The 282,910-nt window shown below is 47.9% G+C and overlaps 5 protein-coding genes and 1 long non-coding RNA gene across 16 annotated transcripts; 2 read left to right on the top strand and 4 right to left on the bottom strand.

Moving 5' to 3' along the window:
- The first annotated feature begins 1,704 nt into the window (after nucleotides 1-1,704).
- Nucleotides 1,705-11,300, top strand: CHRM4 (cholinergic receptor muscarinic 4). Its single transcript, XM_080592897.1, has 3 exons — nucleotides 1,705-1,954; nucleotides 7,763-7,804; nucleotides 7,950-11,300. Exons 1-3 carry the CDS (start codon nucleotides 1,900-1,902, stop codon nucleotides 9,425-9,427), a joined length of 1,575 nt encoding a protein of 524 aa, XP_080449023.1. The 5' UTR covers nucleotides 1,705-1,899; the 3' UTR covers nucleotides 9,428-11,300.
- On the bottom strand, nucleotides 10,947-13,637 carry MDK (midkine). Of its 2 annotated transcripts, none has more exons than XM_080592902.1 (5): nucleotides 13,481-13,637; nucleotides 11,933-12,016; nucleotides 11,695-11,856; nucleotides 11,458-11,619; nucleotides 10,947-11,332 (listed from the first exon to the last, which is right to left on the bottom strand). In XM_080592902.1, exons 2-5 carry the CDS (start codon nucleotides 12,009-12,011, stop codon nucleotides 11,307-11,309), a joined length of 429 nt encoding a protein of 142 aa, XP_080449028.1. In that variant the 5' UTR covers nucleotides 12,012-12,016; nucleotides 13,481-13,637; the 3' UTR covers nucleotides 10,947-11,306. The 2 variants fall into 2 exon arrangements, with proteins under 2 accessions (XP_080449028.1, XP_080449027.1); XM_080592901.1 differs by having other exon boundaries at nucleotides 11,933-12,012; nucleotides 13,481-13,616.
- A 2,289-nt stretch (nucleotides 13,638-15,926) lies between these two features.
- On the bottom strand, nucleotides 15,927-59,837 carry DGKZ (diacylglycerol kinase zeta). Of its 3 annotated transcripts, XM_080592888.1 has the most exons (33): nucleotides 57,450-57,795; nucleotides 50,743-50,841; nucleotides 37,965-38,756; nucleotides 37,636-37,744; nucleotides 36,793-36,888; nucleotides 36,086-36,163; nucleotides 35,694-35,750; nucleotides 34,562-34,630; nucleotides 34,058-34,129; nucleotides 33,643-33,759; nucleotides 33,480-33,551; nucleotides 33,076-33,171; nucleotides 32,716-32,798; nucleotides 32,121-32,181; nucleotides 31,609-31,722; nucleotides 31,066-31,206; nucleotides 30,619-30,697; nucleotides 30,290-30,345; nucleotides 29,183-29,245; nucleotides 28,859-28,932; nucleotides 28,640-28,751; nucleotides 28,083-28,282; nucleotides 27,693-27,793; nucleotides 27,478-27,557; nucleotides 26,243-26,312; nucleotides 24,209-24,249; nucleotides 23,400-23,590; nucleotides 22,841-22,872; nucleotides 22,009-22,052; nucleotides 21,563-21,683; nucleotides 20,981-21,017; nucleotides 20,581-20,680; nucleotides 15,927-17,993 (listed from the first exon to the last, which is right to left on the bottom strand). In XM_080592888.1, the coding sequence occupies exons 1-33, from the start codon at nucleotides 57,623-57,625 to the stop codon at nucleotides 17,877-17,879; spliced, it is 3,750 nt and encodes a 1,249-aa protein (XP_080449014.1). In that variant the 5' UTR covers nucleotides 57,626-57,795; the 3' UTR covers nucleotides 15,927-17,876. The 3 variants fall into 3 exon arrangements, with proteins under 3 accessions (XP_080449014.1, XP_080449016.1, XP_080449015.1); XM_080592890.1 differs by lacking the exons at nucleotides 37,965-38,756; nucleotides 57,450-57,795 and adding an exon at nucleotides 58,615-59,837; XM_080592889.1 differs by lacking the exons at nucleotides 37,965-38,756; nucleotides 50,743-50,841 and having other exon boundaries at nucleotides 57,450-57,764.
- Nucleotides 59,838-68,094: 8,257 nt separating this feature from the next.
- Nucleotides 68,095-113,195, bottom strand: CREB3L1 (cAMP responsive element binding protein 3 like 1). 3 transcript variants are annotated; one of them, XM_080592900.1, is made up of 12 exons: nucleotides 112,839-113,195; nucleotides 89,577-89,805; nucleotides 84,705-84,865; nucleotides 82,927-83,005; nucleotides 81,834-81,994; nucleotides 81,168-81,317; nucleotides 80,265-80,323; nucleotides 77,982-78,050; nucleotides 75,530-75,629; nucleotides 71,459-71,573; nucleotides 70,781-71,027; nucleotides 68,095-70,369 (listed from the first exon to the last, which is right to left on the bottom strand). In XM_080592900.1, the coding sequence occupies exons 1-12, from the start codon at nucleotides 112,944-112,946 to the stop codon at nucleotides 70,333-70,335; spliced, it is 1,515 nt and encodes a 504-aa protein (XP_080449026.1). In that variant the 5' UTR covers nucleotides 112,947-113,195; the 3' UTR covers nucleotides 68,095-70,332. The 3 variants fall into 3 exon arrangements, with proteins under 3 accessions (XP_080449026.1, XP_080449025.1, XP_080449024.1); XM_080592899.1 differs by having other exon boundaries at nucleotides 71,453-71,573; nucleotides 81,834-81,991; nucleotides 112,839-113,194; XM_080592898.1 differs by having other exon boundaries at nucleotides 71,453-71,573; nucleotides 112,839-113,193.
- Nucleotides 113,196-148,874: 35,679 nt separating this feature from the next.
- Nucleotides 148,875-282,693, top strand: PHF21A (PHD finger protein 21A). 6 transcript variants are annotated; one of them, XM_080592875.1, is made up of 18 exons: nucleotides 148,875-149,369; nucleotides 181,278-181,318; nucleotides 185,915-186,049; nucleotides 190,355-190,387; nucleotides 192,488-192,574; nucleotides 255,071-255,271; nucleotides 259,225-259,479; nucleotides 261,233-261,319; nucleotides 263,758-264,054; nucleotides 265,815-265,913; nucleotides 267,060-267,111; nucleotides 267,898-267,977; nucleotides 268,436-268,496; nucleotides 270,910-271,073; nucleotides 276,811-276,966; nucleotides 278,630-278,705; nucleotides 279,038-279,141; nucleotides 281,096-282,693. In XM_080592875.1, exons 3-18 carry the CDS (start codon nucleotides 185,996-185,998, stop codon nucleotides 281,348-281,350), a joined length of 2,061 nt encoding a protein of 686 aa, XP_080449001.1. In that variant the 5' UTR covers nucleotides 148,875-149,369; nucleotides 181,278-181,318; nucleotides 185,915-185,995; the 3' UTR covers nucleotides 281,351-282,693. The 6 variants fall into 6 exon arrangements, with proteins under 6 accessions (XP_080449001.1, XP_080449005.1, XP_080449004.1 ...); XM_080592879.1 differs by lacking the exon at nucleotides 270,910-271,073 and adding an exon at nucleotides 270,825-270,847 and having other exon boundaries at nucleotides 148,881-149,369; XM_080592878.1 differs by having other exon boundaries at nucleotides 148,930-149,369; nucleotides 192,509-192,574.
- Nucleotides 151,183-169,088, bottom strand: LOC308195462. Its single transcript, XR_013951526.1, has 2 exons — nucleotides 156,103-169,088; nucleotides 151,183-151,403 (listed from the first exon to the last, which is right to left on the bottom strand). It is a non-coding gene; the product is annotated as an uncharacterized lncRNA (long non-coding RNA).
- Nucleotides 282,694-282,910: the final 217 nt, after the last annotated feature.

The raw sequence follows: 282,910 nt of genomic DNA, 5'->3' as shown, positions 1-282,910 counted from the left end.
AGCAGATGATTATTGACTGGAGAGATGGCAGCGCACCGGGGTGGGAGGCAGGCTGCTGGGTTTAACTCTCCCGAGGTGTGTGTGATCTCTGGGCCGCCCCAAAAGTGGTTTGGATGGGCTCAAGCAATTGGCTATGCCCGGTGTTCAGCGTTTTAGAGGGCTAAAATCGGGTGAGATGATGTGTAACATGGAGATGTTGTGTCTGATCCTGCACCTGCAGAAGGAGCAGGAGTTCACAGTTGGTCAGGGATGCCTGGGGCTGAGGCCCCCTCACTGTCACTGTCTGCTTCCCAGCTCTCTGCCTCTCCATTTTGGGTTCTTTTTTATTTTTATTTTATTATTATTATATTTTTTGGGGGGGCTGATAGACAGATTAGCATTTATCAGCAAGCTGACTACTGGAGGGTTATTAAAAGCGATTTGCAATGTAAATACTTTCATCATCAGCCACGTTTTCTTTAGACTGGGGTTGACTTTTATGAATATTAAAGATGTCAGGATGGGTCTGCCGGGTTCACAGGAGCGGGGCTGCTGCAGGGCAGGGGCTGGGCTCGCGCTGCGCTGCGGAGGGCAGCCGGGAGCATGAGAGGATCCGTGAGGGGCAAGGGAGGGCCTCAGTGGAAGGATGGGGAGCAAGAACGTGTGAGTGTGTCTGAGAGCGTCTGTACAGGGGGGGAGAGGGGATTTTGCCCGCCTCTAGGCAGATGTGGTGGCTTGGGCCGAGGGCACGATTTGCGGCAGAGCCCGGTGGAGGCTCCCCAACCGGTAGTGGGAGAGCGGGGATTGCTGATGGGCTGTCAGGCAGAGCGAAGCTCGGGGCACGGCCAAGAAAAAAAAAAAAAGGAGAAGCCATCCAAAAACAGAGGATGGAAAGAAACGGGTGAGGCAGGGACGTGCGAGTGTTCAGAGGAGAGAGACGCAACCGCGACTTCTAACCAGAATCCGAGCCTGGGCCTTTGGAGGCTCCACTTCTTCTGCCTAGTGAGAGAGAACAGCGCTGGGAGAAGAGCTAAAAGTTGAAAAGTTTTGTACTTAATTTGGTTGCACGTTTTTATCTCCGTGCCGGATCAGCTTTGGAAGAAGGCTTCTTGCTGTTCATTACACTCTTTTGTCTACCCACGGGGAGTTGTAGTTTCAAACAAGAGCCCAATCAAACAACCCAACCCCGGTGCAATCAGATTGTCTTTGAGGCAGACATTTCCTCGCTCGGATGAGTCCGCCCGGGGCGCAGCAGTTTTCTTTACAGCATTTTGGGGGGGGGGGGGGGGTCAGCATTTGGGTTTGAGAGGCCAAACCCCAGCGGAGGGGCACATCTCCCGGCCCCGGGGGGGGGCACTGCCATCAGAGGCCGCTCTCCGGGTGCGGGAGCCGTGAGAGGGGCCGGGGCAGGAGCTGGGGGGGATTTGGCCGTGAGCACCCGGCGGGGCTCCGCCGGCCCCGGGGGGCTCCGGGCGGCGTCGGCCCGGCCGGGGCGAGCCTCGGGCGCTGTCCGCGGTGCTGCCGGGGCTGCTGCGGGGGAGGGGGGGGGGGGGGGTTAAAAAAGGGGGGGCACCCGCTTTTTAAAATTATTTATTTTATTTTGGGAGGGAGGCAGCGGCGCGGGGATTGGCCGCGGCACCGTGACGCCGTGGTCCCCCCCCCCTCTCCAAGCCTACCCCCGACGTGGTGCCGGTGGCGATGCTGGGTTGGGGGGGGGGGGGAGGCACTTTTGGGGGTGGGGAGGGGGGGGCACCGGGCCGAGCCGGCAGAGCCGGGTCCTCCCCCTCCTCCTCCTCCTCCTCCCCACGCCCCTCCCCGCCCTCCGCACGGCGCCGCCGGGAGCCGGGAGCCGGGAGGAGCCGGCCGGGGCCATGAGCACCGGAGCCCCCGACGGGGCGGCGGCGTGCTCGGCGCTGCGGCATGGCCGCTGACAACCGCTCGGCGGCGGGCGGCGGCGCGCCCTGGGGGCTGCCCGGTGAGTGGCGGGGGGCCGGGGGCACCCCCGGGCCGGGGGGCGCCGGGAGGAGGTGGGGGGGTGGGGGGGGGCGTGCTCCCGAGGCGCGCACCCCCGGGGATGTCGCACACGGGGGGGAGCTGGGGGCGGGGGGGGGGGTCTCTCTGCCAACTTTCCCCGGGCAGGCAGCCCCCTGCCCCTCTGCACGCCCCGCTGGCCGTCCCGTCCCGTCCCGTCCCGTCCCGTCCCCCCCGTCCCGTCCCGTCCCGCAGCAGCGAGGGGCAGCTCTCGCCCCCTTCCTCCCCATCCGCGGCTGCCCCCCTGTCCCTATCCCGGTGACATCCCGGCTGCCCGGGGCCCACGGGCGGGGGTCGCGCAGCCCCACCCTTCTCCTTCCCAAAATCATGGCTTTGGCTTCAAACCAGGGGGACGGTTCTTGGCACTCCTTCAAATCAAAGCAGCGCCGGCTTCTCCTCTCTCCTTCTTTAAGCCCCTCCGACTGCACCGCAGCCACGTTTGCCGTCCGGTCCTTGCAGACACCGGGGCTGGAGGGGCACTTCCCCGGCTGGGAAATAGCCGTCGTGCCTCCGTGCCCTGCCGGCCAAGGAGCTGGGCTGTGGGTGTCAGCACACGGAGGCTCCCCGCTTCGCCCCGGGCACCCGGGGTGACCTCAGAGAGCGGCCGGGTTCCCCCGCACTGCTGGCAGGGTGGGCAGGGGCTGGCACCCGGCTCCTTGAGCCTGGCGCTAGCGAAACACACGAGATGCCAGGGAGCCAGGGCCCAGGCCTCCGGTGAAACATCACGGGTGGCAATGCTCGCGCTGAAATCACAGGTAGCAGCGGGACGCGTGGAGCTGTCACCACCTCGGGGCACTGCTGCCTGCTTCCTAATGCCCGGCCTCCTGTGCTCGGAGCGCCCATAGCCCGGGCTAGGTGCCTTTACGCACCCCAGGACATGCTCCCAGGGGAGCTGAGCGGCTGGCTTCACCCTCACGGACAGGCTAAGAAATAGGGACACGTCCCCGGTGCACGCTTGGCTGGGCTGGAGGCTGGCGGGCAGGGTGGGCTGGAGATGCAGGAAGGCTTTCAGCAAAAGAGGTTTGTTCCTCCACAAGAGGGGCATGCCCGTCGCCGCAGGTCAGTCTGCTTTCTTTCATCGAAGAGAAATGAACCGAAATGATTAATTAATGCTGCGATCCAATTACTCTGAGTTTGCAGAAGAAGTATGGTTTTTCTCTCTAAACTATCCCCAAGAGGATCCTATTGATACCGGCTCTTGTCATGGTCGTGTTTGTTGTTGTTGTTGTTTTCTTTTAACGGAAATGACAGACATCTCCCCAGCAAAACACAGCCAGAAGCAGGGATGAACGTAGTGAGAGAGGTGCCCAGCACACCTTGGCTTTGGAGCCCCTCTTCCCCCGATGTGCTGGGACGCGGCCGGCAGCACCCGCAGCGGTGGAGCGGGGCCGGTGGGCGCAGCCGGCGGCGCAGGGCTGAGAAGGCAGCGGGGAGAGCAGCAGCAAGAGGAGAGGGAAATGGAGGCTGTGTTTGCAAGGGGCTGCTGCTCGCTGCACGAACGCAGCTCGTCATGCCACGTGTGTGCATACACAGCAAGCCTTTCACGTGCACGAGCTGCCCCCTGCCCCTTGGCACTCAGCGGGGCATTTACTGGAGTAGCAGGCTCTGTCCTTGGCCGGTCGCTGCTGGGTTTGGCACGGGGATGTGCCCCTCTCGTTCTCCAGTGATCCGAGGGAGGAGATTTGCTTTTGCATTTCAGCATCCTCCCCGAGCTGGCTCTAACGCCAGCTCAGGAAGTCGCAAGGTGGGTGCTGGGGCAGCAAGGCAGTGGAAGTTCGAATTGAGTTGTTCCCATCCACTTCCCTCCCCTGTTCATCCCCTCTTCTCCGTCTGCGATAGCACCACAACTGTGCCAGGACCAGCAGTGGGGATGCTCAGCCCTGGGCCACGCTGAGGCCTCTTCAAGCCGGCACACGGTTTGGAGGCACACCAAAGCCCAAGCGGAGCCGCGGCGGCCCCGTGCTGCTCCCGTGACTCAGAGGGGCCGGGAGGGATGCGGGGAGCCGCGGCGGCTGTTTGCTCGTCTTCGAGAGCCTGGCAGAGGAGCTCCGTCCCGGGTCAGCTGGAGGGGAGGAGCGGCAGCGGAGAAGCTTGGCCTTTAAAGGCAGGGCGCTGCGCAGCGTGGCAGGCTGCCCCGATGCCACGCCGAGCGGGCTCTGCCGCGGCCCCTGCCAGTGGTGCAGCAGCCAGATGCAGGGGACCCAGCTAGAGAAGCAGCCCATCGCTTGCCACAGGGGGCTTAATGTGTTTTACAGCTCCTTGCAGCTCGCAAGGCGCCGCAGCAGCAGGCGTTTGCCCTGCCCAAGCCAGGCCGTGGTGGCAGCGGATGGCACCAAGCTTCGGGCACCGTGAGGAGAGGGGTGCTGGGCCCAGGGACAGGCACAGAAATTGCTGAGGTGCTTTGTGATGGGCAGGGCGGGAGCCGGCTGCCACCCGCAGCGTTAAGGGTTAATGGCGAGTTGGTTTGGGTCCAGCAGAGCGGGGCTGATTGGCCTGTGGGAAACTCAAAAGTTTTGGTTGTGCAACACCAAGGGCCGAAAACATCATTTTGTGCAAACACAATGTCCCGTGGCCGGGTCACAGGGCAAATCTCGAGCGGCAGCTCGGCGCCTGGATCCCAAACCCTCCCAGCACCTCCTCGGCGGGGCAGCAGGATCATCCGACCGCTGGGACAGGACAGGATGAGTGCCTTATGGGGTCTGCATGGGGCAGCTGGGATCCCTGCTCCCCGGCAGTTGCCTTGTTTTCGGTCCCAGGCTGTCCTCGCTGCTCCCTCTCCCCCTGGTCCCTGTCTCTCCTGCAAGCCTCTGATCCAGGCAGTCACTTGTTGCAGCCACCCTCCTGCCCTCTCCCTCCATCCCCTCTCCCCTGCCCTTTTCCTGCTGTGTTATCCGGGGTTATTTCTGCCGTGCCGCCTCCGAGCAGCTGGGTCCTGCTGAAGCTTCAGCCCAGGGCTACAGAAGAGCGTGAGCATCTCTCTGAGGCGGGCAGCATTAATGCAGCAGGCGGCAGAAGCTCAGCTCTGTCCTGGGCTCCGCAGAGAGCCAAGAGCATCCCGATCTCTGTGCGTGTCCTCTGGCAGGCACGCTTGCTGCCAGCCTGACATTTCTGGGGACTTTGGTGCCCCCCAGCCTCACCGTGCCCGTGGTGGCAGGGGCGAAAGGAGCCTGGCAGCCCCAGAGGAGCACATCCCGCCGGCCCCTCTGCTTCTGGCCGCTTTCCCACTTGTTTCATCGCCTCCATCGCTCCCCAGGTGTGGAGCAGCCAGGCAGGGCCCCCCAAGGGACCTCCCCCAGCAGCAGGACACCTCCTTTACCCGCTCCCCGCACGTCTCGCTGCATCCCTGGGGTGCCTGCGGCAGGTCCCCAGGACTTCCACGCTCTTCAGAGGTGTGACTCTGCCAACCAGAACAACCCCTTGCTGGATGTAAGCTGCTGCCGTGACTCAGAAACTCGTTAGAAGCTATTAGATAACGCAGTTAGCACCACAAACTGTCACCCCTTGCATCTCAGGCACACCAGCCACAAACAGAGGTAGCCATTGAACATCCCCTACCCCTCCCCTCTTCCTTCTCCCTTTTGCTGAGGGCTGAGACCCACGTCACACCCCCAGTTGGACACGACAGGCCTAATCCTGTTGCATTTTTAACCTCTGGGTCCTTTGGGTCGTTAACCTTTAGGTTCATGGCATCAGTGTTAATGGCACGCCAAACCTGGCTGCCCCAAGCAGGTTGCCCCAACCCCACCTGCAGCCTTGGATCCGAGCTCGACTGCACCTCACCCCTTCAGCCGTGCTGTGCCGTGTGGGGAGGTGTTGTGGCACCCTACCAGCTACTATGAGCTACTTAACTCTGTCCTAACTGGAACCAGGACAGGAGGGAATGCTCTTCCCTGCCTCGAGGACACGCTTGCTAATGGCTGCACCTGCAGAGAGGGGGCCACAGGATCCCTTAGCCCAGAAGGTGTCATTGGGGAGGAGCTGGGGGCATCCAGTGGCTGAGACGGAGAGGAGAAAGCTGCAAAATTCACTGCAGGCAGCCCCAGGGAGGGAGCAGGCGGCTGAGGGTGCTGCAGCTGGTGGAAGTGGGCCTGGGGGCACATCTTGCGGCCAAGGGACAGCGTGGGCAGGGACAAAATATGGTCGGTATCTGGGGCTATGAGCCCTGTGGGCATCAGCCCCAGGAAACCCCACGGGATGTCCCCTGGGCTTTGCCAGGGCTGCGTCTCCTCCCCGGCCACAGTGTGTGGAGGGGATGGGGACCAGGAGGACTGTGGAGAGGGAGGAACACGCTGCTGGAGGTGCAGGAGGAGAGAGCTGGGCATGGAAGAGGACAGCCTGAAAGCATCCTATCACGCTCCCTCCATCCTATCCGAGGGCGCCCCTACCCCATGGGGCAAGCAGTGGGGCTGCTCCTCGGGGACGGAAACCCACCTGGGAGGGCTGGAGCTGCTGCTGGTGAAGGGGGGGGGCTGGTGCCACCAGGCAAAGCAAGGCAAGGTGACCCTGAGGGGATGGCAAACACAAAGCACGACCTCTGTCCTCAGTGCCACCACTGCGGCTGCGCTGCAGGCACGATGCACGGCTTGGTTGTGGGGAGGTGGTGGGGTGGAGAGAGCAGCAGGCGGGGAAAGAAAAGCTGCCCAATAGACCGGGCCATGGCAGAAAACAGTCGATAATCATTTTCAAAACACCGGTTGAAGTCTTTCATCCTGAGGATCCGGTTTCCTCTTTTTTCAGCACAGAAATTTTCAACCTGACCTCTGGGTGGCATCCAAGGACATTTCAGCTGGGCCTCCCCAGCCCTCTCCTCAATGTCCTGTGAGTTGTGCAGCCAGTGTTGTGCAGAGGGATGAGCTGCACTTGTCTTACTTACATATTTTGGATCCATTTGCACACCTGGGACAAGTGCACAGTGGGGCAAAGCCAGTGCTGCTCTATTCTGACAGCCCTTGGTCTTCACGAGCAGCCAGCGAGGATAACCATGCGTTATTGGCAAAATCAGCTTCAGGACACCCGGGGTGCTGGGAGCCAGTGCTGCTGCCACAGCGGGCTGCAAGGGGCAGCACTTTGTCAAGCACACGCAAGGCTTGGGCTGCTGCTGGCCTCTATTGGGCCCGTGGTGGCCACCTCCTCTTGGCCCTGGACCTCAGCATCCCCAGGGCTGGGGCTTTCTGGGGTGCTCAGCAAAAATCATCACAGAAAGTATCGCCATTTTCTGAGCAATACAGAAGGCAAAGAAGAATATTTGCCCTGGAAACATTGTGAAACAATAAGCGAGGCTTCATTAGGAAAACAAACATACACATTCCTCCTTTCCTTTCTTTCAGCTCTGGAAGGTTTTCTTAAAGCAAGTTTTGGGGCTGGGTGGTGTGGGAGAGGCAGGTCGGACAGGAGGCTCTGCCCAGCCGCTTTGCTTCTCCTTCCCCGTCCAGGAAATTCCCCCTTCATACCAGTTTTGGTCCATTGATTTTCTTAAGGTCCACGCTCCTCTTAGCCATCACCCCGGAGGGTTACCCACAGGCGCTGTGGTTTGGATGGACGCAGTCTTTCTGCCCATCATCTCCCACACCCACCAGGGCTGGGCTGTGAACCCAGCCAAGACAAGTTACCCCAGGAGGGCGGCCCTTTCCCTGGCTTCTCCAAAACCAGCCACAGCCTTTGGGGAAGGCAGGCCAGGTCAGTGCGCTGTAGGACTTGTATGGATGTCTTGGGGCTGAAGCCATAGTGTAACTTGCTGTTTTTCCTGTCTCAGATTTCCTCTTCCAGAAGGAGCTGCTTGCTGCCAGAGACACAGGTGAGCGCTGCGGGCCGTGGCGTGGCTTTGCGGGGTGTCCTGCCGGCGGGCAGCCCTCCCCGGGGGCTCACAGCCACGGCTGGACGGACGCACGGACCCGCAGGCGTGATGACGTTCTCCCTTTCTGTCCCCGCTCCCCTTGCAGACCCCATGCACAACCTCTCTGCGCAGCCCTGGCAGGCGAAGATGGCCAACATGACCTACGACAACGTCACCCTCAGCAACCACTCCGAGGTGGCCATCCAGCCTCCCACCAACTACAAGACGGTGGAGCTGGTTTTCATCGCCACGGTCACCGGCTCGCTCAGCCTCGTCACCGTGGTGGGCAACATCCTGGTGATGCTGTCCATCAAGGTGAACCGCCAGCTCCAGACCGTCAACAACTACTTCCTCTTCAGCCTGGCCTGCGCGGACCTCATCATCGGGGTCTTCTCCATGAACCTCTACACGGTCTACATCATCAAAGGCTACTGGCCGCTGGGGGCCGTGGTGTGCGACCTGTGGCTGGCCCTGGACTACGTGGTGAGCAACGCCTCGGTCATGAACTTACTCATCATCAGCTTTGACCGGTACTTCTGTGTCACCAAGCCCCTGACGTACCCGGCCAGGAGGACCACCAAGATGGCAGGGCTAATGATTGCGGCTGCGTGGATATTGTCCTTCATTCTCTGGGCCCCTGCCATCTTGTTCTGGCAGTTCATTGTGGGCAAGAGGACAGTCCCCGAGGGGGAATGCTACATCCAGTTCCTCTCCAACCCAGCAGTGACCTTCGGCACAGCCATCGCTGCTTTCTACCTGCCTGTGGTCATCATGACGGTGCTGTATATCCACATCTCCCTGGCCAGCAGGAGCAGGGTGAGGAGGCACAAGCCTGAAAGCAGGAAAGAGAGGAAAGGCAAGTCCCTCAGCTTTTTCAAGGCCCCCCTGATCAAACAGAACAACAACAACTCCCCCAAGAGGGCAGTGGAGGTGAAGGAGGAGGTGAGGAATGGGAAGGTGGACGACCAGCCCTCAGCACAGACAGAGGCCACTGGCCATCAGGAGGAGAAGGAGACCTCCAATGAGTCCAGCACGGTCAGCATGACCCAGACCACAAAAGACAAGACCACAGCGGAAATCTTGCCGGCGGGGCAAGGGCAGAGCCCAGCCCACCCCCGGGTGAACCCAACTTCCAAGTGGTCCAAGATCAAGATCGTCACCAAGCAGACGGGGACCGAGTGCGTCACCGCCATCGAGATTGTCCCGGCTAAGGCAGGAGCCTCTGACCACAACTCCCTGTCCAACAGCCGCCCAGCCAACGTCGCCAGGAAGTTTGCAAGCATCGCCAGGAGCCAGGTGCGGAAGAAGCGCCAGATGGCAGCCCGGGAGAAGAAGGTCACCCGGACCATATTTGCCATCCTGCTGGCCTTCATACTCACGTGGACTCCATACAACGTCATGGTCCTCATTAACACCTTCTGCGAGACCTGTGTTCCCGAAACAGTGTGGTCCATCGGCTACTGGCTCTGCTACGTCAACAGCACCATCAACCCAGCCTGCTACGCCCTCTGCAATGCCACCTTCAAGAAAACCTTTAAGCATCTCCTCATGTGCCAGTACAGGAACATTGGCACGGCCAGATAAGCTGGCACTCAGGGACCACTTCAGCCAAGTTACGGCAGTCCTCCCCTTTGTCTCCTTTGCCCCGAGGGGAGATGGGGGGGGGGGGAGGGGGCGGGGGGGGGTGTCCTCTGCTCCCCACTCACAGAAGTGCAGACTGTGACGTGCTTGCAGGTGATGCCCTTCAACGCTGACGAAGGCCTATGGCACCGCTGGGCTGCAGCTCCTCCAGTCACCCTGGGCCCAGGGACTCGCTGGGGGAGCCAGAGAGAGAGCTGGAGGTGAGATGAGGCCAGGAGATGTGGTTACCAGGAGCCCTCCCAGCCCTTGCGATGTTGGCCAAACAGCATCAGTGCTTATCATCAGACTGGGTGCCTCTTCTGACCATCTCCCAGGCCTCAGAGCTTGTTTGCACACAGGCGGCCTAATGCTGGATGCTTTCGATAGGCTTGTAGACCATTTATTTTCCAAGATGAAAAAAAAACAGGGGGCCAAACTTGCCAGCCACTTTGGACCAGGCTGGCTTGAGTGTGCTGACAGAAAGTCCTTCTGGCCCACCCAGGCCCCCTCCTGAGGAGGTCAAGGTTGTGCCCTAGCAGCTGTGCCGAGCTCCCCTCCCCCCCCCCCCCCCCGATCTCACAGCCTGACCTAGGGACCTGTGGGGAAGGCGTGGGGCACCTGTCCCACCGGTGGTGGCCTGCGTGCAGCCCAGCGAGGATGGAGGAGGTGGCCGCTGAGCTTTGTAAATGGATGTAACCCCACGGCCGGTGCCATCGCGGAGTCCTCAGCATGTGGGGTCCCGCCAGCCCTGTCCCAGCCCAAACCCCGTCATGCCAATGCCCCGCTTCTCCCAAGGCCGGGGTGCTGCCGAAATGTGGGGCATGGCCGTGCCCGTGCGTCTGTCCTGTCCCCAGGGCGATGCCGTGCGACCTGGAGATGGGCTGCCCCGGCTGGGTGGGGACCCCCTCACTGCCACCGCCTTTAGGATAACCGACATAGTGTCACTACAATGCCCAGCGGGTTGGTTTGGGGTGTTTTGAGAAGTGTGACAACTACGGCTGCCCGACCCCCCACCCCCCCCCAGCAAATAAAGACCTCGGACCAGAAATGAAAGGCCATCAGTTGAGGAGTCCATGCAGCGTCACTTGGTTGCTGTCCCCAGCGCCCCGTGGGCCCTGGTGGGGATGGTGTGAGCAGATGATGGTCCCTGGGAACATTCCTGTGGCCACCTTTGCTTCTGTCACAGAAAGAGCATGGGTGCGAGCAGGGGAGAGGGGTGGCAGGCAGCCCAAAGAGCTGCTGAGATGGGGTGCTGGCACAGGGCACATGTGTGTGGCACCCAGGCCGCTGTCCCCAGCCACACTGTGACCTCTTTGCTCTCTGGTCATGAGGGGGTGCCCCATACTGGTGCTGGACCCTCCGCAGGTGTTTGCAGCATCGCCCCGAGTGGAGGATGGATGTGGCGGCTGCAGGGCTGGTTTCCCTTCTTCTGGGGTCCCCATCCCTGTAGCACCGCACGGGGATGACAGGCAATTCTAATTCATTTATTTTTTTAAAAAGATTTTTATTGGAAAAGAAACCAAACCCCATTTTCCAAAAGACATGAGCGTGCCCACCAGGCACCAGTGCTGATGATGGCACGGTGCAAGTCGAGGTGACGGGCAGAGGGGATGCGGTGGCCGCCAGGCTGGTGGCACCTTCCCGAGGTGGGTGCACCTGCTCTCGACCAGAGTAGTGATTAAACAAGGCATCTCTGTGAAAAGGGAGGTGGTGGGGAGAGGGAGGAGAGGGAGGAGAAGGAGGAGGAGGAGGAGGAGGAGGAGGAGGAAGGCTGGAGCATGGCTCGCTGCAGCGGGGAGAGGTGCACGTGTCCAGGGGCCGACGAGGACACCGGCGTCCTGCTCTAGTCCTTCCCCTTGCCCTTCTTTGCTGCAGCCGATGACCATGGGAGACAGGCGTTAGCGCAGCTGCCGGCAGACCCCCGCTGCCCCAAACCAGCCTCCCCGGCCCCGAGAGCCGCTGCCCGGGGGCAGGTGGGAGGCCGGGGAACTCACCTTTGGACTTGGACTTCATCTTGGACGCGCAGGGCTTGCTCACGTAGACGATCTCCTCACACTGGGCATTGTACAGGGCTTTCTTCAGGATGCCCGAGCGAGTTTTCACGCCCGTCTGCGCGCTGCACCCTCCCCAGCTCTCAAACTTGTACTTGCAGTCAGCTGCAAGAGGCAAGAGGCGTTACGGACATGCGGCACCCGGCGCAGCCCCCAGCCACCCCCCGGTCACCCCCGCACCTCCGAACTTCTTCTTCCAGTTGCAGGGGATCTTGCACTTGAGCTTCTTGCTCTCGTCCCCGCAGGTCCCCTCACGGTAGCCCAAGCCGCAGTCCTTGCTGTTGGGGACACAGGGCCCCCAGCGCCAGTCCTGGCACTCGGAGCCATCCTTCTTCGCCTTGTCTGCAAGGGAGGGAGCGGGTGGGAGCGGTGGGAGCGCGCCCCGGACACCCCCACGCCCCCCCAGGCTCCCCCTCACCTTTCTTGGCTTTGCCAGCCTCGGTGGTGACAGCCAGCAGCAGCAGCGCCAGGAGGAGGAGGAGGCCCCGGGGCTGCATCCTGCCTGGGGAAGGAGGAGGGGGGGGACGGGGACGGTGGGGACCCTGTGCCACACGGCCCCGTAGTGCTCAGCAGCTCTCATCCAGCACCCAGCACCAAGGAACGCCGGGGCCGGGGCCCGTGGCTGCCATGGTGCCTCGCCCCAGCTCCCAAGGAATCCAGGGATGGGAGAAACAATCCCAGCAAAAGCATCCCCCTGCCACGGAGGGGCCAGGGAGCTGAGCCAGCAGCTCTCACACACAAGTGCAGGCAGTGTGGGAGCTCGCCAGAGCGATTTAGCAGGAGCGCTGCGCCCACTGCTGGCTCTACAACCGTCAGCACATCGCCCGTGCACCAGGCGTGTGCATACGTGTGTGCGTGCATGTGTGTGTGTGTGTGTGCGTGCACAACTGCAGGGCGAGCCCTTCCTGGCAGCAGCACCATGGGCTGAGGGAAGCGCGATGCCTGCCGGAGAGCAGCGCCCGTGTTAGCCAGGCTCCAGCGCCCTCGCCTCCGTGCGCCCGCCGCTGGCTTCGCTGTGAATGGAGCTGTCAGGGGGGATTACACAGCCCGGCTGGATGAAGGCTGGGAACCGTCCTGCCCGGCACAGCACAGCCCTGCTGCCTTCGGGGGGAACAAGGGCTCAGCCCAGACGCCTGATTTCGGAGGGCAGGGCTGGGGCTGAGCTGCTCCGGCCCCGCTTGCTGCAGGGTCTCCTGGGGCAGCGCTGGCACCCGCCCGATGCTCGGTGTTTGGTGCTCTGTAACTTCTTCCTCCCGCCGCCACGGAGTGCTTCCCTTGGTGTCTGCGCCCGCTGGCACTGCTCAGCCCCTTCCTCAGCCATGGGCACCCCTGGGTCCCCAAGGCGTGGGGACCCCATGCAGGGTCCCCAGGGACCCTCATCCCCAAGCGTTCACGGCGGAAAGGCAGGGCAGCTTTCCAACCACTTTCCCCCTCCTTCCCCCCCGCCCGCTGGTCGCGCAAGGGCTGTCCCCGCTTCCCCTCCCTGCTCCGGGTGCCCTGACCCTGAACCAGAGCCGAAAGTCCCCAGGCGATGCTGGAAGAGGCGCCCCAGTACTGGGGCCGAGCTCCTCCTCGGCTGGGCAGCGGGCGGGTGGTCACAGGGACAGGACCCCTCTGTCCCCACAGCCCCAGGACCGGCCGCTTCGGGGACGGGGGGGGGCTTTCCGCCCCCATCCCACCGCCCCCCCTCCTGCAGAAGGGAGCACCCAGCGCCCCCCACGCCCCTTCCCCACCCTCAGGCAGCCCTGTCCCCTCCCCAAGCGTGTGAGCGTGGGGGCTAACAGCCAGCACCCCCACACCTCCCCGCTCGCTCTGAGCCCCCCCCCAGCTGCTCCCTCACCCCACAACCCGCCTTCCCCCGCGCCCCGGGGGATGGGGATGAGATTGGGGTGGGGGGGGTGAGGCCGGGTCCGGCCCGGAGGCGCCCATCCCCGTGCCGCCGGGCACCCCCCGGGGCCGCACTCACCTGGGGCGCGGAGGGGCGCGGAGCGGCGCCGCTGCCTTTGTGTGGCGGCCGCGTGCGGAGCCGCCGCGCAGCGCTGCACAGCGGCCCCTGACGTCGGGCTCGGCCGGCAGAGAAAGGTGGGCTCGGCCCCAAACTTTGGCAGGCTCCTCCCCTGTCGTCGTCCCCCCCCAACCCCCCCCCGCCTCTAACCCCCCGGGCACGGCCAGGCACAAAAGGGGGCGGCCCGCCGAGGGGCGGCCCCCGGGGCGGGGGGGGGGCTGTGGGGGGATGCTCGGCACCGGGGGGGGGGCGGCTCCGAGCCCCGAAATGGGGCGGGGGTCGCGGCTCGGCCCGGAGCGTCCCCCTGTCCCCTGTCCCCCTGGCCGGGCGCTGCAGGGTGGCCGCAGGGGGTGTGATACGGTGCTGCTTGCCCTGGGGCTCCGAGACCCCTGTGGTGATGCCCACCCGGGGCTCGATGGAGCAAAGGGACAGCCCTGTGTCCTCACCAGCCCCATCCGTGCCTCCTTCCCTCTCCCGGTGACTTCTGTCACCAGTGGACGGACCTGCCACCATCTCTGTCCCCATGGGAGAGCCATGGCTCTCCTAGAGTTACCCATCACGCCAGGAGAACAGGGCTGTGGTGGGGAGCCAGGCCATTTTCCACCCCCTGAGCCAGCAGGAAGGCTGCTGAGAGCAGGGCACTGGTTTCTATGAGCTTTTTCTCTCACTTTCCAAGGGTGACACATAAAACTCATGCCCTGCCAGATGGCTGCTGTGGGCTGCAGGGGCAGGAGGGCCGGCAGAGCCCCCGGGGCTGCTGCGGGAGCCGTGGGGCACACACACACTGGGCTGGGTTACAGGGCTGCGATGAGCAAACCAGAACCGCTTCATGCTGGGAAAGAGCTGGCAGCTGGGTGAGCACCGCTGGTTTCCTTCAGCCTGCCCTGGACAGGAGCCAGAGAACCCCTCGGAGACCCCAGCACGGTGCTGCCCAAGGTAGGGTGCAGCTCTGGGCAAAGCCCCCCCCCGTTTTCAGACGGGGCCGCGCTCGGTCCCTGCCGGGCTCTTTCTGCGGGATGCAGGGGAAACGGCTCCTGCAGCTCAAATCAGAAGCAGAAGGCTGTGTTTGCAGAAAGGGGCCTCATACCAAGGGAAGGAGGGAAGAGAGCGAGCGTGACAAACCCAGGTGCATTTCCCCGCCACCGCTTCGCTAGGGCTTTTTACCCCTAACAACGTCACCAGGCAATTCGCGGCGTGCTGGCGGCACGTTTTACACCCCCGGCACAAAAAGCCTGCTCCTTGGGGCACCGTTACCGCACGCTGCAGCAGTGCCAGCACGGGGACACGGCTACGTGTCGGGGGAAAGCACCTCGCTGGGACGTGGGTGAGGTGAGAACACCGCGGGCACAGGTGGCGATTAACGCGCCGAGCGCCCTCACCCCGGGGCTGGCAGGGTCCCCATGGGTGCTCACACATGCCCCGTGCTGCCCACACAGGGACCGCTCCTCTCCCCCACCATAAACCTGACACCAGGGCAGCTGGAAAACTCATTGCCATGGTTACTGGCAGCCCTCGCTGCGGAGACGCGGGCCCAGCGCCAGCAGGCCGGGACCGCGTGCGGCTGGGCCCCGGGCAGGGCCTGGCACCCCGCGGGTCCCTCTGCCAGCTCGGGCGGCTCCCGGGCTGCAGCCAGAGCGAGGGGGGCTCGGGGGGCAGGGACGATGTGGCGGGGGACGGAGAGGGGGCCGCGGTGGTGCCAGGCAGGCGGCCAGGCTGCCCTCGGGAAGCTGACTTCAAGGTACGGGCCCGCAGCCCGCGCCTGTCTCCAGCTCCCTCGCTGGGCCTGGCGGGATCGATTACCTCCCCTCTGCGAAGGAACCTCCGCGGGAGGGATGGTGTTGGCCACAGGCATCCTGACACGTCAGCGGCTGGGCTGGAGGCAGAAGCCTTCCTAATCCCCTCCTTTTGTAACCAGATAGCAGTCCTCCTGCTGCGGCTGATCCCGAATCTTGCCGCTGCCACCCCAGTGCCCAGCGCTGGAAGCAGAAGCCCTGTGCCCCCCTGCGAGGCTGGGGATGGACGGGAAGGCAGGCTCGTCCCCTGTGGAGCAGGGGGACAGCCTGACACAAAGAAGGGCCTGCAGGAACTTGGTGCTGGAGGTGGGATGCTGCTGTAGTAACCCACCAAGAGCCGCGCAGCTGCAAAGGGCAAGCCGGGCATGACTGCGGGACTGCCGCCTCCCGGCCCAGAACAGCGTGAGCAGGGCAGGAGCAGGAGCTGGCAGCTCCTGGCACACTTCTCAGCTCTTCTGCATCACTTGGGATGGCGGTGGGTCTTCTCCCTGTTCCACACGACACTGAATAGCGATGGGACGTGGGACAGGAGACCTGGGGTCAGACCTCGCTCAGGGCCAGCCAGCTGTCCCCCACGCCGTGCCCACTGCAGCAGCAATTAAAGGAGGGAGGAATTAAAACATCCAACTCTTTATTTCAATGGCAAGAAACAACAAAATCCAAACAGTCAAAGTTGAAAAGCAATGGGAGCGCAGGCTCATGCCAGGCCCTGGGCCTGCTAGAGCCGGCACCCTTACAGAGTTACAAAAATACAGTCCTACGACAGCATCTGGGAAACACAGAACCAGGTATTGCACAGATCCCCTGCCCTCTGCGGGCAGGGCTACAAACACCCCCTCCGCCTCTGCCTAAAAAACAGCCAGACGTGGAATTGCACAGCAACTCGGCTCACACGCGCAGGGGCCCGGCGGGGAGGGGGACAGTGTGTCTCTGAACTACCTGTACAAAAACTAAAGGAACATATAAAACTGGGGAGGAAGGGGGAAGCTGGGGCTGTAAACGCCCCCAGGCCAGGCTGGGTGCCCTGGCTGGGAGGCAGCAGCTTGCACCTTTGAGAAGATGACAGTGTCTTGTCCGTCTGCAGCTAGCGAGCAGCACCGATGGGAACTCCTGGCACTGCTGGAGCATCACAGTCAGGACAAGGATTTAAACTGTTGATTCTGCTGCTGAACCCCAACACCAGCCTCACGCACTGCCCTGGCTCAGCTTCCCCCATACTCGAGGGTAACTCTGCCCCCCAACCTAAAGCCTGAACAGTACTGTGGTTCTCTGTGGTATCATGATACGTTCGTTCTTTTTGGTATTGGTATCGTGGGGGGGATGCAAACGGTGTCAGCCGGCACTGTGCAGCAGTCACAGCTGGGTGTGAGTGCACAGTGGGGCTGCCCCAGCCTCCTCTCCTGGTACTCAACCTGCCAGCAGCAACCTGGACCTGACTGAACATGCTCAGCAGGTCCACAACACACTCGGCTGCCTGCTCTCCTCCCCTGCTGGCACCTCTGCATCCCAGAGACTGCTGCTGCTACTGCAAAAGCTGCTGCAGGGGCTGCTCTGCTACCTCAGGGCTCACAGCTTCTGCAGGGCAGACAGTGCCTCGTGCCCCGTGGCAGGTGGTACCCAAAATGCCATCCCATCACATGCATGACTCAGGGCCGGGGTCCCTGATGCTTCCCATGCATCCGAACCCCTCTTTCTGCTAAAACCTGGGAGGTGGGCTGGCAGCCTGCCCAGGGAGCTTGTGTCTGGGCAGGGCAGCCTCCCAGGTTTTCCCTGCAAAGCCCTGTGTCCAGTCTGTGGGGATGGCAGAAGTCACACTCAGAGGATGCACATCCACAGGTTGGGGGCGCGGGGGGAATCCCTGAGAGCAGCACGGACCCCAGCACTGAAGGCAACCAGGAGGGCAGCGGCTGCCAGGCTTCCAGCTGCGCTAGTCCCAGATGCCCTGAGGAAGGGGTGGGTGCACATCCCCTAACACGCCAGGGACTTTCCTCCTGCCACAGAGTCCCAAAGCAGCAGGAAGGAAGAGGACTCAGAGGCCGTAAGTCATGGAGCTTCCCTCGGGGCAAGGTTTTAGGCTCACAGCCCCTGCGCAGGCAGTGCTGCTGTCTGCCTGCACCTCCCGTGGCTGCTGGGGAGGAGAGGAGGAACGGGACGTGAACCGAGTGAAGCGGCTAATGGAGGGCACTGCCGGCAGGGAGGGGGGGCGAGCAATGACATCCCACGTGGATCACAGGTAAGGACCTGCCGGGGGCACCGGCATCGTTCCCCTGTGCAAAGGTGATGGGCGGCTCCACCCCTGGTGGGGCTTTGGGATGGAGCCCGTCCAGAGCAGGGAACGTGGTGGATGAGGGGCAAAGGGGGACACACAAAGAGCCGGGCTTCAAGTCCCAAATACCCACTGTCCTCAAACAGAGTCCCAGCCCAGCCCGGAGCAGAGCTCTGCTGTCTCCATCTCCTCCTCCTAGGCTGACACCTAGGGAGGGCTGGGCCAGACTCACAGCTCTGCCAGGTGCCGTCCTCTTCTCGTCCTGCCCGAGCTGGCTTGGGCTAAGGCACGCTGAGCACTACACAGCTGTCTCCTGGTCCTCCCGCTGGATCATCTGGTAGTGCTGTCGGTTCTCGAGGTAGGCAGCCAGGTCAGGGTCATTGGCTTTCTCTGCCCTGTGCTTGGGGGTGTCTCCCTGCACGGGGGAGGCAACACGTCAGTGCGCTGGGCACTGCCTAAATGCTGCCTCGCCAGCCCTCTGGGCACCCTGAGGTTCCCCCATCAAAAAGGTGACTCTGGATGGGTCCCGCAGAGCCCACAGCCTAGCCCTGAGGCAGGCAGCACCCACTGCCCGTGTGCCTGCTACGGAGCAAAAGGGAGCTCCCGAGGAGCCCGGCTGAGCCGCAGGGCTGGAAGCCGTCCCCTGAAGGGCCATGAGCCCTGTGTGCGGGACAGGAGAAGGACCAGTCCCACCTTCACCAGCCCCGCAGCGGAGACAAAGGCTGGTCTCGGTGACCTGCTCTTCCCCGGCACTGCGGAGGCAGGCAGGAGAGGGTGAGGAATGAGGGGTATGTCTGGGGAATGCCCGGGAATACCAACCCCCCTTCCCTCTCGCAGCCTCACCAGCGCTCCCGCTCCCGGAGGAGGCTCACATTTCACCAGCTTATTGCAGCCATCTGGACTGTGTCCACTAATGAACTCCCGCACTCCATAAAAAGCAAATCTGTTAACAGCTCGCCGCTACGTCTCCTCTCCCCCTCCCTCCCCCTGCTCCTCGCTCCTTCTCGTTAAGTGCCCGGGCTCTGCGGTGCTGAACAAACCCTCTGCTGAGAAAGGCCACAGAAACCTGGCACTCTGCCGCTGCCATTGAAAACCGGCCCCCGAAGGGAAGCACGGCTTGCCCAGCTCGTCCCGCGGCGCACAGCAGGGCACGGGTGGCTGCAGCGGGGCGCGGGGGCCCTCAGGACAACCCACAGCTACATTGCTTCAGCACGAACAATGGCCGGGCACAAGGAGCCTCCGCCGTGCGTGGGTACAACTGCGGACAAAAGCTCGAGCCCACCCCGCCGCAAAGACAGAGCGACGCGGCACGCACGCACGGCCGCCGGCTGCACTGGGAGCGGGACTGGAACAGGGACTCCCACAGGCACATCTTCTTGCACGCTCACACAAACTCCTGGGGACACCGCTGTTCTGGCTGCCAAGTGTGCAAGAACCTATTTTGCACGCACACACACACACACACGGGCATGCCACAAGGTCCCGCGCAAGCAGGCACTCGGGCAGGGGGCTGGAGGCTGTTTGTGCTTCACTGCTCGGGCTCTCCTCGGGGGGCCTCCTCTCTGCATCGACTGAATCCGAGCAGTCATTTAACAAAGGGGGGGGGGGGGGAAAAGGAGGAGGAATTGAGTTTCTTCCTCGTCCCCCTGCAGAAGCCTTGATCCAGCCCTGCCTGCCCAGACCCACAGCCTGAAACTGGAGCTCCCAGGGCCCCTCTGCAGAGCCGGGCTGATGCGTGCTACCTGATAAGGGCCAGCCCCCCTCGCCGCTGCAGGGGACAGATCAGACTGTCTCCCAGCTGTGCGGCAGGTCTGACAAAGGGTCCTGCAGCAGGCTTCCTACCGAGGCTAGTTCTTGCCTGTGCAGGCAGGCTGTAACCCGGGGGGCTACGCAAGGTCAGCGCCGTGGAGCAGATGGGTCCCCAGACAGCTACAAAGCCGGGCATGTGCTCACACAGGCACACGCAAGCCCCGCTCCCCGGGGCAGGCTGTCATTCCTGAGCTGGGCTCCTTTTTGTGCTGGCAGGTCTGAGGCTGCTCATCAGGCAGCTGCCTCAGGAGAGCAACCTGCGCCCCTGCCCACCGGGCAGAGAAGGGCCGAGCCTCCTGAGCTGCCCTCTCCTGCCGGCTCTCCCCAGCCTCCCCTCACCTGGGCATCACCTTCTTCTCATCCTGTGGCTACTGGCCAAGGCCCCAGTGGGCCAGCCCCCCTAGGCGCTGCGCACAGCCAGCGAACAGGAGGACTGATCGGTAGCCAGAGATTGTCTGTACAGCATCTCCCCGGCAGCTGGCAAAGGGGCTGCTCATTGTCTGAGGCAGCCCCCAAGCTCCACCAGCCCCAGCGAGCTTGCATCCCTAGTTCCAGCCCCACAGGCTGCACCTTTTGGACTTGGTACTTCATCTCCCCTGTCAGACGGGAGCACATCCCCTCCGCTGCAACGCCAGCCCCAGGAACCTCGCGTACCAAAACACCGCTTCGGCCCCCTTCCTGCAGCTCCCCTGCGGGGGCTGGCACGAGTCCCTGGCACCAAGACACATCTCAATTAATCTGGCATGTGAACGAAAGGGCCCCGACCGCCTGCTGACACTCTCTGGTTCACCCGAGGAGCTCCGAGCGCTCCCAGCCCGGCTCCGCGGGGGGAGCCCCGCAGCTGGGAGGGAGCTCGCCAGCGAGACTGTCCTCGCTGTGACCCCAGAGGGTGGGAAGGGGGAGACAGGGATGAGACATTCCAGCGCCTTGCTCCTAATTTAATAAAACAACAGAGGGAGAAGCAAATGGGAGGGGGGGGGGGGGGGAGAAGAGGGATTTAACCCCTCTGCTGCTGGGAACCCCGAATGGCTCCTCTCCTCCCAGCTCTGCGCCTTTCCCACGTGCAGGCTGCCTGCTGGCAAAGGCTCCAGCCAAAACACTGCTGAGCTCCTCCTCAGACAGCCCTGTGAGGCCCTGCTCCTGCCAGCCCCACGGTGCCCCCAGCTAGCCCCTTCCCAGCCCTCTGCCATCACCTGCAGGTCCGTCTTCATAAGCGACGCCCCAGCCTCCACGATGTAGTGGCAGATCGTGCGCTGGCGTAACGCTGCAGCCTGGTGCAAGCTGGTCTCACCGCTGAGGGGAAGAAATGGGGAGATGTGAGACGTTCCTCCTAAACGTGCTGAGACGGGACAAGCGCTGCGTGTGAGGGATGTCCCTCGGGATGCAGAAGGAGCTCACGGTGGGCTGCATGCTCGTCCGGGCAGCCCTGGCAGAGGAGGGGATGCTGCCTGGGGACGGTTGGTCCAGAACAGGCTGGAAACCTTGGCTGGGGATTACAGTGAGCACAGCAGGGCATGAGAAGGGCCCGGGTGACTCTAGTCATCGTGCAGGGGGTCCAGCCAACAAGGTAAAACAGGTCAGGAAACAACTTACTTCTCTTCCTCTGTGGCATCGAGGATTTCTGAAGGGGCTGTGGAGAGAAAGAGTGCAGGGCAAGTGAGACCCAGCTGCGGGGCAGAGCTGGGCCTGCTCGCTCCCCAGTCACACGCTGCCTCTGCCTGTAGGGGTTGCTATCTGCACCGCCTGCAAGGGGCTCGGCTCCAAAGCACTCGGGCCAGCAACTGCATCTGACCCCAGCTGAGAGCAGGGAAGAAGAGTTGCTTGTAGTCTCATTACAGAGAAATATCTAAATAAAAATAAATCAGCCTGCATTTCAGTAGGAGCTGCCAAAAACAACAGGTCAGCTCCCCTGAAAGCAGAAGCGGGACACTGGGAAATTTTTCCCAGAGACACGCTGGTCCCAGCAAGGATGTGGTAACAGCCTGGGGGCACCCCAATACTTGCAGACAGACGCTAAAGAAAGCCCGTGCCACAGTGGGAGGGCGTAACGAATCTGGAGGGATGGGATCCTGTGCCCAGGAGCACCCCCTCCCTGCAGAGGGTCAGGCTTTGTCGGCTGCCAGCCTCCTTTGCCAAGGGTGGCACTCTGGCCACAGCAAGCCAGCCCCAGCTCACCGTTCTCGATGATGTATTTGACGATGTCCTTGCTCCCTGATTTGACAGCGTGGTGCAGGACGGTCCGGCCCGAGGAGTCTCGCACCATCAGGTCTTTTCCAGCCCGGTGCAGTTCTTGGAACTACAGGATTGCCAGAGAGCTCCAGATGAGTTTCCATTCTCATCCATAACCCTCAAGCCCTGGCACTGCGTCCCTGGCGTACCCAGCAGGTTGCGTGGGTATTCGGTGCCTGGCAGGGAGCTTTGTCCAGCTCAGCCACGCTGCCAAGTCCCTTCCCTCCATGTTCCCCAGCTGAGGATCAGGGCTCCTTGCTGGGAGCCTGCCTGCTTTTCACCCATTTGGGTGCTGCCTGGAGGCAGGGCCCCAACAGGAGCTGCTGCAGGTCAGCAGTGATGTTCAGCGCCAGCCCCGGCTGCGTGTCGTGGCACACAGCCAAAGCGCCTACCTTGCTGAAGTCGCCGCTCTTGGCAGCTTCTATCAGAAGGTCATCTGCAAAGAAGAGAGATGGGTTGGGATCAGAAAAGCAAAGCTGTAATGCTATTTATCTAACTGGGGAGCCAAGAGCTGGACACCAGAGGCTCAAAGTCAGCTGAGGTCCTCCAGGTGCTAAGCCCTTGCTCTCAGGGTGAACAGCAGCCATGCTGATTTTATACGGCTCCGGCACCTTCAGGTAGGTGAGGGACAATGCACCCCTGTACCTGGGGGTGCAGCCTGAGCTCAGTCCCAGGGAGACGTGTGCCGCAGGAGCAGGGGGCTCTGCCCGTGGGCAGGATGCCTCGTAATGGAAGCAGGGAGCAGATCTGGGTGTCGGCTGGCGGCCAAGACGCCTCTCACCAGTGACTCACTCACACTTCCAGGCACTGGGCTCTGCTCAAGCTCCAGGAAACTCTTTCCATTTGCTCAGCTTAGCGAGGCCCCTGACCTTGTGCTCCCACCACCCGAGCTCCCGCAGCGGCCTGGCAGAGACATCCCCTGGCCCAGCCAGCGGCACACGGCTCCGCAGGTGGGGGATTAACCCCCCTGCCGTGCCGCTTCCTGCCCTCCCCACGCAGCTCGGCCCGGCCGGGCCGCTCCACAAATCATCCTCAGGTCTCTCCCGCCTGCCTCTGGGGTCACCCGCCCCCGCCTAGCACACGAGCTGCAGGGCTCCTGGCTGCACATCAGAGAAAGGACAGGCCAAAAAGTGATGGCAGGAACCCAAAATAGCTCGACACGCGAGGAGGCACGACAGCTTGAGAGCCCTGCTCGGCGCCTGCGGTGAGGACAGAAGAACTCACCTTTGTGCGGGAGGCAGAGCTCAGCCTCAGCACTGGAAGGGAAGAAGAAAAGGCGTAACTAACCCTGGCAGCACGACACCCAGAAGGGCACACAGCGGGTGGAGGGACGGCTGTGGAGATGCCTACCTGTGGCACTCCTCCAGCAGGCAGGAGCAGCAGGCCAAAGGATTAGCTGTCCTTTGCCCGTGCCATCTGCTGCTTTCCCGAGCTGGATTCTCTCCCACCCCCACTCCCATTTCTGCTGCTGCCCCCAGCTCCTGACCTGCACCCGAGGCTGGCCTGACCCATGCCCATGGACAGGGAGGGTGCTGGAGCTCAGCCCTGTGGCCGAGCTGCCTTGTGCTGCTCCACTGCCCTCAGCCGAGCCGGCAGGGAGCAGGAATGGCAGGACAGCATCCCACCCCTGGGTCTAACTTAGCAGTGAATTCTTGCTCACTTCCTGGGAGTAACTTCTTCAATCCAGCCCAGGGATCGAGGCTGTGAAGCCAACCATGACTCCCCCATAGCTGCCCATCCTTCCTGAGGCCCAGCACCCTATTTCTCCACACTCCAGACTCACACGGGGGCAGGAGAGCAGGGTGGAGAGGAGGAAGAGGAGGGGAATGCAAAATGGTGCCCAGTAGGTGCAGCGGATGAGTCCACAAGGTCAGGCATGGCAGGAGAGGTGCCCACAGTCTGGGTGATCACCAGCTCTGGGTCCAGCACATAGAGCTCATCCTGAGAGATCTCTGTCACGTAGTTGAGGTGCTCCTGGAATGCACAAGTCAGTCCCTTTAGAAGCAAGACCTACTTCTGTGCAGCTCCACCTCCCATCCGCTCATGCCCCATGCCTTGTGTCCCACCCACGCACTGAGCAGTGAAGGGAGCTGGATCCCACCCTGTCCATCCCCAGGAAGCTTGTCATCACCAGTGCCCAGGGCCATGGTCAGGCATGCCTTTGCTGCCTCACTTCTCCCAGCCCTCACCCCAGGCTGGTACAAATCCCATCCCTGTTCAAGGTTCCCAAGACCTCAGACCCTCACAGGACTCCTGAACTGGCCCAAAGTGCACCCCTGATGATGCCTGGACACTAATCCACACTTGGCCAGGTTAAAACAACCTTGACCCTGCCAGCTGCCTGCACAATGCACAGGTGACATCGAGACAAACTCATGCATCAGTAAGAGACGGCCTCTGGAGGGGTGGCTCCCACCGTGACCTACAGGGTTTTCCTCCTGCCCCAGCTGCCACCTGCTCTGGGCTGAGGCATTAGACATCCACCCTCCACGTCCAACCCCCTAGCTTCAAGCAGTCTGGGTTGCTTTCGGTGGTCTCCATCCCCTGAGCTTCCCCCACCTCAGTTTAAGGTTATTTTTCCCCCACACTCACCTGCGCGCGGTCTATCCTGTAGAACCGATCCGCCGTGGTTGCTGCAAGACATGGACAGAGGCAGATGGGGTGATTCTTGGTGGGGAACGAGCGGGGTGGCTGCTCCCCACCACTGGGTGTTGGTGAACTTTCAGCCACTCCGTGGCCTGCACAGAGGGCACAGCAAAGCCAACAGCACCCCCCAGCCAGGAGCGGCCCCCTGCCCCTTGGGACCCGCTGTTCTCTCCACCTGAGAGGCAGCCCTACAGATCTCCATGCCCCATGCAACATGCCTTTGCTCAGTGTCTTCTCCTCAGTGATTCCTGGCAACATCAGGAGGCTGAGGGAAGGCAAGAGCACACCTAGCTGGCACCATGGCCTTTCTGGGGGCTTTGAGGTGTTCAGGCATTGCAGCTGCAGTGCAGCATTAGAGAGAAGAGAAGAAGCTCAAGGCTGTGCTCATATCAGAATCCACTAGGGAGAGGTGAGGAGATACCCCAATTAACGTGATACACCTCGGTGCAGAGCACAGGGAAATTGTGGCACTAGGGGCTGGAAGAACAATGAGTTCAGCCGTACTCCGGCTTTACTGAGGTAACTTTCCATGGACCACCACAAGGCCACGTCAGAGCTTAGGGCCGCCAGGCACAACTGAGCGTGCCATTCCCTGCTGAAAATTCAAGCCCCTTTCTCCCAGGATAGCAGGAGAGGCTCAGGCCACCCTCTGCTCATTACACAGCAGCAGGATAACTGTGTCCCCTGGCATGGTGGCATTCCCCCTGTGTCCCACCAGGCTGCTGGTGGCTGCCCAGGTGAGGTTGCTCTGGTGAGACCCTTGGGGACCCGGGGAATTCTCTCTGTAGAAGGAGTGGGGACAGGCCAGAGCAGATTAGAGGAGTGAAAGAACCCCGTTCAGCCTGTCCTGGCTGGAGATTTACAGCCATGAAGCTGCTGTAATTCAGCCGCTTTAATGAGCCTGCGCTGTCTTGAATGAGGCTCTGGCCTCCTTCCTGACACATTTTCCTGAGCTCAGAACCTGCTGCTGGGAGACTGGCTGGAGGAGGGAAAGCAGTCCGGGTAGTGACACCTGGGAGCAGCCATCCCAGCAGCTCCGCATGCAGGGCTGAAGGCACCAAGGGAGAAGCTACATCCTTTCTGCCTAGCATGAGGCTTCCCGAGCCAATGTTGCAACTCGTGGCTGTGCGTGGTGTCCCCTTCCAGGACGAAGAGGCCCAACACATGTGCCTGAGACCTGGAATCTCAGGGGAAACACAGCAGTATCTCTGTTGAGATAAGGAGAAAGGACAGGTTTCCAGATGACCTGTCAGTACCCCTGAATCATCTGCTTTGCATCCAAAAAGGCCTTGACCTGGTCAGCAGTGGCTGTCAGCTCTGGGGATGGGGCTGGCTTTTGCTCTTGGCTTTCTTCCTGGCCCCAATTAGCCCTCCTGCATGCAGGGCCTAAGCTCCTGTGTGCTGCCCTCTGACAATACAGGAGGAGGGCAGCTCTGCTCTGCCCTGAGCTCTGCTACTGGGAGCTAGAAACTCCTCTTGCAAGTCAGGGAGATGAAATATCGCTGGTAGTCACTTCTCTCGGCCAGCTTCCAGGTACACAGGGAGAGCTCTGGCCTCCAGGTCAACAAAGACAAAGAGAAATGAGAAAGCTCTTTCCGGGATGGGAAGGAGAAGCAGCTGAAGACCAGCAGGGAGACTCGTCCCCATACCTCCAGGATACACAAGGTGATGTCTTGCTCCCAGCGTGCTGGAGCATGGGGGCCCCCTGCCTGCACGACACAGGAGAGCAACCCCACCAGTCCTGAAAAGACCAGGCATGTACTACAGAGCCACCTTCAGCTCTGGGGGCTGGAGACCAGCAGATGCTCCTGGCCTGGCAGGCTCATTGCTTCACTTGTGGCAAGCAGCCAGAGGCACAGCCTGGGGCCAAGAACTACTGAACCTGGCTGCAAAGACCCCAGCATCCTTGAGTCCCGAGGTCTGTCCCATCGCTCCCCGATTCATGCACAAGCAGTGCTCCCAGGGGAACATGATACTCACAGTCCAGGAAGCACCACTTTGGTGACAGCTTCTGGGATGAGAGTGTCTTCGGTTTGGCTCCATCTCCTTCCTGCATAAAAAAAGAGGAGTTATGTCTCTTGGCCTTCCTGCTCTCTCCCCAGCGTGTCCCTCCTGCTTTGGGAGGTCCCTGCAGACTGGAGGGCTGCAGGTGCTTGGACAGAAAGGGAATCTTTGAACACAGTCACAGCACACGGTGATGAGGAACAGCATGGGACAAACCAGAGCTAACACACCATCTCACTGGAGAAATGCCACAAGATGAGCCCACAAGACCAGCATCGTGCACATGATAGATGGGCCTGGGGGACAGAGTGAAGCTATACACACCTGAAAGAGCAGGCGCTGCAAAGCAGAGGGCTGTGGAGGGAAATCCTGCAGAAAGGCAAGGTGTGCTGTTACAGTGTCTGTCTGGGCAGCCCCCCATCCCTTCTTTGGTCCTACAGGGGTTGGCTCTGTCACCACACTGCAGATGTGGCAAGAAGCTTTACATCCTGCCAGGCCAAGGTCCCTGCCTTGCTCCGGGGCTAGAGCACAGGATTTGCTCAAGGAGAGAGAAGGGGTAAAACACAGAATGGCTCGGGTTGGAAGGTTGTCCTGTAGATCTTCTGGGAGAAAAGTGGATTGTGCAGTACAACACCAGAAGCCACGCTGTGGGCTCGGAAGGCACTGCTCACCAGGAGCAAGGTTTATGCAGCCTGTGTGCAGGTTGGGGGCATGCGCTAGCACAGTGGCAGGAGCACTAAAGTTAGTACTTGCAAGTGAAAAGATTTGGAGGGGGGGGCAACCCTAATCCAGGCACCCAGGGAGAGGCAGAGTTGTGCAAGGAGACAGAGCCTGCAGAAGGCTGAAGGAACACACAGTGTAACAAGTAAATGGAGAGAGGAAAGGTCTCCCCATGAACACCCAGGAGGTGACAGGTCCCTGTAGGATATGTACTGGCCTCTTCCCCTGCCCCATAATTTTTCTGGGCCACCAGCACTCTGGTCCTGGAGAACAAGGTCAGAAGAGCAATGCTGAGAAATAAGCTGCTAGAGAGCAGGGAGAAATATGCCAACCACCTTGGGATCCTGCCTCCATCACGTGGTTAAAGCAAACCATGAGCTGCTACCAGAAACAAGAGCATGTGTGCTGGTGTGTGCAGATAAGGAGGCCTAGAAATCCCAGCCCCTCCATTCCCAGCATCCGGCCTAACCACTTCCCATGCAGAGCCTCACCTCCTGCAGCCTCTCGATTTGGGTCCGGCACAACTCCAGGTCACTGTCTCCTGGAACCACGATGATCCCCAGTGGCACGGCTGCACAACAGGACACAAACACAACTCAGGGAGCAGATTCTGCCTGATCCCCAACACCTCACACAGCTGAACTGAGGGCACCGCTGGACTTGGGGAGTGCAGTTCCCACCCCTGGCTACTCAGGTGGTCACTCACAGGCTTCCTTGAGCTTTTCCTTGTCGTAGTGCAGTGCCTCGTAGTCACGCATGCTGATTCGGCTCACCCGGATTCGCAGCCGCTCAGGTACTGGCTGCTGGCTGCATGCAGGGGGGAAGGAAAAGAGAAGGGGTCAGAAAGTAACAGCTCACGTTCTTCTTACCCACCCCACTCCTCCAATACAAGCAAGAGCACAGGCTGGGGTGGGGAGCTTGCCACCAGCAGCTTCTCCAGCATGAGGGTCAGGCCACACCTCTGCAGCCTGATCCCTTCCCAGCCCCTCCTTGAGAGGATCAAAATGCTCGTGGGAGTGACGGATGAGTCCTTTCCCTTTCCCATCCATCCCTTCTGCTTTGGAGAGGAGGTGACCGGCTGATCTGAGGAACCTACTCATTGAGCAGAGGCATGGAGTTGCGCCGCTTGGTCTTCTGCACCATGTTGGCTTGGTTGCGCAGGGAGATGTGGATGCAGGAAGCTGCCAGCTTGCAGGGCTCCCCGTCTACCTGCATGGGGATGGCCTTGGACGTGGTGAGAACCACCTGCCGGCACTGGCACAGCCGCTCCCCATGGCCACCCACCTGCAGAGCAGCCTGTGAAAGAATTCCAGAGTGAGAGCAGAGCACGGACTGAGAGGTGGATGGGGAGAACACCCACTGACAGCCAGACTTTGCAAGTGAACTGAGTTCTCAGGGTTTCAGATGATTCACAGGGATCAGCGCATGACAGCACCTTGCCTAAATCTCAGATACTGTCACACATGCCATCACCACAACTCCACGGGAGGGGAGCTGAGGAGCAGTGGGGCTCCCTGACTCCTGGGCGATGGGACCAGTCACTCAGAGAATCATAGAATGGCTCAGGTTGGAAGGGACCTCAAAGATCTTCTAACTCCAACCCCCTGCCACTCTTCTGGTTGCTAGCTACCACCAGCAACAGCACCAGCTCACCAGGGATGTCATGGTGAAGCCGATGACTTCAATGCAGCCGTCATCGTGGCGCTGTGGTTCGAAGTCGTGGTGCTCACCGGGGTTGCCCCAGGGCATAGTGCCTGCACAGTACCTGTGAAGGGACAGTGAGCGTGAACAGGCACCCTCAGACTCGGGCACAGGTCTGTTGGAAGGCAGGGAGGAGTCCAGCACACAAGGGCAGGTCCTGGGGCTGCTCACCTGGGGATGTTCAGGAAGACCAAGCACTGGGGCTTCAGGTCCTGGATCTTGGGGGTCAGGTCTGTCCCATCACACTGGAGACAACACAGGGACATTCAGGCTGCTGGAACGAGGGGTTCTGTCCCACCCTACCCACTTGGGATGAAACAGCCTCCCCCTCTGCTCCTCGTCGTCACTGACCTCCAAGCCAGAGGAAGCTGATGCCCCAAGGAACACATCCTTTTCCCCAGCACTGAGGTACTCGGTGTGCTTAGAGGGGGCACTCCTCACCCCCAATGCAGTTTTTGCCCCCCTCCCTGGCCCAGAGCACTGATGCACACTCACAACCAACTTGACGTGCTTCGCTAAATCTTTGGAGCTCCCTGTGAGGAAGTCGGAGAAAGCCGTCTGCCGAGGCAAGAGACAAAGTTAGTGCCCAGGCGTTCACTGAAGTGGGCAGCCAGGAAGCCTGCCATCCACCCTCAGACTTCGGCTGCTGAGAGGAGCAAAGACCCTCCCTGTCAACTGGAGAAATTCTCTTCTCTCCCCCTCCCAAGACAACCTGATCTATTCCTCTTGACGTTTTACCTACCGAAAACCTTGGGGCACCTCACAGCTTCAGTACCATGCTCTCACTTTCCCCTGCTAGCCCAGTCTTGGCTTTAGGGAAGAACAGGCAAGGGGGGTTTCCTCTACTAAGACACTCGGGTCATGAGAGACAAATTCAGTCTCAAGCATAAAACAGGGATCGTGTGACCCCGTTCAGAGATACCAGGAGAGATTGTATGGCCTCTGTTGCACAGATCCTAAGGTTCCCTTTGTGTTTAACTGTGCAGGGAGGAGGGGAGACAACTAGAAGAGATGTGAGATGGTGCAGAGCAGCATTTGGCCTTTAGTACTGCCAAATACCAGTCACCTATCACCTGGGTAGGGAGGTACATTGAGGGCCTGGGGATGGACAAATAAACAAGACCCTGAGAAACAAACTCTAGAAGGCATTATTAGCCAGGGAGCTGTAACTGGCTCAAGGTTTTAAAAAAAAAAGGAAAAAAAAAAAGACCAAAGTAGTGTGGGGACTGTATAGAGAGGCTTCCCGCTCCCCTGCAGGAGGGCCAGCCTGCCTTCCCACAGCTCTGGGGAGGTCCTGCCTGGCTGACTGTCCACGAGCCTGAGAATAAGAACAATAGTGGCAGGAGATCAAGGGAGCAACTGTACCACAGACCAGAGAGTAAGCTGTACCACCAGCAGCATTTGCAGCTAAGCAGAGCTGAAACTCCCAGGGCTGCAGCCCTTCTCCAGCACCTCTCCAGCTTCAGGGGCAGGGCTCAGTTTGGGTGTATAAAGGCCCCGGTAGCTCAGAGGAGTGGCTTGAGACTGTGAAAAGGAGCTGGGGCCATGCCTGCTCTCTAGGTGAATTAATGAGGGCATGCCCAGACACCCTTATGCACTCACCCCAGCATAGAACATTTTATTCCGAAACCGGCTGTTGAACTTCTCTGGATTGGCCTCTAGGGAAAGAAGAACAAAGTCCAGGTCATTGGCCTGCACGTGGAAATACTTCCCTTGCCTGTTCTCTCCAAACATGGCTCTCCAGCCAGCCTCAGCCAGGACAGCCCCCAGCTCTCTTCTCTTGCAGGCACCTTTCTTGCTTCTCAACAGCTCCACTCACTCCCCTGATTTCACCTCTGTCCCTTTGTAAGAGCATCTTGCAAGGTGCCACCCCTGTGGTACCCCTCATCACAGACCCTGCCCCAGCCCTGCCGCACCCTGCTGCCACCTACCTCGGGATTCGTGAAACTCCAGTGTCACCCGTGCATCAAAGCCAAGGCTAAAGTAGTTATTGAAGACATCCAAGGGGAGCTGAAATGGAATGGAAGAATAAGACTGGAAACCCTGGTGCAGGCAGGATGAGGCTGCCAATGTGAGGCCATGGCAAAGACGAGGTGAGGCTATAGTAAAGCCATGCACTGTGTTCATGAGGTTGAGTGGGGACTCATCTTCCCTTCAGGACATTAGAGGTGACCAGCCTGAGGTGACGGACCATCCCTTTCCTGCTGCCCTCAGCTCAGTGGCCTCATGGCATTGGCACAGCCCCAGGGCAGGACAGGCAGAGCCCAGGAACAGGGCCCACAGGGGACCATGCAGCATCCAGCCCACTCCCTGCTAAGCAGAGGTGCAGCAGATACTTCAGTGGAGCAGGGAACGAAGGCAGAGAGGAGATGACCCACCTTGTCAGCAGCTGTCTCATCCTTTTCCTCAGGGTTTGCATCAGGGTTTGGCTTCACATGGAGGTTCCAGCGATCGAGCTGCACAATGTTTCCATCTTCCACATGTGACAAGATCTTGGACAGAGGCTCATCTGTGTAACCCTGGTAAAGAGCAGGATCTGGTGAGCCTGCTGTCTGTGTCCCAGAGATGTCCCAGAGACAGTGGACTGTGGGCAGACATCCCAGAGCAAAGGATGTGGAAAAGACACATTCTACTTGAATGCACAACAACTAAAAGGGGCTTTAATATTAAAAAAATGCATCTTCCTTCTAAAAATCTCCTGAAAGTATGAAATAATGATTGCTTTTGTTAATGTCCTAATATATTATAATCTAATTCAGAGTAATTCAAATGTCAGAAGAACAGTTAATGTCCAAATGACACTTCTTTGTTGGTTTGTTTTTAGAGAGAGTTGGTGCAAATGCCCACCGTGTGTCTAGAAGCAGAGTCAAAGCACTCAGGCCTACCTCTGGCAGCAGTAAGCTCTACTGCCCATCACTTACCCCACCCCAGTTCAGTGTCCTGGCCAAGTCGTTCCCGGTCCCCAAGGGCAGGATGGCCACAGGAGGAGGTGGGTTGAGGCGTAGCTGGTCCAGAATGGAGAGTATCCAGCCCACCTGCTCGAGCAGAGAGTGTGGAGAAACAGTTGGTTATTTCAGGGACCAGCAAGTAGGTGAAGGTGACATGGAGCACTAGCTATGGCCACAGAAACAGAGACAGGTCCTCTTAGCCGCTGCTGAGGCTCTTCATGTTCCTTAACGCTCCAAACGGGTGCTGCTGCAGATATTAGAAACCCCCATGGGGACACTGCTCCCCACAGTGACCACAAAAGCAAACACACCATGCAAATAGTGCACCCTGGAAAGGTGCATGAGGGAACCCACAGCATCTGGTGCTACCAGTCACACCACAGATACAGCACACACATTTCGCCCCGCTCTGGATTACAGCGAGGAGGGCTGCTGAAAGGGTACTGCAAAGGTTACGGCAGGCATGAAGGGGCAGGGGGACTCACCGTGCCGTCTCCCCCACACGCCAGGATCCGTAGGTTGTGGACCTTGCGGTACAGCTCCAGCCTGCAGGGAACAGGGAGGGACAGGAGGGGAGGGCAGACACTGAGACTGCAGCCAGGCAAAGGTGTCACTGCAGGGGTCCCTGCCCCCACAGAGCCCTGAGGGAGGTAGCATTCACAAAGCTGTGCTTGTCTCCCTATCACCTCAGCAGCGGGCAAGCCGTGCAATTTTGTTTTCAACAGCTCTTGTGGAGGAAGAGTGGGGTATTTACAGTCACTGTACAGGTGGATAAACTGAAATGCAGCAAACAAACCAGACTCACGTGGCACTGATGCAACATAAATTAGATTTGGGAATGTGACCTCCCAGCTCATCTCTTAGCCACTAGCCTTACGGTTGGACTATCTGTCCTGCAGAAAACACTGGAAGGTCAGGACCGGCCAGAACATGTCCTAGAGAGGCTTCCCAAATCCTGAATTTTTGTTTGAATGTCTCTTTGCACAAGGGAGCTATGGAGCATCAGGCCTCTGTGAGCGGCAGAATAAGCTCTGGCGAAGGGATGGGTAAGGGAAGGGTGCCGCCCCCATCAGTACTCACGCCTCCTTGGGTCCACCCTGGCTGAGGTCAAACACTTGCCGTGGGTTGAGATACCACATGAAGGACTGGATGATCTTGGCTCCCTAGGGGGATACGAAAGATTTCAGGAAACAGGCAGTTCCCAGTGGACAGTGGGAAGAAGGCATTTGGTTTAGGGGACAGGCTGAGACAATGGTGTTCTGGGGGACTCAGGCAACGCCTGGGTTAGGTGGGAAGTAGGAGGTAGCAAACCGACACCATGGAGGTTGCTGGCCTCTTCTGCAGCTGAGACATTACCAAAGCTGTGCAGAATTCTCAGCAGCCAAATGGCAACGCCCTCAGAGAGCTGCCTTCTCAGGGAGGTGTAGGACAAGGCCGTACCTGATTCCCACCACTCTTGGGGTTCACAAACACCAGCAAGGGTTTCATGAGAGGAGCTGGCATGGGCTTGATGACAAAGGGTTTCCACCTTCCTTCCTGCAAGAGACACCACAGGTTCATCAACAAACCTGGTGAAATGTAAACTCCCACCTCCAGCTGAGCCCTAACGTCATGCATGTCAGGAGTGGGAGGAAGAAAACATCCCAGCCCTTTCTCACCTCTGTGCCATCCTCTGAGATCTTCGGCCACCCCCAAGGCTCCTCCTTGCCCCAGCACCCTCCCTCCACCTCACTCTCCTTAACCTCAGCACAGACCCTGCAAAGTGCCCTTTTTTCCCAGTCCTGCTCCTTGCTGCCCAGACCCTCTGCCTTTCCAACACAAGGTCCTGTTTCCTTATCTCTTACCTCAGCACCCTTTTTGCTGGATTTCCTCTTGAATGATGTCCTCTTCTTCTTCTTACTGGATTTCATTGGGTTCTGGAGACAAAAGGAAGAAACTCGAACACTGTGTGAGGAGCTGCTGGGCAAGCAGGAGTCAGGCAGTAACTCAGGAGCTGATATGCCTTACCTGGGGGCGTCGGACCCGCAAAATCCAAGTGGGAGGAACAACGACAGCAGCATGAGCCCCCAGTGAGCAGGGCTCTTCGATGTGTTGCAGCATGAAACAAGACACTTTGCTGTGATACTGGAGAAGCAGAGAGACAGAGAGAAAACTGAGCTGCTCCATTTGCTGGGGACAGCCACCTTCTCCTCCCAGCTCCCCCATGACATTGCTGTAGGAAATGACATAGGAGTCTTGTAATGGGAAGGCTTCCCTTGGGAGGCACTGAGGAGAAAGTTTATCAAAAGTGCTTCCAGCCACCCCAGTGAGAGGAGTTGTAAGGGCAGGCTGCAGAGAATAAGACAGGGCAGTCCCGACAGAAAGCAGGGGTCATTAGATGCAGAGCAGACTAGTAAAGACATTCACTGGGGGCTTTGCTCACCGCTTGCTTGCACCAGGAACAGCTGATGGCTACAATCTCTTTACTGTGGAAGGCAAACTTTTGCTGGAAACCCTGCAGAGGGAAGGATAAGAGGCTTAGGGAATTCCTTGACAGCCTCCTATCATCCAACAGGACTTTCCCACCACCAAGAAAGACATAAACAAAGAGAATGTGCCTGCAGCTTGAGCCCTCTGGATCCTTGTCAGATAGCCCCAACCACCACTACAGCACCAGTGTTGCTGTTGCCCAAATAAAATATGTCAGGAAGACGGTAGCCTCTGGGACTGATCCGGGCCCAGGGGGAGAACAACTCTAAATGGGAAGGACCTATGTAGTATTTCACTATGCAAAACAGGGCATGAGTCTTGGTTTTGCCATAGGCTGCTCCTGCCTAGCAGGAATAGTGGGATGTTATGCAGGAATTCTGCTTCCCAGCCCTGCTATTGTTCCTAGTCTGACCTTAGCTTTCCTTCAGGCTGAGAAAAAAACAAGATGCCCTCTCACCTTGCCACACTGCCGGCATTTCCCTTCCTGCCGTCTCCGGTGCACCCAGTGATGCCGGACAACTATAGGCTAAAGAGAAAAGAAAGAAAAGAAAAAAAAAGTTAAAGGACGAGTGTGTGTAAGAATGGAGAAACAGGCATGAGGAATGGATGAGGGCATGAGGAAGCGAGCTAGGACCTCTGCTATTGCAGCAAGCCCACTGTTCACCTGCACCAGCAGTAAACCTCTAGGAGAAGGCAAAGCCAAAGAACTAAGGGACAAGAGGCCAACTTAAGATGCTCAGAGAAGAGGGAATTAAACAAAAGTCCACAAAACAAACAAACAAACAAACAAACAAAAAGGAAGCAAGGGAAACTGAAGACAGGATCACAGAAAGCAAACAAAAGAGTGGGTAAGCAGCAATGTGGAATGCTACTTTGGCAATAAATCACATTTCTGTCTCTTAATATCTCTGACTAGATGACCCCAGTAAAAGGTGAAAAAAGTGACAGTGGAAGGTATGAAAAACCCCTGTGAGACAGTTTGCATGTACAGCAAGATGACCGGAGTGCCTGCAGCCAAGCAGCTGCCTGCCTAGCTCCTAACAACCATGTTCTTTGAGGAAAGAAGCAGCACCCACTAGGTTACGATGTGGAATAAAGGGGTCCAACCACCGTGGAGTTCTTCTATTGCTACATGGAGTACCTGTGTAACGCAGGGCAAGACTGAGTGATAAAGCAAAAAGTGAGCCCATACTGCCCCCTTCCAAACTGTGGAGACTCAGGAAACCACTGACTGCTCTATTTGCTTGGGGACTAGCACAGGAAGGTAGAAAACTCTCAGGAAACACTGCTTGCAGGTTCCCCCCATGCAGATATAGGAGCAGTAGCACATGCAAACCAGCAGATGCTCTGCCTTTTGCTACTTGCAATCTCCTCTCTCCACACAACCAGTCTGTGTTGGTGCCTGGCAAAGAGATATTCCTTTATTGCACCTCCTCTTTGGAGCCAGGAGGCAGCACAATGCCAGCGCTTTGATGGACAACATGCTGCCAGCATGGGCTGGGAGCACTCTGGCAGCATCTGATCCCTTTGTCACCAAACTGAAAAGGTGAGAAGGCAGACATGGGCACAGTCCAAGGCACATCTCTCACCTCCCGTACATTCCGGGATCCTGACTCCCTGAAGGAAGGTTTGCAGCGGAAATTTATCTGTGGATTGAACACACATGGGAGGAATCAGTAAAACCATCACCTGAAGGAAACCCACTGGAGTTTATTTTACTACAGTACAGCCTCTGGAGATGTTCAGTGCTTGTGTATGAAACTCCCAATTTATCTCTCTCACTGAACAAAATGGGGCCAGGGGTCCCAATCACATCATTAGCACTCCTTTTGGTATCTTCTCCTCATAGGACCCCTCTTCGCAACAACACATTGCAGTTCCCAACCCTCTTGAATTGCCCTATCCCAGAGACAGGGCTGGCCAGGAAAAGGCTGTTAGAGCTTTGCAAGCCACAGAGAGGGGCTTAACAGGCTTTACTCACTTTCTCCAGCTGTTCTATGCACGGTGTATGCACTACGATCTTGCAGGCTGCACACTTACGCCTGGAGAGAGGTTTTTGCTGGAGGATGAGAAAAGGGGAGGAAAAACATACATGTGAGCAGCAGGGTTCAGAGGCCAGCAAGCTCAATCTCCCCTCACACTGCCTTCATATTTTTCAGAGCGCAGAACAAGTCCTGTAGGAGTTACATACAACCTAGACACCTTGCAAGTGAAGGGATCTAAACACGTGCCTAGAGCCAATGCTCTTGGTTCTGCAACACAGCAGGGAGGTGCCCACAATATGTTTGGGCTCCGGTCCTGCTATACAGGGTCAGGAGACAGCAGGCCTGGGTCTCCAGTGCTCATTTTTCCCCACTATTGAACGGTCTTTCCAGAGAAGATAGGTTCAGATTCCTCCTCTAAACATGTGGGATCCCAACAACCTTTCTCTGGAACATCGTGTCACTTCTGGCAGGTTTGCAACCACAAACCAAACGTCGGCACTGGCAGAAATTGGGGATGCAGCACTCCAGCACACAGATGTAGGAGGAACACATGGTCTCTTCCTCTTGCTAGCTCTCCAGGTCCCCCACGCTTCTTCTCCCAGCACCAGGCAGCAGCAGGACCTTCATGGTCTCTCCGCCGGGTGGCAGCACAGCCTGCATCTGCGGACCTTGCAAGGGACGCGGGTGACCCCAGGTGACTTACCAGCAGTTTTGCCATGCAGTTCTGTTCCCCAACGTAACAGAAATCCCCAGAGACATTGGTCTCAAACCAGATGTGCTCCCCATAGACTGCAGTCTCCTGAAAGGGACGAGACAACGTATTTCTGAGAGCACCCCCAGAGGAACATCTGATCCCTAAACTGCTTTGTGCTAGGGACAAGATAACTGGAATGAGGTGTGCGGGGAGGAAGGGGAAGCTAAATCCAGGACGACAAGATGCACTGCACAACTGGGGCTAACATCCGCACAAAGGAAACCTCACAAAGCTGCTGCCACGACCCACCCACTAGCAATCAGAGATCCTCAGGAAACCAACTCTCCCCCTTTTCAGATCCCACAGCAAGGACCTACAGCCCAGTTTCAAAGCGTCCCGCACAGAAGCACTGCTTCCACCACCCCGAGAGGAGCCATCTGGGGAAAATTCACCACATGTGAACGGTTTCTGCTCTATGAAACCAAAGGTGCAGCTTAAAACCTGCCTGTCTTTGCCTGTGAAGGGGCAGGGGCTTGCTCCTGTTGCTCAGCCCCAGCCACCAGCAGACCTCAATGCCAGGAACAGAAAAGCTGAAGTGCTGCTGTATCTATGCCATCCTCCCAGGGGACTGCCTGTGGCTGCGCGGCCTCTCCTCACAGCATCAAGGGGTGCTGCCAGCGGCACAGATGCTGGCACCAGCTGGTGGCAACGGCAGAGGCCATAAATGTGTCAAAGCTGAAGTCACCTGGGAAGCCTCAGCCTGGGAAGAGCCCGCTGCTTCCTGGCCACGAGCCCGTCGCACGCAATGCCCAGTGCAACACGACACAACTTACAACATGCAACACAACTTACGCTCCAGTCCACGGTGCTGCGGATCTGCCTCTCCGACTCGCTCCTCAGGGCTAGCGTGGGGTTTGGCTGGGCTACCATGTGCTGGAGGCTGGACTTGGCAATAGCTTTCCTGGAAGACACGGGAGGGCCACCTATTAGCTCGGGGGAGAAGGAATGCACGCCGAAGCCCTTAGGGATGTCAAGTCCCTTGCAAAACACCCGGATTGCTCCACCAAGATGCGGTGGAGCCTGAAGCAGCCTTCCCCAGGGCACAGAGCGCCCTGCCTGTCCCTCTCGTCCCTCCCAGCCTCCCTTCCCTCTCATCGCCTCCTGCGCACCGCCATACATACAGCAGCCGGGGGCTCCAGCCGTCAGGGCAGCAGACGGGCTCCGGTCCCAAGCACTCGGGGAAGGCGGCCCCGGCTGCCCCCGCGCACTGCTGGGCCAGCCACCACGCGCGGCCGGGGGACAGCAGCCCGGGCCGCAGGGCGTCACTGGAGCGGCGACGCTGGCTGAGGCGGCGGTAGCGGCCCGGCAGGCCGTGGGGGACCCGGCCGCAGCCGCTGTCGGTGGGCAGGCGGTGGGAGGAGGCACGGCGCAGGCAGCGGGGGCCCCGCGACAGCAGCCCGGCCTGCAGCGGCCGCAGCCGGGGCAGCATGGTCAGCCAGCTCTCCTCAGCCCACCGCCCGCTCCGCTCCGCCTCGCCGCTCGCCGCATGGCCACCGCCATCCTCCAGAGGCCAGGAGACGGAGGTGTCGGCACGCGGCGCCCCGTCGCCCTCCTCTCCGTCGGGGAGGAGGCCGGCCAGCAGCACGGGGCAGCCCAGAAGTTGGGCATCGATGGCTGGCGGCCGGCCGCCACGGTGCTGCTGCACGGCGAAGCGGGGGCTGAGGCAGGGCGGCGTGGTGCTGGAGCGGCGGCGGGGGCTGCCGCGTTGGGGCAAGGGCAGGCAGGAGAGGGGCAGCGGCAGGGCGCTGGAGCCGCGGCGGCGCTGGGCCAGCGAGGCGGAGGGCAGCCCGGCCTGGGAGCGGCGGCGGGCCTTGCCGGTGGGCACGGCCACCACACTGGCATGCCGCGGCCCCGGTGAGCCCTTCCTCCCGAAATGCCTCTTAAAAAAGGTTTCCATCTCGGCCGGGTGGTGGCTGTTGACACAGAAACCGGGAGTTAAATAGGCTCCCCGCAGATCTGCGGGGCACAGCGGGGACAGGGGGCAGGAGCAGGGACACAGCGGAGAGCTGGCTGCTGCGATGTGTGGCGGGGCTGAGACTAGCACCTGCTAAAGCCACTGGGCTCTCCCTCCCCTCGAGCTCAGAGCTAAAGCTCTTTTTAAGGCAGTCTCTACACCTGTTTTCACAGCTTAGCTCAGGGAAGGAGTCTCAGAAACACCTGCTGGAGCACTCTAAGGACAAGCTCCTGCCCTGCTGCCCAGCGGACAACAGCCCTGGCGCCTCTCAGCAAGGTCAGCCCTGGTCACTGCCCCCCTGCTTTTTGCTCCCCTGGTGCTGGCACTCTTGGTGTCCCAGCTGTAAGCACTCGGCACAAGCAGCAGCCCCACAGAATTTGTGGCAAATGGAAACTAAGCATGAAAGAAGGAAAACGGTCAGGCAAGTCGAAGTGGGGCAGGCACATTTAGTGGAGTCTGGCTGAGAGAGCTGGAGCAGAGGAAAGCTAGGAAAAACATCCTATCTGTCCTGCGCAAAGCTTCCCTCTCGCTTTGGAAAGAGCTTTAACAGGTCTCTTGACCTTTCCCTGCCCAGCCCTCCAAGCTTTACATCTTGCCAGGACGTGGCAGCTGTCCGTGAAAAGCACTGGGCCACAGATGGAAGCTGCTGCAGCAGCGGTTTCAGCGCTCTCAGCTTGGCATGCAAATGTTTGAGTGGGAGAGGCTGGCTGACGAGCACCAGCACTCCTGTCCTCCAGAGCTAGTGCTTCTCTTCCAGCTCTCCAGCCACCGCTTGTCTTCAGCCTCTAAACAGAGAGGATTTATTTGAGGGCAACTCAAAAAACACTGGCACCCGCAGCTTGGTAGAAGCAAACTTCTGGATCATCAATTGCTACAAAGGCAGGGGACTCGAGATTACGCAGACATACACCAGCTGCCACCCCCACAACTCTCACCAACTTCTGTGCTGAAAAGGCTGCTCCTCTACCCTTCACGAGGGTATAGCATGTCAACCACCACTGCGCTAGGATTAGCATCTGCTGCGCTCACATCTTTCTTCCTCCCTAGTCATGCTCTTTTAGGCACTCGCTTGCAGGTCAGCAATGCTTGAAGACCGTCAGAACACCATGATCCAAACCCAACGCCCTGAGATCCATGCAAAAAGGCAATTTTTTTTTCAGACAGAAGCTTCCCTTTTTGGTATATGCATATAAGATGGTACACACATGCTATTTTCTGGAGTTTTTGCTCAGTGCTTGTACCACAAGCAAGAGGCACATTGGACTATACCTCTGTTTCTTTGAGAGGAGTCTAAAGCAGAGTTTGTATTTTTGCAGAAGGCAAGGCTTGGTTCCATCTCGTCCAGCCTGGTTATGCAAGGAAACTTGCTCTTTAGTTTCTAGTCTCACTGCCATGTCTGTACTCAGCAATATCAGGCAAGGAGGGAAAAAAGTACAGTGATGCTCTCCAGAGGAATCTGCAGTTCAGAGAGCAGCATCAGGGAGCTAAAGCCTTGCTGAACTGAAAGCAAAACCAAAGTGCAATCTCCTCAGAAGGATTCCTCCAGTTCCATCACAGCGAGCAATGTGGGTATCTCACTCATCTGTGGGATAGTGCAGCAAATTGCATCATCACCAACAGGTGTTAAAATTGTCTGAAGAAATGAAACATGTTAAAACAACACCAGAGAGAACTGCCTGGGTATGACAAGCTGCAGCAAACTCTTCTTGACTGGTTTAAGTTGCTGGGGGAGATGTAATTGTCCAACTCCATCCCAAACGAGCTGAAGGGATGCTCCCTTCTGCCCCAGATATCCCACTGACATGAAGCTGGTGCAGTGCTTGCTGAGCTGCTGCTATGGGCAGGAAGATCTCTCAACACAGCTTCCTTCCTTTTCGCACCACAGTCGCATGAGGAAACTTGCTAGAACAACCTTGGCTTGACATTTAAGTTTGGTTACTAGCTGATTACAGCTCTTTTTATCTTCAGAGCTGTCAGAAAGTGGCACGTGGACTCACGCTCCAGCCACCAGCGGTGAAGGTTATTGCTGGGCAGCCATCTGACAGCCCACACCAGCACCATGCGGCTGCTGAGATCCGATGGTGAAGATATCCCCTTCGCTTGCAACTGGCTTCCAGCCTGAGGTCCGAATGGTGTATCGCACGTGTCGAGAGCTGCTGCTGGCAGTGCAGATGGACTGACCGCACAGGGTGCCCAGGATTGATGTGCACAGCTAAGCGGTGTGCGGAGCAGCTGGGGAACTGTGAACTGGGTGGAGAGGAGCCTAAGGAGAGCTGAGTGAAGGAAGCTCCTGGCCTAACACCACCAACATTTCTGTGATCTCCGGGCTTCTCTTAAGAGGCTGCTTGCAGCTGAGACAGGACAGAGAGCAGCCGGTGCTTGCTGCAGCTCTGCAGGCTGCATCACTGGGCTAAGTTAGGTAAGGGGGCTGGATGGAGGCAGTCTGGCAGTTGCAGGGTGGGAGGGGAAGGAAATACTGCTGCATGCGCTAGGATATCAGTGCCACTTACAAGCAGCTTTTATCATTTCAATCTCCTGTGAATAAGGAAGGAGAGATCAGCTCTGGCCTGCTTATGATCTGCAATCGGAGCTTTTGGGAGTTTTTTTTTTTTCTAACCAGACCTCTCAGAGCTCCTCAGCCTCCCATGCTCCTGCCTGGCATTGGTGGGCAGAGATGTTGCTGAAGCAGGAACATATCCCAGGGTGTGTGCTGCCCTCAGGAGCTGAGGGAGGAGGAAGTTGCTGCAGTACCCTCCCTGGGCACTCAAGAGAAAGCTGCAACTTCGTACTGTAAGGACAGAACTAACTTTGGTGGCAGGATATAAATGCCCCTGGAAAGTCAAGCAGGGATGGAAGAGGAAGAACTTACATCTTGTAACTTCACTGGACACAGAGGTAGTGGATCAGCTGATATGGAGACCCCCATCACCCAGCAGCCATCCCACCTGTGGTGGTGGTAGCTACAAAACCCAACATGCAGACTCCTGCACCTAAACATGCAATATCCCTCAAGGCACAGGCCTATATCATGGAGAGCTTCTTGATGCTCATGTCCATCACTCTGCTTTGCTCCAGCAGCCTCAAGTAAACCCCTAGGTACTATGCTGACCATGCCCGTGTCCTTAGAGACAGAGCGATGCTGTGCAACACATCTGCTTGGTCCTTTCTGTGTTATCATTCCTTCTGTCCCTCCAACACCCTGGTGTCCTCCTGACGGTGCCCAGAAGCAAGAGAGATGCCAGGCTGCCTTTCCATGCAGCCAGCCGTGGCAGCCCTCTCCTGGCACAAAAGGTGGCAAGAGGACCACACTTAGGACACTCCTAGCTGCATGACCAACGAGCCTTGAGCCTTAGAGAAGTCTGGACTTGAAAAACGCCATCAGCTCCTCCAGACCTTTCAGCAAGCCTCTACTTAGTCGGCTGGAAAGCATTTTTTCCAACCACTGGGCTACAGTGAGGGAAATGAGCCCAAGCTTCACCCTGCTCCATGACGAGGGCCCGTCCTGGCTGAGTCTCTGAAGCAAGGCTTGCTGCAGCTGCTGGGCTGGTGCTGTGGCACCAGGGCTGGCAGCACGCAAACGAGAGCCCATTTCAGTTTACAGGCTGCCTTCCCCAGGCCAGGACGGCTGACTTGCACAGCTCAACCATGGGGAAGGCGTGTTATTAATAGCCACCCATGTGTGACACCGAGACACCTGGGCTTCTGTCTCTGTCTCCTCCTTGTCAGGACACTGGAGGGACCAAGGGACAAAAGCCTGGGAGCCCACCCAGGGAGCTGCTGCTATCCCTGTCCTGCTGACACACTGCAGCCTGCCTTCAGCCTCGGTTCCCGTTGTCAGTTTGCATTCCCCCGTCCTTTCAGCCTTCCCATGTACACTGCTGTCCCCACACTGCCTCTGCTGAGACCCTGTCCCCTTGTCCCTGCTCCCAGACATCAGCTGCTGGCCTCTCCCCTACCTTGGGCTCCCCAGCCCTCCCTGAGGCACTGGGAAGCGTGACCTGTGTGGATAAGCCTGCTGAGAAAGGTGCCAATGCTGGATGGGGAAGGGAGCACGCTGGGCAAGATGTGGTACAGCCCTCAGGGCTTTGGTTACAGCGAGGCGAGCGAGTTCCCAAACTCTGCGCAGTTTGTTTCTGCCCAAAATTTCCACTCCAGCTGTAATCCGTCCGACATCGCACAAATCAGACAGAGGCAGAAGCTGCTCGAGGGGGCAAGGCCGTGAGAACAAGGGCCTCGGGGGCCAAAAGGTCTGAGAATAATCCACGCTGAGCTCTCAGCCGGCCCCAAAGCGAGGGGCAGACGTCTCCCCGCCAGCACCAGAGCGGGACGGCAGCAGCGAGCGCCTGCGGGCTGCACAAGCCCTCGGCAGTCATCGCGGCGGGGACTGCAGCGCCTGCCTCCCGTGTACAGCTCTCATTTACCGGCACCACCAGCCTGCCTTCCTCCCATTCAGCGCCACAGCTGACGTGTGAGTGAGCGGTGCTGCGCGCCCGGGCACAGCTCGTGGGACTGAGGCAGCCAGAAATACCTCCAGAACAGCGGCAGGAAGGCTCCGTCCAAACCGTGAGCCTTTCAAAGCGTGAAGGGTGAACCATGGGCCTTCTATTTTCAGATTTACTCACCTCATGTCATGCAACAAGTGCCACCGCCTATACACAGCACCTCACTCCCAGGCCCCCGAGCTGCAAGACCACAGCAGGCCTGTTGTTGTGCTGCCAGCCTCACGCTGCAGAGGGGGAGAGTACTGCCACAGCCTTAGGGTTGTGCCTCCGGGCAGCACAATGCTGTCTTGGCCCTTGTAGGGCACTCGGAGGGGAGCCTCAAGGCCTACTGCCAGGGTTACCTGAGCATGAACTGAGAGCAGGTCACCCCAGGCAACATCTGAGGGCTTTGCTAACTCGCTCAGAAACCTGGCAGTGTCACTGGGCACGTTGGTTGGCGATACCGAAGGTCCCAGGGCTGCTCTGACTCACAAGGGACAGGCAGCTACACCAGCTTGGGCCCTCCATGCCGTAAAGCTTGCACGTGCCACGCAGACCATGACGCTCTGCAGCCAGGTCTGCACACACACAGCAGATGACAGAGCACCAAGGTTGCAGACCTAGCACAGAGGCTGCCGATCACCCGCCCCGAGCACATGGCCCAGCAAAAAGCAAAATTCGCAGCCTCCTGCTCCCACACTACAAGCCTCTGCTCCGCGACCTCGCAGCACTGCCAGCGCAGGGACCTGCTCTAAATACCCACAAAGTGTGGCACGGAAAGGTAATGGGATCCCTGCGGAGGATGGCTAGATGGAAAACTCACCCCCACGCTTTATTTCAGGAGACTGGAATTTTGTGGGACAGCCCAGATACCCCAGCTGGCAGCGAGGGCTCAGCGAAAGGGCAGCAGGTCAGCGCCCCTCCTGACTGCTGCTGCCTCGGGCAGATTACCACGCAGTACACATGAGGACGAGACCAGGCTTTGCAGGCAGCCACTACTGATTCTAATCCCACACCACTTTTAGCCTTTTGGGCAGCTCACTCAGGAGCCGGGGATGCCAACCAGCTGATTCTGCCACCATCAAGCTCAGCAAGTGGGTTAAAGCAGGACCCTCGGTGCTTCCCTCTGGCCCTGTCAAAGGGAAGAGGACACTCGTCTGTCAGACCCCAGTAGTTCCCATCTTGTCTCATCGCACACCAACACATTTCCCAACTGCCAGAAGGAAAAAAGCCACTGAACAACCCCTTCTTGCATTCCCCTCCTACAGCAGTCCTTCTCAACACGCATCCCAGCCATGACCCACCCCTGTCCCTGCACACGCTGATCCTCTCCGCCAGCACCTCGCTTCGCTGTGTCACGGGAGCCCTATTTTGGCTACGAGATAAGTGTCTGTGTGCACTGAGCCTGCTGTATCTCCTGTCCCTGTTGGCTCTCCCGCATGGGGCAGGGTCTCGGAGCTCGCAGCTGCCTCGCATGGGGCGGCTGCAAGGAAGCAAGGAAACGCTGCGGCTTTGCAGTTTCTCATAGGAAGCTTGTCCAAGGGGCAAAGCAACGTTGAAGGAACTACCCAAGCCCACACAGGGATTTGAACACAGTCCTCACCGCTTGGCCAGGCCTTGACCAAAATAAGGCAAAAGGGACCGGCTGTCCCACCTCCCGCCTCGCCCTTCATGAGAAAATGTTTTCAAAGTGGGGCTTCCTGGGAAGAGCAGGGTCTGGGAGCAGAAGGGCCTCATGCTTTTTTTTTTTTCCGTTCTTGGCATAATCCCACCTCCATCCTGCCTCTCTCCAAGCTCTGGTCCCACTGCCCCTTCGCTGCCTTTTCAGCACAAACCAGGCCAACCTCGAGCCCCTCTGGTGTGACACGCAACCCTTCGGGCCACGGCGTGACACAACCCTCACCTTCCTTGCTCCTCCATCCCCAAACCCAGCCAGCACCCCAAGGCTCGCAGCACTGGGAGGGTTTCACAGCACGGTGCTCGGCACTGCTCCTGCGTGGTCCCGCTGCCGTATGCAGCGTGCCTCAGGCTTGATTTAAGGCACGCCTGCCAGGCTAGCTCAGCCCCTCCACTCATGCTTCATAAAGTCAAGAGTTTGCCAGCCCTAAGGCTCAGAGTAATGTTCCCATTACACCAATGTGATTTCCTTCCCAAAATCCATGGAAGATGGAGTTTTGTCCTAATTTAAACTAAAGCTGTCTCCTTGGAGGCTCCTGGGCTGAGTCTGCGCATTCATATCCCTTGACAACTTTCCACCATCATAACATTACGAAGTTTATTTGCCACTACACTAAATAACCTGCCTCCTGGTTATCAAGAAATTGGACAGCGCTGATTTATACAAGCCACTGCTGCGTTTGTTTGCTGTGCCAAGAGCCAAGCGTCTGGACCGGCAGCCTGGGATAGCGAATTATCCACGACGAAACGCAGAGGGTGAGCAAACAACATCAGCACACAGGGGCCAGGCGAGAGCAGGGGATGGGGCAGCAGCAGTCCGTGCAGTTTCTATTTTGGTCGCATCAGCATCACCCGCGACCCGGGCTGGGACGGATATTAAAGAGTTCCTTATCTTCCAAAGCTCCCTTTGGAGAGCAGCAAAGCAGCGGTGGGTCGGGCACGCTGGCTCTGGGAATTTTGGGAGCGCAGGAAGGGCCAGGCTCTGCTTCCTGCAGCAGACACCCGCTGTCCCCCCCCAGAGCTGATCCCCTCCTTCGGTATACGCAGCTCTGTGCCTCACGTAGAGGAGGGACCCGAGGGAGATGCTATTTAAAGGGAGGCCAGTCCCGCGGTCCAGCTGTCTGAGCCCAGCTCCCCAGCATGTGGGAAGCTGGGGGAAACTCCCCAGCGTGGAGCCGGCGTGGGCAGGGGACCATGGCAGTATCCCGTGGGAAGAGGCAGGGAAAAAAGCACAGAGAAAAAGCTCCAGTGCGAGGGATGCAGAGCTCAAGCAGTGACGCCTGGGGCTGGGGGGCCACACAGACCTCCCAGGGGAGCCTCAGGCCCTCAGCTACAGGCACAGAAACACAGAGACGGGCAGGACACCAGCCTGCAGCAGGGAGCAGAAGGGCATCCTACCACCCCCAGCAAAAGCAGCGGGTGCCACCAGCACCAGGGGAGATGCCAGGAGCCCAAAAGGCAGCCGTTCCCCCCCAAAACTATTCTGGGACAAAGCAGCTGGCACAGGCTGGCCCCCTACACCACTCTCTGCATGCCACAGGTTTCCCCCTGCTCTTCCCCTCTGCCCTCCCCATGCCGCACAGGCTGGCAGGACACAGCCCGTGCCTACCAGCAAGCAGAGCGTGCGGCTGGAAACCCACCTCTGGCAGGGGAGGCAGCAGCCGAGTGCTGCGAAGTGCCACAGTGCTGGGTTTCCCAGAGCGCCCGTGCCAGCCCCAGGGACCGCTCATAGCCCACGGGACAGCTGTGGCTCGATCCAGCCTCCAGGAGCCAGCACAGTGAGGGTTTAGGGGGGTGACGTGGGGGTCTGCTCCCCCCGACCCTACCCGGTGTGGTGGGACACGGCACCTGCTCAGACCAAACCCACCAGCTACGGGCTCCGTCCCCTGGTCCCCTCCCTTCCCCCACCGAGCACAAATGAAAGCAGGAAGACACAGGGACGAGGAGGAGGAGAGGAAAGAAGGGCAGAGCGCGGGGAAAAGCCTCTGTGACCTGATCCGGAATGGAGCTGAGGTCCCTGCAGGTGATGAGCGGGCGGCAGCGGCCGAGGAGCAGCGGCGGGCCAGCCCTCTGCGACCAAGTCCTAGTTTGGCGAGCGAGCGCTCCGCTGCTCCCTCCGCCTCCTCCCCGCGCTGCAAACCCTGACAGCGCTCGTTAAAATAACCAACTGCACTTCCTCTGCGAGCAGCCCCAGGCAGGCTTGCCCCGAGAGAGAGAGAGACACACGCAGAAGGGGCCCAGAAAGAGACGGGAACCCCCGGCACCAAGCCACTCACACCCCTGGTGCCTGCAGACAGCCCAAAGCAGCTCTCCCCCCAGGGGAAGCATCCCGTGTCCCAAATCCATGCGCCCCGCTCTCAGTCGGTGCTGAAGCACAAGGACCAAACCTGATGATGCGTGTTAACAACCTCCCCCCAGCCCGCTCACAGCGCAGAGACAGGCGTTGTGCCTACCCCAGCGCAGGAGACCCCTGCGGGGAGCTGCCTGGCCTCTGGGAAAGGACCGTGCCTCGGTACCCGGGTCTGGGCCCCCACACAGCGCCAGCCCCGGTTTGAGCCCGCGGAGCACACCGTGCCAGGTGGGTGCCGCAGCAGCGTGCTCCCCTTGGGCACAAGCACCTGAAGGTGACACGGCAAGGTGACGTCTCCTCAGCCTTTCACAACCAAACCACTTCTGCAAACGTGGGATGCAACTGCTTCCCTCGAAGCAACGAAGGGAGGATCACGGGATGGGCGATTCTCTCCCACCTCCTTGGGCCATCGTTAAAATAAAAGGGTTTTGCACATCCCGAGGAGCAGGCAGCCTTCAGGAGCACGTCACCTCCCCTTGCTGTAGCGAGGGGCCCTGGTGCAGGGACTGCACGGGCAGCTGCCTCGCTCCCAGATGCCCTGAAGGAAGGAGTCACCAGCCGTGGCCGGTGCAGAAGCGAGCGCTGGTGACCAGATCGGGCAGCCGCGCAGGCGGCCGCCGTGAGTCACCGCAGGGCCCTGCAGCTGGGACCTCATCCCTTCACACCCGGCCTCCTCCCGGCTGCTCGCTCCCCCCGCGTACGTCACGGCTAAAATTAGAGCCGGAGCTCTTTCTGTGCGCCTGTGTGCGAGCGTGCGTGCGCTTGGACCGTGCCCGGCGCTCCTCGGGGAGCGCAGAGAGAAGACGGTAAAACGATAACAACAAAACGTCAACGGAGAGCGCTGCCAGAGCAGCAGAGGCAGGCAGGGCCGGCTGCCTTCCCGCGGCAGCGCTGCCGATGGCTATCTCAAAAGCCATTCACAGGAAACCATAAACCAGAGGGGAGCCAGGCCCCATGGCTGAGCCACCGCCACCGCGCTGTCACGCAGGTGGACTGGGCGGCCTCTGCAGGGCGGCGGGAGAGGACACGTAGGCAAAACTCGTCCCTGCCGGTGCTGCGTAGGGACTGTTTGGGCTCTGCTCTCAGGCTGCCGGCAGGGAAGGCAGCTGGAGACACCGGGGCAGGCAGCAGGAAGCATCTGCGTGCCGAGCCCCGGCTCTGCCCTCTCCCCGCTCAAATCCGGCAGGCGCTTCAGGCCGGCGCGCTCTGCCCTCTCCTCGCACCAGGCCGCTTCCTTCCTCCTCCCTCCCCATGGCCAGCAGCTCCAGCTCTGCCCGCGCACCCCGCAGGGACAGGGACGGCTGCCACCAGCGGGTCCCTGCGCCCTGGCAGCCCCAGTGGCTGCGGTGCAGGTTGCGACCCCGGCTGAGGGAGAAGAGGGTCCTGAGGGGCCCTGGGAGCAGAGCCCTGAGCTATCCTGTTAACATCTGCTTGCTGGGACCGGCGGAGTGTTTATGTGGTGTATTTATCAAAGAGGAAATTAAAACGGTGATAGGGCTAGCTGCCCATCCAGTGCAAACAAACACAGATCCTCACACAACCCCGAGCCCAGCTTCCCAAGCAAGGTGGCCGGCTTCCAGCGGGATAAGGGACCCCAGCCCAGCCCCTGCAGGTGCCTGCGGGAAAGGAGCAGGGCCCGAAACCAGGGGCAGGGCTCAGCACCTCTGAGAAATCAGGTCCCTGCATGGGGCCCGAGGCTGGGGCAGGAAAGGCACCTCCAGCTTCTGCGTCCCCAGCCGTCACTGTGACCCCATGACTAAGCTGCGACTCACACCCCAAAGGGTGCTTGTTGGTTTAACTGTGACCTTGCTGCTGATATCACAGCCAATCTCTGGTGTCTCTTCTTCACCTTGTGGCAGTGAGTTACACAGTCTTTTTCTCCCCCTCTGATGTACAGATTGAAGTGACTCTAAAAAGAGTCACTGCTCAACCTATCACTTTTTGATTTTGCTAAAGGTCAGCTTGTCCCCATTACAAATGGAAGGGCACGAGGAGAAGTTGGGTTTTTTCCTCCGCGCTTTTTGCTCTGATTGCCTTCCGCCTATCTGCCCTCACGTGTGCTTCCTTTTCTTCTGTTCCCTCACCCCATATCCCCTTGCCGGCCACTTGCTGCATGCCGAGGGGCTCTCTCCCTGCGCTCTGCTTTGTGGAGCAGATCCTGGGTGAAGAGGCACCGCTGGCTGGGAGCAGACTGCCCTTTTGGACACGGGCTAACACTTGACCTCAGGCTGGTAGGGCAGGGCTGCCTCACTCTGTCACCGTTTCTCTGCTCCTCATGCGCTCCAGCACTGACCTTAACCCTAAGAAAAGGGAGGGACTGTGTGGGCTGCACGAGAGGTGCTCTGACAGCTCCCTTGTACAAAGGGGGAGAGAAAAACCATCCGAAGCAAGGAGACCAGGCCCGCGGAAGGGCCATCCCATGGCACCCAGCCCAAGCAAGCCCCAAGGAAAGCGCCGGCACTGTCCGGGGAGCTCTTCCCTCCCCGGCATCCCTCCAGCGCGCAGCACAGAAGAGCGACCGTGCCCTCTGGTGTTCAACCCGCAGCACTCTGGGCCTCTCCAAACCTCATCCGCCCCCAGCGCGCAGAGCTAACCGACGAGCATGCTGGTGTTACCCGCAGCACCTCCACCCACGGGGCTCCCAGGCGGCACCAAGGCACGAGACTTCTGTATCTGTAAGGTCTGGTGAGCTGGAGAGCACTGCGATCTGAGATAGCACGCTGGGTGACAAGCAGGAAACCCAGAAAGGTCCAGGACATTGTGTGGGTGGGTGATACCCCAAGGAGCCGTGTAACAGAAGGCAGCAAGCAGGGCAGCCAAGGCCTTACCAGGCTGATGTGCTGCTCCATAAGGGCTCTGATATAAGGAGCCTGGGATCAGGACCTGCCCCTGTCTCCACACCTCCTTGGGAACACTCCTGAGCCCCCAGCAGCACGGTTAGTCTAGGTGTTAGCTCCCACACAATAACTACACCCCTGCAGTCATGATTACCTCTCTGGTTTCCCACCACGGCTGGCATGCTCAGCCCTACCAAACATCAGGCTGCTTCACCCCATTCGGCTAAACCACCCTCCTGGTGCTGCCATTTTAGGTCTGTAAAGTGCTCGGCTTGCACAGGGCTGGGTGCTACAGCCCTGGTGCCCATGACAGCCAGGCCACGGAGGAGGAAGCCCTTGGCATGCCTTCAACCCAAACACCAGCAGGACGGGGCCGCCACGTTAGCAGAGGGAAGTCCGGCAGCGAGCTGCCCTCTAGCACAAGGTTAGTGACACACGCGGCAGGCAGCAGCCTGGCTTTCAGTGGCCTTGGTTAGTGCAGACACAAGAGGGTGACGCGGGGTGAGACGTGGGTGGGAGGGAGGAGAGCTCTCGAGCAGCGACGTCGGAGCAGCTGCTGGAACTGCGCAGCCTGCGCAAGCCAATAAAAATGCCACATACTTATACACCGCCGGCCGGTGCTTTATCCTCCTGGATCCCCATCGGCCGGGCTGGCTGCCCTGGAGACAAGGGAAGACACCTTTGTGGGGCAGGTGGATTCTAGGGACACAAAGAGAGTGGTCAGCAAGCCCTCCCCATAAACGCCTCCGGCCGCCCGGCGACTTTGCTTCCCCGGCACCATCCCTCCTCCTCCCTGCATGCTCTCCCCATAGCCTCGGGGTCCGCAGCCGAGGTGGCAGCACCTGTGTCACCTCCCCTGCTGCCAGCCACGGGGATCTTGCAGGCACCGTGCCTCCGGAGGCCTTGCAGTCAGCCAGCAAACACCAAGCACCACGCTCCGGCTGCTGGGACGCAAAAATCCAGCCCAGTCCAGAGTCACCTCAACCCCAGGGCCAAAACAAACACGGCGAGAGCCACCCACAGCCCGCTGCCAAAGAACCGCCGCTCGCACCGGGAGGGCTGGAGGTGCTTCCCTCCCTCCTCTTCCTCCTCCTCTTCTCCAGCCCCCGCACCAGCCCGGCTCCTGGCAGCCTTTGCCTCGACTGCCAGGCCCGGGCATGGATTTGAATTTCAGATGAATTATGAAGGCACTCAACGAACCTCACATGAAGGAGCATTGTTCGAACAGGGCAGGGCAGCTTGCCTGCTCCGAAACCCGCGGCCCCTGCACGCAGGCAGCGAGCCCTGCCGGCGGGGACAGGAGGTGCCGGGAGCAGCACAGGGAGCCCCCGAGCTGCCACCAGCCCGGGGCCAAGCGGTTCGTGACCCAGCACGGAGGGGCAGGACTTTCTTCAGACCCCTCTGACCCCTTCTGCCACCACCTCTGCCTCCTCTGACACCCAGGGGACGGCAAAACTGGCCGGTGGGTGATGAGAAGATCCAGGGGGCCCTTGCTGGTGGTCTCTGACCATGCACCTCCTGTCCCTGCCGGCTCCGTGTCCCCCTTCCCCTTCGTGGGGAGCGGCTGAGCAGGGCCAGGCATGCAGACAGCCGCAGTGGTGGTGGCTGCAGAGCTCTGCCTGGCCTCACGGCTCTGATCTCGGTTGTGTGGTGCACCCTTCGCAGCCAAATTTGAAACAGCCACAGCTTTAAGGAGGTCAGAGCGGTGTGCGCCTTCAGCAGGACACGCTCCTCGGCGGACAGCCCTCAGAAAACCTCCCACATCACTGAATCCATCACTGGAGGGACCCCCCTATTCCCCACACGGAGCCCAGCCTCCCCACCTCACCTCCCCCAGGCTGTCCCCTACGCCAGCGGCCGCCCCATCCCCAGCCCACGGGATGGCTCCAGCTCCTCCGTACCGCAGCAGGCACACAGGAACCCCGCCAGCAGATCTGCTGCTTAATCTCCCCATCTGCCAGCCTCTAACGGGCACAAAATCCCTGTGGAAAACACCCCCACCACACTTCAGCCGCCCGCCGCCAGCGCATCCCACCCCACGCGATGCTCCCTTGCGTGGTGACCTCGGGTTTTTTGCGGTAAGAGGCTTAGTGCTGAATCTGAGCGGCTCCCGGCCGGGGCCAGGGACAGCGAGGCAGGACGAGATAGGGATAATCTGATGGAGGGGGAACTTTCGCACGGAGGGGCCAGCACATGGATGCTGCACGGCCCCCGCTGCCTCTCTGCAAGGCCGGGCTGGCTGCGGGCTGTGCCAGCAGCTCAGGACCAGCCCCTGTCAGGCTTGGATGCTCCTGCCCCGTGAATTTCCATCCTCCCCATGCCTTCGAGCCCTGCCTGGACTGCAGGTGGGAGCCCAGGGGCTGGGAAGCAGGCAGGGAGGAGGCTCCCCACAGACTCTGCCCCAGACCCACACCTGGGCTGCCAACGACAAGCGAGAGACGGGCTGCACCAGCACCCACGTTTCCTGTGGGAGCCGAGCTGCGCCAAAATGAGGGGAAAACCCTTTGCAACGAGCCTTTTTGTTAGCTTCTCTGACTTCCTGGGACAGAAAACCAGTGGGTCCACGTGACTTTCTGCAAAGCCACAGCGTATTTTGGAGCCCGAGACTGCTCCTGCCCCACAAAGCTGCAGCTAGCAAGCACGGGGAGGGAGACGGGGCGAGGCGAAGAGCCAGGTGCCGTTCCCCCACCCCAGTGCCACGTACCTGCCCTGTCCCCTGCTACCGCCGGTCCCCACCACGTCAGGAGGGCTCCTCAGGGACCAGAGGTGCTCAGCTCAGCTCCCCAGGCCCTGGACCACTGGGGAAAGCCGTGAGATGGACAAAGCTCAGGTGGGCTGTTCCCAGGCACGGAGGCAGAAACTGAAACCAGGAGCCCAGCCCAGCCAGCACGACCTGCCCGGCAGGCAGGAGGCCCGTCACTGTCTGGGATACCAGAAGGCATCCTCTGCGTGAGCAGGGAACGCCCGTCCCCTGCGTGATGAGGACAGGGCTGGCTGCTCACTACAAAGTTATCCCCTCCAGGCACCGATGCCTGAATTGTGGGCTGGAGGAGAGCAAGGCTGGATGCGCCCGGGGCCTGAGGCAGGACAGAGGGCTCCGCGCCCCTTACGCAGCTCGCCTGGCCGGCGCGGCCTCGTTGCGTGCCCTGGTGGAGTTTCACCACCTGCCTAACGCCCTGACGTGGAGGAGAGAAAAGCCTCTCCTGTTCCCAGAGAGAGACCGCAGCTGCTGCCATGCCGGCGAGTTTCGACAGAAACACAAGGAAAGGGGACTGTGCTTTTGTAATGCTGGAGAGCTGGCCCAGGGAAAGCTCCCGGGCTCAGGATCACCGAGGAAGAGGCACTTATTCCCGCAGAGCCTGGTGCCAGCTCCAGAACCAGCAGGACAGGTTTCGGTATTTCCACACCCTGCCCATGACCCCAAGCAGGTCCTGCATCCGAGCCCTACATCAAAAAGCCTCTTGCAGAAGCACCTCACCTCCTGCCAGCCCCCAGTCGCTCTGGAAAGGAGGGTTTACGATCCCGAGGATCAAGGAGCCCAGGCATCAGTTCGCAGCCTTAGCTCCGCTTCTGAACTCAGCACCTCAAAATCGGCACCCGTTTGCGGTACCAAGCAAGAGCGTGGCTGCGAGCTAACTCGTGAGCTTCAGCTCATGGGGTCACCCGGGAAAAAGAGAGCAGAGCTCCAAGGAGAGTGGAGCTGGAAGTTACATTTAAGTTACAGAAGTTACAGGCCCGCTGTCCTCCATCCACCCCACCCCCCAGCCCCTCGATGAGACGACACGCTTTCCCGGAAGGCACACTCCAGCTCCTAATGGGATTAGGGGTCCTGCCGCCTTCTCCAGCTCTGGCACACTGCGCTCTGGAGGGCAGCTGGAGCTCGCCTTGGCACCGGAGAGTGGCCAGCTGCAAGGAGGGAGCGAGCCAGTGAGATGCCAGCCTCCGCCAGCGGCACACCAACGCAGCCCACCAACACGTGCCGCAGGCGCTGCAGGAGGAGCGTTTGGGGACTCCTGCGGTGCCGGGGCCCCCTGCCCGCCCGTCACCTGCGAGCGGCACGAGGCTGGAGGAGCGGGGAGCTGGAGGCTTCCCAGGCAGATCGAGATCTGCATGTGCGGAGGAGGAGGAGGCATCCTCTCGCTTGCTCAACAGCTAGTTGGCAGCGAGGCGCTCGGTGAAAAAGCCTGTCCCGAGGTAAGCTCTGCTCTGGCCCTGGCGGCGTGCTGATTTTAAAGCTCGCCAACCTCGCCGCTGCCACAGTCGCCCGGTTTTCCCTCGCAGCACCTGGGATTTAGCCCACGGCTGCGCGAGGGGAAAGCACACACAAAGCCCTGCGTCCCGCAGCCGCTGCTCTGGGGTCCAGGCTCGCCGCTCAGGCAGCTCAGCGGCAAAGAGCCGGCGAGTTCAAGGGGACACGGAGGTGCCACCAGCAGGGTGGGCAGGGGGAAGGCAGGGGGGCAGCCAGAGCTCCCACGGGCACTTCTCCCCCGGCTTTCACACGGGCGTCAGCATCGAGCAGAGAGATGAGCGCCGTCCCAGAAAGGTGTAGGCGAGCGCTCAGCTCAGTTTCTCGAGTGCCGTTTACCCGCACGCTGTGCCACCCACAGACCTTCCCCGGCGATGGCACGCATCCCCCCGGCTTTCAGCTCTCAGCTGCAGTCCCACGCTCCCCTCCCCGCGGCGCTGCGCCTGCGGGCTGTGCTGCTGGCAGCCCCGCTGCGCCAGACCTCTCCGTCACGCTGCAGGGGAACACGGTGAGGGTCCCAAACCTTGCGGGGAAACCCACGTGAGTGGCTCGCCTCTCCAGCACGGGGCAGAGCAGGAGAGGGGTTGTCCCCCCAGCACTCGCACGGTACTCCCTCCCCTTCACAGCTGGAAGAGGTACACCATGCTGTTCGCTTACACCTCAAGAAACAGGGCACCTAGGAAGGAAATTTAATCCTAACCACCTATTATCTGATCAGCTCCAATCTCTTTATCAGCCCAATTAAAAGAATTACCCATCTGTGGCCAGGATGCACGTATTGTGCACTTGTCTCTGTCAGCTCTGGAGCCAATTACTCCACCCTCCTTTAAGGCAATTACAAGGTACAGAAATAAGTCCGCTTGCAGCACACAGGAGGCTAATGTGCCGCAGCTTCAGGGAGAACTCGGGGTCTCACCCCTCTTCTGCTTAAAAACCTCTCCGGATTCATCTGCAGTGAGATGCCCACGAAGCCCTGCGTGCCAGCCCCGAGGACAGATGGGCTCCGGGGGCGTCAGAGGAGGCAAGAAGCATTTGGTGCTGGTGCAGTCTCCTGTTTCTTGGGTCCCCATCTGTGAAGGTGTGCCTCCTGCTGTTACTGCAACTGGCCTGAGCAACCGACAGTCTCAGAGGAACCAAAGAGCCGAGCAGCGTGTGCCCAGCTCAGGAGATCTCTCTCTTTGCAGCCAGAGCTCTCCAGACGCAACACTTCATTTCCCCGTGCAAAGTTTCCTTTCCACTTTTTTCCTGGCCAAACAGACTCTGGCTAAACTCCAGAATCCAAGGGGGTGCAAATTTCTTCACCAATCGCTGTTCGAAAGCGTTTCACGGATGAGTACTGACTGTACTTCTCCAAAACAAAGGAGAATAAGCACCTTACCCCGCACTTCCCTCTGACGAAGTGGAACTCGGTGCCACCTTCTGCTCTGCCACTGAGGTGGGCACAAATTCGGCAGCTCTCAGCAGCTCCCAGCCAATTCTGCTCCATGCCTTCAGCCCACTCTCTCCACCCACAGGTGCGTGCGGGGGTTTCTTCCTTCCTCACGGCCTTTGGGAATTTCTTCTTCCTCCCCTATAGCTTTTCACAGCTCTGAGTGCTGTATTTAGCATTCAGGGGGAACCAAGTTCCTCCATCAGTGGAAAAATAGCAAGAGATGTATCCAAGCACTGAACAATTCCAGGGGCATCTCAAGGCACTCTGCGGGGCGTGCTGGCCTGGCCAGGTCCGCGTTTCCTGCCCGTTCCACGCATCTGCGCCACACAAACCATCCACACATGGAGAATTTCCCCGCTGTACTCAAAAACAATGGCTTGCTCAGGGACACGTGAACCCCCGGGAGCCAGAGACACCTTGTAATACTGGGGAAAGGACAGAAACTGCAAGAAGCTCCACGTGGCCGCTGCCGATAGCTCTGAAACCAGAGCAGAGGAAAGCAGCTCTCGCTCTGGGGTGGAGTGACCTTGCAAACCCTTCAGTCCCAGCTCCCGTGTGGCTTCGCACGGTGTGCTGTGCAGGCTGGCAGCGGGACCCTTCCCCTCTGTACAGCACCTGTGAAATCACACTGGGAGCACTGCCTAGCGCTTCTGCCCCCCCTGTACAAAAAGGTGCTGACAAGCTGCAGCAAGTCAGCGCACGGCCACCAAGACGGCTGGGGCAGGTTGGACTAGATGGCCTCCAGAGGTCCCTTCATATCTGAACTAACCTAGTTTTTACACGTGTGATGTGCAGGCACCCCTACACTTACATGGGTCGAGCATCCCGAAAATCAGGTGAATATCAGGATCCCGGGGAGGAAGCCGTGGCGTGCACCTTGAGGACACCTGGTCAGGGTGCGTGAGCCAGCCCAGAGCAGGGCAGCCGAGGTCCCTGAGCCCCTTGGGAGCAGCACAGGACTCACACAGCCATGTGTTCAGACTCACACAGTCCTCGCTGTTGCAGGACTGCCGAAATCATAGCTGGAGCACGAAGCACGTGCATGGGGATGGGGACAAGCGGCGCTGAGCGTACGGAAACAAATCCTCCAGACACGAGGCTCTGACTTCTCCAGGAAGGAGGCTGGGGTCAGCGAGGGCAACGCTTCCCAACTTCCCATTATTCATGCCAACAGTTCAAAAGGAGAAAAACGCAAACTCATCTTCCTCCATCACCACGCTGCGTCCCGCACCCTTGGGCGGCTTCGTCACACCTCCGCCAGCCGCCTGCTCTGGGTCGGCACCTCTCCGGGGCCCGGCGCCACAACGGAGGGACGAAGGCGGCTGCCGAAAACTCCCGGGAGGCTGCCGGAGGCTGCCGGGAGGTCCTCCAGGAGAGCCCGGGAGCCGCTGCCCAACTCGGGCACCCTCAGCGGGGTGTGCCCCGGGGCTCCCCGCGCACCCCGGGGCGTCGCCCTCCCGCAGCGCCCGCACCACAGGTGCCAGCCTCGGCGGTGGCGGCCACCTCCGGGCAGAGCCGGGCCCCCCGGGGCTCCGCGGGGCAGCCGCTGCCCGGAGCCCCCTTCCCCGCCCCGAGCGGGCCCCGGGGCGCCGCGGGCGGAGCGGGAGCCGTGCCCGGGCCGCTGCTCACCTGCGCCCGAAGAGCTTGAGGCCGGTGAAGCGCTTGTTGCTGTGCCGGCGGCCCGGCGGCGGCGGCGGCGGCCCCCGCTCGGGCTCGGCGCCGCCCGAAGCCCCGGCGGCGGCGGAGGAAGAGGAGGAGGAGGAGGAAGGCGAGCCGCCGGGCGGCGGGGGCCCGGCCGCCTCCATGGCCGGGCTGGGGGCTCGGCGCCGCCGCTACCGGCCCGCCGCCCCGCGCCGCGGCTCCATGCGAGGGGACGGGAGGGGCGGGCGGCAGGCAGGGGAGGAGGCAGGGAGGGAGGGAGGCGGCGCTGCCGCCCGCCCCGCCGGGCCCGGAGCCGGGCAGGAAGTACCGGGGGCCGAGCCGGGCCGCCAGCGCCCCCTGCCGCCGCCCGGGCTCCGGGCTCCGGGCACCGGGCACCGGGCACCGGGCGCCCGCCGCCGCCCCGCCGGGTGTCAGCCGCAGCGGGTGCCCCGCCAGGCCCCGGGGGCCCTCCCTCGTCCCGGCTCGCTGCCGGCTCAGGAAGCCGAGTGTCAGCCCCGCCGCCGCCCCCGCGCTCGGGAAGAGGCCCGGAGCCTCCCGCGTCCTCCCATTGTTCGCCCGCTGGCGCTGGCCCCGCGGCACGGCACGGGGACGGGGATGGGGCCCTGCCCGCAGGCCGGGGTGCTGCCCGCGGGGCGCCTTCACCTCCCGTGCCAGGTGGCGAGAGCGGCGGCCTTCGGTGCTCCTTTGCATGGCAAATGAGCCACGGAGCTTGTGTTGAGCAGGGCACGGAGCCCGCACCGAAACCTAGCTCTTGGGGGGCTGCCAGGGCAGGGCCCCTGCTGCCAGCACGGTGCGGCACGTGCTGAGCCCCCGGCCCCGCGCCGGGCAGGTGCCCCTCAAGCAGGAACCCTCGTGGGAGAGCATGCAGGGTGCAGGCGGGGGCTTCAAATCACCCCTGGTCGCGGGGGGGAAGGCAATGGGCTCGCGTCGGCAGAGCCCATGCATGCGGCCTGCCGGCATCTCCGCTGGCGAGGCTGCGCACGCCCAGCCCCGGCACCGGGAGAAGAGGAGGGGACTGCAGGCGAGGAGCCAGGAGAGCCCAGAGGAACCTTTCCCCCTCCCCAAAGCGCGGGCTGCCAGCACTCAGCCCCCCGGAGCACGAGCAGGCGGCGTGCCCCGTCTCGGCGGGTACCTCATGGTGGTGGCCCCCGCGGGGCTCTGGGGAACGTCCCACGAGCGGTGCCGCCACATCTGCCGCAGCACGAGCTGATGCTGCTCAGCCGGCCCAGGGTTCACTCTCGCTCTTCCTCCCCCGGCGGCTGTTTTCCGGAGTCATCCCGAGGGCAGGTCCCTGGCAGGGCTCCGCCGCCTGGTCGCGGTGGCGTGGGCCCCGGCTTTGTTTGCACCCTCCACCTGGTTCCTCTCTCTGCACTTCCTGGAAGTGCGAGGGCGGCTGTCATTGCGGCGCCGCGCTCTTCCCCCCGCAGCCCGTGTCCTGGGGCCGGCTCTCCTCTGGAGGAGCCTCGCGAGGCCTCGGCCGGCCGGCGGCTCTCCGGACGTCCTCTGTCCGTGCTTGCCCTGCGCCGGGTGCTGGTGAGGGGAAGCAACCGGGTGAAGCAGGTACGGGCACCAAAGGTGAAGGCCCAGCCTCCAGAGGGTGAAGAGGCTGCCTCCAGTTCATAATCCGTCGCCTGGGCCGGGACTGCAGGGCGCAGCACGGAGGCCTGGCATGTCCCCCACTGCAGAAAGCCCAGCTCTTTGCAGCCAGGCTCTGCTCGGTCTGCTCTGCCTCCAGCAGACCTTCAGACCAGGAGGGTGTCCATGGAGAGCTTCCATGGAGCTTGGGAAAGGCAACCGAGCAAAGCCAGTTCCTGGGGAGGGTTTTTCTGAAGGGGTGCACGTTCTTCTTTTAGACTACATCATCAGAAGGGGTTAAAAGGAAAGAAAAAAAATTGAAAGGCCTTGATCTCGCTCAGCTAGCTCTGAAACTGAGCACAGCCCACTTCACTGGTTAACGTGCACGGGGTGGAAAAGGCAGGTCCCGAACGCCCAGCTCCAGCTCAGAAACCTCGCAGAGGGAGGGGAGCGGCTCTGTCACCGCAGCTATCACCGAAGTGGCTCGTGGGCTCTGCCGCTTTGCATGTGATGAGGGGTTGGTCGCGTCCGCGCTCTGCCCGCAGACATTTCCCTTTCAACGTCTCACGCTCTGCCCTGCGGCGTTAACGTCCAGCCCCGTACCCAGGTGTACACTGGTGGCACTGGGTGAGCAGCACACCGCACGTGGTCACAGCGCTCCGGCCACGGAGGCAGCCACCTGCTGTGCCCCTGCCTGGGCTGGAGAAGGTAACACCAGCCCCTGTTTGCGGATTTGGGGCGCAGGAAGATGCCTGGCGAGCAGCAGTGCAGGAGCCCAGGCCCCCATTGTTCGCCCCTCACCGTCCCACTCTGCCCACACGAACCTGTTGTCTCGTGCCGCTTTGCATATGTACGCATGCAAATCTGCAGTTCCCAGGAAGGAATCAGATAATCTGCCGTGGGGTCACAAAGTCCCTCCCTGCCCCAGGACCCACGCTGTGCCTGTTTGTCCTTCCCTCCATGCAAAATCAAAAAAAAAAAAAAAAAGTCCAGTTCTTGTTGGTGGTGGTTAGGAGACCAGAGGGCAGGGAAGCATTGCTGGGGGGGACGGGAGCACCCCCACAGCCTCTGACCGGTGTAAGGCAGGGCACGTGGCTGGGGCTGGGGCTGCCCTACAGCTGCTTGTCACCCCCTACACAGGTCTGTGGGGAGCTGCCTGCTCTGCAGGGTTAGCCAGCGCTGCCAGCGTGCCCCCAGCCGTGCCCGGGGTGCCAGCCACCTCCTCCCCCCGCTGCACGGAGGGATGCAGAGACGGATGTCTCTGTCAAGGCAGAGCAGGCTTGGCTTGGTGGGGATGAATGGGAATTTGATTATGCTGCTCGGCACAGCCAGGCTAACGCGATTAACAGGGCAGCAGAGAGGATTCAGGCTGCGGGAAGGAGGCAGCCTTGCTGCCCCTCTCCCCTTGCAGCCCAGATGTTCTCCCAGCTCCAGCGCTGCCCGGCTGGGACGGGGGTGCTGTGCACTCTCAGCTCCCAGGGTGCACAGAAATCCCCATTTCTGCTGTCCCCACGCAGGGACTGACAACCTGTCCATCTGCAAGTCAGCATTGGGGAAACGTATCACGTACCTGCACCGTGGCTGGAACAAGCCCACCCTCCTCTCCCCCCTGCCCTGCCCTGCCCAGGGTGACCAAGCTCGCTCTCCCTTTCTATTTACATTACAAAGCCCCTCTGCTCTGCTCTGGGTTATATTTAGCTCCCCGGCACAGAACAGCCTGTGAGATGTGTTAGCGCATCCTATCCACCCGCGTGCAGCGCAGCTGGGGCACCCCACAACCCTGCTTTGCTCCGTGGGGTCCGAGGCTGGGCTGGGGGACACAGGGGGCACAGCAGCCCCTCTTCTGACCGCCACGGGGTGCCTGTGCCTGGCTCTGCTGCCCCACCGAGGTGGCAGGAGCCAGGGCTGGGAGCACGAGAGCAGAGGTCTGGCTCCCGGCACGCTCCCTGCCCCATACGTGTAGCCCGTGCAGCGAGTGTTGTGCGCTGCGGTTTCCTTTCTGCGTAAACACCCCCACGGGCTGCGCTGCTGGGAGCAGCGCCGGTGACAGAAGGCCAGTGCTGCAAGCCTCACCCCAAAGCGACACAGAAAGATAAGAGAGAGCCCTGAGCTGCTGCGCTGTGCAAGTGCCGGGCTGCGGGGTGCTGCTGGGCATTGCCCGAGGCCAAAGGAGCTGCCTGGCTGGAGCTGCCCCAGGCCGTACCCGCCCCGCGAGCTGGAGATGCTCCTGCCCCGCTGCCGCACCGCCATGGGGACACCTGGAGCAGGAGCCGATGTGACACGGGACTCTGACCAAGCTCCCTGGCCCAGCAGCGCTGGCAGTGAGGCACAGATCCCGGCACTTGTCCTGGGCCTGCAGCGGTGACAGGGAGCACGGGGCCCTCCCGGCGCCGCAGAGGCACCTCCCTCCAGGCAAAAATTGTCCCAGAATCTGCAAAGCCGGTGCACAAGCCAGCATCATTAATAAGCTTGGCACGGAACTGCTACTCAAAGCCCTAAATATAACCTGAGTGCTGAGCTCTGTTCCACCCGCCCAAGGCGCCTCCGTACACCACGGCAGCTATTTCTGGAAGGAACGTTATTTCCATAGGCTTAATATCATTTCTGCTCATTTCAAACCCTTTATATAGTGGCTAATGCCGCCTGCCCCTCGTGATGACTAATGAGTCCCAGCAGGAGCAGGCAGCTTGGCAGCGGGAGAGCTGGGGCCTCCCACCTTCGCCTGACATTGAGGACACACCGGTGATGACCATGGCCCTCGGAGCAGGGCCCCCACACTCCAAAACGGGGTTGGGAAGTGCCTCCAGATCCGTGGTGAGGGGGTTTCTGCCGCCCCCCCTGTGCCAGGTCAGCCCAGTTCTGGGCACCAGCTGCTCTGGGCAGCAGCAGCTCTGCCACCGCCTGTCCCCCACCTGGCACAGGAACCAGGAGCAGCTGCTCCCAGCCCCGTGTGGGCGGCACAAGCAGATTTTCACCTCCAGATACTTCCTCTCCCGTTTTCTCTTCCCTTTGCCCTGCTGCCTGAACTGAATGGTCGGGGCGGCAGCTCAGCCTCCTCCCTGGCATGGGGCAGCAGGTAGCTGTGGGTGCCCTCCACCCAGGAGCACCTCAAGGAGCCCCCACTGTGGGGGGACAGGAGGACAGAAGTGTTTTGGGGAAGGGCAGCACGGGTCGGAGAGGATTAGCAGAGCCGCGTGCGCGGGGTGGCCGGGGTGGGAGCAGCAGGATGTAAACAGTCCCCTGCAATACCGGACAATTCTGGAGCGAATTCAGGCTGATCAAATTAGGTTGCAATATGTTCCCTTCCTCCCCTGGGGAGGCTGGATAATTGCAGCTGGCTAATCCGTTCGCAGAGCGCACCGCGCACATCTGGAGGAAGACAGCGAGGAGAAGAAAATCCTGCTCTGCTGCTGCGCTCGGCATACCCATCTCTCTTCCTTGGCATCATAGCGGGGCAGAAACCCCCCGGGTCTGCTGGGTGCCTCATGGAGCAGTCCCGGGCACCGAACCGGGGCCAGGAGCGCTGCCACAGCCCCAGCTCACACAGCCAGGCACTAATTTGGTACGGGCTCTGCCGCCCCTGCTCCCGCTCGCCACCCACTGCAGGAATAACAAGTGCCTGGGATGAGTCAGCCCGGGGCCCCTCCTGCTCTGCAGGCACTAATTCGGTTTCCCATTAGTTCCCATTACTGCAGTATTAGAGAGCAATTCGCTCCCAGTTTGCTCCGCAGCCCTTGCAAGGGGGGAGAAGGGCTGCTGCACGCTTGGGAGCCAAGCCAGGAGGTGACCAAGTGTGTCCCGAAGCGCAAGAAACCTGCCTCCCAGCACAGCTCTGCACCCCGCGGCCCCCAAATCCCCGCAGCAGGCACTTTGTGAGCACCGCAGGACACGCTGCCCAGGGGCACACTTCGTCCGCAGCAGCTCTGCTGGGCTGCAGCCGTGCTGGGTGAGGCACAAGCAGAAGGGTCACGCCGAGAGCCAGCGCAGATGCTCCTCTCGCTGCAAAGAGCCCCCCGGAGGCTTTTCAGCCTCATCCCCTTCACCTCCACATCCCTGCTCCCAGCTGGGAGGTCCCCTTGTCCCCATGCATGGACAGGGCAGTGGGAGAGGGTGCCGGGGGTGAGCAGCGCTTGGGGTCTGCGGCTGGGGCTCATGGCATGGTTCAGCAGGGGAAGGGAGACCCCCAGGAGGCTCCTACAGGGCTCGTCTGCTCGGAAACAACCACGGCACGGCTATGCAGGACGTCTCTAGTGGGAAGCTACCAGTGGCCACCTTCAAGAGCCAGCCCTGACCCCGATGGAGCGAGAAAGCCAGGTCAGGTCCCGCGGCACCCCTCCGCCCCAGCCCAGCCCGGGGCCTCCTACCTGTAGGACACCTGCTTTCTGATGGCCAAGTGCAGGAACTGCTCCTCCACCTCCGCCACCGCCACCGCCCCTCTCATCTCCTCCCAAGCCGGGTCCACGCCGCGGAGGCCCAAGCTTCGCTCTCGCCCGCTGCTCTCTGCGCCTGCCGCTCCCAGGGGGCTTGCCGCGGCCCCCCGGGCCCCCTCGCTGTCACCCCTGGCCGGCGTGAGGTCTCTCCAGCTCCCGGGACCTTCTGCCATGCTGGGGCGAGACGATTCTCCAGGCAGGGAGCCCCGCTCTTCTCGGTCTCCCCAGGGCCTCGGGTGGATGCCGGTGAGGCTTCGCTCCCAGGGGGAGCAAAATCTCAGGGGAAAAGTAGCGGAGCCGCCGTCCAACTTTTTGCAGTGCTATCTGCCGGCCTCTCGGTAGCAGTTTGGGGGGCTCAGCCTCCGTCTGTCTCCCTGCCCTGCCTCAGCGAAGCAGAGGAACGGCGGACAGAAACCTGCCGACGTCGGTGCCGCTGCTCGGAAGTGCCAGGGCAGCAGCGGAGTGCGATGCTGGTGGGGAAAGGGGTCTCAGGAGAGAGACCAAGGGAGAAGGAGAGCCCAGGGTGCCCGCTGCGGGGACCAGGGCCAGGCGCGTCCCTCGGCGTCCCCTGCGGCAGCGGGAGAGGCAGGGAGAGGCTGGCAGCGAGGAAGGTGCCTGTGCACCGATCCTGCAGCAGCCCTCAAAAGACAAAGCTGAAAGCGAGCGAGCGTGAGCGTGTGCGTGGGGAGGGGGGCTGCGGGGAGCGACAGGAGCGTGGTGTCACCTTAGAGACACTCTGAAACTGGCACTTAACCCTTCGGGGGCCGGGGAGGCAGAGGAGGGTGAGGACGACAGCCGCCCCTCACCGCTCGCAGCCCAGCCTGCCGGGGCTGCTTGCCCCAAGCGGGTGTGCGCAGCAGGCACCCCAAAAACCTGCGGGACTGCAGCCCCAGCAGAGAAAAGGGCCTGCTGCTCGGGGTCGCTGTCCGATGCAGGCAAGATCCACCTGGGGACAGGGTTCCTGGCTTTGGGCAGTGGTACCCAGCAGGAGAGCTGGGTTGTCTGTCTCTCCTGGGCTACACTTTGTGACCCTGGTCCCAGCCATGCCAGCTGGGCTGAGAGACCCCTGCAAGGCTCCCATATGTGCCTGGCATCTTGGTTTGGATTTGCTCTGCCCCCTGTTCATGCACCGAGCCCCCATCTGCTGGGCACTGGCACATCGGTGCTTCGGGTCTGTGGCAGCTGCCTGCTTGCCCCAGGGACCCGTGTGCTTTGCAGGGCCGTCTCCACAGCCCCCAGGCCCCGAACCCATGCAGTCGTGACTTGTTGTTCCCCCCCACAACGCTGTGCTGTGGGGCCAGCCGTCTCCTAGGCACCTGGGTGAGCTCCGTGCCTGGTGCCTCCTGCTCACAGCCTGGGTGTCCCCCTACATGTGTCACATCACCCTCACCCGGCCTGGCCAGCCAGGGGTGCAGGATGTGGGTCTTCCTGTGGGGTTTATTACACATGCCCAGCACCCCCGGAGCTGCAGTGCCTCTTGTCGAGTGCCTACGGCCTGCCTGCGGGGCCGTTCCTGTGCTACGGGAAGCCTCTATGGGAGGCGAAGCAGGGAGCAGGGGATTTTGCCCTTTCCATCCTTCAGTGTGGGCATGTGGGACAGTGCAAGGACAGCTCGGTGTTGCCACACACACCCCGTCCTCCTTTCAGCTTCTCCCATCACAGGCAGGGCGAGCACTCCCTGGGCAGCAACATCTGCAGCGAGGAAAGCTCTGCGAGGGCGCAGTCTCCTCTGCCGGGCACAGGAAGAGAAACCTTCACCAGGCCAGAAAATCCACACGGGTTCACGGCCCCAGCTCCATTGCTGGGAAGTGCTTGGCACCAGGGGGTGTGAGGAGGTGCGATCGCCCCACAAGGTAACCGAAAGCTCGGGCTCCTTGCCCGGGAGCAGGAACAAAGCCTGCACGTCCCACCAGGGATCAGCACGAGGACGGGCGGTACGGTCAGGTACAGCCCCGAGCAGTGACACCCAGAGGGAACACGCTGCGCTGAGCGAGCGGGGACGCTCTGCTGGAAGCTCTAATAGCTCACGTCCTCTTGTAACAAATCGATGTTCCCAGGGACCGCTGGTGGCCCGGCGGTGAGCTGCAAAGGCAATGCTTTTTTTTTTTCTTTTCTTTTTTTTTTTTTTTCCCCAAGTTGGCCTGGTAACAGAGAGCAGCTGGGAATAACTCGTCTCTGCAAAAGGAAGACCGTGTTCTGTCAGTGCTCTTTTGTGCAGGGCCTGTACGTATTGACAGCGCGCAGCCTTGCTAGGAACACGACCCTGGAAGGGAAAAAGCCCGGCCTGGGGTGGCAGAGGTTGGCCGTGGGCGCTTGGAGCAGAGCGAGTGCAACGGAGTGAGGCTGGAGGTGACTTGTAAAGAAGGTGCCCCCTCGCTCTGCTAATTCCCTCATTCTGCTCTAATTACTTGCTGTAGCCAAACTGGTAGGTGCGATTGGCTGGCTGTGTTTTGGGAGGCATAGCGAGGATCAAAAGATCCTAATGCTCCTGCTTTGAGAGGCTCAGAGCTATCTGGTAGACTGCAGAATTGAGAGGATTTGTCTGGATGAAGGGAAATTTGTGACAGAGGGGATTCTGGTAGCTCTGGCTGCATCAGTGTTTAAAGGGACGATGCCGGATAAATCATCCTTTTAAGAGCCTCCCCCTGGCATTTCAGAACACGAGTGAAGGGCTCGAGCCAGGCTCTCCCTGGAAGGCAATGCCCCGAGAGCTCAGGGATGTTTCACAGGGGCGAGCCAGGCAGGAGCCCTTTGGATGAAGCCTGGCAGATGCACGGAGAGCCTGGCCACGCAGCGGGAAGGTGGCTCCGCATCGCTGACACGGGCAGGAGGCTGCTTTTGGACGAGGTGCTTAAAAATGAGCCTTGGAGCATCTCTGAAGCCCCACTGCCTCCTGCTTGGGCTCCCTTCCAGCCGTGGAGGTGCTGATTGTGAGATGGAGTCATTTCAATGCCCAGAGCCTAACAAACCCAGTGGGAGCTCTCTAGAAAACGAAGATTCATTTTCTAGACCCCCCGTTGCCTTGTGTTTCACACAAAATCATGACAAAACTAATCAGTTTTCACAGATGTAAATGGACTATTGGAGGTGCAGGCTAACAGGCAGTCAGGTCTCAAGCTGTTCTGATCTAAGTGCAGCTGTTCTGCTTTTAGTTAACTGAAGGATTAAAGGGGTTTTTTTCCTTTTCCTTTTCTTTTTCTTTTTCTTTTTCTTTTTCTTTTTCTTTTTCTTTTTCTTTTTCTTTTTCTTTTTCTTTTTCTTTTTCTTTTTCTTTTTCTTTTTCTTTTTTTTTTCTTTTTCTTTTTCTTTTTCTTTTTCTTTTTCTTTTTCTTTTTCTTTTTCTTTTTCTTTTTCTTTTTCTTTTTCTTTTTCTTTTTCTTTTTCTTTTTCTTTTTCCTTTTTTTTTCTTTTTCTTTTTGTTTTTTTCTTTTTCTTTTTCTTTTTCTTTTTCTTTTTCTTTTTCTTTTTCTTTTTCTTTTTCTTTTTCTTTTTCTTTTTCTTTTTCTTTTTCTTTTTCTTTTTCTTTTTCTTTTTCTTTTTCTTCTTTTTCTTTTTCTTTTTCTTTTTCTTTTTCTTTTTCTTTTTCTTTTTCTTTTTCTTTTTCTTTTTCTTTTTCTTTTTCTTTTTCTTTTTCTCTTTCTCTTTCTCTTTCTCTTTCTCTTTCTCTTTCTCTTTCTCTTTCTCTTTTTCTTTTTCTTTTTCTTTTTCTTTTTCTTTTTCTTTTTCTTTTTCTTTTTCTTTTTCTTTTTCTTTTTCTTTTTCTTTTTCTTTTTCTTTTTCTTTTTCTTTTTCTTTTTCTTTTTCTTTTTCTTTTTCCTTTTCCTTTTCCTTTTTCCTTTCCCTTTTTCCTTTCCCTTTTTCTTTTCCTCTTCCTTTTTCCTTTTCCTTTTCCTTTTCCTTTTCCTTTTCCTTTTCCTTTTCCTTTTCCTTTTCCTTTTTTCTTTTCCTTTTCCTTTTCCTTTTCCTTTTCTTTTTCTTTTTCTTTTTCTTTTTCTTTTTCTTTTTCTTTTTCTTTTTCTTTTTCTTTTTCTTTTTCTTTTTTCTTTTTCTTTTTCTTTTTCTTTTTCTTTTTCTTTTTCTTTTTCTTTTTCTTTTTTCTTTTTCTTTTTCTTTTTCTTTTTCTTTTTCTTTTTCTTTTTCTTTTTCTTTTTCTTTTTCTTTTTCTTTTTCTTTTTCTTTTTCTTTTTCTTTTTCTTTTCTTTTTCTTTCTTTTTTTCTTTTTCCTTTTTTTCGGTTGGGATAGAACCAGAGCCACGGGGCTACGAGCAATGCCTTTTGTTGTACAGACCCTGCACAGACCCTTCATCAGAAGTTCACCCCATGAACTTTCTTCCATGCTCTTCCACGTTAGCAATATTTTGGAGAGGGAGAAGAAACTGAGCCATAACAGTTCTGATACGCCCAGAACTGCAGAAGACCTCGTGGTGCTGCAGGAAATAAAACATGCAAGTTTGCTTCTAGCCCAAACGCTGAGTACGAGGTCCCAGAGCTGAACCAGTTCTGCATGCAGCCAGCGAGCGGGACAGTCGGGGAGCACGAGGTGAGAAGCTGTGCGCGTGGGCTGCTGTGACAACCATGCTTGAATGAAAGGATCCGACAACCCAGGATTGATGCTGCATCTTTTTATTTTATTTTTATTTTGCTTCTCTAAGCGAATGCAGAGCAAGTGATAGGAGGAGAGGAAAAGGTGGCTTGAAAAGCAAAACAAAACAAAACAAAACAAAAAACTGGAGGGAAGAGGCAGCTACTGGAGTATAAGGGGAAAGTGAGCTGCTAACAAGAAGGAAGTCCATAGATGCCAAGCCCGCACTAATTCTTAATAAAATACAATACTGAAAATAGGATCTGAGAGTCTCCAAAATACAATATCTTAAGGGATCGGCAATAATACAAAATAAGGTTCATTATGTACAAACGAGTTCTGCTCTTGGTCTCTGTACAACGGTGTGAGTGGGAGGCACGGGGACGTGCACGTGGACGTGTTGGGGTGGAGGAGGGTATGCTTGGACCCGGCAGTGGTTCTTTGCACTGGGGCAGAGGACGGGGAACGCAGTGGGATGTGGTGACCAGCGGGTCCTGTGTGAACCTTGAGAGGAGAGGAGCTGCGCTGAAGGCGTTTTCTCGTCCCTCCCATTGGCCAAGCATGTGTGGTGGCAGCTAGCTGTGTCCAAATTTGTCCTAAACGGCTTCGGGGGGGCAAAAGCAGTTTTCAAAAGAGAGGAGAGAGAGGGATGTGAGGGCCCTTCCCTCACTTCTTCCAGTCCTTGAGTAAGAGCCGTCCCATCCTTCCTCTCCAGGGGAGAGGCTGGTGGGGAGGCTGGGACAATGCGGAGCGAGTCCAGGGTGCTTGAAGAGAAACAAGCCAAGGGGGTGTCTGCTGTGAGACCTGGCGGAGCACACAGGGACTCCCGTGTACAAACACGGGGCAATCTGCTGCGTCCCAAATCTCAGGCACTCAAGTCCCACATTGTCCTTCCAGCAAAGAGCAGCTGAGCGAACGGAGTGGGGAGACACTTGAGCCTTTCAGCAGAGAAAGGGAGGAAGAAGGGTCAGAAGTGGATGTCTGGGTGCTAAAGAGAACAGAACAGCCTTGAGATGAGGTCATTTCAGCACCAAACTTGGCAAGTCTAGCCCGAAGGGTGGTATGGCAAGAGGTTGGTACCTTTGGTGCCAGCACTGAGAAGGAGGAGGTCTAAAACAGTCTTTGGTTACCCTGGCCAATTCCAACATGCCACCTCTTTGCTGACAGAAGTACCCGTCACCAGAGATGCCAGCACGTCCTCAGTGGCTTTCACAACATTGCTGGGCACACAGAGGATGTGAGGGGAATGATGGCTCTCTGACAGCCCTCCAGAGCTCTTGTCGATGGTTCCTAGGAAGACCCCATTTGGCATGAAGCAGGAGTGGGGATGGAGAGCTGTGATAAGGAGCAGGTTATGGGACTGAATTTCTGGCACCTGCCCTCAAAGTAAGGGGGTGTGCAGAACGGGAAGTGGGAAAGCCACTGACCTGGTTAGCACTGCACTGCGGGGCCCAAGCTGGGAACAAAAAGGGAAATACCACCCCTGCCAAAGCAAGGGTGCCGAGGGTGGGGAGAAGTGGGCTGTGGGGGAAAATTGTTCTCTGTTTCAGAGCTCTGGCTGCCCAGAAGCTGCCAGTAAATTTTCATGGTGGTTTATCTCAGTCTGGGATCTGGCTCCCCCACTCCGTTTGTGTGCAGATCTTTGCAGATAGTTGGCGTGGAAGTTATGTAGGCACATCCATCAAGAGAAAACTAGAGCAAGGAAGAACTAGTTTTTCTCTCAACAGAGGCAGAAGTATACTAACAGATGGAGGGGAAGGAATGAGCTCAAACTCTCCAGAGTCATCTCTCTAGCCCCAGCATCACCCACTCCTAAGTCCCTCAGGCAGGGCAGAAAATCCAGCACTCTCTCTCTCTCTCCTTCAGGTGCATCTGATGTAGCCAAGGGGTACATGCCTGGGGACAGCCCCCTTGGAGGCTTTGTGGAGTGAGCTGAATAGTTTGGGAGCCTCCCCCTGACCTCCCTCCACTCAAGGTGAGCCCACACCCATAGGGTAGTGCTCATTCAAGCAGAAGATAAGGCCGGGAGGAGAGGGCGTCTCAGGACTTTGCCAGACATTTATTGCTGGTTCTGGCAGTCCTGCGAGTCCCCTCAGAGAGACAGATCAGTACCAAAGGGGGCCATGGGGAAGGGGAGGAGCTGAACCCAAGGCCGGTTTAGGAGTGTCTGAATGCAGTGTCCTCTCCTGCCAAGTCCCCTCAGTTGCTCGGTGAGGAGGGAATCCTGCAATCAGACAGATGAGGCCTTGAGGTCCAGCAGCTGCTACAAGTATTCAGTTGTCTCACTGGAGCTTGTCTCCCTGAGGAAAAAAACAAAAACAAAAAAAACCAAAAAACAAGACATCAGTCAAGGTTCATTGCAGCTTCCTAGGCAAATTCACCTCTCTGCCCAGCTGTTTTGCTATGACCAGGACGGAGCTCTTCCCTGGGACACAGAACATCCAGCAAACCTGGGACCACCTGAGTCACCCATCCTCAGCTTTAGGCCAGTGGGACACCGCTTTACAGAGTCCCAGATTTTGCTCTAAAAAACAGTCTTGGTCCTATGCTCTCTTCCAGCACTGGCCTCCTCCAGCTGTTGCTCCTTAGCTAGTTGCCTGTCCCAGGGAGCTTGGCTACCCTCAGTCTGCAGTGAAGACAACGTGCCTGCTGGTCCCTCCCGCATGCCATGCTGTGGTTTGGGGCTGGGAGTGGGGCCCCCACCTGCTTACCTCTCATGGAATTGCTCTTTGAGGTGAGTGAGAGTTGGGTCAGTTTGGTTCTGCTCAGGACTCTCCAGACGGGTTTTGCTCAGATATTTGGCTGTCTCATGTGTCCTGGCCAGATGAGGCCTTGGCTCATCAGACTGCCCTTTTTCGGCCTCCCACCCCTCAGGATGGTCCATGGTTAGGAAGGAGCTATAGCTCTCTTCTAAGGAGCCAGCACCTTCGTCATAGAACAGGAGGCTCCGTGACTGAACTGGAAACAAGGAGAGAACTGGTTAATAGTGAGGACGAGGTGTTTTGCAAAGGGTGTGGGTCGTGGTGGTGGTTCAGCACATGCTCACACAGGAGGCCTGCTCTGCAAGATACCCTGGGGTCAAATGCTCCCTTGGACACACCGCCTCTCCAGAGGGCAATCGGTCTGCCCTGGGGCTTTTCCCTCATTTCTCCATAGCCTTTATTATTTGTCATGTTTTAGGACAATGGCTAGCAGAGAATGAAAACAGGCCCAAGCAAGATGCTGTTATCAGGGCTCATACCACTGACAGGCCAGGAATCCCCTCGTGCAAGAGCATATGGGGCAGGCACTGAAGGGAGGATGCCACCGCTGAACCAGGTGTGTTGGCAGAAGAGTTGAAAATGGTTTGACAGGATTAAAGGGAGGTACCACATTAGACTCACTCTTACTAGTTGTGTAAATGTCTGGCGCTGGTGTTGCTTTCACTGTCTGTGATGCTGAGGAGAACTCCGGGAGGCAGGGCATCACAGATCCGAGGATCAGAACGAAGCAGAGCGCCAGCACCTAGCGAGGAGATATCAGCATGCAGTCAGTGCCACTAGCCACCAGGAAACACCCCTCCCAGCACGCAGACACGAGGCTGAGAGCCAACGTGTTCAGGCTTACAACAGGGTCACTGAGGTCCCCCAGAGAGGGAAAGGGCTTGCTCTGCTAATCTCTGCTGGAGATCTAAGAAAGGGAAGTCAGAAGCTGCCTTGTGTTACTTTTTCTGAAGTATTTATGGTTCAATGAGTGAGAACTCGCCTGTCCAGTTGATGAGAGATGCTCACAGCTAGGGAACAATTTGGGAAGGAAGAAGGCTCAACAGAAGAGATGAAGTTTGCCTTTACCAGAGGGGACCTGACCATTGGCACAGCAGGAGCTGTGGTGGGCTACAAGAAAACATGCTCACTGGGAGAAATTTGTAAGATACCACAGCACATAGCAAAGTGAAACTACCCTCCACGCTAGGACAGAAGTGGCAGCAGAACTGCAGCAGCCCATCTGGCAGGATGGAGAGTCCAAGGAAGGGGTTAAATTTATGCTTAGCCTGCACATATTCTGGGATGTGTCTGTGCCTTCCGGCTGCTGGGCAGACCAATCAGAGCTACTGGACAAGGATAAAAGGAGAAAAGATGAAAGCTCCCTGGAAATCTCCCTCTGGTAGGTCTGCACCTGTCTGTAAATTCTGCCATAATGGTAAAGCTTCCGAGTGAGATGCCAGTGCTGATCGTAAGGGACTCCGCAAAGTTTAGGGAGCTAAATAGTACAAAGCAAGAGGGGACACATGGGAAATGATAAAGAGCCAAATCTTTATTACCTGAATACCCACATGTTGTGGGTGGTATATTAACTTCTGCCTCCAGCCTAGTGTTCAGCCTGAGAAAGTCTGAAGAGGAAATGCATCTGTTGATGACTTCTACTACCTACGTTCAAAGCTAAGTGTCACCCGTGGGGACATCTGTGGGGACAGACAGCAATTTCTTGACTGCTTTTCAGAATGGGCAACTATTTTGGAATAGCCATGCCTAAGTAACATACAGAAGCTGGTACTTCAAGATAATACTGACTACCTGTGTATTCCGGGAGATGCACGGGGATACTATACTACGTAAATGGTGAGTTTAGCTTTCCAGACAATCCATAACTAGTTTTGAAGTAAGAAAACTACCTGTGGACAGCATGGCTGCTGAGCACATCATATTGGGTGCACAAGGTATTTAGACTCCTTATTCCACAAAAACAAAAACAAAAAAAGGAAAAAATAAACTGTGAATAGATGTTGCTTGGAATTATCACAGCCAAGAACACAGCATTCAGAAATGGAGCTGGCCCTCTGAAGCCTCTTTTTCAGTTTGAAAACAAAACAGGCTTTATGGGCAAGGAAAGAGCAGTATACTTAACATCTTGCTTTAACAAGGCTTTCATGTGGGGCTTTGCAAAACAACATTGTTTTACTCTGTTTTGTTTCAGTTTAACTCTGATATTGGCTTTCTGATTCAGATCTGGTTCAAGTTCTAAAACATTTCTAACAGTAGCTCTTAGTTTGAGTCTGAGTGCCATTCACCTCCCTGATTTTGAACACCTCACCATTTTGACCTCTTAAAAAGTGAGGGAAACTAGGCTAGAGGGAAATACTGCAAAACCAGTTAGAAAGATGGATGCAAAATTCGTCAAAAAAAGATGTTTTCAGAATGTAGGTATCAGATGGTTCATTCTCAAACTGGGAGGATGTAGCAGATGGAGTAGCAAAGAGATCTGTTGTGGCTCTGGCAAGATACACCATTTTAAAGCTTGACTTGGATGATGGACTGTATCAAATCTACAGATGGGAGAGACCACAAGCAGACTGGATTTTGGTCAGGATTCAAATTCAGAATGATCTTGACCATGGGGAGAATGCTCCAAGAGAACAGTGGGCAGATCCATACAGACAAATGCTAAGATCAGCAAGGTGGCAGGACTGATTAGCAGAGGAGACATGGCACCACGTAAGTGGCCAGGCAGCTGTTCTACAGAAGATCTGGGAGTGAACATGGAGCACAAGGTGAGCACAAGTCAGTGTCACTCTGTGCCCAGCTTTGGGCCCTCTACTTCCAACAAGATGTGGGGCAATTGGAGAAAGCCTGGCTGGAAGAGAGCTCTGACGGTAACAGCCTACAAAGGAAGACTGAAGAAACTGGTGATTTAGCACAGCAGACTGAAGGGTGTTACCTGAAAACAATAGTTTTCAAATATGTAAAATGCAGTTGCACAAAGGGAGGGTAAACTGATCTTGCTTACAGTGGGCAGAAGAAGTTGTAATAGGCTTAAGCTATTACAAGGAAGATTCAGATGAGATATCAAGAAAGCTTTATCTGGGAAAGATAACAAAGCCCTGGAAACATTTGCCTGGGGAGGCTGAGGACTGCTTACCACTGGAGGCCTTCAAGAACTGGCTAGAAAAATATCCAGCAGGAATGACACAGCGCGAGAAGAGGGTCTTCTGCTCCACTCCCATGCTGCAAGGCATGATTATTCTACATATCTGTCATGATAAGGAGTTCTCTATTTGGAGACTAAATGGAAAATGGGAACTAGGAGGCCTATCAGAGGAACTGGCCAAAGATAGAAAAGCAAATTACAAATTCTTGAAATGCTTCAAAGCTCAGAAGCCTGAGTTGAGTTGGTGTGTGGGCTGGGATGCCGTGGAATGAAGAGAGCAGCAAGGAGAGATAAGACATTGCTAGGAAGCTAAATTAGGTATTTTATCAGCTTATATAGCACAGGGGACGCCTGGGAGGCACCTCTCCTGGACTTGCTCACTCCAGGTAGTGGTGATGAAGAATTGCCAGAGCCAGGGGTGCTCTGATGAGCTGCTGCATTAAGGAGCAATGAGTCACTGGGCCCAGTGGGGTCACACCCAAAAACGTGGAAAAAACTCGGGAATGAAGCAACAGAGCAGCCAACAGAAAAGACAGTCTGTCTTTAAAATCTGATCTGACATGGGGGCAGCAAAGAGTAGCAAAAGTCTGAGCAGATTTTGAAAGGAGAAAGTGCTGGGAATTACAAAGCAGGGGCTCTGGAACCAGAGAAACTGATTGAACCAAGAGAAAAAAAAACAACCCCTCAGGACACTGAATGTGATGAGAAAGTGGGGCAAGCACCTCACCATCTGTCTGTATTTCATGACTCTTAGCAGTACAGAAGCAGTAACTAGATAAATAGATAACTGACATATTTGTCACAAGCACCTACTATGACAATCCTGCAAAGACATCACAGGTTTGGAGGCTGTATTTTTATCATGGATCAGAAAATTTCCCCCGATGAAAAAAAAGATGAAGAATAAGCAGTTGACTCTACTTATGGCCACACAGTGGCATGCGCTAAAACTCCACAGTGAAGCCAAGATTGCTTAACTATTATCCCCCACTACGAGAAATGAGAGGCAAACAGGGATTACCAAAAACAACAGATGACCTCGAATCATTTTGGTTAGTCAAAGAGCAAATGAGGAGAATTCCAGCTGGATTTAACAATGCCTGATGTACAGGCACAGCAAGAGCAGATGTCATTTCTTGCTGATAAACACAAGGTAATGCCCACTGGGAGGAATACTCAGTTCGTCCACCCTTCTGAGTTAAACATTAAGCATTACCAACTCAGCAAAGAAAAATCTACCCATTAAGATGGAAGCTCATTGAAGACTTTTTTTTGCTGAATATCCAATAGCTAATGAAAAGTAAACAAAGTGCTGTTTTGTCCAAAGAACAAGATAGTGAAAGCACAGGAATTATTCTCATGCTGTTGCATAAACAGCTGACACTACTGATGTGTGTACGACACAGGCCTAGTTCTAGTGACTCTTAACACAAAAGTAGAGAGTAGGCGTAACTGGCAACAGAGATGGACAGTGGGGAAGAGAGGAGGGACAGGCAATTGACAAAGCTGTCTGGGATAGCATGGCCAGTAACAAATGATGGAAACGATGCTCATACCATTAGGCAGGTCCCGGTCTGTGTGGAAGCCATTTTGTAAGGTCTGGAGACTTTCCCAGCTACCAGAGCCTGCAGCTTCTGTAACTGCTGGAGCAGAGTCCTGGAATAGGAAACAACCCAAATCAGAATTTGATAAAGAAGTAGCGGACAGTGAGTGATGCAAGATTTCCACTACCCCTTTTGTAATTTACCCTGATTTTCCTTTTTTGTAAAAGCAAATCTCTGCCTGTTGCTATATTTTGCCTAACTTCTCCCACCAAACAGGCTAGGGAAGCAGAAAACAAACAAAAAAGGGTGAATTTGAGACACGAGGTGTGCAGGAACTTGTGGGAGAAATGCCCCGATGTGCATTATGCTGAGGTAACTCGCTGCAGCACCCTCCCTCAGTCTTCTCACCAGCAGATCCACCACAACCTTCAGTACAACTACCCACAGTTATGAATGTCACATTCAAGTGCAGCCAGCCATCTCTCAAAGCCTTGTAGAGCTAGGCTACCATGAAAATCACCCTCTGGGATGGAGGCTGAATGTTATAGTCAAGTCAGACCTTGAGCACAGGCCTGCCTGCTTCCACTTCCCTCAGAGATGCATGCTCTGCAGCTCGACCCATGCCCCAAACCATATGGTGGAGAGAAATAAAAAACAATTCTGATCCCCTCCAGCTTCTTCAGTCTTGGCAAACTCTGCAGAGGGATGTGGGCAAAGCCAAATGTTGAGTTCAGCGATTAATTCACTCTCTGGCTGCTCTGGTGGGAACACGTGCTGAGGTCTCTCTGCCCCGTTTAACTGAACACAGGCATCGGCACATACAAACACAGAACAGTGGTAGGTGTGGTACAAAGAGCCACCAAACCCTTCACTGGCTGGTGAAGAAATGTGGGACAAGGGAGACTAACCACAGAGCATGCAGTTCCCAAGGGCACCAAATTCCGGTCTACGGAATTCTACGGACTACTGAACATTCTCCCCTGGGATCACTGGCTGTTTTACACAAATATGTTTGAGCTTTTATAAAATGCCAGGTCATAGAGCCAGGAGGTTGCAGGAGAATCCCAGCTTTATCTCTTTTCAAATCCTCTTCTGCTCCTTGTACATGTGGAGAGAAGCACAGAGTGTCCTCCTGGCTGTGCTAGAAAACCAAACCCAATTAGAAAGAACAGTGTGTATTTCGAAAAATAAAAATAAAATAAAAATTCCCTGGCTTTTAGGTCAATCTCCTGATTTTGCAGGGTGGGGCTCATGCTTTTTCAGCAGCGGGGCTGCCCGTGGTCCCGGAGAGGCCAGGCGGTGGGCTGTGCCCCATGGGCATGAGTGGCCAGGCAGCAGTATCGGGCAGATAGGGCACTCTGGCTGGGCCAATGGCAGCCCTCAGCCCCAGCAGCAGTGGCTAGCCTGGAAGCTGGGGACACAGCCCTTGTGTCACGGATGGGAGTAAAGGAGTTTGGCAGAGCCTTGAGGAGTGCTTCAGATCTTTGCAAGCTGTAGAGGCAGCAAATGGGGCTATAGAAATGAGCTTCCCTCTCACCAGCCCTGCAGCAGCCCCTGCCCTTGCTCACACCTACTGCACCCAGTAAGAGGAAGCGGGGCTGGGCTCTCCTCCAGCTCCTGCTGTGCATCCCCACCGCAGCAGCACGAATCTTCCTTATCTGCTTCCGAGGAAGCAAATTCCCCTCGTGCTCTGTTGGCCGGCTCTGCATCTTGGGGCACAAATGCTCACCCAAGACTCTGGTCTTGGCTGAGGAAGCCAGGAGCCTGCTCCGGGGCTGTGGGAGCAGCTTGCTCCTTTCAGGCAGGCAGCAGCAGCAGATGGGAAGGAAAATCTCCAGGCTTGCAGGGAGAGCCTCCAGCCTTGCTTTGTCAGAGGATGAGGCATGGCAAGGGCTGGGGGACTGGACTGCACAGTTCCCACTGGCACCACTTGCACAGGGAGTTGCCCTGGATGTGGAGGGAGCTGGAATCCATGCCTGTACCAAGGGAAGGGGCTTTCCCTGTACGCACCAACTCTGTTCAGCTGTTTCTCAAGAGAAACCTGAAACAGCTGCCTGATGCCCAGAAGAGCAGAAACAGCGGACTTGAGAGGCTGTTGCACGGGGTCTCCCTTGGAGCTGCTGCCCTGGAGACAGCCAGAGGCCTAGAGGGCTACGGGGAGGGCAGCGTGAGCCAGAAGGGCTGCAGGGAGAAGGAGGAAGAGATGGGAGAAAACTCCCTCCCTGCCTCCCTCCCCTCGCTGCGGCGCGGCCTGGCCGTCCCAACACAAACATTCCAGCTCGCTAACCAAACCCAGCTGCCTCGCTGCTGCCACGGGCTGAAAACCAGCGCCTCGCCGCGCGGCGCCCGCCCCGCCAGGAGCTGGGGTGCTGCCTTTCTCTCCTCTCCCTCCTGCCCCAGCGCTCCCCTGGCCTCCCTTCCATTGCACACCTCACACATGGAGGTCAGGTTTAGCCCCTCTTACCTGTTTGCGTTTTCTAAGGTCTCCACTTTTTTCCAGAGTTCATTGTTTTCTGTCGTGTATGTTTCAACCCTGTGGGAATAAAACCCGCGGCCGGTTAGTTACACGGGCCGGTCAGATGAAGCAGACGTTGGCCTTGCCTCTCTGGCAGTGGGGAGGCTCAGTGGCCTCATCCATTGCCTGCAGATGTGGTCTTGGAGCCGGATGTTCCGGGCTTGCCTGGCTGCCACCAGACCCCGGGGAAAAGGGGATGCGATTGCGGGTGGACAGCGAAGTGCAACGGCCCAGGCTTTCCTGAGAGCCGGCAGCACCCCCTGCACCCAGGACACGGGGGTATGCAGGTGTTTCCATCCCCTCCAACCCCCTCTGGGGCTGGAGGAACCGCAAAGGAACCGGGGGGTACAAATTCACACCTCTCCCACCCAGAGCAAGGACCTGGCCTGGCTGGGCGCCCTGCACAGGGCAAGCGGGCAGCTCTGAGCAGACGCTGGGCCAGCTCTGACTGCAGGCACTTGAGGGCAGCAGAGAACCTGCAGGCTGCCTCCCACCGCTCCCGAGAGGAAAGTGGTTGTGCTGTGCTCGGGACAAGTTATCTCCAGGCCCAGGGACACAGCCTGGTCGTGCTGAGGGTTTCCAGCACCACCTCCAAGCCAGGCGTTCCGTGTAAAAACTGGGCTCACAGCAAAGGTGTCAAACCGAATGCTGAAGGGCCCAAGTACGGACGTTGCAGAAAGCCAAGATGACCGACTTGTTGCATTCAAAAAAAAAAAAATAATTCACTGAATGCTCCTTTTGGTTTGCATTTAAACCTGGCATTGTTTGAAAGCCATCTGTCACAGCAACGCGCTAGCGTTACAGAGCACTGAGCGCGCACAGGCACCGCAGCCACGTCTGGGGATGAGGCCCCAGCACGGAAAGCCCCGGACCTGCCACTGGACAAGGCCGGCCACCTCCCCAGCCCCGGCGTGAAGGATCGGGGTGGCACTGTGGGGCACCAGCTAGAGGTGATGCCTTCTGATGTCTGGACACACACCGAGGTGCTGCTGGTGGAAGGGCGTGAGAACTTGAAGGTGCCTTGAGTCATCTGTTTTCATTCAGCATTTCTGCACACTTAGGCAAGATAAACAAATAGCATCGGGGGAAGAGTTAATTAAGGTTGGGTTTGGAGGACTTTTTTTCCATTTTGCTGATCTCAGGTGGTGTTAATAACAGGGAACGAGATGGTATTTAAACAGAAATGCGAGTTTACAGCTGGATCCCTGCATTCTTCTTTCCCTGGGAATGTCCACTGGGGCTGCCAGTATGGAGAGGATCACAGGATCAGGCCCTCAGGAGTTATTTTCAACCCTCGGTGACATATGTCACTGTCATGTGATGTCACCTTAGGCTTATGCTTGTCATACCTGCAGGACCTGAGGGTTGCAAGGAGCAAAACAAAGCTCATGCAGGGAAAGGGAAGGGAAGATAGTAATACCAACAGTGCAGTGTTTTTCTTGCTGTCAGATGCTTGTGTCTCCACCTCATGGGGAGAAGGGGAAAAGCTGTAGTCACTGCCCTCCAAGGGCTTACTCCTTATGGGACAGGCAAATTAGGAGCAACTTCTAGTGAGGAACATAACTCTTACCCCAAATCCCACCTTGCTGGCAGCCAAAATGGCCCATGTTCTGTAGGGGACCAGCCAAACTAAGCAGTTGGAAACACTAGGTTTCTAGAGCATTCTTCATCCTGGAAGAGGATTTCTAGGAGGGAGGGGAGTAGGGGCAGGATCCCAAACCAAACTTCTGTGCAGCCAGACTTGCAAGGAATTGTGCTTTTTGAGCAAGTCAGTAGTTTTCTGAGTTGAAAATAAGTTTTTCTTTTTTTTCTTTTTTTTTTTTTTTTTTACAGTCCACTGCAAGTCCGGTGACTGCTGATTGCCTCCCACTGTCAAATAAGTAACCCCCCGCTACGGGCAGATACCGAGTCTCATACGGAGACAGCAGAAATTCCTGCTGCTCTTCTGGCATTTTAAAATTCATCATCTTGGTAAGAAGAGGTTCTAAGAACCAACCTAAGCCACGATGTCACTGCTGAGTGGAGCTTCTGCACCCACCCTCGTACCATACTGGGAGTGAGAGGGGGGAGCCCTGACCCTGACTCAGCCACCTTTGAACTGAGGAGCTGTGGGAAAGAATAACTACAAATGGATGGGACCAAGGGGGCTGTCAGAGCCAAAAGCACTAGAAAGAGGGGTTTGAAGGAACAGGGATCCTTTGTCAAAGGTAAGACTGAAAAGAAGAAACTTACTTTTTCTCTAGACACTCCACATATTCCTTCTTCTTCCTGCGGCTCTCCTGAGCAGAGATCTGTGAGAGGGGCAGCCATCAGAGAGGAGTCAGTATCTAGAGTATCTGGAGCCTCTAGACACTTATTTGTGGTCCCCTTGTCTTGTCTGCTCCTTGCATATACAGCACCCTCAGGTAAACGGGGAAGGCATCTTCCAGTCTGCTATTCCGACTGGTCTCTGGGAGGGATGGATGCTGCAGGCATACAGCCTTCTTTGGCCTGTAGACCACAACCATTTGTTGCAGTATGCCTGATCCCCTTGCTGCTGAGAGCATCTTTTGGGTTGCATTTAACTCCTCTGACTCACACGGGTACGTGCTGTGGCCATCTGGGCAGATTCTGCCCCAGACCACTTCTGAGTCACTGGGTGACTAATTCAGGGTCTCATTTAATTTCTCCCACAAGATGCTTTCCAATCACAGTCTGATAGCTTCTGCCTGGCTAATGAGCTCTGTTAACCGCTCATGTCCTATACTGTCAAGTGGCTCTTGTTTCCCTGTCCCCACAGAGAGGCCTGACCAGGACAATCAGTCTGATCCATGATGTCTTAGCTTGTGGGCCCCATCCCAGGCCATGTACTTGCAGGGGATGGGCTAGAAGCCACACTCTCCAGCTACAGCTGCATGCACAGCATGCCTACAGAGACGAACTAGATGATCTTTAAGGTCCCTTCCCACCCAAACCATTCTGTGACCCATGGCACCATTTATGTGGATCGGGAGGCTTGTGCCAGTGCATCAAAGGTGGGATCCCACCTCTTCTGAGCTGCACCGCAGCTGAGGAGGCAAGGATAACTATAGCAGTGGTCAGATGAAGCTGCTCTGGAATCAAGGGAACCTCACGGTTATGTTTTTTTGAAGTCACCTTGTTCTTGATTTTCCTCCTGACCCTCTTCAGTGCTTTCTCTTCTGCTTTGGTGAGGGGCAGCTTAGTAGGAATTGGGTAGCCCTCAGCAATCAAGGTGCGTTTCTCCTCTTCAGTCAGGAGCAGAGGGCCAGAGGTCCCTTGTAACTTCTGAAACACAGAGAGCAGCTATCAGCATCAGCAAGGAGTCCTATCCCAGCGGTCCTCCTTAAAGTCTTGTAGAGCAGCTAGGGGTGCAGTACAAATAGGCACAGTGCAGTGCTCCTTCCTGCTGTCACCCTGATCCTGGGGACACAACTCAGCAGCTGCTTTCCTCTTTACCTGGAAGGTCACCTGCTCAGTTATTCCTTTCTCTTCCATTAACTTCCTCAAAAAATCCCCCAGGGCAGAGGCCACTCCCCAAAGTATGGACCGAAAGACAGCACTTGCTAAAACAAGGTAGCTGCTGGTAGGCATTTTGCAGGACTCACTGGGCCTCTCCTCGCTCCTGTGAACACCACCCTGTCCCCAGACCCCTGTGCCGGGACATCACATTGCTTTGGCAGGGTGTTTCAGCTAGGAAACCTTAACGAGGACAGGATCCCCCACAAGAGCCTCAGAAAGCCTCCAGCCCCCTCTGAGCACCAAGGAGCCCCGTGTCTCAGCGACCTCCTGCTGCCTCCTTACGTGTGGTGCTGTGAGGAGAGGTGAGGAGGAGATGGCAGTGGAAGAGCGAGCAGCGGGTCGGGCTGGGCTGGAGGGAGGCAGGGACCGGGGGCTCTGGGATCCGTCGCTGTCACTGCCGTGGCTGCTGGGCGGAGTTGGAGGCATCTGCACCAGGTCATCTACTGAGAATTAAGGATATTGAGTCAATGGCTGTCACGTCAACTGTTGGGACAGTCACAGTGCCCTGAGTAGCAACAGGAAAAGGCACTGCCATAAAACAGGACTGAAAGGAGAGGGTGATGAGTTTTAAAAGGTGGGGTGGCTCTAAGAACAAGGCTGGACTGAGTGTTGCCCAAGACAGAGGTGAGGCTGACCTCAAATGTGCTAAACTAGGAACTGCAGGAGTCAGAGAATTGTCAGGGGCTTTGCCAAGGCACTGAAGGTATTTACAAAGCAATAAGCTGCCCTGGTGTCAACCAAAATGGAGTACAAAGCCCGTGATGTTTTGCTCCATAGCCTGTTCACATGTACAGGAAGCTCTGTAGGAGAAGAGCTCTTCCAAAAGCACCACAGGGCTCGCACACTTGCCAGCACACTTGATCCAAAGGGGCTCTGGTCACTCAGCTGGTTGCCAAGCACTTGAAAACTGTCCCCACTTTGTACTAGAGAGCCCTGGGGGCCTTCATGGAGGTGGGAATATGCCTAAGGAATGTCTCTCTGAGGCAGAGTGGGAGTTCCTATAGTGCTTTCATTTGTACATCGGTGGACTTTCAGATGCTTGGGTTTCTTTCAAATTAAACTGGATCCTGAATATCCTGACTTTCAGATGGTTGTTTTTGGATAATGTTGCAGTCCCTCTGAGGATTTTAAAGGCACTCTTGCATATTTCCAGCTCTGAGGTAGCCTGTTTTGCCTGGGAATCCCTGTCTGAACAATTCTGTGTGTGACTGTCGGTCCAGACACAGATCTGAGTTGGAACCGTGCCGTGCCCACTCATCTATTGGTCTGTAGCTCAGTACTATATGTGGCTCTGCTCTCAGGTGTTGTACAGTGATGATCTATATCTGAGCAATTTAGAGGAATTTATGTCAACCAGCAAATTCTATCTTCTTACCTGCAGGTACATTTAGAAACTGGTTCACCTCTTTGGGTTCAGCTTTGATCACAGGTGCTGGAGTCATTTCTATGGGAGTCTGTGGAAGAGAAGCAGAAAGAGTTCTTGGATGCTGTCGCTTCCCCTGCCCAGGGGCTCCCACCAGTTCTGCTCCCAGCCATTGCTCCCCGCTCTGTGTTCTGCCCCATATCACAGCTCTGCCCCAAAGCAGCCTCTCACTGCACGCAACAGCAGCCAAGTCCAAACATAACCCCCTGAAGTCTGTGTCGCTGGGCAGAAAGAGTGCAAACACATGTTTGCAGAGGAACAGGCAGTGGCAGATGGATGTGCTGCCAACTCGTGCTCCGAGTACCTCCGAGAGGGAGACTACTTTTATCCTTGGCAATTCTTCCCTTGCTAGACCCAGACAGCGCAATTTAAACCAACCTCTGCATTATCATGGGAAGCCCCTCTTTGATCTGCCTTCATTAGAAATGGGAGTATAGAGGTTGTACAGAAAAAGAAACAGAACAAAACCCCCATCCTGCTCACATGATCTTCACCAGGACCACTGGGCATCTGTTTCCAATTGGAGGGGATTGAGAGTTAAATAAAGAGTACTTTTCTTTCCATCTGGGCTGTGCTGCCCCTCAGCTCCCTGGCTCACCAGCCCCCAGGCCACCACAGGCTGGGGGAGTTTTTACACTGAACAGACACATTGCAAACTCCTCCAGACTGTAAACACAGCTGAGAGAGCGCCATGGTATGGCTGCCGAGCACACACAGCAGAGCTTCGAGGGCACAGCAAGTTCAAGCTGTGTAAATAGTGGAGGAAGTTTGTGCACAGTTTTGGCTGGAAGTACACATTTGTTTTGGAAGGTTGTTTAAATGGGAAGATGCTCAGCATGAGTGAAAAAAGGAAGTGAACCCCAGAGATGCTCTCCTGTTATCTGCTGAGCTGCTACAAGATAGCTGAGGTTCGTGTGAGGCTGGTCAGACCTTCCTGTCCAACACGGCTGGACTCAAGGACAGCCAAACTGAGCCCCCAGCTTCCTCCCACACAGCAGTGGCACGAGTGACTCTCCTTCAGACAAACAGACTTCTTAAGGACTTAGATATGACCAACTGACTTCGCCCCTTGTTTCTTAAATAATAGTTCCCATTTCCTCATAGGAAAATGCGAGGAGGACCTGGAGTGGGGCTTCCATTTCCAGTGAGCAGCCGATAAAAGTGAGAGGCCATATGATAAGCCCAAGACCATGAAAAAGACAGTGGCAGGGCAGGGTTCTGTACTCAGAAGTAGTGGGGTCATTGGCATCACATTAACTGACACTGCTCTCTGAGAAAAAATGTAATCCAAAGTCAATGAAAATAAGCAAAAGAGTGGTTACAGAAATATTGGCAGATTGGAGGGGACAGGCCTCCAGCATGTGCGAGCTTAAAAGCCTTTGGGTTTTGTGCCAAGGAAACACGCTTGTATTTAACCCAGATTGTAAAGCCTTCTGTGCCAGAGAAAACCCTCCTTCCATCGCTTTCTCTGGAAGGATAAACTGTCTTGTAGCTTCGCTGAAGGAATCGAGAAGACAGTTCTAGCTAGCCTAAGGTTTGGTGCTGCTCTGACAGCTATTTCAAGAGAGGAATGACAAATAATGCGCTATCTGGGTTCTGCATCACCTTCTTCCATCTGTCCAGCAGCTAAATCACCTAGCAGGACCCTGCAGTCACATGGCTGGGTCCACACCAGCAGGGGTGATGCTGTGTGAGAGCCTGGGTTCCCGATGGATCTTAGACGGGCTCACCTCCTCGGGGACTGGCAGTCTCTGCAGAGGGTTGAGGTTCAGCACTGGTATGGAGCTGGCAGCTAGCTGGGACTCAGGCAGGTCTAGAGCCAGGTTCTGTTCCTGTTTCACCATGATGGAGCAGAGTTTGGGCCCCAGAGACCACACTCCATTCTCCAGCTCTGAAACATGCACAACGTGAGAGTCAAACTCCAGCAAGAACAGGACAAGTAAAAATAAAATAAAATAAAATAAAAAAATCCATGCAGACAGCTTCTCCCCCCTCCCCCAGGGAGGCTGCCTTTCCAAGTTTAGCACTGTCACCACACAAGCATGTGCAAGCCCACAACAGAGGGAACAAAAAGGAACAAGCCCCCAGCCTGTGGGGTGCAGACAGGACAGAGCTACAGGGATTGTGTCTCTGCTCTTCTCTGCTCTCCCTGTGCAGCCCGTGCTGGAGGACAGCTGCAGGGTTTCTTCCCCACTGATGTCTCAATCTATCCTCTGGAGCCTATTTGTATTTAGAGCTCTGTGTGAGAAGGACGCTGGGCTGGCTCCTCAGGCAGCATGGGCAGCATCACAGAGCTGCCAGGTGTGTTACCAAGAAGAGCACCACCTCTGTGTTAGCGAGCTGCAAAGAAGGCAAGCGTGAAGGCAGCGAAAGGCTGACAGGGGTCCACACGTGCTGCTCTGACCTCCTGCCGATGCTGTGCTGAGTACCAGAGCTTTGCTGCACGAAGGAGAAGAGGATGAAAGAAGTCTGGTGTGGCACCTTGCTTGTGGTGCTGCTCCCCTGTCTCACCTCCGCCACCCCGTGCTGCTCAGAGGCTGTATGCAGCCCTGCCACGCTGCCGTTGCTGGCAGGAGCACAAGCAGCAGCAAGAACAGCAAGTGCCTGAAGAGCACCAAAAGGAGCTGTGTGGGGGCCTTCTCCTCAGTCCCTGCCTGCCCCTGTCCCATGCACGTCTGTGGCATGAGCCGGGCTCGCCACTGGAAGCAGAGATCCCAGGAGCTAGGATTCAGGCAGCGGTGCAGCTCAGATGTGGAAAAAAAAAAAAAGCTGCTAAGCAGGAGAGCTGCCTGGGCTCTGCTCTGAAGTTTTGGTCCCCTTATTGCTCTTCAAACACTTCAGCCTGCCAAAAAGCTACTTCTAGCTGGCCTGGAGCCTGCATCCTCCTCTCTAATCCTCATCTCTTCCCTTCTCCTTTTTATCTGACAACCAGAAACTCATTTGTCTTGACACAGGACAGACTTTTGCTAAGTATGTCACCAGATAGTGCCCCAGTTGGCTCAGCATGAGGCAACATTCAGGCTCACTCGCCGGCCCCCTGCACTTCTCTCAATGCGTACAGCGCTCACAGACCCAGGGGAGCTGCCTAGCGGTCTGCTGCCCAAAGCAGCTCTGCAGTGCAGGGCCCAGTCTAGAAGACATCCTGGCAAGAGAAGAGGGGGAGAAAGGTCCTTCTCAGCTCCACGAAAGCCTGCACAAAGTAGGGCACAAAAGAGGCATCTTTTGGATGCATGGCATCTATTGCAATGTTGCCCTCAGGAGAGGACAGGGTAGAATCCTTTGACACGATGGTGCTAAAGCTTGGGCAGGAATTACATCAGTTAACACAGTATTGCCCCTTGCCAGTGGCATGTGTCGCCTTCCCATCTTTGGTTTGGCACCCCTTTGTTTGCTGCCTGGATAGGTCTTCCTAGCAGAAGCCCATTCTTTCCAGCTCCCTGTGTAGCTGGAAACCTTCGAGCTGAGACACCAGTTGCTGCGGCTGCTCTGTGTGCGTAGTGGCTCAGCGTGCTGCTCCCAGCGCTGCTGGATCGCTTCCTGGAGCTTCCACCTTGCAGCAGGGCCAGCAGCACTGGGGAGCACATCAGGCGGGGTGCACTGCATGGCCGTGACAACTGAGGGGCCGCTGAGCAGACACAGACTGAATTGCACTTTCTTTGTCCGACTATGTACATCAAAACCACAGCTGGTAATGAAGTCCCAGTCACCTCTGGTATGCAAGCAAGCCCTTTCTTATAGAAGGAGGCAAGGTGTTACACAGCCACAAGTATTTGCAGACAAAAAAAACCTTGGACTTTCTCTGTCTGACCACAGCCTATTACAGAGATGAGGGATCTTGAGAGCTCTTCCAGTCTGTGCCTCCACTGCAGGCAAGTCCAGCTAAACCTGCGTCAGGCCTGGCAGAGGGTTGTCTGACTTGATCTTATCCCTCTGCGAGGTGGTTAGGAGTCCACAGCTTTCCCCATTAAATCTTTTCTAGGGTTTCACTATGGCCATGATGGGAAGGTTTTGCCTACTGGCTAATCTGAAGTTCCCTTACTGTGATTTTAAGCCTCACTCTCCTCATCCTCCCTTTCTGTTGCAAAACTTTGCACATCTCTTTTTCTCAGAGGCATCCTCCATCTGGGAGGGCTGCTGCTGAAGCAAGTTACCAGAGCAGACCACCAAGGGTTTTCCCCGTTCAGATTTGACTCAGCAAGAGAGCAGCCCCCTGTGCTGTCAGCCCAGACAGCCCAAGGAGCAGACACCCAAATAAGTATGTGCTGTCCTCCCGTTTCCTGTCTACATTCTGACCCTGCTCTCTTTCCCACCCTCAGAGATTTATCTGGGGAATGATTGGGTTGCAGACTCAAACATATAAGCCATGAGAGGGTCAATGTGGGACTGAGAACGAGGCCTTTTGTGTGGACACATCTAAGTTCTGCCGTCTGAGAGAGCATTTCAGAGGTATGGCCAGTCTGTAACCACTGCAGAATCCACAGTATATTGCTGGGTGAGGGACGCCAGGAAGGTCATCTTCTGCTGTTGGTACTCTGTACGTAATGGGAGAAAGTATGGCTGTGAAATATCCACAGCTGCCCTGGGTTGGAGAGGTGGTAAGACAAAGAGCAGTGAGGAAGCAGGACCTGGACAGGAGTGCAGTCACTAGCCTTGGGGCTGGTTAAGCACCCACTGTTTTGCACGACCCCGTCTCTCCCCGCTCCTGGCATTGAATCACACCCTGCAGAACTGAGGGCTGGTACTGAGAACTGGAGCAGCCAGTCTGTGTGCAAACCATCTGGAAAGCAGACTCCACTGATAAACAGGGTCACAATGCACCCAGCAGCTTGCCCTAGCTGACCCGTGTTAGTGGGAACCATGTGGGAAGGGGCAGGATTTGGAAGTGCCGGAGGTCTGCAGCAAAGCTGGGAGAAAGCTGATAAACAGCAATCCTCAGCCAGCTCCAAGCCTAGACGGAGCCCGGGCATTCCTGAGGAGCTCTGCAGACCAAGCAGTGCTTGGTTAATGTTAAAGAAAAGCCACTCCTGGGTAATTAATTTGAGCTGAGTGTCTAAAAGGACTGAGACTGGATGGAGCTGTGCCAAAAGGACTGCACAGTGTTACAAATACTGGACCTGACTCAGGGCTACACTACAATATGACTCACATCCCATTACAAGCCAAGATAGCCCTGGAAAGATGGGCTGAATTATCCCACTGCAGGACGGGGTGCATAGGTACCCCTGTGCTTGCCACACTGACAGCAGGCTTCTCTCCCTGTATAGAGCTCATCTGCACCCTCGGAGAGCAAGTGTCAGGCCCGCCTGGAGCTCTCCTGGGTTATGTGCTTCACGCTGTGCTGGCCTCTGCCCGAGGGGGAATGTCACACTCCATTCAGGAGACTCGTGGTCTTGCCTTGGAGAGACTGCAGCTGAAGCAGGCGTATGCCCAGACACAGAGGAGCGGATGTGGTGACAAGTGTCCCAGGGAGGAGTCCCTGAGGTAGCTTCACGTAGCCAGGCTTCATGGAGCATTTCACTGCTCTCTACAACTCATGCCTTTTGCTTCTCTCATTCCCAAGCCTCATCCTCCTTGTGTTCATTTGCAGGGGCAAAATAATGACTCGTCTGTGCGCTCACGCCGGTTTGTTTTTTGTTAGTTGCCTGGTTGCCTGTCTGGGCTGAGTGCTCTCCAAGACCGCACTGGGGTTAAAGCTAGGAAAAAAGAACCGTGCAAATGGAAAGCTTTTTGATACCAAGGCAGAGCTTGCTCGGCCTGCCACGAGCCTCTCTCCCAGCACCTCTCCGAGTGGCCCCTGCGGAACATGGTGGGAATGGCTGTGCTCTTTGCAGGGACCAAAGAGGCAGTGGAGGCCAGTTCCACCCCTCCTGCCTTTGTACCACAGAGCTGGGATCCTTCCTGGCCATAATAGGGAAGCCTCTGTCCCAGGTCTCACTCTCATTCAAAGTAATGGCTTTCTTCTGTGTATACTGAGCCTGTGCCACTGCTTTTTCAGGCAGCCTGGTTGTCCATCAGCTGTTGGGACACCCACACAGTCCCGCAAATTACAGGACTCTGTGCAAGGACGGCTCTAAAAATATCCAGCCATCATAAATTATCCTGAAATGAATTGTTTTAAAAATAGGTTTTGAAATGACTGTTCCTCTCTGTCTCCTGCTAAAAGATCTGCTGGTAAAGAAGCCACTTAGCTTTCCACATGTACCAGCACTGGTTGCAGCCAGAGACGCATGCTTCCTCTATCCAAGCCAAAACCCTGCTGACGGATGCCAAAACAGACCTGGATCTGGGGCATCCACACCCAGGCTTGCAAGATCCTAAAAAGACTTTGCCTATTGCTTGCCAGAAGCTGGCAGCATGCAGAACCACAGCCAATTATTATCCTCGTAAGTATGTTAGCCCGTCAAAGGAGCAATGTGGCCGTCAGAGCACAAACCGAAGGAAAAAATGTGGGCTGTGTTTGACAATGGCAGATCAAATTCTTCCCTGGATTAGCCATGCGCAAGCCCAAGGAATAGCCAGTTTGTCCTTATATATGGAAGGCAGCCAGAGCCTCTGCTAACAGATGTGCCTGAAGCTGTGCAGTGCGCACGTCTCCTGCTCACCGTTAGCATTATCTTCAGTCTTGACAGGCATGAGGGGGCTCTGGGGAGCAGAGTCTCCACTGAGGGAGTAGCTGTGCTCTGCCTGGATGCCTGGAGTGGGTGGGTCCAGGTCCATGTCCAGCAGCGGGTTCTTTTCGGCCAGCACTGGGTCATCGAAGAAACTGCTGAAGAGGTCGTTGGAGAAATCCTCCATGTTGTCGGAGAAGTGATCCAGGTTCTCGGAGAAATGCTGAGGAAAGACCGAGGGAGAGGGATTGTTAGTGTCAAGTCCAGGATGGATCTTAGAGCCTTCCTCTGCGCTGAGAGCCAAACCTCAGTGACAGCCCTTTCTGGATGGGAAAATGCATTTGCTATCCCTTCCTTGCATCAGTTTGTTAAAAACACTACAAATTTAGATAGAAAGGGCCTAAGTGCTGTTCAGCCTCTCTGCCTGTTTATCTATGCCACAAACACTCACGAAACTCTTCTATACTCTCACATCCCCTCCCTCCTCAGTGTGTAACTATCTTCAGCTTCCCAGCATCATCTCACTACGACATCTAGCCAAACAGAGCACAAGGCAAGAAATCCCTGTGAAGACAAAATGCAAGTGTGGCAGAAAATCATGGTCTTCAGCACCTGTCTGTGGTGACAGACACTTTCTCATGTTCTCTGCCAGCAGCAATAGGCACTCTGATGCCCCAGAGAACATCAAACCAGCTGCTGATTTCTATCAGAGAAAAAAAAAGATCAGTTGGATCAACATAACAGGAAGGCCCCCTGTTGTATTTAATTTCCTCTGGGACTTCACAGCCCCTCTGTGGACCATATGAAGCTGTCCTTCAGCCAGATAATGCCTGTGAAATTCTGCTCCCCGATGAAGTTTAAACACTACAGATGGGCTGTTAACAACAAACAATCATTCCACTAATCATTCCAGTAACAGCCAGTAAATCTGGCCGGGGTGGCTGTGGAGCTGGGCTCCTGATGCCACAGGGAACCTGCTTCCTTTGAGGCACATCCTCCTATTCAGAAGTCAGATCGCTCACTTTTCCATTTGCTACAACAAAGCACTGGTTGGGCAGGGAGAAAAATTATGATTGCCAAACACCAGCTGAAAAATTATCCCATTTGTTGGCAGATTGAGGCTTCTGGCTCACAGAGAGGAAAGAAAAGACAGATACGTTCAAGTGACTATATTACACAGACGGAACTGTGCAACTTAAATGAACTGGAGAGAGCACAGCCGAGTCAGACTGGGTCCCCCCCCGCCTGCAAAAGCATCTGGGTGGGCAGAAAGGCATTGAAAGCAGCATACTGAAATACCAAGAGCAATAGGGTATGGGTGAAAGAGAGTGGGAGGGAGCACGCAGGTCCTGGAGCAGAGGCATGAACGCCAGGGCATTCCAGTGGGAGAGCCGAGCTCGGGAAGAAGCCCAGCTCCTGGAGGAGCAGGGGGTGCACACAGGCCTTTCTTTCCCCCCCTCTGGGACTGAGGGAGGTGTTGGCCAGAGGACCCCGGATGTCGGAGCCTGCAGGTTCCTGTTCCTACAGGAAGGTATATTTGTTTTACCTGAGCACAATATCGCTCTGTCAACATTACGCAGGCTGTCAGAGTGCAGGGTGAGGCTGGGGAGCGAAGGAGGCTGCAGCTGAACAGACCCACGCTTCCCACCGAGGGGGAGAGGGAGGCAGTGAGCTGCTGCAGTTTCCATCACGGCAGTGCCCTTCACACCCTAACATCGTCCCTCAGCCACTCAGTTTGAAAACCAGATGCCCACTCTGCTGCCTGGAGTGACAGACAGCCCGACACACTGCCATCCCAGGGAGGGCAGACACTGCTTGTGCAGGTACGGCGGCGAAGGCGCACTCGTGCTAAATCCCAGGGCTGAGGCCCTCCCGGGGATGCCGGGGCTGAAGTTTCCTCCACTTGTTCCCATGCCGGAAGCAGGGCTGGCGAGGCAGCTTGGTAAAAGCTACCCAGCCATTTCCAAGTTGCCTAGAAGCACTTCTGTGCTTGAATTGAGTGACAGCAGACACCTCCCATCTGTGCTGAGCATAACCGTTCTTCGGAGGGAGCTGAGTCAGCAGATGGAATTGGGTTAGATATTTATCTAAAAAGCCCTGGCAAACCACGTTTTGGCCTATCCTACAGCACAGAGGGGTAAGAGAGTTTGGAGGCCTGAGCATTAACCCCAGAGAGTGCCTGCTCATGTAACAGCTGTTCTTTGTCTTGCTCTCTCCAAACAACACAAGCAAACACAGGATATGAACATGATACCCTTACGGTAAGGGTGAGAACGTAACCGCGGAAAAGTGAAGGGATTCGGACCTCTGGCTGCCAGTGCATCACGAGACCACAGCAGAGCCGAGATCTGACACGAGGCCTCCAAATCGTATACGTACTGTCATAGCCATCAAAACTCGAGTGACCACGTAACCCTCTAAGAGAAGCGGGGCTGGATGGACAGCTGCAGGGAGAACCGTCTGTGACTCTGCCATATGCTTCACATTTCTTTCACAACTTTGCATTAACAAAGGCAGAGGTGGGAGTGAAGACAGTCAGGGAGAAGATGCATTTATGCATTAGTTCCACTCACTGTCTTTTAGCAGCTTGCCACCCACACTCAGAACAAGGATTTCTTGGTCAGTCAACAGTCTTGTCATTGTAGGACAAACCTACCCAGAGGCAAGAGGAGGAGATGTGCCTCTGGGTTTACTCTGAAACCAAAAAATTGCCCCAGCAGTGGCTAAGGGGTGAGACATCACTAATGAGAGCAAGGGGCTGAGCACCAACTCAGGCACAAAAATCAGCAGAAGTCCTTGCGGGTTTGTGGTTCTTCTTTTAGACACCCCACAGCAGGCTGTCCGGAGGACCTCCCTGCGTCAAAGTGAGGATGAAGAGGCAGCACCGTTCTTCCAGCGATGCAGGAGCTCAGCTCCCCTAAAGCCCGCTCTCTCCCAAGAGACAGAGACAAAGCAGCCCCTTTTCATCTCCCATCAATCACACAGAGCTAGAGATTGCTATTTTATTTAGAAAAGGAGGCAAGAGGCAAAGGAAAATAGAAGGAAGGGTAAACCAAGGATAACAACATGGCTTTGTAGCTGGCCAAATCCACAACAGAGACTACAGGACAAGCAGGAAACTATGCCACAAAGTCCCAAGAAGATTGCTGTGTCTGCTGGGTGGGCTTTGTCCCCTCCTGATGCCAACAGGTATCATTAGCTTTAGGATAAACTTCTGATTACTAACGGTACCCATGGGTGTAACCACATGGTAACAGGAAAAAGCGTCCTCTTGTCCAGATCCAACTGTGGTGGGCACAGTGAAGAGCAGCCCAGAGCTATTTTGGACAGTGTCATCAAAACCACTGCGAGTTAGCCTAGATCGAGCCTGCTGGCCTAGATCATGCAGACTCTGTGCCACCCGTTCTCAGCGGGAGAGCTGCACTTATCTGGCAAAACTCAGAGGAGGCTTCAGCTGCTCTCTTCGCTATCATGTGTGAGTGAATGCTCTGGATAACTGCAGGTCCCAGGGTGCAGTGTCTTGGGGCTGTGTGGATCAGGTGAGGTGGAGCATGGCAGAGTCAGTGCTCCTAGTTTCTAGGAGCTCCTAGTTTCTAGGAGCACTAGAGTTTCAGATAGTTTCAGCACCTAGTTTCAGATAACAGGAGCTGGTTAATTGCCCGACCAAATGAGCTGTAGCTTTACGCAGGCTGGAAGCTGCTGTGCCCAGGGAGGTGCTGTACCTGCCCTTCCTTCCCACACGGACTGGGGCAAGCACAGCTGAAGGCCTGCACGTGTTACCACTGAATGGAATGACTGCTGTGGGGCTGTGGAGAGATTTTTGTGACACCATGGCAATGAACATCTCAGCAGACCAGGGGCACGTGTAAGTAGAAGGTCCAAGAAAGAGTGCACAGGCATTGGTAGGGATGGTGGGATGTACAGAGACGCAGAAGCAGGGCAGGCTCATCACCTCACACGGTCTAGGCTCTCTCTTCAAGAGCATCTTCCAGCCAGCTCCCGCTCCTGAGGGAACTGGCCAAGTATTTCTAACAGTGACAGTGAAGGAACCTGCAACTCTGCTGAGATCGTCCTTTAAGATATCTCAAGTAGCTTTCATGCAGACGGGCCTGGCTTGAGCAAGAGGGACCAGTCAACTGGGAAACGTGATTCCTTACCATCTTGGGCCAGAGGGAGCGGGTGTGAAGTGTACTGGGGGAAAACAGCTTCCAGATGGGATACGGAGCTCACAGCACAGTCTCATTTTGCATTATTCCCTCCTGCTATCTCCCCCTCCCTTTCACACCCTCCTTCCTTCTCCTTCTAACTATGCTCAAAAGCCAAGAAATAGCACGAGATGTGTTTCCAAAGCTGTATTACCAGTGAGCGGTCAGGGAGGGGGCAGCCAAGGGACAGAAACGCAATGGTGAGGATGTGCTGGATTTCCTGATCCAAGCCTGATTTCTAGCTGCCCATCCCCCTCAGCGTGGTTCCGGGAGGATGGGGAGGCAGTGCCCAAAGGGGACAAACCTGGGTGTGCAGGTACAGGGGTGGCGATGACCCCCCCATCTCCAGGCAGCTGATGCCACAGGAGAATCCGCTCGGGCTGAGGCCACCTCAGCTGCAGGGAGAGTGCGAATCTGTCAGCTGCTGGCTCCTGCTCCCTCCCACTCCTGGTGACCGACATAGGCACCGAATCTTCCAAACATATTTCCACCACATGTTTTCATCCTGACCTCATGCTTAGGGTTGTCTAAATAGCGAACTGCGTGTGCGTGCGTGCACTTCTCATTCGAACACCCCTTCCTGTTGTACAGCAGTTATCTTGGGAGCTAATGTAAGGCATCCAGACATCCAAATGCAAGCTCTCTATTTGCCCCCACCCAGAGCTGGTGTTGGACCTCTGGGGGCCCCCAAGCAGAGACTGAAGCATTGAGCTTTTTCCACTGCCAGCCGTGCATGGGACACCTTGAGGTGCCACTACGGTAGCCCAGTGGCCCACAGGCAGCTGAAGGAGGGGACTGTTTCCTCTCCCTGCATCCTCTTCTGCGTTGTGGTCACTTCTGTCTCTCCCTTTCCCTTTCACACATCCATCCTTTGATGGTGACTTTCCTCTCCCCACCTCCAGCAGAGTTGTTTGGAGACAATCTCCCGTCAGGATCAGTTTAGTTCTCACAGCCTCCATGCTCCCACTATGATGGTCTCGCTCCAAGGAGAAAGCAGCAAGGGGCTAATCCAGCTGGGCGGCAGCCCAGGCCCAGGAGACGAAGGGCCTTTGCAGGTTGGAGGTTCTGCTTGTGCTGGCAGGCAGTGCAGATGAGGAGGGGATTCTTCTGACTTTTCTCTTTTATTTTTGAAAGTATTTTTCCTCTTTGCTTGCCAAGATAAATCTTCTGTCCCAGCTGTGACATCTGCATTTCCCTTCTCTGCTTTCACTAAGGAATGAAGCCCCCTGCACTCCAGCTTCACAGCCGAGGTTTCCTTTACATTCCAGGAAAGAAGAGCCCATACACTCCAGACAGTCCTTCTGCTCGCTTTAAAATGCAGCGAATTGCAGAGCTTATGAAAGTGAAGGTCTTGAGAGCATTAACAGGATCCATCCAGGATGGACAGATGCTGTGCACACTTCTCCTCACGGTCTAGTTGGTGCATGTGCACCCCCATGGGGCACACGCGGCCATCCAACCACCTCTCGGCTCTCTCAAACCCCTCTGGTGCCCCTGTGTCCTGACCTGCGTGGGTCTTTGTGTCTCCTCTCACCCCTCATGTACCACAGCTCCCTGCTGCTCCACTCCTGCTCAGCCCATGCCCCTATTCTGTTTGCCCCCTGCTGTTATTGCATCTCTGCATGGCATGGCTGAAGCACTTCAACCTGAACCATCTGCAAACCCCAAAGCTATTTCCCTCCAGCATTCCAAGCAGCAGCAGTCCTGTCTTCCTGAGACTGCCAGTAATGCCCAGGTAACCCAAGATGATTTTCAGTTTCGTGACCTCGGATTGCACATAAACCAGACACCTCCCTGACACCCAGCCTCCAAGCGGCAGAGGGCTTAGCTCAACCGTATCTGGAACCAGCCCAAGATTTTATTGCCTTCTGTAGAATAACGCAGAATGACAGGAAAAGGGATGGGTAGGTGGGGTGTAGTGTCACTGAAAGCAAGGCAGGGGACCTGCTTCCCCACAGCCGAGCTGTGCCATCCCCGCAGGGCACACAGCCCCTCAGAGCGAAGGTGCTTCGAGCTGTAATTCTTTGGAAGCAGCCTCAGCCATGTCCCCACTGCCTCGCGGAGTCCCGGCAGAGCTCCTTGTGGAAACCTCCTTCCACCGAGCACCTGTGCCAAGGGGCCTGGATTTACAATTTCCAGCGCTAGGCGCCACAAGACCTAGGAGGGACGACGGAGGCTCAAGACACAATCAGGGGAAGGCGATTGCGGGAGCGGCGCCAACACGAGGCGCTCCCTTGGGGCCCTGAAGTGAGGGAGGCGAGGGCAGCCGGGGTCCCCGGGGACCCGCAGCCCCCTCATGAGGCGCCATCGCCCTGGGGGGGGGCGGGGACCAGGTGCTGAGGGGGGCGCACTGTGGGTGCTGCTGGGGGGGGGGGGGGGGGGGCACCCCGCCATCACCGGCGGTTAACGGTCGCCGCCGCGCGCTTCCAACGGCCGGCAGCGGCCGCAGCCCATTGGCCGGCGCCGCCGAGCGGCGGCCAATGGGAGGCGGCTGCCAGGAGCCGGGCGGCGGCGGCGGCGGCGAGGCGGGCGGGAGGAGTGCAGGGTTAGGACGGAGCGGCCCGCGGGCCGCCGCCACACGCAGCGCCTCGACGGGGCGCACCGAGCCGCCACCGGCACCGGCTCCTTGCCCCTGCCTTTTCCTCGTCACCCTCACGGCTCGGCTGGGCACTGAGGCAACCTCACGGGGCAGCGCCGGGGGGATGAGGGGGCGAGAGGGGGGCGCAGCCCCCCTCTCGCCCCCTCATCCCCCCGGCGCTGCCCCGTAGGGCGGCCTCGTCTACCCAGCGGCCGTAGGGCGGCCTCGTCTACCCAGTCATTTTTCCCCGTACAGGCACCTGCTACCCGGCTCTCCACACGCTCCGGGGTGGGAAGCAGCCGTTTGCCGGCTCTGCACGAGACTCGCGGAGCCTGTGGAGACGGGAGCGTCTCCTCCCAGCAGCAGCGCCCTGGAGGATAAGAGGAATGCCTCTGCCTTCCAGCTTGCTCGCGCTGCGTGTGCGCTACGTAGGCCCAAATTTCCTTTGGCTTACTTTGACTCGGGTAAAAAAAAATAAAAATAATTAGAGCAGGATTTAAACGGTGTACAGAAGTGGACGCAACCCCCTCGGAATGAAACATTTAGATCAGCTGTTCTTCACTGTCATTTGGCAGAATACGGGGGGCTATTTCTAGGAGTCCGTGGAAGGCAATTAAAAAGTTTGGGGCTTTCAAGGTCTTTTTTTGAGCTCTGAGAACCAAAGATACCTGCCTATTACAAAAAGCAGCCTGCATTTCTGAGCCATCGTGGCGGCTGGTGGGCTGCACTCGAATGGAGGTAGATGGGGGTATTCCCCACGGGAATGCAGGTACCCCCTGGGCAAGCCGTCTGGGGTCTTTTCCTCTGCTCCTCACACTGAGGTAGTGCCAAGAGAAACAAGTCCCTGCCTCCAGGTCTCTGTCCCCTTCCCTGAATTGGTGCTTTACCTCTTTGTGTTGACGTGGCAGCCTCTGCTGAGTTTGCAGCAGCCTTCCAAACCCACCCTAACTACTCAGTGATGGGGCCCCGGGAGTCCTTCAGCTGCTGTAGTTTGGGAGGGGGTCAATGTGAACTTTCTCTCATTAGGTGTGAAAATGCAATGCATCAGCTTTGGGAAGGCCCCATCTGCTATGTTACCCCAATCCACCTCCAGCCAGACCTACCCTTTGCAAAGAGCCTATACACATATCCCTTCTCAGTCCCCGCAGAGCCACAGCAGCCAGAACACACTCGGGTTTCTGCAGCCATGCCCATTGGCGTGCAGCACCCCTGCGCAACCTAGAGGTGCAGCTCAGGCCCAGCCCAGAAAATCTAGAGCCAAACGTACCATGAGAAAGCCCCCTCATTTTAATTGTGTGTGGCAGGTCTGCCTAGACAGCTTAGGGAAAAAATCTTGATGCACTGCAAAAGTCCAAATAGCAAACATAAGGCTAGAACGTGTGAGAAAAAAGGAAAAATACCGTGAGTAAGGCTATGCCACGCTATGGCAGGGCTTCATCTGAGTTCCCTCCTGGTCACAGAGGTGCAGAAAGCATCGGCTCATATGAGTAGAGGTCCAGGAGGTCTGCACAGAAAGACTGGAGCTGCTGAGGGACACCAGGAGGAACCTGTGCTCCAGGGCAGTCACCTGGGAGTGCCTGTTTGTGTCTCGCTACAGTCCTGGCGGAGAGGGACCCATGGTGCAATGAAAGGCAGCAGGCAGGGCAAGAGAAAGAAAGTGCTGCTTTCCTCTGCGTGACTCTGTGAACTACACTGCTGTGCTGCAGGGAAGCCGAGGTCGCGGTATCCCGAAAGACACAAAATAAAGCATGAATGAACAATGCAATTAAAAATCAATTGGAAAGGGTACAACTGCTCAAGCCAGTCACTAGTCGGGGGGATGGGGAAGTTTGTTCTGTAACTGAAATAAACTAGAATAAACACCACTCCAACATTTCTTCCAACTTTCTTGGAAGCTTCTGGCCCTGTCCAGGACTGGGTTGGAGCCACCAGAGTCGGCAGATCTCTGCTCTTACATGGCTCTTCACCCCCATGTTATTATGGGCCTTTTTTCTGTATCTTGCATGAAAGGCAATTGAAGCAATGGGAAAGGTGCCCTAGGAGATAGAGGAAATCTGCTGTGTAAGATAACCAGAGCAGGAAGAAAGATCTGTATTATCTTTACAATCACCTTCATTTCTCTCATTGAAACCCTTTCTCTTTAACACTCGGAGAACAAAATCAGAGATAATCCACATTTTGTCCCCTGTCAGGTCCCTGGAGAGCCATAAAGAAAAGCCTTGGAAGAGGATGATAGCAGTACTCTGTTCAAGTCCAAAAGCTGAGGCATGCAGCTAATACCAAACATTACTGGTGGGTTTCATTCCTTGGGCCTTTGGAAAGGGCAATTACAGATCAAGTAAATCTGGACCAGCTGATTCATGACTCAGGGATGTGAGGGGTTTTGACTCAAAATCTTCAGAGGTCGAGAGCTGGGACTCTCTTTAATGGCAAGGCTGGGCAAGAGACGGGTTTTATGACCAGCATGCTGAATGGGGTCCCACCAGCTGCCGAAGCACTTGCTGTCTCTACGGATGTGATATGTGCAGGCATCCCGGCGCTGGAGGAGCCCTGCGTGAGCTGGGATGGGACAGGGCACTGTCTCTTGCTGTCTGTGCGCGTGCATGTGTGTGAGACGCTCCTGCTTCTGGGCACCAGGACTGTTTTCAAAGCAGTTCAGCTTGGAATGCAGATTTCTGACCTGCTGCCAATATCCCGGTGGAAAATCTGTGCCCTGAGCAACAGATAGGAAATTAAACTTCAGCTCCAGTGCTGAGGGTATCATTTTCACCTCAGCAGTGGAGCTGTAGAAACAAGAGTCTCAGGAGGATGGGGAAATCCTTCCTTCAGGGCAGCAACACCTCTCAGGCCACTCCTCACTACTGGGGCAGCCTGGATTAACTCCATCCTCGGGGAGCACGGAGGTGTGGTGTTACTGAGCAAGGGGTCAAGGCCCCACGTTTCCAAAGACGGGGATGGAGATCTGACTGGTCAGAGATAACGCAGCCACTTCAGCCATGGGATGAAAATTGAGGCTGAAGGAGAAAAGCAGCCTCTGACAACCCTATCCCAACACCTGGCTCTCCAGCCATCCGCTCTCCAAGGACTTCTCTATGACAAGGCCCAGCAGCTGAGCTCCCTGTAGCTGGTGAAAAGAAGGAGAAACCTGAAAATGCCTGGGATCAGTGCTGGAGTGTCTGTAGAAATGTGTGGATTTGGGAATCTGTTCTTTGGATACGCCTGGAGCAGAACTAGGAGCAGATGGGTGGCTTCACAGGTCTTAGGGCCTGGGGGAATCAGTCTGGTGATAATATACAGATCCTTACCTAGCTGAGTGGTGGAACTATATTCACATCTCCTGCTTCAAACTCATTATCTTTAACTGAGCTTCTCAGAAAGAAACATCTAGTCTCAGTAAAAAAGCCTTCAGAGAAATCCACCTCTTTCTAACAAAAAAAATAAATCTTGTAGAAGCTAACTACATTCACCAAACAAATGAGTCATTTCAAACACTGACTCTAGCTTAAATCTCCAGACAAAGCATTTTCTTGGGGTTTTTGCTGTTAGATGAGCAAACCGTTACTACCAGAGATCCTTCTGAAAACAAAACCAAGTCACTTTTTAATCTGCGTGGTGTGGCATGGCATAGCCACTCTACCAGGTTGTTCTGCAGGCAGCAGAAACACCACTGGTCTCATTGCAGGCAGGGAGAATTTGGATACCTGATTAATGACGGCAGGCTGTAGTCATGTAAGTCCATGACAGCAGCAGATTCAAAGATTAAACTGCCTTCTGTATAATTAATTACTAGGTTTTAACATAATCAAAGCACAGGTGGAAGTGAGTGGTTCCTGTGGCAAGAGAAGTTACAGCCCTGCCACAGTGGCTTTGTAGTGTAAGACAGTAACAAAGACTGTGAGAAAACCAAGATGGAATCTGCAGTGGTTTGGCTTCCAGGCATCCTTTCAGATAGGGCCTTATTCTGCATGTGTATGATCCAGGACCAGAAGCAACAGCAGGCTCTTAGTATCCATCTTGGTTTTATGCGCAACAAAAGAGAAGAAGCTTCAGTGAAATCTTACCCCTCTGTACCTTAATCCTGATGCCAAGTGACTTTCCCTAAGCACGGAGCTCTCCATATATACGAAATCCTTCACAAGTGCCCGGTGCGTGTCCCAGCACAGACGCACGCACCCAGCCTCTATTCCTGCCTGGGTGCTCACAGCCCCAGACCTCATGCAACCCTCTTCCCTCACGCTCCTCCATCGCCTTGCTCCCATCTCCTCCCTCTGAAAGGGTGCACACATCTGGGTTGCCTTTATTGTGCGATAAATCTCACCCTGCATCTTGGGTTCATTTTCTGAAAGTTTTGAATGGTGTCTTGGAAATGCTGTTGGACAATAGGAGCTCTTTGAACCCAAGCCAGCTGGACGGGGCTCCTTGCATTGCAGCTGACATGCAGGCTTTGGCGGTCTTTCTCGACTCTTTCCTCTCCTCTTTTCTTTACAGTATTTGAATTGTCCTCAGACTTTATTTTTGGAGCGGGCAGTGCATTTCTGCATCTTTTCATCATTATATTATTATTAATTATGTTTGTGACTATTTCTCTTTCTGCTGGCACTCCTGGGTGGATCTCTCCTCTCTCACTTAATGTCTTGGGTAAGACTACCTTGGCTGCAACCAGCCTAAGCAGTGACTCAGAATCCCTGGCCTGCTCCCAGGAGAGATGCAAGAGTTTTGCCAGTTGCTTTATAAAGAGGCCATCGTTTTCCTCAGCTACTCTCTCGCTCAGCAGAGCTGAGTCGGGTGGAAAAGCTCGGTGCTGCGGTTCCAGTGAGTCCACCCCAGCCCTTGTGGACTGGCCATCTCCGGGGTGTTACCGAAAGCAGAGCCCTGCTCCCTCCGGATGCAACCAGGGCAACCTCTGAGCCAGGCGCTGGGATCCTCTGCTGAACAGCGTTTGGCTCCCTGGGGGTCACTGCTCTCCACTTCCCCGTCCCCTGGGCCCTGGAGGAAACAAAGCTAGGCAAGGCATGTGGGCAGGATGAGGCATCGCGAGGGAGGGAATACTGTCTGCGACTGTCAAACTATTGCCTAATGGGCCCATCACACAGCTCCCACATCTCGAGTCAGAGCGGAGAGCAGTGTGCTCTGAAGCAGGCCCCTCGTATGGCTGGGTGTGAAGTTTGCTTGCAGCAGGGGTGAACTGTACGGAGAGAAATCCCACCTAGAGAAATCACACCAGAGGTGTTCAAACAGCACGCTTTTTATGGAGGCTGAAGTGCATACCCTCTCCGTCTTGTGTGCCAGGAAGGACTCGGGAAGAAAGAAATGGCCTGCTCCAGTGAGGCACGGCCATCTCCGGCAGAGCATGTGGGGAACGCAAGTCTGAATCTGTCCCATCACACTGCCCTGCCTCCAGGAGCACGGCCCTGCCCTGGTAGTGGCACCGAGTGATGGAGGTAAGGGGATCACTGTCCTCACCTTCTCCCCTTCCCACCTGCAGGGATGGGAAGCCCACCTGCTTCACAGAGCAGCCGAGAGCCCCGGTGCTGCCTTTAGCAGAGGAGCAGGACTGAGATCATCTGTTGCTTTTTGCTCACATCAACCAAAGGGAGGAATAGGTCGTGGGCCAAATAAAACTCTCCTTCCTCCCGTCCTACTGCAAGACTGAGCGGGCCAGGGAAGCCCATGAGCGGCTGGGAAGGGGTGGCCCGCCAGCCCCTCTCCAGAGCCCTCTCTGCGCCACTGTTGAAGGCTGAGATGACTCCTGGGCTCAGCTGCAGCTGCCTGAGCACCAGGCAGAGGTGTCGGCTTCTCTCCAGATGCGGCACGGCGCGAACCACAGCCGGACCCCTCCCCAAATGACGGGCTGGCTGCTGCTGGCCTCTGCCGGGTGGCATTGCTTCTTCGGCTTGAGGAATGCAAACCGCCTGAGCTGCTCTTGAGGATCGGCCAGGAAAAGTCCACAAATAGCAACAGGAAATCAAAATGCCCGCTCCAGACATGCACCCGATACGAGGCCATCCAGAGCAAGGAGAAAAATCAAATGCTGGACGATGGAGATTACATCATGCTGTGGATAAACCTGCGAGCCCGTCCAGCTGGGGCCATGCCAACAGGTCCAGATGGCTCAGGAATGCTAACTGCATAGCTACCTCTCTCTTGTCTTTGCTTTTTCTTCCCTCTTTCTTTCCCTATTCCCCATCCCTCCTGGCCTCTTTCCCTCTTCCCTTTCCCAGAATAAATAAGTAAAAACTCTGGCAACTCTACATAATCCAATTTCATCAAATATCAGAAAGGCATCTGAGAACGGTGGATGGGCACTACTCAGGGCATGGGTCTCTGGCTCCTGCTCCTCGATGCCCATGCTGCTGGATGACTGCACCACGCTGGGGCTGACACAGTGATGTGAGCCTTCATCTCACCGGGGACTTCAGCCCCTGGCTGCAAGGGAGGATGCTGCCAGGGCAGCTCCCCTGGAGCCTGGAGCACGCAGGAGCATGAAGAAATGAGCATTGCTGCTGCTCTGCTGCAGCGTACCCCAGCTGCTCGCAGCTGCCACGGACTGCTCGCCGTGACTGCAGCACCAGGGGCAGGGAGAAAGCAGTTTTGCTGTCGGAGTTTGCAGCTGCTAGCTGCCACCCGGGCACTAATTAGTGACAAGGAAACGAGCGCAGCACCCTGTGTTCTGTGCCCGGAGCTGACCAGGCCAGCGCTGCTCCCCGGCTGTCTCCCAGTGGGATAAAAACAGGGCTCGAAGACATGTAAGGAAGGAATTAAAGGTGTGCTCTCTGCCGGGCCTGAAAAAGGGCTGCAGGCCATTTGCTTGTTATTTAATGCTAATCCAGCTGTCGGACCGCTGCCAATTATCTTTGACAAATCCTGAAGAGCAGGAGAGGCAGCAGAGATCGGGAAAACAACCTTAGCATTGCTCTTCCCAGTGCGCAATAGCAACCCTAATTTTAAGCAGTTCAGGCAGACTTTCTGAGGGGAAAGGGCACCTCCGAGGAGAAAGGGAAAGCACAAAACCATGCACTGAGCAGGAAGAGTGACCGAGAGGGACTGCCACGGGTCTTTAATGCCCTGCTAGCGGGCTGACAAAGCCATGGCACTCTGGTACTCTCAGCTCGTGACCTCCTTAGACAAAAACCAGTCCACACATACTTTGGGAGCCTGGGAACTCGGCACAGCCCTAACCAAGCAGCAGTTTTGGGCAGAAATGTAATGGGGTGCTCTCAGTAAGTTGCCCAAACCCAGGGTGAAGTTAAGTTTTGCAGCTCGGCCAGGATCTGGTTGTTCAGTGGAGGATGAGGTATGAGTACAGCCCATTCACTGGATTTATAAAGCACAAATTGTTTGGTTTTCAGTATGGCCCAAGGAAGCCAGGCCAGCAACAGTATGGGCCAAGTACTTCAGTTTAAATCCTGACGCTGACCGACTTAGTCATCCAGACTGACACTGAAAGATTACTCTGGATTAACCTTAAGTGTCTGAGGTCAAAATCAGCCATCCACAGTCCATAGGTGGCATGAACGGGAGAAGGGCAATGGATAGCTGGGACGTCAGTGGAGGATGGAGCTGCCAAACTGAAAATGTCACAAATATCATCTATAGCTGCAAAGGAATTCAAAGAGACTAACCGGGGAAACAAAGTAAGAGCTCCTACAGACCATTCCTGGCAGGTACCTGGAAACAACCCCACCGCCCCAGCCTAACTTGTCATGGGTCTGCTTCACCCACTGATGGCATTGTACCGTGCAAGTGAGAATAAGGCTGTGCGTTAATTTTTAGACCTCAGAAGCTGTGTCGTACCAAGAGACACCCTGAAGATAGCATGCTAAGCAACAGGCAGAGCTGGGACTAGCGTTCTCCCATTCCTGACAACCTCATGCCCAGTCGCTGCATCACTGCCCATATGGAAAAAAAAAAAAACAACAACCAAGAACAAACTAACAAACTCAGCATCATTCGATTGGCAATTCAGTATTTGTGGCTCAACGGCACCTCATCAACTCTCACAGTCTGCACATTTCCTCAGGAAGAAGAGCCAGATTTCCAGCACTCCCTGGGCAAAGAGCTCTCAGATCGAGAGACTGAAAAGGCTTTGAAAGAAACCTTCCATCAGCAGCCTTCACAAATGTCAGCGATAGCTTCCTCCTCCCTGAGCTGCCTGGCTTGCAGTCCCTCCCCTGAGGCAGCAGCGAGCTCAGCCAAAAGCACCTGCCCAGCACCTTCCTTCAACTGTCATGAATTTATGGCAACAGCATTGAGCTGTTCTGACACGCAGCAATTAACTACCAAGGCTCCGGACCCGGGTCCTCTTCTTCATCCTTCTCTCCCTGTGCCTCAGCCACCCCTCTGGGTGGGACCATCACAAGCACTGCAGGGTGAGGAGCATATTTGCAAGGCGAGACCCCTTCCCCTCGTCCAGCAGAGATGTGCTGCTCCTGAGCGCGGTGCTCCCACCCGGACTCTCCGTGGCACCCTGAGAAGAAGCCAGCAGCCTGGGGTGGGGAAGCTCGGCACGACGAAGTTTCTTTGGGCACTGGCCTAAGGAAGTTTGCCCGCAGGGGGGATGCTGACAGTCCAACTATCAGTGCCCAAAGTGGATGTTGTATCCAGCTCCCTCCTGTGTAACATGCTTGGTAGCTGGCCCAAACTGTATTCCTCCTCCAGCTCCAGCTGCCAGATTCCTCCCAAGGGAGACCTGATATTCCTATTGCATGGGAACTCCTGACACAGCTCGCTGAGCTGAACATGTTACTCTGCATCTATTCTAGGAAAACTGATAGCTGAGTTTTGAGCAGGTTTGCTAACTCGGGCCAGCCAGACCAACCTAAACGAACGCTTTTCCTGATCAAGACAAAGTCACAGTGTGAGGAAGCCAAAAGCAACTTTGCAGAGGTAGTCAAGGGTGAGCGTCCTCTGAAACAGGCTGGACAGTGATCATAATGAATGACCACATATACAGCATCACCTTAGATCCCTAAAGATGGTACTGATTAGCCCCATCCAACCCAGCACTGCTTTAAATTACATACTAGTTTCAGTGAGAATAGCCATGCACATTGCTTCCATCCCGTACAAAGAATTTCTGCAATCCCAGGGAGTGAGAAGATGAAATAGGATGTGCCTCTACATGCAGTAGAAAGGAAGGAGTGAAAGAGTATGTGGGATGGTGCAGTTACAACCTTCACGGGACCTTGTTCTGGCTGAACAGCGTGTCAAGATCAGTGTCAAGCACCTATCGCTTGGACACTGACCAGAGCAGCTCCAAATGACTTGGAGGCAGACAGACCTGGAGAGATTTAACAAAAAATGAATAAAAGGAGACACGCAAGGAAAGAGAAAAAATGGTGGATAAATTAGTCAGAAAGGGATGGGTGACAGGGGAAGGGCTGGGGTGTTCAGGTAGGCTCGGGTGACTGCAGAAAAGGAAAATCTTCCTTAAAACGACGTGACCCTACAGGAAAGCAGAAGCAAACATTTGTTTTCTCAAGCAGCTGGGAATAAGTTAGACAGATGTAAACACTGCACGGCATCTGTGGGGAGCACCGGGGTTGAAAGACACAGCCTGCCTTTCAGCACGCTACCTGCAGCCCCCTGCTGCTCTGGCCTTGCCCTCGGCTCCTCACGCCCCTTCAGCTGTTTCTGCTCGGAGGGGTGATGCAGAACGTGCAAACCCACGGAAGACCAGACTGAAAACATGATCGATGACTTCAGCCAGAGGACACCAAACGACATTAGTGCAGAAGTCACCTCCTCTCAGTGGGACAGCCCTGATGCCAGCATGGGAGCCCACCGAGAAACGTGGCTTTGGTTCCGCTCTCACTTCTCATTTCTGTGTGGAGACACGAAGTCCCAGAGGCTCAGATGAGCAAAGAAGGAAAAATACAGTCCCCAGCAGAAAGCTGAGGTCTGTGGGATGTAGTAAACCCCAGACGGAGACTGGCCTGCAGTGAAGACTGACTCAGTTGGCCTACAACAGATGCCTCCCCTGCAGAGGAACAAAGCTGGCACAAAGAAGCCTGTCAGGCGTTGGTGACTGCACCTCACCTTGCAGCACAGAGCTGGCACTTCCCTGGGAAGTCTCCTGGTCAAATCAGGCCAAGAGACAGCTCCTGGCCATTTCTTAGTGGAGCTGTAATGGTCCGCTTCACCCCTAGGCCCTACCTGCTGCCCTGCAACTGCAGCAAGGACACTGACGGGGTTTTGTTCCCATCTGGTGTCCTGCAGTGGACCATCCACAACAAGTCAAAGGACACACTGGGGACTCATCCCTTCCCTAAAATGCGCTGATATGAGTCAATCTTGGGAATCAAATCTTCATAGCAAGCAATGTGTGGCTATGAGAAGAGAACCTGCCATGTGGCCATCACAGAGACAACTCAGTGGAATGTTTTCATTCCCTTCCTTTAACACTGAGAATTTTTAAATAACAAATAATTAATATATTATATGCTAACTAAATCCTACGGTCTTAAAACTTACAGAGAAGTGCTGAGAAAAAAACAGAGTGATCCCAGGACTAGACCTTTCTCAGAGGAAACATGGGAGTACATTGCAGAGGTGTCAGCACGGCCCTGTTTTGAACAGCGGGACTGTGGCTGCGAAGTCACTCTTTCTAATACTTCCCTTTAAGGCACTGCTTCAAAACAAGGTCTTCTTTCCTCATATGTGAGCACAAGGAAATTCCCCTCCCTACCAGAGACAGCTCCATCCCAGGCTTCAGCGAACCAGCACGATGCCGGATGGGGCCAGCGCGGGGCTGGAGGAGACAAGGGCAGCGCTGGATGGGGCCATCCTGGGCAGCAGGAGGCACTTTACCCTGATGAAGCCAGTGCTTGTCGCAGGATGAAGAAGCCACTAGACACTACGATACATCCCGGTGTGCTGCCGCCCCTCAGGACCTGCCTTCTGATAACAACGACTGGGAACACTGCTAAAATCTCCTAAGAGATCCAAGTTTCCTGTGGAAGGCCAAATGATGGGTGTGCATTTTCTCGCCTCCAAACCTCTCTGCAGCTTGTTTGCTCCTTCTCCGTGGTATGGCAGGACCTCACTGTGCTTCCAGGGGCTGGCAGGCCACCAAGCCTGGCCCCCTACCACCACATTTGCTGTGCCTCCTGCATTGGGCATGGAGGACAACCTTGCTTCTGGGCTATGGGAGGGGGCAGGCAATGCTGAGAGATGTTCCCTAGTTGTCCCAGTCAAACCAAGCCATGCCTAGGGACTCATACTGGGACCAGAAGCAGATGCAATGGAGCACAGACCACCTCAGGCTTTCTACAGTCTGGTCCATACAGGTGTGACCCCTGGGTTTCAGCATCTCAGAAAGTGATGGCAGCACCAATGACTGCCTAATGCCAGAGGGGACGGGGATCACCTGTCAGAACTGTGTGTGTCACCTCCCAGCTGGTGCTGCTGATGCCCTCCCTCAGTGGGAGTGCACAGGAGGCACAGATGTGCTTCCAGCCCCTGCCAGCACGCCCTTTGTTTGCTCTGCAAGCACTTCACTGACGTCCTTCCTGCTTCTCCCCACCGAGACGGTGGCTCTGTCTCTGCTGTTTAACCCTGTTTCGGACAGATGCCTTCCTGCACTCCTGCTCTGAGTTACAGCCTCTCTCCTAGCCCCGGCCTACCTGTGTGGCTAAAGGGTTCTCCCACTTCGTCAGAGATTTTCATTTTGGCCGGTGGATCCCCAGCATGTGCTGCCAGCTGTCCTACAGATGAATTTTTTTTTATTTTGGAAGAGTATCCCAAATGTCTCTCAGTTTCTTTCTGGTGTGGAAGGACGCACAGGTGATCCCCAAGTCTCTGCGGAGGAAGTGCTCTCCTAGTCTTCCAAAGGGAGCTCACATCTCTCCCCCTCTTCGTTACTGAAATGGAAACATGTTTCCTGGTGATGACTCTGCAGTGATGATGCTGTAGGTTCAGAGGCCCACGAGCTGTTGTGTTCAGCTGTGGTTTCACCCTGCGGCTAGCACCTCTGCAGGTGCAAGTCCAGCTGTGAGACAACGAGGACCAGCATGGGCATGAAGTGGAGGAGCCGTGAGATGGATCCAAAGAGACTAATGAGATAAGGAAGATCTGGGGACTACTATTTTGAGATTTATTTCCATCAGAACAGATCTGATAGCCCCATCAGGTCTATCTGTATCTGTGCTCCAGATCACACAGGAATCTCTGACCAGCAAGTTCCAAGCAAAATTTAAAGAAAAAAGTCCTGCCTTGCACAATCAGGGATGCACCACTGACCAAATTTTACCATGCACAGGGACGAGAGGGCCAAAATGCTCTGTGCATGTGTCCCTGTGCAGGACTACCAGCAGTGTCAGACCCAGCCTCCCGGCACAGGAGCTCCCTTTGCTACCCACTGGACGACGGATGACCGAACCTGCTGAGCTCTTCATCTTCACTGCGTGCTGAGGTGGTGGGAGGGAGCCTACACAGCATGAAACTCTCCCAGACCAAAGACCAGTCCAGGACCTAAGCAACACTTAAGTGCTATTTATGTCCCTCTAGCAGGCATAGGAGGAACAGAAATGTGTACAGGATTCTCATGGGAGTGACGGTCATCCCTGGTGAGTAGCCTGTGTTTATCTTCAGAGGAAGCTCCCCTTTGAGTTGCACCAGCACTGCTCTTGGCTTTCTCACTATGTACAGTTCTGCCGCTTTCCTCCTTTCTGCAGGCTGTGACAATGCCGAAGAAAAGAGCAAACGGGAGGCACAAAACCCAGTTTGCACTCAAGGAGCAACCTGCAGAGACAAGTGGTTCCTCTCCCATTCTGTGGCATCGCAGTGGGCTCCAGCAGGTACCGCTCGTCACCTTGCCCAGGAACATCGTCAGGTCACACAATGACAGAGCACGCTATTGTGCATCCTCCAACGCAGCTGGGTGAACGCTACGGAGACAGTCTGAACTGCCATTTTGCTTCTAACAAGCTTCTGACAGTGCAGACCTCAACTAACTTGTAGGTTATTTTTTTTGCCTTGATATCTCCCTTTCAAAGGGAGACACAGAATATGCTTTGAAAAGCACAGAGTCAAAACAGAGCTGTGTTTACACGAACATCCAACCTCCAGAGTCATCTCTGAAGGTATTTTTCATACCATAAAATACAGAAGCACAAGGAAGAAACAAACCCTCTGGGGTACTAGGTTAAAAAGGAACACATGCCTCCTGTTTGGCTGGTTTATTCTGGCTTCGTTCTGACATCAGTGTCACAGACCCAGTGAAGCACAGTGGTGGATCTGACTCAGAAGATAAGCCCTTTGAAGAGTTTCACAACACCGATAAGAGCGGAGAGAGTAAGAGCCCTGCGAGTGCAGCCATAATAGATGGTAAGTGGATAGATGGGAACAACCAGAAGTGCTGGGCTGGACAGGGGTCGGACAGGTGGAATCGATAAGCAATCACCGCATGACGGATTAGTCTCATTTACAGTGGGTCCTTTCTGGTAGAAAAAGATGAACAAAGTTGTCTCGGTTTAAAAGCAGTAGGCAGCCTCCCGAGCAAGAGGAGCTGGTGGTGTTTTTAGAAGTCATCGTATATAAGTCGGGTTAGCAGAGAGTAAGTGAAGTAAAAGAAGCAGTTTGTATCCCCCAGAGATTTCCACTCCAAGTATGAAGCAGACACCACTCTCCTTAATATTTACAAACAAACAAACAAACCAAACAGAAATCATATAACCACAGAAGACCCGTGCAGGTTAGGAGGGAGCTCAGGAGGTCTCTAATCCAAGCCCCTGCTCAGAGCAGGGCCAACGCTAAATGCAGACCACATTGCTCAGGGCTTTATCCAGACTGGTCTTGGGAACCTCCGAGGCTGGAGCTTCCACAACGCCTCTGGGCAGCCTCTTCCTACTCCTAAGTGTCCTCACAGTGAGAAATCCTTTCCTCATACCCAGTCTCTGCCTTCCCTGTTCCGATTTATGAGCACTGTCTCTCATCCTCCTGCCATGCACTGATGTACAGAGCCTGTCTCCCTCTTCTCAGCCAGTTCCTCACGGGTGCAGGGGGGCTGCACATTTATCAATGTCCAAAATATCCCACGTACAAAACCAGACACCACATTTCAGATGGAAAAGGGGGCGATCGCTTCCCTCTCTCCCTTACAGCCACACTTCCATGGCAGCTCCAAGCCTTCTTTGCACACCCCTGGCTCGCACGCAGCTGCTGCCACCCAGGACCCCCAGGACCTTTGCGGCACTTCTCCCAGCCAGCCCCAGGAAGGGTGCAGGAGTCGCTTTTTGCCCTCACTGCATCTCTTGAGGCTCCTTTTGAGCCATTCCTACAACCTGCCTAGGCTCTTCTGAACGGCAGCCCCCCCAATCAATATTTTTTTCTCTGTTTCAAGCACACAGACTTCCTTGAGGACGCATCTACAGAGGTACTGTCCTTACTCCTTTCTCACAGCTTTAGATGAACAATGCAGAGAGCCATTTTCAAAAGAACAAGATGACTAATGAGGAGTGACGGTTCAGGAAAGGCGAGCAGTTCAGAGCCACGTAATTCTTGCCCCAGAGGAGCACAGCCTCTGCAGTAAGGTTCACCCATCCTTTCTTTCCGCTTCTGTTCTGAACAGAAGTTATCCTCAGAAAAAAAAAAAAAAAGTTTCATACTGGCATTTTATGGCCAAAATTCCCGGCCTATTCTAAGAAAAATACTTGCTGAACAATATCTGGAAAAGTTTGCCCATCTTTGAAGCAAAGGCACTGGCAACTTTGCAATCTATTGTGCACGGTGATGCTTCACACAGTTCTGTGTAAAAAGAACTTCTCAGCACATCTCCAGACCCCAGGAGGTTTGCTGGATTTAGTAGGAAAATGTAAGTATATTCCTTCCCCCCACGTTGTCATGCAGCAAGAGAACAAAGAAGCTGATGTATTATGTTCTGGGGCACGTATCATCAACAGATTTGGAAGGTGGGAAGCAGATACAGAATCTCCACTGTTTATCGTATCTGGGAAGAGAAGGCATCAGTTTGACTCGCACACTCCCACAGAAGTTTGTGGTGCAGGCAGCTAGGGAAAAATCCACACAGTACTTCTTTTTCTAATTGGAAGCGGAGGACAACGATGCCAGAGTCACCCCAACCTGGCGGCAGCCTACCCCTGGTCACCGCACATTTTGAACACACTGTCCTGGCAGGTGGCACCAGATGGCACTCTTACACAAAAGCTTCTTTTTCTCATGCTCTGTTTGCAGGCAGAAGTTGTATTTAAACTATAAGGAGGTACCATCTATATAGGCAAGGGTTTTCCTGACTTCTGACTGCAGCCCCTGTTGCAACTAGGTCAAAGTGGGGATGCCGAGACATAGTATTTCCGCACAGGTAGGAGAATAAATGTTCCTGGCATACAGCACTTCTGTAGCAGCACAGCTGCATCCATGCAGGGTATGTAAGGAAGGAGGGGAAACGCAAGGCTCCCTGCGATGGGTCTCGGAGCAGCTGAGGCCCTGCAGTCACCAGTGGGAGCTGCGAGCACACAGCCGGGCTCCGCTGCCTCCTGCAGTGCCCGGCCGCGGCCGGTCCCTGAGGCACGGCAGTATCCCGGAGAGCAGGAGCTGGTGAGATGTCTGAGGCATGGGACCGCCCGAATAATCTCTTTCCCAGAGCCAACGTGCCTCCACACACCAAGCACGGTGCACCCAGCATAAATGCAAATTCTCCATCTCTACTTTCTCCTCCACACCGGAGGCAGCGCAAAATGGTATCTTGGGTATCTTTGGGTATCTTGCATGAAGAAGTGGCTTTACCAGGCACTTAACAGCTACAGCCTTCCTATCCCTGTCTCCTGCTCTGGTGTCGTGCTGCTGGCATCCCTCCTGCTCCTGCCGCAAGGACGGTGCTCGGAGGTGCCCACATTGCCACGCCGGGAGCACAGGAGGTGCTGGGGTGGGATGGGGGCACGGATGGGACGCTCGCCCACCTTCGGCTCAGCCACCCGTGAGGTGGGGCCCTCCTGCACCAGGGCAGAGGGGCAGGCAGGGTTTGCAGCACCAACGCTCCCTGAGAGCCCGGCTCGCGGTGCTGGGGCAGGACAGGAGCCCGTGCACGCAGAGGGAGCTGCCAGACGCGGGACTCGCCCGACTCCTCGGAGAGGCCGGGCAGCTTCCTCGGAGGTGAACAATGCCCCTTTGGTTTCTCGGGGCTGGCAGCACCCTTCCCTCCCGAGTCACTGCGCTCCGAGGTGGATGAGGGGAGGATGCTCCGTGCCCGGCCGCCACCCTGCGCGGGGGTTAGGGGCGCACGGGGGGGGGGGAGCCCCAAGTCCCTGGGGTCCCGCTGCCACCCGGCCGTGCCCCCGCCGCTGTCCCACCGCACTGTGCTCCCATTGCAAAGGGAAAAAAAAAAATAAAAAAATAAAAAAAGAAGCGAAGGCAAAGCAGCGGGGCGGGCACCTCGGGGTGCCGGGCAGGCATCGAGGGGCTGCCGCAGCGCGCACACACACACACACACACACACACCCCGGGGTCGCCCCTTACCACATTGCTGAGGAAATCAGCCTCGCTGAAGTCGCCGAGGTCGAGGAAGCCGGGTCCGGCGGCGGGGAAGAGCCGCTCGGCGGGGAAGGGCTCCAGGATACTGTCCATGGTGCCCGGGGGCCGGGGGCTCGGCGCTCGCCGAGGGGGCTCCGCCGCTCCCCGCCGGCCGGGCTCACAGCGGCGGCTCGGTCCCGCCGCCCAGGCGCCGGCGGTCCATGGGGCGGCGGGGCCGGGGGCGGGCGGCGAGCCTCCTGCCGCCCAGGGGAGCGCCGAGCCGAGCCGAGCCGTGCCGGTGCCCCGCTCGGGGCAGCTGTCAGTGCCCCGCTGCGCAGGGGCCGGGCGGGCAGCGCCGGCGGCCGGCGGCGGCCCGCCCCCGCCCCGTGCTGGGGAAGCGGCGGGCGGGCCCTAGCGCGCCGACACCCCCTTCAGGCGGCCCGGAGCCGCCGGGGCTGCCCCCTCACGCCGTCCCCGCCCGGCCCCGTAGCCCCCCGGCACCCCTCGGTAGCCCCCCGGGGCAGAGCGGCGACCCCAGGCCGCGAGGCGCCGCGGGCAGGGCCCGGCTGAGGCAGCCCCCGGGCTGCTGTGTGATTAGGGAGTCGGACACCGGTAAAGCGCTTCGGGCAGATTAGATGGCCTCAGGTAAATGGGATTATGGATCCCCATCCCCTCTGAGCCTTGCTCCCACCACCGGCGGGAAAACCACTTATAGCGATCCCGCCGAAGGAGCCCCGGTGCTGCCTCAGTGTGTCCCGGCTCCATGGCTCTGCGTTGAACAGGCCGGCGTCCCAAGGCCAGACCCACATTTGAAAATCCCCCGGCCAAGGCCTGGGGTTCCTTCTGCACGGCCACCACAGGCTCGTGCTCCGTGCTCCCCGCGGGTCCCAGCACTGACAGCACAACCCCGGCACTCCTGGGCTGCTCCTCGCGCAACCGGCCGCACGCTGCCTCCTGCACACAAAAGCCTTTATGCTTGCACACACAATGGGCTCTTTCAGTCACATTTACTTTTACCTCATGTTTCAGTCAAGTGTAAAGAGCCTTTGGGTGAAAGGGTCAAAGACATAAATTCAGCCAAGATGGAGTCGCGCTGCTGTTCCCGCAAAGTCTTTTAATTTCTTACTTATGCGAGGGAGGAACGGCGTTTGGAAATCATCGTCTAAACAGGTGAGAAGCTTGCTGTTCCCACAGAGTGGCACTTGGATCCCGTGGTGGTGGTAACAAACTGGGAACAAACCATGGGCTGCGGCACAGGGCCACCTCAGAGCTCTCCCACCGAGGACAAGCACCTCTCCGGGCTGCCTCGTCCCCGCAGGGTGAACCCCACACGGGTGCACACTCCCTGCGCATGGAGACGAGGGCTGTGCATGCTCCTTAACAGTACAGGAATGGTAAAATCCGTGGCCAAACACGGATGTTTGGTTCCACGCCTCGCCCACACGAGCGCAAGGCAGCCTCCTCTCGGGACACGCGCTGTGTTTGCCCTCGGCGCGAGGCCGGCAGGACGAGGTGCTGTGAGCTGCGGCTGCTGCGTGCGCAGCACGGGCGGCCCAAAGGTCAAGCAAAGAAAACCTCGCTCGTTTGTCAGCGCCCGAAGGGAAAAACGCTTTGACGCATTCGGACAGGAATTGTAAGGTCTGTTCTGAAGATTAAAAGATCTCTAAACACCGAAATTGGGCAGTGCAAACGTCACCTCCCTGAGTGTTGCTGTTGATCCTCGGGAGCCAAAAGCGTGGCTGTGAAAAAGACAAGTGGCACGCTGGGGTATAAATGTAGGGATCCTCCTGCAAAACCTTTAACACGTCCCCTTCTGCTCTGCTGAGGACCGGTGTGGAATAGCCAAAATGCCATACCCATCGGGGGTGCCACACCTGGAGCAAGATGGGGATATCAGGGCAGAGGCCAGAGGAGGGCAAAGAGAATGACAGGCAGTGGAGAAAAAGGGGCCCTAAAAATGGACGGAGGGAATTAGGCTGCTTTGGCGTAGGGGGAAGGCTCCCGTGCCTGCAGTCTGCAGGCACTCGGACAGCTGCGGGAGGCAGGAGGACCATCGTCTCTCTCCATCACCATGCTGGGGGGCTGAGCGGTAACAGACCCACTCCTTAGTAAGAAAACTTTAGATCAGGTCCCAGAAAAACTGACACAAAGGTACTACGAGGTGTCTGGGAAGCGGCAATGTCTCCCTCACCGGAGCATCTTTACAAGCAAGTCCTGCAGACTTCTCTTGGGACACATATAAGGCTGATCTGGAGCCAGCCTTTGGGTAGGGGCGGCACCACGTGATGGCTCAAATTCCTTTTCAGCTCTATTGTCTCTGATCTTATATTTAGATTTATTTGCAATCTGATTGCAGCACAGGACTGAAACAGCAGCTGAGTGTGCTGAGACTGATCAAGTCTCAAACCGACAGCAGATAAGCCTTCCTGGCCGTGCAGCGTTTGATGCTGCGGATGCACATGGATGCCCAAGATCATTTTATCATTGCTGATAAGGGAATACTCAGCCCCATTCTCATGACAAAAGCATCCAGCTCTCTCTTACTCTGCTCTGCCCTGTCTTGTTGCCTCTGCACACCTTCACGGCTGTGGGGAGAGTGTGGGTAGTGCAAGTCCCTTGTTGCACGAGGCAAGGGGACCGGGCTCTGGGCTGGGACACGTGTGCAGCAATCCAGGGCACCGTGCAGCCTGCAAAGCTGGAGCTTTTGTTTCCCCCGGAGCGAGCCAGGAGGTTTCACAAACTCGTAGATGAGTGTTTCTTGAGGAATGTGGGGCGAACTGCATACGTCAGTGGTTTTTGGTTTGCTGCATGCGCACCGCTGTGCTACAGGAGGGATCCTCTGGCCGGGGTTCTCGTGGAGAACATGGTGAGGATGGAAACAGGACCTGGCCTCGTCCACGGAAGAGGCACGGCAGTCCCCAGGCGGTCCCTTGGGACGGTGTGTGAGGACACGAGTAGTTCTAGACCCAGCTCTCAGGCTGTGACTTCATGTAGTTTTTGTGGGAACAATTCAAAACCTGTGAAAAAGTGACGGCAGGGGGTGAGGAGTCTAGAAGAATCATCTTCTAGCATGAGGCAACTTTCGAGGAAGGACTTGCAGATGCCAGAGTCGCTCTCTGCCCTGTGTTCAACAGCCCCGCCTCATCCGGGAAATCCGGCTCCGTTTTGATTTCCTTCCAGCGGTGTGTTTAGACACTTTTCCCTCCAGCTGCTCCCTATTCCCTGCCTCCCAGGCAGGTACCGGAGCACCTGCTCCTGCTGCCAGCAGGGAGGAAATCACACCTAGCTCCGCTATTTTCCACCCCGGGGGGAGACCCGTGAAATTGTGAACCTGCTGCCGCTGTGCCGAGAGGGAGCAGGTCGCGTCGCTCGCCTTGCCTTGCGTGCAGCTGCACAGAGCGGGTGCTGCACCAAAGCGAAGCTCTGCCTGCGAGCAGACACATTTCACGGGGAACTGCTGAGCCCAGCTAGGTGCAAGACGTGCCGGAGCACTCGAGCGAGGCGCAAACACACGCACGCGCGCGTGTGTGAAGGGAACGTACAGCACAGCTCGTGCTTTCTTTCCCCCCTCGCCTGGGAAGTGCAGGGGAAAGTGAAGAGCGTATTAATTGCATGTTTGCATATGGCAGGGATCCATGAATGCTGTGGTTTCAGTGAGCACCCTGGTGCTATGTGGGGAATGAAAGGGAAGCCGCAGAGCTCGGTGCCGCAATTATTATTCTTCCTGGGGTGAACTTTGGGCTCTCGGAGAGGTCCCCATCAGTCTTCTGGGCCAGCAGGCAAGGAAGCAGGGAGTCCAAGACCTGGGGAAAGGAAAGCCTTGAACATGAGACCAGAGAGCCCAGGCTTGCTCCAGCACAGAGCCCCTCAGCCCCTCATGAAGGCAGCTGAGCTGCCGGTGGCAGGATCAGGCAGGCCAGAAAGCGAAGCCCCCAGATGGTTAAGGGGTGAATAGCGGAGGGTGGGGACTGAAAACTTGCTACTTTGGAGGTAATCGATGAAGGGGAGGAATTGGTTTGTACCTCCTTCAGTTCTCCATGGTGGAATAAGAGCAGCCCTCTGCCTCACCTGGTCTGTAGCTCAGCTTTCCCGTTTCATTGCTGGAGCACCACACAACTTTCAGGGTGACAACTGAGGGAAGGGTAACTTCGGCGTGTGGGCATCTCCTCCAGCAGTCTGCTGGCAGCCGAAGGCACAACCCATTATCAGAATGCTCTAAATAACCTCCCTTCAGGAAATTTGGGTGCGTGAGAAGCTCAGGACAGCAGAAGAGGATCCGCCCAGCAGAGCGGGCACGCAGGGGTCTGCAGGAGCGGGGGGCCAGGGGTTAACAGCGAGGTCTGGATCCACAGGCAGCACTGCAGAGGAGAAAAGCACAAACCAGCAATTCGGGCATGTCTCACCCCAGTTCAAATGACATTGTTTTAGTCCTGTCTGCCTCGCCCCTCGCTGGTAATTACAGACTTTCACTAACGGGGGAACGAGAGACATGGTGGAGGAAACCTTCATTACAGGCTTATCTCCCAGAGCAAAAGCAAGCCCAGAGTAATGTCTGGGGCACGATGCCAGGATCAGCCACCAAAGCAAAATGCTTACATTTAGCACAAAAATAAAAGGGGGAGAAGTGTTAAGTGATTTGGGAAGATTAGAAGCCCACTGTGCTGGCCGCTGCACAGCGCCGGGCGCGGGGAGCGCTTTGGCGAAACTGGCGAGCCGCCCTGGTTTTAAGCACTGTGGCTTGCATCTGATGTTCTTCCTTCCTTCCTACTTCGCTTGTGTCCCCGGCTGCCTGTGCGTGTCCCTTTGTCACCCCTGGCAATCACCAGCGGGCGAGGAAGGGATGGGGCCCCTAGGGATGGCTCTCCTGGGAGAGGCAGGCCAGTTGATGGCATCCGTGGCCGAGCCCCCTCCCTTTGCACACCTAAGCTGTGGTTAGGACACGTGCAGAAGAGCAGGCTTCCAGAATCCAGAGATGAGGGCTCCTTCTCACTTTGTCTTCCCTGTACCACAGGCAGCTCTGCTAGGAAGGCATTTACTCCTGCGCAGGACATCCCTTCTGCCACGGCGCACGGCTGTGCCCATTGCTGTGGCGCAGCTCTCCGCGGGGGGCTGACACCTTCTGTGGCAAATGCAGTCTCCTTCCTGCTGCTTTCCTCCTCCTCCTCCCTTGTACTTGCTGTCAGTGAGGGACACGGATGCAAACAAAGTTCCTGTCCTCGCCCCTGGGCATCCACACGTGAGCTTGTGGCTGCGCGGGGTGGCATGCTGGCCTCAGTGTGCATGGGAGGGCTGGTTTCGGTAGCAGGAGTTTACCTGAAGAGCCTCTGTTCCTGGTGGTGACACCTCGTTCTGGCCAGGCCTGGGGCTTGTGTCAGCAAGGTCCTATAAACTGAGAGCCCCGTCCCACACGGCTAAAGGCAGGGACGAGGGAGGAAGGGGAGAAGAAAAGCCTTCAATCAGATTGCTGCTCAGATGCGTCTGGGGACCTGGCTGGATTTTAATTGTTCTTTCCCACTCGGTGAGTGAGCACAGGAAAAGATTTACCTTCTGGCCTTCCCACTTGGGCATGTTGACATTTCCAGGCGGCACTTTTCCTCTGATGGAGAGCTTTGACGTCAGGTGGGCTGATTACAGCCTGCGGTGCCTCTGACTCATTTGGCGACGGCCTGCGCAAGGGGATTTGTAACGTGCCTCTCCGCTCTCTATCGCTCGTTACGGCTGGCTTTAAATAAATAACGCTGAGCTCCACTCACAACTTGAGGGAAGACGCGCTCTGCTCAGCCCCAGACGCGCATTGCCATGGCGACAGATGCGGGCGGGCGCGCAGAAATGTCGCTGGGAGCAGCCAGCTCCCCTGCCCCTCTCCGCGCTGGCCTCGCCTCCGAAGAGCCCGAATGCGATGCACAAGCACACCCGAGGGCAGCTGCGCTGGCAAAGGCAGAGAAACGAGAGGTTCGGGGCTGGGTGGCGAACGGGGATAACAGCATCCACAGATCTTTTTCCTTCTCTGGGAGTCGCGGGACATCCAGTGCATTTCCTAAGGGGTGAGCACATGGAGGCCTGGCAGTGTGGGAGCTCCTCACCTTCCCCGCTCTTCCCTTAGGCCACTTCTGATGGTTGCAGAGACCCGGCTGAAGGTGCGCTCCCAGCCACGACGCAGGCAGACGCACGAAATCCCCGCTCACCGTTTTCAACACTGTTATTTTCAGACCACCCCCACGGCCTGGGCCGTGAATGGCAGATCTCGCTTTGGGGCACAGTGCAGCGGGAAGGCTTTCGGTCAGCCTTGCCCCCGCCAAGGCGTAGTCACGCCAGGGCTGCAGGTTCCAGCTGGGGCAGTCATTTCGACTCCGGAGCAGCAATTGCAGGGGGAGCAGCCAGGAGCAAACCAGAGCAGCAGAGGCTTGTGCCCCACTGGAAACTTCGGAAGGGGCAGAAAACAACTCAAGCCAAAAATCCAGTCCTCCAGCATAGATCAGTAGACCCGAGGAATGTTTTCTAGGTTAATCCTCATTTTGCAGGTTTAATGCTTCCCCAGCTGGGGTGCTGAGTCTGTGTTCTGCCACAGCCGATTTGAAAGTAACCTTACCTCCTACAGTCACTGTACCATGCCACACTGGGGAAGTTAATAGCACAAGAAGGGGCTGAACATGTGAAATGTTTTTTATGACTGCATAGATTGAACCACATTTCCATGACAAATCACTGAAATTTGAGAAATCTAATTTACAACACAAATTCCTTTCTTTTGTGTGTCTTTCCCAATTCAAATTCAAGTCAGAAACTCTCTGGGTTCTGCTGCAACTCTCCTCTAGCAAATCTGTGGGTGTAAGAAAGATGAAAAACAATTGCATGAGGTCTCCAGGGCTGGTCCACAATGACTCCAAACCCTAAATTGCTCATCCCTGGAGCGTGGTTTACGACTGCAACGGATCCTGGCGGAGCTATGTAACCAGCACTTAAATAAAGGGGAGGCAGCGAGCCCTCCTGCATCAGTGGCATTTGTTCTGGGAAGGGCTGACCCAGGGACGGCCACAGCAAGAAGGTACTGAAACCCACTGTCTCCTCCTAGAAACAGAATTGAAGGTCACAAAGTAAAGACCCCTGCAGCCGCTGCTGGCCTCCGATTAAAAATAAATCCCTTTCATGGCCAGACAGTGGTTTGGGAAGGGGAAGTGCTGAACTGTGGTGAAAGCTTGGAGAGCTGGTGGCGGGGCATCCTGCAATGAAAACACAAGAGGCATTAATTCAGGTACTCCTAAATTCTTTCACAGTAAAAGCCTGATTTTTAAGGTGCTTTCACCTGGGAGCAAACGTGAGAGCAGCTCAGTTTTAGGAAGGACAGAGGTGAAAGGCTGCTTAGTGTCCGACAGCAGGGCCCGGCCTACAAGGCCGTAGCAGCTCTCTGATCCCGTCACAGGCCGAGCATCTTGCAGTGTCCCACACAAACATTTGTCCCGGTGCCAGCAGGTAGGTTTGCCCGGCCTTTCGCTCCCTGGCCCATCCTGTGTAAGTCGCTCTTCCCTCACAGCAGGCTGCCGTCCTCTCCTCCTTGACCAGATACCCAGCAGAGTATTTTTGTCTTGGATCGCACAGTCCCAATGTTACAATTACCCGCTGACCTCAAAGGCTTACTTTTAAAATTACCCTTCTTTAGCAAACCCTCTGTCTAGTGGGTTGGGTGGTTTTTTTATTTTTTATTTTTATGTCTAAATGGTTAAATAGTGGGTGTGGTTGAGGAGAGAGGAAAAGAAGAAAGAGAAAGAGGCTGACAGAGAAGGCGGGAGGGGGAGGGTTGTGAGGGTCTCAAGTGTCCTCCTCAGGACGGAGAAGCCCGTGTGCTCCGGAGAGAAGGCACCAGGCTTTGTCTCGTTCCTCAGCAGCATCTTCTGGAGGGTCAGTTCTCCTGGCTGACAAATGCTACTTCACCTCTGAGAGAACAGCAGTCCCTCTTCCTCACAGGTACGCCTTGAGACGTACTCTTGCAGCCACCACAGGGACCCCACAAACCAGCGCCCTTCGAACACGGCGTGAAAGTTGGCACCTTCCTGTCAATGCTCGCTGATGCTGAATGTAACAGAAGAGACAGGTCAGCACCTCCAGCGTGCTCAGGGCCTACAGACAAACAGGGCTAGGACAGGGCTAGGCAGCCACGGCTGCAAAGCTCTATTAGTGGTAAAAAATGTGTAATATAGGTGTCATTTTTCCATGGCGCTGCTCAGCTGACAGTTTCATCATGTCCCTGCGAAGCTTTGCAGAATACATGGGAACCTCTTGGGAAGAGAGAGGTGAGCACCTCAGGGACAGAGAGTAGGAGGGAATGGGACACCAGTCTGTCCCAGCGAGGTCAAAAAGGGAAGCAGCTCACGGGCTGACTGGAGAAAGTTCAAATCTGCAGCAACACCTCATGCCCAGGATGCTCACACAACTTCTTCAGTTTCCAGCCCACCAGGGCTTTCCCCCCATGCTCCAAATAGCTTTAAAGCCCAGCTGAGATGGCTCTAAGGCTGACTGGAGCCACTGTGAAAGATAAGGCTCTGAGTGATACCAACAGCTTCGGATGGGCTGTTTTTGAAAGCTGGCCTTTAAACTACCTTCTTTCACCCGGCCAGCGGCTGCTCTTCCAGCCGCCTCATGCTCGTGTTGTTCTCCGTCACCTTCAGGCATGCATGTGTCTCAGACTGTGTCTCAGTCCCGGTGGGGTGAGCTTTCATCGTGTCAAACGTCACCAACAAAAAGCCAAGATCCTGCTCTGTGCTGTTGTGGGTCTGCCTGGGGGCTGAATGGCATGCGACAGATCTGAACACCATCGGACTGGAATGATCTCAGTATGTTTGGTAAAGTCAGTGTCCCAGCCAGTTGGGAGGGCATGCTCCTCTTCCCTTCGTTCCTCCTGTGGCTCCCCATGGATACAGCATCTTCTCCCCTTCTCTTCAGGAACGCTCATGCTGCAGCACTGCCCCATGCTGTCGCAGAGCTGGCCTCACCCACCTCTGCAGTGGATGCTGCATTTCATGGTGGGTGAACAGACTTTTGGTTTGGGGTGGGGTTCTGTTGTCAATTTTGGGAAATACTTCCGAACCCTGTGAAACTGAAATGGATTCAAACTGACTACAGGCTGGTTAGCACAGCCCAGGCTGGGGCAGAAAGGAATATCAGAGCTACAATTAAGTGATATCTATAAATGGTGGCATACAGTGATGATGAAAGGGCATGCGAGGACACACCACTTCTCTCATTTGGATTAAAGAAGCCAAATCTACCTACTACCAACATTTTTTGAGTGGTGTTTGTTTCACTGGGTATCAGTAAGCAAGGCATCAGTCAGAAGTTTTCACCTCTGAAATAAAAAAGTCAAATTCTAAACTCTGCACTTCTAATGAGCTTGGGTAAATTTGCTCCCTTTTGCAGTCCCGGGGTCAATCAATTAGCGGCTGCTTAGGGAGAAGCTTAATTAAGCTCAGATAACACAACAGAGTTTTCACCCCCTTGCCCTCCCTCTATACACACCCTCCTTTACACATCTGGATAAAAGCTTCGCTGCAAAGCCTAGAGAGAGCAATTGCTTCAAGCAGAGTCCCCGAGAGCACGTCCAAGCTCCCGAAAAGCATTGCAAGCTCTTGCATCATGCAGAGGCAGGAGAAGCCAGAGCAGCTAGGAAGTGAGAAGATCCACTCTGGCAGCTGCTGCCACAGGGACAGGGTGTCACTCAGAACAGCAAGAGGTGCTTGAACTGAGGAACTGCCTTGCCACGATTTATCCGTCCTTTAGCAGAGGCAGGATTCCTCCCCGGCCGCCTCGCGATGCCCTCGCGGTGCTGCTCCCGCAAGCAGCGCTGCGCCAGCCATTCAGAAGTAGCCTGAAATCTGGCTCCAGCTGCTCGGCTTTATTAATGACAGAAGCCCTCGAGGGGTGGGATCCAGAGGCATCACAGAGATTTTTTTCCCCTTTCCTAAGCACAAAAGACAGAAGTGGAATGTAGCTGAGGAATGTTTCGCCCTTGGAAGGGATGTAATAAATCTCCTTGGATGTGATATTTGGTTTATTTTGTGGGAGTCATTCAAAAGGAAAATGCAGATTGTGGGGCTTAGTGCTCAGCCTATGCTGGCAAAGGATCCCCGACAAAGAATGTTCATTGGCAGGGAATGTCCTGACTTTGCAAGTGAGCAAACGCCTCTTTTTCAGTTACTCTAAAAGCTGTCTTGTTATTATATAAAAGGTTGCTATAAAGCAGACTGTGATCCAGCTCCGCTAGGAGAAGGACAAGCAATAATTGGCCTAATCTGCAGGAGAAAAGATTTGGGCTGCACTCAAGAAAGTGCTTTCTTCCCAGGAAGGTCTCCTGGGTCGCAGGGGGCTGCTGGGGCTGTGGTCCGATGGCTAGAAGCCTTTCACACTGCTCCGGGTGACTCCACCTCAGGGGGCGGGGGGAAGATGGCTTCAAAGGCTCGCTGGAGTCCCTGCCAGCCCTCTGGTGATTATTACTGGTGTGTGATTTTTATTTAACAGTGGGAGTGCCCCCTTTGGAAAAGGCTCTTAAGGAGGATTCTTCCCCTGCTGAAGGTCACTGGATCTAGGGATAGGTTAGCAGGCAGAGGAGGGGGGAGAAGCTGGCAGAAGGGAACTGATGTGCAGGTGGACTTGATTTACTGCAGAAGCAAGGCAGAGAAAAAGCCCAGAGGTGACCGTGAACCTAGCACAGAGGCGAGGCTCACTGACAGAGGTGGGCAGGGAAGAGATTACGGCTGGAGCCTCACAGCTGTCAGCGAACTCCTCGGGAGAGGTCGCGACGGAGGCCGGGCGGATGGCAGCAAACCATCTGGGAACCCTAAAGTGGGATGAAAGGGAGCTGGTGGAGGAGCAGCAGACTGCACGGAGCCAACCTCAGCTGCCTGCAGCGGTTCCACCACTAAGGGAATCGCTCTGGTGGGAGGTGGGAGGGCAATGAGAAACGCAGCCATGTGTGTGGTATACAAGCTGTTTTATAATGGTGTAGGCTTGGTGACTGCCAGTGGTACCAACCCAGCTGTAAAAACCCCAAAGCCCTTCCACCTACCTGTCTGGAGAGGAGCAGGGCAGCCTGAGCAGGCAGAGCTACCGGGAGAGCCGCAGGAAGCCCGGGCAGAGGTGGAAGCAGGCTCCCAGCACACACTCGGTGACCCCAGATGTGAAGCTGTGCCCTGCTAACGGCAGCCCCGCGGTGGCACCGCCGATGGAGCCGAGTCCAGAGGGGTCAGCCACAGCAGTGGCCGGCTCATCGCTCTGCTGGTCCTCCAGAAATGCCATTCTGGGGTGCTGGGAATTCGCCTTTCTCGCGTGCTTGTGAGAAGAGATGAAAAAAAGGATACCATTAGCAAGGAGGTGCTTGTTAGGATTTTAATTTCCTAGACCAGGAAGCGTGTGTTTGCAGCCCACTTTTAAAAGCGTCCTTCAGGTTGTTGCCTGCCGTTGTCAGCTGCTGGAAGGAACATGTTTGCAGCATTCCCTTTCTTGTTAGGGAGCACAAATATCTTCTGTTCTCCTCCCCGCGCTTTCATATGGAGAGGAGGTGCTCGTGTAACACAAGTGACCTTATCAAGAAGCTAGCAGTCATGAGTTATTACCAGAGCTGGACTAAGCACTTTGCTGCTGTTATCATTGCTATTGATTATTCATTTAGAGCGAGCTGCAAATTTACACAGTGCTTAATAAACACAAAGTTTCCTGGACTGCCACTAGTGACAGGAGAACTGGGAGGCCTTTCTTTTAAAAAACAAAACAAAACAAACAAAAAATAAACCACACACAACAAACGCACCACCAAACTACAATTACATCATATGTTATTTTTCCACTACAGCAAAAGGCTCAAGATCAGAGGAGCTGCCTCCACACTCTTTTGTGCATGAGCACATCAGGATATTGTGCGAGCAGATGATCTAACGTCCTACCAGACAGAATGGCAATTTTATACCCCTTATCCCGCTGTCTTAATCCAATGTTTTGGACAGCCAAGTCCAAAATGTGCTGGGTAAGAGTGAACCACCTCATGGCCTTGGCTTCTATTCTTGCTGTGCCTCTTAAAAATTCCCCCAAGTTTTCCAAAGAAGCATTATTTTCCTCCTGCAAGAGTGGGACAGGTTGTGATGCAACATGAGAAGTGTAGCCTGGACTGAGACGTGTAAGTAGGGAAGTCCAGCAATGTAAGATAGGCAAATTAAATCCCTTAGGACACAGCAGCATTATTGGCACAAATATTTTCACTCTGACCAAATTATTTGTTCATCACCGTAAAAATGAAAATCTTTTGGCTGAAGCCTTTGCAGGCATTTTAAGAATGTTTCTTTTACAGGCACCTCTGAGAGCTGGGCTGATTTCTCCTACCCTCTTCATCGTACATCTGAAAATATCATTTTGTGCAACACTTGTTGACAAAGACTCAAAAGAAGGAAAGGGAAGAGCAAACAGCTTTGAGGACAGGAGGCTGGAAGATGGGAGGAAAGACTAGAAGTCATGTGGCCTTGAAGAACAGGATAGGAGCACAAGCTGAATCCTAATCATCTCCAATGAATTAAAACATCAGGTTGGACAATTCCCAGGAGAAAGCACTGGGTCAGGTCTGAGGAGGGCTGAATCATCACATATTGGAGCTTGAAGAGGACTACAGAGAGCACTGAGGTTAAAACCAGTGTTTGGAAGGCACTTGGGTAAGGGAAAACAAAGACTTGAGGGTGATTTTTGGAAAGAAAAAAAAAATCAAAAAAATTTAAATGCAAAGATGACATGCCATGGCTGTGCTACAGCAGAAACTCTGTCAGGAAACCAGGTGAGAGACATTCTCCCTGGAGGTGGGAATATCCTCTAGGAGTCTGGGTCGCCCACTGCCAGTTCTGCTCCCCACAAGGAGGTAAAGCTCTGTCACTCTGCATTCACTGCTTTCGCGCAGTTTACATTGGCAGCTATGGACATTGTTCAGCTGGACACGGGTGTGGCTGAGTGTACCCGGGCCCTTTCTGCAGTGCTTCTCCGTGCCTTAGAGGCTGGCATGGCCAAATGGCCCAGCCTTGGAAAATATTATCATCTCACAGCGAACACAGGTTGTGAACTGTACCCAAAGGAGGCCAGCCTGTACGCAGGGAAAACTGGGATCCTTAATGAGCAGCTGGGTGAAACTCCCTCGGCTCTGCACGTCGAGTGAAGCAGAGAAATCAGCTTTTGAAAAGTTCACCTGAGAATACTCCCTTACATCTTAGCCCTCACACTCTGCTTTCAGCATGATAGCTCCCTATGTGCCACAAACACAAACCAAATTTCTGTTTTTGAAGGACTGGACATGTGTGGATGTAACATTTGTCTGCCTCTTCCACTGGGCTATCCTAAAATACGTGACGAGGCATTAACGACTTGAGGCTGCAGGGTCGCACAGCAGCATTCCCCTGGGAAAGGGCCCTGGGGGCAGGCTTCAAGCTCCTTGGCCACGCTTCAGGCACATCCCAGCACAGCTCTGCGATGCCATCTGTCCAGAATCTCTTACCGTACAGGCCAAATGCCTTCTGTTCTGTTCTGTGTCATGACCATATAGGGAATTACCTAGTTTTCTAAATTTTTCTAAATAGTGGTTTTTTGTTTTGTTTTGTTTTGTTTTGTTTTTGCTTTTCCCATATGCTACTGCGGACCCTAGTAAATACCCATTAAGGCTAAGCCAGGGTGATTCTGCCATGCACGGTGCTGTTGCAGAGTCCTTGCCAGCGCTCTCCACAGAACATTTCAACTTCACTTTAACCCACCACTGTTCCATCTGTACATCTCAGTGCGTTTGCCAGGCACATATAATGTGATTCAATTTGATCCTGGAGATTTTCTACATGGGCCAGTAGGTATCAGAGTCTATGAGTTATTTTGAGCTTGTCTGTGACATCCAATTCCACCCACCAGGCTTGCACAGATATATAAATCGTGGAGGTGTCTAAAATAACAGGCCCTGAGGAAACATCTGTCACCTCCAAAAGCTTGTGAGGGAGGAAGAAGCATTCAACTCAGCAACTTAGAGAATTTTCTTTTAGCTCCAAGAAAGCAGAGAGCAGCGGGAGGCTTTGTGACACAGCCCAGATGCCTCGGCACTCAGACTTTCGCATCGCTTTCACAATTTATTTGACCTGTGCAGGTAAGGCAAGCAACACATAGGTGCTGGGCAATTCAGATGACCTCTGTGCCACCTAACCTTTGCCTTCAAAATGAATGGGTTACTTCTCTCCCTTTTTGTTTCTGCATATATATATATATATGTATGTAAATATATATATATATATATTTTTTTTTTCCTGAAAATTGGCTGGTTTGGGGCCTTTGCACCCAACCTCTCAATGAAAAAACACACAACTTGCCATATTGCAAGTTGCACAGCTGCTCTAGTCCTGAAACCTGCCACCTCCTGTGCTGGTTAAATATATGGGCATATATTGCATATCCTACAGTTATCAGTCTTTTGGGCAAAATTGGGCAGAGCTGAGATGGTGTATTTTCACTCCCTGCGTCCTTTTAAAGTGATTTTTTTTTCTTGGACCCCAACGCCCCTAATTCTTTGTTGCTCTTCATAGCAAAGAAAACAGCTGCAGAACTGTGGAAGAAGGGGGTAAAACCGCAGATTACACGCGGGGAACGGTACTTATGGGGTGACCGATGGCAATTTCTGAAGCACGTCAGCTTCGTGAAGGAAAGCAGCGCACTGAGCACAGATGGTGCTGCCCTCCAGCACCAACATGAGGGAGCGGGGCCAGCCTCAGCTCGCAGGACTCGGCGTGGGGCGGCGGGTACAGGCGGAGACCCGTCCGGCCCATGCCCCCCACCAAACACAGCCCCCACGGCGGCTGCGAGCCCCCAAAACGCCGCCGCCGTCTCGTCAGGTCCGGCCGCAGGCCCCGCCGCCATCACGGGGCTGGGGCGCGCTGACGCTGACGCGCTCGGCCCGGGCCGGCCCGCGGCGGCGGCGCCCCCTGGCGGCGGGCGGGCGGCGCCGCTCTCGGTGCGGTCGTGGGCTCGGGCCCGCCGCCGCCAGGGGGCGCCCCCGCCGCGGGCATGGAGATGGCGGCCGGGGGGAGGGAGGGGCCGGCCCGCCGCCATCAGCCCCCGCCCCGGCACGGCACGGAGCGGCCGACCGGGCGGCGGTGGGGGCCTCAGGCTGGGTGTCAGGGAGAGGTTCTGCACCCGGAGGTGGTCGGGCACTGGGGCAGGGTCCCCAGGGATGTGGGTACAGCACGGAGCCTGCTGGAGTTGAAGGAGCGTTTGGGCACCGCTCTCTGACACACGGACTGATTTTGGGTGGCCCTGTGTGGGGCCAGCAGTGGGACTCAGTGATCCTTGGGGGTCCCTTCCAGCTCAGGGTGTTCCTGTGGTTCTCCGGGCCTCGTGCAGCCTGAGGGTTTGGAGATGGAGGTTTGGAGAGCAGCTTCCTCTGCAGCTGTTACGGGATTTACAGAGAGGTCTGAGGCCTAGGCAGCGAAAGCTCCATTACCAGACACTTTGTACCTCCAGCTATCGCGGTACAGACACTGCCGCATCCTCCGGAGGGGTCCGGGACAGCTGCAGCAGCCCTTGCCTCCAGACAAGGCCAGCGCCCGCATACCACGCTCAGGGCAGCCTCACGAGTCGCTAGGTCAGGAGTGTGCTGTTTGGAAGGCAGCACCAAGGTGTAATGGGGCCAAAGGCGCTGAAATAAGGTGTAACGAGGGGCTGAAGGTGCGGGGGAGGATTTATGTAAGAGCAATTTAGTTTCACATAAAGAAGGAATGAGGGAACCTTCCCCTTCTAGTCAAAAAGATCAGCAGACTGAATACAACCACCTCACCGGTACCCAGACCCTCCTGGATGCAGAAGCAGATTTAAGTACCAAAGATGTTGGAGGAAGAGGTAACAGGATGCAGATTAGCTGTCCAGGCAGCCTGTGGTTTTGTTTCCTACCCAGGAAAGCTGACTCTGTAACTCAGGTGTAGCAGCAGTGCATATGGTAGAGCCAGTTTTGACTGACAGCGTGGTTACTAATTGGCATATCGAGAGCAGCGTGATCTTTCATGCCAACTACAAACTTGCTGAGAGGCTGGGGAAAGACCTGGGCGCTAAACCCCCTGCAGCTGTGGCCGGCCTGGTAGGAATTCCTAGCTGGCAGCTGGCTCCGGTATGTCTCCAGTGCTCCGGCAGCAATGTGGCCATGCAGTGAGAAGCACTCCTGCTCGCTGTGTGCCATTATGTTGCTGGTGTCGTGTCATCTGTTCCCTGCAGGAGCCTAGGACTGCAGTGCAGGAGGATGGGATAAGCAAGGAATACATTCCTTCCGCTTTTGTAGCCTTTTGACTCACGTTCTGAATTGTATCAAACACCTCTCTTTTGCAAAACCACATGCTCTTTTAAAACAGAATCCAAACAAAGCTTGGAAATAAAAATAAAGGTGGAGTTAATCCAGTTTCCAAGGGGTTCCTCCCCACCCTTGTTAAAAATAGGATTTATAAGGGGGTCGTAGCACTTGAGTATTGGGAAAACTCTTTATTCAAGAAGTGATCAACCTTGTGGTAGGTAACGTATGATTATAAGAATGTGGAAGCTTACAGAGACATTTTTTTTGTTGACAGTGGACCAAACTGGGAAATATATATACAGCTGACAAAGTGTTGTAAACAGTAGCGGATCATCTTAATTGTGTGGAGAGTTGCATAAGGACATCTTCACAGGTTCGTCACACAAGCAAGAGCTGATTGCCGGTGCCATTGCAGTGTCAGTATCTTTCATATTTTATATTTGATGTAGGCTCACCGCATGCTAGAATCTGGTTTCTTCATAGAAGACACTCCTTTGGCTGCCTTGGGCTGCCCACCTGTCTCCAGTCCACACAGAGTAAGCAAATTCCACAGAAGCAGGAACATAGGATTAGTAGAAAAATCTGTAAACTCATACTAACTTAGGAAAGATCTGCAAGAAAAAGGGATTTAAAATGTGCCGGAGAAGCTGAGTACACTAATTTGTGTACTGCATTTGGTAGAAAACTATACAGAAAATAGTCTGTGGATAGAAATGTGAAGGACAGATATATAAGGGATTATAAAAGACTGCAGGCTGAGCTGTCCAGGCACGGGCAGAGCTTTCCCAGCCACTGCAGAGATGCCCACCTGCAGCTAAGTGCAGCGAGCAGAGTACCGGACACGGAAGACTTCCTGATGCACAGTCTGAAGTCCAAATCACGGACACATGGACTCGCTACACGAAAGAAAGAATCAGGAAGCTTTTAAGGAGCAGCTTATCCTGGAGCAGTTCACCAAACATTATATCCCTTTTAACAGATATTCCACAGGCACTTTTTCACTCCCGTGTAGTGCATACTTATTTAAAAGGGGGAATAACTGGATGATCAGCTAGTTCTTCAAGAGATGTTGATTACATTCAAACATACTATATTTGGAATAAATACATATTGGAATAAATACCGCTGAGCCTCTGGTGACTGAAGATTTTGATTTGGTTAGAAAGGTGTCAGATCCAGAGCCTGGAGATATTTAGCCCTATTTTCTGCTGTCTACCACAGCACCTTATTAGTACTTCTGATATTATCATCTGCTTTAATAAACAAATTCCCTCAAACAGCAGTAGTCCCTAATAGATCCCTCTTATATTCCCATCTCGTTGGCCACATATTGCTTACTGTGCTAAGTGCTAAATGGCTCTTGGAAAGTGCTAAGAGGGTGTTGTGAAAGGACTAAGCTGAGTCTCACAAACAACTGCCTGTACAGAGGAATAGTGCTGTCAGCAGGGGAGTGCCAGCAGGACCAGAGGTGGCTTGGTTGAAGACCCCTGTCCTGACAAAGCTGAAGAACTGAACTTTATGGCTGTGTTCTTAAGATAATGAGACATTTCCACCTTGAGGAAATGATCCTAACTGAACTAATACAACTGGATACTTCATCAGAAGTATTCAATGAGATCAGTATGTTCCTGCTAACCAGGTCAAGTTCATCTGCTCTGCTGTCTCCACCAGAAACCAGCTCAGCACTTGATAATTCTTAGAAGAGAAGAACAATTCTTGGAACATGGTGGGAACAAAGCCCCAGGCCCCCAAGCTAAAACAGGAACATTGCTTCTTAAGCCCCAGCCAAAGTCAGGAAAAAATGTAAACAACAAATAAGCCATCTTGCTTAAAAGGGTACTGGGTCTCCACGACAATCCAAATGCTCCCTGACTGATCAAAATTGTTTGGGCATGGGCAGAAAGAAGGTAAAACAGACCAGTATTTTTTATCTTCTCCAATGTGTGGCAGCATGTTGGGGCCACCAATAGGCATTAGCCAGTGCATTAGCTTCAGCCTGCAAGTAGAGGGGAAGCATCACTGTATGGGAAGCCACTTAACTGCAAGAGCATTTCAAGAAAGAGGTGTGCACAGGGTCTTTCCAGAGAGTCAGTTCCCTGGGTGAACCAGCTCTGTCTGTGGTATTGGGTTGTTTCTCTGCTTATGTATCGAAGTGCTTAACTGTGAGGAGATGTGTTCCCAGGAACTGTGGCCACAAAACACCTCTTTGACTCGTTAGTCACTGGCACTTAGGGGATCTCTGTTACACTGGGCTGTAGCAAATCTTTTAGTGAGTGCTGGTGTAGGTTGGTTTCTGGCCTGAGTAAGTAGTCGTATGCTGTGCCTTATCAGTGAAATTACGTGTTTTAACTCTAATCCAAAAGGTTAGCAAAAAGCAAAACAAAAAAACAACACACCAGTCTTTAGTTAGTGATTATTTTGCTTATTTTATAGGGTGCTTCAGATACTTTCAATTTCTGTGTAAAAAAGATGTAGTATCATGAACACTGATGGCTGCCTGGTAACTTTTAATTTTGCAATATTTGCAATTAAATTACTGCAGGTTAGATGCTAGCTAATACAGTTAAATCAACCAAATGAATTGTTTTTTTATAGATGAGTAACACATTTTGAAAGCACGTTTCCCTTAAGAAGAATAGGATCTGTAATTGTTTTACCAAGGTACTTGGGTTCTGAAATGCATTTCATTCTGAAATGAAAAAAAGGCCATGGAGCCTGTTATCTCCTATGTAGTATTTGTCATCTGTGGGCCTGTAAGGAAAGTTTTTTATAAGGAAAGTCAGTTTAAGTTATTAAGCCGGGATCATTATCTCATTTTATCATTGGCGCTAATGTGGCACAGGGACAGGTGAAATGCTTTCCCCACAGTGTCACGCAGCAAGTCCAATTTGTCCCAGCTCCTGCTACATGCCCAGCCAGTCCTTGGCCCACCGCGCCATGCACTACTCCACCGTGCTACTTCTACTGCTCCCCGACTCCACAGCAATCAGCATGGTTCAGTTTTGTCGCATCCTTCCAGCTACGGGTCTGCTACAGAGGATATAGTTTCCTAAATGATGATGATGGATTTCCATACGGCTTTCCAGATTAACAACTTTTACTAGAACCTTATGTTTTCTCGACTGTTTTAGAAAACAAATATATATCTGCTACCCTCACTTCATTCAGAAGAAAGGACACATTCGTAACTAAATTTGAACAGTGGAGGTTAGCAAAACCTTATTTGCCACTAACCATTGGCTGTGCTTTCCTTTTCCGGGTTGAGAAACGGTGAAAAACTCAGTGGGTTCCAAAATTGTTCTCTCTTTTTTTTTTTTTTCTCGATTGTTTTGTTTCCTCAGTGAAATTCAAAGCTCCAGTATTCAAAGAAACTGCAGCCAGCTTTAAGGAGAATTGAAATCGCAGAGGAAAATATTGTCCTTTTTTCTCAGTTCAGTCACAGCAGAGACTAGCAGCTACGGAAACACAAAATGTCCACATGGATGTAGGCAAGGCACAGGAGACAAAAGCAGAGACTCCCTATACTGGCAAGAGCTTAGACACTTTTTATTGTCCCTGGAAGCCTCCTGGGATCTCCTCACCAGGATGTTCAGAAACAGCTTCAGAAGAGTCTGGGGACATAATTCATGGCCTTTTTGCACCAGCTGCCACAGGGTCTTTTTGTAACTTGATAGATAGAAGGAAGTTGCTCTGCCCTCGCTGTCAAACTAAATATTGCCATCTCTGGGGTTTATAGCAAAATAAATCATTTTGTCTTCATTTCTGGGGTGGCACAGTTCAATTGTGGTAACCCTGTACGGATGCCTTGAGCTCGTTTCCATTTGCATCCTACGTTTGCTGCCTACTGGCAGGCCTGAGCACAGCTACAGCATCCCCGATAAAGTCTGTCGCAGTAGGTTGAACGACACTGTGCACGGCCACCTTGGTGGCTCCTCGACTTCAGCCCCTTAGGAATAAATGGCAAAGGTTTTCATACATTGCTGGAGCCTTTGTTTTGAAAAGAAATGTCTTGTCCTGCTCCCAGTGGTCAGTAAGAAGACGTGAGCTTTATAAGCCAGCAATTATCCCACCGTTCTTTAGCCTCACCTTTCTTAAACAAGCCTTCTTTACTCTTTCTTCAGAGGACATTGCTTTCAAAACCTCTTCTCGGATTTGCTGCTCGGCTCTGAAATCTCCTGTTTGTGGATGGCCTTCCTGTGCCAGGAGGAGCAAAACAGTACCTGCTGTGTCGTGCACCCAACACCCAGCATTAACTTTGCCTTTTTTTGGAACAGCATCACACTGTTGACTCCTGTTCAGTTCATGGCTCACACCCTGAGCTGCCTTTCTGCAGTACTGCTGCCGGGCCACTTATTCCCCATTTTCTCTTTGTGCTTTTGATTTCCTCCTCTTAAGTGTAGCACTTTGCACTTTTCTTTACTGAGTCGTTGATTTTCTCCAATTTAGCGAGATCATTTTGAATTCTCAGTCCATCCGCCAAACTGTTTGCATCCTCTCCCAGCTAGATGATGTCTGCAGATTTTATGAGTACTCTTTATTCCCTCGTCACAGGTTGTTAATGAAAATACTGCATAAAATGGTTTCCACACAGATGTTGGAAAGACCCCGTTTGAAAACTCCTCTAAGTATGACGGAGAGCAATTGACAACTGTTTTTAAAGGTATCTTGCTAATGAGTCACGCACCTACTTTTTGAGGATATCATCTAAACTGTATTTTCTTTGCTTGCTTATGAGAATGTCATGTGGAATGCTGTCAAAACCTTGTAAGAATCCAAATGTATAGGAATTGTAACTTCCTACCTACAAAGAAGGTTAAATAGACCCCACACTAATCTAAGCCAAGAAGAGTATTTTCATATGGGCTTGAGCTGATTTATCAGTTTGTAACCTTCAGTTCCCTCGCTGCAATTTTGCGTGTAGCCATAGCCTCAGTAATTGTCTACAGTATCTCAGTGATTAAAGCTCATTCAAAATTCAGGCAGGCTTCAATAAAACATTTTCCTTCCTTTCTAGGACAATACGTAGTCAGGGATCAGAGACTTTTTACAATCCCAAATTCAGTGAGGGAGAAGTTGGCACTATCTATTACACACACAGCAGCGAAAAACTCCTTTGCAAAAACATGAAAATGTAGGGTGATTCTTGAAGTTATTTCTTCACTTTGTAAAATCCACATTGAAGGAAGCACTCTGATGTGTGCTAATAATTGTGTATCCCATCAGTCTAATGATTTTAATTTATGTACTATTCTGTACTGCTATGAAATTCCTGATGCAATCAGTATCATTGCAAGAAAGCAAAGCGGTTCTTACAGATGAGTTACAAATCCTCATTAGCCATCAGATGTTACATTAGACAAGCATTTGCTATATCCTCAATATATTATGCACTTTTTAGTGCTGTTTATTGGTCACCTCTGTACTTAACAGCCTCCATCACCCCAGTATCTAAGCAACTTGATCCTGTATACCCTAGTGTTAAACAGTGGCCTACCTCGAAGAGATGCTTTTCTTTTTAGGGAAACCAGTACTTCATCTCAAGGAGTGAATGGTTGTGATTCTATAACATTGGAAGTGACTAATCCCGTGTTGTAAATGGGATAAAGGGAAATGGAATGTATTTTGAGAACAAACAGTAATCATTGACACAGTAATTTGCATCCCTAGATGTTATAATAATGACTAAGTATCACTTCCCCTTGTTTGCATAAGGAAGAGTAGGCAGAGGAACCCAGTGATTCGGCTATCGCACAAACCAGTCGCTGCAAAAGATAAGGCCTGAACGTAGACCGCTTCTCTTCCATGTTGCTTCCCTGCTCTCTGCTACGTGTTTGAAATACAGCATTACAAAAGATGCGGTCCTTTTCAGTACAAAATGACTCTGCCAGGGTTTCACTCGCTCGTTCCAGAAATAGCCCGGTGCCACAAGAGTTGGTCAAGACTTGTGGAGGATTTGAGAGGCAGAGCGCAGCGCGTGGCCTTCAGAAGAGTTGGTTTGGATGGGTGACTCGGGATTCCTGGCAATTTACATACATTAAGTGCCAACAGCCTCAATCTGTGCTGTCTTGCTGATGAAGCTAACATATTTTTGCTGCCTGAGGAAACTTCCTGCTCTTCAGAAAGTGATTGCGATTGTAAGGACCAAAGCCTATTCAGCGACCCTTCTGCTTCACGACTGACTTGCAGGAATTTAAATGGGAAGTGCTCACTAAAAGTGGATCCTAAAGGTGTGTTTGTACAGCGAGCAGCTCTCACAAACATTTCTAGACAGGCAGTCCCTAGGAAGTCAGAAACACTGCATCAGAGAGATGGCGTATTCAAACCTGAAAAGCAAATATGTTTAATGTCTTTTTTTTTTTTTAGAAGAAAATTAAGCACCCTGGGTATGATGTGCTTTGTACTAAATAAAGGGAGCGAAAAATATCATTAGTAGGACTGGTGATAGCGTCCTGAGTTGTCTTTGAATTTCGCACTGGCTGCATACCACAGGGCCAGGGCAAATAGCAGTGAATACAACCTTTACTTAGCTTCTCCTGACAAATATAAAGTAAAGGGTAAGGCAGGCACACATTGACATACGGTCAGAAGACGTACCTAGGAAAGGTAGTCTCTCTTTATTATAATTACTTGTTTTCTTGTGTCTATGGGCACAAAGGGAAAAGCAAAATGGACAGATCTTAAGATTTCACTGTCTGAGAATACGATCATCTCTACTGAGGGTCAGTTCGTCCCTGCTCCCCTTCTCCCTAGTTCATTGTCTAAACCAAGGGTTAGATGTCCCTGACTATGCGAGGTGGGAGTTACTGTGAGCGTGGAGGGTTCAGCTATGGCAAGCAGAGGAGGAGGAGAGTATCTAGTTGTAGGCCACATCTTCAGGCCAAAGAGGAGCAGGAGAGCTGATGAGGGCCAGGCTGTCCCGCTGGGGTGTCATCCAGGCTAATCTCTGAGTAAGCCTCTCAGAGTGTTTCAGGTTTGTTGGAAAAAAACAAAAAAAACCCCCAACAACCAGTTATTAAGGCCCCTGCTTAATGCCCTCCTGACAACTTTGCACCCTTCCCCTGCTCTTTGCCTTCGAGCAAAAGTGCTAGCAGTGTTGCAAGGTCTCTGGAGTGAGGATAACCCTGACATGCTGTGGGTTGATTGGCACCCTTTGGGGCACCACTGCAATACAGATGAAGAAATAATTGTTTACATTTGAATAGAAGACCGGAAATTCAGCGATTCTGACTCATTACAGCATTGACAGATAGCTAGGAACACCCTTATCTTTTCTTGTGCATTTTCCAGCTGCTTTTTTTGTTGCTCTCTCTCTCTCTCTCTCTCTCCCTACCATGTCCAAATGTCTTTGTGACTCCTAGTTCTTCTCTCTGGCTGTGCCTCCCTGATGTCATTTCCCTTCCCTTGCTTTCTCCTTATGCAGTTCGCTTCCCCTTGAACTTTCCTTGTGGCTTGTTCCCTGTGGCTCGTTCCCTGTTCTTCTTCTTCTCAGGGTCCCACTGTACGTGCTGCTTTTCGGGCTTTTCCCACTTGTTGCATGCCATGGCTGCTTGCACCTTCTCCCCACGGGCCCCAAGTCTGTCTTCCCCCAAATATCCAGCCTCTCACTCTCCAGCAGATGCGATGTGTTGTCTCGGTGGGCCGGGTGTCCAGCACCGGGTTTCCCCACGAGCTGCCCCTAGCACCAGCGCCAGCCCTGTCACTGCCAGGTCCCCAGGGCCCAGAACTCAGCTGCGGGGCCACGTCTGCTGCTCCCCCGTCACGCAGCCACCCTGCTGCCACCCCTCTGGTCCTAAACCTTCCCGGTACCCCCTGTCCCTCACACCGCTGCACCACGCGTGCTCACGGTAAATGAAGTGAATGAGCTGTGTTGTCTTTGTGGTATTTTTATTTTACATGCATTAGCCCTGAGTAGAAAACACCAGAGAAAGGGAAAGCTGAGAGCCAGAGTAGTTTCCAGCAAGCAAGGAAGAGAATGAAGGGAGAGGAAGGCACGGGGGACACTCACTGCGATGCAGACAGGACAAAGAGAGGGAAGAAAATGTCAAGGAAGGATGGGGGAAAAGAAGGCAATTTGGGGAGGAGTGTATATAGGATCATGGGGGTAAGTAGAAGGATTTGAGATGATATGCATTAGGAAGCAGGAGAGAAGGGAGGTATCATGGAGGGGAGTAATTAAAGGTGGAATTGCACTAGGTGATGAGGAAAGCACTTAGGGATGAAGAGAAAGAAAGGGGGAGAAGGAATGAAAGAAAAAATCAAATCCTAGAATGGATCAGGGAAATCCTCTGAAAAAAAAATAGTAAGAAAGAAACAAAGAAACAGTGACAACAAAAACGAACACCAGGAGCTAGAAAACAGAAGAGAAATATCAACAAAAGACAACACTCATCTAAAATATAACATGAAGAAAAAAGTGGTGATTGTATGAATCTTTGCGGAAAGACAGAAACAAAGGAGGACAGGAGAGTAACCTTGGAATAGTTCAGAAATCTTTAAAATAGGCCCAACTAAATCTTTATTAACACAAACAAACAAACCAAACCAAACATTAATAGGAACAAACAATAGGTACACATGCTTTTTTAAACACAGAAATGTTTTTGAATGCTGTCAGCCACCTTTTCTGGTCCCAGCTCTTGTGGCTCTTACCTTCCCTGTAAAATTCCTGATGTAATGTAGAGCCCTTCCCTATACAAAGGACATAATGTAAAGCCACACACTTGTTACTGCAACAGCAGTAGGGAGGAAAGAAGATCCTTCCATGTGTAAACCCCATTATCCTCCCCATTACTTAACATAATGTGCCTCAGGCAGCAAGTCAAATCCTCCAAATATTCACTGCAGTGAGAGATACGGAGTGAGGAGCTCACTTATCTTTCCAGGTGGATTTCACAGTCTGGTTTTCTCTCTTTGTTCTCACTTTCTCCCTGGTTCTGTTGTTTTTCTTTTATCTTTCCCTTTCACGTTTTTCAGCCCAATTTCACTTTCTGCCTGCTTTCAGGAGCAACTCGGTTTCTGATTATATTTTCCTCACTGCCTGCCACCCACCCTATGCCGATGCCCTCCGGGGGTCCCGTCGCTGTCCGTGCCCCTCCTTGGTGCCTCTCCCTCTCTCTCCAGGTGCCCACCTCTAGAGGCCATCCCCGTGTACTTCGCACATATCGCCAGGACTGGGCACTCTCCCTGATGGTCTCGTGTGACTTCCCAGGGTACCTCCAACATCTCATTCCTTCTCATGAAAGGGAAGTATCTAAAACAGCGCAGTTCTGCTTTGAACACAGTAGAAAAGAATATCCCCCTCCACCACGTATAGGCCCATCACTTGTCTATTCTTTGTTTACTCTTAACACTTGACCTCCTGGTCTCTGGTCCTCTCTGCTTCATGTTCAAACACCCTTTTTTTTTTTTTTTGACCTTCTTTTCTGATCCAAATATTTTATCTGAATTAGAAAAGGTGCAGGTTCTTTTTTTCTCCTTTTACCCCATTACTGCTGGTTGGCCTTCTCCCACCTGGGGTATTCTGCCATGCTTTTGAACTGTGATGAAGGATGAGGTTTGGAGATCGGGAGCCAGGCAGTCCCTCACCAGGACACTTTCTGAGCCTCGTCCTTTCTTGCAATGCAAGCCCCATCCTTACTCTGCATCACGGGGACAAATGCACAGCAAGCACCCCTCCGGCCCCCAGGGACGTGAACATCCCTGGGCAAGGACAGCAGAGGTGGGTGGGAGTAAGGAACAGTGGCCACACGTCGGCTGCCCCTGGCCAAGGTTCCTGAAGGCTTTTTGTATATACATATGAGTTTACTTATGTTTATTTTCTCACTGCATGCAGTTTCAGACTGGGATAAGAGACGGAGTTTGTTAATGCCAATGCTGTACATTGTTTTTGAGGGAGGAAATGCTCACTCTTTTCCTTAACTGTTTGCACAGTGCCCGGAAAAGATGGGTCTTATTTGGATCGGGTGCTGGGGCTGCTGTCCCGTGACAAACATCGTACCTCTGGGGCAATCCTGCCAGGGTGAGAATCACCCTGCGTCCCGGCGCAAGCACGTGTGCCTGTATCATCTCAAAGCACATCTAGGGGGCAGCTGTATCTTGAGCCAGAGGATGCGAAATGACACTATTGTTTATCTATCTAATCGTGCCGTTTTATCCTCAATACCAAAACAAAGAAGGAGCCCCAAAACTTTTCCGATGCGTATCAGAGGATCAGGACAGACTGGCCCCACAGGCAGACGCCCTACCAAGCAGCCCACACCAACAGCCAAGAGAAGAGGCACAATGAACCTGGGAAGCCAAAAATCAGCAAAAAAATCTCTGCTGCTTCTGCAGCTGCCTGATGGTGAAAAGGAGCCATCTCGATGCCAGAAGGAGATAATCCGCTGACAGCCGGTTATGCTAGTAAAGATAAATAAACACCAGCTATTCGATCCCCTCCAAGGACGCCATGGTAGAAGGGGTGTAACTTCCCATCCCTCAGCTCTTCACAAACAGCAGAGAAACATTTGGTTCTGGGGAATAATTTCTTGCTGTATGGGGGGAAAGAAGAATGGCTGAGGGTTGGGGTGCGCTGGAAAAGGTGTTTTAGCACTTTTGCATATTTGCACATTTTTTCTTGAATTCCTCTCTAAATCTGTACAGGAGGCATTTCTTCTCCATGAGGGCAGGCAGTTTGAGGTCTCTCATTTTATCCATCAAGGTTAAATATTCCTAATACAGCCTTCTCATCTCTGCCAGAAGGGATTCCCTGAGGAATTTTAAACTTTTGAATGAATTCCCCAGAAATATCCATTGATATAATTATTCTCTGGCACTGTAAGTTCAATTTTGCTTTTACTGAAGCCCTAGAAAGAGGCAAGCATCCCATGCAAGTGAGAAAAGACATGTTTAATGTGAAACTATGGAGTTAAAAATACATTTTATCAAGCCTCGGTATTGTATTTAACAGTGTTGTAGTTGCTGTGGTTTAAGAATATAGAAGGGCAAGTCACGAAGGTAATATATGAGATCAACCATTATCGCTGGAAAACACAAGCAAGGCTTTAGGTACATAAACCTTTCTTTAGGTCCAAACTGGAAGCAGCAAACTTCAAGTTAAATATAGATTTAAATGTTGCAGAGAATGCAGTTTTCACAGAGAGAGGACTCTTCACTCCCTCTGAGGTGGAATTAAACCAGCCCCCGCTGCTCCTGGTGGCTCTCCCTTTTCTCCTGAGTGCCCCGACAGAAATATTTTAGGTCATACTTCAAACAAATTTGCCACGCAGTTGTGGGTGCTGCAGGGCCAGGTCGCCCCGTCTCTGTCCCTGTCCCCTGCAGGCTGGGGGGAGCCGCCTCCTGTTTCTCCTTTCCCTTTTTGCCTGGAAATGACCTTTCGAGCAGCCGAGTGTGAGGATGCTATTTTGGGGGGTAAAGATGTGCAGCACGCTTCCTCCACAGCCCTCAAACAGCCCCCTTGCACTAGTCCCATTGGAACAATGTATTTTTTATTAAAAGATAAATTGTCCCCCATTCCAATAAATATGAGTGACAATTTAAAGACCGTTTTCTTTCTTGGAGGGTTGTGATATATATAAAAAAAAAAGAAAAAAAAAAAAGCAACAACCCACAGTACAAGAAGTTTCATTCTATTGAAGCAGAAGGCAGACCAAGTCTGTATGTCACGGGCACTTGTGAGGAGAAGAGAAGCCTCTTGCACCGATTTTTTTCCCCACCACAAAAAAAAATAAAAAAATTACAACTTCCTTTGTTCCTGAGCTCATCACAATGGCAATACTGAAGGAGACTGAAGATGCCTCATCCTTTGTGTAACAATGTCCCATCTCAGGTACTTTGGGAAGATGGTAAGAAATGGGGTGCAGACAGAAGGATCTTTCTCCTGAAATACTCCTTTATACTGCCAGGCTCCACAGCAATGAGTTCCAAATGTGGTTATGTGCTGACTGAAAAAGTATTGCTTTTTGTTTGCTTTACTTTAAACACTGCCTAAGCATTTCACTCAGTGCTGCTTACTCTTGAGAAATGGTGGCTGCTTGCTCCCTGGTCTCCTTTTCCACGCCACTTTTCTAACAGGACTCTCGTGCTCCCTTTCAATTTTCTCCTTTTTAAGCCAAAAAGTCTTTGTCCCTGGATTTTTGTGGAAGTGCTCCCATATCCCAGGAGCTGCCTTCCTGATTCCAGCACGGCTTTCTTGGGACCGGCAGTCCTACAGCTGTGCGTAGAGGTGGGCACACCATGCCTGCATGAACGGGCACCACGCGAGCTCCCATTCCACTCCACAGTCTTCAGATAACTTCCAGCATCTTACGCAAATATTATTTGGCTGATGGCAAGCACTGGATTAATGTTTTCAGGAGGCCCACGGATAATATCAGTACTGACACTAAGGTGAAGAGGAACTTTGTGGTGTTCTGAAGCTATCAGAGACTTTCGTTCTTACTCACTTTGGTCAATCCAAGTCCACCGTGAGAGCAACTAACCAAATTATGTCATGTTTCCACTTGATTGCCTACCAGAATCTGGAGAGAAACAGTCTTATCATGCTGTCCCCTCCTAGTGGGAGAAAAATATGTTTACATTTACGTGTACTATTCATATAGGGGTGATATGCCAATGAGATCTGCGAATGTATTGACATTATCTAACTGTCTATCAGCTGCGAAGCATAATGTTGGTGTATCTTACTGTTATTAATCAATTTGGAATGCAAAGAATGCACAAACAGGCTTAATTGCTGAATTTCTTGAGTGATATATTTTGCAACTTGCCTATCACTCAAACAACAGAAGACTTGAGTGAAAGAATCAAAGTCAATTATAAATAAATAATCTCTGTAGACCTCTTTCTACACGGAGCACTGCATTCTTCTCTGGGACCCCCAGCACAAGAAGGACATGGAAGTATTGGAACGAGTCCAGAAGAGGGCCATGAAGATAATCAAGGGGCTGGAGCACCTCTTTTGTGAAGACAGGCTGAGGGAGTTGGGGTTGTTCAGCCTGGAGAAGAGAAGGCTCTGGGAAGATGTTCTAGTGGCATTACAGTGCCTAAGGGGGGCCTACAGGAAAGCTTGGGGAGGGACTCTTTGACAGGGAGTGTAGGGATAGAGCAAGGGGTAGTGGATTTAAACAAAAAGAGTGTAGATTTAGATGAGATATTTGGAAGAAATTCTTTACTCAGAGGGTGGTGAGGCACTGGCACAGGCTGCCCAGAGAAGCTGTGGCTGCCCCATCCTTGGAGGTGCTCAAGGCCAGGCTGGATGGGGCTTTGGGCAACCTGGTCTGGGTGAAGGTGTCCCTGCCCATGGCACAGGGTTGGAGCTGGATGATCTTTAAAGTCCCTTCCAATCCAAGCCATTCTCTAATTATATGACTCTAACATATTATACTGTAGCTCTAATGTAAGCCATAACTAGGTAAAAAAGGTACTGTCTCACAGATGTACTCCATATAAACCAGGTTATTGACTCTGTTTGACTTTCCGTCTTCCCTTCCCACTCGGTTCAGCACGCAGCCACCTTCAGCTCCTGATGATCTCAGAGAGCAGCCAGGAACCAAAGCAGAAACCCAGAAATAACCGCACCTGGGAAGGAAGCGTGGGGAGCCCTGGCAGGGCAGCAGTGCTTCCCACCGCCCACGCTGGTTCAGCATCGGTCACCCCAGGGGTATCGGCACCCATGGCGTGCTTAATCCCAGATAATCTGGTGTTGACTAACACTGTTTATTGTTAGGCCATGAAAACCCACTTTGAATCCCTGCACTGGCACTGACCTCTCTGTCCACTGAGTCACAGTTAACTCTTATTCTCACATGCAAAGCCGTGCACAGCTCTGCTCCAACCTTCCCCTTCCCCATTGCTCCTCTTCCTGCCGCGTCTCTGTGCCTATGCTGGGCTACTTGTCAGCAAAACAATCAGACAGGGCAACATAACATAAATACATGGTTCCCAGGGACTTATTATTCCCAAGGCTTACTACTTCTGTGCTGCTAGAAACACTGATATTCTACATGTTACGTCATTCTGCAAAATACAACACTGAGATTAAGATTAAAATTAACGGTGTGAGCGTAGTGCTCAGCTGGTAGTTCCAAACTGGCAGCTGAAATATACGCCTAGTTAAACACTAAAAGGAAAGAGAACTGCTTTTTAGGTGCTCCATACTCTCAAAACCCAGGGTCTTTAAATATCTAGTGATAGGCAAGGATTTAGGGGCCAAAGTTATGCAAAGATTTCTGAAAACAGCCATCAGTATTTTCATTTGGATAATTTCATCCCGAAATTATCGTCATCACCTGGTTTTCCCAGCGCATCTTGGTTCCCCTCCTGCCCTGCCCACAGTGACCTCCTAAATTGTATGTTCCTGTATCACGTCTCTCCTGCTAGGTGCCTAAATGATCATTTACACTTAAAAGCACTAAAAAGATACGTACTACATCCTGTCTACAGGTTGCACTGTTTATAGGAACAGGCATTTCTCTATGGATGCTCTTTCCCACAATTCTTGATTTCTGTGCATATGGGAGGTCTCCCAGTTGTGATGCCTATGTGCCTGTGTTAAAACCTGGTGTTTGACATCATAATCTATGGTTTGTGCCCTTGGTTTATCACTCCAGGTGGACTTCTCTTCACTTACCATGCTAGCAACACGCAGAAACGCTTGGTTACAAAGGTTGTCATTTCCTTTCAGTGGGTCCCTGAAAACTTACCCGATGGTTTAATTTTCATACACAGTTTTCTGATTCTACTGAATTTTCTCCTTTCCAAGCTCCTTGGAAATAAAAGCGACAGATTTCTGCTTGAAGGTATCTGGAAAAGGGCTCTTTGATGGAGGTTGGATGTGGTGGCAGCCCAACCACTAGTGGTCCAACAAGCTCCAGCTGAAAAATTTAGCAGGGTGACCAATATTACAAGAAATCAGCCTGAATTAGGAGGCCTTATGCTGCTTAACAAAAAGGGTGATGAGCCAAAAAGAGCTTCTTTTACCTGATAATGGAGCTGCAATTGCTCCTGGGATAGTTCACAGTGCTGGCTGAAAAATGAGTAAGTGCTCCCTGGACCGCTTACGTCTTGGCATGCAGTTCCCAGCTCATTGTGATTCGGAGCAGTGTGCGGGATCTGTCAGCATGCTTAGTCAGCCCGGCCAGCCACCTGAGAGTCATAACCAACATCCCCTTTATGGCTGCTCACATCTGCTTAAAGAGGAAAGATAAGAAAAGGTAAGGAAACCCACTCCTCTCGATTGCCAGAGACGGCATCTTTGCTCAGATCTCCCTTTGATCTGGAAGTGGCCAGAGCCACCAGGCTCTCTGAAGGCCGATGCACCTCCAGAAGCAGAGAGCAACGGCTTGTGGAGGGTGAGATACACGCCGGCCTGCCCAAACTGCAGACGGGATGCAGAATTACTGGCTGAAGGAGCCAGCATTGTGCTGGAGGTCAGATTAGATAAGAAGCAGCCAACTTTCCCGGCTTGCCAAACCAAAACCTTAACGTGACAGAAGCCCGGAGAGGTTTTGCCACGGGTGAAGAGCTCTGAGACCTGCTGGGTTGTCAGGGGTGGTGGTGGGTCCTCACAGGTCCCCCTGCTCCCTGCGGGCAGCTTGGTGTCATGCTGCCTGTGCTGCTGAGGGGAATGTGATGTTGCAACAGGAAAGGGACGGCCCAAAGGCTGAATTCCCTCTCCCAGAATACAGACCCCAGGCTGTGCACTCCTACAGCCACTTGTAGCCCACCACCACCACAGCCCAGCGGTGCCCCCAGCCTGAGCTGTGCCTGTAGAGCATCAGAAGATCATCAGAAGAGCTAATTTCCAGCCGCGCTGCTCCCAGCTGAGACCAGCTGGCAACTGCTGAGTGAGCAGCTCCTTTCGGATGGGCCAGGGTAAGCAGGGGTCTGCTTCATCGGCTGCTGTAAGCAATCGGTCCTGTGTGGGCAATAACCCATGGCTGGAGCTGGAGGTCATTACATTTGCACTCAGGCTGATGTCCTTAATGGCAAGGCTCTGGCGTGTGTCATGCTCTCAGGCGCTGGCCCCAACCAGCGGTCTAAACCATTTGCTTAATTTTCCTTATCATCTGGAACGGAGCTGTGCCCTATCCTTCCCCACCCCTGGGAAGAGGAAGGTATGTGCTTGTAGGAGCTCTTTGCTGGTGAGATAGCCCCGTGCCCAACACCGAGGAGAAAATCACGCAGCTTCCCAGCTGTTTTCTTAGACGTGGGTATGTCTCGCTGGTCTCGTGGCTTTCTCTTGTGAGCATGACTGCACAGGCTGCCTCCCCTCCTGTCTGCAGCCATCTAGCATTCCTGCTGAAAGCGCGGGGAAAAACAGTAACAGGCAAGAAACTAAATCTAAGTTTATTTTTAAGGTAGTTTTGTCACTGAAAATAGAAGAGAAAGCACTATATGGCTACTCAGCTCCATCAGCTTCATCTGTGACCTGGAGTTAGGAGCTGTTGCACTTGTCACAAGACTGCTTCCGTGTGTTAACAAACGTCTTCCCGGATTTTGTGCCAAGTACTCCCAGTAAATGTCACTGTAGGATGGGCTGGATACAAAAAAAATGGCACGTTACGATATAACTTGTTATTCTGAAGAGTTATTACAAAAATGGTGAGCAACAGCTCTCGAAACGCTCCTGCATCAATACTTGACTGTGGCTCCCCCTCTGAAATTCACCCAGGCTGGTGAAGTAACACCCAATGGGAAACAGCGTCACTGAGCAGCCGCTCGCAAATTCAGATGGAAAGCCTGCTGATCTTTTAGTTTTCCACTAGCTTTGGAAAGGCTTTGGATGTGGCTTGACTTGGACTTGTAAGTGCTCTTAGGAAATAAACTTGGAGAAGGGGACTGGGTGAATATCTGGGGTGATGCGATCAAGCAGAAAGTAACAGATCTGTACAAGCTGAAGGTTGAACACCGATGAACAGCAAGAATACCACACTTGGAGGCAGAGGTGCGGAAGGCAACTTTGTGGACAGACTCAGAAAGCAAAGGAGGGAATATTTTTCCTAGGCTTCTAGCAAGGCTTTCCTTTCACTGCAAAGCAAGCGTGCTAGAAATCTGGATGAGCCAACAAACAACAACAGCCAGTTTATTCAAGCATTTAGCTGCTTATCTGATAGCACCGTTGCTTCCAATTCCACATGTGAAACCACTTCTAACGCTACCAGAAGCTGCGTGCTACACACACACCTATGGAAGCTGACGTGGAAACACAGCTAGAAGTACCACGGAGGCCGGGACTGCTCCTCTTCATCGTCATGGGGCTGAACAAAGGAACGGCACACGCACGCTGCTGTTACAGATAAGGACTTCCAGCGCATCTCCGATAATTAGAGCGTGTGGATGAAATGGCTGAGTTCAGTGTGAAATGGGCCAAGCTACTCCACCTGCCTATGACCCAAGGATCACTACGGGTAGCGTGCTCTGAAGAGAGACAGGGTGGCACGATACCGATCACGGTCTGAATTCTAAGACAAACTATGTAAAATTTCTTTGTACATCTGCAATAACAGCTAATGATTATTTTTTCTTTGAACTTTGTCCAAAGTTCATCTCTAAAACAAACTTTAGTCAAACTGCACGTATTGACTCCTCAACAGAATAAACACGCCAGATCTATAATAACACTTAATCGCTAGTTCTAACTTCTTTTAACTTGCTCCTTAATCAGAAAGATAAAAAAAACAGCGAAATAAACAGGCTTCGCTCAGTGTTTATTTTCGTGGTGCCTCTGCTGAGAACTCTGAAGGACAAAAGCAGCTCCAGTGCGGTTGCTTTCCGAGCACGCTGACTCGCCTGCTCGCCCAGCGCTTCAAACCCTCGCTGGAGGAAAAACCAAAGACCAGGCTGTCGTCTGGGTCGCAACGCTCAGCTTGAGCTGCTGGCTGTAAGCACTGATGCGGGGGAAGAGCCTGAGGACCCAGGCTGGGACTTTTGGGGTGTGTGGGGGATTAAAAAAGGGCTGCGGCATCAAGAGCACAGCAGTAAGGGGGGGCTGGACACCCCCAACCCCAGCAGAGGTCTCACCTGAGCCATCGGCCCTATCCTGGTGTTACCCGAGATATTTGGTGGCTGTAGAAATAAAGCAGACAGAAAGTATAAAGAGCAAATTTACTTTTATTAAAAATTACGTAACAGCTTTATGATACTAATCACAACACTTTTGGTCGCAACTGGACACGTTACCAGAACTCCTGCAGCGGCTATTAGATTTTTCAGCAGTGCCCGGCACGTGACTTTACCTGCTAACCCCTGAATTGTGCAAGAGTCGGTAACTCTTTAATGAAAGCTCTGTAATTTTCCGAATGTTTATTTGTTTTTTAAAGTACTGCACCAGCCCTGCTTTTGAGAAACACATGTGGCTTGTGGAAAAAAATAAAAATAAAGGCGTGGGGAGAGATTGCCCCCAACGCAAAGGCAAGCAACGCGAGGTTAAAAAAAAAAAAGAGGCATTTTTGGCTGACTCCGCTTGCTTTGTACCTTTTCGGTTTTGTGCCTTTAAGGCTTGTCTTCAAGCTCCTATCTCCAAACCCACAGGCTGCAAACTTAATTAATAAAAAATAAACCCAAGTTTCTCCCACAACTGCGCGAGCCCAGGAGCTGCAGCTTTGAGACAGGCACCCAGCGCCGCGAAGTTCACAGGCAAACCACCCAGAACTCGGCCACCGGCTGGCGGAGGAGCAGCAAATTAACCGTAATTAACTAGAGAGGGCCCGGGCGGCCCCGGCGGGGGGCGGACAGCCCGGTCTCCTCACGGCAGCGGGACGGAGCGCGGCCGCCCCCCGCCAGCCGCCCGCGGTCCCCTCAGGCACCCGCGGGGCCGTGCGCGCGCCGCGCTTCTCCTCGGCGGCGTTCTGAGGGAATAAAGCGGCGCGAGACCGTTAAAAAGAGGGGAAAAAAAAAAGAACACACCAAAAATACCTCAAAACTCGCTGTCGCACAGCACCGAAACCCGCCTTCCCCCCCCCCCCCCCCCCCCATCCCCGGCCCGGAACATGGCAGCCCCGGCGGGGCCCCGCGCCGTGCCCGCGCGCTGAGGGGACGAGGAGCTGCGCGCTCCCGCGGCCCGTTCCCCCCCCATCGCCTCAGCAGCAGCAGCTTCCTGCGCGCGCCCCCCCCCGCCCGGCGGCCCTGTTGCATCAACTTCCTGTGCGGAGCCCCTCGCGGCGGGGCCCCGCGCGCGGCACCGGCAGCGGGAGCGCGCACCCGCGCCGGCCGGCCGGGGGGAGGGGACGCGCTGTGTGTGTGTGTGTGAGGGGGGGGGTTATAAAACGGGGGGGGGGGGGGGGGTGCTGGTTGCCCCCCCCTTCACGAACTCTCCCCCGTGGGTTCCCCTGAGGCGGCGGCGATGGCGGCGCGGTGCCGGTCCCGCCGCCCGCCCCGGCAGAGTTTGGTGCCCTACTTCGGCCGACTTTAGTTTCACTCACTTCACATCCGGGCTTTTTCCCTAGGCAATGGGGGCCGCAGCACAGCCCGTTCCTTAGGCAAAGGGAAATAAATTCGCCGCACCGACGCGTCAAGTAGTCCCCCTCAGGAGGAGCCGCCGAGACCGCCCTCGCCGCCACCCCCCCCCGTCCCCGTCCCCGCCGCCCCTCCGCCCGGCTGTCCCCGCAGGGGGGCGGCGGGCCGGGACCCCCCCGCTTCCCTCGTCCCGTTCCCTCAGGGCTCCGGTGCGCGCGCCCGGCGGGGCGTCGGGAGCGCGCGCCGGGCAGGCAGGCAGTCAGTCAGGCAGGCAGGCAGAGCAGAGCGGAGCAGGGAGGCCGGCGGCGGAGGGATCCCGCGGAGCGGTGCTGCGGCCGGGCCGGGTGAATGGGATTGAAGAAGAGTTGAGCTTCCCGGCTTGTTTTTGTGTCACAGTTTCTCTCCTCCGGCGCCCCGCCGGCTCCGTGCCTCCCTCCCCGCCCGCCCCCTCCTCCCCGCCGCAGGAGGAGCCCCCCGCCGAGGGGGGGAAGGAACAGGACCCCAGAGAGGCGAGAGCCGAGCGAAGAGGAGGAGGAGGAGGAGGAGGAGGAGAAGGGAGCAACCTACCATCTTCCACTCCCCGCTTAGCTTAAAGAAAAGTGAGAGGAGGAGAGCGAGGGGCGCCCAGGAGCGGGCAGCCCCGCCGGAGCGGCCTCGCCAGCACCCCCCTATGAAGAAGAGCTCTGCCCCCCCACAGGGAGGTCCTGCCCGGGGGACCCCGGCCGGCCCGCAGCAGCACCGCCGCCGCCAGCAGGGTGTAGTATCCCGCCTTCCTCCTCCTCCTCCTCCTCCTCCTCCTCCCCTGCCCCCCCCGACCCCCGCCGCCACTCTCCGGCCAACTTGGCGCTGAGGAGCACCAACTTCGCCGCGGCCCCTCCCCGGGGGTTGGGGGGGGGGGGGTTGTCCTGCGGGTGTCCCCCCTCTGTGTGTGTTTGTGTCCCCCCCCCCTTCTTCTCCTCCTCCTCCCCCTCCTTCCCCCTTCCCCTTCCCCCGGCGGGCGCCGGCAGAAGTTTGGGAGCGGGCGAGGTGGAGGAGGAGGAGGAGGAGGAGGAGGAGGGTGACACTTGGGGTGAAAGGAGGAGGTGACACATTGGGGTTGGGGGGAGGAGCAGGGGAAGGAGATGACACATTGCACCGGGGAGGGAGGGAGGGGAGAGGGAGGGAGGGAGGGGTGGGGGAGGGAGGGAGGGAGCCTGGTCCCCTCCCCTCCGGGGTTCGCCGGGATGATGATTTCCAGGCCCTTTTTCTCTCGGCCGGGTCCTTCGCCGTGATGCTGTCGGGGAAGTTTTATGACGGGCTCGGAAATGATGCCGCTCTCGGTGATTGATAATTCGTAGTAAAGCCGCTGCCGCAGGTTTTTTTTTTTTTTTTTTTTTCCCTTCCCTTCTCTTCCTCCCTTCCTCCTCCTTCCTTTCATTCGTCTTTGTGGCCCGAGTAGCGCCGGGAAAATTCCGTTTCTTCTGCAACTTGTTATTCGCAAGTCCCTCCTGCCCCCCTCGCCCTGGGGCTGCCCTTCCTGCACAGGTACAAAGCTCAGTGCAAGGACGCCTCTGGGATTTCACACTTCTGCTCTGGCACGGCCGCTGCTGGGATTACAGATGTCTACTTTTTTTTTTTTTTTTTAATTTTATTTTTTTCCCTCCCTCCTGCGTTTGCGTCTGTGTAGGTGGAGCGGGGCTGTATGTGGGACTCTGCCATTTGGTACAGTCCTCTTGTGCATGCTCCTTTCTTCACTTGCCTTTCAGTGGTGGTGTTTTCCTTCTTTTTGTGTGTGTGTGTTGTTGTTGTTTTTCTTTCTTTCCCTTTATTATTCCGAGCTTCGTTGTCGGTCGAGCTTTTTCCCCAAACGCATCTGCAGTTCGGTGGGTGCTGGGGTAGGATTGTACACCTGGGCTTTTAGGTGGATTTGCGTTGGGCTAATGCATGGAGCTCCTCATTCAACTTCTTCTCAAGTGTCAGAAAATGAGGCTGAGAGCAGATGTGTTTCAATATGGAGAGACTTCCAAGTTCCTAATTCTTGGGGGTGGAGGAAAGAGTGCCATTGGAGAGTGGCTTTTGTTTTCGATTGGTGAACAAATGTCATCACATTTCGGTCACGTGCCGTAATATTCTTTGTTCAGCTATCAAAGTATGATATCTGCTACACCTGTTCCCACTTTTTAATTGTGAGTAACGGTGATTGCCCGCGAACCTTGGCATTGCGGATAGCAGCACTTCCTCTCCTTTCTCCCCCTCCTACCCTCTGGATGTTTGTTTGGGCCCAAGCGCCGAGCTTGACAATGAACTTTTGTTCACTGGGGAGGCTGCGTGTAGAAAGATCCCACGGGGGGGTAATAACGCGCGTGGTGCGAGGAAGGCGAGCGCTGTGGGGCCGAGTGTGGGAGATCCAGGTAGGGGCACGCGTCCAGCAGTGGCAGGGCTCGCGAGGAGCCGGCTCCTCTGGGCTGCTGAAGTTTCCTTAACTAGACCTGCTGGTGCTCCTCGTCATCTTAAGGGACGGGCGCTCCCGCGCACCCAAACACAGAAACGTAGCTTCTTTTCCTCTGAGCTGTAGATTCTCGGATATCATAAATAAAAAGGGTTTGGGCTGTCTGTTTACCTTTTTTTTTTTTTCCCCTTCCTCACTGTGCTTGCTTGTAACAATGAAGACACCTGAGTAGTTTCAGTTTTGTCATTCAGTTTCCTCTGGCTTTCCCTTGCTTGCCCGGAGCTAGCTGGTGAGGCTGGGTATGCTGCAGAGCAGGGAGATGTTTAAATTTGATGGAGAGCGCCTTGTTGTCAGGCTTAATCTGTGAGGGAAATAACGTGCTTTTCAAAGCCTTGGAGAGACAGAAGTCTAAAATTCATGACTTCTACACATGTAAACATGTAATGCCCAAACTTTCGTGTTAAGCTTGTTAATGGCTGCGTGTAACATAACTTTATAGTTTGTATCTAAATACTGACATTAAATTACCACTAAGAACAGGAAGCTAAAAGAAAGAAACAAGCGAAAAATATGCACCAGCACCCATATTAGTTGGAGGGGTTAACCACCAGACTTAAGCAAAAAGATCCACAGGGTTTGGGAATTTTATTTGTACCAGGGCATGTTTCGTGGCAGCTGAATGAAGCTGTTCCTTCGAGGGGGGGATTTTTTAATTATTATTATTTTTCTTTTAAATAAGGAATTCTGTTGCTTAGTAAGTGAACCTTTAAATCTCTATTTAAGAAAAAAAAATAGACGGTGCTTCTGCGTGGTTTTTAAACCTTCCAGCCTTACTGTAGCAGAGAAATCAGATTATCGTCTGGTAGTTATTATCATCCAGAAGTTTGTGCTGGTACAGAGGGAGCATTAAGTAACCTCGCTGCCCATTGATTTCGTGTTGTGTAGTAGCGCGTATAGAATATCACTTCAAGGTCTTACGGGGCCAGTTGTGCACTCGAAGGTAGGTGCCCGCTCACCGGGGGCTCGCTGGCCATCACCTGCGCCGTGCCCTGGCTGTAGCTGAAGGGACCCGGGCGGCGAGAAGCTTGGCGCGGAGCCCACCGCGGGTTGCAGTGGTTTCCAGTTAACTAACGCGGCTGCTGTGGTGTGTGTAGCTCGGATCGTTGTGTTAGGGAATACTTTGTGATTATATTACTGTTATTCTTGTTCAGATTTCTATCCAAAAGCTTTTCGTCTTTGCTCTTTTTGTGCGTCCCGAACTGGAGTTGTTGTGAGGTGGGAGAAGGCATTTGGTGGTGGTGGGGCTTGCTTTTCTTCCTCTAGGGAATGAAAACAGAAAACTTCCCTTCAAGGAACTTGGAGGAAGAAGTAGGAAACTGCATTTTTGGTAGTTCAGAGAAAAATACTTGTGTGTTTTGTGGCTGGATAGTAAGATCTCTGCCTTCAGTTTAGGTTTTGTAAAGATCTCTTTACTCTAGGCCGTTCAGCTTCAGCTGTGTTTCAAGTATTGGTCCTAAATAGTTCCTGCTCCAACTTTACTTCTGTTTTGAGAGATGAGGTTTTGTGTGTGTGTGTGTGTGTCTGTTAAACTTTACCGGGGAAATTCTAATTTAAAAAAATGCTTGGACGAGATCTGTACAACCAAGAACATTTTTAGGCATCTTTTTTTCTTCTGGGAAAATAAAATGTGTTGTAGTGGCTCCTTCGAAAGCTGTGAAATTCCGAGTGCCGTTGGAAAGCTGTAATAGTGAGCCCGGCTATCCCTTAGGTTGCTCGCGCAGCTTGTTTATAATGGTGATAATAATTGCGCATGAACGCGTTGTAGCTTTCCAGTTCCCTAATATTTATTCTTAGGGCCATGGAGGAGCTTATTCAGCGAAGTGGATTGATACCGTTGGAGCTTGTTTATAAGGGAGATTTCTCTTTCCTCTCAACACCCGTCTGTGAGAACCTTGAAGGGCCGTCTTGGTCCGTGCGGGATGGGCATCTTGTGCGCTACCAGAAACTCAAGACGGATGTCACGTGAGAAACATATGTTGGTGACTTAGCCTTTTTACTCTTGTTTTGGTTTTGTTGCTTCTTGGCTTTGATTGTTTCAAATCTTCCAGAAAGACCTTCGCAGAGCGATGGGGCTTTGATTTTTGGAGGGGCGTTGCGTGGCGATGCGAGCCGCTAGGCAGCCTGCCCTTTAGGAGAGGCTCCTTGTGCGGAAGGGGCAGCGCTGAAAACCTATTATTAAGCTTCTAATAGCATTTCTTTACTGTCCCCTTCACCCTTTATGCTCACAACTGTGCAGTCGCATGCGTGGCTGTATGCTAGAAGTGTGAGGCTCCACAAAGGCCTGGCTCCTGCATGTTCGTGAATTGCCCTTGTTCAATTACTCTGTGCCAGAAAGCAGCTCACATCCTGTTTCTGATGCATTTTAACTGCACAAAGGTTATCTAGGAACGTGCCGCATGCTGGAAAGGTAGGGCAGCGCACAGAAGGGGCTTGAGGTGTCTGCTGGGCGTGAGGGGTAGGATATTTGCTACTGTACCCTGTAAATAGAGGGTGAACTGAAGGATAGTTTTTATAGGTATCCAGCATTAATATTTCATGTTCAGTACAGCACAAAGCCGGTATCTGGCTTGTGCTGATGGTGGAGATATGCATTATGCAGGCAAAAAAGAAGTTTATTTACAGTTGGGGGGGAAACTTTGTGTTTTCTTTTTTTTTATTACAAATATAGTCTCATTTCAAAAGAGGAAAAATAATACGCAAACCCCGTGTGTTTCTAAGTTCTAAATAATTTATGGCTCCCGCACCTTACCAAGTTCCTTATTATTAACATTGGCAAGGTATGATTTTAACTTGTTTGACTTTGCCTTTATTACGTTAAAACCTCACGAAAGCAAAGCGGCAAGCGTAGATATAGGATGGCTTTAAAAAGTACAAAAATCAAGAGCTTTTAAAAATGTATTTAGTGCTGAGGAAAGGTGCGCTCACGTAACAATCAGACTTTATAATTAGAATCACCTGCCTTTTGAGTAATTTTTAAATCTGTAGGAAGTTCAGAAAGATCCCTTCCCTTCCTTTGGGCCGAAAGGAGCGCTATGGCTGCTCCCCTAACAAAGCCTCAACTTTGCCACGGAGCCTTTTGTTTTAATACTTTGATCATCCCAGGCTTTTGAAGAAAGAACGCGCTACTTGGTATAGGTTTCTCTGCAGCATTTATTTTATACTTTGCTGTTTACGTCTTTAATGTCTCCATAGGAATTATCAAGTACCCTGTGCCTTAAAAGCTCTGTGCGTGCCGAGGTGGTTTGACCTATTGAACATTCATTCCTTCTTACCCGAGGTGTCTCGTTCGTTGTCACTGCACACACTCGCTCTCTGACTAGAGATTTTATGCCTGAAATACGCTGCAGGAAAACCCCAGGCCCCCACCAGAAGGCGAGCAGCCCCCCAGCCTGCCGCCTGTTGTTACCAGCGGGGATGTGTTTACGTACGGTACGTAAGGAGCGAGGCTCTGCTGAACGCGAGCTGTCTCGCGGGCCGTGGTCGCGCTGCTTCCACGCGACTTTAATGTCTGCTTTCTTAAAAGGTGTGCTTTCCGGATCCTGCCCTTCCACCTGGCAGTACCGTGCTCCTAGGACAAAAGGGAGTGTTACCAAGTTGGCTTGCTGCAGAAATTGTGTTGTTTACCTCTTAAAATGAGGGACTCTGCCGTTGCATGTCTAATTAGAGAGATGTTTGGGAAGCGTGGCCAGTGCATTTTGCTGAACGGCAGTACAGATACGCGAGCGGTTAAAGCAGATGAGGGGAGATCTGAGCCCGTGTCTCTAAGATGGCCTGCGCTCGGACTCTGTCTTCAGGCCCGCGAAAGGAGGACTCGTGCATAGCAGGAGAGCTCCGGCTCGGTTCGGTTTCCATGCTTCTGCCTGCGAAATGCAAGCTGTCAGTACTTGAAAGGGAGAGGGAGCATCGATTCCTTCCCCTCCAGCCCTGCCGATCCAGGCGTCGTTAACCGTGCGGATCCCGAAGGCAGCGTGGTCGCAAACAGTTAATTGGGGAGATCGAGTGCTATCCTATTGAAGCTTCAAATTGTTTTAACAAAACTTCTGAGTAATTGCAATAATTATTTTCTGATAAGCTGGCTGATAGTAACTATGGCAACAGCTGTCTTTGGCCTATGGACAGTATTGCTGTATTGACAAAACCTTTAGATGCTTCTGAGGCCTTTTGCCTGCGCAGGGAAACGCGCGAGGACGTCTTTCAGGTGGCCGGGGCGTCCCTGCTCGTCCTCCCGGCACGACGGGACGCTGCCGTTCTCCGGGTTTGCAGCCTCCGTCCTTTTTCCTCCGCGGGTGTTTGCGGGAGCTGCGTTCCTGCTTGCTAGCCGGAAAATGCTGCCAAAGCTGTGCTGTTCTACAAAGCCTAGTGAAACGTGCGAGGAGCTGGATGGAATTAGTTGTGCATATCATTGGTTTTTAACGATAATAAAAATCCAGGGCTCGGGAGGAAAAGGAGGAAAACAACAACAAGGAAGACTTGTTCATTTTGATCACTGGTTGTTTCCTTCCTCGATTAAAACCTTCTTAGAACAGACTGGTAGGGGGAGCTGCCCTTCCCTTTGCTGAAGTACAGCGTATTCTTCTCTGAGGCCTACGCTGAGATACAGCTATTTAATTTTCAGCTAAGCTCTGCTTGTTTTTGGAAGAGAGGCAAGCTCGTGCTTCAGTATATTGTAGAAATGGAGGAAGGGAGCAATTGCTTTCCGGCTGACTAAATTCTGGGCAGGGACAACGTGCCCCTCACCAAACATACTTTTCCTATTGATATTCTGAAGAGCACTCTTTGAAAACAGGCACTAATGCTAATAAACGTAGCAGTCCTGGGGAAAAAACATAATCTGACTGTGCCTAGAGATGTTACAAGCTGCAGTCCGTTCCTCGTGCTCGAGAGTAGCTAAACCGCTGACGGCTGTTGGGGAGTTACTGGTTAGCTGATGCGTGTTTGTACTGGCGTGGTTGTTGCCTTAATTCCTTTGGCCTGTGAGAAGCAGCTCTCGACCCGCTTACCTGGCAGCAGCCTCCGAGCGTGGTGCGTGCGTGCTGGCCCGTGGAGGCGTGCAATATGGCCTACATCTGGGCTCATCTTCGGTACGAGCGCGGCTGGTGGGAACTACGGCCCCCAGCGTGCAGTGCTCTGTTGCTGTCGGAGCGGCTTGCCCGGCAAGTGCCGAGCTAATGCATCCTGGGACCTGTAGTTTCCGCAGGCAGAAGTTTGAGGCTGGAGGTGACGGGCGAAGGATGCTGTGGTGCCCTGCAAGCCGTGTTGTCAGCACCGCGTGCGGTTCCTAGCGGGCGGCTGGCCGCTACCGCTGTGCAGCAGCACGCACCTTTGTTTGTGAGTCAAAGTCAGCTTCCAGCAGAGTGTCTTCAGGGAAAAGCAGTTGATGAAGTAAGTCCTCTGTGTGCATGTGTGCTTTTGTACAAAGAGTGTGTAAGTAATTGCACTAATCACTCGTTTTGCCTGTGACTGCAAGTATCCTGCACGGTCTTTGGGAAATTTTGCCTCTTTCAAGGTAACGTTATGGATGGAAACGCGTGGCAGGAGGCGGCTTCCCTTGCTGGAACTACTGGTGCCCCGTTCTTGTGAAGTGCTGCCGGCCGCTGCCCTGGACTTGTGCCACGGGGACAGGGGCTTTGAACATCTCTCTACCTGCTGAGGTCGCCTCGGCCGCGCCATCACTCCGGCTGAAGCGGTGCCGGGGGCGCGGTGGCAGGCTTGGTGACATCGTGCGGTCGCCGTGGAGGCACGGAATCCACGCTCAGGTGGCGGCCGGTGGGACAAGGAGCCCGGTGCGGCCGCATCGTTTCTCCTTGGTGTGCCTCAGCCCTTGCCGTTACACTGGAGCTCGCGTGGAGCCCACGTCGAGGGAAGTGAAGTATTTCTCGATCAGCGACAGAGGAATAGTAGCTTCCCAAAAGTTCTTTTTCTTTGCTGGTGTGTATCTGTAAGAATAACTTAGTTTCACACAGGTCGTTAGCTTCTGTTCAGTGGGGTTTGCTGAAGTTAAACTGGACATCAGTATGATTGCAAATGTCAGGCCAGTAACGAGTTTAATATTCGCCGTAGTCTCGTGTGCCAAGTCTTGGATACTGCAGTTGTCTTAATTTTTAAGTAAGCAAACATTTAACTTGAACTCTTGATTCCAGTCAATGTATTTGTTCTTGAGTTTGTGTGAAATAATAATAATAATAAAAAAGGCTTAGAGTTAAGTGCCAAGTAATATGAAGTGAACCTTTTTTGGTGTTTTTGAAGAGATTAATCAGAGCTCCAGTCTTGCAAAAACTTGTGTTTTACTTTCAGCCTTGCAGAAGCCAGAGGGAGTATCTGAATGCCTAAAATCAGCGTGTGTATTAGCAGTAGTAAGATCAGGACCTCCAGACTTCTAATATTGGAAAGTAGCGTCTGTGTATTCACCAGAATTAGCTTATATCTAGGTCTGTGTGACAAAACCCTTCTTTTAGAAACTGTCACAGAATTCTCCTCAATATAAATTTAGGGTGTGTATTTACTTCATAGTTGTGTTTTTTTTTAAAAAGAAAAACATTGACAAAAAGTTGCTCTCTCGCCTTCACCTGTGTACAGATTATAAATACAACAGATATTTAGGTGGTAATAACTTTTTTTTGAGGCAGGGAATGTATTTTGTCAGCACTGATGCCTTGTACACCCTGTACATTGCTGACGCTTCTGTTTAAAACAGATACAAAAAAGTAAATCTGTACAGAGCCTCATCTAAAACCTTGCGCGTTCTGTAACTGTTAATAGTGCTTGTTAGTAGTGATGTAGTTTGCTTTAAGGGTTCCCAGCCCCTACGCAGCCCATGGGGAGCAAATTGCTGAGGGTACACACGGTTAGCTAAATAGTTACTCTTGGTATATTGACGTGATTAGAAAAATTGTCATTGTTGCGGTGCCAGGATGAAATTCCCGTTCGTTGACCAATTGGGCCCACACAACCGGCAGGAGAAGAAACCGAGATAAATCCGTGCATAGCGGAACAGCGATGTATCTTGTCCTTCAAGGACGTTTTACCCTCCGTAGAGAGCCTGTGACGGTGCCCCTTGTAACACTGCTGTAGCAGGGTATTGGAGATAAGGAATGTGGGTAATAGGGATGTACAAAAGGATTCGATGCATAGCTGTAAAGAAAAAGCTCTTCTAAAAGTATCTCTTATCTCCTAAGAGCAAACGTGTCCTGATCTGGGAGGAAATCCTGACCCTGCTGAAGCTGATGGGAAGGCTGCTGTTGAATCAGGAGTACCGTGACTTCATTCTTCCCCCCCCCCCCAAAAAGGTAGTTTTAAAGGGCTGAAGCACTTGACAAGGCTTGAAGAATCTGGATTCTGTTTCTGACATTGTTGCTGCGCCTTGGATCTCATACCAGTTATTTTGCCTCCCGGGGTCTTTGCTGTTCCTTTAAAAATCGGGTAATATCGAGCTCCTGTAAAGCTTTGTAAGAACATGAAATGTATTTATTCAGGGCTTTTATTTAATTTGCTAACACAACAAAATTTGACGTGAGAGTCAGAAATTAGTCCTTGACGTGTCCGAGGAATTGTCTTTCTCTCCTTTCTTGCCAGTAGGACAAAACTGCTCTGAATGAGATGTTCAGACTGAAATTTGCATAACCTGATGTGTGATGGATTTTAAAAATAATAGTAATATAATAATAAAAAACCTAACAAAGCTTTCTCATAGCTTTGTAAAAGGGCTACAATCGCCTGTCCTTACAATGAAGCTTTTTGTTGGTTCAGATCTGACTGGGGCCTCAGATATCTTACTCTTTTGCTGCTGCTTCGTTTGCAGTAACTGTCTCTGATAAGCATCTTTATCGTGTAAATCTCTCTTTGTGTGTAGTATGAACTTGCTGTGTTAAGGATGCTCGTCAGTGACCCGGCAAGGAAGTGGCTACCTGTGTTGCCCTTGCTTCCCTTTCAGAGCGTGTTCTGTCCAGGAATAACTTGGGAGGACTGGGAAGGCTTGCACTGTTTCTGAACACTAGGTATCTGTCCTCAAGCCACCTGCAATTCTTCTCCCTCTTCCGAAGATGAATCCCACTATACCTCGTATTCTGTGTTCTCAGAAAATCCTGCTGAAATCAGTGGATTTGTCACCCTGAGACTTGTTTCAGAATCGGTCTGTTTCCATCGCCTGCCTGCGTTTTGGTATATTTCACCAGCTCTATTTCCCTGTGAATTTCGTGCTCTTAAGTAAACAAGGAAATCTCCTCCCTTCACATAACTCTTGTCAGTTCCCATCCCTGTATGGCAATTTTTTCTGGGCTTAAAGCTCACAGCGCCTTCTCCTACCTGACTTCTTGCAAGAATGATACTTGGATGCCTGGCTGTTGATGCAGAACTCTAATAGATCATGCAGTGTTTAATTTAATCAAACATCTTTTCCTGTGATGATGAGCTGCAGCTTTTGCAGACAGTCAAAATGTGATGTCGTTGGCCTGTTGCTCTTAAATGCATGCTCTGGGTTGTTCCTGACTGGAATAACACCATGTCCTCAGTTGATTAGTTCAGCATAGGTCTGTGACGGTGTTAATACAAGTACCTGGCTTGTTGGTTTGTGCTGCCGTTGCCACAAAATTGCATGAGTGAGAAGATTGATCTCAGATTTGTGCCTCCCTGGTGTGAGACAAACGGGTATTCTTCAGAACCTGGGACCTTCTTCCTGGTTTCCCTTTTCTAACTTAATTTTTCCTTCTCTGCCTGCTGTTGTTTTTGTCCAGGACTACTGTTTTTTGTATGCCAGATAAAGTTGTGATACAATGGATGATTGCAACCATGTTCACATAAGCTGACTTACTCTAAAGCTGTTGAAAAAATTTAGTAAGGAAGGGAACAAGCATCTGTTCAATCGCTGCTTGTTGTGTGTAGAAAGTGTTACATATGAGGCATCTCTCTATTTTCTTTAAGGTGTATCAAACTCTTGTGGCTTCCTCTGGAATTCTTGCATAATATGGGAAAGGTGATTAAATACTATCCATGGAACGTTTTCCCTTCATTTTGCACATGGGATACATTTTAAGCCTTCGGCTATGAAACCTCCCTTGTGTTATGGTTAGGTTTGGTTTTCTGTGTGTTGCTTTCTGTGTTGTAATCTGTGGTAATCCAGTAGACTGTAAGGCTGGCGTGGTCTTCTTGGGGTCTGAAGTTGTGTTAGAAGGGGCTTGACATCATGCAATAAACTTTGTGGTCCTCATGGCTTTTTTCCCCCCTTCTGGTGTGTAATGACAGGAGTCTAAATAGACAGAAGCTGGGATTTTCCCCAGTGGGATTTAACAAACAGAAAGCTGTCCTTGGAACAGCAGGAGGAGGAGCATGTAAGGACGGTGTAGTGAAAGGAGCAGGTGAGAGCTTCTGCGTGTGTGCGGAGACACATGCGTTTAAACACCTTTTCTAGCACAGCCATAGGACCATCAAAAATGTGGGCATTAGCTTTTATAGACCAGAATTTGTTTAAAGAGTAACTTTGCACAGAAGTTGCAGTAAAGATGGTCACTGTGCTGACAGCACAGTAGTGCTGTGATCGCAAACGTATCATTGCAAGTGTCGGTCTTAAAATCCTACAGCCTTGCTGCTGCTGTGTTCCCTCGGGGTGACTGCTGCTCTGGCAAGCCCTCTCGCTGTGCGGTGGCCGTCCCCGTCTCCTTGGACAGCGGGGCTCTTGTCTGCCTGGAACCAGCAGGACCCAGGAGAGCAGGTGAACGACGTGATGTGAGGGGGCCTGAAAGAGGAGTGTCCCTTACCAGTGTGTCACTGCCTTCTCCCCTGGGTGAAACCCCTGGGATAGGTCCTGGCTCCTTGGGAATAAAGGGGTGACTGACTGCTAGGAGCAGCCTCCTTCACACGGCTGATACGTTTGTTTAGGAAGTGGAATCACACCATGCTCCGTGCTACTTTCACTCTCCATCAACGTTATGATTTACCTATAAAACTGGATAAAACTACATTTCAGTGTCCCTGTTCTAAGGAAGCAATCAGTTAAATACCCGTGGCAGTCAGCGTGAGTAATTGCAAAGCAGTGTTTTGGACACTTTGTTTTTCATGTAGCAGAAGTCTACTTTCATTGTACAGGAGTCTTGCACTCAGCTTTTCTTCCGTTAAACACTAATTGTATACTTAGTGATTCCGTGTTAGATTGGCACGGTGATTCAGGGCTATGTTGATGTGATCTAGCGTGTAAATCTTTTTACTTATATTGAATAATCATGGTTTTGAGAAGAAAGAAAAGAACTTCTAGTAAGTGTATGGTTACTTGAATCCTTCCTTTCAGATTAGTGACTACCATCAGTACTCCCACACCGAGTGTGACTACCTCAGCTACAAATACCATTCTCCAGATGCTACCGTTCTCGTTTGTGTGCTTGTGAGGGGAAGGCTTTTAAGGGGTGAGGAGGGAGAAACACAATAAAAGGGAAAGAGGAGGCAGAATTTGAAGTTGATACCTGTGCCTGTATATTTACAGGGAGCGGTGAGAGTGCCAGCTGACTGGAATGTAGGGGAAGGAAGATGAGAGCACATCAGCATAATAATTTTGGAGTGCTTCCTGTTGATTTGTTAATACTGCATGGAATTTGGCCCAGGCAATCTGCTGTTGTGAATCAGCACAGTTTATTCACTTGAGTATAGGTGTGCCTCTTATTACTTGAGAATCTTCTTCACTTGAAAGATAACAGGTCAGTCTGGTGAGTATTACGATTCTCATGTCTCTGGCTAGAAACTGAGGAAGAAATACATTCCTCTATTCTGCTTTGTGGTAAGTTTATTGAAGACTTTAACCTAGAAGAGGCCTATGCTCTTGTGTTTAATTCAGTAAGCAGTATGCTTCTTCAAGTCCTGAACGTTCTTACGTTATAAACAAAAACAAGCCTAAAAACAATTTACTGATTAAGTATGGGGGATGTACAAATAAATAGTGTTTGCCCCAAAGGAGCGGAGATTCTTGTAAAACAGGTCATCCAAAATAAATAAGGTACTTTTGGTTTTGGAGTTTGGGATCTATCTTCCTTTAGGTTATCTTGGGTTGAAGGAAAAGTAGGCCTTCGAGTAAGGATAGGAGACCTTTTGATGCATAGGGGAGGTGATGATTAATAGATGAGAATTTAAAATCCTGTGAAGGTGTGGAGTTACATAGGTAAGCACTGATGTACAGAAAGAGTCCAGAGTTAAGTTCTACAGAGCCTGAAAAAATACAGAGGAAAGATGGTGGTGGTGGTTGTTGCTCTTGAATTTTTTTTGTCTGCCTTTCTGGCTCTCTTGCGTTCTAGTACAATTAGTACATGAAATTGCATATTACCTTGCAAGCATGATTATGTTTCTACAGATGCCGTTACATGGGTGCATATTCTTAATGCACCCAGAGGGTCAGAGTTAAGGTTAGCACTTACATTTACCAGATTGAAACATCTCTGCAATGCGCGTTGTCTCTGATCAGTGGATGAATGCTTCCAATATCTCTGGTGCATAATATCGCCATGTTTCCGTATCATGTCTTATGAGTCTGGTACAAAGGACTTAACGTAGCTAGTTGCATGAAACAGTCCAATGCACAGCAAAAATAACCAGTTTCATCAGTGCTGAAGTCTTAGCCACTTGTTAAAACTGGTCTGTATACAGCTTATGTGAGCAGAATTCTCCAGTTTTTCTGAGTGAGTAGTGTTCAGGGACAGATATCTTACTCGGTTAATTTGGACAAGCCCCTTTTCCAAGTGGAAAATCAGCTGCATCAGCAATACCCAAGTTTCAGTGTTTCTCCTAGATGACTGGGTCCAGTGTTGCTTCCACTAATTCTTCTGGTGCTGCTCGTGAAAATATATTCCAAAGCAAACACGAGGCATCTGGCTTCCTTTTTGTTATATGCTTCAGTGTCTAGTGTAAATAGCTCGCTTAAAGGTGCGGGGCTGTGCTTGGAACTTCACGTGGTTGATGCAGTGACTCTCCGCAGCACTAGGCTCTTGGTCTCCAGTGGGATACTGAGTCATGATCTTCTACATGCCTGTCTCTTCTTCTGAAGTATCTCCAGGTATGACCCTTAATTTCAGGTAAACCATTCTGTTTGTGGTGTCAGCCAGTGTCTTAGGGTATTTCTAGAGCTTAGGAACTTTGGCATATGCTCTTCTAATGTTTCATTAGTTGTTCATATTTTGAGTCACTAGCTCTGCATAAGCCTTGGGTTGGCATTCAGCAGTAATCTGCTTTTAGTAGTCTCTTTACTGAAGTGTTTTTATGTTGTGACATCTCAACTCTGTAACTGTGGAGACAGCTTCAAGGCCAAATACAAGGCAACTTCAGTAACTGTCATGTCTCGTTAATTATTCTGTGATGTGAATTCTGTAAAGTAAATTCTTTGCTTTTGCCGACCTCTTGAGTTATAGATAGGGTGTATTGAACCTTCCTGGAATATCTGCTTGTCCTAACATTTTAGTAATTGCTGTACTTCTTCTGTTTGTTAGCAGTTAGGCCCATTGACATCACCATTGCTTAACGAAATAATGTTTCTAAAATAATTGTTATATTGCCTTGGCATTAAAGGCCTGAGATCCAAAGGGATTGTGTTAGCTGGGACTGCATTTTTACGGAGAGAAAAGTTTGAATTCTTGTTCTCCATGTTGTCAGAGGAAGCAGTCTGCTTTGTGTGCAAGCATCATAGTAATGTGAAAGCAACGGGAGAGCACACTGGAAAGGTCAGCCTGCATCACTGCTAGGACCAATTGCTTGGGATTGCAGGCAAATGGGCATAAATCTGGAGACATCCATACAGTTGTCTACTTATTCCTCCGTCTCCACACGGCCTGATGTGTGAGAAGAGAAGATTCCTCAAAATCACTGCCTGTATTTTGGAACTTACTGGAATCAACTGGATTTTCCTTTGTAATTGTTGAAGTAGTATCACCTGATCTTGGGCTGAGGAGGAGAGCCAGAAGATGTGTGTTTGTTGTTTTGTATTATGAATGAGATTTGAGAGGTTGCTTGGTACCGCCGGGAGCACTTTTATACCTTTCTTGATACTGGAATTTGGTCGCAGTGAGAGATGGGACACTTCAGAAGAAAAGTTATGCATCCAGGTTATGCATCTGGAAGACAGATCGTGCATCTGTGCTGGGCTTTTACTGGTGGGATGGAGAAGAGAGAAATTTTCTTTCATGGATAATCAGCAGAAGCACTGAAACATGAATACATTCAGTATGAGCACATGCTATGATTAAACCTTCCTTCAGTTCTCCTGGGGATACCAACAAATTCAACCTGAAACGTTCAGCCTGTGACAATATGAAGTGTTAAAACATCTGGTAAATCAGAAGTTCCCAGCTACAAATAAGAGTGCCGGTTTCTTTGAATTGTTGGTTTGTAGTGCTGGTTGTTGTCTGTGTAGTTTGTACAAATGATCTTTAGGATGACGAGGGCACTATGCTGCTGGTTCCTCCTCCCACAGCAGGACCAGCTCTGAAGCTGTTACTGGCCTAGGCAGCAACCCTCACTCCCGAAAGAAAACAACGAACGAAAAGTCAAAACAAAACAAAACACCCAACCTGAGCAATTCCGCAAGCAGAAGGTTATTTAAATAGCAAAATCATACTGCCCCCTATGTGAAACCGAAACAGAATGTGGAGCAGCTTGAAATTTTTATCTTGTTGTCTTTTTGTGTGACCTAGGAGATTTTTCATGTAAACTGGATCATGGTCAGCTTTCTTACTAGTGTAGCTGAGCAGTAATTGTATTGAGGCGATATTTGTGTCTTCATGAAACTGTTCACAAAGCTTCTGTTTTTTCTTATACGTTTTTTTTTTCCTTGATACTTGCTTGTTCCAGATAAAGATGATAAGCTTATTGGGAACATCCATCTTCATCTGGCTGCCTACAGCAATACTCAAAGGTGGTATATACAGGACACTTGCTTTGTGTTCCAGACCTTTTGTAATTTGGGCTCTAGAAAATGAAACTTCTGTGTCAGGATTCACAGATTGAGACCTGCTTGTTTATCCTGCATGGCTCTCAGTTTGGCTATCTTCAAAAGCTCATCTGTCAGAAGAGGAGGAGGCTGACAGTGATGAGAAAGCAGACATTCACCAAATTGTTTAGGCAGTGCTTTCTAGCAGAATTTGCAGCGCTTTCTAGCATAATTCTGTTCAGTGTTTGTCCTGGGCCTCAGCTTGAGGTCATGTGTTTCCTTCAGCAGGAGTACTTCAGCTAGACTTCTGTGTCAGAAAGGAGAGCATCCAGCACTGCTCCAGGGTCAGGCAGGACCTGGTGGTTCAGCAGATTTCATTTTCTTGGAGAGGAGTCAGGCATTCATCTGCACGCTCTCTTTGAATCCATTGGTTCAGGAGATCTTTCCTCTGGTCAGCTGGGGGAAAGCCAAGTCGTTGCCAGTCTTAAATGGGTCTTGGCAGTTTTTCCAGCGAACATCCACAGCTGATGTTTAGCTCTGCTTTCCAGCTTTCTGGGGCTTCCTTGGTTAAGAGACAACTGCCTGAGTCTCCTTGGGCTGACATCCTGGTTAGTGTGGGGCTGACAGGAGATGTATCAGTAAAATGGGTTATGTAAAAAAGCAAGCAGTCACATCCTTGATATTTTTAATTTTTTGTCTTTTAGTGATGCTTTGTATAATACAACAGGCGTAGAACAGTTTGGTTTCTGCTTCAGAAGTTGCAATTTCTGCTTTCAATGTTACATGTGTGAATTACAGCCTGGCTTATTTACCGAAAGAACCGAGCTCCGAAACAACCCGAGACGTGTGCCGGTATGGTTGCTCGATGTGATTAAATGAAGGAACCAAAATGAAAGGACCAGACGTCCATCTAAGCCAGCATCTTGCCTTTATCAGTGGCCAGCAGCAGCAGCTGACTGAACAGCGTAGGAAATGGGTGAAGCCTGTCAGCTGCTGAAATATTAACAGAGTAAGTTTCTGACAGACACTTGCTTAGCCGCTGCCTGAGATGGAAGCTGCGTTGGGGCTGCTGCCTGTGAATAGCAACTTCAAACTAATTATAGGGGAACTTGGTGCCTTTTTGAACTCGGTTATATTTGTTGCTTCCAGTGCCCCACAGCAGCGAGCTCCCTGCCGTTTTACTCTATTTTCTGTGCACAGGGTGGGTCGATGTGAGAAAACTAGTTTCGCTTGTTTTACACGAGCTCTCTAGTTGTCATTCCCCTCCATACACTTTGGAGCTCTCCCTTTTGGAGGTGGAGTGGACAGAGCTACGTGCAGCGTGCATCACAGCAGAATGCTCCCTGTTCAGTTTTGTTCTCTTCCTGACATCTTCCTGTGGCTTCTTGCTGCTGGGGGGTGAACTGTTTGCTTGCAACAATCTCAAGATCTTTCTCCCGAGTAGTAATGCCTAGTTGAGACTCCTCGTTGTGTATTTATAGCTAGGGTTATTTTTTCCTGTTACTTTGCTTTTGTCAACGTGGGGACGATAAAATGACAAAGCAGTCATTTGGTAGTATCATATCCCGTGTAACTCTTTGAGGTTTGCTTTCGTTCTAAGTATCTGCAGTAATGGAAATAGCGGTAACGTCTGTAACCTCCTCTTCTGCCGGGTCAGTCATAAACGTGCACGGGCTTAGCCCTGGTCCTTGTTATGATAACTTTCCCGCTCTATGACTGTTCAGCATTTTCTTTGTTTTCAGTCTTTTAATATATTCTTAAGGAGGGGAAGGTGCTATCGAGGATTTTGCTCTAGGGTGGTGTGAGGCGCACAAATAAGTTCACCTTTCTCTTCTTGATGCAATGCGATGTGTGAACCTTTCCCTACTGCAGGTGTCTGTATTCCAGTGCCCCTTTTCTCTTGCTTCGAGGTTGGATGTCCAAGAGCTTTGTACCATTAAGATTGCAATCTGCTGTATCCTCCAATAAAGGCTTAAAAGAGTATTCTTCAGAGTTGGGATTTTTTTTTTTTTGCATGATAGTTTGATGGTCACTGCTTTGTAAGCTTAGCTTGTGAATTACATCACTTCTGGTGGGTAGTGGCATCCTTGCCTCTCTCTTTCACTTTTCCTCTTTGTGGAAGATGCTGCCTTGTCTTTTTAACTAAGTCTGTCATGTTTTTGTTATGATCAGTCATAAGTTTATTTTCTGAATAACCATCAGGAATCCACTGCTTATTTCTCTTTTTGTCATCAAAGTAGGACTTTCACAGTTTTTATCTGAAACTCTGCTCATATAGCCGAAACTTCTCTCTTGCCCAGCATTGCTCTTGGTTAGGGATATTATCGTTGGGTTTAAAGCAGTTTGTCAGGTGAAGGGTAGGTGCTAACTCACATAGATTTAACCCTTGTTTAACTAGAACACTTCAGTTTGATTTAGGGTGTGATTTTTTATATTAACTGGTCAAATTTTTATGAAAGTGGGAATAGAGACTTTTCAGAGAAGAAATATTGCTAGAAGGTAACTTTTGATTTTTTGTTTCTACATGTGAATTCACCTTTCCCTTACTGCTGCAAGAATGGGCTGGGAACAAAATAATTGTACTGACAGAGTAATACCTCTGTTCTTTCCATATCTGAGGAGTAGGAAGAAGGGCTGCGACAGGCACTTCTGTCCACAAGACTTCTTCTTGCCCTTCAGGCTAAACTAATGCTTCGTGCATGAACGTGCAGATGCGACCTCCACACTGTAACACTTCACCTGCTGTAGGAGAACTGCATTCTGTGTACACGCTGAGCGAAGCTGAAATAGATGTCTTACAGCACTGTGCAAATGTTTAGGTATCTAGGTGGTTTAGCTTATTGTTGGGTGAATCGACCCCCTTTCAACTGCCTTGCTATTTGTGCGTTTGGTAATTTGAATGATAATTTTACGCTATTATATTCAGAGGCTCATAGCAGTTTGTGCTCTTGTGTGGGTGCATACTTGCAATGCTTGGCAAGTTGTGGAAAAAAAATTTTGGTAGGTTAGCATTAATCTGTTGTGGAATTTGAACAGTCTGTAGCGTATGTGCTGTGTGACTGCAGCAGGAAGCTAACAACTGCAAAAAGTTTAATTCATAAAAATTACTGTTCTCTTGGCTACTTGTGTAAGAACTTCAATGCATGTTTTGAGAAAGTTGAACTGATGATTTTAGATGTTCGTGAATAGGAAGTCTGAATAATGTTTTTTGTTTTGTAGCACGTGTAATGTAAGCAGCTGACGCTTGCTTGGCTCTCTGTCTCTGCCTCGACAAATGGTTATTTGGTGTGATAGTGAACTTTATTCAGGCGTTTCTAGAAACATACAAAACCAGGAACGACTCCTTGCAGTGTTATAACCCAGGTATTATTATCACCTGTGTGTTTGGAAGATGAAGTGTTCTGAGCGTCTCGACAGAGGCTGTTCTAATGAACCAGTTCAGAAACCAGCCGCACATGGTACTGCTGATCGACGGTCCTTTTGTCTGCTCACTAAAAAAAAAAATCCTAGGCTCTTTAAGGGGAGAAGAAGAAAAAAAAAAGGTGGTACTTAACATTCTGGCTTCTTCCAAGGCTGGAGCCCATAGTGCGTATGAAAGGATGATATACAAGCCACTTCCCTCACAGAACCAACGCAAGATATTATGTGCTTGTTAATGCAACTTGAGAAAATAGAAGGGGCTGAAATAATTGAAATTCTTAATGTTTCTCCAATAGATGATTTGAAAATACGCCATTTAGCACAGGTTAAAATGACAATAGGGACTATTATTCACTAGGAGCGACTTCCGAGACATTAATTGCCTCTTGTTTTAGAATTCTTAAAAATGCCATGTTTGTTTTGGGAACTTAAATACCTCCTGCTTGGTACAAGGACGTATGTTTTCTTGCAGCAGAAGGGGCTGAAAAGGGTGTGGAGAGTGATGCCTTCCTGCTTCCCTTCCTTCTAGGGCAGGCATTTCTTGGAAGACTGGGGACAGAAGTAAACCTTGTAATGTAGTTCAGGTATTTGTGCACACTGGGGGTGGGAAACAGCTGCTCACAAGTGGAGATCAGAAGACATGTCTCTAAGGGGGAAGAGAGAACAGGTTTCCCCAAGGTGTGTACGTGAACTTGTTCTCAGTTTGCTGTCTGTTTTGTGTTGCTTGTTGTCTAATTGTGAGCTCCTCAGGACTCCGTTATAAATGTTTTATGTATCAAGTGTGTCAGGGTTTCCCTTGCAATGAGCTAGTAAATCACCGTTGTGTTCAATATGTAATTATTTGAAAAGTTGTATGTACTCGGACTGTCTGGGAAATCTTTGATTTTTTTGCTGTTTTCTTTTTTTTTCTGTGGACTGTTCTCTGGAAGGAACAAACTGTGTGGTTCTAGGTTTTTGTGTGTGCTTTTTGTCTGTGTTTTTGTTTCTTTTTGAGAAAAGAAAAAAGTGCAGTGAAACCATTTTGTGTCTTAGTGTTCTTTAGGTATTGATTTGATTTATTTTGATCATTTTCTTTTAATGCAGTTTGCCCACGTCTGTCTGACCTACAGAATGTTACCTGGTTTTGTTTGGCCTGGCAAAGATGAATTTTGAGACTTTATTTATACCTCAGCTTATGCTGCTGTTTTTCCCCAGTAGTTTTGTGTGAGTCTCACGAGACTCTGTTGAATCAAGTACTTTGCCCAAAATGTTCAGGGTAAAGCTATTAGGAAAATGTCTTCTATTTCCATGTTGTTCCATCTTGCCTGGATGAAAAAGTTCACACAATATAGAGACAAAACTTTCCCCCTCAACTTGAGTTTTGCGAAGCTAAAGATAGATTAGGAATCCTAAAAGAGGAAAAATGATGAATTAGAGAAAGTAAAAGGCTAAAGTAGTTGTCAGAATGGGATTAACCTGACGGAGAAATAGAGTTCTCTATAAGAGAACACTTGAGGTACTTGGGCCACCACTTAATTGCACTTTTCCTTTAATAGCTTTGTAGGAAAATAAACAGGAGAGTAAGGAATTGGTGTTGGAGGAGAGAGCAATATGTGGACGTTGAACCAGTGCTGGGCCTGCGTTGTATGACTTCAGAGAGTGGGGAAATCTGGATGTTCAGAGCCCAGCAGGAAGGAAGCTAGGAGAGGGGATTCCACCCCCCCCTCAGAGGGATGCTACGAAAACAGTAATGCAGCCTGGCAGACGAAGTCCTGTTGCATTCAGAGATCAAACAGCAGCCATCGATGCCTCGGAAGCTGCAGGATAGCTGCTGTAGTAAAGAGGAAAAAACAGGGCCAAACCTTGCGCAGTAAATTGCCATTCCTTTTTTTTTTCTATGTATTTATTTTTAATTTTTATTACAGATACCGTAGCTAAAGGAAGCAGAGCACAAAAAGCTGGTGCTGGAACGATCCGGTAGGGAGATGGGGAGAAGGGGTGGACTCGGGCTCATCTGCAGCAGCGCCGACCGCGGAGCCTACCTGATTTAGGCCTAGTGACAGTTGCGTTGGAGGCCTCGGGAAGGCAGGGAGGGAGCTCAGCGAGCATGTTTTCTCCCTGTGACGTGCTCAGCAGTGTGTACAGCCTGCATGCTAAACGCAAGTGGCTGGATGTGACTTTGCTCCTAACAGTTCTAAGAATGTAATAAAATCCCTTCTCACTCGCGCTTTTATTTTGGGATGGAGGGGGAGAGAAAGGAGCTTTCAGTATTCTGTTCAGGCCGGAGTTGGAAACGAGTGTGTTTTGCCTGCTTCTGTTTACTGTTGTCTTATTTAGACTTGTAAAACATGCTGTTCCTTGTTTTCTAAAAGTTGATGTCTTTTAAGTGCTCTATAATAACTTATCAGTACACAAACCTAGGAACTTTATAATAACCTAAATGCTTTTTATTTTCCTTATTTAATCTGTACACAGCACATGCTGCATTTATTGTTGGAGTGTCTTAAGGTAGTCTTTTTTTTAAGTGGATCTTTGTGATCTGGAATATCAAAATGATAGCATACGAAATAATGGCTGGTGAACTAAAACAAGGCCCTGAGTTAGAAAGTGTGTCAAATTCAAATGTAGAATGAGAATGTTTTTAGTAAATATTAGCAGGGTGTGCTTAGAACAGGTGTTGTATTTATTCAAGAGTAGAGAAAATAAAACTTTCTGGTAACAGCAGGGAGTCCTAGCTGCCTTTTACAGGGTTCAGAGCACCCAACGGTATCAACAGAAGTCTGATTCATAGCATGAACTGTGTGAAATTAGATTTGCAATATTCTTTATTAAAAAATAAAAATCAGTTCTAGAAGGTGAGAGCGTTACCTTTTTTATCTTGATCTGTCTTCAGATTTTTAGAACAAGGAACAAACAATTGCTTTTTTGATACTTTTGTCATGCGAACATCTATCTATTCGCTAACAAATCATTTTTATATTGTCTTCTGACAATTACTCAGAAGCCTGTGACATATTAGAGCCAGAGTGATCTGTAGCATAAAGGTAAGACTTTACGTATAGCTTCTCATTTTGAGCTGTCTGGCTTCCTGTTAAAACAAAAGATCTGCAAAAGATAAAATGAGCTCTTGTATTCTTTTAAGTACTTTACAGTATCATTAAATATAGAGCATGAGAATGTACATTAGCAGCTAAATTTCAAGTTTATGCAGCTGTACTATATATATATGAAATGGTTTATTTTTAATGCATGTACTGACATGAAGAATTAAATTGAAGAGGTCAGCTTATTGCAAGAACTGTGCCAGACAGCAGGTCTGGACACTCACTTGTTCCAGTACATTGACATGAAAGTTGACCCACAGCAAAAAATTTTACAGGTTGCATGTAAAGTATGTCTAAAATGATTTTTCTCCTTGACCTTTTACACAATCTTTACTAGGAAATACAATAAACAACTAAAGAATTGTTATCTTCTGTGCTCTAATGATACTAAGCAGAAAATGAGGGCAGTTCTTATTCTGTATGAACTAACAAGCAGAATGTGTGCGATTCAGCTGCCTGGAGAGCTCAGGTGCCTCTCTTTCCCCAGTCCTCCCGTAGGTCATCCAGGCTCAAAGTGAGGACATGTCTCCGTGACAGGATCATCTCAAACGTAACTTGCCAGCCAAACTTCTGACGAGGTGGGGAAAGTGAAAGATGACTCCTCGAGGACTGCTGTAGTCTAAAATAAAAGGAAAAGCAGCAAAGCGCAGTCTCTTACTCAGTATACGTGCTGTGGGACTCGTGACTGCTGAAGGAAGGAAGGCGATCTCACTTCTGCCCCCATCCCAGTGCTGCTGCTTCAGCATGTGCTGGTGCTCCCCAGGCCCCTCTGTGACTCATTTTGCTTCCTCCGGAGCGTGATGCCCCCGGAGCAGAGCAAAACTGAGGGGGACTAGGCCAGGTTAGCTGTGTGTGGGGGTGGTCAGCTGTAGGATAGCTTCACCCAAAGTGGAGGAGAAACTGAAGGAAGGCCTATAAACTCTAAGCTGAATCAGGATTTACTTAGACTAACAGTACATCAAGAGGTTTAATACTTGAAGAATCAGTTGGCAGGCTGCAGGGGCATGCTGAGAGGAGCTTTACTGAAAGTGCAGTATCTGATTCTGAAACAGTTCTATAAATATGGAAGTATAAGAGATAATCTGTTGCTGTGAGGTGCCCTGCCGTATAATCACTAATCACAATGCATCTGAATTTTGAATGTCTGCTTCTTATTACTTGTGTACCTAGCTTATGTCTGATGTTTGTGGGAAGGTAACATCAGTAGAAGCTCGTGTACCTAATCTCCATAAATCTGCCGCTGAAAATCTTCCTGTTGCTCCTTATGATTCTTACCCTGTGATGCTTTAAACTAAAAATCCTTGTGATAGCAGGGCTTGTCTCTTTTTCCTTCGCTATAAATGCATGTTAAACTTCTTTGTTCAATGCACTTTTCCATTTCAGTTTGCTGTTTCTTAATTTTAAAATGCCGCGTGTAATTGTGTCTGTTTCCTGTCTGTTGCGTGCAAGTTGCTGTTTGGCAAAATATGTTTAATATACATTTATTCCCTTAACAGATATCCCCTTTAAGTAGTTTCACTATACTTTGTAACCATGGAAATGGTGTACAGATAATATTTATAAGGTAGAAGAAAAACAGGGTGTCTAATGGGACCCCTGCTGTTCTGAAATCTCTTCAGGAGGAAAAAAAAAAAAAAGCCCAGACTCTTGGGAATCCATATAAATGTAGTAAGTATTCTCTAAAGCAGAAGGATTTTTCTATAAAATGTGTATTCACTTTAAATAAATTAATTCCAACATTCATGTTGGATAGTCCTTTAAAACTTCATTTTCTTTCACCTTGGTTCTTTAAGTTGTGTAATCCCAAAACCTCACTCTTCACCATAATGCTAGATTTAAGAAAACTTTAGTTGATTTGCAGTCGCTCAGGGCTAACACTGAAACTGAAAGTTTGTTTTTGCTTGCTAGTACTGTTCTTCAGTGCTTGTTTTGAACAGGCACTTTCACTGTTTCTTCTCCAAAGGCTGGATGGCCGAGCAGAACTTTTCCCTCCCATATCTGCTGAGGGTGTGTGTGATGGGTGAAGGGGATAGTTTGGGGAGAGGATTATTTTGCTTTTGTTTTTTATTCTTCGTATTTATTATTCTGCTTTCAACTTTTTTCACTTGTTTGGCATTTCCCCCTGCTGGCAGATTGAGTTAATAACACTTCTTTTCAGATGTGGAAATGGAAGGCCGTAGTTGTCCTTGAATGCCACTGTTTTGTGGTTGAAACATGGGATATTTTTCTGACGTTTTATTTTTTTTCCTCCGAGGATCTGATAAATAGATAAAATCCAAAGACTAGTTTGTACAGGCAGTGGGTCTGCACATCCACGAAGCTGTCCCCTCAGAAGTGCTATAGCACTTGCAGCAGCAGTCGAGGATGCCTCCAGCTTTGCATTTCCTGTCCGCAGTCCTGCAGCACTACCTGGATCATCTCCTTCTGTGCTCTGGACCTCTTCCCGAAACTCTTAAGACACTTCTGCCTCACTAATGTGTCATTCCCACAAGCCAGCTCTCTCTAAGATGCAGTGGGTTGCTAGAAAAGGAAAAAGTTGGGCACTCAGTCTGAAATTTTTCCTCATACTTAAATGAATAAAACATGAAGTTGGAGATCCCTCCACTCTTAATGGAATTGGAAAAAATAAAATAATACTTTAAATACTGGAGTAGAGTTTTAATTTTTCTTTTCTTTCCGCCTTCTGTTTTTAAAGCAATCACTAGGATTTCCTATTTCTTTAACCCGTTTCAAACACCGTTCTTTCTAGAAAATAGTGTTCTCTTCGCTTTGCAACTCCTTCTCCCACATCTCCTTTTCCCAAAATAGTCCTCTGTTGCTGAAGTATAAAAGGAAGGCAGAAACTTCTCAACCACAGGAATCAGAAATTTATAACACACCGTAAGAACAGTAGATGTTAATGAAATGACTTTTCTAGGCATGTAATTTAAAAACAAAACAAAACCCAGGCAAACAAAGACTCTGAACAACTTCCCTTTTGAATTGTTTTTGAATGCTGAAACAAAACAATGGGCTTGTACAGCTAGGAGGACAACTCCGTCTGTTTTCTGTTTACCTTCCATCTTTTTCCCCCCAGGTGTATGTATACTTGGTAGCTGTTAGGAAAATAAATAAATATAAGAACAGTTCTAAGACTTCAGGAAAATCTGTTAACTTGTTTAAGTGTAAAAGCAGTTTAATTGATGAATTTTAAAACAAACCTTTTTCTACCAACTTTATGGAACATTGCAGAATGCAGCAAAAAAATTGTTGAACCATCACCACACTCAACCTTCCACTGATGCGTATCTTAGCACCATGTAAATCTTTTAATTTTTGGAAAAAAACCAAAAAAACTCCCATCTACCAGCTTCAAATATGAAAACTTTGCTCTTGCACTGCTAATAAAGCATAAACTGAGTCTTCATTAGGACCAGGGTTTCCTTATGGTGTTTGTAGGGATAAACAGCACAACAAAGCTTACCAGTGTGCAAGTTCAGGTCATCCTACCTTTCACGTGAGCAGTAATTTAGCCATGCTGCATAGGTGGCTTTGTGTTTATCTAAAACTGGTGAATGGTAATTCACTGAGCAGAGTGAGGCTTGATGTTCTTGTTAGTTTTTCTCTGTCTGCAGTACAATAGCTGTTGAATACAACAATGCTGTAAAACATCCCCTTATGGGGTTCTGGGCACAAAACCCAGAATTGTAGTGGTGATAACTTTATGAATGTTAGAAAGGGTTATATGGGAAATATATGGAGTCCTTGGTACTTAGTAAGAAGGAACTTCTGCCAGGCTTGCCAACAGTCACAGGTCAGGCAGACTTTCTATAACTTTCTGGTTTACTTTTTAATAAAAGTTACTGTGAATGCCTTGTTTATCATATGAAAGGAAATTAAAAAAAAAAAATTTTTTTAAATGGTGGCATCTTAGCCTTTTCCTCTAACAGGGCCGAAGGTAGATGTGTGAGAAAGTGGGAGGATGAGTATTTTGTTTTTAAAGGTGGATTAAATGCTTAATCCTTCGTGAATTAAAATATGCTAACTTTTTTCCCTTTCAAGTGTAAGTGGCTTTAGGATGTGCTTCTCTGATTTGAGAAATGCACAGTGAGCGGTTGAAGAAGAGTGATGTGTATTTATGTGTAGGTAAAATGTGCAAAGCCATGTGTCGTATAAATCTGCTCAGGTAAGAGAGACAGGCCTGATGTTTTTAAAAACATCCACGAGCTGATTTTTGACCAGGCCAAATGTGCTGGTTCATTTTCCTACAGTGGGTGGCTTCATCGCCTACCCCACCCCGAGCTTCCAGCAAAGGCTGAATTCACAGAGTTACTAAGGAGCCTCTGAGCTGTTGTCAGAGGACAGCAAGACTCGGAGGGTAATCTTCATCTATTTGTGTGTGTTTGACTGCCATGCCGAGCTTTGCTTGGTAATTTTAAAATGAGCTTGCAAAGTGGTTCTGTCTTTACAACGGGATGGCCTTCTTAGCTGTAGTGAGTCTTTTAGCTCTCTGTGTGGTAAATACAGTGCTTGTTCTGTAAAGACTGGTGATGGTGTCACATGCTTCCATTTAAAGTTAGTTTGATAGTTTCCTAAACTGTTTTAGAGAAGGTGAATCAGTCTGACCCCAAATGAAACAGGCTTTTGGTGTCTTAAACTCCAAGTTGTGTCTGTTTCGTGGCTAATGGTCGGGGCAGAGAGGGCCCTGAGATAGGATTGGAGCTTGTAGTTTGAACGCTGGGGGTTAATGTCTGTATCAGTAGAAAGCCAAAGCTCCGTGACCACTGTGGTGGGAGCTATCCACCAGGAGAACTGGGAGGAGGTGAGCGGGGGTCCGGGGGAGTTATGCAGGCGAGCAGGCCTGCGGCCTGGCCGGTACTGTCAGCGCGCTCGTGGTCATCTCGGTCCCTTGCTGGGCGCCTGGGCCAGTGCTGACAGGAGCTCTCGCAGCCCCGGCGTGACGACCTGGTGGGACAGCTCGTGCTACCGGGCAGCAGGCCTCCTGTTGTTGCCTCCTCGTGTTCACCCAAGTGACAGCCCCAGTGGTGCTAACGTGCCCCCCTGCAGCGTGAGCTTGGAGAAACGTAATCTAAGAGTCCTTTCTGGGCGCTGCTTGGCCTATCTTTTCTGGAGGCTGTGGAAATCCTGTTGACAAGTATGACTTTTTCTTTTTGTGACTAGAAAATCACAGTAAAAAAAAAAAAAAAAACTTTTATGATTTCTTTTCAAACTTTGATGATTTTTTTCTTCAACCTTATTGTTGTAAAGCTGTACTCTAAATTGTGTGAGAATGGCAAGCTTAAAGCCTCCTCTGCGCAATAATTAGTCCTTTTTGTCTGAGCTCATCCTGTGCAGCAAACAAATCAGAGGCCCTATTGATAAAGAAAATAATAATTTAAATATTGTAGTGTGATACGTGTATATAAAGTTCCTGATTAAAGTTGCATGGTGTAACAGTAACCCGTGCTAGCTTTCAGAGTTAGGAAAAATGCTAGCCAGAAATGGCTAAACACGACTGTTTTTCTCACTTTTTTTTCCCAAATGAGTCTCTGGTTATGATACAATAAAATTTATGTTATAACTTTAAGGTCACAGTAAGTATCTGACTGATGTACCCAAACATTTTAACATACAGACACTTAGCATTTAGGTAGTCTTAGATAGTCTTAAATTGTCAGGTACTATACACTAGGATGTTTAACCACCACATGTAATTCTTCTGATGTCCTCAGGGGCTATCAAGCCTTAGACGTAGGAGTTTGTGTTTTAACTTTTCTCCTTATTTCCAGACTTCAAACAGTTTAAAGTTGATCTACAGAATATGATTGTTTTGGTAGCAGTGGAGTATTTTTTCCCTTACACATGCTGTCTAGAAATGTTGAAAAGGTTAAGGTCCTCTGTTTTATTTTTATTTTTAATTACTTCAAGTGTGTGTATGTATATGTATAAAGTTTGTTTGGATACAAGTGAGGTGTTTTCTGGTAATCATACCAAGAGTATTAAAAAAAAAAACAAACAACAAAACAAAAACCTATTGTGTAGGAAAAGGAGCTGAAAAACTAATACATCTCTTAATGCTAGACTACAGACTCGCAAGAATAATTCAGGTTGCAAGGGACCTTTGAAGTTATCTGGTTCTACCCCGTTGCTCAGAGCAGGGCCAGCCTCAGATCAGGTTGCTGAGGGCCATATGCAATCAAGCTTTGAGAATCCAATTGATGTGTTTAAAAATGTGACTTGTTACTTTTTATTAAGACATTCAAACCAGTTAGATGCAATTTAATTAAAGTAACAGTTAAAAGGAAAAAAAAAAAACGTTAATATGAGTGATTGTGAGCTGTTTAATTTTAACTCCCTGGTGTATTTTAATTTTAACTCTCTGGTGTGTTTTTTTTTAGTGAGTAAGAGGTGATGTGAGTTTGTGTATCTTCTCTTGCTGTGAACAAGAGATGTGATTTCATCTGTAGAAGCAGATTTTATCTGGTGCCTCTTCCATTAATACTATTTTGGGTTGCCTTCCAGTAGCCATGAATACAGAGTTGTTGAGAACCAAGCTGCAGATTTAGTTGGTTGTATACTCTTCTTTGGCAAGTTTTCAATTTGGGATTTTGAATTGTCATGCTCCACTAATTCATTATGGCTTTATGAAGTACAGTTAAATTCTGTTCTTCAAATAAGCTGTCAGTGAAAGGAAGTGGACTGACAGTTCCTTCATTTCTCAGCAGTGACTGCTAGTAAGAATGTTTATGCAAGCAACACCTAACACCTCTGATATTGCTACTTAATCTGTGTCTGGCTTGGAAACAGGAGGGGCATCCTGACTTCACGTTCTCTATTGCCACATGAAAGTCATTTAGCCAAAGAAACTCTGCCTTCTTGGGGCTTGAATCTGTTCATGCAGTAGCCATCAGTAATAATGAGTTCAGGCCTTCCTGTCTCTATTCACTGATGATGCAGGTCATCAAAAAGGTACCTGAATATGGAGGTGATTGTATCCTATCAATATAACACACTTCTTAATTAGCAGGCTCCATAGACACTCTCTCTTACTGGGGTGGGGAAATGCAGGAGTCAGTCTGGCATTCTCTCAGCTGCCCTTTACAGGAGTATTACAATGGCCTGAGCAGCAAGTATCTGCCTTTCCCCTTTCGTGAGGACCGTAGCTGTGGATCTTTTGGATATCTCTTAAGAGAACTGCTGTACACATATATATCTTCTGATCCTTTTCATTATTCTGTGGTACAAAGAAACACAGAACAAAAAATTAATCAGAATCATGTAGGCCAGCTAGTCCTCTGCATAGGGACTTAACCACTTGGCAGGTTAATTGCAGGGACTAATGCGTAGAATGCTAGAAAAATATTAAGAACGATGGCGAATGTAAGTCCATTCAAGATGCTTGGAGTTACCAGACGGGGATGTCTGCTCTTGATTTCTCTGTCTCAATCCCCTGTTTAAGAAAACTTGCTTGTATCAGGCATAAGTTTTTCTACAGCTCTCAGTAGTGCGCTGCTTACGAGGGAACCATTTCTTTATTTGCTGTAGAGCTTAGATGTTGAATTTAAAAAAAAAAAAAAAAAAGCATGCACACTGAAAACTCAGAATGAGAAAAAATTACTCAGATGCTTTATTCTTTAAGCTTATCCTCTCTGCTAAATGAGGCAGAGATGCCAGGAAAAATACTATACTTGCATGAGGGCAGAACTAAAGTATTTTGTATTGTTAAAGGTTTGACTTTCGAACATTGACCTGCTTTCAACACTTAAGAAGAAAACCTGTAGTAAGTCATACACAGAAGAGGATGCAGATGTATTTCCATTCCTGGTCTAGGTCCTCTTTAAGTGACTTCTCCAAGGCAACACAGCAAATCACTCGGAGAGTCACGATTAGACTCCTGGTGTTCCCAACTCTGTCCTCGGGAGCCCCTGGGTTCCCAGCCTGGGGTTGCAAACATTCGGAGCGGCTGCAGGCGGCTTGGAGATCGGTAACTCTGTTCTCGGTGTTAGCTGAGGGAGAGGGATCCAGCCTGGAGGAAGATAGGGCCCCTCTGTTGATAGGGGTCTCTATGTAGGGGAGGAAAATAAAAGGAAGGAAGGAACAGTTAATCATGCTGTTATTTCCAAGTGGCAGTATTCTCTTCACATTGTGTGTACTCATACTTCAACCACATAGATGTTTTTTGTTTTTTTTAATCATTCTAGGACTGTATTTGCAGATGTGTAGTGTGACTGTTTTGTTTAGCTTTCCAGAGTCAGTCACCTACAGCAGTGAGATTTTTTTAATAGCAGGGAGATGCAGTCGTTGCAGTTGCTTGTTGAAGAGGCACGGTTAGCGCTTCTGTAATTAGAGAGCTTCCTCTATAGATTTTTTGGGACCAATAAAATCACTGATAGATGGTAGGAGGTGGTGGTGACAAGTGAAGTTTTCAGTTGGAGAGGAAGCAACTGGAGTTTGAGAATTAAGGCTGTCTCTTCAGGAACTGTCAATAGTGAGGGTGTCGCAAGTTCTGTCACATCCAGAACAAACGCACTTAATTTGATTGCAGTTTCCAAACAAGCCATCCTCCTCTGTCCATACCCATCCATGCTGGATGTTGTTTATACTGATCTGAAACTGCTCTAAAACGAAGGTTACAGAAGATAAGCTGTTACATCTTGTTGTTCAAAATGCACAATGAGCTTTGAGACTAGGAGAGGACAATCCCACGCGCTGCCAGCTGTAGGCTTCCCATTTTCTGTTCCTGTGTTGGTGCTCATCAGCACGCTGGTGCTGCTGGCTGGTGCACGCTGGCCTCTGCAGAGTGAGAGATCACAGAATAGTCGAAGTTGGAAGAGACCTCAAAGATCACCCAATTCCACCCCCCTGCCGTGCGCTGGGACACCTCCCAGCAGACCAGGTTGCCCAGCGCCCCATCCAGCCTGGCCTCGAGCACTTCCACTAGGGCTGCACCTCTTCATGAGGCTTAAACTTCAGCTCGGAAGTGACTTCTGTGTGGATAGAAACATTTCTGTGAAGATCTTGTTGGCTGTGGATCCAAGCTTAAAATAGACTAATATTCTAGTATTTTACTAGAAAATTGGAGTGTTTTGGAGTTTTTTTTTAGCGTCAGGCAAAGTAATTGAAGAAATGAGGTATCATTTGTATTTTAGCTATCTTTTGAGGACTCTGACTCACAAGTTTTTATGATTCATATACGGATGACTTAAGAAGTACCACCTTTCTGTGCTGCTCAATGTTTTTCCCCCCGTGACACGGGCAGTGTGCCTTCTCAGCCTACGTGGTTCATGACCTAACATATTAGCCTAAACTGCCATTGATTTCGGTTTACGTTAGTGCTCGGGGATTTGGGCTCTGGTGACTGTGCTGACATGCCAGCTGCTTCACCACCTCTGTTGTGCTGCTCTAACCTCTGGCAGAGGAGGTGCCAAAACATCCAGGGTGGGCAACCTCATCGTACTGAGTTGTGGCATCTGACAGGCTTGTGACGTGGATCTTAATAAAGTGACGGAGAAGAGATCTCCCCCAGGGGAGGGGGGCACAGGCCTTGGCAGAGGTGGGAAGGCTTGTATGTGTAGTCCGAGTGACTGTAATAATTTGTATTTTAATCCACGTTAGAATTGTAGGTCTCCTTGTGTTTCCCTTCCCATGTCACATAAATTTTCTTTCAGTGGTATTTTTAGCTAACTTCTACATAAGTAAAAACAAAAAAAAAGACCCAAAACTTCCCAATTTTTTTAATTTATCTGTTTCAAATTGTAGTTAAGCTGTTTGTCATTATTATTTTTTTTTCTCTCTTTTGCAGGAGGGGGTAGAGAGCTGAAGGGAATAACTTCCTCAAAACTGGTAAGTGCTCCTTCCCTGAGCTAGGATGGTTTACCTAAGAATAGATGACACACAGAGCTGGCATGTGTTCCTGGAAAAATTTGATGTTTACTGAAACTGAAATCCTATCTGTTCTTATATTCAGAAATTAAATCTTAAAAAGTAAATGTTACAGATGGAAGCCCCAGTCCTATAAATAAATTCACTGTAGGGTTGAGATTTGGGCCTGAGGGTCTGTAAGTACAGTAGACATTTAACTTCATCTATTCAAAAATAATAATGTTATTTTTTCTGTACAATGTGAAAAATTTATCTGAAGGGATTTTGGGTGCAAAAAGACTTCTCTCTAAAATTCTAAAGTTATTTAGGTCCTTCCATGAAGTAATTAGAGAAGTAATTCATGGTTTTTGTGTATGTCCTACCTTTTGTTTTTGTATTTGTGTGTGTGTGTGTATAAGTTACATAAGCTGTGTTTTTAGCGTACTTTCCAAAATAGCCATAGTTTAAATAGCTTTGTGATGTCTTAGAGTTTCTGAAGTGGATTGCATTTTTTTTTTAATTGGGGTAATAATAGAGAGGTACTAATGCTCTTACATGACTCTTGCAGAGTTTGTTTCGTTCAGTCTCCGTGCTTTTATGAACATGTAACATTCGTGCTGCTCTAACTGAGGTGAATTGTGGTACTTTTTCTGAGTGTGAAATTTTAAGTTTTGAAGCGATCACATCAGAAGTAAGGGATTGTTTATGACAAATGTGTGCCTGCAAGAAATTGAATGGAGGACTGCTGCCTCCAAAACTTGAAATTAATCCAAGGAATGGCAAATTTACATCTCGCTGTTGGTGTTCTTCCTGGTTGTGGCTTGGAAGTATGTCTGTATGTGCGAGAGATGCAAGTACTCCCCAGTCCTCTGCTTTCCCTTTGGAAGTCGCAGTTTCTAGCATTCAACAAGGCATTTTAATGTTTTCCTTTTAAAAACTAATGGGATGAAGAATGTTTGCAGACCAACCCGTCCATGCAATTTCAATCATCTACAAGGTTTTTAATTAAAATAATAATTCTGCTGTCATAAGAGTAAAGTGGAAAATGCAATATATTTTATGATTAATCCAGAGATAATTTTATACATCCTAGGATGTGATATTGTAGCTAGTTTATAATGCCACTGATCTTGAGCTGTTAAATCTCCCCTGGAAGTTGAATCTGAAAGAAAAAAGCTCAAGGATATTGAGGATTTTTGCACTTAAAAAACGTTTGACCACTTGTTTAGGAAGTTCTGTACCTGCTTTTGAAGGAAATGCAAGCAATATTTAACCAGCTCCCCTCATATATTTCTAGACTTATTCTACATAAAGCAGAAAAAAGCAATCTAGGACTTGTTGGATGTAAAGAATGATCACTTTTTTTAATTAACATTGGCAAAGTGTTTAAGGTACTTCAGGGGAATTTCAGACAGGGATAACTTGATAGTTATTCCTGCTTGGGGAGGGAAGCTACAGAAGAAGTGTGTTCTAGAGTGCATCAGCTGAGTAACAACTGTATATATTTTATTTCTGAGAAATTGGCAACTTGGCCAAATTTTAAAATGATTGTTTTATTTAAAAAAGATTGTTCTCCAACCCCCAGTAATGATTTGGATGCTCAGGACACTTCAGAGCCTCCCGATGAATTCTTCATTGACCTTTTCCTGTTTCCTCATCTTTAAAGTGATGGTGATGTGTGTTTCAGCTCGGCTGCCATGCCAAATATATGGTATCTTGTTTGTAACTTAACACAATTCCAGTAATCACCAATATTGGTCCTTTTTTTGTGTGAAAGAGAACAGTGGTGCTGCTAGTGACAACTACAGCAGCTGGAGAGAAGGTGATTGCGAAAAGATTATGCTTTACTGTGGGGCCTTTGCTGATGGAGCAGTGATAATTTCTCTTCCTTATGTATGAGACAACGAGTTTTTGAAGAGAGGAGGTAGTTTCCCATGTTTAACATGTCCTTCCGTGTCACTTTGCCAGCAGAAGGCAACTGGAAGTAAATGACACTGCAAAGCAAGTTGCTGTAATGGGAATGCTGGAGGGGGGGACAGTAGGAAGAGAGCGAAGAGTTGGAAAAGCTTTAATTAAAAAAAAAATCTCTTATTTTCTCTCATCTTTTCTTGGAGGCTTCAATCTTATGCATTGAAATTAATTCTACAGGATTTTTTGTAGTATGATGCCTATTTCTAATTCATATATATTTTAAAAAAGTTTGTGGTTATGAAATCTTAAAATCTAACTTTAAAATTACAATAAAAGAAAAATCCAAAATTATAACAAATATTGTCAGGTGGATCTAGTGGATGATGGGTGTTTTGCTAGAATTGTTTTGTTTTTTTTTTTCTGGCTTGCTTGTTCCCCAGTACAACAGCAAATTACCCTTGTTCCTGTCTACAACTGTGTAAACATGGATAGGCTGAACAGCCACTTGCTTCTACAAAGCACTATCACTTTTTTCTTAAACTTCTAAAAATTAGTGTGAAAAATCCTTCTATCTGCTCAAGGTGTCTATGAAATGAAGCTGGATTATTTTTTATGAACCATCAATATTATATTTATAATATCTGCCTGTCAAATTAAGTTTTGCATTTGTGTGGTGTCTTTTTTTACTCCTCAGAAGTGCCACATCACTTTTCACGTGAACTTGTAGTAGGCTTTACAGTCAGGTGTATTAAAATCGTGTATATCTTTTACAGTCTGAGTTGCGACAACTTTTTTTTTGTCTGTTTTGCTCTTTAAAGTTAGCATGAAGCCATAGAATGATAGTTGCTGTTTATCACGATCGCCATCTCATTCATGGAAGACGCCCTGAGAAGAACTTTGTTTGTGCCTGCCTGTATCTTTACCTCAAAGTGGAATTTCCAGGGCTTATGAAAGACTTTTTGCCTCTGCAGTGGGATCCAGTTTTCATTAGTCACTCTCCCACGTGGTTTTCTGAAGCATGGTTTCTTTTGAAACTGCAGTGATAGGGACTTAATGCACGCTGTAGTTGTTCTTGTCTGTGACTGGAAGTAATAATCCAGGGTTCTGTTTTCTCATTAAGGTTTGTGGTAATAGAACAGGGAACTATATGTAACTTCCATGTATCCCTTGATACAAATTACGATTTTATGGAGAGTGGTGCTGCAAAGGCAGCTGTTCTAGCACTTCTGTCACGTGTGGGAGAGACTCTTGTAGAAGGTCATTCTATGTGTTGACTAGAAAGTCTGATCAGGCCTTTGTTATTTAAATAAGTAACTTTAAACTAACAGCAGACAGCACTGAAAAAGAATGAATTTAAATACAATGCTTTTACAAAAACCCTGGATAGTCTTCTCTTTTCGTAATGTGATGTTTGGAGGGAGAAACAAGGCTAATTTAAAAACCAACCAACCAACAAACCCACCACTTTTTATTTTAAGGAATTCAGACTTGTCCAACACTTAAGTATACTGTGTATTTAGACAATATTAAAATTAATTTCTCTAATTTAAATTAATTATTCTCTTTTTATAGTCTACATGCCTAATCTAATCTGTCAGTAGCCTTTTGAAAGCAATGAAGTCCCATTATGTAGGCCTCTTAGTTGACAATACTTGTGCAATAATTGTGAGCAGTTTTCAAAAGATAAAAAATTGGAATTGCTTTAACACTCCAACAATTTCATGTGTGATGTCTGGATGGAAAGATCGGTATATATGATTTTCTGAGATATTCTGTGCTTATGCATTTATATATGTCTCTATATAGATATTTGTATATATTTTCATCCATTTTTTACACAAGTTCTGTTGTGTTTTGAACATATAGGATATAGAAGGGAATCTTAATCCTGTTTCAGAATCATGATACTTTTAACATATTTCTGAACAAAAATCACTTGTCTAGCTTTCGAGGCTTTTAGAAATAGGGATGTCGATGCTTTTCTTTGTCAGAGGTTAGGGGGATTAATTTGTTTGAAGTACAAGTGAAGATGGTAAACTCATACCTACTGGAATTCTACCTAGAAACAGCAGAGGGTTTTAAAGTTAATGCTTTTTAATATCTTGTGCTTTATAACTATCTTCTGTTCCTTCAAAATATGAAATGACTAACTCAGCACAAACTTTAGGCATTGCATGTTAATGTTGTTCTGTGAAATTACATGCAGACCATCCCATCTAAGAACAGCTCTAAAGTCTCATGGAAGTATGGTAATGCAGTACATTCTGGTTAAAAATTTATTGCTGTTAGGGTTACAGAATTTTAGCCTCAAGAATATTTTCTTGTCTATGCAGATTTTTTTTAAAACATTCTCAGTAGCCAAATTTCTAATTTAATATGCAACTACAATGGAATATTGGTAGGAAATAACTGCCTGCAAGCTAGGATAAAGTACAAGTATGTCAACTTTGGGATATGTGAGAAGTAACAAATCTGGCTAAACTACTCCCAGAGAAGGCATTCTGTACAGCCGTTAGATTTCTTGTGATTGAAAGATCGCTTTTTTTTTTCCTAGACTAGGAAGCTGCAACTGAATATAGTTCACTGAATTCTGCTCTGTTATACTTTTTTTTTTTCCAAATTAACTTGTCTTTCAGTAACTAAAGCAAAACATTTATTTTTCTATAGTGTTGTTGTGGAGAGGAAACCAGAAACTAAAGGCACTGGAATCAGCAAAGACACATCTAGAGAAAGTGGAGAAGGTAGAGAATGGAGCTGCAGACTCTCCAGGAGGCTCTGAAAGTGGAAATTCAGGTTCACCAGGTAATTTGTATTCTTTCTTGCTTTATATTTGTAATTAATAGCAACGTTATTATTACAGATACAATTACAACTAATGGTGGTATTGGGTAATACCATTACAACTATAGAAGTAATTGTCTTACAAGCTTGGAATTGCTTTAGAATTTCATACCCTGTATTTTGACCCTACCACCTGTTGTTTTTAGCAAATGTGAAAAAATCTACATATCGGGATGTGGGTGGGGATTTTTTTGGATATTTTGTAGAAGTGATAAAAAACAGTCTGAAAACTCTGTTCAGTAACTTGTGTCTGGAAGGGTTTTCTGATATTCTAAAGCCAACTTCGGTATTAAGTTGGAATGAGAAAAATATGTTGGAGGAACTTCCAAGCAAAGGTAAGAGGACATGTGCATATTAATTCAAACAAGTATTGAGACAAAATTGTTACAGACATAAACAGAGTAGCTGCTGTCTAAAATGTTAAATTTATCAACGAAGCCTTTTCGAAAGACAGTTCTCCAAGTATTTCTCAAGTATTTCTTCTGGACCTGAAACTGACAACTGTTGCACAGTGGATAAAAGAAATTTGCAATGAGTTATGCTGATCGGTTTTGCAAATTTTGGAAAATGTTTCCAAGTTACCTAGAACACTTGTTTAGACAAGTCATCAGATGACTTGTTCAGTAGTTTTTGCAATGATGAGCGTAGTGCAAGAACGTGAGTGGGTGGGTTAGTAAAATGAAATTTCATCTGCTTTAATAAAAATACAACTTGCAGCTGGGGAGAAAAATGATAAAAAGCTATGGATGAATTTCCAGAACTACAGACAAGTATTTTGCTCGCCTCAAACTCCAAGGCCCTTGCCTTCAAAACTTCGGTGAAGCTTTGTTATGGGGGTAATAAAACTAAGAAATTACTCGTGGTGTTACTGCAGGCATTAAAACATTTAAGGTTGGTAAGTACTTTAATGTTATCTGCTATGTGGTGATCAGAACTCTAGTAATACTTGTGTTCATATAACAGCATTTACCAGTTGTGTATCTATATTTCTCTTTACTCATAAACTAGCCAAAGATTTTGAGGCAACAATTTTTTAATAAGCTTTCATATCCTTTTGTAATGATGATGAAGAAAAAGGATGAAGACTGGAAAATGTTGAAGACTTTTTTAACATCCTAAAGATTTTTTTTTGTCCCACTTGCCTTTGCTCTGCATAGCCCTCATCAAAAGTTAGGTCTGCACTTAACTGTGATTACATTTGGTTTTAGTGGATGAAAATAGACAAGCCATTACTGCAGAAAGTGTTCTTCATCTTCAAGAAAGGTGTATATTCCAATTACTAAGGTTAAGAACAAGTCTAAGTATTTACAATGGAAAATAACACTTAGAGTAGTATGTTTGGTGCTTCAGTAAACTCTTCTAGAATTGTGGACAAGTGGTTGCTGCTGTGCTGCTCAAATGGCCACCAATAGAAATGTAAATTGTTTTTTGGCACAAAAATCTTCAAATGAAATGTTTGAGTTATACTGTATACATTTCAATTCTTTATTATCATTATCTTACCTTTACATTTTAATTCTTTCAACTAGAAATATAATATATCCTTTTATTTGACAGTGCCCCAGGATTTCTGGACAATGGTCTCACTTGTCATCGTCTACCTATTTTTTTTCCAAGGACTTATTTTTTTTTTTTAAAAAAAAAAAAACTTGCTAAGACTCACACAGTCATATTTTGTCCTCCTTTTGTACCTGGTGGACAGGTGTCTGTGATGAAGTTCAGCTTTTCACTGTGTGAGCAGAGCCTCCTAACTTCCTGATGCAGCATATCACTTGTCATGACTGCTTATGTAGCTGTAGACAGTGGGTGCTCAGTATGATTGAAATTTGTTTGTAGAATAGCTCGTTATTTCCTGCCTATTCCAGTTCACCTTCAGAACTCTGTCTGAAGCTTTGATGCTGCCTGTTTGGCAGAGTGTATCTTAAACTACTACCAATAAAGACCCAAAGAAGGTTTTTAGCTGTTTAGGAGAAGATGCTTCTTTGTTCCAGTTCGATGATTGAAGGTTCCTCTATAAGTGAGGTCCGACCAGGTCACTTACTATATTGGAGTACAATTTAAATATTAAAATATCTTTCATAGCCAAGCAATCTCTTCCTGAGAAGAGATGCATCAACTCTAGCAGAGCTCTATTCTGCTACTGTGTTGTCTTGATTGAGGTTATTTTGAAACAGTCTGCTCTTCATAGTTTTGATCACAAGAGATGTGAGAGGCACTCTATTTAGCTGTTCTCTCAGCAGGGTTGGGCTTCATGGATGACTCTTCGAGCTGATGGGTGGAAAGAACCAAAAGCATCCTTTCTCTTTTCATTTATTAGCAAAAAGAACAGAGTATTTGAAGATATCTTAACTTTAGCAAACATTTTTCTTATGATTCGATGATGCCATATTACATGATCCATAAATTTAGCAATACATTATGAACGATTTACAGCCACTGACTATGTTGTCCTGTGGTTGAGTCTGTACAAGAACTTCATATGTGTCAATACAAACATCTGTTTTTTTTTGTCAAACTCTGATGTGTCAGAAAGCACCGAGGAAAAGTGAGCTAAGCACGTAAGCACACGGCTAACATAGCACCTCAACTTCCCACGATACCGAATGATGAAACAATAATAATTCAATGTAGATAAATGCCAAGAGATGCGCCTGGGAAAAACTGTCCATCTTGTATCTGTAAGAGCAGACAGAATTAGTACTGAGCAAGCAGTTCTTGTGGTACAGACTACTTGAATGTTGCATGCAGTTTTAATCCCTCTTTCTCCCAGTGATGGAGAAGAACTGGAGAAGTACAGGGAAGCATGCTAAGAGTGAACAAAGCAATGGAATGACTTGTGCATGAGGAGACTTTCAATCTGAAAGAGATGGCTTATGAGGAATGAGATGTGGAAAAAATGTGGTATGAAGAAGATGACTAGAGAAACAGTAAAGGAATAGCTTTCCATAATTTCATTTGCCCCTCATGCACACGTTAATAGGAGGCAGATTCAAAAGAAAAAGGAGGTCCCTTTACCTAGGAGTACTACAGTTTAACTTTGGAACATATTGTTACAGGATTTGTGGTGTTCTCTTGAGTTCAAAAAGTAATTAAGGCAGATCAATGGAAGAAAATTTTGTTACTAGCTATTGAGCATGAGATACCATCTTTGAAGACATCCAAGATCTAAATTTCTAAAAGATGGGGGATGACACTCTACACTTTTGCAGTACTCCTCCTGATGGTCATGTTTGCTATTGGCTAGTACTGGAAAGATGTTAGAGCAGTTAAACCTGTGGTCTGGCTCAGACTTATTCCTCTGTTATGTTTTTTTCTGATTAATGCCACTTTTAGGATGTGAAATGAAATACACTTTAAAAAATCATTGATAAGGTGAATTCTCTGAGCCCTATCAATGCAGGTAGAATTAAACATGCTTCTTTTTTGTTCTGTCTTTCTGTTCCTCACTCCTTTTCCTGATTTTGATGAGGCGATGGAGAAGAAAGTACAGACTTTGCCGTGTTTTTTCTTCACATGCAAAGAACAATGTAATGTGATGAGACTTGGCTGTAACCAGAAAAGAAATTTGGGGGTGGTGGTGGTGTGTTGCCTCTTCATTGTGGGCTCTAGTTTTCTTTAGTGACAGCCTGATAGCTCCCCTGCTTATCAATAGGCAGCATCTTCCTGCAGCTGCCTGAAGGAAACGAAGGAGGAAGAATAGTGAATGGTAGCCATCTGTCTGCTTTCCCTTGGATGTGGAGGGCATCTCTTCTGCAATGATCTCAATCTCTGACTGAGGGAGGAAAGTGGCAGAGATACTTCTGAACATGGGTCTTCCATGTGGTACCAGCCAAGCCAACACACAGGCGTTCCCTTAGTACTTGAAACGTTCTGTGCTTGAGTGCACAAACAGCTTTTGTATTTGCAGTGATTCTCTGATTTGTGTTTCTTGTGACTGCAAGCAAAGGAGGCTACAGTTCTACAGAAGGCATGGCTGTTAGATTAGTTTAAACAGCTGCTTTAAATTGTCCTAAAAAGGCATCACTTGTTCAAGAACTGTTTAGGAGAGGGAACAAAAGTGGCAGATTAGTGATAGTTTTACTATATCAATAAGAATGGGTTTGGAAATTATATGTATTGATATTCCTCATGGATTATGCCTAGCTATTGAATGCTATGAAATGTGTATTTTTTTTAAAGTTCTCCAAAAATGTTTAATTTTAAACTGTTCAGTAGGATCCTTAATGAAAATCTTAATTTTATCTCTTTGCATCTCTTTCTTTCTAGAAACTGGTTGCTCAAATGAAGCAAGATCCGCAGGTAACTATTTCTTTTTGTATTGTATTATTTACCCTTAAAAATACAGGGAATAACAGTGCATGGGAATTTTAGATACTTTATGTTTTTCCATGTTAACACAGTTTTTAAAAGAAAGCTATTATGAGCAAGTCTTTAAGCAATGACTGGATTGTTCTTTTAAAAGAAAAACGAAAAATCCCTGCAGATAAATCAACTAAACAAAAAAATTTCACCAACACTCTTGGAGCCTTTTGTCTCATTCTTATAAGTATAAATCAAGGGGCTCTTGCAGGCTATGGTACAATACAAGTGTTAAGTAAGTTTCTGGTTCCACTGGAAGTTTTTCTTTACAAAAACTGCCACTTGCTTTTTTCTTGTCTGAATTACAAAAGAAGAGAGAGGATCCTCCTTCCAAGAAATGTTGTCCAAGTGAAGAATAGAATATTCAGGTTGAATACAGTCTTAGATATCCAACTTCAGCACTGTGATGCCTGAAGAGTGGATACCAGGCCTTGTGGTGTTTCAGAGCTACTGAAGTTAGATAACTAGACTCCTTGTGTAGACAACAGAAGTCATCTCTTTCCCAGTTACAGTGTAAAGAGACTTGGTTTGTCTTGCACAGCAATTAAGCACTCTAGTTATCTGAATGGGGAGTTACGTGGAATTAGTCTAACCAGTGTGAAATGTTGAGTACAGGGATAAAGAAAAGCAGCTCACTTCTGTTTTACTATTAAGTGCTTCCATTCCCATACAGTACTGAATGCACTGTGATTTTCTGCGTACATATTTTCTGATCTAAGTGGAGTGGGAAGACAGCTTTTTGTAACTGTCAAGTACAGAAAGACCCCTGACAGAAGTGTTGAGGGAGGAGTAGGATAATATTGGAAAATCTACTTGCTAGAACTTCCTTATTCTGATGGGGTTTGGGAAAGGTCTGCTGCTCTAACTTGCTGGGCTAGTCTGCTAATGATTAGCCTGCAGAGTAGTTTGCTTTCTGTTCGTGTCCATTGAAAGACAGCTCAGGGCTGCAAAAAGCCATGCAAAGTTCATGAAGCCAGGAAGAATGAATCTGGTCCCTGCTTCCAAGCTCTTAATAATCTGGGATAAAAAATGCATTAACTAGAATCCAGAGAAAGGGAGGATGACTGGTCAATATCTGGTTTTGTTAGGATTGTGTTTATATTGGAGAGAACTATCCAGAGATAACTGAGTTGAGATTGTTATACATTTTGGAATTGTGGATGAATATAAAAATGGGCAAGTTGTCTTGAGCGTGAAGTTCCTATAACAATATTAGTCTCATGTTCTAATATTTCTATGTAACACAACAAACCTACATCCTCTAGGGTAAAGAATTTGCAACATAAATGATGGGGGGGGGGGGGAATGCAGAGAAGTTCGCTTCCCTGTCACATTTCTTCAGAGCTTCACAGGCTTTAAACTGAGTGCAAATCTTTTTTAAATTTTATTTTTAGTAGAAAAGAAATAGTCCTGGTAAAAATTGTGTTCTCTCTGCATCTTTATAGTGATGTTTATTGCTTTTAAATCTTAAAGTGCTATTGTAAGCAAAGTGCTGATATGAATGATGTGCTAAGGCAGATGTAATTCTCTTAAATATAGTCTAAGGCATAAAAATACGTGGAATTGAAGACTTAGATATGTTAGCCTTCATTTGGCATGTGTGGCAGTTAAGATTTAATAGATATGGTTGCTGATGCTCAACACAGTCAAATGCATAACGTCTTTGCATAAGTAGCATAGGTGAGTGTGCTTTAGGTGACATATTGTTGCATTTAATATGATACAATTGCATTATATATTGACAAACATTTCTTGTTTAATTTGTAAACTTGATGGAATGTATAAATGTGCTTTATATTGTGGTGAGCACTAATGGATGTTCAATGAAATCTGAATTCCAAACTGAGTTGTCTCTCTTTGAGTGCTAGAAAGGTCCTCTGATGGTTTTTGCACTCAGTGACTTAAGTAAGGCTTTGTTGAGCCTCTTGAATTTTATTGGCTGTACATCCAGAGGTGCTGTTATCTGTAGTATAATATGAAAAAAAAAAAAAACCTTCCTGCTACTACTCTATGTTAACAAATGGAATATCTTTCTCACAGATATTTTTTCTTTCTAATCAGAATGCTGATTTGAAGAAACAGCTTCACGAACTTCAAGCCAAAATCACAGCTCTGAGTGAGAAACAGGTAGGGAGATGTATTTTTAACACCCTTTTCTAAAGATGTATATTCTCCCAGCTTCCAAGAGTGCTGCTATTTTTTTTAAAGTGCAAAAATAAGTATGGGCAAACAGGCATTTGGGATTTATATTTGATTTCTCTCAACAAAAGATAGGATGAATTATTGCAAGTCTATCAAACAAGCAACTACTGTAATCAGTGGAAGCTATAACAACAAATTACCTAGCATCGAAACTAATGGTTTGTATTAAGGGAGCTGGGAAAATGAAATAATTTTGTCACTTCCTTTATTGTTATTTTGAAATTTATTCTAAACCAGGACATCCTGCTTTAGGCAAATCTTTAGATTCTGTTTTCATTGGTTCAGACTGTTGCAATTCTAAATGAGGATGGTGGAATTTTTCTTTGTGTCAAGCCCAACTAAATACATGTTAGCTTAGGTACCTAAGAGATGAATTGGGGACTTGTTCCTTGTTTTTACCACGATAACTTGCATTTCAATTGTCTTACATTTGCTATTTTGTAGGAATTCTCTTCAATAGGTCTTAAGTATTAGTAATAATTATAAATGAATGCTTTATAGAAACACTGTGGAACTGGATGATGCATCTTGCGGGTAACTAGAAGGAAAATAACAGAGACATCTGAAAACATCTGAAAACTTGTTCTCATTTGTGTTTTTTAACAAAACAAAACTTTGTAGACAGAAACCCTGAAAAACTTAAAGTCCCTGATTGTGTTGCTGTTGGGTCAATAACTGAACCAAATTAGGTTGGTTGCTAGGGTGAGGAGCTTACACCTTTTGAAGATGGGGAACATTTCGAAATGTGTGCATAGGTAAGGATAGAGTTACACATCAGTGTCATATCTAGATACCTCCATTCATCACTCATTATCTGTATCTGCTCTGAGAATTACCTTTTCCCAGACTGGAACAACTGCCTTTCCTAAGAAAAGGAGTAGACAGTGATTAACATTTATCTAGAAATTTTGTTTACTAAAAATTATAGTATGTTTTAGTAGTGGAACAATGAGTCTAGGAAAGAACATGTAAGGATAATAAAGAAAATGATTTTTTAATGAGAATACTAATTCAGCAAAAACTGAGGTTTTGCTGTTGTGATGGCATGTCTCTCTTGAAGATGATTTATTCTCTAAAACCAGCATGAGCCTCTGCATGTGGCTGTGTCTCACAGCAAGCAGCTTCAGAATTCTCTGGTAAGCTCTGGAGGCCCATGATAATTTCAAAATTAGCTTGCCTTGATGCCACAAAGCAAATTATATTGACTACCAGTTCACATGATCAGCAGGGGTAGGCAGCGCGATAGTGAGTGGAAGATAAGAAAATATCTTGTTGTAACTTTTAAACTGATTCATAACTTTTAAGTTACGTTATGAAACGCATGTTAGTGTATACACTGCTTTAAATTATCCATTTCTTAAAAAAAACCCACAGCTATATCTTCCTCGTACACAGCTGAAAGTTACAGGTCAGAGTGCTGAAGCACACTTGTTCATGAGGATTAACATGGGCTATGTTTCCAACAGATTTAAAAATAAGTTTCTGATTTTACTTCCACCACACAGAGAATACAGTAAATATGAAGTCACGGTTTGGTTTCAGTCTTTGTATTTTTATAGTTTTGGCTATCAATAGGACAGTGACCTTCTCTCACCGTTGAAGTTTAAATACTTGATTTCATTAATTTACCATTAGACCACAGAGCTGCCAGTGTCCCAGAAGATAGTGTTGTTGAAGTAGTATGGGTGCTAAAATGCAATGATTGTGGTAAATGAGTTCTAGAAGGAGAACGAAGGAGGGAGGGAAAAAAAATAGAACAAAAACTTTCCAATGCAGAGAAATGCTTACTCGCTCTTAATTGTAGGAATCTGTTGTATAGACAGCTGTGGCTTGGCAATGCAGAGTTAAGCAGCTTTAGAGAGACTATAACAAAGCCTTCTTCTGTTCTCGCTTTTACTTCTTATTTTGGGAAAAATAATTATTATCAATTGTTTTATGGGGAGAATATTACCCAACAATTTAATTTTCACACAGGGTGGGGACGTGTAATTCTGTGTAGTAAATAAATTCTTGGTACTGTCTAGTGTGTTTCTCAAGGAAGAAGGAAAGTACGACGTCTGTTTTCTGTAATCTTGTTTAGAGCTAAGTAAGTAGTCTTGATGCTTAATGTCCAATGAATAAACTCAGAGGGCCTAACACTTGCACTGTGGACAGTTATGGGAGGCATTATTGTCACTATTTTATCAGCTTTTAATGAAGTGTGAAATATTAAAGCTCCAGCCTGTGTGATATCCCTTCTCTGAGACTGTGGAGTGGAGCTGAGACCCTGATGTTACAAAAGCAGAATGCTGAAATATTTCTGGCTTCTGAAATGTTATACGAGCCTAATGTACCCTTTTTCTTTGCTCTCTCATTTAATAAAGTTTCATGAAGACTTACAGTGCAAGAACCGACTCAGTGGTAGCTTAGCTAAAAGCTTTTAGTTGCTTTAGGATTTCTCTCCATTTCTGCAGCATTGTGAGAGTAGTGCCGACACTTGGTGCCAGTCACTGCAATGATTCATAGTGGCTTGGGTTTCTTGCTGAGAATTAATAATGACAGCTCTGTTCAGAAGTTTGTGAAATTGAAGAGATCTGGCAAAGTACAAAGAGAAAGCAAATAGGCTAATGCTGTGTGTAGGCTTAAACCTAAAGAAATTTGTTAGCTGATGCAGGGTTAAACTGTTACAGCACGAGGTATGTCATATACTCATCGGGGTTTTGAAAACTTGAAAGTGGTGAAAATAAATGCTTTGATTCGTTTCACCTGAAAGATGATGGAGCAGGGTATGCTGATTGTGTTATCATATGGAGGAAACTTCAGAAAGAGGAAAACTTGCTTGAACATAATTTGCATTTAGAGAGCAGTACACGTGAATCCTTCAGACAATTATTTTCCTCTGCTGGTCTCTTTGTTGTTATTACAGAGCTCTAAACTGGGTTTACCTCACTTTTCCATTCTTGGGGCAGAAAGGTGAATTCAGTTTAACAGTCTTGTTCCTCAGCTATAAATGTCAGAGTTACAGTTTGGAAATTCTGATTGCGTTTCTTTTAAAACTGATATTCAGATTCCACCCCAATCTCTGCCCTCCCAACCTACCCCTAGTTGTCTATTTTAATAAAAAAAAATTCAGGAGTAACTTTTTTGCAAAAATTTTAATTATGATTTTAATTGTGAAATATAAACTTGGGTTTTAAATATGAATTATGTTGCTGTGTAGATTTGTTTTTTATTATGCTTTTTTAAAACAATGTTGTTTTTGCATGTTTATAAGAAAGTAATACCGTCTTCAGCGCTCTTCCATTCCATGTATTCTTGAATAGTGTCTTCTCCTGGCATTGTTTTCTAGAAGTTTACCTATGATTGCATGTATCCATTCAGTTTTTATTTGGGTTAAATATATTCTTTACAGTAAAAACAAAGAATTTGTTCTTGAATCTTTCCATGAGGATGTTTAGCAACATGTACTCTTTTTTTTTTTTTTTGATTTGAGGTTGGATTATTATCAGTGACACTAGTGAAAAATTGCAGTAGAGTAGGGCTAATATAAGGTTACATTCCTTGTTCATCTTTAAGTAACACCTTTTTCCTGCTTCTCTCCTTGCATAGTTAATTAAAAATGATAATATGCTCTTTCAGATGTATCATCACTTGGTATGTATCATAACAGTACTTTATTCCAGTGACAAGGAAGAGGTCATGTTTATTCGACTGAAAAAATGTAAAGGAAGAAGTGGGCAGCAAACATGCTTTTTAGCAATGTCATGTCAAATATGGAGCAATTTCTACATCTGTGCTTATCACAATTTCTTGGAAAAGTTGTAGAAACATTCTGTCTTAAATGTGGAAGAAAGCTTACAGGAATAGGATCTTTTGATCTTATGCCTATCACCATCACCCTTTTACTATATTACTAAAGAAATAACACATTGTTTTCTCTGTATTTGAAAATAAATTGGAAATGTCTGTTGTTGTAGTTAAGTTGCAATGAAATTCATTTAATCTTCAAGAAAACAGTCTTGTGAAAGCAAGACTTGTATTCGAACACATTTGCTCTGACGTGGAAAGAATAAAGTGGATACCTTTTGTTCCTTTGATTTTAAAGAGCTGTGTACTCTTACATGAAAAAGTACTAAAAAATAGTTGTCAGTGTAAGGATATTTGTTTGTTTATTTTTTGGAGGGGAGGGGGTAACATACTTTACTGCAGAGACTAGTTGAAACTGTAGAACATCACCAGGTAGAACACACATTGGAAAAGCAAGATTATCTTGTTATAAATTCAACATTGTGAATAGGCAAATCTACTGACTTTTGGTTGTATTTAAAGCTCACAGCAAATTGGGGTAGTTAAGATTATTTCAAATCCTGTATGTTTAGGGTAAGATTCCTTTTAACCTTGCCACTAAATAACAAGCAAAGGTTTTGGAGGGGATTTTAAGAATGGTGGTGTAATTTAACCATGTTTTTTTAATGGTTGAATAAGTGTAAACGTTTAAGGTTTAAACTGGTTGAGGAAACTTGTCAAGTCTTCAAAAATTGTCAGGAATGGGATTAATGTTGCTATATTTATTCCAGGTAGCATGACTGAGTAATAAAAAGATTGGCAATATGCATAAATGCCTCCTGTGAGTCTGCTCTTCTTGCATGCTTGTCATCTATAGTAAAGGTGAATTTTCATGGAGCCTTTTTGAACACATTATCAGCAAGTTGTACCCAAAACATGTTCTGTCATATTCTGTAAGCATGAAATGCTGTGCCTTGGTGAGAGGAATGTGAGTTTGTGCAAGAGGGATGGAGAGCAGGAGAGAAGCAGGTACACTGAACAGGGACGGAAGAGCACTTAAAAATGCATTTGTATTGTTCATTAAAAGGTAGGCAAGATATGCCTGTGTATTTTAGGTATAGCCATTGAAGTCCATGAGAATTTTAGTATTCAAAATACGGAAATAAATAATGAAGTCACTCACTTCCGTCAGTTGTGCCTGGAGTTTCTAATCCTTCCTTTCCCTAAGCTCCATCAAGGGCACATTAAAATGCCAGTTATTCTGTCAGTAATGGAGGCGGTGTGCAAATATGCCATCTGAATGTGTAATAACTAATAACTTGAAGCAGGTGAGGCTTATTTTCAGTTCCAGTTGTTTATCTGGAGCTATACCTATTACTGAGCACCTATCTTTTTTAAGTAAATGGCACAAATGATAGATATGCTAATTTCCATGTAACTATAGCATCCGTCTATGCCAACTGCTTATAAAGCAGTCTTAAAATATATGAAAAACAATTTTGTGCCTTCCCAGAGTTCAGTTTTAATAATGAAATGTAGTGATACATTTAGCCTTGTCCCCTCCCAGAATTGACAATTTGTAGGTTGTTTCTTCGATAATTTGATGTAGTCGCTCAGTTTTCCCTATCAAAAAGTAACTCCTCCTTACGTCCGGTTGACTGCCTCTGTGAATCATAAGAATGTTTTGAACCCTCTGATCAGTGTGAACAGCACCTGTTCAGAAGGTGAATGTTTGAGAGATCTGTGTGAGCTTACTATTTTAATCGTTGACGTTTATTTAATTTGCATCCAAATATTGTGTGAAAATGTGAATATAATGACTTCTCATTAAGTCGTCATCTTCCATATTCTCAAGATGTACTGGCTGAAACAAATTTTGAATGTTGTACAGATGATTTTAGATAGGCAAAGTGCATGCATCTCTCCCTGCTGCATCTTTTGCCCCAAACTTTTTGCAAAATTGATGTTAGTCATTTGCATGTGATGACTGAAATATTGCTAAGTTTTCTCAAACCTTTTGTAATGCTAAATCTTGATTAAACCCATACTTGCATCTAAACTTGGATTTCCCATTCTCCTCTTAAAATAACTCCATCTAGATTTCTTACTGTTGGTTTGTGAAGTTCATTTTTGCATATCTAATATACATAAGCACTGGAGTAACTTAATTTGGGAAACACAAATGACTATTTCTTTATGCCATTAAAAATAAAAAGAGACATCCGCATCTTCCTCCTGCTAGCCCTCTTTTAGCAATGACTGTCTGGCTCAACTTTTGATTTTTGAATTCATACAGTATTTAAGCCAGATTTGGAGGCAGCTGGAGAACTTTTTGAATGGAGCCTAGCTGGATGCATCTTTAATCTTCATGTGCCTTGGCTTATATCTCCAAAATAGCCTGCTCTGTTTGAAAAGCAACCTTGTAGGTAGAAAATGGGCAGTTAAACTACAGTATTTCCTTGAAAATCCCCTATTGATGTCAAGAGTTGGTTATTAGTTGCTCCTGCATGTTTTGACTTGCTGGGTAACCTCACACGTCAGTAGTTATTTCAAAGCCTACCACTATTCCCTTTCATACTTGGAGGAAAGGTGGGAGAAACATCAGATTGTGATGACGGGGACTTAGGATGTTTTATTGAGCACCCTTTAAGGTGTCTTATTTGGGAGCTGGTAAAAGGGATTAAATTCACCAATGAATTTTTATAAGAGAACAGATTAACCAGTTCTGTTAAGCTAAAAGCACAATTTAGAAATGGAAATTGGAAGATAATATTGCTGTATTAGATTTTTTTTTTTTTTCCCTCAACTGAAATCAAAATCTCACTGTGCTAGGGTACATCCCTTTTGTGGGAACCTTTGGCTCACGATATTTTTTTGTTGTTATGGGAATGTTTGATAATAGTTGAAGTCATGCCTTGTGTCTATTGCACAAGCCTGTGTAGAGAGGTGACCTACCCTACAGGGGCAGCTTTGCTGTTTGCACAGAAGCTAGTGCAAATGAAGGTACTTGAGTGTGTCCAGATGAGCAACACTCACATTTTATATTGCACTGTAAATGTTTAAACATCAATCTTGTTTAGGAAACAATGGGAGAAAAATGAAAGACGGGAAAAGTATTAATATGTGGGTCAGCCACAAAGCTGGAAATAAAACTGCATTTCCTTAATTCCCATACTAATGCCTTCCATCACTGAAGAGTGCAATAAATCACTTGAGTGTGTTGATCTGTGAAAATAATTGGATTTACTTTTAAATAGGCAGCATAACTTGCTAGGCCAGCTGTTAGGACCTGTGGATTTCACTTGCTGTGCTCTGTTCTCCTTACCTTAGCAGAATGACCTCACGGCTGAAGGAACAATATTTTGACTTATGCTAAGTGTATCAGTGTTATAAGGAGAATCAAATCCAGGGATCTGCTTTTCAAAAGCCTTATGGATCTTTAGCTCCTATTTCAACTATTTGGTCCCAATCTCTTTTGTGAACTGGGGTGAATTTTGGAAGAGAGAAAGACAATATGTCTCATGCTTAGAAATGATGCAAAAACTTTCCTTTGCTGTTTTTTCTCAGCAAAGTTAGTTGATTTGAAAAGAAGCCACTTCCTGAAACTGTTTTTTTTTTTTTTCTTGCACAATGAATATAGTACAGCTATAGACTGAAATACTTTTATTAGCAAAAAAACTTAATGCTACTACGCCAAGGACAAAACTGACAAGGACAGTTAGCCTTAGGCAGTATTTTCCAACATATCAGTTATGCATTACAACCTGCATTGTTGAAGCATTCAGTTCAATTCCCCGTGCTTATTTGTGAAAAGGACTGAAATGAATGTGATTTGTTGCACAGTGTTTGGAACTGGTTTCTTTTAATCGCAGTGGCATTTTATAGGTGTGCTGGAGGTTTGTTGATGGACACTGGATAGATAAAGAGGAGTTGCGCCTTTCTGGAAGTGATTTGGAGACAAAGGTGTATATGAAGGAGGAGCGAGAGGGCCAAGTGCATGTAAAGTTTTTGTAAAAGTTTATTTTTAGGGTTTGGTTTTCAATTCGAATGAATGTTATCTGCCCTTAGTGGTGTAGTCAGTATACGTTTCTTATTTTATCATGGAGGCTGCAGTAAGATTGGGCCTCAAAGGGTTTAAAGAGAGAATTAATGGACTTAAGGATAGAAGGATAAGAATGTTTTTAGTGTTTCAGTAAATCTGTGTGCTTTCTTTCCTATACTGACACTGTTGTAGGAACAGAATGCAGTCTTCATTCTCAGGAAACATCAGCATTCAGTGAAATCATCAACCAGTATGTATTTTCTGTCCATAAAATAATAAAGATATTTTATTTTCTTTGAAGGTGGGTCAAGTCAAGGTGGATTCTAATATTTGCAGTGTTGCATAAAGTCATTTTTTTCGTTATTATTTCTGGGTTGATTTTTAAGATACTTTGTTTGACTTCTAGAAACTCCAGAAAGCGTGTGATCTGTTTAGAGCAACCTTTCCCTGCTGGTGTGTTGCAGTAACTAGCCAGCAGAGGCACCTGGCTGGGAGCTTCACTGTTACAGGAGGCAGGTGCTTGAGGCCAGGTATCATGTAGGTTTTCTTGGCGTGTTTTTTATTTCTGTTTTAATTAGGTCCGTTATTCTTTGAGACTTTTTTTTCCTCCTTCCTACTAAGTCAGTAAAAGCTGGTGTTGGTGTGCAAGGCGTGTTGTCTTTCTCGACCTTTGCTACCTTTGGAAACAAAATTGGTAAGTATTAGGCAGTGACAAGTGTAGAACTCCGATGGAAATTTTGGTGGAGTTAAGTTTGAATTATTATAGTTAAGTTGTGTCGGGAGGTAGAGAAAGTGTTTTCTCTATAACATTTATTTGATCTATTTTATGAAAAGGAATTCTTATTCTGTATTCTTTTAATAGTGAGAAATTCTAAATGTCGTCTTCTTACGGACATGAGAAAGCACCTGAGTTGTCGTGAGCACTTCCTCTTTGTGTGGTAAATTCTCTTCAAGGCTAGGTAAGGTGAGGTAGAAACAGTTAAGTAGTTGTGATTTCTTTTTCTTCTTTCTCAAGATGTCATTGGCAAAATGTTGGCAGTGAGTCATAGTAAATGGACACTGGTATTTAAAAGAGTTAGATCGGGGCTGCCATATGTAGCAAGGAGGAATGAGCCAGCTTTCTCCTTAACTGATAAGTGAAACCTTGGTGATGGTGTTTGCTAAGAGAAGAAGTGCATTGTACTGTTTATAGAAGGCTGAACGTATTTACCTTATTTTTCCTATGTATATGTGATGTGAATTTCTAAGAAATATGTTTTAGAGTTGCTTAATATCCTGCAGAATGAGTGGCTGTCCTTCTATTTTAGACTTCTGAAAATATGAATACTTGGCAGTCTTTGGGCCTGTGTAGTTTTTGCTCCATATCCATGCACTCTCTTTATAATTTGCTTCAGTTCATTCTAGCATGGCAGCTTTTCAGAGCAATGATTTGTCCTTTAGAGTTGCGTCCAGCCCTAGGCAGTGTGGAAGTGCCTGATCATTGTGTCAGCAACTTTCTAACCTCAAAAGCTCCATGTACACCTTGGGGCTAGCGACAAATGCCTTTGTGATTGGCTTGCACAAAACTGTATTTGTGAATTCTCTAAGTCGTTGTAAATTTTGTCATATATCTTAAGAAACAGAAACAGTCCCATTCTCAGAGTAAGTCAGTGGGGGAAGCAGTTTTACAGAAGCTCAGAATGCTAAGCTCCTAACATCTATCTGCTGGGCAATTAAAGTTGTGTGGCTTACAGGTACTACGTTTTCTGAAACTTGAGACCAGAAGAAGCTTTTTGGTTTCTTTATTTTTTTTTTTTTTAGATGAGAATGGTTTCCTGACTGAGATTCAGTTCTGCCTGCCATACAAAGAACTTCTTTCTTAATATACTGTCTTCTGTAATGTGCAGGAATCCTGCTTTTGAAGGCAGGTTTGATAGATGTTTCTTCCATACGGCAAGACTCTTCAGAAATGACTTGTTGGGACGCTCTAGTACATGGAAATTGTCCACTTGAAATGGATGAAAAGTGAAATCTTGCTCTGTCTAAACATTAAGATTTCTTCTGCTACCAAACCAGGGCTGGTGCTTTAACACCTTTGGGAGAAAATGACCCTCTGCAGGGAAGCTGGGTATCATACAAGTGTCAAGCAGGTGGTTACAGCATGTTCCCATTTTATTTTTAAATGCCCACACAACTTATACTATTCTTTAGAGAACTGAAAACGATTTCCTCCTTTTGAACTTCCGTCTTGTTGTTTGCATACCTGTCCAAATTTGTCATGGGTTGTAGGTCTACTTTTAACAGACTTAGGAACTTCAAGAGTTATTGTATAAAGGATGTAGGTGCACAAAATCATACATAGTGGAGAAGATTCATTTTAATCAGATATTAGGCTGCTTTTTCAGAAGCAAATGAGACTAATTTATATTTATAGATACAGACAAAAATGATTTGAAAGATTTTTGTCTTTAACTGTAATGTAGTGTATGTTAATTTCCTTTAAATATTCACTTAGACATAACTATTACAAAACAGATTTGGAGTTTATAATGGTTTTCTTTATGGAAAACTGGTGAGAGACTTGATAATTTCTCCCAAATTACTTTTAAATGTATTTCAGTAGTTGCGTAGCTTTTGTCTGACATAATTTCAACAGTCAAGAATGAAGTTTCTGCAAAGGTCTTAATTTTTGAGCCAAAAAAATACTGTTTGATGAAAAATACAGATACTACAAATTGAATTTTGATCCATTAATGGAAAGGTCTTTTTGAGAGGGTGTTTAGTCATGATATGAAGTGTCTTTAGGAGCTGTTATGAATTTGTCTATCACTTCAGCTACTTTAATATTCTCTGCACCTGGAGTTTAGAGCTACAGGCATCTCCTGTTAACAGGAGCATTGGGTCAGGCCCCTCAGTGAGTGTCAATTCTGATCTTAAAATCCAAGGAATCCTATGGCTAGAGTCCAATTAACTTAAAATATGAAGCCACTTTAATTGTTAGCCAGGTCTTCCAGTATTCTCCCTAGTTTTGTAATTGGAAAGCCTTTAAATCCACTTATATTGAGAACTGTAGAGTAAAACTCTTCATGAACCCATTGAAATCGACACCTGGAACGCAAAGGTATCAGCACTGCAAGATGTCAAGACGATGCACCCACTGCAGACAAGCAGGAGGGTGTCAGACAACCTGGCTTGTGAGCTGGACAGATCTGCTAGCAATTTTTCTGATGTCACCAAAAATTGCTAGACGTAATGTCAGTCATAAAACTAGAGTACATAAAAGAGAGGAAATAAATAGCCAAATAGTTTTAGAAACAGCTATACTAGCTGGGTTTAATGTACTGTTGCTTTAAAATGCATTTTTTCCTAGATAAACCAGGCAAAACCACAGCTTATAGATGTTGTGTTTTTGGAGTTTTTTTGGTAATAAATCCAAATGTGCTGCTTTTATCTTTTGCATTAGGAAGATACATTGTGGTGATATAAATGTCAGCTTCAGTATCCCTAAAACTTAATTTCTCTGAGAAGAGCATGGACAGTAGCAGCTGGGATGTGGCACTATGTGGGACACTAATAGATTGTATCTGCTTATTTTTCTGTGCTAACATCACATGGACTGTAGTGTGGCAGTGCTAGGTTTAACTCCTTGTATAATACATGGGTTTTTGTATTTGAATGGTAAGAAACAGTTACTGTCCATATGTTCAAAAAGAGTTTAAAACTTGAAATATTGCACTGTTTTTATTCTGGTTTCTACTTTTGAGTATAAATGCCATTTCAAAACTGTAATCCCTTCAGAACAAGAGTTAATATTTATTAGACTCGTAGCTCTGCTAAGATAATCAGACATGATCTCCAAGCATGGGCACTAACGTACAGTGGAAGTTAAGTAACGTAGCCCTTTTAGAAGGTAAAGGGTAAATAGTCTTGCTCTCGCTTCTTTCTTTTGTATTAAGTGATGTAAAGGCTTCTTACTCCGTAATTTCCTAATAGGTGTTACATCAATCCTACTCAGGTACGTGGAATTAAACTTGATGTATTTCTTCTCAGAGTGGTTTTGTGGGTTCCAAGTTATTCAAAAGTTGCTTGAATGAAATCCATCGACTGACTTTTGTCTCAGTCTTCACCAGCAAGCGCGTTCTCTAGCCACACTGTCAAAGTCAAGGAAGGTAAAGGCAGGGACTGGGAGAATGAAGAACCACCCGCTGTAGGAGATCAGGTTTCAGACCATCATAGGAACCTGAAGGTGCACAAGTCCATGGGACCTGATGAGATATATCTGAGGGTCCTGAAGGGACTGGCAGATGGAGTTGCTAAACCACTGTCCATCGTATTTGAGAAGTTGTGGCAGTCTGGTGAAGTTTCGGCTGACCGGAAAAGGGGGAACATAACCCCCATTTTTTAAAAAGAGAAAAAAGGAAGACCTGGGCAACTACAGGCCAGTGATTCTCACCTTGGTGTCTGGCAAAACCATGGAGCAGATCCTGCTGGAAACTATGCTAAGACATGTGGAAGACAGAGATGTCTGGGGACAACTAGCACAGGTTCACAAAGGGCAAGTCATGCCTGACAAATTTTGGTTGCCTCTTAAGATTGGGTTACAGCATTGGTGGATAAAGGAAGAACAGCTGATGTCATCTACTTGGATTTGTACAAAACCTTTCACGCTGTGTCCTGCACGACTTCTTGTCTCTAAATTGGAGAGACATGGGTTTGATGAATGGACTGCTTGGTGGATAAGGAATTGGCTGGATGGTCTCCTTCAAAGAGTTGTGGTCAGCGGCTTAATGTCCGGTTGGAGACCAGTGATGAGTGGTGCTCCTCAAGGGTTGGTATTGGGACCAGTGCTATTTCACATCTTCGGTGACATGGGCAGGGGGCATTGAGTCCACCCACAGCAAGTTTGCCAATGACACCAAGCTGTGTGGTGTGGTCGACACACTGGAGGTAAGGGATGCCATCCAGAGGGACCTTGAGAGGTGGGCCACTGTGAACCTGATGAAGTTCTACAAGGCCAAGTGCAGGGTCCTGCACATAAGTTGAGGCAGTCCCAAGCACAAATACAGGCTGGGCAGAGAATGGATCAGGAGCAGCCCTAAGGAGAAGGATTTAAGTTTCTCATCAGCCAACACCCCCAACAGGAGCTCTCATTGTGCCCTGAAAAGCCAGCCATATCCTGGGCTGCATCAAAAGAAACATGGCCAGCAGGTCGAAGGAGGTGATTCTCCCCATCTACTGTGCTCTCCTGGAACCCTACTTAGAGTGCTGCATTCAGCTCTGGGGCCCCAGCATAAGGAGGACGTGGACCTGTTCGAGTGAGCTTGGAGGAAGGAGATCAGAGAGCTGGAGCACCTCTTTTGTGAAGACAGGCTGAGGGAGTTGGGGTTGTTCAGCCAGGAGAAGAGAAGGCTCTGGGAAGATGGTCTAGTGGCCTTACAGTGCCTAAAGGGGGCCTACGGGAAAGCTGGGGAGGGACTCTTTGACAGGGAGTGTAGGGATAGAGCTAGGAGTAATGGCTTTAAACTAAAATAAGGTAGATTTAGATGAGATATTTGGAAGAAATTCTTTACTCAGAGGGTGGTGAGGCACTGGCACAGGTTGCCCAGAGAAGCTGTGGAGACCCCATCCCTGGAGGTGCTCAAGGCCAGGTTGGATGGGGCTTTGGGCAACCTGGTCTGGGTGAAGGTGGCCCTGCTCATGGTGGGGTGGTGGTGGTGGAGAATCTATATGATCTTTAAGGTCTTTTCCAACCCAAAACCACTCTATGGTTTTTGAAGCCTTGCAGATGATAGGATCTTCTCCTTCACCTTCATAGTTTGTGTGTATCTTTAAAAGTTGGCTGTTCGGCTAGCTTTAAATGTGTATGCAATTTCTCTTTTCAGGAACATGTTTTTAAACAGAAAATGAATTATAGCACTTAACAAATAGTTAGCTTCCCTTCTGACCTCTCCTTAGCTAGCAGGAGACCCACTTAACTGACACACATACAGTCGTTTTGAGCCTTAGCTTTCAAAAATATTATAGTGGGTCAGATGTCTCCAAAATTTCATTATATCCTTTATTTGACTTTAAAATATTAATGATCTGCTCATGCAATGTGCTGATTAAGACTAGAAAATGCTGAGACAAAAAGTTCCTTTCTACCACTTCTGGTACTCTGGGCTTCTCTGTGTTTTGTTACACATCTCACACCCTATTAAATATTTGGAGACCTCCTGAGCTGAAGTCTGTTCTTTGAAAAGACAAGGTTTGACTAATTGATGACATAATCTCTCAAAAATTTCTGCATGAGAGGAGAAATGCGTTGTGGACTGGAATTTGACCCCAATCTGAGATGTGCAAGGGATGGGGAATATATTTGTTGTTTCTTTATTATTTTTTTTAAAGCTGTTCCTACAACCCACAGGAAAGAATGATATCTGTGCTCTCTTGGACTCGGTGGGGTAGTCAGTCCATCTGTGAAAAAAGAGCCCTTTTCCCACCTTCTCTGACTATTATAGAAATTTATATAACTAATTTCCAAAATATTAAAGTTGAATTTTCCTCTAAGAGTGTCTAATAGCAGTAGCAAATTCTAAGGCCAGGCGGAAATGCTAGGTGCTGTAAAAATCTTGCACTAACTTGATAAAACTCTTCAGTAAGACTCAGGATAATTACTGCCATGTCAGGCTGAAAGATGAACGCAATTAACTTTGACCAGACCAGGGAGAGGAGTGTGTCTTTGAACCAGAAGTAACTGAGGAAGCCCCAGGGGAAAAGCTCTATCCGTAGCCAGTTCTGAGGGGGAAGCATAAACCAAGATTGATGTTGTGGTACTGGGGTATTTTCTCTTACCAGGAGGTTTGGATATGGGATATGTGTGCTGTTGTTTGAAGACTTAATAAGAGTTTGGCCCCTTCTTGGATAGACTTTGCCTTGCTGGATGGGGGGAAGGCAGCGCTCATACCTCTGACTGCAGCTTACTCTCCCGTATTGAACAAGTCGGGACATCAGGTGTTTGTTGATGCCAAGAGAGAAATTTGCCTTTGGTATGTGAATTCAGATTGGAAGAGCTGTTGCACCCAGAAGTACTTTAACCTCTTCAAGACAGTCGCAGTCCTGGCTGCTCATCTCAGCTGGATTTGCTCAGTGTTTCCCAGCGTCCATTACTTCATTCACACCTGCCTTTAAGGAAAGCCACCGAGCTGCGCCATGCGTGTTACCTACACCTCATCCCTGCTTGGACTACTCCCCTTCCCTGAAGGTGAAGCCCTTCTTGCAGACACACGTCATTGCTGGAGGGTCAGCAAAGAGGAGAAACTGCAGAGGGAGGAGTGGGGTGTACCCTCTGAAATGCTGGCTCAGCTTGGGCCCGTCCTGGTGGAACTGGTGGTTTTCAGTCAAGTAACGTCCACAATGCAGGCCTGGCCTTCAAATGTGCAACTTCTCACGTCTGTGCTTGGAAAACAACGAAGACGATAGATCTCTAACGTATTGTATTAAGAAATAAAATTGCTTGTTATTAGGCCTTAAGTAATTTAATGTTTGCATTGATGCTGCTTTGATAATGGGACAAGTTAAGTTCTATATTAGACAAGCGGGGAAAAACAGACAGCAAGAGTCATGGTGATAAGGAAGTATCTTTATTCCCCTGTGCGTTCTGTTACTTTGGCTGGCTTAAAAAATACAGGTTGTTTTGAACTCTTATTTTGTAGGGCTGAATTTCTTTCAATAAATCATTTAATAAATTGTTCCATGGCATATATTTTCTAGAATGAGTTAATCTCATGTTGACTATTTTGCCCATTATAAAAGATAAATATTTCTGTAAGAAGCTTTGGTGCTTTTATTTTTTCAACAGGCCTGTGATAACCCAGACTAGAGAAGTACCTGCTTTTTTTTAAACGAATGCTCATCTCATACTATAAATAACCCCCAAACCTGCTTTTTAAAAACTGCTGTTTTCTTTGTCTTTTCCTAATGGTCCTTAAAAGACCGTAAGCAGGCTGCTGAAGAGATATCTAGGTAGGAACATCCTGTGGTTGGGCTGATGATAACACTTCATAGCATCATTATCTGGAGCTACTGAGGCACTGCTCAGGAGTGAGGGAGGTCAGGTTGCTCTTCTTTATTTTTGTCTTTCTCTGGAACCTTTTCTGTGTTTCCAAGGCAAGAAATTCACCATGTTTTAGAGGCAAAACTGGCTTAGGGTCCTTTACCTTGTGTTTTCATAGTTTGTGATTATGTGGTCGCTGTGATTAGGCATCAAATTAAGACTGCTGCTAAAAGCAATGACCTGACCTCTGATCTGTTTGTTCCTGCCCCTCTCTTGTGCCAGAATTAATGTTCCTGTTGCTGTGCTGTGGGAGGACTCAACAAGTTATCTGACCGAAGACTAACTCTCAGATGTGCTAGTTTTTGGGCACGATCCACTTTGTGTGCGTGCAGTTGAATGAACGCTGCTTCTGGCATAAGGGAAGTGGTGGAAAGGAAGGGCTGAAACACAGGAAGGGTGAAACAGCTTTCATTTGACAGCTGCCTGAATTTATTCTGCACTAAACAGCTGTGTAACCGCAGCTTTGAACCATCTGTGGTTTGGTAGTGTCCTCTTTCAGGGGTGCAGTTTTGGTAAATGTACCTGCAGATGCTGACTGGCAGAAAGGACGGAAGACTCTGTCTTGCTTTTCCCTTGGGAACAGCCAGTCCATGCAGTAGCCCAGTGTGTGAAGTAGACACACCAAATGTAACACGAGTCCCAAATGACTGGGATTTAAGTATAGAGAACAGAGCTTGTTACAGTTGCACATGGAAAATTTCTGTAAGAGCTTTGAATTTTGTCACCGTTGATGCTATTTTCGGCATAACCTAATGCAAGAAGTATGAAGGTGAAACACACAAAGAAATAGTCTAAAATGGTTCTCGGGAGTGTTCTTTGAAGAACCAAATTCATACAACTTAGGTTGTGCACACGAAGAACAGAGCTGAAAAACTTTTGCAGTCTGATAGCAGAGAGCAACCTGAATTCTAAGACCTTAAAATTTTTTGTTTAGCAAACCTCAAATTGAGCTGATCCAAGTCAGAACTTTTAAATGTTGTCTGAGAACTTCTGTTGCAAGTTCTGAGTGTTTGGGTGCAGATCATGTAGACTAGGGTCAAGTAGAAAATAACCAGGTGGCTTTGAAAGCTGCCCTTTTTTTACACATTAATCTTTAGTTTTGAATAAAATTATTCATGGATAATAGAAAATCAGACCACAATGAATCCCCTCTGGGAATCTTTATCCCTACTGCCCAATTATTAAAAAAAGAAGAGGAACTCCCTAAATTGGAAAAAATAGAACATTTCCACACCTGCTTTTGTTTGCAGTGGTCTTGCACAGACATAGCTACAGAGAAAATTTTGTCCTGCACTTGAAGCTTGGTTAAAAAGTGTTGGGATTTTTTTTCTTTTGTTTTTTTAAGGCATGAATTGGAATAGAAAAGTGTTTCTCCCAAGTTCTGTGAAGTTGATTCAACAAATAAAAAAATAGTAAATTTATATTCCTTCAAAAAGAGGTGGGTGGTTTTTTTTTTTTTTTTTTTTAAGACTAAATGTATACAGGATTGAGCTATTAAGGAAGATGACTTCTTTGCACTCATTTCAAACTGTAGCTCAGTTTTTAAAGAAAACTAGCAGTAAGGCACATGGTTATTTTCATAATCAGGAATTGTAGAGGATGCCTTCAATCTAATGCTCTAGTATATCTATATTGTGGATCGGTACACAGTAGTTATGATAAATGTTATATTTAATACTGATATAAAAAAAAAAAAGCTAAAGGAACTCAAAGCACCCTAAAGCAAAAATAAATAAATTCAGATGTAGATGGTCACAGGTGTAGGTTAAAAAAATAATATATATATATATGAGCATATACATATTTGCATTTTTTAAATATATAAGCATATTGCCAATGGGGGCAGGCACTTGTAAGAGGTATTTTGCATGCCCTACGTTTCTGAAGCAGGGCAGCCTCTGATTTTTCTGCTTCTCTGCACGCCCCCCAAGCCCCCATCACAATTGCTTTGTATGGTGGCAGGGTGATGGGTAAGGCTGTCTGAGGGGAAAGACATCTGTGAAACTAACGTGGTGCTCAGTAATTTTTCACTGGTGTGCTGATGCAGTCAGGTTCTTTCTAGACAAACTAGCAGCCAGGTCAGCCAGAAAGGAATTGTAAATGACAAAGACTAACACAACAGAGCTTAAAAGCAAACAAAAACCTCTCCCTCCCCCACCAAGCTACCACAACCAACGGCATGAAAAAAGGAACCCCAAGAAAAGTGTCTCCTCCTGTCTACAGATCCTCAGAGTGTAGAGACTGAAACTGCGACACTCGTGAGAGCAGGCAGAGGTAGGCTCTTTCACAAGGAGGAAGTAGGAAACATCCTTTGACCCTAGCTTACTTTCATTAGATTATTTCCCCCTAAAGCCCACTGTTAATAGGGCAGGCAGTCTGGGGCTCTGGAACTGAACCAACTCCTACAGGATGCTTCTCAGAAGCGAGTTATGCCTCAATGATGAGAAGTAAGATTGTTATGACACAGGAAAGTGAAAAAGATCGAGAAGTTCAGGCATGGGGTAAACTCGAGCATACAATGCAAGTTTTATTTTAGTAATGTGCGTTCAGGGCTGATACCGTAATTGGTGTTTTGATGGAGTATGGTGAATGGAAAACTTAAGGTACAAAGGGACCTCCAGGGGTCATCCAGTCCAACCTCCTGCTCAAAGCACATATGTACTTCATGAATACAGAGTGATGCCAATCTCCCAAAAGGGATTGATGGCCTGGACATGCATCATTTGAATAAAAGTGTAATGCTTGTATTCCCATTTGTATTACTTAGTATCCCTGTCTCAACCCAATGCAGGTGCCATCAGTCTTAATATGTTCGCTCATATACTTGACAATTTATTTTCCTGGGCTGGAAAGCTCCATCCATTGTTTTCAAAATATCTTCCTAAAATGCCACACTGTTGTTTTGTGTGAAACTCTTGTGTGTTAACATTGCTGCGGCTCCACTAGCATTAACAGCCAGAAGAGCAGTGCTGTATGCAAACAGTTTTTGTTACCGTGTTGTCTTCCAACTCTTACTGTGCTAGTAGGTGACCAGTGCTTTCCTCTTGTGCACCCAACCGTTATTAACTGCAGTAGATGTGAGCAGGCACTACAACAAGGAGACAAATGTTTTCATTTGTCCATCTGCAAGGTCTTATTCCAGTGTGAAGAAGTCTTAAATTGAGCATGCCAGTGGCAGTGCTTGAGATGAGTTCTTAGACAAGTCTAGTCCAGAGCTGCTGCTAAACTTGTATTTTTTTAATTAATGTCTTTCTGTGAGTGAGGAGTTAAAATCCTACTGTATTTTCTCTTGAATGTTAGCTCTGTTTATTCTCTGTATGTGTGGAAAAGATAGCTGTAGCGCTGGCTCTGTCCCTTATACAGTTAATTAACACCCCCCCTCCTGCTGTGGACCTAGACGTGTGCTCTTGCTGTTCAGTGATGTGTGTGAATTGACTGAAGAACGTGCACTCCCATGCAGGCATATGCAGAGAGAGAGAAAGCCTCCAAGAAGCACAGAGAAAGCTGAGGGGATAGCGTGGGGCTTCATAATCTGTCGTGCTGAATGCTGGCCACAGCTTGCACAAAGTGAGGATTTCAATTACAGCGCGTAACTACAGAAAGGCACGGCTCACCATTGTGCTGTAACAACTAGTTAGTTTTTAAAGGTGGACTTCCTCTTTTTAAGAGCAAAGCACAATAGAGGATGAGCATCACTAACTTAACGTTCTTCAGACTTTGAAGTGCTTGAAAATCTTTGATTAACTGCATAGCCTTCTACACAGAACTGCTAAAGGATTTTCTTGTGCTCTTCAACCACAGATGGGTGCAGTCCCAAAGCAAGACGAGAAGCAAACTTTGGGGAATCAGTAAAACTTCATAATAGCAAAACTGCTTGTAAAGTCTAATGAAAGAGAAATAAAATCATTTCTTTGGTGAATATTTTTATTGCAGAATTAACCTGGCTTATTCTCGTGTGTTGCACTCAAATTTCTACACAAACTCTACAAATTCATGCACCCCCCTTTCACTGTAGTTGGTGTGGCTTGGAGCTCACCTTTGCTGCCGCAGCTAGAAGTCTGCATCAAGCACGGCCAGTATCCTTTTACACTCACCCTTGTAATCAGCCCACTTCTGAATAACACTAGTCCCTGCACTGCCAGAGTTTTCTAATCTTTTTTTTGGTAGTTTCCTTCATGTGCCAAGGAGGGTAGGCAAGTTGTAAACTAGTAAAGGCGTACCACTTCATGCATCCAGCACAACAGCTGAATGTCTTTTGTTACCTATGAGAAGAGAGTAACTGGCATCTAGTGGTACAGCATCCCTGCTTGCACGTTGGCCTGAATCTGGATGCCAGTCAGCCTGCCTCACCCCAGTGATAGTATGGCAGGTACCTTATCTCATCTCCATGGATGTGGTGCTGTAGAAGTGAAAGCTGGAGGTGTCACCAAAAGCCCCCCCCTCTGGCCTCTGCTCTGTTGATGGTGGCACTACATGGTCCTTTGTGCTGGGCAAGCATGTGTGCTTTGTCTAGAGGGACTGTCCTGCTGTAACGGGGCCGGTGACCTAGAGGCGGGTTGGCCCTTGAGCTTAAAAGTGTAGTCTGAGTCCTATAACACTCCATGCATATACATCTTATGTGACGTGATTCAATTCTTGACTAGGTTGCTTGCTGCAGATCCAGATACAAATGTGTATTTCATCTAACTGGCAGGATGCCTGTTCATAGTCTAGATGCAAGATAAGCAACATGAGATCTCTAGTGTTTTCTTGTAACTTACATGCTTCTTTATCCCATCTGCAAATTCTTCCCCATTTTGCACAGTTGACTGAAAAGGAGTCAAAAGGGTTTCAGTATGAAGAGCCAGGCAGTATTTCCCCCGACGCTGTGGCAGAGGGCATATCAGGGCACCAGTCAGTGGCTGTGCAGAAGGCACGTGGGTGCTCTGCAACGTGGACAGCCTCCAGATCTGGGCTTCTCACGTGTGAAAGTTTGATTTCTAGAGCTGTTGAAATGATCAATGTACAAAGGGAAGTAGCAGCCTTTCTGTTTAACCGGAGTTCTCAAAAGGCTGCTTTAAAATTCACTTGCACTTACAATACACCGATCGCTGCTGTTCACTGCAAAGCACCCCAGCTGCTCACGGGGTGATTCTCAGTTGCTTGGGAGAAGGAAAAAACTGAGAGGGTGCTACTGAGAGCAAGGGGGGAAGAGAGAATTACAGTTTTGGTCATCTTTATTGTGAAACATATCAAAACAGGAAAACAAAAGATGTTTACTGTCTGTATTTTCCTCTACACTATTTCACCAGATTCTCCCTTCACAGAACACCGTTGCAGCATGTTCTGTTCAGTGAGTAGGTAAAAAAAGTCATAGTCTGGAAGTTAGAAACTGCTCTGAATTCTAATTCCTGCTTTCCTGCCGTTCACTGGATATACTTACAAAAGCCTTTTGCTTCTCTGTGCCAGATTGTTGATCAATTAAACATGGTTCAGAGTATTTCATAAAATGACTAAGTCACTGAGATGCATCCATTTTTGTTTACAAACTATTGAGATGATGCAAAGAGCTACGCTAGTGTTAAATATAAGTGATCTCATGTTACACGCATTGGCATGGATACAGAAGCACCCTGCTGTCCATATAGACTTTAGCTATGTAAGAACATTACCCCAGAACATCTTCTGATTTTTCAAAAAGATTTCTTTCTACGATTGGGTTATTTTAAATCTTTCCTTTATGTCGAAAAAACTTTCAGATATATTCTGGTCTTTTCAGCTTTCCAAGGGAAAACATGTTCAAGGCAATAAAAGCTTTTTCATTAGGCAGGGATGTTTGTGCAAGTGCTGTGGAGTGGCATCTCTTAACTAGGATATTTAAGAAAGGGACGAAAGAGAGCTTCTGCAGGACCCCTGCTCCTCTCCCCACAAAAGCAGTTAAATAAATTCTAAGCTAATTGTAAATGTAAACTTTGTAGGAAGTAGCATTTTGACAATACATACTTCTCAAACCAACTTGCCTTATTATTAAACCGGGGGTTTTGAGTTCAGTTGGAGCGCCTTGCAGCAGGATGATCAGTTCAAAGAAGGCTGATCAAAGACTAGCAAACAGTTTTGCTTTCTTTTGAATTTAAAATAATCTGGGTAGAATGACTTGATACAGGATTTTTTTTTTTCTGTACAGATTTAGATAGGATACAATATTTTTCAGCTGATTTTCTACAAGCACAGTGGTATTAAGAGTTGTCATGATCAAGCTGTCTTTAACCAACTGATCTCAGGCTGGAACTGAATTTCAGTGTCGTTATGGTAAGTTTATGCTGACCTTACCTGTAGTGCCCAACGAGAAAGCTTTGTTAGCCTGTGACAAAGATGGATACAGCTTTAAATTTGTTAACCACAAACCCAGATTTTCCCAGTTCCCTTGATTTGCTTCAAATTAAATTATTAAATGGTCTGATATAAATCATTAAACATATGTTTTAAGGTTCTAGAAGAGATGAATTTTTCATTGTTTTCCTCACATGTAGCCACCCCATCTACATGTTGTAGTTTGAGGGCTGGTGAAATTAATAGAGAACTGTTCTTCAGGGTGCCTAAGTGACTTGTTCACATCAGTACTCCTGGTTGGAATGTTTGCTTCTGGCGTCATCATTTTTAGATATAAATATTCATATTTCACCTGGAACAAAAACTGCTGATTTTTGAAAGTGGGTCATTTTCTTTAAATATGGCTCTTTTGGCAGGTTTCATTGTGTGCGTGTAATGCTACATCAAAACTGGGGAATTATGTGGCAATGTTTGTCTGCAGATGTAATCAGCTGAACCTTAGATACCTTGACAGCCCCCACACAGAAAGGAGAGAACTTGTTTTCAGAATTTCAGCTGTGCACCAGCTGTTTGGAAAAAGCTTGAAAACAGAGTGTGGTCTGGGAGCTGGGACGGCTCCTTTTTAACCAAGCAGAGACTTTGATCTGGAACAGGACTACACAAGGCCTTCTGCTTTATATTTCTCCACTCTCTGACAGCCAGGTGGAGAGCTGCTATGGGTCTGGCCTTGTTCTCTTCTGTCAGTGAGCATTTGGGGAGAGAAGAGACTGGTTTAGGGATTCCACATAACAGTGTTAGCACATAAAGCTCTAGGGGGTTTGGGACTGGTTTATCTGAGGGACCACATCTTTTGCAGCGTCATATGAATCAGTGGCTGTAACACAGCTTACCAAGTACTTGAAAGGGCAGGAAGGAAAGGACTGGTGGTATTGTCAGCACGGAGGGCCATCTACATTGGAACTCATTCTCTCTGAAGTACACACCATTAAAAATTACAGTTGTCACTGTATTTCCCAGTAGTAATAAAACAAGATGAGATAGGTATCCATGAGTTAAAATGTGTAGCTGCAGAGATTATTATGACTCTTAGGAAATTCTCATTTTTTTTCAGCATTAACGAACAGGGTTTCTGTATAAACCTATGTGAAGAAGGCTGCAAATGGGAAAAAAGTGGAGCATTGTGATATGGACATCATTCACCTTGTTCTGCTGTTTTCTTATTCACTTCAACTAATTCATTCAGAAGTAATTACGCTGGAAGTCACGTAAATGAAGATTCTAGTCCCCAATGCATGAAATGAAAGCACAAAAATTGTTCCAACGCCTAGAGTTGCAGAACGTAGAGTTTCTACTTTGTAGAATTTACTTCTGTAGAATAACTTACAAAAGGCTATCCAGATTAATTTGCTAAAGTTTGTGTGGTGCTCTGAAGTGTTAAATTGCCTCGTAAGCAATAGGGATAAGGTTGTAAGAGTTATAACCTACTTTGGTTGCTCATACATGAGCAAGGACAAATTCTGCTTTAACATACTTGGTTTAGTATAATGCTATATTGACAGTTCAGTGTCTGGACACCATCTAGATGTGTGTTGGTGGGAGAATTGGCTGTGTAGAGGAGCCTACAAATATAAATGCCTATTCTGGACAAGGTCTCAGTGTTTAGTAATTTCACATGTGAATCTGGAACATACTTTTATGCTCTGAAAGGAAGTGCAGAAGAGAAGAAAATAGAGTCAACTCTACTCATGGCAATCTTCGCACTGACAAATTTTCCTGCTCCTGTTTTAAAAGTTTTGAGCTTCTTCAAGTGGGGTTTCAATAATCTAGAAAACTACAGATTTTGATATCCTCCAGTGGTTGTTTATTTTTTGTTTGTCCTTTTCCCTTTAGTGATGGTTTTCGTTTGCTTATACAAAAAATCTATTAGAAGATAATGGAAATCTAGTAATAGATTTTAGTTATTTGGTAAAGAGAGGGAGCTCTCATCATTTTGTGTGCTAGAAGCCCAGAAACAGAAATAAAAGTTGCATGAAATTAGGATAAGTGATAGATATATATGTACAGTGCATAGAATGGCTAACTTGAGCATCAATTTATGTTTTTCATTTAGGAAATTTCAGTGTGTTCCAGACCACTAGTGAACAACAGAATAAAAATGCCATGGAAAATGATATTCAAAGGCTTTTGATTAAAATTCTGACCCGTTTACATGGTGCTGTATCTGACAGGCGAGCTAAGTATACTATACATGTGTCACAATGCATAGGGGGAAAAAAAAGGCTAGTTGCCACGAGCACCATTGTACTGTGCTCCATCTACTGGCCTTGTGTCATTGGTAACTATTGAACATTCACTTCTGATCAATCGTAAGGACATCTTTCTGTACAGTGACTGCAGAAACTCAGCTGAGCTAATTTTACAAAAGAACAGACACACTTTGCTGTTAGAAACAGTTATTTTAATTTCAGCTTAGGAGGAGAAATGCTGGACCGAAAAAAGAAAAATATTGTCTAGACAAATATTTTCCTGCTTTTTAAAGCAGGATGTGTAAATTGACAGAAGATTAAAAAAAATACAGATCAAAGTTATCCAACTGTCTTTCAAAGTTTGTTTGCATTTTACTTGATATGAAGCTGAAATATATAATTTTGATCAGATAACTTCTGCATGAAAACATTCAGCAGTATTTAATTATAAGAGTTTACAAAACTTTCAGTGAAAGTCACATCTATTAAATGGACCAGAATATTATATGTTGTAGTCATTTCTAGCTAACGTATCAATCTTAGAAAGAACGTATGTGTGGGTATTGCTAAATATTCAGTACAATGTGTAGCATACTGAAGCCCCTCCTCAGGCTCGCTTCTCATCAGTTAAAATCAATGTTTTTTCTGTTCATTTCAATTGGCATAGAATTAAGCCTCCCAAGGAAAATGCTTGTATTTTCTGAATATTAATTTGCACTATCACTAAGAAATAGAATAATTGGACCCTGAATCTCCCTTCATGTTTCAAATAGCAAGTTTACCTCTGTTGTCAGGGAAAATGAAGCTCTTGAAATGGAAAGTGAGCTGAGGAGGATGCAGAGACTGCTCAACCCTGGGCACCTTCACGCTGCAGCCTCCGAGCTCCGTTGCCAGCACTCCTTGCAAGCTGGCTCTTGAAGGCAGGGGACACTAGGAGGGTGGCAGGGTTCACAGCTTTCACATATTTTTTTAACTGATATTCGTACGTAAGGCATGAACAACTGCGAAGCGCATTTCTTTTGTTAATGTAAACATGCAGGCTCTTGGTGGAAGTGGGGGTGGCCTTAAGCTGTGCTATTGGTCCTGTTCTCAATTTGCACCTTCAGAAGTGAAACTTTCAACCATGTTTGCAGAGATGTCAGTTAGAAAATACAACAAATTCTTGAATACCTGCTGCAGTTGGAGAGAAATTGTCTTAGGATATTGGGAATTGGAAACGTGAGAGTAGCTCAGGGATTCAGTCCATAGATAAAAGAGAAAGTAAAGGAAAAATCCTTGAAACATGCCCTTAACATGCCGTAGGAGTTGTTAAACCAGACAATTCATGAAGTAACATTATTTGCTTTATTTTTTGCCAACTTCTGTAATACATTCTAGTTGTGTAAAGAAAATTTATGCTTCTGATCAGCTTTATTGATTCTAATATATTGCATGTGTTGCAAACAGGAATTGCTCTCCAGACAAAACCGTTTGTAATAGTGTTGTGATTTTTTTTTTTTTAATTGTGGAAAGAGTTGTTAATCTTGCTTTTTGTAGACCTTAGTTCTTTCTAAAATACCTTTTATTTGCAGACAGCTTGGTTTTGTCCATTTAATATTTAAGAGGAGCCATGGAATAAATCTCCAAAATAAGGACTTGGGAACCTTGGTGAAGGTACAGACCTTGAAGTGTCTGCTCACCTTCTGCAAACAGAAAACAGGCTTTGGAGTCATTTGGACCATTGTGGAAAATTTGTCTTTTTTAACTTTTAATTTAATTTTTAAAGATTGCAGCAAGTGTAGTGGTGTGGTATGTGAAATTATAGACAATCCCTAGAGTTTTTTGGAACAGAACATAATACAAAAATTGTGCCTTTTACAAAAAAGTTCAGCGTTGATATTCCGGTCTTTTAGCAGACTGCTATAAATGCAGTCCTGTTTGTTTCTAAACATTGGTAAAACTGGTTAATTAAAACCTAAGAACCACGGTTTAAATTAGGATGCGAATAGCAAAGGTCATCTGAGGTTTGGTACTCAGCTAATGGAAAGTGGAAAATTGTTTTAGCTTCTTTCATAACCTCTTGAATCTCCTACAGATATGTCATGAGAGCTTACAAATACGAATGTATCCAGAAGCTACATTTTATTCTGCTTTTCTGTTATCTCCAGATCCATTTTCCAGTATTAGGCAGTCATTCACACGATGTTTGTCAGATATCATGTCATCAGCTTAAAAATGGTGACAAATTACCCCTTTTGTAAAATCCGGATAACACTGAAGCTGATGTACATTTTGCTGTTTATTTCAGTGGGCCCAAAGTTTTGTCTCTTACCCTCTTTCTGTCCCAGGATCTTAGTTTTCTGTCTTTTTTTTTTTTTGCTACCGACAATACAGTCTTCAATTTCTATATTATCCAGGTGTGCAATGTTTAGATTTTTTTAGTGTGTTCATTCCATTGGTTGTAGTCATCTAGGTCACTTATAAATCTGGTGCTTGCTTTCTTAGCATCTTAAGTCATGCTTTTTTTGGTATCCCTATGGGCAAGCAGCATTCTGTGCCGCGTCTTTACCACTGTGGTACCTCCAGCTCTGCTCTAGACACGTCTATTATGCCAGAAGGAGTGGAGACTTCTTTCACTTCCTAACGTGTAGCTGTTAAAATAATCCTTCCTGCTTGCTGATTTAATTGTCACTCTTATTTTTGTATTCCCCCTACTGTTCACCACCCATATTTGCATCAGATTTGAGCTCCTTTCAGTACTTCCGAAGTTCCACATAATTCTGCCCTTCCTTACTTATGTTCCTCGTTTCCTGTCTCTCCCCCACCCGCTCCACTTCTTTAATGTTCCCACACATCCATCTGGTACTTCTTGAGCGCTTGCTTCCATGTCATCTTCCGTGCTACCATCTCCGTATGCGTTGCTTGACCTCCCAGGACTGCTCTGTGGAGGTGCTCCGCTTGTCCACATTTAGGTCCCGGTTGAGAGCACACTTCTTCTCTGCTGCCTTTATGGAGCTGAGTAGGACTGGATTTCTAAAGCATAATCTTTCCTGTTTATGATTCCTCTTTCTGTAACTTCTGTTGCTGTATCTATAAACTGTACGCCGCTCTTATTACCAACTCCCTTTAAGTGCCTAGACAGCTACCCTTTTGCAGAAATGTCTAGGATAATTTAAGAAGTTACCAGCTGCAGTTGTGTATTCTGCACCTCAGCTAATCAAATGCTTCAAATATTTTACAAGCTGATAATGACAAAACTTGGAGCAAAGTGGCCTCAAGTTTTCCTCTGCAGAGGACAACATAAAACTAGGAGTGGGGAACAATAACTTCTAAAACGGTTTTAGCCAGATTTGTAAGATGATATCTGCTGGAGCCCAAGCTGTCTGGAAAGAAACTAGTATTTCTGCGTCGGTACTGTATGACGGGTTTAAACAGGTATAACTTCAGGATTTACGCTCCTCTTGCAAAGGTTACTAGTGAATTTCCATACGATGTGTGCTACCAGTAAATGCCTGGGCAGCAGTAGGAATCCTTACAAGCCGATATGGGCAAAACTTGAAGAATAAGTGAAAAGCTCTGCATGGTATTTGTTTGTTGTGTGTGCCACTTATACTGATACTGCAGTCAGTGAAATTTATGCATCTCTCCTGAAAATTTTAGCTCAGTGTGATCTTGTTAACACTGTGTTAAGAGTACATGATCAGATAGTCGGGTCTAGGCTTGTTAATTACTTTTTTTTTAATCAGTACAAACTATTTTGGCTGTTGATGTAGTATCCTGTCTGGAAAAATCTGAAGCAAACAGATCAGACTTGTGGTGCTTCCAAAAGAAGGAAGGCATAAAATTAACTCCGATCAATGACGGTGCTCCATAACTTGATGTCTTGTGCTGAGAGCATCTGCTTCCAGCTTTCTTGAACTTGACATTAGGCACCAGTAGGTGTGTTGTACGTGTAGATTTCAATATTTCAGAGGAAGCATGCAGTAGAAAAGGTTGTCTTTAATTGATCCCACTGAAAATTCTCAAATACCGTCTGTATAATAAAGTACGTCTGTATTGAAATGAAATGATGTGCCTTTGCTGGAAATAGCCACTAAACCAACTGGACCTGGAACTTTTCAGCCAGGAAGTGTGTAGAAGAAGAACTGTGAATGCATTCCTACTTTCTTGGAGTGTTACATCCATTAACAGCACTTCAGGAACATTTTCACTTGCATACATAGTCTTGAAAACACCACTACAACTGGTAATGATCTTGTCTGGTATTTTGGTATCTGAGCGCACAGTCTTGCCAACAGGATGAGATACAACTAAACTCGTCTGACCCAGTAATTTCTCCATGGCCAAGTAAAAATACTTAAAGGACAGAAACAGAGTTCAGACAGGTCCAGTATCAAGACTTAATGTGTTGTAAATGGTAAAGCAGAGGTCACTTACAATAATTTCATAATAATTATTCCAGAATATTACTTATGATAACGTATTTCTATGGTGTTTTTATGCAGAACATGAGAAATAAGTTGGTGTTGATGGTAATTTTGAATTTGAGTTTGTACGTAGTTTAAAAATGAGCTGGCAGACTTCTGAGGAGGCTTTTCATTATGTTGGTATATGAATAAGCACCTGGCCGAGCTGGATGGCTTGTGAGGCTTGCGTGATAAAGAAGCATAGACTGGGCTGCCTCTTGTGGTGGTTGCTGCTGCGGGCTTCAGTGTTCAGGTGCGTATGTAATTTCCCAGTGTTTGGTAGGACAGGGCAGGCAGTTTAGCTGGTTTTCTGAAGACAGCTGAATTATAAGACCAAGCGTTTAATTTATAACAAGCAATACAAGTGTGCAGGCCAGTTAGCCCATACGTGTATATAAATCAGGTAAACAGTAACAGAACAATACAGAATTGTGTTCATTGTGACTACTTTTAAAAACAAACATATTTCTGCTTGTGCCTGTCACACCTATTACCGAGCATGGAGCAAACATGCCGAAATCACAGTATCAGGTTAGAAATCTAATAGTAAGGGAGGGAGAAAGCAGAATGATGAGAGGCAGCTGCTGCTGCCGCCGCTGCCCGGATTGGCAGCCTATTTATAATCGGGCAGGCTGGTAGCTGGATTACTGTGCTTGGCTCTGACACATCAGATACCAGCGATGATGGCTTGTATATGTACGCTAAGCATTTTAGATTTTAAAGCAATGCAGGTTTTTCACCTGGTAAAGAAATTAAATAAATGGACCAAACCAAATCCTCAGTATTTTAAGTACTTTTGAATGGTGCAATACTTTTGTATCAGGAAACTATTCTTAACAGCTCGGTACAGAATTTTTGCATGAATCAAACATGGTAAAGTAGGAGGGCTTGTTTTACATGTTCTGAGTACCATCTGAAACGGTTGTGTCACGTGAGATGGAGCATCGCACAAGTTTTGTCTGTGTAGGTGAGTCTGTAACAGTTACCAGCCTGTTTTATGGTGTTTTTTTTGTTTGTTTGTTTGTTTTTTAATTGACATTTAAATGCATGCTGTGGTATTACCTTAAACTTTAATTCAGCTTCTCAACTATTAGGGCAATTCTATTTGTAAGCCACATGTGGAAGTATAAGGGCAGGCGTCCGTTCCACCTGGCTACATTGGCTTGCTGTCGGAGTTAAATTTAGGGGTGCAGAGCCCAGGTGGCCAGTTTTGCTGCTCAGACTCTACTGCAGGGCTTCCACCACTTGGTTTGATTCCAGGTAGGGGTCAGCTCCCTGAAACCTCTCACCCTTCCTAGTACCCTCACCGCTCCGTAACTCTGGCAAACTTCAGAAACCTTAAAGAAAACTTAAAATTTTGCATTAGCAATTGTTTTACGGTAAGATTATTCTGAGCAGGCCAGTGCACAACTTCATCTTGACCTGATCTGCTGTTTGGCAAACTCCTGACAAGCAGATAGGTGAAATGTTTTTTGCGTATTGAGATAGTGTAGTTAGCTTGCTTTCTTTTTCAAAATGGGCTACGAGATTGTAATTGATCGAATACCTTAAACCGTGAGAAAAATTAGATTTTCTGTCTTTTGGGGAAGAAGAGGGAAAAACAAAGTGATAGGAGGAGTCTTTTCTTTACATAATGATGTCCTTCTTACCTAAATAAATATGAATGTAAATTCTTCACCATGGTATCACAAGTTACCATGTGGTTGTGAGTTCTAAAACCTATTTATTAAACAAAATTAATTTATTTCCATTTTATTTTTTTTACTCTCCATTTTTTGTAATATTCCTTTGCTCTTGAATTTTTAAAAGGAGTAAGAGGACTACTTAGCTTTCTCTGTAGCATTAATTCACTCACTTTGCCAATTATATAATCCTTTTTTTTTTCCCTCACATGAAAATCTTTCTAAGCCTTTGATTCATTTGTATTGTCTATGACTGAATTAATAATATTTTGGTTGTTTCTGAGGGCGGAATTAGGGAAAATGCAAATTCAGGCTCCTAGACCCACTGTTAATTTATATAATGACATATCATTTGTATATTAAACCTTTTTCTTAATGATTTTTTCACATTGTGTAAAACTGAGCATCTGAAAGAAATATTCAGGATTTTTATTTTCAAATATATTTATTGTTTGATTTTGCTATGTCATTGCTGACTGGATTGTCTGGGGGAAGCACTCAAAGTGCCTTATATTGAGGTAAAGCTGGCTCACTTGTAATTTCTAGGGTTTCATTTCATGTCTTTAAGGTAGTTATAAAGTTTACATTTTAATATGCTGATGAATATAAAATGTCAGTTTCTGTCAGTTGCTGAAGACCTTCAGTTTAAAATTCCTTCATACTTACTAGGTGTTTTATATATATTCCCAGTGAGTATTTATCCTGTAATTTTATCACCTGATTCCAGCACCATTTCTTTGGCTTCCCAGTTATCATACTATTTTATATGAAAAATAAAGTTATAGCTATACATACATCTCCTGTGGTGAAGACCTGATACAAAGAAGTCTTTTTGTTTCCTCTGCAAATTTTTGACCTTCCTTTTGTTTCTTTATTCTCCAGCAGGCTCTGGTGGCTTCCTGCTTTGATGCATTTAAAGACTGCCGTGGTGGTGGTGTTAGAGCTCTGTTATTTGCTGTTCAGATTTCCTCTCATGTCTCCTTATTTCCATCTTTCATTTCACCTGTCATAATTGATACTTCCTGCTATTGGTTTGCTATGGGTGAATTTCCATCGTTTGAAGGATACGTGTTTGTCTCTAATAACCTCTTAAATCACACCATTAATGAAATTGGGTTATTTCTCGCCTTTTTTTTTTTTTGGCTTCCTGTTCTGTATGTGGTTTTTTTCTGGTTGTTTTACGCTTTCTGTGAGTCTCTTCCATTTGGTAGGAAGCTTTCTGCTAAGTACAGGGATTTTAGTTTCCCTGCGTTATTTATAAAGCCTTACAACCCATGTCATTTTTCTGAAGTATTAAGTTAAGTTAGTGTTCAGAATTTCAGGTGTAGCAGTGTCTGCCCTTTCCCAAATTCTCTCCTGCTTTGTTGCTGGATCCTGTACAGCCCGTGGGCTGTATTTCCACACGTTTGTGTGGACATGTCCGGTGAGGTACACTGGGTGCTTGTAGGAGCTTCCAAGCATAATCGGAGAAACCAGCGGAGCTTGCGAACTGAGCCGGGGGTGTAGTTCAGGATTTCGTCCTCCCCTTTTGAAACCCAAGGTGATCCGGTGCAGACAGCTGTGGTAATGCTTTTAGGTTTTTGGCTTAGACTCAAAGGGAGCGCTCTCCATTGGAGCATCCCCGGCAGGACAATGAGGTACCACGGCCTTCCCAAGTCTGGCTTCCTGTGCTCTTCCCTTTTCCTTCATGCTTCAGTGATCACCACCTTGTGTCCCTCTTCTGCTACTGCACGATCTTTTCTCGCTGGGTTTTGTGGCACTGGAATGACTCTCTTCCAGCCTAGGAACAAAGACCAGCCCAGCTTTGGATCTGTACAAGTATCTTTCATTTGCGTGTGCTCACGCATGTCAAATCCAGGCTGAAATACATTTCCTCTCACTGCTCCACAGTTAGCACCACCAGAGAAGTGTTTTTTTTCTGTTTTCAGGAATTTCTTGTTTGCAGGGGTGAGATTCAATAGTCTGTCTCAGCAAAAGTGCTGACCCAAAGCAATATCATGAGGCTTTATTCCAAAAAATCACAATGTAAGTGTCAGGTGTCAGCTGAGATCAGTTTTAGTCACTGGTTAGGAATCCTGTTGAAAAAAATGGCCATGTCCTCAGAGGAACTGAAGCCAAATTAAGAGCAACAATGTACTGGTAGGAGGTTGGTTAACTTCAACTGATCTGGCATAGCACATAGGGTCCATTTTCCTGCCGTGAATAACCAGAATAGCCAACGGAGACAATGATAGTCCTTATTCTTCTGTACAGCAGAAATCCATGCATGAAGGTGTCCTCTCCGTGCAGGTTTGGAGCCACCTTTGTCCTGCTTCATGTCACAACAAAAGCAGAAGTGCACCCGATTGCCCTAATGCAGAAGGAAGTGGCATTGACTGAGAGTATAATTCTTAATTCTGGCTAATATTAAATAAAGACCTCCGAATATCTGTGTGTCTGAAGAACTAACATGTGTTCTTAGTTGAAAGTTAGAATTATAAAAACGTAGCTGAGATCGTGGGCTAGAAGCTGTAACAGGAAAATTGAGAAACAAGAACTGGCTAATCTTGCTGCAGAACTGGATGCTCGTTTCATTACTTGTGGGGAATAATGTAACAAAAGTTAAAATACAATAAACATGCTGCCCTAGACTGTCAAATGTCTAATGTTATAATCCTGAAGAAAGCTGGTTTTCACACGCACAGAGCCCCATCTGCTTTTATTGATTTTAGTGCCTTTAAAATAGTCTTTTTTTTTCCTTAGGACCTGACTCTTGCATTTGGGGGATCTACACTTGCTTTTCAATTTATTTTTTTTTGGAATTAATCTCTCCTTTTCAGTTTTCCCATATGCGAAGTTAAAGAATAATGAACATTTACTCCCTACGAACATTACAAGGTTATTGTGAAGATTAATTATGCTTGTAAACATTATATAAAGTCTGCATGTTGCCAGCAGTATTACTGTGTTTTATTAGGTATTTCCATAGTTCATCCTATAGGTAAATATTCAGTGATGAGTAGTTAGCAGTTGATAGTTTGAAAAAGAAGAAAAAATATTGTTAATTTTAATTCCTCCTTCTTTTTTTAAATGCACCTACTTAAAATTATTGGAAATCAATGTCATGCCCTGTTTCAATTTGAATAATTCGAATTTTAATAAAGATAATGTTAAAAAATACAAGGTTGTTTCTGACATTTTAAAGAAACTCAAATGAACAACCTCATGGAAATCACTTGGTGCACTGCTGGAATTAGTGCATATGTGTTAAATTGAATTATGGCAGTAGTAGTCCCCTTCTGCAGGTAAAAAGCATATTTCTTCATTTATGCTTATTCAGTTAATTTAGGTTTATAATTACTTCATAAAGAGCTGAAAAACAGTAGAGAAACTGTTTTCTGTCTTAATCTGTAAGTAAAAAGCAGCTGAAGAAGGATGAGATCTACTAATTCTAAATATTGAAGGACATGTTCACTAAAAACAGTTCAGATTTGTCTTATCAGGGGGCCCTGCTCTGTTTAATGTCTGTTTTAAATGCAAATCATGCTTCGACACCCTTCCATTTGCCCCTCAGATATACAGAACATTAAATGTATTTATTCTGTTCTTCTTTAAAATACAAAAATAGTGTTCTGGTACAAAAATATTTATATTTATGTTGGTACAAATTATTGTTAAGGGAGTAAAATAATAAAATCTATTAAAATGAAATAATAATTTTCTAACATAGTATTCTATATATGAAAAATTTGAATGAATTTTTAGGTGTATTTTACTTTAAAATTATATTGATCAGAGCTACTTGCTGGTTAGCAAAAACAGGTAAAAATTTTAGAGACTTTTTATTACATTGTTTTATAGATTCAGTGCCAATGAGAACAGCTTCTTGCCAAAAAGTTAAATACAAATTCACAAAAAGATTAAATCCCAGCTGTTTAAATGAAGATTTTCCTGTTGGCTTACATAAGTAATGACTAATTTCAGGGATTTTAAACAAAGCTCACTAACTTCCCCGTGAGCCCTGATAGATAAAACGTACCCTTAGATTTTAATGCATTTAACTCTCTTGCTAACGTAGGGGTGCCTGTAGATCTTTGTGTTAGGAGTCACGGGGTGCATCAGCAATGTGTTGAGCCTTTCTCTTTGTGTCCGCACGCCCTGTTTTGTTTATAATGTCACTAGTGGATGTTCGCTTCTTTATCTGAATACCTGGAGAGAGGGGTATGTTAGAAGCAAAGGTCAACAGCATCATGCTTTTGCTGCAGCATTGTAGGTAGCAGTTTCCTGTTACTATTCAGCTGGTTGTTAGATTACCTCCTTTCCTTCCCCGCACCACGTGTGTGTTTTATTCAAGGCACAGTTGAATCAGCAGGGCTGGAGAAAAGAGTAGCCTCCAGAAAGGTTAAATTCATCAGTAATGTAATACTGTATAATAGCAGCATGCAACCACAGCCTTGCTGTCAGCATCCAGATGTGTGACTCCGTATTTGAATTAAACTCGGCTGATAGTTGATGTTTTGTTGTTTGATTTTCAAGAGGATGCTTGTACAGCGAGTGATGTCTTTAGTGAATGAATCTGTCGTTTCAATACGTTTGACAGTTTTTTGTATTTTTTTTAATGGATGGACTTTAATGAAGGACTTGTGGGGGCTCAGTGTGAATTAGAATTTTGCATTTTAGTCACAACATGGTTTTGTCACACCTGTTTGTGTATGATACCCTAATTAGCATTCAGTTGATTTCATTTTGATGTAACTTGATTTGAAGCTGAAGTCCTGAGCTCATCAGAAAGAGCTTCTAGTGGTAAATGAGAATGCTGACACTACAAATGCTTTACAACGCTGTAGAAAACATGAAAAGTAGCTTTTCTCTTTATAAACAAAGTTAAAGCAAAGGCCAGCTGTTTAAAAATGAGAAATTGCAGACCCCTTGACAGTATAATGTGTGTCTCATAGTCTTCACACCATGGAAATGTGTTAATTTTTAATCATTAAGGATGTAGTTGCTACCTTGTGAAGAACTTTGAAAACTATTACTTCTAGAAAATGTACGGTGTTGGTGCATCCCAGGTGAAACTTCAGAAACTGTCACAATACCCATTGCTAGATTTTCAAAACATCTTTACATCCCTCGAGGAGTGGACTTACAAATAGGAAATCCTGGCCTCTGCATTCTTCTAAAAATCTAGTTTTGAATTATTGTGTACTCTCCCCGTTCTTCAGGAGCTTTAACTGAGATCTTACATGAGCGTTTGCTGCGGATACAGGTGATACACGTTAGCTCTGCCGATGTCATGAAAAGCCTCGTTACTTTTACTTGGCGGTGACTTGCGCCGAGCTCCAGTGCTGCAATTTGTCATCTCTGCAAGAAGCTGGCTTGGATGCCTGCGGGCTATTTGAGAAGAAGGAAAGGAAAGCGTTACGTTGTCCTGCCATCGTGCATTCGGTTACTGTTCACAGTACTTCCATACTGGCTGCCTGAAGTTACAGGGAGCATCTACATACGTAGACAAACATCATCATCGTTGTTTGGGGAATTGTAGTCATCTGTGGTGCAACTGAAGTGGTGGTGCAGGTTGCCCTCTCTCTAACAGCAGCTAGGACCAGGGGACACTGATCATTTGAGCTGGTAGCAGCACTGTGTTGACCACACAGCAGAACCCTTGAGGTTACAGTTTTGTGCAGTGTTGGAGTGTTTCAGAATTCAAAACCTGCAATAATTGTATTATAAATTTTTTTAAAAGGCAGCATGTGGAGTTTTTCTAATCTACATATGCATTTGGTAGCTCAGTAGTTGATCTAGCTTGACAAACTAGTTCTAGGAGAGGTTCAAAAAGTATGGATGTATGTGATGTACTTTTGAGAAGAAGTTTTGTACAGAATGAGAACTGTTATGAGCCACCCTGGTTCAGTCAGCCACCACTTACAGACAGGCCTCATGATTTTACTGCTGGCTTCTTAGTGCTGCTGCTTGTGCTTTGGATTCCTACTCTTGAAAAGAAAGTTTTTGGAGGGAGGAAGCGAGTGTTGGTGGCATGTGTTATGTGAGTGCTCAGTGTGTCTGTTACAGGCAAAATGCAAATGTGAAAGCCTGACGGACACATCTGATAGTATTTATTTGCTGGAAGCTTTTTTGTTTGTTTGTTTGCTTGTTTTTTTTGTAGCATTTTTTCTTTTCCTTAAGAAATGGGGAAAAAAATTGAAGAAGTAGGGTATAGTTACACCCAGATAACAACCTCGATTTTGGTTTTCTGGGGCAACTGAGAGCAGAAAAGGTTTTTAAGGAAAAAGGCTGTGAGACTTACTTGAACAGCTTTAAACAATCCAGTGCTTCACGTATTGCTCTGTGGTCATCTCCTGCCTGTAGTTCATAGAAAGCAGGCTTTGCAGACCAGGATTTCTGAGTTGGGATGTTAGAGGAGAACCCAGTTCTCCTTGGTACACTCTGTACACATTTTTTTCATTACTTTATATGCAGTGTTTCAAGAGGAAAGTAAAATAAACATGCCAGAAATATTTGATACAGAAGTTAATAAATGAATCCAAACAAGACCTAGGAGTAATATTGACTTAATCAGTTCTTCTAACGAAGCAGCTAGAACCTGAAGGTAACGTGCAGCATTTACAGAGGCTCAGGACCCAGTCCTCCTGCTAAACCAAAAGCTGGCAGAAGCCCCTGCACAGCAGCTGGGTGTCAGCGTGTCCCCAGGGCATCGTGCCGAGCTTCGCTTGCTCTCAGGGAGAAGATGCAGCAGCAGCTGAATGATGCCAGAAGGTGGAACTTGGCGGTTTGTGCGCAGTGGAGTGGGAGAGAGGGGGGTCCCAATGAGGCAGCCTGTATGGGAGTGCTTTGTGTGTAGGGTATCTGATGGTTTCAACTGGAAAGTTGAAATAAACAGATGCTGGTGCAGGACCAGGCTTCTCCCACGGGAACTGCCTCCTCTTCCACGCACCCTCTTGCTTTCTCTCTGTCTCCGTGAATCTTGGCTTCTTTTCTACGTTGTGGCTAAGAAGGGGAGATGCGAAGTGTCTCTGGCCCAACTTCACATGTAACTGGCCGCTTAGGAAGCTCTTGGGAAAAGGAGATGAACTTGTGTATTATCTCAAGCTGAAAAGGGAAATGAATGTCATCTGTCACTTTTTGGACAAGTATTCCAACCACAAGGACATGTGCACTCAAGCACTGCCGCAGTAATGCGGGTAGATGCCTAAATCTGCAAAACAAATGGGATTTCAGGCATTCTTTCTGTTACAGGCTTTCTGTGGCAGAATTTGTCTTTTCCCTTACTCTAGGCGGTGTAAATGTCTTTCTTGTTAGCTCTCCCTAAGCTCTGCATAAGGTATGGAGGTACCTCAGTATGGTCGCTTGGGTCTGTGTGCATGCAGCCAGGACGATGCATTAGGTGCAGCTGAACTGCACCAGCCAGTACGAAAAAAAAAAAAAAAGATTAAAAAGCTAAGAACAAAATATTGGGTTGGTAAACTGCCACTGCTTTTCTGCTTCTCAGAAGTGTAGAAAGTAAGGGCTGAAAAGCTCTTTTGTACAGTATCATTACTGTATTACTGAGTGTGAATTGAGGAAAGTGAATTTACAAGAAGTAACTTCCTTTTTCAAATTAAATGCTTTATTTTATTTAACAGTTGTGGGTAGTGTATTGCTCCTGTTTTATTTCCTTTAAAATTACTAGCTTCCAGGAAGATTCCAGGTAAAGTTAATATTAATGAATAATTTTAAAAGAAAAAATTTAATTATTAATAACACCTCAGAAAGTCAGTTATGCACTGGAACAAAAACAGCAGCTTCCTGAAACAAGATGGGGTAAGGTTCTTCAATCAGTGCTTTCTAACAGTATCCAGGAAAACGATTTAGCAGAGCATTATGCTCAACATCTGGCTCTCTCATTTTTAAAACACTGATTCTCTGTGCTTTCTTAAAAAAAGCTCCTGTTTTGAGCAGAGAGATGTCCTTGACTGAAGATGAGACAGAAAAATTGTTACATTTCTATTTGATTCCACGTGTTCTGATACTTCTTTTAATTACTACAATCTTATTTTTAGTTGTGTTCATCCTTGCACTTTCCTTATTTAAGCTTCCTTTTCACGTGATTCTAATTTTATCTAGATGTTTTTGTAGCATATTCCTCTTCAAGTGGTCAAACCCAAATTGAAGAAAAAAAAAGTTTAATAATCGTTTCAATCTTTGTGCATTCACCAATTTCAGTTTAGCTCAGCTCTTCCAACTGTTAAAGGCTTATTTTTGCTTATTAATGTAAACAGCCAGAAGACCTAGTTAAAATTAAAGTCTTAGCATATTAAACAATTGTACAGACAGGTTTTTTGTCTGTTTTTTTTTTTTTTTTTCTTCTGAAATGTGCAACTCTCAGGATAGAGGAAAGGAGGATTTTTCCAAGTCTGTGGATTCATTTAACTGGTCTTTTATAAAGTTTGGGGGCAGCGGATTCATCTCAGAACTGTGAAGTTTAGAAAAATCAATTTCTTGTTCTCTACAGTGCTGAAGTTTCTGCTGACCCAGCAGCCCCTTGGGCTTCTGCTCCCCGAGAGCTGCTGGGACAGCGCAGGGCGGCTTGTCTCAGCCTCCACACTGTGCGTGCGACATACGGTGTGTGGGACATAATCAAAATACATGAGAAGTGACTGAAATTTCCAACACCTGTCTTCTGTTCTATGTCCTTATAATTTCAATTATGGTATTTTTTTCAATGATGCTTTTTGGAAGAAAATATTCACATGAATTAAATTAGATATTTTTGAAAGAAAACTTGTTGGAAAAAAAAAGAAACAGATTTTGCTATTGGCTACCATAACAAATGCGCTACTTTCAGTCCTAATGCAAGGAGATTATGTGAAGGTTTGAAACAAGGACCTTTCATTAGCTCTCAGCACAGCTCTCTCTTGACTGAGTTAATGGGATAGTGGGAGAAGTAACAAAACCAATTTGTCGGTATTTTTGCCAAAAACACAGCTATTTTTAAAGGAACACTTGAGTGTGCATTGGATTTCCTGGAATCACATCCTGTTTTGAGGAGAGGCACCTGACTAGCATCAAATATATGGATTTGACATGTTGTCTAAAGGGCTGGAATGGGTAAGTCTTTTTTCTGTTGTATTAGAACCGTGTTTCTTGTCTGATTTTGCAGAAATACCTTTGTGTGATCTATTTTAATGTATTTATCAGGCAAAAGGAATAATTTGTCACCCTTACAGGTTGAGTGGTTTGTGACCAGATTCAGCAATAAACCATTAGAAGTGAGCAAAAACGTGAATAGCAGGAAGCGTTTCTTGCCTTATAGTTCACTGCACCTTCCTTAAGGCCATGTATTTTGTCAAACACCCTTTTTCTTAACTTCTGCTTAGCAGAGATGTGTGTCAAGGAGATTGATTGACTCAGGCTGTGAAACACTGAAATCGGTGATGCTCGAGAGGTCTGGAATACCTGTCGGACAGCTGGTACGGGTACAGAGCTCAGAACGGTGCCTGTTGAAGGCCTGGCTGCCGGGCCAGTGGTAAAGGAGTTGCTGGTTTGGCATGTGAAAATCTTTTTGCGCACATGTATGTGGCTAGACAGATTGTTTTTAGGAGCATGCGTAAATTAATATTTGTTTCCAGGCATCTAGGAATTTGTATGTAGTGTAGAGCTAAGAGTAATGCTAGCTTACACACTTCCCTTTTATGTGTGTACATATGCAGATATTTTATGAAAAGTGTGTGAGAGTCTGATTAATTTACAGCCATGTTGTTGTATCATTGCAGTGATTTGGGGCCACGTTCCTGTTTTTTTTACATTTGTTGACGATAATGTTACACCAGCAGCTAACTCAGCTGTTAACCTTCTCTTCAGGCCCAGAAGATCCACAAAATAGTGAGCTTCTCATGACTAGGGCTGTATCTTAGTTGTAACCTTGGAAAGAGTAATTGGAAGAATGGGGATGGCACAACACAAGTAATGCTGCTCTCTCCCCCTCACCCCTTCAAGTCTGTCAGTTGTAATACAGTAATAACTGTTGTCCTGTTTTGGGCGCTCATAGCACAGTGAAAGGAGAGAGAATATGCATTAATCACACAGGGGCAGAGACCGGTGGGGAGAAGGAAGAAAGAGGCAGGACATAGCAATGGGTAGAACTGTGATTATGCTCAAACAGCTAATGGCTTCTCTGGTTCAGCCACCTGCCGGCCGCCGAGCTCCGGACAGCAGCAGGCCCCGGGCCTGCCGGCGGGGGGCACCGAGCCCGGCTGCTTCCAGCTGCCCCCGGCCGGCCGGGACCCGCCTCGCTGGGCCGGCCGGGCCCGCTGCGGCTGCCTCGGGATGGCGGCACCGCCAGGGGGCGGCCGCTCCCGAACGGCCCGGCCCGGCCCGGCCTGGCCCGCAGCGCCCCGCGGTACCACCAGGCCCGGCCCGGCCCGGCCTATACGGGAGGCGCCTGGCAGGGCCCGTGGTTTTTAGTTCTTTGCCCAGAGCTGCTGGGCTAGCTCACTGCTGCGGGTTTAGAAATATATATGTGTATATAATATATGTATTCTTTCATCAGTTTCAGCTCATTTTAAAACGCACAAAACTTTGTGCAAGCCATTGGTTTGGTTGTTTGTTTTAATACAGACAGACCTATTTATGTGCATGAAGTTACTTCTCCATGTTGAGACCACTTGTTGGGGATGTCAGGGCGCCTCCTACTAAAACAACTTCCATGTTCTGGTAAAGTAATTTTTGGTCTGATCATACAAACACACTTGATGAGGGCAAATTCTTCCAGAGGCACGGAACAGCTAGTGCTTTGAACAGCGTGAGCTTATCTGTACTGCTTGTTTTACACTGACAGTTAGCATTCAGCTTTCTTGAGGTCTGTTCTGACCTTAATTAATCAAAAATGAACACAGAAACATCTACAGAGGAAAGCTTTTTGAGAATGTATGTGTTTGCTGTGCGCATATACATAGTATAACAGAGGAGATTTGGAAGCAAAAACACAAAACCAGAGAACAATAAGCAGAAGAGTTTGGTGCTGTAGTTGGGTTTTGAACAAAATAGAGCAGCAAAAATATTTAGTTGTCTTACAAAGGTACTTACTCAGTGTTGCCAAGACTTCACATAACTGAAAACATGAGCGTCAATTTGGTATCTCTGAAACATGTCAAGTCCAAAAGAAGGATACATTTTACAGATGCAGCCACTTAAATATTTGGACGTGGAAAGGCTTACTTTTAACTGGTTTTGGTTCTATAAATTTTAATATCTTTGCTTTCTCTCTTTTTGTAAACAGCCAGATAGAAGCAGGAAAGTTGTCTGTTTTTCATCAACTTCATCCTATTCTGTTCAGCAAACTTTGATGTATTTTATAGGGTTTTTTTTTTTACTTGATGTGAATTTTGCAGAGGTCTTATTTACTTTATTGTTTGTGCATCTCTAAGACTGATAATACTGGCTCACTTCTAAAATTATCATTTACCAGCTGTTAAAAACACGCTTCTTTAGTTTCCTGTGCAGCCAATTTTCTGTATTATAGTACAGTCGTAAAGTCAAGAAGACAAAAATGTTGTAAGTATGGTGATCCTTGTAGGATTTTTTTTTTTAGTCTTATAATCTTTAACAATAATGGAGAGATGACCTGCTTCTTGAAAGTTTTTTCCCCTAAAAGTGTCAGTGATGGCTTAGACTCAATGTTATATGAGTAACATTAGAAATTTTAACACAGGTTTCCAATGGTGCCCTTGCAGAGAATTAAGTTCAACAAAACCCAGTGCTTGGTCTTCTCTGATGATGAAGCTAGCCTGTAAGAACTACATGTAAATACATTAGTAATAAACTGAAGTCAGTCAAAACAGTATTCAAGTTGAAAGTATTTAGCTGGATCATTTGGCAGAGCTGTTCTAGGGGGATTACTTAGACACTTTATGGGGTAACCCCTTTGTTCCTCCACTGTGTTCATAACCCAACAAGAGAGATGCATAAACATCCAGCGAGATCTGTTATGAATCATCTCACCATGACAAAGTTTGTAAGAAGTGGTAACATCTCTTTGATTCAAAGAAATGACATCCATTCAGGAACACAAGCCTTTTACAGTTGCAAAATGGAAACAGCAACTTCCAAGCTAAAAGCAGGCTGAAAATAGTCGCTCTGAGTTGTAATCGAAAACTGTCAGTCAGAGAGGAAAAGGTGGGTGGTATTTGTGAAGCAGAGTGAATGTCAGTGAGGGTAGAGGTGCTGCTTTGTATCGCCTGTGCTAGCATCAGATACACATCTGTAAGTGATCGCTACTGTAGGCAACGATGTGGAAGATGAGTGTGGTTGCTGTTTTTAATGATGGACAAATTAAGTAATAATATTAAACAGCAGTATATGCATCCAGGTAATGGGACAGTAAAGAGGGGTCTATAGGACTGAGGAAGGTGAGACATTCTCCCTAGGTTGTCAGCTAGGGGTTTCTAATTTCAACTGTGTAAAAAGTAGTCCAACGCATGTCTGGGATTTGAGAAGACAGGGCACATGCCGAGCATTACTTATTCAGCCATCCATCTGTTTCTGTTGACTGTACATGGAGGCAAATGATTTATTTTTAAATTACAGTATTAGAAGAGTTGAATACCAGCCTGGGTAGGTGACTTTTGTGAAAATAACTGTGCTGTGATATGTACCTTGCTTCAGCTAAGGTGCTGAAGCAAGTATATTCCTTGCAACTTCTAAAAACAAACAAAAACAGCAACAACAACAAACATTGTTCTGTGCATTTAGCCTTGATGGTATTCGGAGCATCATTCAGAGAGGATAAAATAATGTATGTTTTGATACCTGAATACCTTCTTAGTTTCAGATACTTGGGTGTCACTGAATATGATAGTTGAAATGAGCACCAGCTTTCACCAGACAGCTGTAGCACCACGTTAATAAAGATCTTTGTTGCTGAATTTCCTTAAAACTTTTGTGTTTGTTGATATTCTTTTTTTTTCTTTCTTTTTTTTTTTTTGTTTTTGTTGTTAAGAACAAATTCCTTGTAGGGGTCAGTAATCAGTTATGCTGTCAGAGCTGCATGTAGCTGAAAGACCCCATGGAATAGCAGATGCTGTGCAATTTGCAAGCACAACTTTCTTCAGTGCCGTATCATTGTGGAGTGGAAGTTCGTGCTTTGAAAGGTCTGGGGTATGTGGTTGGCAATAGGGTCTGTGAGAGCAATCCACTGCCATGGATACCTGTCCCAGTCTCGTATAATTACACCAAATTATGGCTCTAGTAACTTTAACCTTGTGACATCAAGCGCCTTCTTCACTGCTGTGCTGCCCTCCCTTGCAACTCACAGCTCAGCTCCTCCCTACCATTACTTCCAGTTCATTCTGTTCTTCCCATTAAGCTGATGCAGTTCTGGTAGGCATTAGCACATGGCAAGTTTTCTTTTCCATTGTGCTGTCCCTTCTCTTCCACTTTATATGACAAGCACAGGTAGTAGTTACAGGATGCGATTGTGCAGCTGTAGCTGTATAGCCCAAGTTTAAAGCAAATCATGCCCAGCTGTGTCCTTATCCACCCTTCCCCATGCTAATTAGTTACTTCCAGTTAATTCCCGCTGGCTGAGCAGAGCTGCCAGGTATTTTAATTTTTATTACAGATGTACAGTTTTGGCCCTCAGATCTTCAGCCCTCAGCACTGAGCCACTCCAATGCTTCTCTTCCAATTTCTGCAGTATCTCTGGGCACACGTCAGTCCCTGGTGTGCTCTCTCTAAGGTGCTGATAAAATCGTTGCGTTATTTCCTCAGCTCCATGCTGCTGTGCTGTGTGAGGGAAGGCGCGCAGCAGGCTGCTTTTGTTCTGCCGGCAGCCTCGGCCCCGTCCTGGCCATCGGCGCCATGTGCCCTTGGTTAGGTGAGAGCCCTCCAGCTGCGGGCTGTGGTGGTGGTGGTGGAGAGGGACCGTGAAAAGAACGGGTTGGAGAGATGGGAGGAGTGCTGGGGGGCTGAAGACTGACACATGCTAACCCTGGGGTACCTCTGTCTTATTTTCCCCCCATCCTCAGCACGTCCTCTAAGCCTGTGGATCCAATGCTCCTGCCCGTCCCCAGGTGCTGGCTATAATGCTAAGTACAGGGAGAGGCTCGTACTCCAAAGGGAGGCCTGGCATCTGGGTGCGAGAAGGGTCTGTTCTCCCCCCGAAACGCTGGGTGTTCCCGGGTGAAGAGCCTGTAGTTCCAGGGCAGGCTGACCAGCCCTGTGTGAATAGTACTGCGTAGTGGTGCTGAAAAGGGCAACAATTTATGAAGAGCGAGTGTCTGCAGTTTTTAATAAAGCTTTTAAAAATATCTGCACAGACCCAGATTTTAAAGCTCCCTGTTCCAATTTTAAATGTTACAGTCCCTCTAATTTTGGATTATTTTGACTAGGCACAGCTGTTAAGCCTTTCTGTCCTCTTCTGCCTCTCCTCTCCCCAAAGAACATAAGCCTCTAAAAGTCCACGGTGATCTGTCTTACTGTGAGCCTTGCTGGCTATCACATATTTAATGAAGGCTATTAACTACCTTGTGATTAGGTTGAAAGAAAGAAAGTAACTTGAAAGAGGACAGTGACTAATACCTAGCTTGCATCGGGAGATTAAAATACACACATTTTCAAAATAGCATGCCTTAAAATACACATTTAAGAAAATCTTTAGCTTGATTTGTTATGGGAACCTCAGCTGTGTATGTCACAGCTGAAAAGCTTACAAATAGCTTTTGCGGGTTATTTCTCCAGGAAGCATTTTACTCATGTTGCCTAAACTAGCTTGCCTGCTACAGTCACCGGCCTTCCCAGAACAGTGAGTCAGTGCATAGTGGTGGCATTGCTGCCTTTGGGAAATAAGCTAAGCCCACCCTTCTAGCAACTGACCAGTTAAGTTACCAAGCACGCACATGGCATGCTTTTGCAGTTTTGCTAGCATTACTAAAATATTTCCCTATTGCTAATTTTGCTTCTTCAGTTACAATACTGGGTATTTTCTGCAAGCGAGTGGCAAAATGTGGTAGAAGACCAGAGCAGGGGTAAACAGGAGAACCCCAAGCTGTAGCACAAAATGTAACTCGTGGAGTTCAACAAGCCGTGCAAAACAGTGGGATGACAAATTTGCCAGTTCCTAATGAGTTAAGTAAATTAATAAAATCATGTTATTTTTGGGACCTGTTTTTCGCTTTTGATGTCTGATGGTAATTTTCCAGCAGTCTAGTTTTAATGAAAACATTTACTCATGTAAATTAGGGTTTCAGTTTGTTTGTGTTGACATTATTATTTATTTTCGTAAAGAAGTATCCCTCCTTTCTTCACCGTCTACTTTCAGAAATCTTTTGGAATGCGCTGAGGAAATGTCATCCTTCCTTGACATTCGTGTTTTGTTTGGGTTTTTTCTTTCCTTTTAGTTTCTATGAAGTAATGTAAACTCTAGCTTAATTTGATCTGGCATCCCTGCAGTCGAACATTTGTAAGTATCTTGTATTGTGGCCCATCTGGGTTGTCATAGAAACGGGAGACCTCCATCCTCCTCCTTGTTGTTGGAAATGGCATGCAAACAGGGCATCAAAGTGACGTTTTCCGCGCACGAGCGAGAGCCCTGTGAAGAGCCGAGCAGAAAGGTTTCTAACTGGTTTTATTCCCTCGTGGCCTGTTGGAGCAGTTGTTAAGAGTACACCCTGTTTTCTCTTGAATATCTGGCAACAGGGTAATAGAAAAAACGTGAGCGTCATGAAAAAGGCAAGCTTGCGTGGTTAATCTTGTCCCCAGCTTTTTCTTTTCTCTCTTTTCTTGATGTATTTGTCTTGGATCGGGCTGCTAACTCGCAAGGAGGTGCGGAGCACGTTACTGCAAATCATCCGCGCTGCGAGTGGCTGAAAGAACCAATTATGTAGCACATGCATGGGGCTTAACGTTTCTCTCCTCTGATCCTCTGGCCTCTTTAAAGAAAGAACGGTTAAATAATTCCGGCAAACGCGCCAGAAGTTTTCACTTGCAGAACAGCAGCCATGCCGAGCGATCGTTCAAAACGGAGTGAATGGAATGGATTTGAGAGAGGGATCGGCGAAGGCGTGCGCCGCTCCCCTTCCCCCAGGCGCGCTCCAGCTGTGTGCTCAGCAGTTCTGCGGCCGTGCTGGTGAGCGGCAGCATCTCCTCCCCGGGACAAAGAGCCTGCGAAATCGCCGCTGAATACTAACCAGCGCAGCCAATTGGGAACGATTGTGAATTTCCAAAAAGGGGTTGAGAAATTGTTTTCTAAATAGCGACTTGCTCGTCAGCTGAGAGACAGGCTCAGTCAGCACAAAGAGGGCACGGGAACAGTTTGGTTTTGTGTGTGGGAGAAAAAATCTTCGTACAGGCTGTTCATGCTGAGCATGCTGTTGCTGGCCTAAAAGCAGCTGCCTCTGTAGCCTCTGCTGCCTGTGCAGCTTCTCGAGCAATGTGGGTCACTGGGCAGGCTTCTGCTCTGCTTCAAACTGATTGGGGAAATCAGTTCCTGCCCCTGTGCAAAAGATGGATGCTCCGGTTCGGAGAGCTACTTGGCGGGAGAACCTGCGCTGAGAGTGTTAAAGGCTCGGAGCAAAAACTCCGGTTTCGTCATCGCTCTGGTAAACTGGAAGAGGAAGACGAGGAATGTGGAGGCAGAACGCTACAGTCCTGCAGCATTCATTTAGCTCATAATGAATGTGTTCAAAATGCAGAGCAGGAAAAGGCCACTGAGTTATTGTTGTCATTTACATAGGACCCGTGCATGCTAAATATTTCAAAAGATTTTTGCAGACCGGGTTTTTGCCCTGCAGAGCGCCCAAGCTAATTGCGCAACCTACCAAAACAACAAAACAAAACAGGAAACGCAATTAAGAGTGTCTGCAGGGTTAAATCAGGCATGTTTTATTGGTCAGATTTTGCATATGTGTATATGAAGCCTGGACTTTCTTTTTTCAATAGGTAGTTATTTCTGTCTGATACCTTGCAAAAAAATCTCAGATAAACTGTGCCCGGCACTCCTTGTGTCACTCAGATGCCTCTCGGGGCATAGTCCTAGCTTAGCACTGAGAAGGGACCTTAAAACAGGTTCAGGTGACCGAAAGCACACCCTTTTTAACCAAGTCAGCCTGATAAGGTGTACTGCTTTCTCTTGCAAGCCTTGCCTGCCAGCTAGAAAAGAGTAATTTTTGCTTGCCAGACTTTGCTGCTTTTCAGTTCAGCTTTACATTGTGCCCGAGCACCCTGTATTTGTGAGCACCTGCTTCTTCTTTCTCCTTTCTGTGTTTCCTGATTATTTTGGAGCTTGTTTTTCTTTTCCATCGGAGCTTCCTAGCAATCAATGGCAGTGTGACTGTCTTCCTGTGTAGACTGACAAATGTGTTTTGGATTAAATGTGTTTTTGATACGAGCGTATATATATAAATAAATATATATATGGTTCTCCAAACGATTACCATGAAAATCCTGCTCTGCTCGTAATGAATTCTGCCTATACAGCGCCAAGTCAAATATTTCTGTTTGCACATTTCAATCTTTTCTTCTTGCGTTTCTGCACCACCTATCTGACACTGACATTTTTATTACCACTGGTTAATATTTTTCTCAGAGTTTGGTTTTGGTGCTTCTCGCTTTAAAGGTAAGTTAGATCACCAGTTACTTCATGCCCTTGCTTGTATTTACTGATACGTGTGTGGGTGTGTAAAATAGATCTTTTAAAAGCCTCTTTCCTCTCCTCACATCCTGCCCCAACTCGAGACGAAATACAACAGAGGATAGTTTTATCAAAATGAGCAAATAAATACACTTTATTTTCTTGAACGCGGAGGCTCTTTCCTCCAGAGCACCCCTACATCTCAGCACTGGTTTGCTTTACTCAGAAGCAATAGGAGGGGCAATGGGAGCTCAGCTGCTTCTTCCCTCTCACGGCTCCCCTACCTCAGCGCCCGCCACACCTGCTCCCTGATGGCAAAGCTCCCTCCTATTACAAAGGTTACCTAAGGAGGAGGGTTACGCGAGAACTGATTTGTATTTAATTTAAGAGGGGTACACATTACGTGCAGGAAAGTTTAATGAGGCTCTGGTTCCAAAGCCAGTGCTGCTTCAGGGTAGTTCTCTGGGCTAATACCGGGGCTTGAGCCCCCATTACGAGTGAAGTTGCCAGAGCCGAGGGCACAAAGCAAGATGGCTTGCTCCAGCAGCCCGTGGTTTAGTTGCTAGGTTTCTGTAATCTTTCAGCCTTTCTCAACAGCGCAACATGTGTTTCTTTAAAAAAAAAAAAAAAAGAAGAAAAAATCCATCAGTGCGAAACCATGGGGAGGAGGACTACTGTTTTGTGATTTGCAGCTCTTAGAGACCAGCGTGAGAGGTGTCTTTCGAGATACACGCGAGAGGGGCCGGCTGATGCTGTTTTTAGAAGTCCTTGCGCTCTGAGCTAATGCTTGCAAACATATTCACAGCTGAATTGTCACGCAAGAAGTGCTGAGTTAGGACCAATGAAGTAATATTTCTGAGTCTGATACCTCTGTGTGCAGGTTTAGCTGGTCAGACTGGTTTGAAGCACAAAATGCGTTCATCGAGCAATATGTTGCCTGTTCTCTGCAATATGTAGCAAGCCGCGCATATGGTCTCAAAAAAAAAAAAAAACAACAAACAACCCTTGCTCTTCGTCATGTGCAAATATACAGTCGTTTTTGTTTAATCCTTGCCATCATCATTAAAAAAAAGTTAATTTGCCTTTTAAATATAATATGGGTCTGCAGAGGCAAAGAAGAAATCTTGGTTTCTCCCTAAATACACACTTATTATATATTTAGTATTTCATAAGGAGGAATTATAAGAGAGCTTATTTTCCATTTCTTACCTCTCTTTGACAGAAAACTCCCTGGAGAATGTTATAGAAATTCATCAAAGGCTTCTTTAGAGTTCATTTTAAATCTGTAGCACTCACGGGCTCTCTTTAAAGCTTGAAAAAAACAACTGTTAACAAAAATACTCAAAAAAACCCCACCCAAAATACACAGAGCTTCAGTCACTTGGACTAAGATTCTTTTCCCAACATTTAACATGGGTTTCTTGCATTTACATTTGTGATCCCAACAGTCCTTAAGTCTTCCAGGGATTATTACAGAAACAGTGTAAAAAGACACCGCAATTCTGTTCTAGGAGTCCTTCATCAGACTGCATATTTCTGTAAGTACAGATAACAGATCTGCTGCCCCACCTTGCAGCCTCCCAAACCTCTCAAGAGATCTCCTTTATTGACATAACAAAAAAGGTAAACTACTTGCGTTATTTTTGACAGGTCTTCTGTAAAAAGAGAATGATGGGCAACTGTACTGCAAAGTATTTCCTTCTGGAATATTTTCTAGGAGATATTAGGAAAATAACAAATATTGCTGAAAAGTTCTGGAGAGGCACATTTCACAGCTGAAGAGTTAAACAAAAAAGTCCCATCAGCTGCAAGATTGTGTTCTTTAGGTGAGCTTGGTCCACTTGTCAGAAAAGAGTATTCCAAATGCTGTTAGCCGTGATGGCCAAGGAAGCAGGAGCACTTCTGCAATGTTTTTTTTTAAAACAGTTTCAATACTCAATGCTTCCGATACATACTCCAAAAAAATGAGAGAGCAAGTTGCAGAGACACTAAATACAGTTCATAAACACAGAAATTCAAAATTCTTTATTACAGAAGTAAGAGCTGAGTGTGGTGCAAAAATAAGATTCTGCCTTCCTTCAAAGTGCTGCGCTAACTGTCCTGACAAATTTTAATCCCAGCTCAAACAAGACTGGATTGCATTACAGCACTGAGCCACTGTAGATACATTTTTCAAAAACAAGAGATATGGATGCTTTCGATAATTTTATTCAGTGTCCTAATTACATTGTTTCAGATTTATTAGGTTTGAGAATGAACATCATCTTTAGTAGAGAAATTACATCTGACAAAATTTGTCTTGCCTCTTAGTTGATATCAAATGCATCCCTGCAACAGCATTCATTGTTCATCCGAGAAATTAATGTTATAAAAGTACTTGTGTTTCCACTTTGAACAAGCCTGTCTTGGAGAGAAGAACTAACTGTCCTCTGACTGTTCTGCTTTCCTGAGGCAAACACAGCAGCTTGACGGTTTGGGAATCGCTGTGCTCAGTCACATCCATAGATTCTGAATTCGTGTCATATATTAGATGGGCTTAAATGACACAAGTTAAATTTCAGTAAGGACGGGTTTGGTGTCTTTAGGTTAAATTTAAGAAAATTTGCAAAAGGAAGTCCAAAATAGTTAAAAACTTACTTAAATGTAGAAAGTGGGACTTACATTAAGAGCCTTTAATGATTGCTCTGAAAATCAAGTCTCCTCAGGGTACTTTACGTGGGTTCAGCAGCAGTGCTTACCTTTCTGTTATAAGATAAAGTGCCACCTCTGCTTCCTTGGTACTGATTGGAATCTCTGGCAACGCTCACGAGAACTCTGAAATAAAATTCCTGTCCTGTAATGAACAAGGACAGTGCTGGATTTGTGTCTTGGCTTGCAGCACAAACAGATTTTGTTTCAGACACTTCACAGTTACCAAGGCATAGAAAACAGCAGATCATTTCAAAATAGCTGAAGGTGGGAAACTGACCGTAGGAAAGAAGTAAGTTATATTTATTTATGGAGATACATGCAGATGCCAGTATCACCATATGTTAAACACCAGGAGAGGGAAGGGAAAGGATACTGGAGCTAATAGCAAAATGAACATCACCATCACTCACTTCTATAGGCCAGTTCTGTATACAACTTTACGTTGTGAAAACATTTTAAGTAGTTAAAAATTCCAGTGCATAGTATAGAATGTCATTTCAAAGTGCAGATTTTGTAGTGTTTCATTTATTTTTTTAAAGAATTTGGATCCTATTCCAGATTGTTTACAATCCCTCCTTCCAAATTTGTTTCTCTTTTATCTGTGTAAGCATGTGCCGACACCGTTGCTCGGTATACACAAATGCTAATCTACCTTCATGCACATGGAAAATAGCTTTCCTGGCACTGAGTTTAAAACTCCCGTAGAATACATTATTAATCGAAGAAGTCTCTCTTTTTAGAAGAGCCTATCATTTATGTGGTCACCGTTGAGAAGGTTATAGATAAATATAATGCTGTTTGTTAACCAGTGTGGTCTTCAAAACGTACAACAAACAATCCCAGATACTGAAAGTGTATAAAAAAAAAAGATTTAAATTTCAAAAGTAATTTTCCTTCTCTGTACGCTGGTTGCATACTCTAACATGATCTAATTATAATGTAATGACAACTTCTTTTATATTGCCCTGCATGCTTTAATGCTCTAAGTGCGTTTCTCTTGGCAGGTCTCCGCAGTGAGGTGAAAGCATGGTAAATATTCAGTTCCCTATAGTGAATAATTCCCTAGTTTTGCATTTAGCATTCAAATGCTAGACCATGTATCTACAAAGTTCAAGGAGTATAGTAGTGAGGGAAGTGGGTAGGGCGAGGCTGGTGTCCATCTGTGTGTAATTTAGCTGAATGTGTCCGCGCTAAGTAACAGGGCTTCAGCCGGGCTTCTGCTAAGTCTGCAGTGCTGAAGTCTCCCTTTTGTTACACGTGCAGGTCTTGCAGACTCTGTTGAGCCTTATCAAACAGAGCCAGTTGGTGCTGCTGGTATGAAAGCACGGGGGAGCTCTCATGTGGAAGGTTAATGGAGTGTAATTATAAAGAAAAATGAACTGCTCAACCACTCTATCTCCCTCTACCTGCACTGAGAGTGACAAGTGCTCTGATCTTTTATAAACCCTAGAGCAGAGGTTTAACAGTCTAAAATGATGACGGTATAACTGTCAAACAAGCAAGCACAGTGTGAAGAAGTAGTACAAACTTATGGAAAAGAATGTTTACATTCCCTTATATGGCCTCTGTCAGTACTATCCTTCTTGCTGCATACTGTCCATATTGATATATCACGTCTCAAATGTATTTTCCTGTGAAGTGTCCATCAAAGCCAGAAAGATCTTTGTCTTCCACATGTGGCTTCTTCATTTCTGCTCCTCACATTACTGTTACCTTGCTTGATGAAGTAATGGCACCTTCCTAAGGCATTTCAATCCCAAAGGATTAAGCTTTCATAGAAGAGGGCTCTGGTGGCAGCAAGAACAGCTACTGGGATTTGTGTTCCAGGAACTGACTGAAATTTTAGATTAGATTACATACATAATTTGGGATTAGATACTAATGTCTGATCCTGTTAATTAATTTAGGAACTATATACAACTGTTGAAAACTATAACATATGTAAGATGCTTTTTCTCTTTGATCTATCAGTCAGATTTTTTTTTTCTTTAAAAGACTATAAATAAACATCAATTGGGAAACTACAGCTAGGAAGTAGATGGAAGATGCCACACATCAAAACCAAAAGGAACAAGGAGATTAACCGCTTTGACTTTCTGCATGTTAGAAGACATTATATTCTACCCCAGTGCTCCTGTGTGACATCTAACTTCAGTGAGACTAGGACAGTTTCGTCATTAGGAGACAAAGTTTTTGTGTTCCTTAGCCAAAAAACAGGTGGCAGAATGGGCTGCCAGTTATTCTGAAGGCCATTGCAATGTCAGCAGGTTGATATGGGGAAATGTGCCCAGCTAATCCTAGCAGGCAGTCCACATTCTGCATTGCAGTGGAGGGGAAAAATAACATCCCAGCAAGTCTGACCTGGGAAAAAAAAATCCCATTCCAAGTCTGGAATCAATAAGAATCTGAATATGTAAGCAGGACATACAATAAAAGGCATCAAAGGAAGAAGATTAGCATGCTTTGCTTAGCTTCTTTTCTCTACTTTTTGCCAGTTTCCCATGTTTTAGAGGAAGGTGAAAAAACAAACCTGAGTATATCAGGTCGTTAGTGCCCCTGCACATGTTCATATTCTAAAGAGTAAGGCTGCATTTATGTGGCGGCTCAGTGCTGGAGAAGCATGCCGAGAACAATGCTGGCACTTGTACTCTCCCCGTGGCCCATTAAGGAAGGGAATGAGCAGCAGCTTTCCAGGATACAGGGTCCTCTGCACCACACGTGTACTACACAATCTCCTCCAAAAGTTAGATTAAGCATTTCCTTTGGAAAGCTGCATAACCTTGTCCTGAAGACTTCAAACCATGGTGGGCCATTACCTCCCACATCAAGGTGTTCCAGCATTTAACCATCTTTGCATCTTATTTCAAGGTTGAATTTGTCTACCTTCAAGTCGCAACCACAGAATCATCATTTTACACTTCTCAGAGAAACTAAAGGCCTCCCATCATCAGAAGTCTTGTCAGTGTATAAATATCTATACTCAGTGAGAAGTCACTTCTCAACCTTGTCTGTGATAAACTGGGTACGCTGGGCCCCAGTAAGCTTCACGTTGTGCAGCGATGTTTGTTGGGTCCTTGACTGTGTTTGTGGTTTTCCTTTGAATTGTCTCCAGTAGCCCTGCACCCTTTGTCAGAAAGGTAGCTGCCCGTGCTTTTGGTAAAACATGAATTCCTGACTGTTTTTAAAAGAGATAGAAGTTCACCAAATCTTCAGTTTTTGAGTACTCTTAGCCTTAGTGAGGTATTATTTGCACTGAGATAAACAAACATGGGGGCAAAGTCCTCCCTCTCTTTTCCATTTAAATTGGGAGGCTAAGGAAGAACGTTTTTTTCTTTTTTTTTAGAGTCATTGTTGATTGATCCACAAACCTTGATACAATGAAAGGCCAGCAATTTTGGTCTGTAGTACTGACTCAATTTCATGTCTTTTCTGTGAAGCAGGCACTTTTCTTTGTTTTGAACATGCTTGGTTAACTAAAGAGAACAGCATGGTAGATATGTTTAGCTGGGCAGAATATCTGTCCGTATACTGTTTAAGTGACTAGGAGATGGGGAAAAAAACCTCTCACTTAAGTGAAATGAAACTACAGCTTTCTGCTCTGATAACTCATTTTGCCTATGAAGTAGAGCTCAACAACGAGTTGCTATGTGATACTGCTAGTGACAGGTTTTAACTGAATCAGTGCTTAACAGTATTTGGTTGACAATATAGAAAGGGGAAAAGTCTGTCCACTGCTGTTCAAGCAACAGTGATAAATCCCCAAGGAGAATGTAACTTTTCATCTCATCCCTGGAAGAGATTCAGCAGGACAGTGATAATGTGATCTTTGATACAGGTTGATTATGCTGCATGCAAAATGAAATGGGTAAAATTGCTTCTGTGTGTTCTAAATTGTTCACATTCAATTTCACCAAATATTTTCTGTGTTTTCTAGTACTGGACAGGGTAAATATGAGTGTCTACTTTGTTCTGTATCTCTGTATCATGTCTCTGTGTATTTATTCCTTCTCTTATCTCTAGGCTCTGCAGTTAGTTTGTGATCTCTGTAAAGAAAGTGTGGAAATGAAATATTAGATGCTGTTGACAACATCAGGGCAATCAACAGGTTCTCATACAATATAGTTTGAGCATCCAGATCTTCCTGTTCATAAAAGAAAAAAACGAGTTTACATTCTGTGGTAGCATAAAACTAGTCATCTGGCTTGATACTTCCGATCATGCGTGAAGTGTGTGAGCACGAACTGTGTGTGTTTCCTTTCACAAGGAGGAGAGGAGGTGTGATTCAGTCGTGGGAATAGCTGTGGGATGCACAAGAATCCTGATGAAACTGATTCATATTTTATTCAAGGGACTGTGTTAACTGTGCAATAGTGCGCTGTAAAATTATTTGATGGCTGTCCTTTCCATTTCAGCTAGTCAAAAATATTAGGAGGTGTCAGTTTAGAAAGCAGACTTTTATTTAGGCTGATCATTTGTAAAATGAGAAATAAGTGCACTAACTTATATTGCTCTACTGTGCTTATTTAATTCAGATAAATTCAGATTAAAGGATGTCACATAATGAAATAAATCATAGGTAAGAGGAAAGATGCAGTGGTACCTCCCTGGTAGAGGTGTTTAGCTTAGATTGCTGGCTACTATAGATACGTGTGAACCACTTTCCCAGTGGGGTCATTCCTGTGTGTTCTCCTGCATAAGAATAATAATCCGTGATGATTTTGATGCTGAGATTTTATATACCAAGTTTCAGTCCATGGCAGAATTTACAAAACCATATTATACACTTCTAGAAAACTAAGTTCAGTCAGACATCGTAGAAATGTACTTTACATTGAACTATGAAAAAACCTTGTTGCATTTCTGCACAATCCAGTTTGTTTGGTTTTTTTCCTAAGGAGTTTTTTTTTTCTCCTGAAGTAAACAAATGTGGGAAGTCAATATGGAGATGGGCAAAATAAAATTAAAATGAGCACCTTTTCTGTGGTAGTCAGCAGTTCAGTTTTTTTTTTTTCATTTCCCTAGCCATTTCATGTGGAGGTGATCTCCACATCTTTCACCATTCTGTATTTGTACTCAGAAGTATTTCTGGGAAGCAGGAAAACCTAAAACAAAACAAAAAAACCTTGTCAAACCTTGTCAAATTAAAATTTTAATTTCATTTCTCACATTCCGTTCCTCCTTAATTACATTACAAATACTGCACTAAACTGTTTTCCTTGTTCTGTTTTGCCTGTTGTCATATACTTAATTCTCCATTCATTAATTGCTTCATTATTTGATTATTGTAGCTGTTCTTGCAAGTTTCTTTCAATTAACATAAGTATTGGGGGTAAGGAAGCAGAGATATTATATTTATTTAATGTATAAGCTGAAGGAAAACACAGTATATGCGGTGCTCCTAGTACTTCAGCGTCTGTTCCCTACTTTGTGCACAGTAAAGATTCTAAAATGAGAAGACAGTGATGCATAAGGCATTTCACGGTACAGCATTACCTTCAAAAAATTAATTGGTCTTGTGGTGCTGCAAATGGTGAAAGACACAGTACTGAAAATAAAGCAATCAGGAACTCAAATAAAACAGAATAGCACAGCAGCTATTTTCAGTCATTTTCATTTATAAATCTATCTATAATTTAAATAAAATAGAAAAGTTGATAAGCATTCTCCTCCATTAGGGATGAAGGAATGAACATTATTTTCAGAACTTACATAATCCATTTCTGAATAATTTCTAGCAACTTTGAGAAGTATTTCTCTATTCTAAATGAAAAACCTTTAGTAGGTATGTTCATATGTGAACTGTGTATCAGAACCACACATGTTGTATTTATTTTAAATAGTTTACAACATAATGAAGTGTATTAAGTTTATCAGCATTTTTAATGACAAAAATACTTTTCACATCGTGCCAATGCTATATAACTATCTGACAAAATGGCAAAGTACACTTTTATCCAATGAAAAATTATTTAAATTCCATTTTATAAAAAGCACCCTCTGCCATATTAAGTAATTGCATTAAAGATAGCAAGACTGCAACAGTAAGCTCATGAGCTTAGGGCATAGCAAAATTAATGGTACTGCCTTAGTCTCTGTCTCGCTCTCACCTGTTCTGTAAGTATATTTATCAGTGTATTACATTGGGTCATCATGGTAGAATGAAGAAAAGCATTCAGTTCCTGTAGCATCCTCAGCATCTCCTTGTAGACATGCAGAAAAGTCCTTGTATTTCTGTAGTGCTTTTAGCCACGTTTTCTGGGGGTTACATGGGAGGTTGTGCTCTTTGGGACGGTTAGTGGTGTTTTGGCTATGCAGCCTTCACTGTGGTCAAGATGTCTATGTTTAACAACAACAACAGCAAAACTTGGAAAAATATGAGTTAGGTTATCAAACTGTAAAAAGAAATAACGTACATTTCAGTAATAATGTCCAATAAGGCATTAGGCATTGGGGGAGGCAACCTTGCAGTCCCACTGCTTGCATTGGTAGCTACATCCCTTAAGAGAGCACAGGCATCCCCTCCCTCTGCCCCCCAAGAGAGTCTTTTCAGCTAAAATGTATAGGTGGCAGTTTGAACAGCTTTAAGAAGCAGGAAATTGTACCACACTTTTTATTTTTTTTTTAAATGGGAATAATGCTCTTTCTAATTCAGTTGGTTTTGATTTTTTGTTTTAGTTGATAAAAAGACCTGGATATGAGTCAAGCACAGCCAGAGGTGCAAAATGTGATAAAAATACAGGGTTATCACAGAAGTAGCTGAAAATATTTCTGTAGTCTTTTGCTAAATCTGTCAATGGAATTAAATTCCATGTTTTTTGTACAACATTTTTTTCTTCACTGTTGTGGAGTACTGTGTCACGGATTTCTATAGCTGGATTTCACTACATAATTTTCCGATACTATCTTAAACCAGTAGATGAGTGTACAATTGCTCTCCTTGCTTGCAATCTTTCCACTCCCGAATTCTACTCCCAAAATGCACACCCGTGGCATTTTAAAGAATAACCTTAAACTCTATGTAAAAGCAGAGGTCTTTCACTTCTCATTGGGTAGCGCGGCAGGGTATGGGGGCTGGCAAGACGAGGCGCGTGAGGCTGCAAAAGAAGATTGCAGAGCAGGGAAATTCCCTCCAGCCTTCCCACTCCCAATTTGGAGCTTACTTGAAATCACAATTTCCTCTCACCATTTCATTCTCAACAACTGGCAACTTTTAAATCCCAGAGAGCATTTCTTGTTCATTGCAGGGAACGGGGAACAGGGTACACTTAATAGTTTACTTCTGGAATCGGTGGAGCAGGAAAGCAGGTCACGAGCAGGCAGTCGATAAATTCAAACCACATCAGCTCTGGTTTTGTGATACTAAAGGTATGCGCTTAGAGGCTGTTTAGTACTTTACTTTTCTCTCTCTTTTTTTTGAGATTTTTATATTTTACTCTTTTATAGATTTTTGAAGTTTAAAAACAGACCCTCCCTTAGATAGGTAACCTTTTTTGAATGTTTCTTGGATGAAAAAGAAAATGCATTAACAAGTACAACAAGGGATGTAGTATTTTAAAACTTGCTGTACGCACAGTATCACTTTTTAATTGATCAATTGATTGATCAAAGTGGAAATAATGCTTAGCTAATAATGTTATACTTAAAGCTTTAAGTTTGTTTCAAGGACTTTCTTACCTTATGGCAGTATTTTCATGATAGTTTTTGATTTGAGAGCAGAGAAGACACCTTTTCTTATATCACCAGGACACAGATATATGGCCAGTGAGAGACAGCAGCAGATTTTCTGCTTAATCAAACACAAATAATCTCCTAATGCTGTGTTACGATCTGGCCTGTACCGTGAATGAGAAAGTGGTATCACTAAATGTCACAGTATTGATTACAATTATTACCTTTAAGGAAGGGTCATATAAGATGTGCAGGGCTCTGTGAACTCGGTGGTGTGAAGAGTTCTTGATGAGGTTAGTTATGAAGATGTCAAGACAGCAAGAGCTGTTAAATTATGCATTATACTTACGGGGCACTGCTCGACAAACAGATTTTGTAGCAGTCTGACCGTAACCATTGCAGAGGGCTAGCAATTACTTTTTAGGTAGAATACAGTTTGGTCAAAAGGATGTGATTATTAATTTCTTTCACATTCTGGTTGTAAACGGAGGCTTTGGAGAGAATTCAGTAAACTTGAAAGACAAATGCTTTTCACATATTTTTAGCATTGCAGGAAAAGAAACTACATTAGGAATATGTGTGGGTTTTAGAGCTTTCTAACATGCAGAAAAATGTTGTGTTTATGATATGTTTATGATTGAGTTAATCTCAGTTTAAAATTTCAAAGTTGTCCATAAGAGTATAGGAATTAAATATTCTTTAAAAAGGATGGGAGGGAAAAATGGCAGTGATTGGGAATATTTCTTAAAGGTTCTGTGATACTTTTAGGTAACTGTGATCTCCCCAGCTTTACCAGCTGTGTAACCAGGACTTTGCGCCAGCCCTGGTGAACTTTAGACGTACGGATTGCACGTTCTGCGGCACAAACTGCATTCAGAATTAAGAGCAGCCGCATAACCCACAGGAATTTTAAAGCACTGCTTTAATGAAGTACGAAGCCTCACCGTGGACAAGACTTGCTCTTGTAGTGCCCCCCCGTTTCTCCCCTGGAGCAGGAGGCTCGGCAGGCAGCCGCGCGCGGCGGCATCCAGGCCCCGGCCCGGCAGCCGCACTGAGGAGGACGCGAGGCGCCGAGACGGGCGCGGGCCTGAGGCCTAGTGCCCGTGTGGGGGCACTGAGCGTCTGGTCTGGTTTGAGTAATTAAGCAAAGTAATTTCGGAATACGTTGTTCGGAGCCGCTCCTGATAAGTGCTAACAAGCACGTAATCCTAACAGCCTTTCAGATAGTAAAATGATTTCTGTAGTGGCACTGTGGTATTTTTACTGACAGTTGGTAGAAGGAGCTTAATAAACTGCGTAAGCAATTGGCATGCTCTGCAAACTTCAGTTATACTGCTCTGAATCTTAAAAGCATTAGATGTTTCTTCCAATTTAATATCTGCATAATGGATATGGATGGCAGGATGCACTGCTGCCTGGCAGCTCTCGGCAGCCTGTACCAGACTAGCACAGGCTTCCAGAGCAGCAGTGTTGTTCCGCTCGTGTTATCCATTTTGTGCCAAACATGCTGAGCCTTAGTTTTTGCGCAAGGTGCCACGAAAAGTTGCGCTCGGTCCTGCGTTCCCCACAGCTCAGAGTGCTGTGGAGCAGGGTGGGTGGCAGAGGAGTCCTGCAGCCTGCCTCTGGCTCGCTCTTTCCCCCCTCTCTCTCCTTTTATTGTTTGGATCCTTTCACTAATGTTCCCTCCCAGTGCAAAGAACAGGATGGAAATGAATTATAGTGCCATTGCTGCTGCTTTTCTCCAGTTAGAGAATCAGTAGAAGAGCACCCTATCACTGAATCTCATTCAGGCGGCTATGGAAGACAAAAACTCCCTTCCTGTTCATGTTGGGTACAGTAATTACCGAAAGTCTCCCGTGCAGTCCATTTTTTGGCAGGTAGCACACAGTTATGTTGCAGTATTTCCTCTCCTACTTCGCTCTGTTCTCCTCTCCTCCCCCTCGGGCTGATCTCTGGAAATGCTTTTCAGCTCTTCTATCTGCTTGCTGACACAGCACTTTAGTTTGCATGTTAACATGGTTGATCTTTTCAGAAAGCAATTTTAAATGATTGTTCAGTTATTACGTGTATGAATGAACTGATAGACACAGGCCATTTAAAACTATGTAAAATATCTGAATTAGAAAAATGCTTTCTATACTCTTAATATTTTCTGCTTGTTCTAGGAGGGAACAAACGATTTCCAGCTTTGAGGTTTTGACAGCTTTTAGCACTTTTCTTGATGCAGTGTAAAATAGTTACTTCGCTCTTCCATCCACTGAATTTTCAGTGTGATTGGGCCTGTGTTTCTCTTGGTTTTGGAGTTTATTGTGCATTCCAGGCAGTACTGTCACAGTAATACCAGGGAGAAAATTTTAGAAGGCAGGTAGTCTTCCTCCTGTACACCTCTTAATTGCTAAATCCAGTCTTCTGCACAAAGGTCAGCACTATGAATTCATATCTTTCAGTCCTATGAAACAGGAGTTAATTTTTTAGTTGATTTGTTGTTTTCTTTCGCTTTCGCAAGTTCCAGTTCTCAAATCTGTCAGTTTGGGGCTCCACACCTTTTGCTGTCTCCTTTTAGATGAGAGGTACAAGTTTAGTGTGTTAGGCATGGCAGTTTTAACCCATCATAAGCAACATAGTCAGAATCAGAAGTGCAAAATATATGAATGAGAACTACATAAAGAACAGATATTTCATTAGCTCAGAATTTCATAATCCTCTGTAAAAAAATCTGAGGGAAAAGATTGTTTCAGTTAGTTGTACATAGCTAGATTATTTTTTTTTTCATTTTCATTCTGTCTCTGTTTTGTACTGTGCCTTAATACAAATGCTTCAAGACAAGTATCAAAAGATTTGGTATTATCAGGAGGTTTTTTCCTTTTTCTTTCCATGTAAGTGGAAGTGCTTCAGGCAGCCCCTTCTGCCAGAGTGAGGCTCTGACTGAGGTTTCCTGACCATGGCTGTTTCTCATAGAGCTTGCTTAGGCCAGCCCTTGCCATGTTTGTTCACTCTTCGCTGTTCTCCTCCAAAGCCAGCAGTGTAGTATAACCATTTTGGAGTACACAGTTACTCTTGATCAAGGTGGCTTAAGTATACGTCTGAATCTTTTTAAAGCTATCCTAGTTTGATGGTGGTTAGAGTGTTGGAAAAAATGCCTATTTCCTATCATACCCCAAAAAGGTAAAAAGTCTTGTGGTGTTTGCACTCATGTCTCTGTTAAAGTATAATGTGAACATAAATCGTGAGCCCTTACTTCCCATGTGGTAACATAGTATGTTAGCCTGTAGCTCACCTGGTCTGCTCTTAGATCTGCTGAGTTACTGTCTAAGGATACCCAATGGCTACCAAGAGAAAAAACTTTTCTTTGAAATCAATTCAACTTTCATGAAAGCTGTGATGTAATAGGAAGCATTTAAGCTGAGAGAAATAAATCTGCACTTTGTTTCCCATGTAGGTAGCCCTATCTGATTTTCTTGCAGATGACAATAATATTGAACAGAATGACCACACACCCATGCCCATCCTATTCCCTGCACCACATTCAGACTGGTTCTCTCTGCGCGCAGTTTCTGTGCCTGGTGGTGCATGTCTGAAGGAGATGGAGACTTTGGAATCTGAATGTCAACAAGTTAATGTTAACATGTTAATGAGGTCTTGCAGTGGTTTGTGAACAGCCTGAACTAGGGTGGGTTTATGCAAGGACAGCTAGGTCACCCTGCTGGACAGCAGCACTCTGTGGCCTATTTTGGCACTCTGACCATTAGATAACACCAATTTTTAAAATTCCAAGAGAAATTCCACTTCTGAGTAGTTCTTTATTTACATTAAATGCTTTAGGTGTTATTATCTGCTCTAACATATGCAGCTAAATAAACATAATCATCTCTGTTTATGTTTTTGTTTATCTGGTAGAAAAGAGTGGTGGAACAGCTTCGAAAGAATTTGATAGTGAAGCAGGAACAGCCAGATAGTAAATTTCAAATACAGCCATTGGCACAGTCAGAAAACAAACTACAGACACCACAGCCGCAACCACTACAACAGCTACAGCAGCACCACCATCAACAGCAGCAGCAGTCTACTGCACCCTCTCCAAATGTGATTGGATCACAGGTAAGAATTGCTACAACAATTCTTATCCTCTCTGAATGTGAAGTTCACTGCAAAAAAAATCAAAGAAAGGTTCAGACAGGAAACTACAAACCTTTACTTCAGCCTCTTAGTATACCAGTATGAATTTCTCTTTCTGTGCATATGCACATACGGGTTTTGTGTGTTTTTTTTTTCCAGCAGTTACCTCAAAATAGTAATTAGAAGTCAGATCATAATGTCACGGAAAAGAAGGGAGGCAGTATCACCTTTCTTAGAAATAAATAAAAGCTTAGCAAATTAATCACCTTTTTCACAGGTGTGTGAGTGATTGCCCATAGTCAGGAGGTCTCAAGAAATAGTAAAGACTTTACATGCACAGTATGAGGTGTATGATTAAAATAATTTGTTTCTAAAAGACTAACAGTCTTTGTATCTGTGAACAAAATATAAGAAAACAGTTCCCTTTTCTTTCTGCTCGGTTTTCTAAACAAATGTAACTCGTATCTAATAATACTTACCTGAGTCTGCAAGGATTAATCTAAAAGTATACAACGGTAGTTGCAAAGTTTGAATATTAGAAAGTAGTGTCTTTACTGGAAAGATACACTAAATTTCATTACAGTATAGGATTAGAGACATAATCCCAGAACTCACCAGAGAAAGTGGTCCACTTTTACTGAGATGGAAATTCCAAGCTGATTCAAAGTCTCTACTGCTTAAATATATAGAATCCCAAAAGTCTACTTATAAAACAGTTAGAAAGTGCAGGGATGTGTTTTGTAATAAAACAGGGTATGTGAAGTCTTTTTTCCTGTTGTCGCTATCTCAGCAGCCCATGTTTACCTGGATAGGCAGATGGCAGAATTCACCGCTGAAGTTTGCTTTATGCATATTTCAGGGAATCACAACCACATCTTTGACAAGTTATGGTTCTTGTCTTCCCTTTTCCTGGAAACAGAGGGGTAAGACATGACTGGGTTAGTTCCGTCATTAACTCAACAAGTTGCTCTCTAAAAATGTATGTGTAAGACTTAGGTACTTGCATTTTTGATAAAAGAATATTGAAAAAATGACACAAATTTAACAGAGAAAAAGACATTTTTAAACACTAACATTATTCTGAAGCTAAGATAGAACAATGAAGTGTATATTAACGTGTCCTGAAATATTCACAAGCAGACATTGGTTCACTCTTAGCTGTATCATTGGTCTCATCTTTTCTGTCAGGAAACATGACTGCAAAAGCAGTCTCGTGCATTTCTCCGTACTCCACACTTTGCATTCATGCATTAACTTCCAGGTCATCTTCTGGGTTCTGAAAATTTAGGTTTTGTTCAAAGTTAAAGAGCCCTCTAGTGAAACAGTCAAAAAACTGCTACACCCTTCTATCATTGATGCAGTCGTACTTGGAAAGTAATTATAAACTGAAAGGCAGGTCTTCCTCTCGTTTGAATAAAATAAACCAGCTCTTATCCTTAAGAGTGTTTTGTTATTATTCATGTTGGTATAACTCTGAAGTCAAGTCACTTCCTTTTATACACAGAATGTGTGTACAGATTCTCTCTCCCATTGCCCCTCAATCAAAACGTGCCTTCTTTTTCAACAAAGACAAGCCCACTCACATGTAAAGAAAAATCATATATTTTGTCTCTCCAGAAAGTTTTTTGCTGCCAACTTTTGTAAATAGTACATCTTCCAAGGCTGTGTCAGTAAAGAGAGTGCTTTCAATGGTTATTTTCAGAGTAATTCAATTTAGGAATAAAGTTATATATACTGCCTTAATAGTGACATTTTAATATACTTAATATAATCCACTAAGAAGGGCTTTTAAATTTTTCAAAAAGCAGCAAGCCTGCTAAAAGGTCATGTTATTACAGTGTTATTATGTGAAATAATGCAAACTTACTATGGATGCTACTTCAATATGAATTCATGCATTGAAAACTTTTTAGAATAACCAAAGCAATTAATGCTTTGTAAGTAACAGGGAAATTCAAGCTCTGTGATCTGCTGACTGAAACTATGCTCTTAGTACTTACAGACTTACCAGAACCCCTTGAAAGATTCCCAGTCTTGTGTTACATGATTGATTTACTTTTCTTTAAAATGTTTATGGCTGAATGTAATGCTTGTGAAAATGATACTGTGTTACATTTCATTGGAAATGCTTGAATAATAATACTACTGCATTAGGAGGAAGGAGCCTCTTGTTTTGGAGAACGTGCAGCAGAGGTCAATAAGAAGCTATTATATCTTAAAAAAAAGGGGGGGAATTATTCACGCTGAGAAAAAGAAAAAATAATTATGACTGGATTTTACATAAACGTATAAAATTGTAGCATAAAATATCCTTTGATTTGGCAATATGCAGTGATTTTTTTCCCACTTGTGTGTCATTAACAATTAAGATATGTAGTTTAAGCATTGAGAAAGTTGTGTGAAGGTAAATGCATTTTTGTTTAAGGAAATAGTACTGGAGAAATACGGAAGAAATCAACTGGAAATATATGTATAATATTTTATTAGAAAGAAGAGAAAGGTCTTGTGTGATTAAAATCAAGCAGTCTAAATCAGGCGTGTTCAGACGATGGAAAAGACTGTCTGATCCCTCGCTCTACGTTTTTTCCTGTTTTAATATCTAGCACTGTCATCAGGTGGGAATGGCTCTTACTTCATACTAAGAGCATTTAATGATGCCAATAACTGTTTGGAAGATGCAGTGTCATTGGCACAATGGATTTTTTATACCAGAGAGAGAAGGACTAAGTTCACCTGCCATTCTGTTGAGTGTCATTTGTCATGATTTTTCTGTGCATATTGTGTTCTGGTTTTATATGGAGATTTTCCTGCCTTGTCGCTTTTTGGATGAGATTTGTAATTTTCTGTTTCCCTTAGCATCTTAGAAGGCAGTACATTTTCAAACAAAATTATGAAATTGTGGTTGTTTAACTTTAGAATACACTGAATTTGTGGGCATAGTGTATCCAGGCATTTCAGATAAGGTTCAGATAGAGTTAAGTGATTCAAAACTACTCGCATTAAAACAGACTAAGACCAATCATGGAATCACATACATGCACCAAAACCACCCCCGTTCCTGAGAAGTTAAAATTAACTGCCTGCAGCTGGACAGGCTTATAGCTAGCTCTTGCAACTCGATGTTAGCCCTGCTGATATTCTTAGGAGAGAACATGAAGGGCTAAATTACTGTATGTATGACTAAAACTGAAATTTGGGATAGCCAGGATCAAAATCCATTTTTGTTCTTTAAGAAACAAATGTATGAATGTTTTTCCCTCTTTCTCTGATCACGATGATCTCTGTAAGTAAAGTTTCCATTTGAAATTTTGGGTTTTAATCGGTGAGAAGCTAGTTTGCTGGTTTGTTTCATAAACTTCCACTATATAGGTTTGATGTTGACAGCAAACATTTGGAGGTAGTATGAAAGTAAAAGATCTAAAAATATATATGCCACTACTAATGCTTGGTTGTCATTTTCTAAGGAATTGTTTTTGAATCAATCTGTAATGCTGCAGATGGTTAAAATGTACCCAACAGGTGTCCCAAAAGAGATTTGTCTAGTAACTTGTCACAGCATCACAGAGTGGTTGAGGTTGGCAGGGACCCCTGGAGATCACCGAGTCCGGTGCCCTGCCAAGCAGCATCACCCAGAGCACGTTGCACAGGATGGCATCCAGGGGGGTTTTGAATATCTCCAGAGAAGAAGACTCCACAATCTCTCTGGGCAACCTGTTCCAGTGCTCTGCCACCCTTACAGTACAGAAATGTTTTCTCAATTTCTTTCTAGCTATCCAGTTTTCAGAGGCATAAGATAATGTGCCTGTCTGAACAGTAGGTAGGTAGACTCAGTGCTGCCTTTTCTTTTTCTGTAGATTGTTTCCAACTAACCAGCCCACATCCTGTCTGATACAAAGTGTCTCTGTTTCTTACAGTGTTTTTTCTGTTTCCTCTAGAAAACTGTAACTACAGCTTCAATGATCACCACTAAGACACTACCTCTCGTCTTGAAAGCAGCAACTGCGACCATGCCTGCCTCCGTTGTGGGTCAGAGACCTACCATTGCCATGGTCACTGCTATCAACAACAATCAGAAAGCGGTCCTCAGCACCGATGCGCAGAATGCACCAGTCAACCTCCAGACGACAAATAAGGTCACTGGGCCGGGAGCTGAGGCAGTCCAAATAGTGGCAAAAAACACAGTCACTTTGGTAAGCATTTCATGGGTTTTCCCTGCAGATACATGTGGGTTTAGTTTACAGGAGGGCTATAGAAAGTATTTAAACGAATAGTCAAGTTTTTGCAGGAGAAAGAAAAGTACCTGTTGTGAGGCTTCCGTAGTTAACATTGTTAAAATAAGAAGCTAAGAGAAAAGCATTTACTATCTACATGGGTTGTTATTACTGTTTTGATTATAGAATTAAATTAATGCTGTCATCGCCTCTGTGTAAAGTTTCCCCTGGTTGCAGCTGTTAGTCATGGGGAAGTATCAATTGTTTTGCCCCTACCTAGTCTGTGTGGCTGTGTTCTGCAAAATTCAACTAGTTTGATAAAGGTGGTGTCAGAGTTTCTTTGTTTGATATTTGGGGTTTTCATCTTATATTTTTTGAGTCTATCTCTCATGTTCCCTTTCTGTGATAGTCTCTGGTGTTAGACACACCACTTAACTCTGTTCACTATCCTGTCTTCACTCACCACTTTTTCATACATAGATCCTGTTTCCTTAAGTGTGTTTTGGAAAGTGCTTTGATTACATCACACAGTCTTTTCAAGAGTAGTAAAGCTGCTGAACAATCAATCAGCCACCTGAAAATATAAGAAGTAATGTTTTAGAATTGGATTATATAGGCTTCTTGGACTGGAAACCAGCAATTGTATGAGATCATGACAGAGAAATTTTACTTCTGAATTAAAGATTGAAATTTCACTAAACATAAATCTTTTTTTTTTGTTTTAAAAAACACACATTTTAGTAATGCTAATGAAAGTAATTTTGCTTTCTAATGAGGCACATGTTTGTAATCAGAACAGACTGAATGGAGTTGTTCTGCTATTCCCTTTTCCAGTGTCATCCATTGCCCCACTCTCATCTGGCCTTTATGTTTCTGCTCAATCTCTTTGCTGAGTAACTTACTTAGGCTGGGAGGTGATTCTGTCACAATACTTGTCCATGATTTATTTTTCAGTAGTACATTTCATCAAAAATCTCAGAATATTTTCCAAGCATTAATTAATCAGTACAAGAGCTTTTTTAAGTAAATTGCAATCTTATGTGTGTGGACAGAAGTACATAAAGGTGGAAACTAACATGGACGTTGATTTCAGAGCATCTCACTGTGTAGTCACTAGTGCTATTCAGAGATTAATTATGTGGCAGCTCCAATTGATTTCAGGTAGACAGTGAAGTACTTAGGACTCCTTAAAATCAGACCCTAATTGTTTTGATTGGCTTACTTTTGAAAATTTTAAGTTGTGTATTTACAACCCTTCATAGTGTCATTAATATTGCTAGAAATAGAAGAGTTTTAACCTCCAGTTCTTTACTATTTTTTACGAGATACTCTTTCATTCTTCTGTATATCACTGAATATGAGAGGACAATAGTTCATATAGCTGGACATCAAAGGCTGGTATTATTTTCTGTCTGTTGTAAAGCCAATTATTAACTATTAAAACAAATGGCAGTTTCATTATCTTCAAATGAAATGGTTTTAGATCATAGTAGTACAGTCGCACTAGAAGGAAAGATACCTTCAATTTGTGTTCCAGGGTGTACAGGAACAGGGACGTAAGATTAGTTCTGGCTTCAATACATTTATAATGAAGAAGCTGTTACTGTGAAAAAATATTTACAGAGTGGAAAACCAGGAACATCAAGTCTGAAAATACATTCAGGAGTTTGATTTTGGTGAACAACTTCAAAGCTGTTTTCCACTTATTTAACTGTCTTTTATGTTCTTACAGCAGGTTCAGGCTACACCTCAGCCCATAAAAGTGCCGCAGTTCATCCCACCTCCCAGACTCACTCCTCGTCCAAATTTTCTTCCACAGGTGAGTGTACAGAGAACAAACAATAGAAGAAGGACCTTAATTATAGCATAAATAGAAGATATTTTCTATGTACATCATGTTTGCTGGTCTTTATTGGTGACCTGGTGGAGGAGATGATTCATCTTCATCAGGTTTGCAGATGATGCCAAATTTGAGGGTGCAGTCCACACACTTGAGGGCAGTGCTGCTGTTCAGAGGGACCCAGACAGGGTAAGGGAGTTAGCCAGCAGGAATCTTCTGAACTTTGGCAAGGAAAATGGCATAGTCTTGCACCTGGGATGGACTAACCCACTGCTTTAGGTACAGGCTGGGGACTGGCAGGCTGGGAAGCAGCACTTTTAGAAAGGTCTTGTCTGACAGTAGCTAAATATGAACTAGTAGTGTGCCCTGGCATCAAAGAAGGCTGGCAGCATATTGGGCTGTACCAACAGGATCAATGGAAGAGATTAGCCACCTTTTCTTAGCAATCATAAAACTGGATCTGGTGCATGGCATCCAGTTCTGGACCCCCTGGTATAAGGAGGAAGTTAATAAATTTGAATGAATTTCAAATTCAGGGAGAGGAGGCCCACTAAGATAGTTGGGGAGGGTAGGAATACATGACCTGCAAGGAGAGGCTGAGAGAGCTGAGCTTGTTCAATTTATACAAGAGGTTTTGGGGAACCTAACAGCAGCCTTATTTCCAATACCTACAAAAAAATTAAGAAGATAGAGACATAGGTGAAGGAGAATTACAGACAAGGATCATAAATTTTAACAGGAAAGGTTTAAACAGTGAATGGAATGGAATGGAATGGAATGGAATGGAATGGAATGGAATGGAATGGAATGGTTCAGTTGAAAGGGACCTTCAAAGATCATACAGTCCAACTGCCTGACCACTTCAGATCTAACCAAAAGTTAAAGCATATTATCCAACTGACAGACATGGGGTATCAACCACCTCTCTAGGAAGCCTGTTCAAGTGTTTGACCACCCTCACAGTAAAGAAATTTTTCCTAATGTCCAGTCAAGAAACAATTTCTCACTGTGACAATACTTAAGAGTGGAAGAAGCTGTCCAGAGATGTTATGGAAGCTCCAAACTTGGAGGTTTCAGAGACTTGTCTGGATGAAGTCCTGAGCAATCTGGTCTCTGCATTTAGCGTTGGCCCTGCTCTAAGCAGGGGATTGGATTAGAGACCTCCTGAGCTTCCTTCTAACCTGCATGGGTCTGTGATTATGAGATTCACCTATGATGATCATATATGAAAGTATTTGCATCATATGAAATGAACCCACTGAACTGGTGTTAGCAAAATCAAAGTATCAACCAAGGCCTTAAATTGCTGTTATTGTTTGCCATTCATGAGCAAAAAAACGAAAACAAGATGTCTTTAGATATTTCCCAAGTGTTTCTGTATTGCAGCAGAAAGTGACCTGTTAGCAGCTGAGCAGTAAAACTTGTTTTTTACAGGTTTTTCCATGGTTTGGGAAAGACGCTGATTCATTTTAAATAAATAAATAAATAGGTAAATAAATCTTGGAGGAACTATTTAATTACCAAGATATATGTGGCGCTGTGGCTAAAATTCTGAATCTTTTACAGAAAAAAAAGGAAAAGGGAAGTATAGGCTGATATCTGGTTAAGATTTAGGGACAGTGAGATCTGTGGGGATGTGTCCTAGATTTCGATGATAAAATCGTAATGGAATATTAAAGATGGATAGGACAATAGAAATTAAACAATGAAAAAGGCTTTATTTTCAGAGTAATGCACTTTACTTCTATACTTTGTAATGATGCGATAAGTAAAAAGTTAACAATGGGCAAGAAATAAGCAAATGTTGGTGGTAGAGGACTGAAAAATTTTTGTGGCCCAAGAAAGAAAAAAGATTAACAACTGTATTTACCTGTACCCTTTATCACTTTCAGTGAGAGATTAATGTATAATCTTGCTTTTTGTTTGTTTGTTTGTTTAGCAAGATTGGTTGTGCAAGTGTCTATTTAGATATAGATAAAGCTGACAACAGTAACAAGGATTTGCTGAAAATTTGCTGAAGGCTCAGTGTAAAGCCTTGAGATACACTTTTAACATGAGTGCCTCGGCAGTGCCGGTAAATATTACATGAATATTTGGCTTGCGAAACCAATATGTTGATTTAGACATATATAAGGCACTTGGCAATACACATGCAGTATATAAATATCTGTGCATCAAAATACCATTTCAAGGACTGTGACTTCACATGCAAATGTTATGGCTGCGTCTTATGCAAGCAGGTTTGAAAACATGACTTTTCTTTCTCATAGCTTACTTATGACACTATGCTAAAATTACATTCTATAAGTAATCAAGCAACCTTGTATGAATTATACAGGCTGAACTGAAAGACTTGGTAAAGAAGTTCTTTGCAATACTCCTATATGAATCTCTCTGTCTTTTTTACTTTTTCGTAGGTTCGACCTAAACCAGTTGCCCAAAATAACATTCCTATTGCCCCAGCACCTCCTCCAATGCTTGCAGCTCCTCAGCTTATTCAGAGGCCTGTGATGTTGACAACAAAGTTCACACCCACCTCTTTACCCAACTCTCAGAACTCCATACATCCAGTTCGTGTAGTTAACGGGCAGACAGCAACCATAGCCAAAACTTTCCCTATGGCACAGCTCACCAGCATCGTGATAGCAGCACCGGGTACCAGGCTCGCTGGACCTCAGACTGTACAGATCAGCAAACCAAACATTGAAAAACAGGTACAGATAAGAAAGTATCTACTAGATAAACATAGCGGGTTTATTGCTTTATGGAGCCAGTTTTGGAGAGGATAAGAAATGGAGAAATTTTCAGTGGGTACTGGAAATACTCGTGTTCCAACAACAATACAAATTAAGGAATGACTTTCAACTCTTGGGGTAGAAATTACCTTTTCTTTAATATGGCTCATTGGAATCTTATTCTCAAACTTCAGGGGTTTTATTCTCCCTGTACTTTCTTAACTTCAGTAGTTTATAAACAAGCAGTATTCCAGGGCTGTACTGATTTATTGGATACTGAGTACAAACACAAGTCCGTGTTCATATCAGGCTTTTAAGAGACACTGGAATAATATTTTCAGTGGTTTTGTTTTTCAGATAGTGACTACCAGAAAGGCAAAAAAAAAATTACGCAAAATCATAGGAGTATATAACCCAATAAGTACAATAATTTCTTCCTTGATCTTGTAGTCTTGTACACTTGTGATTGGAGACAAAATAGTCTTGCTCAGCTTCTGAAGACTGGTAGTTTCCCATGACTAAATTGGATTGAATGGGCGGAAGGGTGACCTTCAGAAACAGAGCATTCTGGATGTTTAGTTTTAAAGTCTCTTTCCAGTAAAGATTTTCATAAAATAAAATTTTGCTTTAGTGTGGGTTGCAGCTGCAGTCCTTCCCATTCAGTTCAAGTGAAGCAATCTTCTGTTTCACTTTTAACTACTTGGTATATTACATGTTAGTAATATTTTAATACTATATAATGTATAATACGTTATCTATAAGATATAACATATATTTATGTAATTGTGCATATATTAGTATACATTTCACTTACAACTCTTTCATAGACAAATGTGCCTTGAAGTTATCGTCCATATTTGAAGTCACCTATAGAGACTGTGAAAAACTTGTGCATGAACATTATGCTCGTGTTCAGTTCTCCTCATGAATTCACATGAGTAGGTTCTTGTGTACCTCAAGGCGGTCTTACAAGTTATTCAGCAATGCATGCCCTTTTCATATGATTTGAAGTTGTACTTTTACAATACTGTACTTTTGATGCCTATTCCTTTTGATGTCAGCAATATTCATTTGCTCTTTCAATAATTACTGGAAATTCAAGGAACTGTTGAAAACCATGCAGAAAAATGCTGGTGGCTTAACAATACACAATTATTTTTGTATATTTTCCCTACATGGTAAAGGGGGAAAGTTTGTGTCTGTATAGAGATTACCTTAATTTGTAGCATCAGCAGCTGTGCCATGGGTTGAGGATTGTCATGCAAGGTTTTGTGATACCATTGCAAAAGATTCTAACTTCAGAAAAGAAAAAAGTTTCAGAAACATCTGAGATCTTAGGAGTCAGAGAGACAGTATTTGAGCCATTCATAATTCTTCATGAAGACCAAGGAGCCAGAAGTACAAAATACGTGTACCATGAGAATGTTTTGTACCTGGAAGTTTTCCATCCCATACAGTATAGTGATTTCTGTAATGGAGTTAACTCTTACGATGACTTTTATTGCTTGCATGGCTGCTTGGGTTAATGGAATGGTAGTGAGGCTGCTCCATCCTTTGTTAAAGCAAAACACAAATTAACATTCCTCTCACGTCAGATTCCTCAATTAAGTCTTTGTTAGTATACTGCCAGTTTTAAACTGTTTTTCTCCTGTATCTGCTAAAGTATTTGTTTTGCTTTATTAGTCAACGTAAAAAAGTCATTCTTATCACTGAATGAAAGAAACACTGTTTCTTTTCAGACTATTAAACCACACGTGGAAGCAGAAGAGAAGCAAACAGAAAGTCGTACAGTTACTCCACCTGCTGCACCGAAGCCAAAACGAGAAGAAAATCCACAGGTATCAGAACACATCCAGAGCTTTCTTTTGAGAAAAAAAAAGGAAGTACTCTGTCCTTCAGAAAACAATTTTTCTCCTCTGTTCCATAAAGACTCCTAAATTTTTATGTTCCTTACATTCCTGTTGGACAGCAATAGCTGATAGGGCTACAGAATAAGAAATCTAAATAGATACAATGCATTTGCATTTTCCAGTCCTGAGATGCATTGGACTTCTGAGCCTTTTGTCAAGCTAGAAGATCGTAATTTACCTCTGATACTTCCTTCAACCAGGAGGCTTAGATTACGGCACTGATTTCCATTCCTTTGAGCTTTTAGACTTCTGAAGTTATTTTTAATGCTGGAGAACTGTCTTTATCTTGCTTTATGAAATACTACCGTTCTGGTGAGCAGGACGGAAAGAGTAATGTATGTTCACATTCTCCCAGTTCTTATTCCAGTTTAGGTATAGTTAGTCTAGTGATTAGTGATATTATTAGTGATTAAATGGCCAAAATGGGTATTTTTAAAGCCTGCCTGCCATGGCAAGCTTTGGAACTGATTACAACTAAATGTTCTGCTATGTTTGTTTTTTGTAGATGGATTCAAACTGACTACTGTGAGCATTAACTGTTGTCAGTACCAATTCTGATTTTTAGATGTCTTTGCAATTCCTGCATTAAAATTAGAATCCTTTAAGAGAGCCATAGCCTTTATCAAACTGCAAATGTAAGCCAGAGTTGCTCCTTGTAGTCTGCAATAATCATAGAGATAATATGGAGATCGTATTCTGCAACCAGCAATGTTTTGCTGTCAAGTGAACTGTGTTGGCATTTACTAAGAGCCAATCACGTAGTTGTTTCAGTGCTGGATTGGAAGTAAAGAAACTGCTTTCTTGTTACTAGCTCTGCCAACTCTGTGATCATGAGCAACTGGCATTTCCCTACATCTCAGCCTAGTTTCCCGTCTAGAAAATGGGACTGGCGTCTATCTTCTGTAAAGGAGATTGACATATATGAATGAACAGGAATTTATAGAAGCAAAGCATTATTAATAACTTCTTTGTTGCTTAGTTACCTGTCAACTGACTTTAAAGGGCCAAAGTAGCTTATCCTAACGATTGGAAATGTTATGATCTCTGTGTTTTTATTTTTTTTCCTTCTCACAGAAACTTGCCTTCATGGTATCTCTGGGACTAGTTACTCATGACCATCTGGAAGGTAAGAAAAATGTCGTAAGTTGGTTCTTGAGCTCTCTGCTTCATGGCCATTCTGAGTTGGAAGTTCAAGTCCAAAATATTTCTGTATTAAGTGCATTTGGGATGCCTGTACTCTTAATCTTAGTCTCTGTTGTGCATCCTTTTTATTCCCCGTGTTACATGGACACAGATCAGTTGCTTATGCAGCTGAGATCAGTGGTTGGGAAGAAAGTGTATGTTTTGGTAGTAGGAAAGAAGTTTGTGACAGTATTGTTGCTTTTAGGGCAGCCCCTGTATCTGAAAAGTTATGCCATGGATAATTTTATGGTAACTCACATCTGGATTTCTTATTTATTTCATGATTTCATGGAACTGTAATCTGTAAAGGAAATGAGTTGATAGATAATTGGCTTTCTTAATCCTATACAGTGAAAAACAGCTTAAATTGCAACAGCTTGCATATTTCTGTACTGCATTTATTTTTAAGTATTGAAAAGATTACCAGAGGCTTTTAGTTTTAGCTCTCAGTTACACTGACCACCAATTTAAAAAGTCGTAGTCAGGGAGTACTTTTATTTAGACAGAAGATGACAGTCATTTTGTGAATTAGTTGAGCACTTACATTCCTTGTCAGATCTTAGTTTTCAAACCTTCAGAAATTAGAAGTGTGACAAAGTTGCCTGTATTGATTACGAGTGGTGTTCTGCAGAAATCTTCACAGCTACCTTCACATGCAAACTGTATTCTGAGAACTTCATATAATTTCTGAGGCCCGTTGTTTTCTAACCTGAATGCTTTGTTTTACAAGAAATCCAAAGTAAGCGACAAGAGAGGAAAAGAAGAACAACAGCAAATCCAGTATACAGTGGAGCAGTTTTTGAGCCTGAGGTATTGATCTCTTGCCGGGGGAAGCTAGTACTTTCATTCTGAGCTTATGTGTTTTTCTGCCACATTGCTGCCTACTAAGCTGTCTCAGTTCTAACTGGACAGGGAAGCTATTGTTTATGATTTAAAAGGCCATTGCAATGATATAACCCTCAGATTTTTAAAAAGTAAATACATTGGGGTGTTCTTTTAATACTTGCATCCCTTTCTGCCTTCCCCTATGTAAAGCTGACGTTAAATGGCAGTGTCTGTTAGTCCTAGCCATTAGGTCAGCTTGCATATTAGCCTGAAGCAGTCCAGATGTCAGAAGTAGTGTAAAAAAGCTGACCTTTCTGAAGCTATGCTCCAGAAAATAGAAGAGCCAATCGTCTCATGTAGTACTACCATGCTATCCATCAATATTGCATATAGTTGTTGCCAAAAATGTTAGCGAGCAAAAATGGTTCTATTCTCCCCTACAGCGCAAGAAGAGTGCAGTCACGTACCTGAACAGCACAATGCATCCTGGGACACGCAAAAGAGGTGAGATATTTAGACTTGTCTCCCTGCTGTGTGCCTCTTTCTCCATCTTGTGTTTGCAGTTCCCTTGTTGATACGAAGAACAGAACAAAGAAGGGCATTGCAGTACTTCATTTGTATAGTGAAGTTCTATGGTAGACACTGGTCGTGACTTCTAGGGATTAGCATAGCAGGTTTTATTAGGCAGCTCAGTGTTTCATTTCAATTTCACTCTCGCCCCCCAAAAATAGGGCAAAGTGAAAGGTGAGATGTGTGAACATCATTTAGTGGTATAAAGCTGCTGTCAAGATCCTCTTGTTAATAAGTAAATTGTATTGCTACCATCAAGAAGAAGGTGGTTATGGAAGAAGTGTCTCTGCCCAGAATAGGAGAGGAAACTTAGCGTGAGAAAAGCTTGTTCCCTACTGTGAGCAGAGATATGTCCTTGGAAAGATTTTGTCTTCAGAAAGAAAGACTATCTCGCTCCTTGCTCATACTGAGCACTTCGCTGCAAGCAGAGTGCCACTTGTCCAAACAGGGGAGGTGATGTTTCATACAGGTATGCAGTATTATTCAGTAGAAATTCTTCTGTAATACAGGTGAAATTTTAAGACTTAGGTTATGGTGAATCAGATGAGTCAGAACAGCATAGCAGAGAACTTGATACTGTTTTTTGTGCACGGCATCAACCACACGTACATGACAATCTTTCCCTGATTTTTGACAATTTTCTGCGGTTTTTACAGACTTAAGCAATCGAGCATATTTAAAATCCACAGTCTAATCTAGCATCAACCAGTTCCAGTTCTGTTGTTTTTTTTGTTTTGTTTTGTTTTGTTCTGTTTTGTTTTTTTGGCTGCAAGGTCATATATCCATTTCACATGTACTCTCCTAGACATACCTTGTCAGTCTAGAAGGCAATGTGGCAAAACTGACACTTCTGCAGCCATGCTGTTTCTGAATAAAGCACATGAGCCTCTAGTGCCATCCTCTAATGACATAAAAAAATATTTTTTTAAGTAGTATGATATAGATTTTATATAGAGAGAGGTTTGCATTTGATCTGTGGATAAGTAAATGTTCCTACTTCTAGTAATGATTTCTTAATTCTGTTTTATAACTCATTGTGAACTGCATCAATGAAAGAGTTTGCATGCTTTTGTACTTGATATTCTCCTAGCCTATTTATGCATGCTGACTGCTGTTATGCTCTCTTTTTTTTTTCTCCCACACTGTTTTGAGCCTGCACCTTGTATCGGTACCAAACTAGCAGCATGCATTTTCAGTTGACAAAAGATTTGGATGTATACATTTGTTTTGTGATTTAGTATAGCAATATATTAGGTGAAAAGCTTATGCAAGCAAGTGCCCTTGAGAGCTTTAGTTTAATTCTAGATGGTGCTGAGCATGTCAGAAATTTCAGCCATGGACATCACTATCAGAAATCCGTTTCCAAGGACATACTTAGTTCTGGAACATATCCAGACTTTAAATGCTAGGTTTAGCATGTTAATAGGTATGGACTGACAATCTGTAAACATAAAATCCGGAGAATTATTCCTAGATCCTAGGTCCTTTATGTTTACATATCCATAAATTACCCTGGAGAAGGGAGGCAGAAATAATGGTTACATATTGTTTTTTGCCGTCTTCTTTTGCATACGTAATTTTATGAAAATAGCTACAAACACATTCTGCACTTCTGCTAGTCTAAAGGAGCACATGGAAGTTGTGTAGAATCAAACGTATTTGACTGAGAAATGCTAAGAAAAAGCACAGGATTTGGGTGAGGGTTACAGTGGAAGACCAATGATAGATTACAGCTGGTAGTGCTGGGGTTATGAGTCACAAAATAGGACCTGTTTTAAATTTAAAAGATGTACCAGTAGACTAGAAAGTGCTGATCTGTGGGTGAGTGGGTTTAAAAAAATGGGAAGAAAAGGAGAGGGTTGGAATGGTGAGTGTTGGCCTGTGATAAAGGACTTAACCTTTGTGTAGATTTATGCTGGCAGTAGAAAGATAGGAATGTGTGGGATAACAGTAGAAGGGATTTAATAGTAGTTATTGTGGCTTCTCTCTAGTTTTGATGCCAACATGCTTTCCCTAAAAACTGAATAGCCTTGTTTCTAGGAATGGAAAGCATTCCCACACTGCTTTTGTGAGAGCGATACTTTGACCCTCGACAGAACTTGTTTCTATTTCCTTCTGAAATACATCTTTTAAATGTTCTTTCCTTGCAAAATTCTACTTAAAGATTTCTTAAAAATGTTTTAATCTTTGCTTCTGTCCTTCCACTTGTAACTTTTATATTAATTTCCTCTCTGTGCTACATCATTTCCTTTTTCATGCTAGCCAATGAGGACCACTGGCCAAAGGTATGTAAGATCATTTTTCCTTTTTTTTGTTTGTTTGTTTGTTCCCTTTTGTTAATATGTAGGTCGTCCACCTAAATACAACACGGTGCTGGGGTTTGGGGCTTTGGCCCCCACATCCCCTCTGTCCAGTTATCCTGACTCCCCTGAAAATGAAAAGACAGAGACCACATTTACTTTTCCCGCAGCTGTTCAGCCTGTGTCCCTGCCTAGCCCCAGCTCCACAGACGTAAGTAACTCTTGGGGAGGGGGTTACTTTTGGAAAGATATGTAGAAACAGTCGCAAGGAAAATCATTGCAGATTTTGTTTCTTTAGTCTCACTCATCCTTTGTCCTAGTTCAGTGCAATGAAATGGTCCAGCATCCTTTTAACACCCTTCCTTTTTCCTCCTGCACCTATGTTCTTATCCTGTAGAGATTTTATTTATAACTCCTTCAGTGGATTGAAACACTGGGAGGCACCAGGCATGCTAGATGAGCTCATTTCCTTTGTGCCATGTCTAAGATCTTGTCTGACTGAATTGAATCTGTCATCCATGAAAATGGGGGAAGGGGAGAATGAAAAGTATTACTTACAGACCCTAATAACAAAAAGTTGTGGTGTTTCTATAATGAGAGAAGGAAAACCTCCTAGATCACTCAGAACAGCCAGGAGCTGTGTTCACAGCATTGCTTATGGTAGTTCTGGTGTACCAATATAGCTGAATACATTGCCCCTGTGATCAGATCACTATATCTGTCTTGAAAGAAATTTGCCCATTTTGTTATAATTTATAAAGAAGTAGGTATACTTTTTTTTTAAGTTAAAAGATAGGATTTGCCACTCAAAGTACAACTTTTTTTTTTTTAAGTTGCTGAGAACTACTGAATTATTTTATTATTTCTAGCAAAAACATGATGAAAAATTTTAAAGGTCATGCATAAACCTCAGAAAAGAAATAGTGAGAAAACTTGGACTGAGTTTCTGTGTAGGTCTGACAGGACATAACGAAGGGACACTATGGCTTGTCCAAAAGTGTACTGTTACTCTATTCAGTATGGGTGAAACAATTCATTGCATAAAAATTCTCAGGAGGTGTAGTGTAAAAGTAAAGTGCTTGCCTTTTAGTGACTACTAATTACTGGGTACAGTTTAAAAATAAAAAGGTGCTTGCTTATTTAGTCATATCATTGCAGACTCCTGCAATCTGAGTAAGTGATCTGTGGGTTTTTTGTTTGTTTGTATGTTTGTTTTTTACATATTTTCACAAATATTATAGGCCCAACAACTTGAAATGGGCTTTAAGGAAGAGCTGGGCAGCTTTATTTTCATCTATGCAGTTTCACCACTGTACGTGTACGGACTGAGGGACCAACTCTTTTGGCCACATACAAGAGGGAATAGAAGCCAGCTTGTTGCTTCTGAACTGTATTTGTTCTGTACAGATAACAGGAATAGAAATAGTACAAGTGTGTCTGAGTCACAGAAATAAATAGATGCAGTTCTGATACACAGGGAATATGTATGTGAAATTAGAAGGTGCTCTTTTATGTAGTCACTTTTGAGAGCAGAATAGCACTTGACTATAAAAGCCCTTTGCTGACAGTCAGATGAAAGAGACTGGAACAGCCCCTCATAGGGAGGGTGGGGCAGCTCCACCTCTGGGGTCTTCTGTAACTAAGCAGTAAAAATGACAAGTAAACATGCTGAAGAGAACATTTTTGACACTGGCCCCAAGAGAAGGGCTGGATAGTGTGGTAGGTCTTTTCCGTCTCTGACTTCTGTATGCATACTGCCGGTCTTTTCCCACTGTATAAGAGCTCTCAAAACAGTATAATGTGATGTTATCCTGTTTTCCAAGGTGCCTGGCGACAGCAGGCTAAATCAAGAGTAGAGAATTTTTGAGGCATTCTAATCTAGTTCTGAATGCCATGAATTTTCTGAAATTTTATAGTATTTAGACCTAGATTATGGATTATTTCAGTATTCATTAATTATGAAAATAGAAGTATTCTAAAGGAGACAGTGGAAGTTTACAAAGAAGGTAGTTAACATGCTCTCTTACCTGAGTGTATTGTAATATAGCACAGTAGCACTCTTTTCCCTTTAGAATAATATTTAAGTCCCCTTTAAAATGTTTACAGACAAGTGATTTAGTTTATACATAAGCAATGGTTTTAACATTTTTGTAGGTTTGGTTTTTCGAAGGAATTTTATCCCAAAGTCTCATTCAATGTATATTCCCTATCAGTTGAGCTAATTCTTTAGACTTTTCAGAAATATTTGGTATTGAATTCCATGTAAAATAAAATACATGTAAAAGCAGAAAATATATTTCAACATGACAATCAAAATATAGAAAGGTCTATTTATTCCAGATAGGATAGAAAATGCTGCCTGTTGTTACAGCTCCCAGCTTTTGGGGACCTACAGAATGAAAATATGAGATGTGCATGCCTAAATAAAAGGTTATTTCAAAAGTCCCAGTTAAAACCATTCAGCAGTTTCCCAGACAGATACAGAAGAAAACTGCAATTTTACCCATCTTTAAAACATTTTGCACTCATTTACTGAGAAGGTCTAATTCATGTAGGCTTCAGAATGGAAGTTTGATGTTTAGTACATAAACTTTGCTTTTAGCCAACCTGTAAAAAATACAAATCAAGCACTCATCACCACAGCCCAGAAAGGCCTTCTTGCCTTTCTCCTGAATTGTCATTCTCTGAATGACAGAGATGAATTTTGAAGGGACAATGAAGCAGGAGCTTGAGATGGGATTGGAGATGAGAGTAGAAGAGTAGAAACTAGGAATAGAGCCTGGGGAAACAAAGGAAGTAATACAGTAGGCACGGTTGAACAGATCTTTTTTTTTTTTTTTCTGTCTGGCAATTGGCTGTGAACCATTTGGTTATGGGTGATTCTCCCTCACACAGTAGCATATTCACCTGGAAGATGGCAATTGCCTTTGACAGTCAATTACTCAGCAGCAAGAATAAAGCAAAACTGTTCTCTGTCTAAAAGTCTCTATTCTAGTGATGGTTCAAGTCTGTGGTCACAAAATGCCTTTTTATTAGTAAATTAATAAATGGTCCAGTTGAGAAGAGCATTAGAGAACATGCAGATTGCAAAGTCAAACCCATAAATGTTAGAAAGTGCCAAGATTATTATTGCTTATGATAACTTAATTCACTTACATCATGCATATATATTACGATCATCTTTATTTATGTGGTCTTGCACAGTTGTTGTCAAAGAGTATTTAGATTTCCCACGTTATTCCAGTGAAATGTACATATACATGTATATATATAACATATTCAAACACATAAACTACATATACTTTGGATATGATGCTGTATTGTTCAGTTCTATTCCTAAAGCCAGGCACTATTGCTCTAGCCACTGTATATAAAAATAAAATGTTAGCTGTTCAAAAAGCTTTAATTTGTTTTCTGGTTCTCTTGGTACAGAGGAAACAGCAAAAAGTGACCTTAAATCACCTTTTATACTGTCTCTGTCCTGAAATTATTCTTCTGTCCGTTTAGCCTGCAACATATGTCCGAGCATTGTCAGCGAGCTCTGCTCTAACATAAGTTGGCTGCATATAGTTTTCACAGAGCTGGTCCAGACACTGAGATTAGTGGGGTGCATGTCACATCACATCCAACCCCCTTCATGCATGTATTTATTAACGGTCTAGAAAACCTGGGGCATTTCTTTGGAATTGAGCATTGGCTGGGATTTGGTATGTCCAGTTATTAATTTTGAGGAAATACCCTGAATTTTGTATTATTGTTTTGACAAACCAAAAATAGGACTATGGATTTTGTGCACGTGTTGTCATCCTGATGTGTTCAGCCACACTGCATGCTGACCAGTTGTATGACTTCTGGATTTACAGTGTTCTGTTGAATTTAGAAGGCTCTGGGTCTAAATTTCTAAATGTCACCACCTCAAGAAGCAACAGTTTGCATCTCTCGTGTAGGTCTCTTTCTACAGGATACTAGAGATATCAGTTTTGGTTTTCAACACACCAATAATTGGGCACCTGAGCCAGATACCAAATGCCGTTTGTGGTCCGTGGCAACCGAAGGCATCTTAACAACACATATAATACTCTAGAATGAGAATTTTCTTGTAAAATGTGATAATTTTGCTCTTAAAAATTTCATTAGGTTGCAGAGGATTTCACATCTTAGCTTATGTCACATCTCCTGTCTGCCTTCTTTTCCTTACTTGTACTCACGGAATGCTTGATGGAGGAAAAGAAGTTCTTCTCAGACTGGTTACACAGATCACTTCACAGGAGGCATGAAGTGTCACTCATTTCATTCTTCTGTTAACACGGAAGAGCTCTGTGGTAAAGCATGAAATAATACCGTAACCCACCTCTCAATGATCCCTGGAGTTACGGAACCAAAACATGATGCTGAAAATTCACTGAAGCTTGATCCTTTACAAAACACGGCATCAGTGCTAACCTTGGGAATTAAGAGAAGAATAGCATTCCCTTCAGAGAAAGGCCTCATCAGCAATAGAGCCGCCAAGTAGAAACCTTAGCAGATTGCCTGTGTCTCATTCTTCTAATATGTTTAATATTTTATCCACAGTAGAGGTTAGCATCATTTTTCTTGTCTGGCAACTTAATGTGTAAGTGCATGGCCAAGTCCGATATCATTCCAAGATGATGGAACTTATTCACACACTTGAAAAGACTGCACAGGTCAAAATGAAGCACCGCGAGTGCTGATAGTGCATATATACGGAGGGAGTGTATATGCGCAGTTTGACTCAACACATGCATCTTAAGATCACAGTCTTGCAGATGTTGTGCGTGTGAAAAGTTGGCTGAAGTCAGTGAGAAGTGCATATTTCTAACTCCAGATGGGGCCTAGAATATGTCAAGTTGCCTGAAAAGGCCACAGGTGGAGAGGGGAGAGGGGTTCGAATGCCCTTTTCCTGCTCTTTGGGTGCTAAGCCATTTTTCTTTCATGCCTCTTTGTTCAAATATCCAAAGAACAAAGGAAAACAAACAAACACCATCACCACCACTACCCCAAGCATGAGATGGGAGTAATAGGAGGAGAGAGAGAGAGAAGAAAAAGTGACAAAAATTAGACCTATATTTCTGGGGAGTTAATGGCTTTAGAAAAGAAGTTTCTCTGAAGGTGATAAAGTAGTAATTTGGACTGGATTTTGTTAAGAGACCTTGTCAGTATGTTTTCAACTCTTTTTGGGGGAGAAAAAAAACCACAGACCCTTAGTTAGAAAGTCTCTCTTGCTATTCTTTCATCCTGTCTCTCAACCTATGTTAGTGATGAAACATAGACCACTATCTATAGAGAAAGAGAAAATTTTGAGTCATAGCTTATTTGGTGCAACTTGAGGTAACCTGTGCGAGGTAAAAAGAATTATCTCAGAACATATAATTCATTCTGTTCTTTTTCATTTACAAGCAGAGCACCTTTTCCTTCCACTTTCATTTTTAAAGGTGACCTAAATATTTGACAGTGTTCTTTTAAGTCACTCAGTTGGGGTTTCTTACATACTATTACTGGAAAGAGACAGCCTCATCAGCATTCCCAAAGTGAAGTTGTGCTTACATCCAGAAATGAGAAGGGTTAACAAGGAGAATAGCTCATCATTTTAGGCCAAAAAAAAAAGCAGGGTAAGGGGGGAATCTAAAATAAGACAGGCTATGGGGTATCAGTTGTTAAGAGAAGTTTTGGTAATAAGTGTTTGTTGTAACATTTCACCCTGGGAGGACAGAGGGAGTGTTTGGGAAGACAGATGTCAGTGTTACTGACATCATGCCTGGTTTTCCTGTTTCACCTTCTAAAAAGGGCTTGACCATTTGGAACCCCCTTAGAAATAGTTTGTGCTGTAAACTTTGCATTTAACAATGATGTAGATGTCAAAGGTCAAAGTTCACTTTTTGCCTTCTCTCTCTTTCTCTCACCCTCAACCCTTCCCCTCAATTTTATAGGGCGATATCCATGAGGATTTTTGCAGTGTTTGCAGAAAAAGTGGGCAGTTGCTGATGTGTGACACATGTTCACGTGTTTATCACCTGGACTGTCTGGACCCGCCTCTGAAAACCATTCCCAAGGGCATGTGGATCTGTCCCAAATGTCAAGACCAGGTATTGTTTGACAGACAGTGTTATGCACAATGCACTGTAAAGATTTTTCCAAGTTAAAGAAAACAATCATATCACTTGGCTTACTTATATCAAGACAGCCTGACACTGAACAAATTTATTTGGTCTGCAACAAGGCTTGTGTGAATTTGATTTGATTACATCTGTTGGAATGCGTGCAAGTACAAAACCGTTAAGTTTTACTCCCGGACTTGGGGTCTTTATTTGTTACCCTTGTGGTTTTACTCTTTCTGGGCTGAGGCACACAAACTTTTGGGAAAGGTTCTCTACTACTCATAGAAATTTTCCTGTTCATCCCAAACTCGTTTCTTCAAAAGTTATTAGCATGTTCTTCTGGATAAATAAATAAAACATTTGTAGAAGCCTACATCAAGAGATAGAGAAAATATAAACCTCTCTTTGGTTATATAAATGAAACACCAGAGAGGTTGACTTCAGTGATCTCTTTAATAACGTTGTCCAGAATCAGTGTAACGAGGATGGACAAACAGCTTGGTTCTTCTTTCTTCCAGATCCCTTTGTAAGAGTACACAATTGAAACAAACAGATGATATTTTAATATTTTGTTCATAATTGCATTGAGATTACAAGACAAAGAAGTAAACTACTGTATTCATAACCCTTTTGTGGAACTCCAGAAGTTGCAAAGGGTTGCTCTTAATCAGCAGCCTGAAGCTGTTAGTGTTCTGTCTGATTTAGCGTCTTGTTTAGTCACCCACATAACCTTTGGTTAGCCAGATGGTAAAGTAAGAAAACAGCCTGGCATATGATTTGCTGTTCAGGAGAATGAAAAAGCAAAACTCAAGTGACTTGGTCAGTAGTTGCAAATGAGGAGGGAGAGTTACCACTTTCCTATTCCTGGTCTTGTGTTCCATCATGTAACCCTTCTCTTTGTATTTCAGTGATAGGTTCCCACAAAATTATGGGGAAAAATGGGAGTTATTTCACTGTAAAGTGGCCGAGTCCTCTGTCTTCTGAGACATCCCTCTGATTTCACATGTTAAAAAGACACAGTACATTTTTCTTCTCAAAATAAAGGTCCTTAGGAAGGAACATGTTAGGAAGGAATATGTAGGTAGGAATATGTTAGGGAGGATCTGAAAGGCATAAATGGGTTTTACCCTTATATAAAGAAGATTTGGCAATTATATTAAAACGATTCTAGTAAGAAGGGCAGATAGGACAGTTTCATGTTTTACTAGCCAGGAAGTGTGGTATTTGAATGTATGGTGTGGAGACTGCTCTGTGCCATGAGAAGTTTTCTCCCAGAACATCTGAGATCAGCAGTTTGTCTGAACCATCAAATAATGTTTTGTCTCCTGGCAAGTTTGAGTTCAGATACGTTATCTTTTCATTCCTCTTTTAAGTTGTTCAGTTTCATTAGTAGAGTTTATTTGTGGCTATGGAGGGAATTTGAGAAAATGCTGACATTTGTAAGAAACAGGCCTCCTTTGTGGGAGCTACGGTACAGTTGTGAATAATTCCCTCTGTTAAATCTCAGAACAGGTCTGCAAAGCAGACATGTTAACAGGGCTCAGACTAATGATAGCCATAAAGAAAATCCTCTGCCTTTCCCTCTTTCTCCTTTTTCTTTTCCTAGGAGTAGATTATTTATCATCTAAATCTCTACACACTTTTCTTTCAGATGTTAAAGAAGGAAGAAGCAATCCCGTGGCCAGGAACTTTAGCAATTGTTCATTCATATATTGCATATAAAGCAGGTAGGAAAATGGGGAGCAACACCTTTGCTTCAGTTTTAATACCGGAAAATGTTGTTGAGGGAATGGGACAGAATGATACTTCCTTTAGAAAAGGAAATTAAAGGGAAAGAACCTTAATCACTAGTGAAGTGTAAATGGCAGTCAAAATATCTATTAAGCTTTCTGTGATGCTTCTGTGTACAGGTGAAACATTGGGTGTTATTTATTGCAAAAGTTGTTGAATTGATTTTAAACTCCCCCTTTAAATGAAACAGTTCACAACCTCTATCCACAGTTGTAACAGAAACAATTTAAATATTATTTCTTGACGTGATGAATGTTCTGTTTTGCAGCAAAAGAAGAGGAAAAACAGAAACTACTTAAATGGAGTTCAGATTTAAAACAGGAAAGAGAACAACTAGAGCAGAAGGTCAAACAGCTCAGCAATTCCATAACGGTGAGTATTGCCCTCCCAAATAACTCTGCACCTGTCCTCTGGTGCCAGAATTCAGAAAGAGAACTGTAGAGCCCATGTGCTACACCTATGTTCCACTGGTTTTACTGAGAATTGAATGGGCTCTTTCCTGTGTTTTTTTTAGGACTTTGGGGAGCAGGAATGAAATGCAGGCAACATATACTTAGAATGAGTAACTTACACATGTTCCATGCTGACTGTGCTGTATGTACTGTAGACATACAGTGACCTGTAATAGCAGCAGGTGACAAAAATGACCCACAGCATTATTGTCTGTGGGCAGCAGATAAATTCTAATTCTCCAGTGGCTCACTTAAGTTTGAATAGTTGGGCCCCTGTGTATAGTAAGAGTTACATTCTCTGCATTTTCCAGACATTCCTAGTACAAAAGTGACCATTTACTCACAACTGGCTCTTGGGCTCCTGACATGTTGGCTTGGCAGTCAGCAGGTGGACTGTGCATGCCTCTGCATATTATTAATTGGACATTGTCATACTTCTATCCAGAAGCTGTGGTTTACACCTTAATTTATCGCAGTAATTGGAACACACATATTAATTTGCTCTTTCTTCTCACCTTAATATGCAAATCAGGCTCTTGAGGTGCCAGTGTAAAGTTTGAGGCCCTCACTTAGCATAGGCTGAGTCTGTATCACAGAATGAAAAATACTGAAACCTATGTGGCAACTCCTGTAAGGCTGGATACGTAAGTACAGACTTGTTTTTTTAAATACAGATGTGCTGTCTGGTCTCTGTGTCTTTACCTCCTAGGCCAAAAGTAAGCGTCCCATGCTTAAAGACCTCTAAATGCTGATGATACAAGTAAAACAACTATGAGCAAGTAGGTGGTGAGAGGTGCTGGCTAGCGGTTCTGGAGACTGTCATCTTCTGGTTATCAGTAGCTGGGCATAAACTGAGCAGCACTAGAGCACTAGCACCATTTCTTAGTGATGTACACAGGCAGGGGCAAGCCTTAATAAGAGGGATTGATAGTAGGTAAGGAGAATGGTTTATTTGCTATGATCAAGCCATTGCTTATACTTTCATTGGAACTGTCCAATAAAGGCGGATTAGATCTAAATTTCGTAGAGCTCTTACAATGCCAAGAGCTCTGTGTGAAAACAGTAGAGCTGAAACCAACAGTGTCTGGAGATCAGCATGGATAAAAGATTTGAAAAGTGTAAGAAGGTTGCCATCTCCATGTAAGAACCTGAATGTTATAGATACAAAGTAGCTACCATCTCCTTTTTGAGAGTTTCAGCTATAGATACAAGCAGTTTTTCACTCCTGAAGCATCATTTGTGGGCATTTTTTAAAGTTATCTTACCCTGACTCTTATCTGATGAGCTGGCTATTGCTTCTAAGAGAAATAAGTGGTCGCAAAATAAGATTTTCAAATGAGGAAGGGTTTGTTTTTCTTTCCAAGTGTCCCTTTATTTATTGAGAGGAGGAAGTGATATTCCTGCTAAAGCATATGTGAAAGCAAAGGCTGTATCCCATTAGTTGCATGCACACACACTGTCAGCAGTCAGCTGCAGTAGGACGCCTGAGTTTGCACATCTGAGCTAAAGAAATTTGAGCAATGCAATACTACTAGAAAAATAATAAGAACGTATACTTGGAAGTTTCCCTTCAAAAGGAACACAAAAGGATGGAGCTGTCTGTGTTGATTTGCCAAGCACCTTGGGATGAAAGGGCCATACTGGGTGACAGCTACGTACTGACAATTTAATTCCGCAGCCTGCAAATATGAATTCTCCTATGATCGCAGCTCTGAGGCTCATTTTCTTCTAGGCTGAAATTATAGGTGACATTGTAGCTGCAGTCTTTTCTGAGTACTTACGTTTAGATCTGCAAACGTATTCCTTCTCTTACCTTCTTGCATTCATATGAGGGTAAAGCTTGAACTTACTACTGCTTTTTGGTCTTGCTGCAGAAATGCATGGAAATGAAGAACACCATCCTTGCAAAACAGAAGGAGATGCACAGCTCCTTGGAGAAGGTAAAACAGCTGATCCGCCTCATCCAAGGCATCGACCTTTCAAAACCCATAAACTCTGAGGTCAATTCAGTAGCCATCTCCAATGGCATGGACTCCACTAACAATACTAATGCTGCCACCTCCACCTTAGCCCCCTCCCCTTCCCAGAGCTGCATGGTGAACTGTAACAAGGGCGATGAGACTAAATAACACAGTGAAGTGCAGAAGGAGCCAAGGGAGGTGGCGGCGAGGAGGAGGAGCAAAATAACGAAACTCTAGAAAAGCAAAACCGGATTTCTTCTGGAAAGTGCAGAATTCTTTAGTTCTTTGGTTCCAGAGAGAGCGTGAAGATGCTTGTGCCAGGCGGCACCGGAGTTTGCCAATTGATCCTTCTTATTCTGTGTGTACATGCAAAGTTTGGATCATGTTACATGAATAGTGCCAGCTGGGGGTTCTTTGCCAGCACCATGCCAAGTGAAATAATATATTTACTCTCTCTATATTTTACACCAGTGTGTGCCTGCAGCAGCCTCCACAGCCACTATAGGTTTGTTTTATTTTTGTTTGGGGTGAGGAGCAGGGATGAGGGAGGAGAGCAGGTTTCAAATCCTTATTTGCAGAACAGTTTGTTTAGCTAGGGGAAAACAAAAACAAGTCCAAAGAGCCTGTGGGCTTTTCCTGTTTCTAAACTCTCAGTACTATTAAACCAAAAAAACAGAAATATAAATTATCAAATCCCAGTGCCCAGAAGGGACAAGTCTATCAAATAAGCAGTATTTACTATTGTTTAGACAGGAGATGTACAAAAGGAAAGGAGATGGACTTTTCACTGAGTAACCAGCACATGTACAGGCTGAAGATCTACTGTCCCAACAGCTTTGGGTTAATCCTATTTCTTCACATCAGATAAAAGACATGCTTTGCAGAATTGGTTTGGGTCCTCACACTCATCCAGAAAGCCTGTGTTGGGAATGGGAAAATAGAGGGCCAGAATCCAGGGTCAGCTTGGAGCATTGGACGGAGGTGTCCCAAGAGAAAATGTGCATCGATTACTTGAAAATGAGATTCCAACCCTTTTCTATATTTATAAACAACAAAAGTATCCTGAACAAAGTAGCACATGACCCAGATGTGTGAACTGAACAGAGAAATGTCCTTTTCTTTCACTTCCTTTCTCTTCTTTTGGTAACAAGAACTAAATAAGGAATAGAAAAGCTGTTTTTCAGGCTGACAGTCTAATTAAAGAGGTAGATGGGACCTTGCATGGTATAGATTAGAAGTAATAGTGTCAGTGAGATACAGTGAGTCTTTGTGAGTCCTTGTGTCATCGTTTTGGGCACTGTTTTTTTATGCAAGGGCAAAATCTTTGTATCTGGGGGAAAAAAAAAACAAACAACTTTTTTAAATTAAAAAGGAAAATAAAAGATATTGAGGTCTTCCTAGTGTTACTTAAAATAAGATCAAGGTAAGAAACATTGTAAAAAAAATACAAAAGTGCTATTTGTTTCCTAAACAAGTGATTTCTATTAAAAAGGTGTCAGAACTGGAGAAAATGCTGTGTACCTAGAATTTTTTAACACAGACTTTGCTTACTTATGACGACATTCTGCTGTGTTTGTGTTTTAAGATCCAATGGGACAGCTTCCATAGATTATACCATACATGCTACTGGCTAAACTCTACTGAGAATCAAATCCTACCGTGTTGGATCTCACCCCACTTGGAGGATCCGCCAGGCTTGTCTCTGCTGTTACCATATCTCCCCCATTC

The sequence above is a fragment of the Anser brachyrhynchus genome (assembly GCF_964034855.1).
Source record: "Anser brachyrhynchus genome assembly, chromosome: 5".
NCBI lineage: Eukaryota > Metazoa > Chordata > Aves > Anseriformes > Anatidae > Anser > Anser brachyrhynchus.
Note: the sequence above shows the minus strand (reverse complement) of the source record. Positions and strands in the feature narration are given on the sequence as shown.

What these genes read in the sequence shown, in the direction of transcription:
- CREB3L1 (XM_080592898.1), bottom strand. Translation starts at nt 112,946, where the DNA reads ATGGACAGTATCCTGGAGCCCTTCCCCGCCGAGCGGCTCTTCCCCGCC. An exon ending in GTGGAGTGTCTAGAGAAAAA is followed by an intron (nt 78,051 to 80,264) that starts GTAAGTTTCTTC and finishes TTATTCCCACAG; the next exon opens with GGTTGAAACATACACGACAG. An exon ending in AGACCGGGACCTGCCTAATG is followed by an intron (nt 71,574 to 75,529) that starts GTATGAGCATCG and finishes TCTCCTCGCTAG; the next exon opens with GTGCTGGCGCTCTGCTTCGT.
- PHF21A (XM_080592875.1), top strand. Translation starts at nt 185,996, where the DNA reads ATGGAGCTGCAGACTCTCCAGGAGGCTCTGAAAGTGGAAATTCAGGTT. An exon ending in CAAAAAACACAGTCACTTTG is followed by an intron (nt 259,480 to 261,232) that starts GTAAGCATTTCA and finishes ATGTTCTTACAG; the next exon opens with CAGGTTCAGGCTACACCTCA. An exon ending in GTCCCAAATGTCAAGACCAG is followed by an intron (nt 276,967 to 278,629) that starts GTATTGTTTGAC and finishes CTTTTCTTTCAG; the next exon opens with ATGTTAAAGAAGGAAGAAGC.
- MDK (XM_080592902.1), bottom strand. Translation starts at nt 12,011, where the DNA reads ATGCAGCCCCGGGGCCTCCTCCTCCTCCTGGCGCTGCTGCTGCTGGCT. An exon ending in GGCTGGCAAAGCCAAGAAAG is followed by an intron (nt 11,857 to 11,932) that starts GTGAGGGGGAGC and finishes CCTCCCTTGCAG; the next exon opens with ACAAGGCGAAGAAGGATGGC. An exon ending in CTGGAAGAAGAAGTTCGGAG is followed by an intron (nt 11,620 to 11,694) that starts GTGCGGGGGTGA and finishes TGCCTCTTGCAG; the next exon opens with CTGACTGCAAGTACAAGTTT.
- CHRM4 (XM_080592897.1), top strand. Translation starts at nt 1,900, where the DNA reads ATGGCCGCTGACAACCGCTCGGCGGCGGGCGGCGGCGCGCCCTGGGGG. An exon ending in CGCGCCCTGGGGGCTGCCCG is followed by an intron (nt 1,955 to 7,762) that starts GTGAGTGGCGGG and finishes TTCCTGTCTCAG; the next exon opens with ATTTCCTCTTCCAGAAGGAG. An exon ending in GCTTGCTGCCAGAGACACAG is followed by an intron (nt 7,805 to 7,949) that starts GTGAGCGCTGCG and finishes CTCCCCTTGCAG; the next exon opens with ACCCCATGCACAACCTCTCT.
- DGKZ (XM_080592888.1), bottom strand. Translation starts at nt 57,625, where the DNA reads ATGGAGGCGGCCGGGCCCCCGCCGCCCGGCGGCTCGCCTTCCTCCTCC. An exon ending in CCAAGAGTGGTGGGAATCAG is followed by an intron (nt 32,799 to 33,075) that starts GTACGGCCTTGT and finishes GTATCCCCCTAG; the next exon opens with GGAGCCAAGATCATCCAGTC. An exon ending in GCTCTGCCTCCCGCACAAAG is followed by an intron (nt 22,053 to 22,840) that starts GTGAGTTCTTCT and finishes TCTTCTTTGCAG; the next exon opens with ATGACCTTCTGATAGAAGCT.